General features: G+C 35.0%; 1 protein-coding gene across 3 annotated transcripts; it reads left to right on the top strand.

The window, feature by feature from the left end:
- The first annotated feature begins 58320 nt into the window (after positions 1-58320).
- Positions 58321-256184, top strand: LOC120628727 (putative polypeptide N-acetylgalactosaminyltransferase 9). Of its 3 annotated transcripts, none has more exons than XM_039897307.1 (14): positions 58321-58488; positions 112077-112136; positions 220958-220982; positions 246187-246235; positions 246829-247456; positions 248320-248364; positions 249213-249405; positions 249611-249780; positions 250003-250167; positions 250416-250879; positions 250968-251150; positions 252094-252198; positions 253138-253266; positions 254195-256184. In XM_039897307.1, the coding sequence occupies exons 5-14, from the start codon at positions 247222-247224 to the stop codon at positions 254354-254356; spliced, it is 1851 nt and encodes a 616-aa protein (XP_039753241.1). In that variant the 5' UTR covers positions 58321-58488; positions 112077-112136; positions 220958-220982; positions 246187-246235; positions 246829-247221; the 3' UTR covers positions 254357-256184. The 3 variants fall into 3 exon arrangements, with proteins under 3 accessions (XP_039753241.1, XP_039753240.1, XP_039753242.1); XM_039897306.1 differs by lacking the exon at positions 252094-252198 and adding an exon at positions 251438-251545; XM_039897308.1 differs by lacking the exons at positions 248320-248364; positions 252094-252198 and adding an exon at positions 251438-251545.
- The last annotated feature ends 32174 nt before the right edge of the window (positions 256185-288358 follow it).

Raw genomic sequence — 288358 nt, 5'->3', positions numbered from 1 at the left:
GCGTGATAGAAAAACCCAACATCTAACAATAATAATTATTACTATTATCCGACCTGTGAATCGAAACAAGATCCCTATCTATCTTGTAATGAGGCCCGCTTCAGCGGATGCACTTCGACCCTCCAGGATCTTTTGAGCTCATCCCACAAGATCCCTAGGTACGAGTATTTATTAAATAGTAATCTATAGTTGAACATGTTATTTAAAATTCTAAATCTTATATTATTTGTTTTATATTTTAGCACTAGTTATACTTGTAACAAAAATCCTACGGTAACTGTTTCTTTTCGCTGACTTTCAGATACCCTATGTAAAACTCTCGGATGCATTACATATCTCTACGTAATGCATCGTAGAGATGAGAGTTACGTATAGAGTTATTGGAGCCAAGCCGTACATAGGTAACTAAGTTTATTTTTCATCACCACCTATGAACTACTTTGGGGCTAGATGGCGATGTGTGTATTGTCGTAGTATATTTATTTATCATTTATTTAATTAAAAACTAGAAAGTAATTCGCACAAAGTCGCAAGCAATACTTAGTAGAATCATTTCAGTTTTAATTCCTACCACAGAAGTTTCATCAAGTGGAATTTACAATAGAGATGGCACGTCTATCAAGAAGTTCTCGGCATAATATCTTCTAGTTTTAGTGTATGACTTTCTTGCAAATGGGTACCTACTGCGCAAGATCTCGCCTTTTATTACTTAACCGCTTGCTAACCCAAACTTGGAGGAGAATCTTACGCAAATCTGGAATTGCAATTCGGTAGGTACGTGAATAATCTTTTGTTGTAAAAAAGTTTTAAAATATTACTATACTATAATTTTTTTTCTTATTTAATTTAACCCTTGATTGCAATCTCTCCAAGTGATGTTAAAGACTTAGGTGTAACAGGCTAACCTGCTAGGGGATATTAAAGTTATATTTTAACTCTAATCGCGTCATCTTACCGTACGTTAAATCGCTTTGTTGGGATCTAGGTGATCGGTAGGGATGTTACTAGCCACGGCTGGCTTCCCACCAGATGAGACCAAAAAAAATTATCCCCTGCCGGGAATAGAAACTCGTTCCCGTACTTAAAACGACAGCGGTACCGGCGCCTCCTCTTCCTAATAACTCACTACAACAAGAAAGAGATTTAGAGCATATACCACCATCATGTTTATTTTGGGTTTGGGGCTTTAACGATTATATTATTATCACAAGTAAATTACGGAAAGCAATGGCTAGCGTCTTTGGCTTTTTTTTTATTCATCTCCAAAATTACATATTACTATTTTAAAAAAAGGAACCCCAAAAACGGAGTATTCAATTCGAATCCCATAAAAACTGTTTTAATATCGGGAAAGGTGCGAATAATTTCGGCACTTAAATCGCGAGGATTTTAAATTTTTAATCGCTATTTCCGTGGAATTAAATTTCGATTTATATTCATACTGGGCCGAGGCAATCGGATGCACTGACACGATGGCCCTAAATATTTTATTCGGCGGATTCAATTATTGGATATTCAGTGATTACTGGCGGTTTTTTGGTTTTTGTTTGCATTGTTCACTTTAAGCGATATCATTTTGTAATGAAGCAATGCACTTTATATTCATTTTATTTTAAGCTTTTAATTTTATATCAATTTTTCAAAATAATTGCTATTAGTATATCTAAGTTTTAGTACTTCAAATAAGCATGTATGAAGTAATAAATATGTATGAAGCGTACCGGTCGACCTCCAATAAGGTGGACGAATGAATCGTGTCGCTGGAAACCACTGAAAACAGGCGAACCAAGACCGTGAACTTTGGAATTCTCTACAAGACCCATGTCCAGCAGAGGAAAGTGAAAAACAATAAGCTGATATGATGATGGATTTTAAACCAAAAATTTTCAATTTCAATTTCAATTTCTTTATTTGCAGATTGAGTTACATAGTTGGTGGGTACAATAGTACCTATGGCTATAATAGTGCTGCAATCGCCATCGAATGGCAAGCAAATTTGATTTCTTAAAAACTATGTCTATTACAATGCAAATAATAATAACAATATGTACAACAAATCTATGTCATATGATAATAACAATATGTACAACAAATCTATAAATATATGTCAAAGTTCTATAAAATGTCACATTAATATTCTTCAATAGCATAATATCGCTTTTAAGTAAGAACTCTTTAATTTAACGCTTAAATGATATAAAATTCAGGTTTCTGTCCGCCAATGACCCAAAAAATCCAAAACAAATTGTTATATTTACCACAAAAAGGCAAAGTTGTACATTTTCTTAGTATATAGAATAGATCGCATTGAGATAATAACAGCTTTTGGCTAGCTATGTACACGAACTTTGCCCGTTTGGTGGTTAAAAATCCGAAATACCTCTTCCCGAAAAAAGGCAATTCCGTTTCTGCATTAGCTTCGCAATATAAAGAAACAGGATGGAACAATGAACAGTGCTAACTACTTTTGCAACATTTTGAGCCGCAACTTGTCGGCCAGCTGTATAGCTATGCCATGATTGTATTAGCGTTCTCAGCAACTTTGCCCATTCACTTTGTTTACACTCCTACGAAGTTTTAACTGAAATTTCATTTTCCCCCGACATAATCTGATTTTACGTGAGTGTATTTTACGCTTAGTGAAACTTACGGGCAAATTAACTTTATAATTTTAAGCTTGTGACACCTCAACAACTTCATTAGGAAAAGGCTGAACTGTTATTGACACAGATTTTTTTTTATTCCACTACAACTCAGCCATGCAGTCAATGGCTCTCGACTGGTGTTGGTAAATGATAATACAGTCTATGCTAATAATTACGTTAAGCCCATATCCCTTATCGCTTCATACGAGCAATAGTCTAGAATCAGGGTGGTAACTATCCAAGGCCGAAGCCAGGCCAGACGAGACCAGAGAAAATTCTGAAATAATACATTTTCCAACTGTGACCGACTGGGGTCGAACCCGGGACCTCCCACTTATAAGACCTCGGCGCGCTACTGCGCGGAGATCATCCAAAAGTAAAAAAAGCGCGCACATCCCTCTAATGTAAGGGTTGACAGTGTCTTAATTAAAGTTTACTTGTTTAAATTTACATTAGAATCCGTCTGTCAGTTTTATAACATTTACGAAATACAATTTAAATTCCAGGAATTCTCACTTTCACATCAGTCGAACTGTTCCCTGTCTAACTGTCCCATTCTTGTTATATAAAGCTTTGAGACCTTTGGATTTCCTGAATTAAGGAACATTATTTATCTTAATTCAAAATACAATGTAAATGTACGATAAAGATATTGACTCATTATTAATTCTATTCTGTCTTCGATCTTCAAAAAAAAACTTCATAGAGTCATAATAATATCCTGAACATGAACATTTTGGTAATATTTAAAATATAGTACCTTTTTGAAGTAAATATACTTTAAATGTTTTTTACTGAGCCATATCTAAGGAGTAAGGGCAATAATACAGACGATTCGTTGTTTAGTTCTTGCTTCTCAAAAAGATAACAACGCACTCAGCATTTATAGGCTCACGCTTTTACATCACTGCAAGGAAAAGTAATCTTTATTTCTTTTATTTTTAAAGAATGAGTTCGTAAAAGCGCTCGAGTTAATTGTTATAATAGGTATATACTTAGATTATTTACCCACTTGTATACAATTAAATGCGAAAAGGGCGCCCGTTATCACAGCTTCCTTATCGCTAAGTTCATTAAAGGTAAGCATTTTACGGCCCCTTCTACAAGACCTGATTTTTAACGTTAAAGTGATAAGCAACCTATTTAGAGATTTTATTGACCCCCTGCCATCTCTTAACAAGAACTGTAATGGGGGTGAATACATAAAAAATATGTGATATCTGTGATCTACAGAGTTCTGTTGGAAGTAAAAGTGCCTATAAAATATTCATGAACAAGGAAGTAATTTTAGGGCCTTTCCACATGATGTCTTATGTAAACCCGGACGATAAAAGAGAGGTGCGTTATTAATGTTATATAAAAATTAAATATTTTATGTGAATGTAACTGCAGTGCTGACAATTAACTACTAAACGAGTGAGCAAATTTGAATTATCATTATAAGCCCTTTACTTGCCCACTTCAAGACACGGGTTTGGCTAAGTGCGGTTTGGTAGATTTCACACACTAAAAACATTGTAAAGCACTCTCAGATTTGCAGGTTGCCTCGCGATGTTTACCTGCCCCGTTAAAGCAAGTAGTTTATAAAGTTATAGGCGCGTGCCGGAAATCGAACGTATTCCCCCCTCAAGAAAGGCCGTAGTCCTAACCTCTACGCTATCACCACTTATAATTTAAATAAGTATATAAATGGTAATATTATATTACACACATGTACCTATAGCTTTCATCCGGCAGATATTTAGGGAGCCGGGGTAAAAGTCTACACATTTGGTACAATTAATCTGAGACAGCTGTCGGTTCTGGTTATTATGAATAAAATCGTAATATTCCACCAGCCCGCATTGGAGCAAGCGTGGTGGGTCTTGACTCACCACGCTTCTGGGCCCATTAGGCTTCAATAGGGGTAGAGGACGGTGTCTTGCAGTGGGATGCTAAAGACTGCTAATGATGTAAACTCCTTTCAGGGGTCAGACCCGGTACCTTTCACTTATGAGATTGCAGCGCACACCACTAGTCGACATAATATAATGAACCCAAAGCTTTATTTGCTATAATCTGCGAGTACCGGTATAATACGGTATAAATTAAACGGTATAATTAATTTACGGTGCGTATATTATTTTTACAGTGTTATTAATAACATTGATGCTAGTTTTTCAAATACATACATTATCGGTAGTTTCTAAGCTAAGACTCGCTTCATCTTCCGATAATGCTCTTCCCCTCAATTTCGCCCGTCATGGTGGCTTGAAGGACATGGTACCTGTCATGAATAAGAAGATGCCACAGATACAGTTATCTGGGGCAAGTTCTCATACATCTTGCTTTAAATAACTTCTAGTGTTTTTTGTTTATTTTTATTCCGCATCAAGTTTGCCCTAGACTGCAATCTTACCTCGTGGTAAGCGATGATAAAGTTAAACGTGGTAGCGAGTTAATGTTAGACTATGTTAAGGACTATAGGGGCTATGTTATTTGTATAGAAGTTAAATTAAATAAAACGCTAAATCACTTTACAGTACCTACTTACCTTTGTCAGTAGAGTAGTGTATTTCAAGGCCGAAGGCTCCAGACTAGACTAGAAAAAATTGGGAAATCATAATTTCCCAAATAGCCCACGCGGTGGATTGAACCCGAGATCGCCACTTATGAATTCACAGCACTAACAACGGCGCCACGCGCCAGGTAGGGCGTAAAAATGTACATGCAATTACCACGTCTGACACAAGAAGGCTAGAAGTGCCATCCATTTAGTAAGGAGGCGCGTCAAAATGAATTATCGCACTTCATTACACTAAAGTGGACTCTCATATTGGCTAAAGAGACCCTATTATGGCCGGGTAAGTATTTTTTTATTCGTTCGTTATATTCCAGGGATTATTTTCAGGGGTGCTATCTGACCAACTGTTGTACTGAGATTATCAGTTCCAGGTTTAATTTCCGTCTGTGTAAATTTCTAAAATTATATCGCCAAAGTTTTAATAAAATGCCAACTAGAGCCAAACTAGCTCCTTTAATACGATTTGAATTAATTTACACTGAAGAGCTACAAATAAAAAATATGGCCGTCACGGGATGCCCGGTTTGTGTGAAATATCTTTCTTTCGTTTGATATATATATTTATATATGGTATAAAAAATGCGTGTCACTATAAATCCAATTGTTTTATTCCTCATTTAACGTTATATTAAAAAGCAGTTTCTGTTTTGTTTTTTACTTAACTTCTCTTCAAAATAAATAAGCAATTGGTTCTAACTTAATGGTTGTAGAACCATTTACTCAAATACAGAAAAAGTTTGCTCAGTAAAGCTTTCAGTAAAACATGATTAAAAAAATAAGATAATATTGTAAGAAACTATCTACAATAAGATCTGGTGATCTTGTAAACAACGAAACTTCTTCCCACCACCTTCCCTTACTACATTACGACTAAAACATTGGAATATTGCAATGCTGCTGGACGGCATAAAAATTAAATCCTTTTTTAAAAAAACATTGGATAAAAAAATCCTTTTTTTTACCATCTTCAAAGTTGATAAAAAAAGTTGGAAAAGACATTTCTCCCAACTTTTTGAACCCATTTTACATTTGTACATGAAGTCCGTTCTGGCTTGTCGAATCCGGGTTAGGAAGATAAGAGTACTGGAATACATATCCTGACTACAAACGGTAAAAGATCCCTAATACAAAATTCAAAACAACCTCTCCGGTCTATAAAAGAGAAACACCAAATTGCTAACTAGAAAATTGGATACTCAAAACAGTGCCGCATAATAAAAGCTGTATACGGCGTGGACGTGCAAACGTATAAAGACCGAATCGTTTTTGGATTACATATAAAACGGCAAGCTTTAGTGGTGGAATATGTCAATGATATACACTATCATAATTGACTCAGCGTAGCGACTTGGAATTATGGATATTAGTGGCAATATGTTTTAGGATCTAGCATGAGTAAGTGACTGAAACTGGATGGGAAGTAAAGGTAGAAATGAATAGGAATGTATTATCAACATTTCCCTCATACTAAACCTTTTCGTTTCCTATTCTCTTACAGAGCTTAGACCTAACACGCTGCCCCAACGCACGTTGGGGTGCTTCAGTGAGTTTTATTGTATGTTAGTGTTAATCATTGTTAAAACTTCCCACAGTCCGTCACAGCTTACTTTAACCTTTTTTATAATAATAATATCAGCTATCTCAGTACCCATAACACAAGCTACGCTTACTTTGGGGCTAGATGGCGATATGTGTATTGTCTTAGTATATTTATTTATTATTAATTGACAGATTTTTATAGATTAATTGGCAGAAATAAGCATGGCGGTTAAGAAGACACAAGTATTGCTGATTGATGTCTTGTCATCTTGCAAGACAAATTGATAATGATAGGGGAGGGGAGGAAATTTATTTATATATGCAACCTTCGTGTCGATTTCTCATTTAAAAATTGGGGACTTCTGAAATTCTTAAATGGTTTAAACCCTTGTAAAGTTTAAGTTAATATTGTCCGCTAACGAAACCAGGCCTCGCCATCTCGAAGTATTGCAATTTTAATATAGAACAGTTTTCTTCAAGCACTTAAACGTTCCCTGTGTATCTTTCTTATAATACATCTACCAGGGAAGAGCGAAATTTAATGGAGAACACTAAGATTATGAGTTGAGATATTTCAGGGAATTGTTCTCATCCTGGCTGGCCGTAAAAAGTTAAATTTAACGATTACTCTAGATTTTAATGTTAAAGCATAACACAATCAGAGACTAGAATAACTTTTAGTTTAGTTTAAAAGGGCTGTTGAGTAATTCACGAGAATTACATGCATTTACATGAATGTATGTTTAAATGCCACAGACCCAGATTGGAGCAGCATGGTAGGCAAAGCTCTAATAGCTGTGCGAAAGAATGGAAAAAATTGATGACGTTAAACTAAGTTAACAGAAATAATTTAACCAGTGCATATATATGAAGTGATTACATTATTACTATTACTTATTAGTGTATACCTAATTACTAATAAAAGGCATGGATGTCCTTAACTAATTAGGCTCATTTCTAGATTCTTTCGTCAGCAACGTCTAAATTTCTTATTTGTAATACAGAGCTGTTATATTGAATAATAAACTGTTACGCTCGTAACATTTTATTTAACCATTCAGTAAATAATGAGCCAGTGCTACCAGTTCTAGATAAATCACAATACTCACTGATTTATTTATGTTCCAGAAGTAAGACTCAAATGTCAAAAAATATTTAAGAACAAAACTAATCTTTGGTACCATTCCTTTTCTTCAAAATAATTTTAAACTTATCTTTAAGAACATAAAATAATAAGTTATATTTAAATGAATTTATTGTTGTAGTAAAACGTATAATCAATACACGATCTTTGGTATTAAATTATTCAATATTAAAAGTTTTTATATCGGTTGTCTAATATTTTATGGTTTCAAAATTTTAGACCTTTTAATAAACAGTTGTTCCAGTCTTTACAAACTGTTTGTTTTTTATAACCAAACTGTAGCTTAGTACCGAGTTGACACAAATAGATTTTAGACTCGTGATCTCTAGAATTAGATCGGTTCGAAAAATAAACGCTGGGTATCGATCCTACTCGTATTTTGCGTCAACAAAATATAATTATTTAGGTTTGAAATATTGAATTACAAATATTAAAAATATATTTAAAAATAATATTAACCAATTAAATACAAATCTCATAGATAAAATTGTAAAATGATGTTGGAATAGAGCAACTGCTGAGTTTCTTGCCGGCTTCTTCTTGGTAGAATCTGCCTCTCCACTGGTAGTAGAGTCACTACAAACTGAGATACTTGCAGTATCGAAAGTGCTTATATTAAGGCCTTATTGAAATAAATGAATCTGAAATTTAACTTCAAATGAAATTTTCCATTCCGCGAAGAATTACCAAATTTTTTGGACAAAAAAAACCAAATACCTAACAATTTTTCCCTCGAGTTCATAATATTTTGCGTCAACTAATGTTGCATACAGAAGTTTTCGTTCACAGTTGCATTACCAAATTAAAGCCTTCCATATCGCATTTCATAATCCGATTTGTCCCATAATCCATCAGCATTGATTGCACTACAGTTTGCATCGATTGTGAGTTAATTTGTTTCAGCTGCCCTAACTAATTTAACGATTAGAGCACTGCCAATTTCATTAATACCGTAGCGTGATTTATCATCTAATAATTGTGTATTCGTGTATGTAATTTTAGATAGCAACAGGTTATTCTAGCTAACTTCGTAATAGTTATGGGACTAACAACGTTTCTAAACTTTTACAGATTATTCATTGTTAACGGTAATTCTATTTTATTGGATAATTCTATTCTTTAATAATATGATGGAGAAACTAAATGGACTTGTATCATTCACGTTTATCTATTTAGTGGTAAAAAAATGTTTTGATGGATGCATTTCATCGCATCCCAATTCTATGGCACTCACCTCATCCTTATTAATTATAACTTACAAGTTATAATAGTATAAAACCTTTCAAAGGACAAAACTTTAAATTGGCTTATATTGACGGGTATATGAATTACATAGTAATAAACGAATCACTCTTCCTTTTGCAGTAATTAAGGTAAAGTGTAAACTACCCCTTTAATTAAAATTGCTCTTGCGTCCTCGAGCACTGGGCCACACATACCAACGGAAGGAGAACACGCTAGTCAACTTCTCAACTTATCGTTTCATGTTTCATAAGAAGTCTCAGAGTCACTCACCTGGCAATCGAGAAAGCTATGCTTGGATTATATCTACATGATAGAATCAGAAATGAGGATATCTCTAGAAGAATCAGACTTACCGACATAGCTTAACTAATTGCGAATGAAATGGGTGGGTTACGTAGCATGGGAGATAGATGGACGTTGGGGGTCTCAATGTGCTGGAGAGGGCAACCCTGCACTGCAAAACAAAGTGTTGCTACCTTTTTGTGACAGAATTCGCCGCTCTAAGAGCGTGGTTACTAGTAAACATACAGTCACATGAGGCTGAACACCTATACCTGAGGATGATAGACACATGGTGGCATTTGTAGGACGTGTCGATTGCATGGCATTAAAGTGTTTTTCTGTTTATAAGCCATTGTTTCCCACTTACCATTATGGGCCATCTGCTTTGTCCGTCAATTATCACTTTAAAAAAAACCTTTGTCTAGCAGGTAAAGTATATTCGTTGAAATAATAGGTCGATTCTAGCCTTAGTGTTACCTAACTACAGGTACAAGCTACTTGTAAGAATATTCGTAGCGCACTAAACAGGCACGAGTAAACAATCGTTGCAATTCCCCACGTACACGCAGTACAAAAGGCACACTGTACCCGAGCGTTAGGCGAGCACTTAATTGCTTCATTACATATTCGTGGTTCCCATCCACACGTTGAAGCTACGTCAATTTATCCCCCACTAATTGCATACGATATTGACGTACGACTTAAAACTCGTGCACATTTGGGTTGAACGTTGATGTAGTGCCGTGTGGCGTTTGCAGATGAGAATACAGTTGTCACCACCTTTCCTTTTCTCGTGGTGACTAAGGAAATATAACGGAGAATGGGCAGCAGCCATGGTCTGGTGGGCGGCTTTGACCGGGGCTAGTTACCACCCTACCGACAAAGACGCTAAGCGATTTAGTGTTCTTGTGCGGTGTCGCGTAGAAAACGTAGAAAATAAAGGGTATGACTACCATACTCCCTAAGAAATAAAAAAAAAAGAAAACGAAAAGAATAATAAAAAATACTACCTGCTGCGATCACCCGTCTACCCAGCGTGGTGACTATATGCAAACCCTCACGTTGGGAGAGGCAGTCCAACCGTCGGCTTTTATAGGCTTTGAATGATGTTGATATATCTATTGCAACACAAAATGTAGATGGAGCTTTACAGATAGATATTGCCACTTCGTTGTAGATTTTTTTTCCAGCATTATGGAACCATAACTTTTGCTTCTTTGGATATGTGCCCCCACCCATCGCCATTTCAGCTTTTTTCGTTGACTTCTGAGTATTGCTCTCAAAAAACACAAAGGAGCCGCTGGGATCGGCTAAAAATAGAAGACCCAAGGCCTTGGTTTATGCAATAAGCTACACAATATCTTTTACGTTAATAGATTGATTTGATGATGATGGTGATTGCAGTTATTGATAATTACTTTGCAATCCCAAAGCCAATTGTACAGTATAAGATGCAAGGCAAAATTCAGCATGAAATATAAGCTACCTACGTGGATTTTTTTCTAGAATTAAAAACTTCTCTGACACTTTTCTTGTCTCCTACTTCATAAAGAGATAGTAATAGAAATACGTTTGTCCGTCTTTTTTATGTCCAAAAAAGAACAAAATAGAATGCCAACAAGCACACATTCGTAGTACCTAACCTGGGCACCTAGTAGTGTGGTTATAGTTATTTTTGCGGGATCTTTTGAATTAAAAGTACCTATTACTTTTGTTAACTCAGTGTATAACCTATCTTAATTCTAAACATCCGAATTTGTTATTCATTCTGGTATATTTATTATCTATTGGTCTTCCTAGGCTGAAAACTACTTATTTCAGTATTACGTATTTGATTGAACTCTGTTCTGTGGATTATGCTTAAATGAGTAACATTCAAAAAGAGTTACTTTTAAATTTATGGTATTAGTATGGCATGCCATGATGTGCGCGAGACATTACAGCGAAATATGTTTGACGACGCTTATTGGCATTTGTGGAAATTCGGCTAAGCGTGTAGATGTGGATCTAATTTGAATAATAATAGCCACATTTTAGCGGGAATCCTCCGTGAACGAACGTAAAGAAGGAACTCGAATAAAAGGGCTCATGTGTAGTCATTGGTACTATGTACAATCATCAATATTCTGAATTTGGATTGATGGGATATATATTTTTTTCGTTATAATTGTAATTTATTATTTTCTTTACTTGTATTTTCTAAGCCATGCATTGATTTCCTCGAAGGGATTGCATTAATAAGGCCACCAAATTGTATACACTGTGTTGTGTTCTTTTTATTATTTTTCTGTGGGTACTTTTGTTTTTTCTGTGGGTAACATGGTAGTTAGCGTATTTCTATTGCTAATAAACACAGAAAAATTTCGCAGTCTGCTAGGAACACATATTATAAAGTTCCGCACTGTGTCTTTCAATCTGAGGAGAAGGTGTTAAGCCTCACGTGTCTGTGACCTTGACACACTGGTAACGATGCCTGTCAGATCGAAACACAACAATGCTGATTTGTGGCAGAACTAAGAACATTCGGTAGTATTTCCCCAAGCGAAATTTGACATGAGAAGCTCTTCCTCTACTTCTACGACGATTAACCTATAAAAAATATGTACAACACGAAACTAAGTTGCCCGTATTGAAGAAAGACACGTGTTAATGCGCAGTAATCATTATCATCTTAAAAAAATCACAAACATGCATTTTATTTAAACGGTTATGAATGAATAATTTATTCGTTTTCTTCACATTACTCTAAAAAAAAAACTATGCTGCTACTGGTGTTTGCACTAGGTAAATCCTGTGTTCCAAGCCACCGGGCATTTCTCAAAGAACATTTTTACAAAAATTTATATCTTATATTTTAAGTGGAAATGTTGAAATTAAAGTAACTAAACAATAAGAAAAATCTCTTTTTCATTTTTCATTTTATTATGTTCAATTCAGCCATTAATGAGGTGATTTAATAAGGTGATTTAAAGAGAGCATGAAGTAAAACCATAGTAACCGCTATATTTAAGTTTACTGCAATTAAATCTCGATATAACGGTATCCCAGTGGTACACATCCACGCATTTATTCCGTAATTTTCAGACTTATTTGGTGTTGCGAGCACAATAAGCTAAAACTCAATTGGGTCAGACGAAACGCCAATATATCCAGCTATTTGTGGTTTCGGAATGTGCGGGCTTTTTAAACTGCTACTTTTCCATTTTCACTAAATTGGAGCGTTTCTGCAATTGCCTCTTACTTAATTTTAATTACAAATGCCTTATTGGCAATTGTGGAAATTCGGCTAAGCGCGTAGATGTGGAACTAATTTGAATAACAATAGTCCCATTTTAGCGGTAATCGTCTGTTAACCAAGGAAGTTGAATAAAAGACTCACCAGCAGTCATGGTCATTATGTATCATCATTAATACTTCAGATTGATAGGTTTTTTTTTTAACTTATTTTATTTTTAATTAATTTAAAAATGCCTCAATTTCAAAATAAACATCTTGACGAGTAACAGCCGTTCAAGTTCAAGTTTCAATTAAAAAAAAATCAAATTCAAAATTTCTACAGTGCCTGTGATAGGCCTACATGAAGTAGGCCTATCACAGGCACTTATGAGGCGTTCATACAAATATGTTTACATAATTGTAAGGGGATGGTGATAAGTTCGTTCGGCTTCTTAAACTTAAAGCTACGAGGGTTCCAAACGCGCTCTGGTCTAAGAAGAGCCCACAACAAACTTAGCCGGTTATTTTTTTTTTTGTTATCACCATCTCACAGTAAATTAATATTAATATGTGAAGTTGGAGCAATTCACACCGAAGCTTCTTTATCGTTTAAGTAATCCTTACCTTACCTTATTACAATAGGATTTTTCAGTAAGCATACGTTTTATATAAACTTTAAACCATTCATAATTGTTTTCTATTTTCAATGTCCCAATGCGTTCACAGGAAGGTATTATTATCATTATTTCGCCCGCGGCTTTGCTGGCTTGGTAATTTGAAAAACTTTGCCAGGAGGAATCGGTCTGTCATGAATACAGAACATTGCACTATTTTAGGATGTTTGTGTCTCTTTTATTCTGCGTTCTTTCAACTATTTCTTTGCCAAAATACTTGACGATGCCTGTTGGCTATAATATATTTTTAAGTTAAACTCTGCTAAGCAGTGGTTAGCTAGTGGTTATGATAGCCTCGGCTTCACTTTGGGGGGTCGGGTTTGAATCCCAGCACGCACCTTTAACTTTTTCGACTTATGTGCGTTGTAAGCAAATTCCCTTGCTTCAGCGATGAAGGATGTCATCGTGAGGAAACCTGCACGCCTGAGAGTTCTCGATATTATTCTGAAAGGCGCGTGGAGTCCACCAATCCGCACTGGACTAGCGTGGTGGGCTATGGCCTAAACCCTTCTCATTGTGGGAGGAGACCCGTGACCTGCCGGTAATGGGTTAATATGATAATGATGATGATGAAGATAAGCTATTACCTTTATTTACCTTGGTACGCTGTTTGATCACTGATGAATAAATATAAATAAATTATTGTAGTTTGGGTCGACATTAAAATAAACCTATATTAAATGGGGTCAGGTGAGACTCGAATGTTCGGTTATTTGTGGATTTAGAACGAGCGTGCCTTTAAATATCACTGCTATTGCACGCTCACAGGCTCATCCACAAATGCACCTCTATTTCAGATATGTGAATATTAATAACGGTAAGAGTGAAATTATTTTATAATTTTTGAATTTTTAAAACCTGAACTTTAAGAAAATATGAAATTTATACGGTTTAAAGATTTATAAATTTTTATTGCCTCCAAGTGTAGATAAAAACACTTTAAAAATTATAAAAAAATCAATCTTATTCAACAAAAAGTCACATTGTGCCTTTGAAAGGTAGCTAGCAACTGCAATGTTTACTATTAGATGGCGCTACAATCGCTATAAGACCGATAAAGAGGGCATTATATATTAATTTCTTATTAATGTAGCTTAGTCGTGAAACGCTCAGGCCACGATTGCCAGAGTTGCAGGTTCAAATCCTGTCCGTTCCGAAATTTTTATGTGCATAATAAACATCATAACTATACATTTCATCACTATAATGATCATTATTTACACAAATCTGCACTTGGCTACGGAGTCGACTCAGCACGCCTTTGATACTATTTTGGAGAACTTTCAGGCATTAATAATCTCACCTCACGATGTTTTTCTTCAGCTTTATAGAAAGTCATATGTAATTGCTTGAAATACACATAATTCCGGAGAGTTAGAGATGTTGTTATCTATTTAAGTATTGCAAAATATAATAGTAACAATGCTGGGAAATACCACTTATTGTATATGAGGGGGAGATGGAATGGTTTTAAAGGGAGCCGCCTCCAAAACCGTAAGAATTTTTGCTTGCCCAAAACCAGAACTAATCTTGGTCAACATAGTCCTAAGTCTCGAATGCAATTTCTTGCAAATTTCTTTCGTATCGATATCTTCAGCGATAACATACCTAGTGTTAAGCTTAAGTTAAGAAATAGTTAATTGCTTAAATATTTTTATTTCCACAATATTACACAACAAAACAAAAGTACAAAAAAATACTCGTTAATTATAATTCGAACCCATTTCATAGCAAGACTAACGAGAGCTTTTCAAATAACGTTCTATATTTTTTGTATCTTAAGCGCCCGGCATGCCCCGGCGAAGAGGGACTCTTGACATTTACGAACTCGAACATCATTAACTGGAATACTCGAATCAACAGTATGTATATTAATTATTATTGTGCAATCTTATGACCGTGTCATATAACGTGTATTTTTTAGCTTCTATTAGCGATTTAGTCTTCGTGCAATACGGTTATAATTATTTACTAGCTGACCCGTAAATCGGTTATTACCGGAAAACACAAAAAAATGACATTTTCTCAAAATGAATCCTAGCTAGATCGATATATCGCCCCCGAAACCCTCTGTGTACTAAATTTCATGAAAATCGTTGGAGCCGATTCCGAGATTCCAATTATATATATATACAAGAATTGCTCGTTTAAAGATATAAGATTTATTCAGCGGTTTAATAGTCTCAATTTTCTGTGAGCCAGTAGTTGGATCATTACCAATTCCGATATGTCTTTCTACTTTACAAGGTTTGAGGGCATATAATGTCGTATCGATATATATATTTTTATTTATTCCACTACACGTTAGCCCTTGACTGCAATCTCACCTGGTGGTAAGTGATGATGCAGTCTAAGATGGTAGCGGGCTAACCTGCTAGTGAGTATGGTAGTCATACCTCTAATCGGTTTGTTCGGGACATCGCACCGTAACACTAAATCGCTTAGCGGCACGTCTTTGTCTGTAGGGTGGAAACCTGCCACGGCCAAAGCCTCCCACCAGATCAGACCAGAGAAAATTCAGAAATAACAATTCCCCTGCCAGGATTCGAATCCGGGATCTCCTAACTAAATTCACAGCGCTAACCGTTGCGCAAGGGAGGTCCTCATATTTAATTATATGATATTTCTACGTACCTCCCTACCTCTCTTCTGTAGCTATCTTTTACGGCATTGGTTGCGTGGAAGAGACTGCGATGTAGCGATATGGAAGGTGACCTGAACTGACCTTTGACTTGGCTTTATTCTATTTTCTGTATATTTAGATAGTACATGTACAAGTGAAACATAGTAGTAGGAAGTCAGCAGGAAAACTATTGCATCTCTAGGCTCTGCGTCGCCTTCAATTTTTCCTTCCGATTCCTACCAAGATTATGTTAGCACAGACTCTCCTTCTTCCTATTCTGGATTACGCTGACGCAAGCTTTGTTAACCTAACTGACGATCAGTTAAATAAACTTGAGAGACTTCAAAACATTAGCATTCGGTTCATATTTGGGTTACGTAAATATGACCATGTATCACAATTTCGCTCTCGTCTCAAGTGGTTACCTATTCGACTTCGCCGGAATTTGCACATTCTTTCTATTCTCTACTGTGTGTTGTTTTTTCCTTCTTCTCCACCTTATTTAAAGGAAAAATTTGAATTCGTTGGTCGCCCTGGTGAAGTTCTCCGTACTGCAAGGAAATTGATCTTAAGGGTGCCTTCACATAATTCATCTTTCTTCCACCGATCTTTCACTGTTCAGGCTGTTAAGCTTTGGAATGCCTTGCCTCTTGAAATCCGAGAGGCACAGTCTATTACCATTTTTAAAAAACTTGTCAAAGATCATTTTTTGTCTGCATCTGCGGATCTTTAACTTGCCTATTCCCTTCTGTTTTATTTGTGGTTTGACAATATTGTATATATTTATTTATTATTGATATTAATTATATAGGTATATATTAATTATTATCACTATCTATATATTTTATTGTAAGTTTGTTATATGTACATATTATATTTGTATATATAGGTTTATGCATATTTATTTGCAACACAGTACAGTTAAATGCACCACCTACCTCTCTTCTTGAGCTGTTTTTAACGCCTTTGGTTGCCTGGAAGAGATCGCTATGTAGCGATAAGGCCGCCAAATTGTATACCTTTTGTTAAATTTTTACTGTTAATTTGTTATGTTTATGTGGTGTACAATAAAAGTGTATTCATTCATTCATTCATTCATTAATTCATAGTGTAGAATAAAAAAATATTTATTCATTCATCATCAATTCCCTTGAAAAGCCTCTGCTAACGTGAGGGTATGCCTATAGTTTCACGCTAGGCAGATGGAATGGACATCGCCGTAGTGGCATAGAGGATGCTGCCATCCGTTTTTCGCTTTATTCCTTTAGTCTTAGTCGCCTCATCGAACGACAGCCGCAGGAAGAAGACGGGTTACAATAATAATAATTTCATTTAGGGATCTCATATCCATACAAAACTAGTAATTTTTTCATTTGTAATTTGTAAGGGTGGTATGTTTACCTCTCCGAAAAGGAAGTAAAGGCTGAAGGCTCTTATGTAGGTGTATTTTAGAAAAAATTGTCAAACTCATCGTATCATTAGAATATGGAAATTACTATCCAATTGATGTTGTTTTATAACATGCGTTTCGAAGTCAGAGTGTCACGTGAAATTTTTGACGAAAAAAATGTAACAGACTTAAATGATAAAGTTTCTTGATGGCTTTTTTTGCGATAGAATATTTTTTTTTAGTAATAATTATTTGAAGAAGCACGTCCTGCAACGTGCCTATAATTACACCGGCAACAACGCCCTTCAGACTGAAACATAGCATTTCAACACTGCTGCTTCGCGGCAGAAATCATCATCATGGCGATAGTACTTCCCCGGACGAGCTGTGTCACAAAAAGCTCTCCTACACTAAACTGCCATCAGAACTGGAGGTAAAGCCTCACGAGCTGACACCATTATAACATATTACTAGTAACACCTTAAGGATTTGAATGATAGCATTAATTATAGTTTCATTCTTCAAGAAGAAATAACAAAAGAGAACATTTGACTAAAAGTTGCTCAGAAAAATCCGATTGGAAGCCATTTTGTCATGCTGACACAGAATTCAGAAAAAACGCTAATAGCCTTCTTTATACTCATAGTCTTTTCTCTATGAATTTCACTCTTTTTTTAAATATCTTCTGGCTCTGGGTTCTAGAAGTGTCGACAGCTTGTATACTATTAAAAAAATATATATACTTCGACAATACACACACCGCCATCTAGCCCCAAAGTAAGCGTAGCTTGTGTTTTGGTTGCTAAGATGACTGATGAATATTTTTTCAATGAATAATATACATAAATACTGATAAAATACATATAAACACCCAGACACTGAAAAACATTCCTGTTCATCACACAAACATTTTCCAGTTATGGGAATCGAACCCACGGCCTTTGACTCAGAAAGCAGGGTCGCTGCCCACTGCGCCAATCGGCCGTCAACACCACCAAAATCCACCACGATTACCTGTATCAACCTATTAGCTTTCCGCGGTAGCACAAAGGTCTCCTCTCTCATAGCAAATAGAATTTATGCGTTAACCCACCATGCCGCTACAATGCAGCTTGATGAAATTTAACTTATTACCCCATGTCATTGCTAATAACGGGAACGACGCACGAGATGGTTTAACGTTATTTCCAAGGCGCGAATTTTGTCGAATGCCGGTTGGGTTTAAAAGAAAACCCCATTACGTAACCATCCTTGAGCTGACTTGGGAAGCGAGACCCAGTACCTACAGATCCGTTGTAATAATTTATTTTGACAAGTAATTATCTTTATATCGGCAATTCCCATAGAGCCTCACGTATTTCAACAGCTGATGTAAAACATGTAATTTTGAGAGGAATCTTTTCGAAACGCACGATCCATATATACAGTTTTATATACCTACTGCGTTTAATTGTTCTCCTATTATATTTCACTGAATTGAAAATCAACTGTTGAAGTTAATGAATAAGGAGAAAAGCCATTTCCCTTGTATAATAGGGTCTTTTTAGCCATTATAAGACAGCACTTTGGCGTAATGAAGTGCCGTAATTCATTTTGACGCGCCTCCTTAACTAATGAATGGCTGCTGTAGTTTCAGCTAGCTATCTGCGAGATTTTATATTGTTAAAGCTATTTAAATAATTAAGTTTTCGTTTTATTTATATTATCCTAAGGCAACAGGAAAGGCAGTAAAAGTTTCTCGATGCAAAAATTGAAAAGCTACCTCAAAAGAAAATTTTAAGTACGTTTTTTTATTTAGTTATAAGATTTTTGCTATAAAATAAAAAAAATAATTGTTGTTAATATGTTGACATTTTTTTAATTACTTACTAACTTATACTGATTCCTCGAAGTGTTTTTGAATATTCGAATACATTATATTTGACTATTACTAAGGTAATTGAGTTCATGTAAGTAGACCTACTCCGGTATGGTTCGATTAAAACAACATGTCTGTCTATTTGTAGTACGAAGGTCTGGTGAGAGGCTTCGGCTTAAAAACACCACGGCGTGTTAGACGCCCGGGGAACCCGTTGTATACCTACCGGGGCTCCCGCGCTAGCGCGGAGGGAATAAGGACAGCTTGGACCAACTAACCGTAGAGAGGCTTGTGTAGTGACGGGTAGCTAGCCCCATAACTACTACTGCCGCGGTTTGTTACCATCCTACTACCCATACGTTATCATCCACATCCATCATCGGGATGTGGATGATAACGATTTGGGGTATGAATATAATGTAGCAGTCATCTTAGATTGCTTCATATTTAACAAACAGATGACATTGCAGTCAAGGGCAAACCAGTAGTGGAATAAAAAATAAAGTATCCTGTAATACAGGTTTTCACCCAAATCAGGGGGAGTAGATTTTAAATTGCACCATAAACACACACACATATCTGGAACCTGGTCTTACAAACATTTTGTACATTCCTATATATTTTCAATTACTAACCTCATTTATTATGTAAGCAGGTATTATTTTTGGTTTAAAGGTCGCTGGTACTTATAAAACTGTGAAATCTGATGAAGGCACCAGCAACCAAATCTTATGTTTTAAGAAGTTTCTTTATAAATCATAAACGCAATGTTTTTTTTTTATATACTTAATCTAGAACTCTGCGTACAAACTATTTTTGGCCTAAATAAAGTTTATTTTTATTATTATTATTATTATTATAGCATACATTTATTGCATACTCACCAATATAAGATCTAAAATACGCATTTGGTTTTACGAGTATAAGTATAAGAGTGTATATCAATAATATTAACTACGTATAAAAAAACATTGTTTACAACGTATAAAAAAGCATAGTTTTTCGGAAGCTTATGTGAACTTTGTGAATTATGAATAAATAAATAAATAAATAATGATAATATGATAACTTTGTACAGCTATTTCACAAAAAGCATTAAAAAATAAAGTGTCGTACAAAAGTTGTTTTATTATTATGAATACTTTAATACTCCATTTGCTTAGTTCCTTTCTACCTTTCTAACACCTATTTTTATCATAAAAGTGGATAATTAAAGTAATAAGCGTGTTCCCGCTTGCGGTTTACATAGTCCGGCCAACTTTTTAATGCGACTACATGAATTAACGCACAAACTGGCTACCACGTCATATTAATAAAGTTACTGCGCAGATAAATGTGTCGGCTGACCGCGGCTCGGACCGTGCCACGGCAGCATGGCACGCTTAAGATAATGTTTTAATGTTTTTAACCGACTAATTTATCAATTTAACTTGTATGCAGTGGCATGCACTACGTAAATAGTGATGACATTTAATAGGTGTATCTCTACGTGATCAAATCAGAAATGAGGAGACTCGTAGAAGAACTATAGTCACCGACATATCTCGGCGAGTCGCGAAACTGAAGTGGCATTCTGCGGGGCACATAGTTCGAAAAACCGATGGACGTTGGGGTGCTAAGGTGCTGGAGTGGCGATCCCGCACCGGTAAACGAAGCGTAGGTCGGCCCTTAAAGAGGTGGACTGACGACATCAAGCGAGTTGCCGCTAGAAACCAGCAGCCCGGTATCATTGATATTGAAACTACATTTAAAAGAACTATGTCTACTTTCATGGTTGTCTGGAGGAGATCGCTTAAAGCGATAAGACCGCCTTTGCGCATTTTAATTCTTCTTATATTTATGTTTTCAATTTATATTATAAATTGTGTGCAATAAAGAATTTATCTATCTTTCTATCTATCTATGTCCAGCAGTGGACGTCAAGTGGTTGATTGATGATGATATTTAATAAACCATATAAATGGCATGCTTTAGATTATGTTTTAATACTTTTTAACCAATCCACTAAAGCAGAAAGTTCGCCGTGGCCCATAAGGCGTATCTACCTACTCAAGTTGCTAGGATAGGCAGAATTTAAAATTGGAGAATTTTCTCGAATTGGTGGACTCAGATAACGTTGGATAAGAAAAAGAAGAAGAAGAAAGAAGGCGTAAATAACTTAGTTGGTGGGATGTCGAAAATTCATCTTTGGTTTCTATCAGGCACGTCTTGAGTGAAGTGCATTGTAAGCGCCTTGAATAAACAAAACATAAAGGAGCTCGCTAGGAAAAAGAAATGTAATCCATTCGGAATCATGTTTTATTGTTTTCGAAATAATATAGTATCGGGTTAAACATAAAACATGTTATTATGATTCTACAGATGAAATATGTGCCATTACTTATAGTTATTTCAGGCGTGTTACAAAATATAACAATGGTTAATATTACAGTCGGTTTTATTCCGTTTTCACATGAAATTTGTTTGAATCTTACTTAAAGAAGTGAATCCTGCGAGTGATGGTTAATGAGATGGGAAGGAAAGGTAGAAATGAATTCATAGTAATGTAGTATGATCATAGTTCTCATACTTAATCTTTCCTTCAAAATTACCACTCCATTTTTAATGCAGAAATATTTGACTTATTTAAACAAAATAAGTCAAATATTTATAAAAAAAAGCACGGGGTTGGACGTGATCTATAGTTCAAAATTCAAATTCAAAATTTCTTTATTCATGTAGGCCTATCACAGGCACTTATGAAGCGTTCATACATATTTGTTTACATAATTGTAACGGGATGGTGATAACTTCGTTCGCCAACTTAAATCTAAAGCTACGAGGGTTCCAAACGCGCCCTGGTCTAAGAAGAGCCCACAACAAACTTAGCCGGGTAAATTTATTTTTGGTCAGTGTCCACACTGCCTTAAGTGGAGTGTTAAACACGCTTAACACTCCACTTGAGGCAGTGTGGACACTGACCAAGACGGAAGCTTCCCACCAGACAGCTTGACTTTCATACTATGAATGAATGAACGAATGAAAACACTTTTATTGTACACCGCATAAAAATTACAGAATAGTTGTAAATAAACAATAAAAAAATAAATACACTTCGAAATTACACACATCGCCCCAAATATAGTACACATAAATACTTATTATATACGGATAAACACCCAGACACTGTAAAGCTTTCACATTCACTTTTCAGTTGTGGGAATCGAACCCACGGCCTTGGACTCAGAAAGCAGGGTCGCGGAACACTGCACCAACCGGCTGTCGCAGTTGACACAAAATATATAATTTGTCGGCCTTATTGCTACGTAGCGATCTCTTTATAGCGAACATAGGGGGTGCATATAAATATATATATATGTATTTTCATATTGTAGACCTATATTTATACATAAATACTATATACACCACATGATTAAGCTAAATTATGTCGAGAATGCGCTTCTTAAACGCTTAGAAAATAGTCATTAAAATGTTATCATAATACAACATTTCCATCGATTCGAATATAAACTTGAAAGGGTTGATAGTTACAAGTTGGGTTGCGCTTTCACGCAGAGTTTGTTTGATATTATGAAACATGTTTTACGAGTTTCCCGTGATTTGTGAAATTCTAAACAGGAGCCACATATATGGGGCTGACGTGTGTGTTAATTAAGGAACCAAACATGTAGTTAGGTTAACTTATGAAACTCCAATTTGTATAACAGACGGTGTAATAATTTCAGCTTAAAATGCAACGATGAAATAGTTATCTATATATATAAAAGAGAAAGTGTGTGGGTATGTTCCGTATAGGCTCCGAAACGGCTGGACCGATTTCAATGAAACTTTCAGGGAATCTCCGGATTGACCTGGCGAGTAAACCTGTAAAGTTTGGTGACGATCGGAGCACTCCTATTTTTGAACTGTCAAACTGTCAAATACAGCTTTTATTTACTATGATGATGTATTTACTATATTGTTGGGTGTAAATGGGTGTAGATAATGATCTTCACCCATCATCATCATCATCTCGAGAAGAGAATAGGAGAGAATGAATACGGAGAGAAATAAATGATTTAATATATTATGAGACTTAAATTAAAAATGTAATTATGTAAATTTATTATTTAAATACAATAAAGCAAAATCTAGCCCGGCGAAGCGGGCTGGGTACGGTAGTATTATTATAAACCTTATTGTACACTGTAGGTAACGAACAAAAATAGAGATACTACAACCATGCTAATCTCTGCCGCCAAGCAGCATTGCTGTTTTCTAGTCTGAAGGGCTTTGAATTTGAATTTGAATAGCATGAGGTTTAAACTCTACGCCTCAGGTCAATGGCCACATTCGTGCCACGGCGGGGACAGGCCTACTCCAACTCGAAAGGCTAGAGCATAGACCCACCACGCTGCTTCAATCCGTGTTGGTGGATTTACGATTATTATGACAATAACTGGGACCAACGGCTTAAGGTGCTCTTCGAAGCCCGGGAGTGGACAGAACCTTTTTTCGAACTTCGGGCTGATACTGAGAATTTTGAACATATACCTTACAATAACGTAGCGGTTATAGCCCAGTGGGTATAACTTCAACTTCACTTTCGAGGGGGTGATTTCGAATCCCAGCACGCACCTCTAATTTTTCTTACTTAGGTGCGTTTTAGCAATTAAAATATCACGTGCTTAAATGGCGAAGTGAATACATCGTGAGTAAACCTACATACCCCAGAGTTCTCCGTAATGTTCTCAGAGGTGTGTGGAGTCCACCGAACCGCACTGGGCCAGCGTGGTGGCCCAGTGCGGTTTCCCTTCCCTTCTCACTCCTCTTCTCACTGTGGTAGAAGATCCGTGCCCTGTAGTAAGCCAGTAATGGGTTTATATGATGATGAATAACAATTCTCGCCTTCAACCATGCCAAACTATACACTAAACTAGTTAGTTAAAAAATATTGCAAAAAAATTTAAAATGATATATAAATACCATCATGATGATCATCATTTTCAATCCATTTCGAACTTACTACGGGGCACGGGTCTCCTCTCAGAATGAAAAAGAATGAGTGTGGATTGATAGAGTCCACGCGCCGTCGAGAAGATTATGGCAAACTCTCAGGCATGAAGGTTTCCTCACGACATTTTCCTTTATCGTCAAATCCAAAGATATTTGACGTGCCGGGGATAGATCTCGCTCCCCCCGAAGCTCTAACCCGAAGGCTATCACCGCTTTTTTACTCCTACCGAAAAAAAAATGAGGCTTAATGTAAGAACTCACCCACATGGGTGAGTCGAGAAAAGCCGCAAAAGGGACCTTTTAGAAATCGGTTTAGAAAAATTCCAAATTCTAAATATTCGAGCAACATTTGAAATGTCGAAAGCAAGCATTTCTTGGATAGCCAAGATACTTGAAGAATTCTTTTGAGAACACTAGATATGCCAAGGCATTCTTGTTCTATAATAGCTGTGGGTAAAGACAACCAATTATACTCGTACATACCTACTGGTATTTTACCGTATCTATTATTTCTATACAAGTAAAAATATCTTCAAAACTAGCTCAATTTTTGTTTCAATAATTAGCTTTGTTATGTCATCATCATTATCATCATCCACAGCATATTAGCGTCCCACCGCTGGGCACAGACCTCACGTTTCGGCTATAACTATTATTTACAAGTTAAAAATAATAACCGGGACTGATGATGGCTTAAAGTCTTCTCCGAGGCATGGGGGTTGACAATGTCCATTTCTTAACTTCGGTTCGGTACTGAAAATTGTTTAATAGAAAAATAAGTTTTTTTTCTGTTTAAGATTAACCTGACAGTCTTTGGGTGTTTTATATGTTAACTACCTAGGTGCATCATGTGAGCCTATTACTGGCCCACTACAGGGCAAGAGTCTCCTTCCACAATGAGTAGGGTTTAAGGCCGTAGTCCACCACGCTGGCTAAGTGCGGATTGGTACGGTGGATTTAATTTACCGGTTAAAGGAAGCGGGAACGAAATGGTATAACATTCAGTTAACCTAATTACCAGTTTCCGTATTTAATCCGTTAAATATACGAAACCAAAAACCTTAATCTTGCCATAAATGATGCCATAACAGGGTTAGTGACTAAAACGGTTCAAAAAGTTTTACCGGTTTTCAAGCCCTGCCTACAATCTCAACATTACGTTTTCGCTTTTTTTAATTAATCCCGCGAGAACCATTTGTTTTCCCGGTATAAAACTAGTACTATATTCGTCTCTATCGTACAAGGTACGAGTATGTGCCATACTTCAATAAAATCGGTGCAATAGTTGCATTGGAAATACACAACAAGCAAACCAACATTTGACGGCCGACAGGCGCAGTGAGCAGCGACCCTACTTTATGAGTGACTACAATTTTTTGTGTGATGAACAATATTGTTTTTCAGTTGTTGGGTTTTTATCTCAATATTATAAATATTTATGTGTATTATATTTATAAAAATATTCAACAGCTATCTTAGTACCCATAACTCAAGCTAAGCTTACTTTAGGGCTAGATGGCAATGTGTGTATTGTTGTAGTGTATTTATTTATTTATTTTTCGTATTTAATCAATTCAAGAATAGATGAAAAATGTACTTTGTCAAACAAAAACACTTGGTTACTCCGCCGTTATCGTCTTACATAAGTGAGTACAAACTTTTAAATGGAACAAACTGGCAACAACATGATATTAATAAAGTTTAGGCTCGATGTAGGTATTAGGTACATACTAAGTCGTGTGGTTCGACCAACCGACCGCAGTCTGGTCATGGTCGAAGGCTCAGGTCGTATTCCACTTGAGATAGGATTTAAATATGACACACTTTATTAACAAACCGATTTTGTTTGCCTTCGTATTATTATCATGTTACAACGTTTTTCCATTTTGGGAAAATGTCTTATCTCGTTTTAATAATGGTTGTTAAAGTATAGGTCATAGGTATTAGATACGGAACACGAAGGTGCTGGGTTTGATTCCTGATTCCGTTTATAAAGTTGTAAGGTATTGCGTTTTTCTGTCAATGAGATTCTGACTCTGCCATCGGAGCTGCTGACCTTACAACGCAAAATTTAAATATCAGTACCAAGATATAGTAGACAAACGCATTTTGCTTATTCCACTTCTAGTCAGCCCTTGAATGCAATCTCTCAAGGGGGTAAGTGATGATGCAATCTAAGTGGGTAGAGGGCTAATCTGTTAGGCGTAGCTATGGCTAGGCTATCTATACTTCTAATAAAAACTGTGAAGGGTCAAATTCTGTGCATAGAAGATATTTTAAATAATTTTTTGGTTGACACTCTATAACCGATACTAAGCCCAAAACTATATATAAAGTTATTTTTCATTCGTCTGTCTGTCTGTATTTGGTAAACGCATCACGCTGGAACTACTGATTGAATTTAAATGAAACTTTGCACGTTTTGAGGTCATACTACGAAGTAGGGTATAGAGAACAATTTTTCATGAAATTCAGCTTAGTTCCTGTGGGAGAGAGGTTGTAGGGGTTTTTCTATTTATAAACATAACTCCGTCAAATATTAACAGATTTAAATAATTATTTTGTACTCGGTGGGTTATACGATCAGTTTAGTTTTGCTAGTAAAATTAGTATTTTTTTTCAGTTTCTGGCGTATTGGAGCAATTTAAGCTTTAATGATATCGTTGCGCAAAATTAAGCCTGTTTCCATCCAATAGCACAAATATTTGTAGTTTCATAGGTAGGCACTTGCAATAACAATGTTTGGTGCCACAGGCATTTTGTTACGTTTACTTAAGTAATGCGTTTGCACTTAAGTGGATTGTTGATGTAGGGTGAACGTGAAGTGGCAAGGGTGTTACAATGTCACCTACGTATTAGTAAATTGACGTGAATGTTTGATATACAAGGCTATAATCTGGCAGCTGAGAGCGAAATGTGTTCCTGACGTTTGTCAGTTGGTCATAATAAAATCACGTGTCACAGTATTTGTGTTTGTAACATCCCGACAGATTTTGAGAGAGTTTTTGTGTGTAGGTAGGCGCGTGTATTAAGGCTTAGCTAAAGGATAAAACTGAAAACTGAAACAAACTGTGATATTTATTACACCTAAATATAACTATAAAATATAAAACATGGCATCTTCTCCCGTAAACCAAAACAAAATTCTGTCATTAGGCCTTATTATACTATCATGGGATATTAAGGCGTATGAATATAACATACGTATATAATCAAAATAGGCTTCTAACATTTGGTTTTTTTTTTTTTCTTTTAATATACTATGACAATACATACATGTTTTAGGTACTTAGCTTACTAATGAATATTTTAATGAATAATAAACATAAATACTTATAATATACAGATAAACACCCAGACACTGAAAAACATTCATGTTCATCACACAAACATTTTCCAGTTGTGCCAAGGACTTGGACTCAGAAAGCAGGATAGCTGCCCACTGCGCCAATCGGCCGTCAATTGAGATCAATCATTAATAACTATGCCTTAGTCATGCCACAATCTTAACATTAAACAAAATAACAAAATTTTTGGTTAACAGCCATCAGGGCACTCAAAATTATCTATATCGTCCGCTGATAAGCCCACGTACTCCTCATGATAAATTTGGAACAACCTCATATCAGCCATCCTGTCTTCCTCACAACCATGACAATACAAACTTCCCTTTATTTCTTTGAAATCATCTTTACCTCTGGGAGTTGAGCTTTTTATAAATTGTTTATTTTTTTGTTTTTCTCAAAACAGTCTTTGATGTCTGGGTCCCACTGTAATTTAAGGCCTTTCTTCTAACTGTTTGTAGTTTTTCTATATTTTTAGCCGGTGTAAGCATAAGTTGTTTAAATGATTTTTTTTTTTGAGCGAGTGGTATATTATCTATATCACCATCCGAAATGGAATTACCGTTACCAGCGCGGTTAAGTTCCCAAAGGTCTGTTAGAGGTATGCTCTTTTAGCCCCTTCTTTGCCGAAACTGGTGGTGGATTTTTAGGTGACAACCATTCTCATCCATCTAATACGAGTAGATCTTTTCTGTATGATTTTTTATATCTAGACTCTCATAAACTGCACTCAGGCTTTTGATCATCGGCGATAAATTTATTGAGCTTTTGTGCCCTAGCCTAGTTCATAAATTGAACTTCCCGTCTTGTTATTTCCGAATGTATTTTCAAGAACGCCTTCAACCTCTTTACCAGATCTTTGCCAGCAACTTTTGTAAGATAATTGAGTTATGCTGAATATTATTAAGCTCCCAAAATTTATAGACCAGACTATTTCATAATATAATCTCATCATCAGCCTCCTAATCGTCATATTTTTGCTCTGCTTTATATACGAGTATATTACTGATGCTGCCGAGCTATATTAAACCAATAACCCTCATCAGTTTCCATACAAGGGAAAGAGCCTGGTACTGCACTAATAATATCACAGTGATTATCACTGCGTCAGGGAGGTCGCCATACGTTATATTATTGTGCAAGCTATTCCGTACGGTTGGGGCAGCTCAAACAAATTAACCACCCGATTGGACTCCAAATTGTATTGCAAATGGTCTCAAATGCCCATTACGTATTAGTTTGAAATGGTTTGAAGGCAAATCGAATACATGTCTATTGTTATCAGAAACTTTGTATCTAAATACCATAAAGATACACAGTTCCATATAGAAACAAAGTTTTTATATAGAGAAAGGACAAATTATCTAAATCTGATATTAATTATTTGTATGTCGACTAAAAAAGTTACCTAAGTATTAATTATGTAACTAGTACTTAATACTTAGGTAACTTTTAGGATGAAAAACCAAAGAGACCAACTTTACTGACTTGCCGACTAAACTTGTATCATTTTAGAGATTGTTTTCATTCGATTTGAGATAATTTTACACACAGTGAAAAGGCAATTGAGAAAATTCTTGGAGATATAACACTCAGAGTGGTCCAATAGAAGTGTCATCAAATTGAGTTCAGTTTTTTAGTTATTAAAGGAGAAAGCTTTAATTTACAAAAATAATTCATTACGTACAATCATCGATAGAAATTAATAGATAAGATGCTGCAAAAATATAACAATATTTCAATCCACAAAAAAATCATTTCATTTTCATCAACAAGCCATTTCTCCAAATACTTTTGAACTACTACGGACCACTGAAATGAATACGGTATAATCTTTTTTAGAACGAATACACTAAAATCACTACCGACAGATCAGGAATCGCTTGTATTAATCAGGTAAATCGCTCTGTTAACGTGACAATACAAGGTTATCTCGTGCGCCGCCTGGTGCTCTTTTAACATTTAGCACAGTAAGTCGGTGCCATTATCTTCAATGACTCAATCCATACGCAATATAATAAGTCAATCATATATAATAATTCAATTATATGCTGTAGTAGGGTGCAGGGTTCGGCCGGATTGAAAGTGGAAACTACGAACTGAAGATTTGTAATATGCCTAGAGAGAGGGAGACAGTTAGGCGATCGTGAGTGGCTGATTAGACCAGATTGAGTGTCAGCTGTGACCCAAAGCTCTTGGGAACTAATAGTACCTTTGGTTATTACAGTGCATTATAATTGATTTGTCGTTTTTGAAGACCTCCCTGGCGCAACGGTGAGCGCTGTGAATTTAAGCAGGAGGTCCAAGGTTCGATTCCCGGCAGGGGCAATTTGGGAATTTATAATTTCTGAATATTCTCTGGGCTGGTCTGGTGGGAGGCTTTGGCCGTAGCTAGTTTAAACCCTACCGACAAAGACGTGCCGGTAAGCGATTTAGTGTTCCGGTGCGATGTCACGCAGAAACCGACTAGGGGTGACTACCACACTCCCTAACAGGTTAGCCCGCTAATGAAAAAATAAATTAAAACAATATTGTAATAGGTATGTATGTACAACAGACGTGGCCAAAATAAACACACGCAACTTTTCATAATAGAGCACGTTAATCATTCAGAAGTTCTCGCAAAGCTAACAAAACCACAGTACAGCAGTTTGTATGAATCGCCGCACCAGTGGGACAGACCAACTTCGCACCGAGTTGGGATACGATCGAGTGCAGTGTGCGCAGTGAATTCTCTGATTATCTTTTGTTAGAGGACGTGTACCACAAATAACTTTGCAACTCCCCAGTTCACGCTGACCGATGCTCTAAAGTTTCTGCGAACGTAAAACATGTAAAGTGAACGAGATGCAGATTCATAAAATAATTTTACAGGTAGATATTAACTAGTTTATATTTATACAACATCATCATCGTCATCATATCAACCCATTAACGGCCAACTACAGAAGGAGATGGAGGAAAAGGGTTAAGGCCGTAATCCATCACAATGGTCCAGTGGGTATTAAATAAATAAATATACTACGGCAATACACACATCGCTATCTAGCCCCAAAGTAAGCGTACCTTGTGTTATGGGTACTTAGATGACTGATGAATATTTTTATGAATAATATACATAAACAACCGGACCCTGAAAAACATTCATGCTCATGACACAAACTTTTCCAGTAGTGGAAATCGAACCCACGGCCTTGGACTCAGAAAGCAGGGTCGCTGCAAACTGCTCCAATTGGCCTTCATAATATACTTCACACGTAGTAATAGGTATTAACTTCACACGCCTTTGCGGATGTTATGGAGAACTCACAGGTATGATCCTCGCCATGCTTTTCCCCGTAAATCAAGTGATATTGTTATATTTTAATTGCTTGAATTACAGTCGTACGGGGATCGAACTCGATCCCTCGAATGGGAGCTGAAGCTCTAACCACGAGGCTACCACAGCTGATTACGTGACTTTTAAATTTATTCCAATCGCAGAAGTTATAGCCACCTAAAAAAAAAATTAAGGACTAAAACAAAAAAAAAACATATTTTTACAGATACACTTAATTAAAAAAAGTTATTTTTAAAAACCGCAACCAATTTTTTTTTTGCAAGAATACACAACTTGAAAATATTCTTTAATAAGAAAAACAATCGCGGACGAAGTCGCGGCCAACAGCTAGTTAATTTATAAATTGGATCGTTTAGATACATATTACAGCCTTGTAAACTGCACTTTATTGCAGTGCGATCGTTCTCGTTCAGCAGTTTGATAATCGCTTACAAAGGTGATCACGGAATTTTGCTGGACACGGCATTTGGTCGGGACACAATTCGGGCAAAGTTTGGTTGCTAACTTTGAAATCGGCCAGGCAATTTCACAATCTGTGAATTTCGCTCTTTGCTGCAATTTATTTGTAGGCGTAAAGGCCACAGGAAATTAGGTTCCGGGGTAATCTACCCAAAAGAGTAGCCGTATGGTCGAACATTCCTTCCTGGAGGCTGTACCGTTAAGTTGTTCTTTTTTGAAATCGGATCCTTTTTAAATCGACTTCCAAAAAAAGGTTCTAAATTGTTTGATGTCATTTGTTTTTGTTTCTCTTAATATCTCCGCTAAATCTAAACCAATTCTGAAACTTCCTTTTTCTTAATATAAAGGTCGTACTTGGTCTTCTAGTGTAATTGCGTAAAAAAATTATGAAATGGGGAGTTAGAAAGGAAATGAAATCCTCGGACGGACGGCTGCCCCATTCTAATGTCATTTGGAATGGATCTCAACGACGGTCAATGTGCATACGTAAAACTTAGTTCAACAAATCCAAATCACCCAACGTCACCGTAAGTCGAAGACTAAAGAGGTGCCCTAATGTTCGTTATTAGGTGGGTGATAACAACTCGTTCCAAACGCAAATTTAAGCGCAAGCGGAGGAGCACCCTGCCAACAAACCATTACATTTCAGTTAAAACAGAACCGTAATTATATATGGCGGTTTTATAAATAGCGACCTAAATAAAAAAAAGAATTACAACTGAAATATTCATTTATACGTACGTAGGCTTTTACAATAATTAATACCGCCTAGATAACAATGTGTTGCATTTTTATTATGTTCTAAAAATATTGCTTTTTCTAGTAACCTATATGAACAGCAGTGTGACCTATACACTGCAGTAACCTTGACCCAGATCGCTGATTAAATTTTTAATATACTCAGTAGTTTGAAGGAATTGGTTTTTCCCGGGATAAAGATATCTTCACTAAATATATAAAAGGGGTTTGATAACAAAACATATTGAAGTCCTTTATTTCTGAAAAAACTAATATTGAAAGTGAGGGTACCTGTAAAAATGACATTTATCAGAAACCTAAAAAAAATATGAATATTAATTAAATTAAATCTTTATTAGTAAATTGACGTTTACTAGTATTGGGTATTGGTTTTCTCTCTTATAGGAGAGTGGAAATGAGAGTTAAGGTCCACTACGTCTGTCACGCCTCACGCTGACGCGCATTTGCGATTGTAATATTATATTAGTCATAATTGGACGTTGAGCCATTGGTCCTGGTTAAAGGTTGGAGAAAAGGTAAATGTCGTATTCGGACCTCCAACAGTTACTTCAATCCAGTTAGCGGTACCACTGGATTGAAGCTCACAAAGCGCATTCGAATGAATTGTGCTCTCTGCTTTAGTTTTCTGTAAAATCTGCACGTTTTTGTCAACTGTAAAAGATCTCCAACATTCATGTCCAACTACAACAACAATTTTAGTAGAAATTAAAAACAAAACTTCTGGTTTAGTCATACTAGTGTGGTCTAAGCTGGATCAATCTCCTATGAAGGATAATGCTTTTGTAAAGTAAATAGTGTGACACAAACAGGCACACATTCCACCGCAATGAGTACGAAGACAACTGAAAAGATGTGAGATTTGTAGAGATTAAGTTAGCAAACATTGTCGTGTAGTGAGCCCGTAACCCACTTCCAAATGGGATATAACGCCTTTAGTGCGACGTACATTGGCTGTTACTCTTGCTTATAAGACTGTCGGCCTAAAACAAAAACCTTGTATTCTCGCTAAATAGGCTCACATCTCCTCTTATGCAGCGGAAGCTCAACTCTAAATAACGAAGGATTGAATAAAATTCATTACTATAGTAGCTCAGAGCACAAGTTTCTTCACATCCATTCTAGTAGTAGTAGTTTTTTTTGTGATGTCCGGGAAAGTCCCAAGCCATTTTCTTTTTTGCCTCCAAGAAGCATTGCTGTGCTCCGGTCTGAAGGGTGTGGTTTCCAATGTAATTAGAAAAAAGATGGGGCTTATCACCTACGCCTCAGGTTGATGGACACATGGGGGCGCTTTTTAACACTTGTTCCTTACATGCCCTGCGAAGTGTTTCTCTGTTTACAAACCTCTGTTTGGTCAGTCGATTATTACTATTAAAAAAACCGCAACCTGAGAGTTAAGTGCAAAACAACTTCACGCTCTTCATTTCCTTACCCTGCTCTCAGAGGCACGGGGGTTGGCACGCCGCCAATTATATAACATCGGGTTGAACTGTGTAATAAAAAAAAACTGTGATAATGGTTTTGGGGCTTAACTTATCAAGCCCGAAAAAGATATAGATCCTTGGCGTGACCAGATATTTTCAATAGAATGGCGAAGAAATTAGGTACTTACTTATTTGAAAAATAACAAGAAGCCATCTTGTATACAATTTTAGTTAGTGGGTAATTTTAGGTAGTAAGGACTCGCTTTAACGATAAAGGAAATAATTGTGGAGAAACCTACATGATTTGAGAGTTGTGCATAATGTTCTCAAGGTCGTGTGAAGTCTACCATTACGCACTTGGCTAGCGTGGTTAGATCATATCTAAACCATTCTCATATTGACAAGAGAGCCATGCTCTGTATTTCTTCGCAAATAGATTCATGGTGATGATCACCGAGTGGCTATAATATCTGCTGAATTTCTGATCTGAATTTCTGAAGGGATTGTCTGAAAGGAGTGTGCTGCCTATGCCCATCATGTTTCTAGCATTTCAAATTCAAAAGTTGTGTTGTCCTTGTCGCAATATTTTACTTATAAAAAGAAAGCACTATGTATATGCATGCTGTTTAAAGATCTATGTAAGTACATTTAACAGAATTGCCGTCATTGTCCTTATGTAGCTACGATTTATATTAGCCCTCCCAATAAATGATTAAATATTGATATATCGCAAGGTAAGCTTGAGTGGTTACATTAGTGGCACGAGACTAATCAGCTTAAGATGGCCCGGCTTACCGTCCCACCGGATTCAACTTTGCCTTATCCTACACCGTGACTTTTTTTCGTCGTACAACAGTGACCCAGATAAAAATAAATAAATACAAATATAAATACACGTGAATCTTTATTAGAAAATCAATAAACAAAACAATCCACACTATTATCACTTTCACAAAAAAGAAAAATAAAACTCATTCAATGTATTCAAAAATAAATTAGTTTCTTATATATTAAGTTATACCATTAAATTTAAAGACGAATACATTGAATGAGTAGATAATAGTAAAATTAATTTTAGTTTAGTCTAATGGCGCGAAGTGTATTAATTTATTATAGAAAATTAAGTTTCCTATGTAAGTGACTTAGGTATTTTTATGGGAATAAATGTCTTTAAACCTTAATACTTATATTACGACAACGCACCCATCGCCATCTAGCCCCAAAGTAAGCGTAGCTTGTGGTATGGGTACTAAGATGAATAATATACTTAAATACTTAGAATATACACATAAACACCCAGACACTGAAAAACATTCATGCTCAACACACAAACATTTTCCAGTTGTGGGAATCGAACCCACGGCCTTGGACTCAGAAAGCAGGGTCGTCAGATAGACGGCCGATTGGCGCAGTTTGTACAAAGTCTAATTGGTAAAAAAATAAATAAAGTATTTGGATTGAATAGCTTGTCGTATAAGAAGCTTTCTCACACCTTTGAGAAATTTATAGGTAGGTCTCGGGCATGCAGGTTTCCTCCTGATGTTTTCCTTTACGTTGAAACAAGTGATAATTTAATTACTTAAACGCACATAACTTAGAAAACTTAGAGATGCGCTGAGATTCAAACTCGGCCCCTCGAAAGTTAAGGCGAAGTCCTCACCAAAGTGTTTAAATATTTATCCTCAAATAAATCTGTACCTACTTATATAAATTGGGATTTTACTTATCAGATTGGACCAATAAAGATTGACAATAAGGTTACTGAATCTATGTTATCAAATAAGTTTTTTTTTTTAATATATAGACAAGTACTTGACTGCAATCACACCTGATGGGAAGTGACGATGCAGCCTAAGATTGAGCGCGCTTGACTAGAAGATGCCTATTCACTCTTGATTTGAAAGTACCCAAATTATAGGTATCGGGGAAGACAGAAGATGGGAGGGCATTCCAGGCCTTTGCGGTGCGGATCAGAAAGGAAGAAGCAAAACGCTTCGTACGTGCTGTGGGTATTTCAAGAACGTAACGGTGCAGATTCTTTCAGTGCCTCGCAGTTCGATGGTAGAAAGACGATGGTTTAACCAAATCGAAAAGCTCCTGAGCACATTCTCCGAAATGTATCTTGTAAAAAGAAATTGACCAAATTTACGTAATACCTCATCCTATATTTTCAACAAAGCATATTTTAGTTGGACTGAAGTTTGTCTTTGCACCGTTATCCGGCGAGTCCAATGTTAGAAGACTGTCTCTATTCCACTTCGGGTTTAGTTTTGTCTACTTCAAAAGTTTGATCTAATGAAGTTGTTTAATCCGGCGTGTATTACCGGTGGTGAATTTATATCTTCCTTGCGGGAGACTGTGTAACTTGTAATGAATAGAGTACTTATAGTACAGGTGCCGGTGGTAACCTTTTTGACAACAATGTATGCGTGGTATACAATTTTATTTATTTAATAGGAAGCCAATGTTTTATAAGTACAATAATTTACAGTTAATGTAACGTAGACTTAAAACTTCTTCGCTAACATTATATATCCAGCATACAGTCTAACTCAGAAAATAATACTTTTTATAATTCAACAAAATAATAAAAGTGTAGAAGGTATGTAAGTAGGTAGTACTTTAAGAACCATTTCTTGCTCTACGCTTGCGCTGCGGCTGCGACCTGTCCTTTCTTTGTAGTATCTGAATCTATCGTATTGTAAAAACTATAAAAAACACTAAATAAAACTTAATAGTTTGTCACGGATTTATACTTAACTTAAAGTTCAGTGTAAATCATGGACTTTAGCAAATATTGCATGCTTTCGTCAAATATCGTCAATTAATAAAAATACCCAGATTAGTGCGAACCACAAAAATAGCGTCATTAAAAATAGAAGGAAATAAACATCATGTGAACTGTAAACCTATTACAGTTTATAATATACAGCTTGACAGTCAAATGGTCGGATGGGCAGATGGACAGACAGACAGACGCATAGATGGACAGCAGAGGTTAGTAATAGGCGCATTGCCACCCTTCGGGCACGGCCTCTAAACGTACCTGCTATGTACCATCTAATCTAAGTTTTGTGGAAAGATTTATAATCTAAATCGGTAAATCTTGAGGTTTTTATAACGGAAGCAGCATTTATGCAGCTAATGCCGATTAAAAATTTAACCCACTAGTTACTTCCGACCTTTATAATACCGCGAATCTAATGTAAGAACTAAATTTCCACGCCAGCCAAATTATCCATAGCGCAAAAAATCAGCCAGACAAAAAGATAAAAATTCATCCATTAATTTCCATATATTTAAAATTGACACTAACTCTTTGACTATAAGCAGGTGTTTTTCTGTTCTTACGTGCAGTATCCGTGTGAGAAGTTTGTCGTTATTGCTCTCCAAATTCGCGAAGTAACCCGCAGTATTAACTAGGATTGGAAACTTTACTGCAATACTGTAGCTTAATAGGTTCGCCGTCTTTTGTTTATCGCGATGTGTGAAAGTTTTCTTACTTTGATTTTCTAACCGACTACTTACTTCCTACTAATTATTATTTGTTGTAAAAGTAAACACATTATTATTTAGTAGGATATTAGTAGTATGCATAAGGGGCGTGGGTGGACGGTTTCTTTTTGCGTTGGCGTATCACGTTGTAGCTTTTGAGGAAAGGTCTGGAAAGCAGGCTAGAAATTCTTTGAAATTACCAAATCACTACGCTAAGCGTTTCCCTATGACGTGAAGTTCACGTGACGATATCATTCACGTAACTGTACAGGTGCCTGGCTCTACATATTTTCAGCATTTACAATTATATTTTTTAACTCATTTATATAAATTCTTTATTTGAACACCTTTTTTTTTTTTTTTTTTTAAACTACTCTGCAACCGCAGACTTAAGATCCCTTTGCGCATTCGACTCCTGCATTGTTACATCTGGCCCATACTGCTATATGGATGCGAGGCTTGGACTATTAAAGAAGACCTCAGGAAACGCATAGAAGCATTTGAGATGTGGACATTCAGACGTATGTTAGCCATTAGTTGGGACTCTCAAAGTATCCAATGAGGAAATTCTGCGACGCGTCAACCAACGGCGTGAACTTTTGCACACCATCAAGATCAGAAAAGTTGCATATCTGGGGCACGTGCTAAGGCACGAGAGATATGAGCTCCTTCAACTTATTATGATGGGAAGGGTTGCAGGAAGAAGAGGCGTTGGTCGCAGAAAAAAGTCCTGGCTTCGTAATATCAGAGAGTGAACTGGAATCGCGAGTGCAGCAGAATTATTTCGCCTCGCGAAAGATAGACAAGAATTTACGAAGCTGACTGCCAACCTTCGCTAGTCGGAGAGGCACCGCAAGAAGAAGAAGAATTTGAACACCACTAGTTACACAGTTAGGAATATAAAGGATGAATAGAGAGATACACAAAGACTGGAGTAGAATACATAAGGCGGCCTTATCGCTTAGAAGCGATCTCTGTCAGGCAACCTTAGGATTAGGAGAAAAAGAGCCAGAACAAATAGGAATTATTACTTTCCGAGCACTTACGCACAAAAAAATTATATACGTTCGTTACGATTTCATTTTGGAATAGAATCAGGGTGAACTTTATGCGTAATAAAAGCAAACCCCCTTCAACCCGCTACTCTGGCAGCACGCTTGGAAATCAATAATGAGGCTGGTGATTGGTGGGCATGCTTTAATGAACATGTTTATTACTAGGAATGTGTTGTACACACATCCTAGCAATTACTCAATAATAGCATGCTATTAGTTGTACTAGAAGTTTTTGTGACAGAACTCTTCCAGGGTGGTACGACTGCTATACTTATTTCTGGTGCTAAACAGCATAATTATGTGCCGATATGAAGGGCGTGTTTGCTGTTGAAATGATAAGACCAAACATCTTTTGACAGCCGGTTGGCGCAGTGGGCAGCGAACCTGCTTTCGGAGTCCAAGGCCGTGAGTTCGATACCCACAACCGGAAAATATTTGTGTTAACTTGTCGGGAAACCTACCTGCACGCGGCGATCGCTTTCCGTTCGTCTGCACCATTGAGTTATTAAATATAATCAAATTTATATGCATTTAAACACATTTCACTGAATAACCAATGTATAGTTGACGCGCGATTTCGCGCAACGTTCTAAACCTAGCCTTAGTCGATCCCCTATAAAACCACTATAAATTATGAGAGTGCAAGGGATAGTCTAAGTTTGAAGGTGATCTAAATTCAACTGTTTAAAATTCACCGTCAATACAGAGCCAGTGTACACGGAGAGAGGTCCGTCCGCAAACACTACGCGTGACGGCTCCCGTGCGGTGGCACTTGTCGGCAAACCAGAGCAAATGCCTTCCCGTACTAGCTCGCTTTCCGGTCGAAACAAGTCCATTGATGTGCTAGAATATTAACTGTTTTAATATGTCCGTTGGATAATACGCAGGAACTGTATGTTAAAATAAGTAAATAGATATTTTGTTAAATCTATAACCATTCGAATACAACGTATACATGGGTGAAACTTTCTAGACACATGAAGATTCTCGTGAATCTGGATCTCAAAATCTTTAATTGCTAATGATATTGCACGCCTCATAAGCGAAGCGTTGGGGTGGGTATTACTGTCAGTTTACACACACCGAGTGATTCTCCAACTTAAAATGTCACTTTTTTTATTCTTTATTGCTTTTATAAATGAATATAAATAGACAAATGTTGAGAAAAAACACTTTTTTTAACACTCTTTTAAATGTCTTTTATTATTTAAACTAAATAAAAAATTGTTTAATAAAGTTCTATCTTGGACGTCAATGTGTCTGTATGTGCGGATTCCGTATCGTGTGGTCACGAAAACGAGCGAATCACTTCACTTATCGAGCTCGATTTTTTTATTGGCTTCAGTATTTTAAGGAATAGAAGCCTATTACTTCTCACGGTATAATTACATGTATTTAAAATGCATGATGACGCCATTTTTACTTTCGGGGAATCATCACCATAAAATGGAATTTTCTTTGTAAATTTAGTGGACTGTATATTTTAGGGTTTGCTGGATTCTTTTCCCCTTTTTTAATTGTTAAACTATGGCTTTAAAGGATATAAAACAAGGGATAACTAGGGTTGGACAGAAAAGTATTTGCACGTGGACTTACAGTTCGTCGTAATGCAGTTTTCCCTTGATTTCTCGTCACTTCACAAGGTTTCACAAGTTATCACTAAAACACTAAAGCACTGATGTAGGTTTAAATACTATTAATCATCCAGTATAAAGTTCCTTAGCCGGCCGGCAATGCGGTTTTATTGAATGGATGAGCGGAAGATTGACGTGCGTTTGCCGCGGATATTTAGCGGCGTGATGCGGGCAGATAAGGAAGCGGATATATAAAAAAATGGAAGATGGAAATCCATAGTGTAGCCATTACCTATTACTTCGGCCACAGATTAATGAGAATTTATCAAACAATGCATATAAAAAATTTCGGAACCGACAGGATTTGAACCTACGACTCTCGTGCAATCGCGACCTGAGCGCTTTCACCAATTAAGCTACGGCTCTCCTACCGTCGATGCCGAAATTATTATATACCTTTTACATCAGTCTTATAGCGACTGTAGCGTCATCTAGTAGGAAACGTTGCAGTTTCGATCTACTTTTTCAAAGGTCCATATTACAATGAGACACGTTTGAAACAAGAGATGACACATTGGAATATAGTTTAGCCCTGTAACCTGTGTAACTGTGTCGGTTCCGAAATTTTTTATATGCATTTTAAATTTATAAAATTGATAATTCCTTCAAGTGTAGGTAAAAACACTAAAAAAAATTATAAAAATAATTACATGTAGTTAAATTATTATTTACAAAGAATCAAAATGGATGAGATTATGAGGCGTGCACTTTTAGATTTTCCAACTATTTATTATTTTGTGTACGAAACTATTAATCTTGCTGCAGATTTTTATGTTTGAAACTTCTAAAATGTACGTATTTATATTTCAAATAACCTGTAAGCTCAGGTATGTTATAGTGAAATCATTTGATATGAGATACCGACATTAAAATTAAAACTATATAACAAGATCATCATAGCTTGACGTAATTTCATTCTGAGAGGTGACCCGTGCTCTGTAGAGGACTGGTAATGGGTTGATGACGATCATAATCGACCCATTACAAGCCCTACTGCAGGGCACGGTCCTCTTTCAAATTAAGAAGATTTTAGACACTAGTCCACTGTGGCCAAGTACGGGTCGGTAAACTTCACAAGCCTTTTACTATATTCTGGAAATTTATTATCATTTATCATGCAGGTTCCCTCACGATGTTGTTCACCGTTAAAGCAAATAATATTCAATTTCTTAAAACGCACATAACTTTGAAAAGTTTGGGAGGTGCGTGCCGAGGATGCGTGCTCGGTCTCTGATGGTAAGATCCACCTTCTAACCATTATGCTACATACATTGCCGCTACAACATTAAAATAAAACATAAAAGCACGGGAAATACGACTTTTATATCTTTTATTTGATCCTTTTTATTAAAGATTTTCGAATTATTAGGTTTTCTACGAGTGCGTTTTACAAGTTTGTCTTACTTCTTTATAGCTGTTTGAGCTTTTTTACTCGCATTATTTCGGTATTTGTAATGAATATCCTCAATACACGCATTTTATAAAACGGGCGACATCATATTACTATAACTAAGCTTATCCCAAGGTATTAGAACATCAAAACGACTGCAATTAAATTAGAGTGCAACCGATAACGTGTATCTTGTCGTAAATCGTGTCGTGTAATCGTGCTCTAGATGGAACTGTTTAAAATTCACCGGCAGCAAGAGCAAAGTACAAACACTACGACTGACAGCTCCCAAGCGAATGCGCTTGTCGGAAAACCAGAGCGAAATGCCTTCCCGTAGACGGCGATCGCTTTCCGGTCTCGGTCAAATCAAGTCCGTGCTTATGACCGCTACTGACATACAATTGGCGTGCACTGGTGTTAAAATGTGGATAGTTTTTTATGGACAGATAGAGAAATAAATAGCTTTGCTGTAAAGTAGACCACAAACCATATTGTAGCAGTAAAATCGTTTAAGGTATGCTATTAATACAATCAAAACATTTAAAAAAAAAAAACCCGTATTGTGCGTAATTTGAGCTGTATCCTACGACTTCGCCCGCGTAAATTTTGGAACGCAGCGTACTGCTACATAGCCTACCACTACCTCAATAAAACTGAAACCATGTAGTTTTTTCAATAGTGCTGAAAGTGCTAAATATACAAACCTATGATATTAAGAACAGATCGTACCTACTTCATATTTAAGCGAACAACTGAGCTGTGGACGAATAATATATCTGTTATTGCTCCTCGAGGTTTAAGCGCCCGCTATTTGAAACCTTCAATAACGTAAACATTGCCAATCGCAAATGCCTGTCCCGAGGACCTAATCCCGTTTTACCTTATTTAAAATAAATACTTTGGATTCCCTATAACAAATTACTGCATTAATAATGTGTGGCTTACAAGCAACAGTATATTAGTCGATAGCGTTGGGTAAACAACGTTGACCCACGTCATTAAATGGGTGGGTGCCCGCTGTTGAAGTTTGAAAGATAATTTGGTATCAGTCTCAGCTCCTATCACTAACAAAGAATAGTAATCGTTGAAAAAGAAACGAAATTGCATTGTTAGTTGATCCGTATGGTAAAGGAAGCACCGAAGTCTTCATAAATGCTGCAACACTTCATGTATGAAGTATAGGTAAGCCTTAAGTGAGGGTTGTGATGCTTTGGGTTATGAGGAGATTAGTCCTCTATTTCGAATCATATGCATCAGATCTACACGAAATTTGGGCAAAACTAAACTGATAGTATAACCTATCCAGTAGAAAAATAATTATTTAAAACGGTTATTATCTGACGGAGTTATGGTGTAAAATCGTAAAACACTTTGAACCACTCACTTAAATGAACTAAGCTGAATTTCGGGATAAAAAGATTCCTATGTCTTACCTCTTAGTATGAACTCGAATCGTGCAAAATTTCATTTGAATTTATTCAGTAGTTTCAGCGTAACTCGCAGCCTAGAAACAGAGAGACTGACACGAATGAAAAAAAATTACAGTTTTGGGTTCAGTATCGGTAATAAAGTGCCCTCCAAAAAACAGTTTTTTAAATATCTTTAATGTTCAGACTTTTACCTGTTATAATAAACTATAAGTATAGAAGATAGTTAGGTGTAATGCAATCTCTTTCGTTATGCTGTTCTTGTGACATTCGAATCAAAGAAATAAAAAGCAGAAAACTGATTTTTAAATAGACATTCAAGTAAATAAAAAAAGCCTCAACTAAAGTTAACGGAATAGAATAATGTAATATAATGGACCTTACTCGATTTAATGTTCAAACAAAAAAAGGAATGGAGATAAATAATACATACTTAGATAAGATACTTACATTTAAATCGCGTTTGTCCTTCATAATAACATTATAATTTTTAAAAGATTGAAATTATTTAGTGCATAGCGATTTCAAGGAGTTAAGAACCGAAAAATTACTAAGGCAATTTTATTCCAAGCAGCTTGTCAGAAATATAAGTAAAGGAATATTTGGTCAAATTGTGTAGCTTAACGCTATTAGCATTATAATAAGCTTGCATCTAGTATCAAATTTAATCCCCATAGACGGCCCGGGGCGGAAAGTGTCCCATTTTCACTGTCCCCTATTATGATTTGTGAGTTACCCCATTTCCCTGCGTGACACGCCAGCGTTAGCTTCCCTTAATAATATGCCGGGTAAAGCGAAACTCTAATAAAATCCATCTTACATTATCTTTCAAACATGTTTGATATTTTAATTCTGATTTATTACATACATTTGAAAAGAGCGGAAGATGAGCGTTTTTGAAAGGATGCGGTGATAAAATGTCTCACCATATATCTATAGCTTAATGTTTGTTGCATATGCAATATTATGCAACGCATATGCAATATTATGCAATTAGAAATATTTCATTAGAATACTGTTCAATCTACTAGTGTAAAGGAGACAATCGTTTTTGTACTGTAATCGGAATGGGCCTATTCCGATTACAGTACAAAAACGATTACCAAAAATTAAGACGTGTAATAGCCTGTTGATTTGTTCTTTATGATTTATATATTTTTCAATACTAACGTATATAGTTCTACACATTACGATTCTAGCATGTTAATGCAGATTAATATGACATTGACCGAATCAGAATAATAAACGACGAAAAGTCAGTAAATTACTTTTTTAATAATTTCGATACTCCGGTAAACATTTTATATAATAGGTACTTACCCCATGTACTGTATAACAGTATTGTTTGCCTTTTTTTTTATATAATATGATTAATAAACGCTTCCTTTGCTAGTGGGCCCAACCAAAACTGTCTCCTTTGAATGGAAAATAAAATTTGCTAAATAAAAGTTGATTATATTGTTAGTATGAATATTGTTTATATACACGCAACTACAACAATAGAGTCCTGTAAAAGAAATGGCGGCGGTTGCTCCGCGGCGCAATGTGAGTGGAAACAGTGGGAGGACCTACAGCATTAAGAATTGAAAATGAATTTTTTTGTTCACCAATTACCAAAACAACTCTAACTCTAACTTTTCAGAAGTCTCGGTGTATCCAACAACCTGAGACGTAGGTGTTAAGTTTGCCTGTAACTACGAAGGCAACCACGCTCTGCAGACCGAACTACAGCAATGATACTTGCTGACGAAAATGAGCCTGGCGGTATTACCTTCTTCCTTACAAGCTCTGTTACAAAAATCTCGTAGAAAAAACTCTTGGGTTTTTAACAACTGCGTAATTCTTAATTTTACAATATCTACGAGGTACAAGTTATTCAAAGGTCAATTTATCTTCCTCGCACATCTTGAGTGTTTCAACCGAGCATCGGTAACAAAAATACACACTTTCGAATTTTTCATGCATTTTACCAATTCTACCTCTAGAAAGTATGCACTTCGTGTTTCAAACAATTTAATTACCCGATTCTAAATATTATATTGTGAGGGTCTCTTTTTGAAATAAAATCCTTGTCTCCGATGGGAATTCAATTTAGTCCCTTGATTCTTGGACTTTTTCCGCGATAAAAGCGATTGGATATCGACTCCCTATGATATTATTAGAATTGAAAATGTCGGCTGAGTTCGTCGAGTCGAATTCAATTTGATCTTTGCCCTTTCATTAGTGTCTCCCTAGTGTTAAAATAAAAAGGAAGGTACAAATCATAAAACTGATATTGTTTTAAAAACATATTGTCACAAACTTTATAATAAATTTTTTATGTTTATATTCTACATTTTTACTGCACGTAATACGACTGATCGTAAATAAGCGATAATGTATTTTTTTTTTACATAAAATCACCATTTGTCGTATTCAGTATGTCATGTGATTTGCCTAGCACTGAAGCACTGACAAAATCGTCGTTTGTTATTATTAAGTTTAGTTTTTAAAATCACGCGATGAGTAAGAACATCTGTTATTAAGGCCCTGTCCGCCTACTTCATATACGTAGTCTCTTTAGTCTCTCAGTCACTCCTTAGTCTGAACCCTTAATGCCTGACCACCAATCAGTCGATTATTATCACGCGTTATTCGCAGTAGTGATGCACTAGACTTGTCGTAGATAAAATAGTAACTTAATCTGTTTATAAAATTGAATATAAAAGTTGTTGTGCAGTAAAATATGTGATAGATATTAATTCAATATGGTAACACGCTTACCAGTGATATTTATATTTTTATTATGACTGCAACAATAGCTTATTTACCATATAAGATTTAACTATAATATAATTATTTATTTGCATATGTTACAAAAATAATACCTACTTCCTACTTTAAGACCTACTTATTCGAGTGGCAAAAGGAATTCAATATTCAGTTTCAATGTAGGCATATACAAGTAATATACTAAATCTCAAATGGTGTTGAACGTTAATGGTGCAGTATTTGACATTACGTCACATTGCGAAGTATTCAAAACAGAATTGAGTTATAAACTATACCGTTAGTAAATTACATCACGCCATTTCGATCAATTCTCCCAACTCACGAAAATTGCTGCTTTACAAGTGTGTTTATCTCGGGACAAATCACAGGACACATAGAATTCAAGACTTATTTAATTATTTTTATTAGGAATACTACCAGACTTACAAAATTAATGTTTTAGAGATAAAATCTTAGGTGATTTATTAGAACACATAATTCCACTTATTAAGTAAGTATTTTTCTTAACTTAATACACCTAATTAAATAAATTAAATCCGTAATAATTTTATAAGTGTGAGAGTGTCTCTGTTTTTTTTATTTATTTGCTAGTTAAGTACCGGTAAACGCATCGTTGGTCAGCCCCCGACGAGGTGGACAGATGACATCAGGCGAGTCGCTGGAGGCCCAGCGGCCCAGGACCGTGGATTTTCAGTAGAACTCCCTACAAAAAAAATGTTCTCTCGCGATTTATTAAAAACCGAAACGAATACGGACAAAGTCGCGCACAAACACTACAGGGCTCGGGTCTCCTCTCAGACTGAGAGAGACTTTAGGCCAAAGTCCACAAAGCTGTCTAAGGGTAGATCGGGGTGAAAACATAATGGAGAACTTTGAGGTATACAGGTTTGCTCCTGATATTTTTCTTCACCGATAAAGCAAGTGATATATTAGTAATTGCTCAAATATGTATGGATACAAGTTAAATTATTATAACAGCGTTGGCATTTTCCCTGACCCGTTACGACGACACGACGCCACAAACAAAATCGATTTCCTTTCAGGCTTTTGATAGGACACTTTTGCCCTAGTTGTACCCTACATTAGCCGGGCTAATTTTCCTTTGTTCAAAGGTCGGACGTAAAGATGCCGCAGAGCGAGCGGTAGGGTTATACGCTGAATGTCGGTAGGCGCCAATGGGGACAATTGCCTCTTGATTTAGAAGATCGCGATAGAAGCAACAATAAGGCCTTTATTATGAAGCCTGCCGAAATTTCTATAATATTTGCTATACCTATACTCGTAGGCAAAATTACAATTTTCGCCGACCTGATTGGATTTCGCAGTGTGGACTTATAAGTGGGAGGTAGGTACTAGGTTCAATCCCTGGCGGGGAAAATTTGGGAATTTATTATTTCTAAATATTATCTGGTCTGTAATTTGAGTGGGAAGCTTCGGCTATGGCTAGTTACCACCTTACCGACACAGACACAGATATGCCGCCAAGCGATTTAGCGTTCCGGTAAAACGCACATCAAAATAGAAACCGATTAAGGTTATTGGTTTAATATAACTGCTATACCCCTAACAGGGTGGTGGCGCGCTCTTAGAAAGGCCTTGTAGGCTGTTGATGATGATGACCCCTAACAGGTAAGCCTGCTATTAACTTTGCATCATTACGTACCAACGTACCTAGTAGAAGAAAATAAATAAATATTAGTTAAGATAGTATCCGTTTTTACACTACCGAATCGATTTTATTATATTTTAGTGTAAATTTATAGTATACACTGACGAATGTTTTTATGTTATTTCTAAGTGTTGTAGTTTTAGGGTTCCGAATAAAAATAAATAGGTACAGACCGCTAAAAGAATCGCTCCGCAGTATGTCTGTCCGCCCTTACGTCTATTTATATAAAACTCTGTCTAAAATATGTAATCTATATAGTGTTGATAGTTTCAAATATACAGGAAACTTAAAAAGCAATTGTAAATGAAGTAACATTTTCAAAGCAACAAATGATAAAATAACAATTATAAACCTAGAAGATCTGAGTCATTTGGTTTCTCCCATTCTCTGTAAATATCATAAAATAATATGAAGGTAATAAAAATTATCATTTGCTCAGTTGAAATCCTTTAATTCTTATCGAAAGAGTATGACAATAGTAACTCAATCTATCTTTACTTATAATAAAACTGTAACAAGTCGAATTCTGAAAATTGGAGATATTTTGAATGATTGTTGAAAGGCAGTGTATGTCTTTCTGCCTTTATGTATCTTGGCCGCGCATCACGCTTTAATTTCTGAATGAATTGAAATGAAACCTTAAACGAATAAAGTTCATACTACGAAGTAGGAAATCTGTTACTTTTTATCCTGGAATTCAGCACATATTCCATCGGGAGAGGGAATAAAAGTATATAAAAATTTAACATCATAATTCGGTCAAATCAAAACCTCTAAATTATTTTAGTACTAGATAGGCTGTAGTTTCAGTTTAGTTCTACCATTTCGTCTAGATCTGTTAAATAATATTGAAGGACAGAACTCCTCAATCGACGGCAGCAAACTCTTATTTAAGGCTTAACAATACTGAATATATAAAGTGTTGCCACATTTATGAAGACTTTACTGCTAAGACTGAATAAAAATGGGAATTTTCTTGGTTAACCTTCAGCATACGAACCAACTAACGAAGCAATTTCGATTATTCCTTTTACAATAAATATTTTTTGCAACTTATAGGAGCTGAGACTGATGGATAACAAATTATCTTTTAAACTTCAAAAGTCGGGCAGCCATCAGTTTACTGACTTGATCCAATAGTTTCTTACCCTATAGACTAATATGCGGTACTGCTTGTGGTGGTACTTTAAGCCACACATGATTTGCAGTCAATTGTTTTAGGGAATTGAAAGTATTTTAAGTAAGGCGCAACCGGAGTGCGTCCCCGAGAAGGTAATTCCCGATTTTCAAAATTTACGTGATTGAGAGATTAAAATAGGGGTGATTAAAGCTCTATAATCAAATAAGCTGCATCACAATCTTTTATATCTCTAGTTAGTATCAAAAATAAGTATATTTGGCAATACCAGTAGGTACGATTGAAATAAAATTAACTTTGGGTATCTGATTTGTTGAGGAAAGCCTTAGAATATGTAGCAGTACGCTGCATTGCAGTTTGTGTACAAATAAAACCAGCAAGTTCGAATCTAGTAATTTGGATCCATCTCCAGCGTGCAAACTAATTGTGTCTAAGATTGTTGTAATGGTTCAGCCAAACAAATGTAAGTAGCAAACACAAAAACAGAGACACTTTTGCATTTACAATTTCGCATTTATGCATGTAATATTAGTATGGATTTCCAGAAATTTCTAATCTCAGCAACTTGATTTTAATTAACTTTCATTCAAAACAAAATCCATAAATCGGCGAGGAGCGCAAACTTTACGGCTGCCGAGCCGCCATAAAATTTCATACTCGGCTCGAATATAATGCGATTGTGTTCTGAATAATTTATCCTATTTTATTCATTACCGACAAACCCTTCCCAATGAGCGAAGAAGTTATCTGGAAACTTTTACTGTTTACAACGTTCTATGGACTAACTTTACACAAATTGATTCCTTTAGGCCCGGAGACGGTCTTGAGATGTATTAAGAATTAAAATATTAGCTGTAAGAGAAGTATAAGCAAGAAGAAAATCCCAGTGTAAAATTGATATTTCCTCCAAGTTTAGGTAAAACACCATAATTTTTTTTTTTAAAAGCAATGTCTCCTCTCTTGTTTCGAAAAGTAGATCGAAACAACAATGTTCCCTACTAGATGGCGCTATGATCTGAAGTATGCGCCCATGCCTAAAAGAATCAACTTTGGCGGGTGGCCAATATACATTACATTACTATATCTATTCTTCTATATTTTGTTGGAAAAAGATAAATTCATTTTTTCACTTGAATTATTAGAAAGAATTTCATTGCATCAAGAAGCCTCATAGGCTATTGTTGGAGACACGTGGGGATGGGACTTGAATAATCCTCGTTGTCACTTATTACTTTTGAGCTATAATCAGGCTCAGATAACGTTTACAATGTTGACAAAAAAGCTAACCAATAATATGTTACGATATTAGTTTCCGGTAATTTATTTCACAAACTACTCGTAAATCTTTTAAGAAACGGATTATATAAGTAAATAATTACTATATTAAGGCAATTAACTGTATACTATATTTTATTTCAATAATTATAATATTTCCTGAGGCGTTTGGGCTGAAATTTTAATAATTAAGAACGTTCCCTAAAATACTCATCGAATAAATCTGTTTATCCGCACTACGATGATATAAATAGACAATGGTGCCAAATTTTGATTACACGAATCTCAAAAGAAATTTATCGTTCTTAAAGTGGTATCTTTTTCAAAGTGTTGCCGGCAGAAAAGGATAGCACTATTTTTAAGACTTGCCAATTTAATTATGTATATAAACCGCTGGTTCTATTTAAGATGAGTGAAGTATTCGATTCAAATCAATAGTTGCACCCGGCTCCTAGACTACTTTTTTCATTCCTTTGTATTGAACTTATTCCTATCTCCTTCGGCGAGTGGTTGATTGTTGAATGTTGTTTTGTTCCTATCTGGTTTATTGGATTGATTTGACTATTGTTTCTTCTACTTAACGGATTGATTGTTAGCTTTTTTTATATGTAGCTTCTGATCCCGTTATTTTGATTGCTTTCTCGTTTACTTGAAAATTTATCCGAAGTGTTAATCTTGTTTGTCTTTGTTTATTCAATCTAGATAATATAACTCAATTACAAATAATTGGCGAATGGTTTAACGTTTGATGGGAAGAGTTGATGAGTACCCACTTTTATTTTTCAGTCGAAGTTTGAAAAGTCTATCTTTTTGTTCCAATATTGGAATATAATTTCTTCTAAAGTTTTGATAATATCTGTCATAGCAGTGTGCATTGCGGCTTCATAATGCGTATCCATTACCTGGGGTTCGATTCCAGCCCAATGCCAAGTTGGAAATGTATCTATAGACACATACAAAGACTATATCAAAATAACAGCCTTTTACCATAAGCATAATTATTTTATTAACAAAACTACGGCACTTATTAAATAAAAAAATGTCCGTCTATTCTCAATGTATGCTTGTTCCAGGTAATCTCCGAAATGGCTCGCTCGATTTTGACGGGACTTTATCAGGCAAGTACAGGATTCCACAGGCTACTTTCTTACTAAAGAATCCTCAAATGTTTTTTTCCAATGGGGAGGATTAACACTCTACCGAAAAAGAAATGAAGCAAAGCGATTTAGGGTTCCGTTAAGAAGTTGTAAAAAAATCGATTAGTTGCAACTATTAGGTTAATGGCCGCTAACTATGGGCCTCATAAGAAGGCTCAGAGTCACTCAGCGGGCGATGGAGAGAGCTATGCTAGGAGTATCTCTACGTGATCAAACAGAAATGAGGAGATCCGTAGAAGAACTAGAGTTTCCGACATAGCTCAGCGAGTCGCGAAGCTGAAGTGGCAATGGGCAGGGCTCATAGCTCGGAGAACCGATGGACGTTGGGGTCTTAAGGTGCTGGAATGGCGACCCCGGTAAACGCAGCGTAGTTCGGCCTCTAACGAGGTGGACAGATGACATCAAGCGAGTCGCTGGGAGCCGCTGGAGGCAAGTGGCCCAGGACCGTGTATTGTGGAACTCCCTACAAAAGACCTATGTCCAGCAGTGGACGTCGATTTGTTGACATGATTTTGATTATGATGATGATTAGTTTTATGAATTTACGGTGATTATACCTTAATTGTCGTAAAGCCCATCAACCCACATTGGAGCAGCGCGGTGGGTCTATGCTCTAAAACCGTCTTTCCTATGAGACACGAGGCCTGTGCCCAGCAGTGGGAAGTATATAGGCTGCGGATGATGATGATGCCGAGTTTAATATGATTGTCACACTCCTAACGGGTTAGTCCGTTATCATCTAAGACTGCATCATGACGATGTGGCAGTTTTAGCTTCCGGCTCATCTTTGTCGGAATGGTGACTAGCCAGCAAAACCAGACCAGAGAATATGCAGAAATAATGCGTTCCCAAACTCAACTAGGGATCAAAGCTGGGACCTCCCACTTGGAATAACACAGCACTCACCACTGCGCCAGCGAGGTACATGGCCAGGAAACAATAACATCAGAGATAATATCGTTTTACTCCAATTGCTCGCGCAAGGTGCATTTTAATTGTTCATTTCGATGTTCATATTATTCTGATAGTTCCGTGAAACGAATACAGGTACTCAGGGAGTTTGATTCCCGGTTGGTTGAAACATACTTATTGAACTAGTGACCGCCAGACACATCTTTCTGAATTACAAATACAATTTCTGCCTTCAAACCTAACTAAGTATACAAACCAAGCAAATGGTGATAGTCTAGTGGTAAGGGGAGACCGAGTTTGATCAGACCGAGACGTCAGAATACAGGTTTCACCGCCCCTCCTCTTCCCCCGGGTGTTGTACGAGGCGACTAAGGGAATAAAATGGAGATTGGGCAGCAGCGTCCTCTGTGTTACTACTACCATCTCCTTTTATGTCGCGGGAACTTAAACTAAGTATATCCTAAATGATATATTATTTTTCGAAACATTAAATAGGTAAGTAGGTATCCATTATTTGTGTTGAATCATTGACAATTTAAATTCAATTTTTATCAATTAGGCATAGTTTATAAGCACCTCTGAGTGCCTAGTTTGAGGTATTTGTACCTACGTCTACTTGTTCGGTTAGCGTGAAAGTTAACTACGTATTGTATGGAATCCAAGAAACACCATCTAGTGAGAATACTGGGAAACAGGTAAGGTTAGGTAAGTAAAAGTTAGACCTTGACTGCAATCACACCTAAGTAAGTGATTATGTAGTCTAAGATAGTAGCAGGCTGTCCTGATAAAGGTAAAACAGTTATAAAAACTTAAGAGTAGGCAATGTACGAGTTATTAAAAGTTAACTTTTATAAATGTACTGGAAATTTTGTCCATTGTATATATCTGTCCGTTTAGTACTATCTGCAAACAGGGAGAAGTGGCGAATGATCGTGAGGCGAGTAACAACTGCCACAAACAATGTCCCACCGTGATGACCACGGCCACTCTGGCAAGAGTGTTACGACAAAGAAGTCCGTTTAGTTCGTAGCCTGTATGCACGCCAATCACTTACCATCAAAGCAAAGTGCGCCTGAACATTGTAACCCAAATTGTAAGATACATAAACACAGTTTTATAATTCAATCCACTCTGATTGCGTAACGGTATACATAACAGTTCAAATCCGGCAATTAGGTCCCATTCCCTCGATCGCAGTCTTCTCCCATTGCGGTTAATTTCGTTCAATTAGGGTGATTCGCATAACCACTCTCTAGTCGGCGGCTTGATTAAAATTAAAGCCGGGGACGCGTTTCGAATATTGGGCTCACTCGGCTAGTGTGGAGTCGAATAGTGACGAAATATTTAGGCTATAACCCTAGGGAGTTATTGTTTGCGTGAGTGAATGTGCCTGAATACCTATATTATTTGTTTAAACTGGGAAATTAAGAAAACTGACCCCGCCTCGGCTTAGTAAGTTATAACAAAAAAACATTTAGGTAACAAAATTAATCAATTAACAGTTTTCATAAAGCTTAGGTTTTGTTTTATATAAACAGGTATATTCAGGAATAGCTAGAGCAATATAGTAGCCAGTGTTAAATTATATTCAGACAAATTAAATAATATTTTTGCAATGTACCTACATCTGTAACTGACTTAGTATACGTTTGGGCTAGTAAGTATACTAAGGATATACATTAATAAATAAATAAATAAACAGGTCTTTTTTTATTTCTAGTCAAAATAGCCAAATAATCGCCGTATTATAAATAATAATATTAACATAAATATAAAATTCTGTTTGTTTAAATATTACTTATACCTATTTAGCTCCGCCATTACAACGATCTTGATGAATATTCGCACAACTTATAATATTGCTTGCATTCTACAGAATACAATTTTAACCGGTCTTAATTAACCGGTAAATTATGGTTTCAACCGGTTTAAAATATTGTTCTTTGACTAAGTAAGGCAATAAATGATTTAACGTTTTCCCTTAGAAAACGGTAACCGAAATGACACCGGTTACCTTTATAGTTATGCGAACGGTTTAGTCACTTTAAATTAACCTAAATAAAGGGAGTTTAAGCAATTATCAAAAAAAAACGTGATACGCATGCACCGTTATGTTTTAATAATAACTCGACACCATCAGAGCGTTTACACTGTTTCAATGTGTGGTTTGTTATCCGACCATAATTTTACTTTCCTTTAAAAATAGCAGTGCGCGAAAAAAATTACAAAAACCCTTAACTTTTGAGTTTGATAGACGGTTTAATATGTTTTATTAAAGCGATATCGAATTACCTAGAAACTCTTTCTCAATTTTACCGGACAAATAAACAAAATTATGTAGGTATATATTAATATCAGAGCTAATGACCGAAACCGGTTTAAATTTTTCTCTTGTTTCCCAGCCCTGACATTTATATATTGGAAATGCATCCGGGAACTGTTCTAGCGGGATTTAATAAAATCGACATTGTTTTCTTTGCACAGCTTTGCACCTAAACAAATCTTCTCAAATAGATCTCAACAAACAGACTTTGCATATAGATAGCTTGCATCCGGGAGAACGATAATTAACCTGCGGATAGGGGCTACGTAAACACTAAAAAAAGTGAAATAAGTATCAATGAATTTAGCGGCCTCAATATTCAAAAGTCAGTGGGATTTGACTAAATTACCATTCCATTACTCTTCACGGCCTAAACAAACACTTCAGAAAAAAGACCGCTAACAGCTGCGGTCGGCGACCCTATGTCAATTGACGAAGAGTAAATAATGTATGATAATGAACTCTGACTGACCTGTTGATAACTTATCTACAGTGCATGCTGCAATCGATAATTGAATTCATAATTTTATAATATTACGAGTCCATTGAGATCGGTCATACACGTATGCCTTAGCGCATTTACGCAACGCCTCCGTTAAAAAAATAAAAAAAGGAGGCATATCCTGATCATTTGCATTAATTTCCAATACTTAATTAGCGTTCCTTTACAGATTGAGACAGGTTTAAAGCTAAGACTACAATGCTCCTCATCCTATTAATGCGTTTCGAAATTCCGTTTCCTTTTTTAAAAAACTTAGTTTTTTTCTTCAACTTAAAAAGTTTCCTCGTTTAAAAAAAATGTATTAATAAGAATAACACTTGACCAAAGAGTAAGCAATTTACAATGGTCCAATCGCTCAGCGCGCAGAACCAATAAACCAAAAAGAAGAAGACTACAATGCTGTAATGCAAGCAGATGGGCTGATGAATTTTTGCACAGACTTAATAAGATGCCAAACTCACTTTTGTCAAACGTTTGTTATTAAGACACTAGATCGTTATACAGGGAAGACACTGCCTCATGTAATATAAATAAATAAATATACTACCAAAGTAAGCGTAGCTTGTGTTATGGGTACTAGGATGACTGATGAATATTTTTATAAATAATATACATATAAAAAGTTTCATGCTCATCACACAAACATTTTCCAGTCGTGGGAATCGAACCCACGGCCTTTGACTCAGAAAGCAGGGTCACTGCAAACTGCGCCAATTGGCGATCAAATAACATAAACTACCGTTGGAGAGAGAAAATTGAGGAATCATAAGAATTTACCACTGTACCAGAGAGGTCGTCAAAACGTATGAGCTGGCACGTATACCTAATAGGTACAATGTAGCGGTTTATAGCTCATTATTTTATTTAACAATATGCATTTAAATTTCAATATAAAATCAGAAAATTAAAGAAGAATAAAAAATTAACCGTGCAATTTGATTTAAATGTCAAGGATATGTAATAAAAACACAAGAAACGCATAAAACCGCAGTAACAGGTATCACCTTAACGCCTTAATTTAAATTTAACAATATTTTGAATACTAATTTCTTTTTTTATAACCTTTAGTTACCTATTCTACATAACCTGTACGGGAGCTATGGTGATACGCTCGACCGTAACAATAGGAATATCTTCCTCGGGGACCGAGGTTCGAACATTCATTTTTGGAAGTTGTACATATAGTCAATTTTTGTGAACACTTCGCTAGCGCAACGCAGGATTTTTGTAGCGCCATCTAGTTCGGTAATGTGGAGATCGCTACATAACCTAAAATCCAAATTTTGAAAAGAGTGTATATTGACAATTTTTTTACGATTTTATCGGATAATATGCAAAAATCACTACAAACTTACTTAACTTATTTTTAAACTAAAGCGGGAAAATATATATCCTTTGAGATTTTTTTTATAACCCAATTCTATTATTTCACTTCGTGTAAATAGGCTAAGTGACATTTTCATAAATTTATTTGCTAACATGTTAAGGTAACTCGAAAGTCTTGGCACATAATCAGGATAACTAGTTTTTAAAGCTAATATTTTGAATGCATGAGTTTGTTAGTTATCTGCACGTTTCTGCGTTTATAACGTTAGTATCATCATCATCATCATCATGCCACCTCATTGTCGGCCCATTACAGGGCACGGGTCTTCTCCATAATGAGAAGGGTTTAAGGCCATAGTCAACCAAGCTGTCCCAGTGCGGATTGGTGGACTTCACACTCCTTTGAGAACACTAGTTAGAACTCTCAGGTATGCAGGTTTCCTCACGATGTTTTCGTTCACAGCCGGAGCAAGTGTTATTTTAATTGCTTAAAGCGCATAAAACTTAAAAAAGTTGGAGGTGCGTGCCAGGACTCGAATTCGCACCACCGGAAGTGAAGTCGGGGTCCTTCTGACTGGGCTATCACCCCTTATCGTTAGTATGGAAGTACTATACTTTACCAGCGGACAAATCTGCATGCAGAGCACTATTTACTGTCCGTGGAAAATGTAGGAACCCTTTGTTTGTTCGTATAATAAATTGTTTGTTACGCTTTCGCGACTTAACTCTTTAACCGATCATTAAATTTTGCATACATAAGTCATCAGTTAACTGCTGAGTGTAAATTCTCATAACTAAGCGTGTGGGTATGTCGTGTATTATAATCAATAACAATGATGAGTTTAAGTCCTTTATATTGTTCTCCAGTAGAAGCATAAAAGCATTTGTTCACTAGTCGAGTAAGCTTAATATGGTTATAAGTAAAAAGGTATTTAATTGATCAAAAACCATTGTTGCACTGTAATCAATCTCTATGAATAGACTTTATGATGTGTTAAAAACATAAAGAGATAATAATAGTTGCATCCAATGTTTATCTGTGCCACTTGATATGTGCCACAATATAATTAGTCATAACTCGCAACTTTTTCAGGGTTTTTCTTCGATTTCCCACGGAAACCATTTATTTTCCTGTAATGATGAATATTATATTAAGAGAAAAAATAATAAGAAATCTCCTTTATTTTGATTCTACAAGAAAGCCCTTGACTGCAATCATACCTAACTGGTTGGGGGTACGGCAACCTTTTAGGGGGTCTGTCAGTTACATTGAACCAATACCCCTTATCGAATTCCACGCGGCATCATACCAAAAAATTAAATCGCTCGGCGGCACGTCTTTGTCGATAGAAATCACGTTCGGGACCTCCCACTTAAAACCACAACGCTCACCTTTCATTAGCACGGAAGTACTGTAGATAAGTCAACGATTAAACAAACAAACAAAAAAAGGACTCAATTTCACATTTATAGTGATAATCCAACGATTAAACAAACAAACAAAAAAAGGACTCAATTTCACATCTATGGATGATTGATAAGTCCAGACATCGGTGCTGCCAGATGTCGGTTATTGCACATGCTAATATGTAGTATATTATTGATATTATAGTGTCCCTTTCTTACACAGCTGTGGCATGTAAGTAGGAAGTCCTGGGTTTGATTCCAAGTTTTAGTCTGGGAGGCTTCAGCATGCTAAGAAAAATAGTGAAATCACGTTTTTCATTAATTGATAGGTACTGCGATGATTTCCAACTGGCTTAAAATATCATTGTTTTAAATTTCTTATGTTGGTTCAATATACTTTCTCGGCATCTAGCTACCTACCTACCTCAGACATTATGTAAGTTTAACTGTTGTATTTTTTTGCTGCACTACAAGTTAGCTTTTGACTGCAATCTGATGGTTACTGGTGACGCAGTCTGAGATGGTAGCGGGCTAGCCTGTTAAGGGTATAGGAAACCCATACTTAATCGGTTTCTACGCAGCATCGCACCGGAACGTAAAATCGCTTGGCGTCACGTCTTTGTCGGTAGGGTGGTAACTAGCCAAGGCTAAAGAGCCCAGAGCGAGTTAAGAAATTATAAATTCTCAAATTGCCTCTGCTGGGATCGAACCCAAGACCTCCTATTTATTCCAAAGCGCTCACTGCGCCAGAAAGGTTGACAAAACTACATTGTATTTTGTCATATTAATCAAGTGATACTTTAGGGACTAACACTGATACTATTGGCTGTAAACTTGACTATAGTATTAAGGTCTCGAAAATCTGTTACAATATTTTGATCTTTGATAACAAGAAAATGTAGGCAGGTGTTTACGTCTGATATCGAAAGGAATAGTTATGGCACCCAAATAAAACTATTTTATGATCAAGGCACACTCAAAAAACCAGGTCGTGAACCGGAGAATAAATAAATTCTTACAAGTTAGGTATAATTAAAGAGAAAAACACCTAACCCGTTGGAAGTAGCAAAACAGCTAGTAACGTAAGAAATGCAAAAGCAAATAAAAATAACGTATAAAATAATTCAATAAAAGTTACCTAAAGAAATTACAATGAAAGCGGCGGCAATCGCTCAAAGTTTTTCCAGTGCGAATATTATCAAACGCTTCAAACGGAAGCCGGGTGCGATGCGCACATCTCGCTGCCGCATCCCGTTTCACCATCCTTAGCCAATCGCCTGCGACCTCAGACCAAACGGACCTCTGTACCTCGGTCCTCCTCAGTTGAGTTCAGCGCGCCGTCGTGAGTAGACGCACGCTCGTTCCCCGCGAAATACGTACGCGAGCTTTCGAATTTTACCTGTGGATTTTCTGTGGCAATGTGCTCTAAATATTAAATAAACACTGTAACATCTGTGGTTATATCTGGATTGGCCTTTGCTGTAACGGAAACCCCCTCAACCATTCAAGGTTGGTACTTTGTGCGTTTATGCTTTGCGAATAGTAGGTAAGTAATGCTATTGGATGCATTTGGAATGTCACTTGTCCGGTCTTTTTAATGGACTCTTGGACTTATGAATCGATCATTTCTACCATTTCCGAATCCGTTTTTAGTTCTTGCATCTGCGGGTTCGTAGACATGCCGTGCTTGAGTAGTTTTTTAATGTTTTTTTTTTTATTGGACCAGTGTGTAAGGCGTTTGTATGTGGTAAATCTACTGAAGGTTATCGAAAGTATACATAATAATGACTCGTAAACAGAATCCTAAAATGGGGGAATAACATTCATCATAAATAAGTCACCTCGTAAGTCACAGACTGCTGCGTCAAAGAGGTAGTTACCTACCTAATTTGTAATTCAAGAAACGTTTTCTTGAGCCGGCAATCGAACTCTGTATTTAATGGTTAAAACAACAGAGTTTAATATCCCGTAAGTAATGGCCATTCATATGCGGTATCTTTGCTATAAAACATTTCATACATACATTCACCGTACGCGATATTTTAAATGAGGAAAAAGTTTGCTATTAATAGTTTTCTTATGAAATAAAATTACTCATACAATTACTATTTCCTTTCTATACAATAAACTGGAGAAAGAATTTCACTATATCAAGAATATTATGTACCTAGATAGATACAACAAAAAATAATTCAATCTTCAAAAATAAAGTTAGGGGCAGACTGAAATCGGAAAGTTTTTGGGTTCAAAACCCACTCATGACAACATGGTCGCAGGCACCAGCTGTTAGCAAGGTAGGGTTGGTTCGAGGATAAAGGGTTTCGATAGTTAGGGTTTGCTATGATTTTAACATGCGTTTTATTATGCTTTTTTATAAGGTACGTAGGTACTTAGGTATAGCAAATCTATATACCGAAATCAATATCTTAACTACTGTAACGAAGGTGCTCAAAATGTTTGCAGTGTGACTGGTGGCTGGCTGTTAGGTATAAGATAACTTCCATCCTTTCTATCTTCAGGAGGCGATGGACGGACGATCCTAAAACAAAGGTCCATTTAGAATTAGAACTAGATCGATACCTACCATTACTTTGTTTCCTAAGGAGGTATCGAATTTAACAAGACCAAAAAAGACATGTTGTTAACTTAGTTCAAAGTTCAAAACAATTTTTTAAAATGTTCCACTGATCACGAGGTATTTGTTGGTCTCCATTAAAGAGTTGCCTCCTTGAGGTACTAATTACGATAAAATCTTTGTATGATAAATATTCCTATCTTAAGTGACCATAGGACTTATGATCAATTTTAGGGATTCGGTTTATAGGTTTCATATAGGTTTCATCAAATTTCAAATTGAAGAAATATAATAGACGGTAATAAATAAATACTAATAGACGGTATCAAGAGATCGCCAGACTTGTCAAAATCCATTCAGATTTTTCGAAACAACACACAAGAATTTGGACTGATACATGTTGAATGGGAATCCTATTAGAAGTTAGTTAAAAATACCCAAGATGTTGTTTGAACAATTTATCAAATGTAAAAACACCTAATTCCTTCTATCATGATAAGAGAGTTGATAAATATCATAATGATAATGGTGTTTTATCATTAAGTAACAGATTTTTTAGGTATCTATGTTCAGTCGTTCGAAAAACGGCCACAATCGAAAAGGGTATTACTTGTAATTGATTAAAATCGATTACCCTTGGATTATACGAATTGTGCCTAATCTATTTGGTATTGTTTTTTTTAAATATAGAACGGTTTGTCATTACTAAGTTAATCATCAGAAATAATGATAATTGTCCATCATTACTTGATAAAGAGTTATTGGCATTTTTAAATAAAAATATAGTTAAGTGAGTTGTTATAGTACTTGTACGAAACTTTTATTAAAAAACTCTAAGTAGGTATAAGTTACAATTACGTACCCCCAAATTCAAAAAGGGTATTTATTTCTTATAGGCAATTGATTTAAAACGGTGGTCCTTGGATGTAACGACCTAAAATAATATTTGATATTGTTTTTTTGTTATAATTAAGATAATCATTAGAAATAATCATTATTTCAATCTTATCTAGAATTGATAAATATAAATCGGAAATTTAAATAAAGTAGGTATATATATCATCCGCACAAAATATTTTACTAATAAATATTTATTATCAGTATAGTAGCACATAAATCAGTGGGTAATAATATAAATTGTCATTAAATAACAACCAAAAGTTTTAAAACGTCGTTACTATAAAAGTAAAGAGCTTAAGTAAGTATAAAAAAGTTCGACAGTTGTGATGTCCTTCACAATTGGTTATAAAGCAATAAAGAATTTAAATAATGAAATGTCTAGATACCTTTACAAAACTTACATAAATGTTTTATGTATAGGAATATTTACATTATATAACATTCGATAATTTTAATGCACTTCATTAATTGATAATAAGGTGATGATAATTATGTCAAAAGTAATACAAAATGTTTTTTTTTGTTTTGGAAAATTAACATAAATGATTATGACAACATAATATTGAATCAAAGTCTAGGCATGCCGCTTTTACTGACTACGTATAGAGCTTATAACAATTAATATGATGTAGGTAGTGGATAATAGTAATGACAACCATTGTTTAGCTTCGAAATTATAAGGCTTAGGTAGAAGCGATGCGTCGGCGCATGATGAGGCATTACTAAGGTCGCCGACATGTCAAGGAGAACCGACAACAAACGCTATTTGAACACGATGATTGTATATTAAACAACATTTACATATGGAGATACAGCAAAATAGAAAGGCCACTGAGAATATATTGGAAAACGTCCGTGTTTACTTCGTTTAAAGTGTCCTTTTGGAACATGAGGTTTTGAAAGTAGATTAAAATTGCTATCTTTAGTCCTTTTGGAACATGAGGTTTTGAAAGTAGACTAAAATTGCTATATAGATATAGATTTTGCAAACACATTGTGCATTTGTAAATAATCTGTATTGACACATTTTGATACCTATATCCCAAAAGTACATATTATTTAGGTCCAATGAAAATACAAAAATCCGGGTCGATTGGTCAGTTTTATGAAACAAGGTGGACCTTGAATACACATTAAATTTAATTTAGAGCCATATCATTGCACTTACATAAATAAGAATTAATGAACACAACACTAAAGAGATCTTCTAAAATGTACTCTACTGCTGACTACGCACGAATCCGCTTCGACACCGGAGCATCCTCAGGAGGGAGATATCCCAAAGGGAAAAATTTTGGAAGATCAGTTCCGTGTAGATTTACCATGGTTTTCGAAGATTACATGTACAGCAAATGAAGCTTAATGTGCATTGTATATCATGGATTTATGCAAAGTAACGTTTGTTTCTTTCCGATATTTACGTAATCAAGATTAAATATGATTGAAATGACTGTAGGATAATTTTCTAAGTGTTCGAAACTTCATTGGTTGATTTAAGAGTACGGAATGACTTACAGTTTTGTGCCAATGAGTTTCTGACGGATGTTTCTAAATTTTCAACAACTTTGGAGGCCTTATTCAATGTCAGCCATTATGTTGATGGACAAGAGATAAAAGATAATTACCATTCTGCTTCTAATTCTATTTTAATGATAATACCGCTATGGTATTTTAGTTGCTACTTAAAATTGTTAATTAATCAGAGATTTTCAATCAACGCTCGTGAATGCAAAATTCAAAAAAACATTTCTGCTGCAAATATTTGAATGTGAATGATATACAGTAAATGCGGAGTACATTAATATAAAGTTATTTAATTGCGTATGCACATAATCAAAAGGATCACGCTCTTTCAATTAAAATAAATAGATTAGTTTGCTTTTTTTTTATTCGGATGAAAAACAAATGATGCTTTGGACTTAGAATCTTAAATAAACAAATAAATAATTTTAGTATAAAACGAAACTGCACTCTGTAATAAAAATTAAGTGCCATTGTAACTAACTGTTCGCAATAAAGATATTTAATTTCATATTTTCATAATCGTAAAAAAAAGATGTGGTATAAACTGATGGATGCAAAATGAGATTTTAAATACCAATAAAGTTTCATTAATAAAAATAGGTATGGCTAAAAGCGATGGCTAAAAATCTCATCATCATTCTTCTCATAAAACACCCACTTTTTCCTTTAACAATGGCAAAACTAAATTAAATACAAAACTGGCTGAATCTAAGTAGGAATTCACTATATTCTGAAAATAACGAATTTTAATTAGATGACGATGATATTTTCCTCCACCAATCCGCACTGGGCACTGGTATGATAATATATATTCATTATAATAATATATATTCATTGTAGGTATAACATGGACTTTCGCAAGTATCGCCTTCTTCTTTCCTATAGCGAGCTATGTAATTCTTGGTAGATTTTTCCCTGATTTATGATGATATTCTCCTGGGTGATCGATTGAATTGCCTATGTGTTCAATTAGTTCTCTACCTACATTTCGTATGAATTTCCAAATCTACATACGGCAAACTTAAAATAAGAAGTAACAGAATCGTCAGATTACTTTGAATATTATAGTTAAGATTGCTACATGAAGATTTGAAACAACATCTTAAAATTCCACTTAGAATAATTGGGAAGTTAACTGTGCACCCACTGGCTTCTCCCACCAGTGGGTGCAAGGGCAAATCGTATTTTTGCGCACACCCACTGCTTTAGGAAGGAATTAAAAGTTAAAATATGTCGATTCATCGCATAGGTAAATAAATAGTTACTTGCTAATCAATTTTACTGATCTATACTCGTTTTAACATAAAGTAGTGTAGTATAACGTCTGATTAAATGTACTTAAATTTTGATACAAAAAGAAATTTGATGGTTCTTAGATAATTTTTATATTAATTAGAACTATACTTAAAACAATATATTTACTTAGTACCTACCAGCATTCAAAATGAACAAGGAAAAGGTAACGAGATGCTTAAGGATAACATGTCTTGTAAAGAGATTTCTTCCAGGAGCATTCCAAAAATACATCATTAGGTTAATATGTGACTACTACGTAGAAAACTGTTACGGGATACAAATAAAACAATGAAACACCTCTGTAAGATAAAACAAAAAAAAGGAAGGTATAAATAGCTACTAAATCCCGCGGTGATACTCGACAACTTGTCACGGGGCATTAAACTTGCGCTCGTTCGTACTGCATTGCAGATTTGTGACATGTGTGCGCCAATTTTAGGACATCAATTACCCGTAAAATATAATTTTTTTACAAGGAATTATCGAATTAAAAATTCACTTTTCAAAACCGACAACGCTTTGGTCCTGTTGTTTTGATGTTTATGTGCTAGAAGCTTTATGTTTTGCACTCTAGCTATCGTAGTCATTTTCAATTATGAAACACAGTAACACCAAAGTGACTAGTAATTCACTGAGAACCTTAAAGCTAACCTTCCTTTAAACCTCTATGATCTAGTTGAGTATGGTATGGTATGTTATACTGGAGATTTTGGTATATAAAAGTTAAAATTTATATAAAACAACTGTGAGTTTGAAATGAAAATGGAATGAAAATTCATTGAATTAGGTGTTCAATGAATTTTCATTCCATTTTCATCATCAGAATGAAATTATAAACAATAACGCTAAATATAACACACAGAAACAATGGTTTGCTAATATTATGAGACTAGCTAGCTCCTGCTTACTTGTTTGCACTCTATTCGTTTATATCGTGGAGAGAAAGTCAAATTAATGTGTACTTGAAAACAATAATGCGAACTTGTAGTATTAAATTATCCGTACAATAGCTTGCCTATATCTTGAATGCGTAAGAGGATCTTCTAATACGCATCTTGTAGTATAATAGCTTCACCAGCTTTGAAGCAAATTTATGGCAATTGTATAATGGACGCATAGTCGGATATTTCCACAACTGTTCGGACTAAACCCTCCACACAATGTTACGTTGACAGTCTGGATATATAGACGACCGTACATATTATTTTAACTGGCTCTAATTCAGTCGCAAATTAGGGTACACGTCATCAAATAGTTGTTTAGGGACCAACAGTTATTTATGTAATTACGGTAAGAGCCCCGCCGCTTTATTAATGTTTATTAAAGCTTAATTATACCCTATATGTACAGTTGATTACACTTACTGAAAAATTCGTAATATTTTTACCGCATTTTATCTACAGTAGTAGATAAAATGCGAATTATGATCGCATGAAATAATTAAACAGTGTATTCGGTGAGTGTGCTCAGGAACTTCACAATCTTTTTCCTCCTTCCCCGTTTCACCACAGAACAGCGAGACACCGTGAGCGGTGGCATCCTTATGTGGTTGATATTCCATCAACACGCACGAAACGTTTTTTATCCACGTTTCTGATACGTGCCGCTAAGATGTGGAACGCCCTCCCGGCAACTGTGTTTCATGCCACGTATAATTTGAGTACCTTCAAGGCTAGAGTGAATAGGCTTTTTCTAGGCAAGCGTGCTCCAACCTAGACCTCATCATTGCTTTCTAACGGGCATGATTGTCGTCAAACGCTGGTTAATAAAAAAAAAAAAAAACTTTTTCTTGTGCCAACTTATTTTTGGACAAATCTCACTGAACTAAATTCACCAAATATAGTGGTATGTGTTATTTTTAGAAAAGGACACCACTATTTTTAAATTTGTCAATTTAGTTTCGTTCATATATGTGTGTAAAACTGTAGATGGATTGGCAACGATGTCCTTCTTACAAAGGAGAAAATAGATTTCATTCTATCATCATCATCATAGTATAAACCGTTTACCGGCCTACAACATGGCACGGGTCTCACATTGAGAAGGGGTTAAGGTTTAGTCTACCAAGCTGGCTATATGAACATTATGGAGAACTCTCAGGAATGCAGATTTCCTCACGATGTTTTCCCTCACCGTTGAAGCAAGTGAAGTCGAAATCCTACCCACTGGGCTATCACCGCTTTATTTCATTTTAAAAACAGAATTGCCAATTTCACTACGCGTTACAAAGATAGGGAAGAGATACGAAATGTCCGAACTGAACTTGATATTTTTTATTCTCATTCCATAGATCGTATACTTTTTGCATTATTTCCACACCCGCCTTCCACCCACGACTGCTGGGTCGATTACATGGAACCGCGATACAGTGTAACCGACATGTACAACTTTACAACATGCTGGTTGGACTGGATATTTTGACGGACTCACTGGCGCAATGGAGAGCACCGTGGTCTATAAGCAGGAGGATCAGGAGGCAGGATCATGAAAATTTCTGGATATATCTGGTCTGTTGTAAGCCTTCGGTTAAAACCCTACCAACATATACGTGCCGTCTAGCGATGTAGCGATGCTCGGGTTTGATGCCGCGCACAATCCGATCCAATAATTAAATACCGTTGGTCTTTAAAATCTCATTTTTATTACAATCCATCGAAAGATTGATATAAATTGTGCTATCTAAACAAAAGTCGTCGTAAATGGTGAATCTTAGTCAGAGCTTTAGATGTTACTTAATTTTTTTGATTGAATGTAGTTTGGTTGTAAACTAAATTTTTTTCCCTAATTAATATTGTAAGTTCATCATTAGTTTTTTATCATCCGATTTCTTATTTTACTATTTTAGTAAGGAACCCTACAAGCGTGCAAGGGGGCTGGTATGAGGGTGCTTTTGATCAATAAATAATGATGCTATACAATTTTTCTTTCCTTCGTTTAGCTGGCAGCTTGAAGCTTCGAATGCATTAATTTTTGATGTGTAAACCGACCGACGCATTATAAATCACTGATAAAGTTCACAATTCCGAGCTTTACCTTAACGACTGCTTATACTTTAACTCCCATAGATAGGTGCTGGATTCGCACCCATAAACTACGACAATACACACATCGCCATCTATCCCCAAAGTAACGTAGCTTTTGGTATGGGTACTAAGATAGATGATGAATATTTTATGATTATAATACACATAAATACTTATTATATACAGAAAAAACCAGACACTGAAAACCATTAATGTTCATCCCACAAACATTTTTCCAGTTGTGGTCATCGAACCCACGGCCTTGGACGCAGAAAGCAGGGTCGCTGCACACTGCGCCAACGGGCTGTCTATGCTGCAATATTTGGACTGATTTCAGTTTATTTAACTCTTTTATTATACTGCACCAGAGATAAAAATAACAGAAATTTAAATACAATAGAACCAGATAGCCTTATCGCTACATAGCGATCTCTTTTAGCTAACAGTAGGCGTAAAAGACGCGTAGATGTCCAAAATTTAAGCGCGTCTACCTGCCTTTTCCCATTAACGACTTGAGATCCTTATTTAAAAATATGGCCGCTGTCAAATAATATATTATATGAAACTGGCCAACCGGTGGTTTTCATACAATAATATTGAAAACTAGTAATATAAATAAAAATAACTTTTTCCCGGAGTAGAACTAGCTCTAATTTTGAAATATTACTTGTGTATTCCATTTAAAATAGATTGACGCTCTGAATTGGCGGGGGCGGAGTTCGAGTTCAAATACCTAAATATCTAGAATGACGCGCCCTTAATTGTTGCTGTAAAATAAACGGAACTTGCGTTATAAATCAATGTTGCAGTCACCAGCGCACGCTTTACTTTAACGCCCAGCAACATTTATTGTCAACGCGGGCATTAATTAATCTACTGTATTATTCTTACACGGCGTTGTTGGTTTGTTATTTTGTTCCCGCTATAAGTGAATCGTGGCAGACTTTAGAAACTTCCTATTCTATTTTCTGGCTTAATGAATAAAGTGTAGCTAGTTCGCTTGTCATAAAAGATAGATGCTATTAAATCCCGTAAAAAATTACTGTAAGTTATTACAGTAATTTTTTATTGTTGCATCGACTTTACATTTAACTTAAACGTGCATGATTAGTGCATTTGTAAAAATTGCTCTGTGTATGACGTAGTGTAGCGAAAGGGTAATTGGTGTTTTTCAATATCGCGTCCTATTTGCAACTAACCACAGTTTTTATAGCAAGGAATAGTTGTTTTCATACACAAGGGCATAAGGCACGGGCACGGTCGTAAATACTTTGATACTCAACTAAATACACAAGCGGCAGCAGTCATTCACGCCGCATATATCGCATGCCTCCGGCTTCACAATCCTCACAATAAGAAAAACAGTCAGTTAAATATATTAACCTTTTTTTTTGTATTTTACTCATTAGTAAGTGCCATATTTTTGGTTCATAGTTCATAATATTTATATTAGATAGGTACTACAGCTATATTTGAAGCGGTAGCTATAGTTATTTTAATGTGATATTAAAACATGAAGTTAACACATTATTAGCGGTTGACAAATGTCAGATACGTCATAAAGGATATTGTGACATCACTACATATTTAATTGTTTAATACAAATGATTAACTTTATATAATTCGTTATAATTAACTATTAAATTAATAATATTTGATACTTTTCCAGATAACAACTATTAACAACTATTTAGTTTGTGAAATAACTAACTGGAAATGTATATCTTAAATAATATTGGTCTGTTTAGTTGTCAACATTGTGAACGGTATATGACCCGTAGAAAAGTGGAAGCCATTGCATTGTCGGACATATATTTTGTAATAAATAAGTTTTGTACGTGAAACTCTGCCCGAGAGTAAAACAAATGTTTAGTGAAAATGACTCGTATTTAATTACATATCCGTATTATGCTATATAAGCAACTTAGGGTCTCTCTATGATAACTAAGTAGGTAAATACCTGTGCAGTGGGCAGCGACTCTGCTTTCTAAGTCCAAGGCCGTGGGTTCGATTCCCACAGCTGGAAAATGTTTGTGTAATGACAATGAATGTTCTTCACTGTCTGGGTGTTTATGAGTATTTTATAAGTATTTATGTATATTATTCATAAACAAATTCATCAGTCATCTTAGTACTCATAACACAATCTACGCTTACTTTGGGGCTAGATGGCGATGCGTGCATTGTCGTAGTATATTTAATTATTTACCTATTGAATCATTTTTAATTAGAGCGCATTTTATACCTAAAAATTTTGTGTACCTACACCACACACAATAAACTGTGAAATTATCGGTTTTGCGTCATAATCGCGGTAGAAGTAATCACTGTGAAATATTGATAACATTATTAATCGAATCGTAGCAGGCGTGAAATAATTATTTCCACTGATAACAAAGTTTTTCCGTGGCCAGCTCATTAAATCTGAGTGTTGAAAATATAATATCAACAATTAGTCGAATGGCGATGCTTTGTATGCCAAAACGAGGATAAAGCAACATATATTTATTTATTTTACATCTTGGTAGTACGGTATAGCAAATTACACTAGCTAGATAGAACTACACAATTTATGGATAGCTGTAAAACAAATGAATGAAAGAAGTCATTAAAACTTATAAAAGACGTTATATTAATATAGTGTAAGTATTATAGTGATACTCAGCGAATATTGGAAGTAAAGGTCATTCAATATTCTCTGAGTAACTCAACAATTCATGATTATTTATATTATAATTAAAAATCTATGAAGTTTTACACAGCGAAAAGAAGAAGTATTATTTTTAAAAATTAAAAAATATTACCAAGTTATCTCTAACAAAAGTAAAATTAAAATATAGTAATATTGTTTCTTTAAAATATATATGTAACCTAAAATAAACTATTTATTACAAAAGTTGTTTATTTATTCATTAATAATTTGGCATAAACCTGATAAAGAATATTTAAATAAAACTCTGAAGGTAGGACCTATTCAAAATACACGAACTCGAAAATTACAAGAGCTGCTTGTTTCAGTATGCAATGTAGACTGATAATACATTTATAGAATCTAAATTTTATTATGTTATCATCGATAACTTTATATGACAGCTCGTCCGGGGAAGTACTACCGCGATGTGCTTATTTCTGCCGCTAAGCTTGGTTGCCTCGTAATTACAGGCGCATGAGGCTTATAGTTTGTGCCTCAGGCTGACGGGACACAGGACTGCAGTTCATAGGATGTGTTCCTTGCATGCCCTACGAAGTGTTACTCTGTTTATAAGTAACGGTTGACGGCCGACTGGCGCAGTGGGCAGCGACCCTGCTTTCAGAGTCCAAGGCCGTGGGTTCGATTCCCACAACTGGAAAATGTTTGTGTGATGAACATAAGTGTTTATCTGTATATTATAAGTATTTATGTATATTATTCATAAAAAAATTCATCAGTCATCTTAGTACCCATAACACAAGCTACGCTTACTTTGGGGCTATATGGCGATGTGTGTATTGTCGTAGTATATTTATTTATTCAACGGTTTTCTAGTTCTAACGATTTCATGATCTTTACATACCTACTATAGAAATCCTCCCCCTGTTTGTAAGATTGAATGTTTTAAACTACGTTCAATGCAGTTTTCAGCAATAGGTAGAGTGATTAAAGAGGATAGGTCTACATGCAGTATACATACATATTATAGTAGAGAAATTTTAAGATGTGCCTATTCATAATAATAATTTAAACATTCCAAATTGCAACCGTGTGAAGCCGGGGCATGTCGCTAGTAAATGATAATTGGTGAAAAAACTGTTTTAACTCTGTGAGACACGTGGTCGGACACAACCAATTACTTAACTCTAAATTCTAAACCCAAAATAACTCTTATCTCTTCTAAAATGACGGTACTTTTAAGCTATTAAGGTTGTTAATGTTGTATATCGGTTTTAAGAAAAAACGCAGCGAAATTAAAAGAAACTAAAGAAAGCCAAAACACTTGTTACATTACTTATGCAAGATACAAGTGGTAAATTATGGTAAACGATGATTTATTATTAGCTTTCTTTTCTCATCTCGTCCGGTTGATTTTCAAGTATCATCGCTGACCGAATTCGAGATATTCGCGGATATAAGTAAAAGATCGCGCACAGTAACGCAAATCACTCGTTTTGCCACTATTCCTTTACATGCCTAGTTGGATAAGGGGTGCCAAACCGATGGGGTATTAACTGTTATAAACCTTGGGCTTGATGCCCTATCATCATCGTATCACATTAATGGAAAACTTACCTCCTGAGATCAATATTCTTAAAGGTAATGGGGTAGACACCGCTTACTTCATTGCTGTTACACAATATTGCTTTGTTTCTGTCCGAAGAAATTAAAACGCCACAAAAGGCCTTAAACCTACGCCGCCGGATGATGGACTCTGAGTGGTTCTTTGTGGGACGTGGGCCTTTCACGCACTGCAAAGTGTAGGTAGCTCTGTTAGGTGGGACATCTGATTGTAACTTCAATTGTTACGATGAAAAAAAGGATAGTTTTTGTAATGATATCTCATTGCGTTTCTTCTTTAACCAATAGAAATAGTAACAGTTTTACATAAAGCGATTCTGAGGTACCGCAATATTTCATCATAGTCTTTATAGGAAAGATTCGGGTGATTTTGAGTTTAGACGATGAGGCAGTGTGCGATAAACTTTAAAACACGCAGAATACCAATATTAAGCAGAAAACCGGTCTGGAGATAGATCAAAAATATTTAAAAGTCCAACAACCTCGAAATAGAAGTCACACTAAACAATCGTTAAATTAAATTATATTAATTTCGATTGCTATTTTATGTGTAACCTAACTGTAGCCCGCGATTTAATTTTTTATAAATACCGCAAGTTTTATTTTCCCGGGATAGTGTAATCCTATGGTCTTCAGGATGCAAGCAATTTCTAAAAGCAATTTTTAAATCTGTGTTTTAATGAAACTGCTGGTTATGCAGCAGTTTTGCTGATATAAATATTATCCCATGGGTATGGGCGTGCATGTATCAACCAAACAACAGACATTGTTCTAATATTAAGTAGGTACGGATTAGCATTTATTTTTATTAATAGAGAAAACTTTTTCTAAAACGAGTTTTCTTTTCAGTTGTAGCGCTACATCTTAGTTTTTTTAGAATTTGCTTGATGCCTTTACAAACGAAGTTAATACAATTGAATCGATCGAATTTTTTAAACCGCTGATTGAATTTACTACTGCTGTCCTTATCTACAGAGAAGAGTAGGAAAAAGATGGAACTACTAATTTAAATCTGGATTAGATTGATTATTTATTTCAGATTTTTATTATTTATGTTCGAGGATAACAACTGAGTGTGAAACAAAATAAATATGTAAAGTTAGTTAGGTACATAAGCAAGAAATGCAAATTAAAATACACAGCCCAATAATTATGAAGGTTCCACTTGGACGCGTAGTCAAACCACATAAAGAGTAAATCGGTTGGACAAATTGTATTAAACCATTCCACGCAATCGTATTATTTATAGTTGAAAATGTGGAAATAGAACCAACGCGCTCTTATGCATGCGGATTTTATTGCAGTTGAATTTGTATGAATTTATTGTTCAAAATATAGTTTCATAAATTTTCGCTAACAATATAGAGCAACAGTGAAGATACATTTTATTATTAAAGTTAAAGCTTATGCGCTCGGCTTTGTTTGCGTCCAATTCATACTGAACTGCCATCCATATGTAGGTACGTCTGGTAGATAGTTCTTAACAGATTTGCATGTACCAGTCTATAATGAGTTTGATAGCTCGATTACTATGAAAAATGGAAAAAATGTAAAAATATTTATTATCAAAAACAACATTTACAGACAGCTTAAATTTATGTTGTCACTCGAATTACAGTCGATTAAACAATTCGTACAATACACTGTAATTATTGATAAAGTTGCATTTTGTATGATATTTCTTAAAAGTTTTTCTGTTGAATCATAGATTAAGGTAGCAAGCCAGGTAACAATTTTTGCTTTTGCCTGTTTTACGGAACAATGTTTAATGTCACTATGAAAGGGATTTCCATTTTTGTAGTCGGAAATATTACTAGCACCCGCTTTAGAATGACAAATGATTCTAGCTAGGTAAGTACCTAGTTAGTGCTGTAATATTATAACTGTTACATACCTACTTCTAAACATAACAAAATAAATACTATTGTAGAGCAAATTGTCACTCGGACATAATCATGAACTGTTAGCATCTGAACTGAATTGATGTTAGGCATTTCGAAAGGGAAATTGGCCCACATTATTGTGTTACGTTCTATTAAGCCAATGTGTGTATTACAGCTACCGTGGAAGGACCACAATTGAATTTTTACACGTTATTTGTTGTGGAGTAACCTATTTTTAGATTGCATATCAAACATGCGGGCGGAAATTTTCACTTTTTGTGTAATTCCTACGAGTATATTGTTTGCGTGAAAGTGCTATTGGGTAAATAAGAGTAACATCAAATAGTAACTTTTATAGCGGTGTTAATTTTGACTCTTATTTTATTTCTAATCTTAAAAAGATGTCTGCGGTGCGCCACCCTCTTATTTTGGGAAATTAAACTGTATAATATTTTAATATAGTTAAATTAATTTTTAGATCAATATAACATCATCAAGAAATTCATCAGGTCCTCGCCAAATATGTGCTGATTACTCCATATCTTCATGTCATCACCATCACCAATGAAATATACATAATATAAGCGTCCTATTGATAGCCGGAACACACTATTTTTAGACAGTTATACTTAAGTGGTAATAAAAACAGATAAGAGGTCTACTGAATGTTCAAAAGGATATTTGAAGAGCGGTGTGCTATCCAAAAAGAGTTTCCGATATAGAAATGTTACAGGCGAAGTCAAACTTTGTGCAAAGTCACTTTTGCCCATATATTGGACTATTTCTTACGTTATAAACACTGATGCACAAACTCACGATACAATAGAGTCAAAAGTTTATCTGGCGGAAGGCTTTAGCTGGGACTAGTTACCTTCCAATCAACAAAGACTTGCTGCTAAACGATTTAGCGTTCTGATATGAGTGGTAACTGATTAGTGTAGTTCATATAATAGTATAGTTAGTACGTATAGCTAGTTAGTAGTGCAGTTGATAAACCCATACCAGTTTTATAAAGCTGCTATAACCCTAACAGGTAAGCCTGTTACCATCTTTGTCTGTGTTATCATGGTGGGAACTGATATTAGTTGTTTAATTACAGAGTAGGCATGATATAAAATTAACGTTTTAAAGGCAAACAGAACATTCAGTGATTTGATAGCCAAAAACTGTAAATATTTGAAGCGAATTTAATAAATTGTCTGATATATAATCTTTGCGACCAAACTGTTTGAAAATGTATATTCTATTTCATGTTATTTATAAATATTCAATTCGACACCATAAGAAGTTTTAAAGAATTTTAAAAAAGACATTCGACCATAAATAGCTTAAGGTTATAATATTAATTGTTGCTTTTAATGTCACTTTGTTTCATAATTTATTACAAACTGCAAATTAACGAATTGTCTACTGATTCATAGTTCTTAAGAGACAGGGTTAGTCAGGGTAATTGTATATACACTAACCGGGTATACTCGACTTTGCACACCCCGCGGACTTTGCCTGTAACACCGTCATAGAAATACCTACAAGGGGTAGCACTTAAGCACTATTATACAACTTTGATAAGAGTTTGGGTATTCCTCGGAGCTTAAATCTAAAGAGCTGTTTTGAGTAAGTTAGAACAATGGGAGGATGCCCTGTATTGTTAAAAGCCATTACAGTGAGTTTTATTTATTGTTTGTGGTGTAAAATTTGATTTACAGCCCGTCCAACCCTTACTTAGTAGTCAATAGATAGATATATAGATGTATAGATAAACTTATATTGGTATGCGAATATTGGTATAATGGATAGAGTTAGATTTCTAAACGTCTGTGTTATCTATGTATTATAAAATAAGTGTAGGTATGTTATTTCGAAATAACCGTCTATTATTAAGCATGATTATTTTACGCCTGTACATTTTTATACATGGTGATATGTTTTTGTTTTACAACAGTGACTTAGTTGGTAAAATTAATATACACGAAAAAAATATTATATGAAATGAAAAAAAAACTTCGGTGTGAATCAAAAATCTTACGAGTATACCAGGAGGGGCGGGGCATCAATTCAATCTTTTGCTGTCTTTCATGCAGCAGAAAAAAACCATTTGATTCGGTAGGTATTTAATTTCAAAAATCATTTTAGGATCATAACTGTAGTATTTAGTTCAGAACTCAATCTCTACTAATATTATAAATGTGAATGTAAGTTTGTTTGATACGCTTTCACGCAAAAACTACTGAACCGATCTTCATGAAACTTTTTATACATATTCTTGGAGGTATTAGAAATAATATAGTATACTTTTTTTTACATTGAAAAAAAATTACGTAAGATTATAAAAAATGTTTGTGAAAAAAACTAAAAATCTCATATATTACTATAGGTGTAGACTATGTAGCAGTACGCTGCCTCTTAAAATTACGCGGGCAAAGCCGCAGGGCACATCTAGTTAGTTTATAAATATGTATAATGATTGTGTAAACAGAAGTAATAATAATAAATTTTATTGTTTTTGTAAATGTGTTTCTTTGTATTTTGTTTTTGTGTGTGCAATAAAGAATTTATTATTATTATTAATATTATATTACAAAACTTTATGAGCTCTCCTGGCGCAACGATGAGTCTGTGAATTTAAGTAAAAGGTCCCGAATTCGATTCTCGGCAGGTACACTAACTAAATATAGTTTAGAACTCAATTCGTTTATTAGTATAATGACTGTGTCAAACAGACTTATTGACATCATATTACGAAACTTTATGAGCTCTCCTGGCGCAACGATGAGCGCTGTGAATTAAGATAGGAGGTCCCCGGTTCGATTCGCGGCACTTTGAAAATTTATAATTTCGCTACCATCTTAGAATGCATCATCACTGGAATGGGGTGGAATAAAAAAAAACGAGCTCTTCATGGGAATAAAAATTTTACGAAATTAATGAAGACTCTTATTATAAAATAAAATTTAATAGTAGATTAAGTTTTGCGCGGCTGTAAATTTATGATACGGTAATAAATTTCCAGCAAACCAAGTCCCAAGATAAAAACAGGGCCATAAAAATACGCATAACCTGTATGTAGGCACCTATTTGCAGTGTAAGTAAACCTTTGCAGCTGCCTTAAAAAAAAAATGTGAGACCTGGTTTTATTCCAGCCAGACTAGAATACAAAATAAACAAAAATCTATATAAATGCATTCAACAGCCGGCGCCTCTTCGAAAACCATTATTTATACTGCATTTAAGTTGCATGAGCACTTACTAGTATTAGGCCAAGTCTATACGGTCCGGTTTATCCGTTATTATAAGATGAACTAGAAACTTTTTATCCGGGTATGATGTGTAGGCATACCTTTTAACCTTGGAAAACAAAAGTATCGCGTGGTATTTTTTTATAACCTAGAGAAAGATCTGCAGGCTTATTCTGTATATCAGTGATATTAAACTAATTTGGAAACTCCTGAAAGATGCCATTAAATTATAGTTTAAACCCTTATTTTACCCTCTGTATCCTGAAATCCCAACAGGTGCAGTTCAGGGTTAAACTTCACTTCATTTGCCAACTAAGCTTATTCTTTTTATAGTTTCTAACGCCATTTTCAATACGCTGAGATACTGAAAATCGCGGCTGGTCCTTAATAAAAATAACCGAAAATAACTTTTGTCGAGGAGGTAGGTACTTTGAGTAGAGGTTTATTTCTACGCTGTAGGGTTAGATGTAGATGTTTTGATTGGTAGGTTAGGTTTTATATATAGGTATATAGGGTTATTTTTTTATTCAATTATCAAATATTTTAATTTGATATTTGATAATATTATTAGAAACGTGTTTTGTGTTTTTCTATAAATAACCGATAATATTATGTGTTTAAGAATTAAATAGGAATTATCTTGTGAATTAATGAGAAATATTATCACTAAGTGAAATTTAGACGTGTCGACCAAAATATACTAATAATATGCGGAAATTTTAGAAATCGTTGAATAATTAATTAATGCTTTCGATATCATAACACACTTCTATTTAATTTGGGGCAAAGTTGAAATAGCAAAATATATTTCGACACAAGCGATAGCGAATTAGTAAACTATTTTAATACAATATTTATCATATTATTATTAGTTTGAAGTGTGAAGTAATTTTCTAGGTAATACTTTTCATGTAACATATACCCTAGAATATTATTGTTTACGTAAAACTTAATTTGATTTTCCGATCGACAAAAAATTCAATTAAATTCTAAATACATTTAGTTTAACAAACGTCTCATTAAAAAATTTAATTTCGTTAACACGTCTGTAAAAGCGAGCGTTGTCGAAAACCTGTTTTTAAATGCACACTGTGCATAAGCGTTTATATGGAGAGCCTCGTAAGAAATGAATACTTTGCCAAGACTTGCGCTTAAAACCGGTTTCGTGTACCTTCCATGATCAACCGATCAATCAAGCTGGGACGTTTATATTAAGTGAAGATACCTCGATTTCGCCTTCGATTGCATGATTACGATTGTTGAGTGCAGGTTTACATTGCATAGTTACATAATAGGTATACCTATGTACAATTTAAAAATAAGGTAGGTCTAGTACTATTTTGAACCTATCTTATATCTTTAAACGAGCAATTCTTGTATATATTTAATGGGGTAGCTAGGATTAATTTATATTGGAATCTCGCGCAAAAACTGCAAAAAAAATCCTATTTGAGAGATTCTGATGCGTGCGATGTGTGAACGGTAAACGTTACGCCAAACGTGTAAGTATATCAGAATTGTCGGAATTGTTGTTTCTTTAAAGTTCTATAAAACAGTCCGCGACAACATACGAATATTTCTTTAAGTCGGCTCATTCGCGGACGAAGTCGCGCGGGTCCGCTAGTGTATATTTATTACATATCTTTATATAAATATTTATTGTGTGCGTGTGTATGTCTCTGAACTCCTAGACGGCTTGACAGATTTGCATAAAATTTACTATGATGATATATTTATGATGTTGCTCCTCTATTTATTGACATAGCGTCACATTACAGCTAAGGGCTGTTTACGCGCAATACTGGGCTGGCATATACTGTGTAGGCTAATGGATGGTTCGGTATGGGAAACTTATAAGAAGCTATAAGTGAACGAATTAAAAGCTAACTTGATTGTACAGTTATTTATTATTTTACTCACCTACAGATAAATAACAGCTTCCCAATTCGTATTCACCGCTAACATTCATAACACAAACTAAAAAAAAGCTTAAAATATCACACAAAAAAAATAACAATGTATATATAATATACAAAATACTTTTTGTAACATTATAGGTACTATCTATAGTTTATTATTAGCTCGTAGATGTAGTACTTATAGCTACACAATATTAAGATATAACCTGCGCGGGCTATCTCGCTTCGGGCCATACAAAATACGTAGTTCAAAGATCCAGTTTAAGATCGTGGGAGAGGTCAAAGCTCTCACTGTGTGAATATTTGTAACGTTATTTGCTCGTTTTTATTACGAAACAATTAGTTTTTGCGGGCTATAAAATTAATTGATATTTTGTCTATTTTTGTGAGATCCACATTATTATTACAGCTTTAAACATGGTATTTTGTCTTTTTCTTATTTGTACATTTAGATTTTAGAGTCCTTTTCACATCTTCTGACAAGTATTGGATAGCTTAATATAAGTTTTGTTACTTTCTTTCTTTACGGCAAGTGATAAAGACGACATAAGATCTATTTGAAACATATCAGAAAGTGGTAAAACAGGCCCTTAACAGTACAGTGTTCATCGGTCAGTATTCAAAAGTGAGCGATTACTAACGAAGGTGTAGTTTTCATGGTTAGGCCGTGAGTGCTATTGTTTTTAATGGTACCACTGGTTTTGTAGGATTTAAAATACCTATTGGTGCACCTTTAGAAGTGAATTAAATTCGTATGCCGTAACGGAAAACGGCATTACGCTCTCATAAGCCTTGATTTACTTTTTTGTTTTTAAAATTATTGTTAAGTATAATTATAAGGTGGGCCACATATTATAACCTGCTTTTACCATTCATTTAATCTATTAAGAAAAAAAAGTGAGATTGCGGTTCAGGCTTTGCATTGTATAAATAAAAAAAAAAACGTGTAGGTGGAAACGAACATATCTAAGGTAATTCATAATTATAATAGTATTGCCATTATATCCGTGTTTGTACGATATAAAAGATGGCGTCGTTATTTAATGCAATTGATCTTTTTTGCTGTGATTTACATTAAATTACACAAGTGTGGTCCATTAAAATGTATTGAATGCTTCACAAGCATAGGTACGGTACATGAACGTACATATTTATGCAATATCGTCATTTACCTAGATCTGCAAGAATAACGTTACTCAGGAATATTGTTACATAATACCTGTTAGAAAATATTATGCACATCATTCTCATTTGCATTGTATTTTGAGGCTAGTTTGAAAAGCAGTATTTTTTTTCTCTAGAAAAATGCTTTATATTACGGTATATAAGAAACTAGCTGTTGACCGCGTTTCTGTTCGCGTTTATTAGGGTTTTTTTTTTAAATCCCGTGGGATTTCCTGATAATAAAAGACCTAACCTGTGTTACTCTCCGTCCTTGCAACGATCACTATGCCAAAAGTCAAGTTTAATGGGTGCTTAGTTAGAGCGAGAAGGCAGGAGAAACATTTAAACAAACACACATTTGTATTTATAATAATAATTTAACACAGATTTATCACAGTCACGAAGTTGCTGTCAACCGATAGTTAATATTCAAAGATATCTGACATGAGAGTAGATTTTTTAAAATGAAAACATATAAGTTTCCGTCCGCCGATAAAACAGAACGCTTTCGCTTTGTATTACTCTTTTAATACAAAAATATGAAACGTGTCCCATAAATACAGGACGTATGCTTCCACCGTTATCGTCCGGCCACCGAGTATTGTATTGCGTTCTTATCAACAAACAATTTCGTTTTTAATACAGCCAGTGTGACGTACCGGTTCGTTGGTAAACGAATAAAACGACTGCCTCGTAAGTCTAGTGGTGAGCATGTTAGACTGTGGATTACGAAGTCCTGGGTATCGATATATCTATCGATATATATATCGATCCCCGGGTCGGGGAACCGAATGAACCCAGGAACCCAGAAACCTCTTTTCGGTAGTGTGGGAAGTTGGGAACTGCCGTCCCATCGGAGTTGGAAAATCTCCCTGAAGATTTAAAACGATGACCGAAATCGGTTCAAGAAACTGTTCCAAAAAAAGCTACATTTATTGAAATAAAATTGTTTCGCGATAGAGAACAGCCCTTTAAATATCCTTAACTCTATAAATCAAAAAATTTAACTTAAATATACACATTTACAGACAGAATTTGCAACATTAAAACGAGAAGGCAATTACTATAAGGTCTTCTTTGATAGTAGGTATAATGTTTTGTTTTCGATACGCAAAAAAGATTGCAAGCGAGAAAACTTACTTACCTTTCAATTATAATATATTTATATTAGGTATAGTTTTTAACCATTCTATACGTCGAATAGGTTTTTTTTTCTAAATTCAATTTGAAAGCGTTTACGTTAGTAGGTAGTTACGTTAGGTTTTTAGCTGCGTACAGAATTTAGGCTACGTAATCAAATGTATTCGAGCTTAGCTGGCAAATTTATGTGCTGCGTTTATTTTAAATCATCGACTGCTCTGTGCAGTGTTTCTGTGTTCTCGTTCCCTATGGTTAACTTTCCAAAAAGAGTTCATAAAAATGATTCTATTTATCTAACTTTAAAAAAATGTTTCGTCAAAATCTGTTTAACTGATGAAACTCCAGAATGCAGACAGATAAATATTTGCATATTTTATAAATGAATAATTAATATGCTGTGGTTTAATAATTAGGAATCCCGGCGAAGTGTAAAATAACGAATGAGATAGGTCTAATACTATGTGGATGAGTCTTGAAATAAAATCAAAGTAGGTTACACGTTATTATACACCAAATTATTACCGGCTTTCTAAAGGAAGCAGGTTTCCCCACAGAATGACAGGGTTTTGACCATACACCAACTACCACGCTGGTCAAGTGCAGATTGATTTACAGCTTACTATTAATTTACTGTCAGATGGTGATAACAAAAAAATTACCCGGCGATTATTTAATTGCTTAAAATGCATATAGTTCTTAAAAGTTAGAAGTGCATGCCGGGGAACGAACACGGTCCCCCCGAATGCGAAGCCCAAATCCTTACCACTAGGCTATTACCGTTTATTATGCTAAAATATGATTATTTCTTTTTAAACTTTGTATACATTACGCATGCCGCACCGCCTTGTTTATCTCGTAATTTCAAGGTATGTTGAGCAAAGATTAAATTGAACAAAGCTATTGATAGCCACTGCCTCGTTGGCCTAGAGGTAAGCTTGGTCTAAGAGGATAACGAAGTTCTGGTTTGAATTCCAGGGTCGGAAAAAGAGTTACGTTGTGCGAAGAATTTTATCTGTAGGTATCTACGCGGAGTAAGGAGAAGTGTTTTAGTATCAAGTAGAGCTTTTCGTCTCAGAGCTCGTCCGGGGAAGTACTTTTGCCATGCCGCTTCTGCCGCCAAGCAATATTGTTGTGTTCCGGTGTGAGCGGGTTCTCGGTGTTATTAAAGAAAGAAAGAAAACTTTATTTGGATATACACACACTAGAATTAAAATACAACTTAATAGTCTACACAACAATTATAGGAACGGTGTGATCCCAAAATGGTCTTCACTCAGCATGTTTGCAGTGCCTGTTAAGACACAGCGCTGATCTTCCGTGAAGCCAGACGTGATGTTTGGACGGTAGGCACTGTCAGAGCGACGCTTAAAAACTATGGGTAAAATAATACAATTTAAAGTATTATATAATTAAAAAATAAGAAGTGTAATAATAAATAAAAAATAATATAAAAGATTTGTATACATATATTATATTTTGTTACGATCGGCGAAAGGCGCATGGTGCAAACAACTATGCATCAGGTCGCCACTGGTGGTTTGTGGGACGTTTTCCTTGCACTTCCTGCAAAGTGTTTATATATTATTTTTATTTATTTTCTTCATTTGCACACTACAAGAGTAAAAAAAAACCACTGACAGAAGCAGTATAAAAAAGGCGGCATTATCGCTCAGTAGCGATCTCTGCCAGGCAACCTGGGAATAAGGAAAACATGGGGATTGCTTACATACTATTACTTGAACTAGATTACACGAATAAATTAATACATAATGTAGAGTGTTGCTCTGTTTATAGGCGATATTACTCCATCTGTTGGCCATGGACTTGGTCCATCAATTATATAAAAAAATTAAATTGGCATTACCTCCCCTGTGCTTTAAAGGACACAGTACATACAATTGCGGTCTTTGAATAATCTTTGAAGATAACCAACTCACAGTGAAGATGCATGAATAGTTCAAGATTAAATCTCACTCCCTTATAAGATAGAGGACTTTACTCTTCCACCTTCATATTTATGCCTATAGCCGGCAATAAGGTGATGGTTGGTGGCCAAATTTTTGTGCTCGTTTTTTAACAGCCTTCAAATAAGATAAATTCCGTACGAAAACTCGAATGGCCAGCTAGTTTTGTTTTTATTCGAGTACATGTCGGTTCGCAGGTTTTAGCTAGTAAACAATTTCGGACTGCGTAATCAAATTTGTTTAAAGCCCAGAGGGCAAATTTATGTGCAGCGTTTGTTTTAAATGCAACGCTGCTAACCATTATTGGCTGAACTGTAAATATTTTGTGTTTAATTTAAATGTAACTACTGGACCATTTTAACTCAGTGGCATGTGCTCTGAACGGCGAGGTTTTCGGTTCTATTCCCGGATGGATAACTAATAAGGCAATAAAAACAAAGTATGACATCATCCACACGTGGGTAATATCCAGGGGCAGGGGGGCGTTCGGACTAAGCCCTATTCCAAAAACGGTCGAAATGACACCCTAGGCCAAGGTCCGAGCCCTCACAAGACTTCAGTCGACGTCCCCTATGACCTGGGACTCAACTCCTGGCGAGCTTTTGTTCTCAACCTTTTTCCCCGATGACGCTGTATCAACCTTATGATAAAAAAAAACTCAGTCACTCGTTGGTTTAGTGGTTAGCATATTTGACTTCGGATTACGAGGCCGCGGCTTTGATTCCCCAGTAAGATTTTTCTGATTAGAAATTCTCCACATGCTTTCCGAGTCACGAGTGCGATCGGAGCTAATTTCCAAACTCCAGGCTGGTACTGCAAATTTCTAAATTGACAAACAATGGGGCAGTTGGACGGACAGACTAGATCAATCACGCAGTTCTGATACAGACTTTATTTTTTACTATACATATGTAATCATAATTATCATGGGCCTAAACTAGCGTTTCAATGTTCGACACATGCCTCCGTACCTGGGTACGTCCCTCTCTCATCCAGATGAGAGAGGGACGTACCCAGGTACAGGTTTTATGAGCATGGACATAAGCTATATCTACTGTTATGTAATTGATAAATTACTAATTTACTTTTTTCTGTTTTCACAGGTATATTTCCGCAAATCTCATTTAAACGGTGACGTATCGTAAGTAAAAGTTAATATCTTATCTCTTAATTTATTGTAAAGACTTTTTGAATGTATATTTTAAACTAGGTAGGTTTTGCAATTTAAAGTTAATTGTAGATAAGAAAAAACGCCCAGTTAATTGTGTATAAGAAGATTTCGTAGACAGTAGATATTCCTGAATACCTAAGGCTTAAGTTTTATACACGACAAGTGTTTTTTAAGAGATTCCTCTGTTTAATTATTTATTTAATTTTTAATTGATTCGTTCTTAAATTGAACATGTTTAGAAAATTGTCTAGATACACTATAGATAGTATAAGGGGCTGCCGATGAGACGATCAAAATTCAAAAAAATTCAAAATTCATTTATTTCAATTATACAATATAAGCACTTTTGAAACGTCAAGTCTGTCTGATCAAAGGTTTTAATACATAAAAGTAGTATCAAAGTTAATTTATGATACTGATTATTTTAATTATTAAATAACTCACGTTAAGTACCATAATATACTTAAAAGGGATAATTAATATCTTTTTACTATAAATGACTCGTAAAACGATGTTAAGTGATTTAATTTGATCATAAATAATATTTAAATGGTCATTGAAAACGAAAACCTTTGCAATGTCAACAGTCTACTTTCATTTAAAAAAATATATTTGTTTATAAACTATTCTATAAAAGTTAAGATTTTTACCAAATAAATAATAATTTATTGTTAATTTAAAAAAATTATTTAGTAATAAAATATTGTGAACAAACCTAAATTTACGTCTGTGTGTTTATTAAGGTACGAGCATTTTATTAAAAAAAAAAAATCGGGAAATATATGTATTGATTCAATGGTTTTTTTTAAATTAACTGCCTCGTTACTCTACTGGTTATCATTTTTGAATGCGGATTCGTGCAGAGCTCGATGCTGTCATTCGTCAAAATGTGTCTAAATTCAAATTCGAATTCTAACCTTTTTGCCAGTTGCCTGATAACAATTTACCGAATTTGATCTGATAATATAACATAACATGTTCCGTGCTAAAATACGCAAATTAAGTTAAATATCATCTAAAACACACAACAGATAATCATTCGAAAATATTTTCGGCAACATCGCATTGCAATAAAAAAAGTGTACCGACCCTCCTGGCGCAGAGGTGAGCGACGTTGTCTTATGCGTGGGAGCCAGGAACCGGATTCGATCCCGGGTAAGGACAATTTGGGAATTTATAATTTCTGAATTTTCTCTAGTATCTGAAGAATCACAGTTATTTCATGATTGTCTACAAACGTATCAGGCGCTTTTTCCTTGAGTAAATAGATAACTCAGAGGTTTTTTATTCCGTCTGTATCATTTATGTATATAAGATCAATCTTCTAGGCCGAAACGAACCGTCGTTGAAGTAATTTGCTATTCCTTTGTTATTTTCTTGGAAGAGTTCGAAAAGTCCGTATTGTTTATTTTTGCAGCATAGACAGATGTTATATTCTCGTGATCACTTAGTCTTGTATTGTAAATATTGTTTACGTAATTTCGACTTATGATGTTCTCGAAATTATAGCCATTGTCACTAGTAATGATATAAGGATTCCAATATTATGCCCAAATATCCAAATATTTTCATTCATTTGTAAGTTTTTTTGGAATAAAGAGACTCACAAACATACAATAATACATATATACAAACATGCGTACATAGTATACATAATATATAACTGATAACCCCTGAAAACGCATTTGATAAATAAAGCCTTTTCAACTAGACTAAATAGCAATAAATGTCCCAATTTCGGCAACGCCGAGTACTTAACGATTTAGTTAAATACTCAATCTATTATTGAGACTAGAACTGTAATGAGAATGTTATGCGATGGTCTCCGGTTCCATAGCACCATTTTCGACCGACTTACTTAAGAAACTTTGATGTTGGTACCTATATGTCATCTGGCCATTTTATCATTGCTGCCAACTCACTTATAATTTTCTGCAACAGAACTCTCATCTCTGTTAAAATATATATCTACTGTGTGTGGCGGAACCGTGGAAGTATTGTGGTTTTTACTTTTTTTCTTTCCATCTATTAAAAGTATACCTAATCTACTAAAACCATTTGCTCTTTACAAATATTCAGCCAAAAGGGGAAATGGAGAATTCCGCTATGCTCATTTTCATATTTGATCTCACAAAGTCGTATCATTACATTTTATTCGCGTAATTGCCATCTTAGATAAAGATTCGTGGAATGTAACTCAGTTGACTGAGCCTTTTGATTTCTCTATATTGAATTTGTTCTTCAACAGATAGGTATATTACTCGACCCTTTGTTACCTTTTTATTGAAGCTTTACATTATATTATAAGGGCATAATATAAAATGAGATCACTAAGTTACTTCAGATCATATAAAACAAAGCCCCTTTGCTGACTGGCCTGTGTACGTGTAGATCTAATCTCAGAAATAAATGTGGAGATTTCCATTCTATTTTCGCCAATGGTGGCTTCATTTTTCAAGGTTTAGTTCGTAAATTATATTATTCAAGCTACCTGATTTGATGCCTTCAATCGTAACAAGTTATACAATTATCAGATGATAATAATTGATAACACGCTTAACTGAGATCAGTTAAGAGTTAAGAGTGTTATCACAAAATGTATAAGTGTTGAATGTAAATTATTATATCACCAACAGAATTAAATTAGGATATGCCTTTGGGGCAAAAAAGCCCTTGTGTGCTTGTTAGTAAGGTTATTATTACGTTGTCCCTGATGAAGAAAGGTACCTTATATATCTGAAGTTATAAGACTTAGTTGCTTAATTTTCATGACTATTATTATATGTATGAAGTGCACGCCACTGCTTCCTACGTGATTTCTGCCATTCACCAATTCACATTAGATTACACACATTAGGTTGGCACTAGGGCCTATATGCTCCTTTCTGGCCTTCTTATTAACACTGGTGCCCTGTAGGAGTAGGTCATTATTATGATGATAATGATGTATGTTTATAAAAATATATTTTCTACTATAGATTGAACAGTGGCGTGCATTTCATACACGCACAAAAGCACTGCATACCCAAATTGTCTTATATAGCTCGAATTGGAGGGAAATATTTCTATTTTATTCTATATATCTGCTTTATGCATACCCTGGCTGAAGACCCTGTGCACGCCACTGAGATTGAAGATTTTTGCCTCATCATATTAATATTCAGCTCATTTCCCACATAACGATTTGCTCGTGGGGCACAAACTTACGGCTGAAGGGTGTAAGCAAACTTCGTAACTTACATTAAACCTCCTGATGTAAACGTTCTTTGGATAGGTTATGTAAATTGGGTAAATTTCCATGGATATTAGCCACGTGTGGGTAATTGCGCGTGTATCAATAGGTGAATTAAGGAAATCCTGAAGTAATTGAATGATTATGCGATCATTTCCATATAATTTGATCGCATAAAACGTCGGCGTCATTACGTCTCGTCGTCTTGATAGGTACGTTTTTTTATTTTATTTTTAATCGACTACAAGTTAGCCCTTGGCTGCAATTTCACCTGGTGGTAAGTGAAGATGCAATCTAAGATGGTAGCGGGCTAACCTGTTAAGGAGTATGGTAGCTAGCTATATACCTCTAATAGGTCTCTACGCGACATCGCACCGGAACACTGATTCGCTTAGCGGCACGGCTTTGTCGGTAGGGTGGTAACTAGCTAGGGCCAAAGCCTCCCACCAAACCAGACTAGAAAAAAATCAGAAATTATAAATTCCGAAATTGGCTCTGCCGGGAATCGAACCCGCGACCTCCTACAGCGCTCACCTAAATTCACAGCGCTCACCGTTGCGCCAGGGAGGTCGTCAAACGTAAAAATGTAAAGAGTTTAATAGGTTATACTTGTGTATAACCTATGTTTTTCTACAATTGTTATTAAGATCATCATCAACTGGTAGATTTCCATTGCTGGACAAGTTCTAAGGTTTTGTGCTGCCTGTGGTTCCCAGCGACTCGTTCGATGTCGTCTGTCCATCTTGTTGGGGTCTATCAGCGCTACGCTTACCAGTGATGGGTCGCCATTCCAGCACGTTGGGAACCCAACTTCTCCTACTTGCAGGTTACTCGGGTTCGTTTAAGGATAGCCTCATTTCTAATTTGATCACGTGGATATATTCCGAGTAGTCTATATATTTCCAACGTCCTTTGAGTGACTCTAAGCCTTTAAGATTTTTTTCCACTAACGGCTTTCCTGTTGCTAAATCCCAGACCATTTCTTCGAACAGTACGTGTTGCCAGTATTGATTTATGGCTCCGGATCAAAGCTTAGAGGCCTCATAGGAAAACTCAAAGATCCACAAGCGGGCGCTATATCTAATATCGACTTCACCTGCGCCACGGTAGGTAGGTACTGGTGAGTGAAGTGGGACGCCCTGGATTCGATCCCTGTCAGAATTAATTTGGGGATTTGAATTCATGTTATCTGATCCAGGAGTGTATTTTTCAATCCTTCAGAGGCTTAATTCTATGCAATAAGAAAAACTAGATGAAATTAGAAATGAGGAGATCCATGGGACGAAAATAGCACATTTATTAGCTCGGGAAAGAGATGCACGTTGGAGTCACAAAGTGTCGAAGTAGCTACCACCCACAGAATGGACCGTAGACATAAAACCAACCACAGTCGCTGGATACAGGCGGCACGAAACCGTAGCGTGTGAAAATACTAAAACCTACGTCAAGCTGTGGACGTCCTTCGGTTGAGATGACGATGATGATTTTTCCCCTAAATATGGTAATTGGGAAATGTTAAAGTTTTTTGGTATAAGCAGTTTTCAGTTGTACGATATTCAGCATCATCTTTATTAACCGATTACGGCCAACTAAATGGCACGGGTCTCAGAATGAGAAGGGCTTAGGCCGTAGTCCACGCTGGCCAAGTCCGGATTGGTAGACTTCACACGCCCTAGAGAATATTATGGATAAGTCGCAGGAATGCTGGCTTCCTAACGATGTTTTCCTTCGCCTTTAAAGCAATTGATATTTACTTGCTTTAATTAAAAACACACATAACTCCGAAAAGTTCGAGGTGCGTGCCGGGGATCGTACTCTGTCCGCTCGAAATGGAAGCCAAAGTCTTACCAACTAGGCTATCGCCGATTTCTCTATTGCTTCGGTGTAGAATGCACTCAATTAAATAATGATACTGATCATTCAACTGTTTAACGAACATAATGTTTTGTTTTATAATTTGTTATTACGTGAATCACAGAATTTATCTGAAAGTAAATTTACAATTATACCACATAGCTTGATAAAATACCAGTATGCCAAGGCTGCGAAGACTTAAATGTTGGAGATAGCAAATTTTATTGTAACTAGCTGACATCCGTGATTTTGTCCGTTTAAATTTTTTGTTTTTACGTAGTATAACCCAAAAAAACAGTAGGTATACGTAATGAAGATAAATTTATTTCACGAATTCCCTAGTTTTAAGGGGAAGATCCCGGCAGGCGTTGTAACCGATTATGGGTATGAGTTTGATATAACTGTCATACCCCAGCTGGTTAGCCCGTTACCATCTTAGACTGCATCACCACTTACACACATGGATTTGGATTTCCCTTTTTCCCATCAATACCAAACGTAGTCTCTTTAAATTATCGAGGAGTAATATAATATTACTAGCTATGCCCGGCGGCTTCGTCCGCCTAAATTACGGGACAGCGTACTGATACATAATAATAATAATAAAAATCCTTTATTGCCATACACTATTGTTAATACAAGATTAATAACTAAAAGAATCATCAATAAATATTAACAATATGGCAAATGGCCGCAAACTCAGCCTTATGCTGTGCATTAGCAACAATGCTCAGCGCTGATTTTCAGTCTGCACCAGTATCAGACTGAGCAAACAACCGCGACGCCCGAGTAAATAAAAAAATAAATTTAAATAATAATATAGTCTTCACCCTTCCTTAATAAATAAGATACTAATCGTAACGTTTTTTTAATCGAACTGGTAGTGCCATATAAACAAACCTATGAGATTAAGTACCTACAGATATAAAAGATAGCGATGCACCTTCTTTCAGCGTATTCAAACAAACCACAGTGTGTGTTCTTGCACATGGAGTCCTTAAGTCACGTGAACATTGTCAATCCGCAAATGAACGTCCCTAATCTACTCCGGTTTCGCCTTACTTAAAATACTTTTTATTTGCTATAACAAATGACTGCAAATAATTTGTGGCTTGAAATCAGAACCACGTATTAATCAACAGCGCAGGGTAAGCGACGTTAAACCAAGTCACTAAATGGATGGGTAAAAAAAATACAGTTTTAGGTTCAGAATGGAATACGGAGTGCTCTCCAAACACAAAATTTGATAGTATTGTCTACAATGCACATAATTCGACCCGTTACTGTTATATTATAAGTATTGAAAACAATACTTTGACTTTTACTTACGAGTAACACTGGTAAAACTACGGGTAACACCAATAATAAAACTTGGATTTTAATGGTCTTGAATAAATCAAATAAGACATCGGTCTTCGAAGTTAAATGTTTAGGGACCAATTACATACATTATGGCCCTCAAGACCCGATCAGTGAAATATTGACTCCGTAACCCCATTAGTGACCCGTTCCATCTGAAAGCTTTCGGTTCGACATAACTCTACCACTGGCAAAGATCTATCCATTAAAGGCGTTTGAGATTAAACATGGATGGTTGCAGAGAATTGTCAACCGTTTATTACTCTAATAAGCCGCCACCAATTAATCTCTTACTACTGCGTAAAGGCGTCCTTTCTCATAGGATAGAAGATTTTTAAACTAGAAAGCCTAAACGAATATAGATAACAATTAGGTTGATAATCATGTCTAAGAGCTGGGGGCTTACTACCATCGTTAAAAACATTTTTATTTGAAAACTGGCTTTTACCCTCAGCTTTGCTCGCGTGGTAATTTGAAAAAGTATGCCAGGAACAGTAAGACACCGACCATGAATACGGAACAGTGCAATATTTTAGGACGCTTCTGTAAAGAATGCTGTCACCATTTATCACTAAAACATGTAAAATTTTCACACAAACCAGCGTCCAAAGTAGGTACCTATAGCTGCCCATGTGGGGCCTGTAAACCACCCATGGGAATTCGATGTTTTTCCAGCACTAAACGTAGCCTATGTTACTGTCCTGTCCTTTTTAGTAGGTTGGTAGCTTTATAAGGGCGCTTTATAAATATAATTCGGACTTTCAGTTAGAATTTTTATTCCTTCGTTAAAAGAAATGTAAACAACTTAAATGAAATAATTGTAATCGTGTTACTTCGTTTACGGCGTGAAGAATTATGTTCCTAAGTAGAACAAAATGCCTCCTTTCTTAAACGTTCGTAGATTTTCAGATAAAAAAGGTAATGGCTATAAAATAACGAACCTAATTTAACTTTTTTCTAACTTCGTGCGGAACATTCATTTTTATGTGAAAAGTTGAAAATTATATTTAGCTCTAGGCGATTTTGTTGTGCTTTGATTTTGTATGATATTAATTATGTGGATGTACCTAATAGCGTTTTCATTTTTCGACACAATAAAAGTATTGAAAGATTTATTACACGTGAAATTTACCAAGGTAAGCATACATAAAAGCAAAAGTGTGTCGGTATGTTTGTTTGCTTGTTACCTATGTTCGACTCGTTTGAGTTGAACTGATCTCGATGAAATTTGGGACACAGGATGCCGACTGTATGTATCTCTGTCTATAATGAAGATTGGCGCAGCAGCTGAGTCGACATAGGTTGACATAGGCTACAAACAAGCAAATAAATAACCGAACAAACAGACAAAAAGTATGTCGCTTTTTATTTTTATTATGTTCATTTTATCTCATAGACTTCCGCAAAGTATAACGCCTACTTCTATCCGATATTTGAGAACGCCTACTTTAAAATTGCATTGTACTACGTAGATATGAAACATAATTGTGCATTACACAAACATAGTTTACATTTCACTCTATTGCAAAGGTAATCAAGGTATTCCCACGCTATTGCGTGACACACTCACATGCGGTTTTTGACGAATTCCTTTAAATTTTAATTCTGTAACACATTCATCAACTTACTTCTCGGCCTCCAGAACATATTTCCTCAGTTGTACTTTCTTATTTTTAATATTAGATGATATACTTGTAACACTGAAGTCTAAACTATGTACTTGAAAAAAATGTATATTTTTAAACCTGGACCTGTACCAGTATAAGAGGCTGATGATAATAATATTCGATGAAATTAACTATCACAAAAGCGATCTCCCAGGAAAACTTTGGCGAGAGAAATATCCAAATCAGTAACAGTGTTACAACAAACAGACAGCCTTGACTACTTATAAAATATAATATAATTCTGATTCAAAGCCAGCTACCGGGTCCTATTGTAAATCTAAACCATCCAGGTACCCGACCGACCATGCACAAAAAAAAAACATAAAAGTCAAAGATAAACACACGTACAAAAAATTATATTTAAATAGATTATGTTAAAGTATATTTACTTAATCCGTGCAATTCAATAACGAATTACGTTTTCTAATTTTGTGTAGATAGGAAAGAGGTTTTTTAAATGGTTAACGGTATTTTTATCCAAATGATTAGAAAGACGTCATTATGAATGCAAAAAAATAGCTAATCACAACACTCGTTTATAATAACAGTGAATATACCACTCTATTGTGTACACAACAAACTTCATCTCTGATGATCGTTACGCTGTTCATTATAAAATAGGAACATGCCAATCAGCACGTCTTGATGCAGTGAAATCGTCATAATATTCATCATCACCTTAGTAATTTCGTCTATCCGAGAATATCAAGCAATCATCGTCTATCCGAGAATATCAAGCAATCATCGTTAAACTTTCGTTACTTTCAAATCCATACTAATATTGTAAATGCGAAAGTGTGTTTGTTTATTACCTTAAAATTGCAGAGCGCCAACTTGTGTCCTTTATTCTTATGCGATTTACAAAAATATTTATTATTATAAGTTTGACGTGTGTGTCGGCGCGTGTGTGTGTGTGTGTGTGTGTGTGTGTGTCTATAGCACGAACACGTGAACCGCTTTTGATTGTGTTTTTTGTTTGAAAAGTAAATTAGTTGGGAGTGTTCTAAGCTATGTTTTATGAACATCGGCCTAAGATGGCAGGTGCCACAACACATATTTATTTTACAACTCTCTCAGTATGGGTATCAAATGGACTAGTGGAATAATATATATCAAAGGCAGGGGTTTTTATTTTATTTTTTTATTTATGTATTTTATTTTTTATATTCCAGTTTCGTATGTATAGATTCGCTTGTATCTTGAATATGGTCACAGGGTACTCTTTATCACGGGCAAAAACACGATTCGCAAGGGACTTACAAAAACATTCGTATTGTACGAGTACTTTTAACAACTATTACTACTCCTCTTGTCTAACTATTCAAAGGAAAAAAATTTAATCGGTCTAGCCATATTCTACTTTTTGCGAGATGCACGCCGCACAAAAGAATACGTTTTAAAAGGGTATATATACAAATAGTACACAAGGCATAAACGCGGGTGTATCCACGGGCACAGCTAGTGCTATAACAGATTCGTGACGCCAGACGGAAGTTCACAGTTCACATTTCGTCCGCCCTCTCGCTTCTGGACGGGACTATTATTTATTGTTGTGAGTTGCTTCAATGCACCATCACCATTGTTTTCGCTCTTGTTATCAAAGAGTGTTTGGAAATAATGAGTCACTTCTATTCATTGCGAAACTTCTCTCATTCATTGTGTGGGATCTTTATTAATATTTTTATCGTATTGAGTTACGTCACATATTAAACTGAGTAACGGGGACACTTATGGTTCTTGGTACTTAAAAATCTCAGCGGGGGTTTCAAGTATAGTTTGGTTGGGACCAATTACGACTCTAATGGAGAATCAGAATAGTTAGGCAGTGTTTTGTTACACTTCAACTATTCCGGCGTTCATCACCATCATCATATAAACCCATTACCTGGGCACGGGTCTCCTAAGGCTGTAGGCAAGCTCGCATGCCCAGTGCGGATTTGTGGACTCCACACACCTTCGAAAACATTATGGAGAACTCTCAGGCATGCAGGTTTCCTTACGATGTTTTCCTTTATATTTGAAGCAAGTGATATTTTAATTGCTTAAAAAGCACTTAACTAAGAAAGGTTAGAAGGGCGTGCTGGGATTCAAACTAGGCCCCACGATAGTGAAGTCAAAGTCCTACCCACTGGGCTAACACAACTTAATTTATTTATATTCTGGCGTTATTCCACGCCTATTTCTTAGGCCTAAAGTGTTTCGGTACTGAATTACTCTACGAGACAGACGACTCAATGTGCTCTCTGAGTTACGGGATTGAATAATGTGTCTTTGTATTGTATCAATTCTAATAAATGTTTTAAAAATTCATACACAAATTTCAGAACATCTGATTTTTTACCGACTTACAAAAAAGGACTACGTTGTTTTTTTTACGTTTGTTACCTCAGAACTGTAGTTTATGAACCGATTTGAAAATATTTATTTCATTCTTTTCAGATTGATAACAAAGTTGTTCTTTTTGGTCAATTATTTTTTAGTATAAAGTATTAAGAATAGCCTCCGAAATGTTTTATTTATTTATTTATACACTTTATTTGTACACCACAAAAAGAAAAAAAACAAAGGACACAACAAGAGGAAACTTAAAAAGTAGGATACAAAAGGCGGCCTTATCGCTTAGTAGAGATCTCTTCCAGGCCACCTTAGGATTAGGAAAACCAAGATAAACCTAAAGTTAGTAAAGTGTGTGGAACGTATAAAATTTTAAAATAGTGGCTTTTCTATTTTAACAACTTACCTGTATAACGGTGATCTTAAACTTACCGTTTTTTCCAACAACTGCAATGTACTTACTTGTACAGTACAGTACTGGTTATTGTGAGCGTCCAGTTACTACAATTGACATAATGGAGCCCGAACGCTCTCGCTTCTCATCTCCGGCGCGATTGTGCGTCGAATCCGTTCCCTTTTGTTGATATCAAGTGTTGATTCACGCTTAATGGTGTTAATAATTCTTATTTTTTTTATTTTACTTTTATTAGAGTCTATGAACTGTTTGACTATTGGAACTAAAGCGTTACTAGGTTTATTATGTTATTCGTTGTTGATATTTGCCTGTTGGTACCTACAGTTGTCTAAGTTAAACTTTCCTCATTGCGTATAAAAATAGAATATCGTTTATTCAGCCAAACTAGTAAAAATAAACAACAAATAAAATTGGCATATACCTACCTAGGTATCTCATATAAAACCTACGCAATTTTTATGAAGAAAACCAATGAAAAGAAAAATGTTGTGTTTTTCTACCATTATCAAGTTAGACTTTGACGTCAATGTCGGAATGGTTGTAAACAGTTAATGCCAAAGATCAGATAAAGATCTTAGATACCAGGCAACCATGATTCGGTGTACCCTAATTTAAATTGTTTTAAAGTCGACTGGGACGCTGGTTTAAAAATGGCCTTATTTAAAGAATTCTGGATACATCTAATCTGCTATTCGATTCAATAATTTTTTCAACAACTTACCACGAACTCGTCTTTATACAAAACACATAATTAAACACATAATATAATAGAATTAGTAAACACATCGTAAATAATATATGAAAATGCCAGATCTGGAATTGCTTACAAAAGGCTAACTAAATTAAAGGGTATACAATCTCCGAAATACATTTTAATAATGACATTACCTACCAAAGCAAACGACAGTTTTTGCATAAGCATATTTATTCACAGCTAGCAAAAAAGTAGTTTTGCTAATCACTTTTTTATTAATAAAAACGTGATTAGCAAAACATGTACCTAGTTTCAACATCGCGTTAGATTCAGTTACGCCTTTACGATTATAAAGCTCATCTGCGGTTTCCGCTGGTTTAAGGTCGTAGCACACGTAACGGGATAAAACATGTACGGGAAACTTGAAGGTCCGTGAGAATTCGTACTGTGGTCCCTCTGTCTGTCTTTCTGTTTGTCCGTTTGTCAGAACCTTCTAAGTTTAAAATAAGGAACATTATGATTTTAAGTGTAAAATTTATATGAGGAAAGAAACAATTTGACCAGATATGCATTAGTATGATCTTAGTGCTCTTTTCAGACACGGTATACTAAGTACAGAGTTGTTTAAATAAAACCGTACCGTGTTATCGTACCTAACTGCATTATTGGTCTCGCAGTTACAATGTTCTCCTACGGTCCATGAGGTCCTAGTTAAAGCAAAAGTTGTAAGGTATTGGTGTTTTTTCTGTCAAAGAGTCCTGTTAATTAAGGTTAGCATGATATGATAATAGTGTAAAAACATGAAAACAGGCATAACACGAGAGTATTGGGTAAAAGAGCGTAGGGGGCTCATCCGGTACCATCTTAGATTGCATCATCTCAACTCTGCACAAGAGCTTACTTGTAGTGAAATAAAAAAAAACCCTTTAATGTTTTCTCTTCTATAGAGAGTAAGTAGGCTTTTGCCCATCTGTGGGCATTCGCGCGTAAACAGTATAGTGATACGAATAGAAAAAGTGTAAAATATTCCCGTTACGTATGCTGTGACCTTAAGTCACATTCGAAGTAAAATGCAACCAGACGAGGCACTTTCTACTTATACGAGTTCTAACAAAAACGTGCACCGTTATGACCGCAGAATATGTGGAATCTCCGACTTTGACCGCGATCGCACCGTTAGAGTGCTTGACCATTCACACTGGATAGTGTATTGTTCTTGAAAAGCACTTAGTATGTGTACAACGTGAACGTCAATACTTCAAACAATAAAGGCAAAAATAAACTTGCATTGAATAATACTAGGGTGTTGATTGTAATAAGGTTCATTTGTGATTGCAGGTTGTGGATAGTTTAAAAGAAAATACGTGTGCACTTTGTCAAAGTTTAATTGCGACATGGAATTATTATTATTTCTCATAATTTAATTGGGATGGCTATAATTGTGTGCTCTGTGTGTGTATGCTAGGAATAGAATGTTTGTATTCGTTTTAATTGAAAGTTTGAAAGAAGAGCTGTAAGTTTTACGTTTGTATATAATGTATATCTCTTTGTCACAAATTTAGTATTTAGCCTTATTCGACTCAACTGTAGGCTACATAATATTAGTGTCTTACAAATTTGTTGGATTCGTGTGATTCAAAATCTTTATTTTCAGACGGTGCTCCGGTATCAGATGACAATGTACGAATGTATTTAAAAAGATTAATGTGTAAAAAATTTACATAATACCCCTCAGCTAGCTAGCTGGTTCGGTTAGCTAATTAAGCATATTTTTTTAATTGAATAAATTGAATACATATTTTTATATAAAAATGCGAGTGCTGGGTGATATTATTTTGTTATGTTTGACACTCTTGTTTCAAAATAATAAACTTTTTTTATCCTAAAAACAACCATTACGCTGTCATATCACAACAAGCGCAATCTTCTATAAGTATATATATAAAAGAGAAAGTGTGTGGGTATGTTCCGTATAGGCTTCGAAACGGCTGGACCGATTTCAATGAAACTTTCAGGGAATCTCCGGATTGACCTGGCGAGTAATCCTTTAAAGTTTGGTGACGATCGAAACACTCCTATTTTTGAACTGTAAAACTGTCAAATACAGCTTTTATTAAAAATTTAATGATGTAAGTTTATTGATTAAATAAAATAAAGCAAAAACTAGCCCGGCGAAGCGGGCTGGGTACGCTTAGTATACTATAAATCTTATATTAAATTATAAGCTTTAAATTGTGATAGGGAGTAAAATGTATTACAGGTTAGTTTAAACCGTAGTAGGTTTTCATCTATCAACATAAATCAACATTGATTTCGAAAGTTTGTCTGCGTGTTTGTTTAATGGAATTTTGCACAATACGGACATAGGATACTTGGTATCCCGAAAATGGGTTCAAACTCCGGATGGTTACAAAATTGTTATCATTAAACCGCTTAGCAGTAAATCCAATCTTGTGAAAATTTTATTATTATATTAAGTAAAATTATATTAGGCAATTTACGAGATCTGAGCAGTAAGACATTGTTTATAATTTACATTCACAAATTATTCAATAATTTTAAATTGATACTTAAACTGTTAAGTATTGATCTATACTTAATTATTGAATAATTTTCTATTTATCAAATTCCGTCTATGATGGATCTGAGAAAATTGATCTTTTTAGGGAAGGCACGACATCGTATTACTAGCCAAATTTGGTTTCCATTAAAAACTTTTATCTTTACATATATTATAAAGCAAAAGTTTATCTCAGAAACGGAGTCCATTTTTAAAAAGGTATTGCGTTCGAAAGCTTAAACAGTAAAATGTCAGGCAATCTGACAACTGTTTATTTATTCATGCTTAGTGAACTGTTGATAAGTTAGAAGTTGGAAAATTGTTTGCATTGCTACGGTGAAAGGTCAAAAATACACGGATCAATGGTAGATTAAGTAAAATGATTGCATAGCTACGTTAACAAAAGTGTCTTTAAATAGGCCTATTTGAATAGAGGTATGTTAAGTTTGAGATTCATTGTTACAATAGGCTCTTAACAATAAACCTTTTTTTATCTTTACAAGTAGGTATTTCTAATAATTTTGATAAGCACACACTGCCTTTATGAAGTCAAGCTATTGTTGCTTTAATAAGAAGTCCTAAAATAACAATTTATACAGAACAATGTTCTAGCTTTATTTTACGGTTTACCCCTCTCTTCGCATAATATATCGAACGTTTTGTTCCCAATCCTTTCATATGCGAATGGAGAAATTTATATGCGAGCAACTCTCTTTCCTTTTTGTTCGCATTGAATTGCAGATAGTTTTTATCTTTCGACTAAAAGTTATATACCACATCATCATCATCATCATCATCATCACATCAACCGATAGACGTCCACTGCTGGACATAGGTCTTTTGTAGGGAGTTCCAAGTTCCACGATTCTGAGCCATACCACATAGGTTATATACCACATAGGTTTACTCAATTCGTTAATCTAACAGTTGAAATAATCTATGGGAATATAGTTTCAATTGCACTTTTAGAAGAATAATAGCATGAATGCGACTCCAAATGGCTTCAGAAACAGTATCTGTTGAAAAATAGACCAGCTGTAGACTAACATTATGTAATTAAAAAGATTAATATACCAAATAATTTATATGAAATAATTTAGTAAACATTACAGCCCACCAACCAGCATAGCAGCGGCGTGGTGGTTTATGCTCTAAAACACTTTTGTATTGTGAGAGGAGACGGCCTGAGCCCAGCAGTGGGACGTTAATAAACTGAGTATGATGATGCTGAAATGATATAGTAGGTACCTAAGCAATATTAAATTATTATATGCACCAGGCCATACTTGCGTCCGTCTAAAATATATTAAGCCTTTACAAAGGTACACTACTCGAGTATAGTGTAGCTGTGTACCTACATACTGGTATTTCTTCAGAGTTTTATTCTTACGTAATAATTCCAATATCTTAATATAAATAAATCATTCATTCAAAAATCATTCATTCATTCATTCATCTAATTGGGTAAATGATTAATAAGTGAGTAGGTTATTACATACATTTTGCTTTAAACTAGGGTCAGTTGGATCTGAGGGTTCAATGTAATTTTTAAAAAAAACATCCTTAATATACTTATCATAAATTTAAAGAGAGTGAAAAAGACAGTTTTATGCAATATCTCTCTTATAGCGCAGAGCTAAACTGCATTATTTATCATAAGATTTTTTTTTAAGTCAACTGGCTTATTCTGTATTTGTATGGTTTCACACTAAGTAAAAATACATAATACTAGAAATATTTGTTCGCATTATACAATATTTGTACGAATTGACTTACCACTCCTTGTTCGTCGCAGGGCCACATACTTGAGTTCATTGCAAGAATTCGTTTCGTTTAAAGTTTTGGTAATGTTTCATTCAAAACAAGCATTTCAAACTTCATTGTTACCAATTCCTTCAAAATGTACGAAATAGATATGTTTTTTGATTCTAGGTACTATTTCAGTAAGAGGAAAAGAAACAGAGCGAATTATATGTATTTGCTCTGTTTATTTTTCTAACTAGCATAAAATTCTTTCATACTTACTTATTTCTTAATTTGCGTAAAATATTTTATAAATTGACGCATAACTCACTAAGTTGAAATATATTGTAAATACGTTTAATTAAAATTTATATTTGAAAACAGAATTGAGCTTCACTTACTTAAAATAATGTTAGCTCTAAAATAAAATTGACTGTCGAATTTATATTACATCATGGATTTATTAGCTCTAGGAATACTGCATTGGTATATCAAATGATGTAATTAAATTACCCACCCGACTGGGTGTTATAATCAATGTTACGCTTAAGGCTTCTCTACAAGGTCAGTGCCAATGACCGCGGCACTATCCAGTGCTATTGGAGTCGTAATAAATCGCATTTACAACCTTTATAGCTTCCTATTATGGCTGGTGCATGTTATGACTGATAATATTTTAAGAATAATTTTATTGAATTTAAATAATCTGTGACTTCAAGTTGTGGCCTAAGGGACTATTGATTACATTCATCATCTTCATCATCACGTCAACCGATTTACGTACACTGCCCGACGTTGGTATTTAGTAGGGAGTTGCAAAATCCACTATCTGGGCCGGTAAATACTCATAAAAAGGACTTTTATCATCCTTCTAGATTGTGTGCTGCCCCTACCCTTTTATAATCTCGAGATATTTTTTAATATTGAACTGCTAGCCTGAATTCAGAAGCCAATTAATCCCACACTGAGAAACAAAACTTTTATTTTGACAATTTTCTAAAGAGAATCTGTCAAATTGATGAACTTATTTGATTATTTCATTATATTCATTTCAAAGCTAAATTCAAAACTATGGGAAAACCAGCTCCAAAATGTGAATTAGGCCTCGCAACGGAATATCCAGTTTTGGAAGATTCTCGATTAGGGCAGACGGCATTAAACATTAAACGAGACTTTTCGATCCGCTAAACACAAGTGGCAAAATTCCGTGGAATGTCGAAATCACTATTTGAATTTTGTGTATCTACCTAGGTTAAGTAGTTGATGTTGACGCAGTAGTATTGAAGTCTTTCCTTTGGATGATTTCAAATGTGTTTTTGGAACAAGGTTTGTTATCAGACGATGCGGAGGGGTACTCTAGCCGGCAAAATACGTCCGTAACGAAAAGGCCATGGGTAAGATTGTTATGTTTAGTTGATGTGTGTTCGCTATACAGTTTATAATCTGACGATCGCTATTATTATTTAGTAGTTTGCTATTAATAACATATCGTTCGATTATTACATCGTCTGATGGTCAAAATTGGAACCATCAGTATTAGTACTAATGATATTTTTTTTTTTTATATCGACTGGAGCATGAAATGATCATTAATGTAATAAGGAACTTCGTGCCTATCTGGTGTTCCAGGACACCACACGTTTTTTTTGTTATTGTTATTGTATTAGGTATATAAAAAAAACCGGTCCAAATTAACAACCTTAAACTATATAGTTGAAGAGCTGAATCGTTACTTTTAAAACCATATTGAATTAGGGAATTCTTGTAACTTGACTACAATTTGTATAAAAAAAAGTATGCGCATAACTAATATCTCTCGTAACGCAAGATACCGGGAGAATTTTCATCCCTTTATCGTTGATACTTCATCGTCTTCTTTCAAGCTTCTTTTTAAACGACTTTCCGGGGTTTTGCGTTTCTTGACTGTGACATTTTTTATATAAAATAAACGTAAATAATTTTTCTGCACGCGCTACATAACTACTTTCCATCCATCAGGTGGATGTGTTCAAGTCGAATAATTAGCTAAAATACTAAATTTTATCATGCATGATTAGTGAATATCTTGCTTAGTTTGCCACAGTGGCAACCTATTAGAGTCATTTTAGTTTTGTCTCCAATTGATTAATGTTATTTTTTGCGTAAGAAATCGATAAGCAATCTTAAAGCCTTCTAGAGGTGAGTTGAAAGAAAATATAAACATGACATGTTTCCTTTGTTTCTAATTTCAGTTATTACGAACATTCAAATTCTTTTAGAATATTTTGTTTGTATTGATCGGAGTATGTTTGTTGTTTGTATTCAAAGTTGTTATGTGGGCGGTGCCAGAGCTGTGCCTCGGGGCACGCCACAACCTGTCATGACGGTAACTATACGAATTTTGAATTAATATTCTGAACTCGACTAGATATACCTTTTTTATTTAAATTGATTATATATTTAAATGCTTTATAAGCTGTCAAATAAGAGTTGATTATAGTGATTATTTATTTATTTTATTTAATGAAGGTTTGAAGAAGGTAGCTTCATTCTTCAACTTTGAGCAGTTGTAAATTAGAATATATATATTTTTTTCTACACGTAGATCGATGTCGATAATGTAGAGCAATGTGGGTAATAACTCTTTTCCTGATTTGAAAACGTAGACAATATGCTCTCTTCATATTATAAAATAACTTCTGGGTACAACTTATTCCTGCTTATTGCTTAATTTAACATCAGTCAATTTTGTCAGTATTTTATTTCATGCTTTTTGGCCGTATTAGGTAGATAACGAACTCTGACCTATATCTGATATTCATCGGTAAAATTAAATAATTAGTATTTTGGAAAAAGCATCCTATATCGACTACCAGCGGCGCGGTAAGGCGCCGATATAAATCATTTCATGCAGCAGAATTAAATATTCGGATGGATACTTAAATAGATCAACTGTTTCCAAATTTTTACGTGCACAAATTATTATTAATATTATTCTTTATGACTTTGGTAATAAAAGTTCAACTATTATTTTGATTACAGGCGCTTATATCTTTTTACAGATAGATTAAAAGCGCTGTCGATGTTTGACGATAAAAAAAATATGGTGCAGATTTTAATACAGCCAAATTGCCATCACTGTTTATCGAATTTAGAAAATATCTCCACTAGATTACGTAATCAGTCCTAAACGGCCACTGACACACGCCACATTGAGAACCTGTTAAATGGAACCGTTACTGGAGGTCGTTTGATAAGACACATTACTATAATCTCGCCTTTATTGGATACGGTCGTTGACTTCTATTGAACGCACTTTATTGGTGATTGGTATTTTAGCTGACTGCCAAAATAAGCAGAGGTTCTCAACTCAGTGCATTTTTTATATATACTTATCCCTACTCCGAATTCTTTCCCGTTTTGTGGCACATTTTCGAGATTCAAATTAAGTAGACTTTGGAGGAACTATCAAATAGGTTATTTTATAATTTCTATAATTTTGATTGTGTAAATTTACGCAATAAGTAACTGTATATTATTTTTAACCAATGCAATGCAATGGTATCTAATGGAGTCTTTGGAAATTGGATTGGATGAAGTTTTTAAATAATTGTTCTCGTCGTATAGACCGCGATGACTTGGCAAATTAAGCTTAATATTCAAACATCGTGCGGAAACCTGCACGCCTTAGAGTAATTCATAATGTTCTCAAAGGCTTGTCCGTACCACAATCTGCATTGGGCCATCTTGGTGTACTACGACCCGACTTTTACCTCCTATAGAACGCAATCTATTGTATGCAATTTGAAGTGACATATATTATTGGTATCTTAAACTTTTCGGCTGTTCTTTTGGGTTTTTTCAGACTCAAATTTCTTTTCAGACCACCCTCATATCAGGCCAACAAAAAATATTTCTCATGCGGTCATTTTATTTTTAAGCAGGTATATGTAAAGATAATAAAGCAATAATCAAAAAGATATCTGAAAATAAGCTGTTGTACCCCCTATGTAGACCCAATATCTTATCTGATTGTAACTTTGAACAGCAATCGCCATACAACTTAACTTCAATATATAAAACGCAGAAATCAGATAGTGGAAAAGTTTAGAATAACTAACCTATATCGTTATTTGATTTGATTTTGATGACATGACCTTGGTAACAATGTAATTCAATTACATTTTTTTCATCAGTTTTTTTTATAAATTAAATTGTTATTAATTATATTAATCTAATTGCTAAGTCTGTACTGTCAGTCTGAACTAAAATATTTTTATTTATTTTACTTAAACACGTAACTTGTTTACAATACAATTACCGTAACAGCCTCTGAAGTGTAATATCTCGGTTAAATACAAAAGATCGTTCCAAACTTTCCAAGAGCTTACCCGAGTGCTAATGAGAATTATAAAATGTATAACTTACAAAAGAGATCCTAATTTGAGTTTTACAAGTAAGCAACAAGTTTGTAAGCCATTTGTTAAAGTTCTGTATTTAAAATGAAAACGTAATATGTGTAGCCGAGAGTAAAGGCTACTTGTTTGGAAATGTTTGGCCGCTTTGCGAAGGGTTTTAATAGTGCTGGGATGATGCTTCAAAGGAATGCCTGAAAGCTATGTAACTTTCCGGCAAAAAGGTATCAAGCTTCTTACCTACGAAATCTAGCCAACTGATCACGCTTGGCTAGGTTTTGGGATCGGCTTCTCTATAATACCCGAAAGAAGCTGCATAGTAGATACTTTTAATTAGTAATGTACTATAAAGTATCTTAAAAACGTTTTTATCATTTTAATTTTCCGTATACGTTTCATCAACTTCCGTTTACGTGTCTAAGAGACACCGCTATGTTTTGAAATATTTCCAGAGATGTTAGCTTTGAGAATAATGACAGAGTGGCAAATTTTCTATATTGCTTGTTACTCAAGTGACTGGCAGTAATTTGGAAAGTTTTACTATGGGACGTGATGAGACGTGAGGTATCATAGTTGATAAAAGATTAGCATCATTCGAGATTCTGCTTTACGCGAATCCATGTGTGATTAAAAAGCTACAAATACGTCTTTATAGTTTATTCCAGTAGTAATTGTAATAATAGTTGTTGTGTGTTGTGTAATAGTAGTTAATTAAATAAATACAAAAGCTTAAACATCATAGTCATGATGTCCACCAATGAGAGAATGACTGCTGAACATAGATCTTCTGTAGGGAGTTCCAAATAATACGGTGTTGTCCTTGGGTCCAGCGGCTCCCTGCGACTCATTTGATGTGGTCGGTCTACCTAGCCGGGGTCTAGCAAGCTACGCTTACCTTAGTCAAGTTACTTACGAAAGTCCATCAACCGATGAACTCAGATTGATTTACCCGAGATATGTTAATGCCTAGTGTGAATAAAATAAGCGTTGATAAGTATTTCGTATTTATTTGGCACGCACACATTTATATCCGCAATGATCATCAATTGGATAATCAGATGGCGAACAGGCTGGATGTTCTCATTGCGGTCGAATTATGATGAATTCATTCACTGCCGCGGCGCGCACCACCTTTTGTTCGGCGAAAATTATTGTTTGGTGTTGCGTAAGGTCCATTGTTGCGTGTGCGAATGCTAATATGTTGTGTTTTCGTTCATCTGAAATGGTGCCATTTAATAACGTTTTGAGCTTGCAACTTGTTGTTACGTGCCGGAAACAATTGGTGCGGTGCAACCGGCAAAGCATCTTGTAACTAACTGGAACAAATGAATGTGAACTCCCCGATGCGATTTGTCCCGTGGTCAGCACTTTAAAGAGCGTAACACGACTGGATTCGATTTCAATATGCGACATTGCAAATCGTTTTATCCTAGTGGCTTCCACACTTTCGAAGGGACCTACTTGGGTCCCCTCTATGGTGGCACGCATCTTTTTCTTTTCGGAGCTATGTGGTGAAGGAAAACATCAGGAAGAAACCAGTATGCCTGAGAATTCTCCATAACATTCTCAAAGGGGTATGAAGAATACCAATCTTTATTTGGCCAACGAGGTGGACTATGGCCTAAACTCTTGTCACTCTAAGAGGAGAACCGTGATCTGTGCGACTTTGCAATTTGTATTTTTTTTTGTATTTTGCGATCATTTCTAGGACGCGCCGTGTTCAGCATAAAAAACATATTTTTTTATTTAAGTTACTTACACTTCACTTATATCAGTAAAAATAATTACTATTTAAAAAAAAAAAACATAGGTACTTAACCTAAATAATGATCAGGGTCCCCTTTTCTCTCTGCATTAAGCCGTTAATGGGTTGATATGATATGAACCCGAATAATCGATCTTTTTTCTCTATAGATAACATTTAGCTAAACCGTATATAGATTATAAAAAATTGAGTACTACAAATACTTTTTAGGTGGTGGAAGTGACCCAATGTGACGTCCAAATGACATAGTATACAAATTACTCTGCCAAGTCTCCTTGCTTGGTTTCTTAGGACGGGGTCGCGCGTCGCACGTCTCGGTCACGATCACAATGTGTACCTTTACACCTGTAGGTACCATCTTTCTAATGTGAAATGTGAACAAAGATTCACGCTTGAACTCAGACGGTATAAATAACACTTGTTTTCTAATCATCGTATAGTATTTACTTTTACTTTCATTTAGCAAACACATCTGGTTGCTCACATCATGGTGACGTGACTGGGACTTTTCCATTTGTCGGTTCTGCTGTACCCAATTATTGGTATGATGAAGTGTATAATTTTTATTTTTATACGTAACACTACTTACTACACATTCATATCCCCAAGAATACGTAAGTTTTGCTCCGATACAGGAGTATTCTAAGGATATGTTGTGCCTATTTACAACGCACAATCGCAAATACCGATAAGGTTTTGTTTAAAAATGAACGTTATGAATACGCAATATTGAAAATTATACCTACTAAAGGTTCTCTGTATTTGAACGACTTCCGCTTAGAAACTGACAGTTATATTGTATCCTTTATATTGTATTTTGCGTTAAGAAGAAACCAATGACTCCTCATTAATCAAAATAAACCTACGCTAAGGTGTACGGTTAGGTTACATACATTCATAGCAAGCATAGATTCCAGCTCCATAAAGCACAAGTTTGGTCTCACTTAGAGCATCTAATGCTCATACCTTATTGGGGCACGTAAATACCCAACTGCTTCCATTCGACCGGATACAGAATGGGGACTTTGACTTTCGGCTTTTAGACAAACCCTAATCATTGACTTGTATGCTAAAAACAGAGAGTGTTCTTAAGTTATTTTGATTTACACCGCTAAGGCCGTAGAATCCATTTTTGGTCCCCACCATCCAGATGCCTGGTATACGGCTACTCGCAAATTTTTAATCAGACTCCCATCTGATGTGGCTTCTCAAAACTACGATTTGAAGTTATTAGAAACAAATTCCTCAAAAGCCGGCAACTCGTGGGTGGTTCCAGTGGTGATCAAAATCGGTTTTGATTACTTTAGGTTAAAGTCTTATTATTCTGCACCCTACTACGATCCTAAATATGAGTGGTGACTCGCTTGCCAGTTTGCCCGCCATTTATATATTTTTTTTAATAAACTGTTGGATAAAGTTCTTTGCCGTAGTCTTGCAAAAAAAGGCTTAGTTAATAGATAAACTCTAGAAATATATGTAAATTTTTATAAGTATAAGGTCACATGTTTCGCATACCTCAGTCCGGCTGCTGACCTTTAGCTGGGGACACATAGGTGCGCGGAGAGCGCGAAACGAAAGCCCATCACACACTTTCACTAACGACCTTTGCCGAGTGGAACCTGTTAACAGTTAATCTAGCAGCGTGAAAAACGTTAGCTAAACGATAATTTTTTTTAACCGATTTCCAAAATAGGTTTGGACGACCTACCTGGCTTAACGGTGAGCGCTGTGAATTTAAGCCTCCGGGTTCCGGGTTCGATTCCCGGCAGTGGAAACTTGGGAATTTATAACCAGCCGCCAAAGTAGTGCCGCTAAGCGAATTAATGTTCCGGTGCGATGTCGCTTAGAAACTGATTAGGGGAATGTGCGATGTCGCTTAGAAACTGATTCCCCTAATCAGTTTCTAAGCGACATCGCACCGGATGTGACTTCCATACTCCCGAACAGGCTAGCCCGCTACCAACTTAGACTGCAACATCACTAACTACCAGATGAAATGACAAGGTCAACTTGTAGTGGAAAATAAACAATATAAAATATTTTAAAATCCTCTCACTATTTTCTTAAAGCGAGTGAAATATCTAAGGGCATCTTAACTTTTTCTAAAGTACATAGATGCCGTAATATATCGTGGTAAGCAACACCAAACTAAAAGAAACTGGTGCGTCAAACCAGCACTTAGCCGCCGTCCACTAGTTAACATATTTACGACCCCTCGCTGACCGTAACGTAATAGGCTTACAAAGCAAAACATAGGTGCTTTGGGGTCGAACCACATTTATCTACCAAAATCGCATTATCGCTGCTGTTCGTAAAGTAGTTGTGTTCTCTAATCAACGTCAAGCTTAGATATTAATATTCCACTCCTGTAGTAGGATCCTAGTAGGGTCACCTGACAAGCGATAAAATTTACACGTATATTATTTTCACCCGTCCGCCAAAGCTATCAGTTTATAAAACTGTTCTACGCCAACCAATCATTTATTGGTTGTCGTAGTAAGATCTTAGACCGGTATTAAGCGTAAAATGGCGGATGTACATACATTTTCTATGATGGTTATAAGATGATAAACCTGGCAACAGCCCAATCAATTACCTATCTTTTAGTTCTTATAATAATAAAAATTTTAATATAGTTTTTGTTTATCAATCCAAAGCATTAAATCTTAATCCGCCGAAATTTCGAGAATATTTTAATGCGAGATTTATCGTTTAAGGTCGCTTGGGAGCAAGCTGCTAAAACTTTTGAAAGTTTCAAAAACAAGTTGCATTTGCAACAATTCTCCTTAATGGCAATAAGCATAGTGGTAGTACTTCCCCGGACAAGCTCTGTCACAAAAAGCTCTACTAATACTAAAGCCTGTGACTATAGATAGCTACTTTGTTTTATTTACTGCGTAGAAATGCCGTCAAGTGAAACTGCCTTACCTGTCACTTCCCAATCATACAATCCCATCTTGCACGGACAAGTGGGAATAGACTCTTGACCGCGGGCCGTTTTTTATCGACGCTTTCCACTTGACCTACATTACCTATATGCCTACTGTGGTATCGTGACCCGAAACTGTTGGGCACTCTTCACACGACGCTGCTAATCGCTGATATGATGTTTTGCTTGCCAGGTGCCTTTATTAGTGTCAGATCATTTATAACTTTTTATTTCAAATATTTTACAAAAAAGGGGCTTAACGCCATCGTTTAAAGGAATTATTGTTGACATTCTTGGTTCAGAAATAACATCCTTAGTTTTGCGAAGACAGAGTATTTACTATTAAACTGGCACTTCCAATTTATACTATCATTGCTAAAGGCAGTTCCTATTACTTTTAAATTACAGTTTTGTACGACATACATTGACGCTCCTTAAAAAAGAATTATAATTTTAGATCTACGAGTAGAGCATCAACAATGTAAAAATAAACTTCGTGACTTTTTATTGTTTGGTATGGGGTATAATATGCCATATATGTTGCAGAAAAGAATGTAGCAGAAAATCATTATAAATTATAATTATAGTAATAAATCTCATTTTTGTTGCATTTGCCATGCCATGCCATCTATTATCTTGCCTCGGTAAATAGTTTCAAAAAATACTTCTTCTTTTAAGCATTATAACACTAGAGCTAGGAGATGATGGAAGAGGTTGAGTATAAAGTAGCTAAAGTTCCTTTACCAGTTGTCGAAGTTGGTACGTCTTGTGAGTTTTAAGAGGTAGCAGTTATTACTGTTGACGAAAATAATGTATTTAGTGCCGAGAACCATTATTATTATTGCCAATGATAATGGATAAGCCACAAAGGGGATTGTTAAAAGATGAAGACACTCTAATATTTGTTCGCATTAAGTAAGCGTATCTGACAGCGAGCGTAACATACGCACTGCGCCTACGGTAATGTAGGCAATATTTTTTCCGACTTAGCAATAAATCCCATGAGGCGTGAGATCACGTACATTCCGACGAGCTACGTACACACGTTTACATAATATGTGAGACAATATTACACTGTAACGTGTGTTTTTGTACTGGAAATGTTTGTTTTCTTTGAGTGTTTTATTGGGAGATACTTTCCTGCAACATTTAACGAAGCTTACGTTATGCTAGTTTTTTCAATTTACATGGGCGACGTAAGTGTCTTCGAAAAGAGGGATTGTCATCCATTTGGTACACACTTTTACATACTATTCCACTGTAACGTGTGTTTTGTACTGAAAATGTATGACTTTAGTGGATATAAAAACGCAACTTTTCCTATGCTAGTTTTAAAAGATTTTGAGAAAAATAACGTTATTATTTCGATGCTCATGTTTACATAATATTATCAGACAGTATTTCACTGGAACGTGTGTTTAGTGTTGGTAATTTCCAATATTGATTTATTAGGAGGTACTTTCCTGCATAATTTAACGCCGCTTGCACTATGCTACTTTAAATAAAATGGTGGAAAATTCTGTTTTCTTTAATTATTTTGATTATGTAAGAATTCCCAGAATCATTAACTCAAGCGACAGTCTCATCATTCGGAATTATTTAGCATAATATACAATTGCGCGCCTTTTGTAAGACATTTAATAGACGGCAATTTAAAAAAAATAGTGCAACTCTTTACTTCCTTAATATTTATATGAACTACATATTGTGCATCAACAAACCTCCCGCAAGGCTGAATCTACGGTTCTGTCTTGTTTATTAATTGCACACGAGATTATGATTACTTTACGAAATTAAATTAAATTTTGCATTAAAGGTGTTTATAGAAATGGCGCACACCGCTGCGGAGAGTATCATGTTAATTATAATAATATATTAATGTATTCCCATTTGGCGTGGTGAATTATGAGATGATTCGCGATACTTAATTATTAAATTCGATAAGCGATATTAATTTGTAAACTTAATTGATATAATCCACATTATTCATGACGGAGTTGAAACTTGAAATTGTATTACGCTTGATGGAGCTGGTCATTAAAGATTATACTAGTAATACTGTATTTCGTTTCGATTATACGAGTAATATTTTATTTTACCAAATGTAAAGAAAGTTAATAAAAATATAATAATGAATGGAGAATCACAAAAAATGGAAGATTACACAGTTTTTCTGGGCATGACCTTAGATTGTAAGCTTCAGTGGGGTACCCATATAGATACACTAGCAGGTAAACTAAGCTCGGCTGCCTTGCTAAGAAACAACAAGACTTGTTTACTTTGCGTACTTTCATAGTGTTATGTCTTACGGGATATTATTATGGGGCAAAGCTGGTGATATTGAAACTATATTAATATTGCAGAAAAGAGCTGTACGGTCAATATATAAACTTAAATCACTAGAATCCCTCCGTGAAAATATTTGAGTATACGCTTTTATAATATGATTCCTAAGGTAATTTTGGACCTACCAATGCATAAGTTTAAAGAATGTGTTAAAACACATTTATTACAGCGAGGTTATTATATAATTGATGAATTTCTTAATGACAAGGTTGCTTGGAAGCATCCGGCTCCGCTTTCATCTCTCACAAGATAGAAAAATGAATTTTAAAATGTAAAATGTAAATTGTTGATATTGGAAAAGAGCAATTGCTGAGTTTCTTGCCGGCTTCTTCTCGGTAGAATCTGCCTTCCGAACCGGTGGTAGAGTCACTACACACAGACAGACTTGACGTTTCAAAAGTGCTTATATTAGGCCTACTTGAAATAAATGAATTTTGAATTTTGAATTTAGAATTTATTTGATTACCTGATCCCGTCCATCGCTTTGATAGCACCACCATTTAGATTGCCATGTTGCGCCTAGGTAATGGTGTGTTTGTATCCTCCTTACCAAAATTAAGTAATAACTGAATTAATGTAGGATTTGATTTTATTTATGCAGTGATAGCCTTATAGTCAGGTCTTCAGCTTCCCTTTCGTTATGAAAGAGTTTGATTCCCCCCACGCGTTGTGGCCTTGTTGAGTAATGTGCATTTTAAGCAATTAAATATTACTAGAACGTCACTTAATGGCGACGTGATTTACGTCTGTAATCAATTTATTTGTTCAAATTATGTCGAAATAGATTAACTTAAATGTGGAAATGAAATCTACGTACGAAAGTCACCTTAATTTATTTACCTTGGCATTAAATCTATTAGTAGGAATGGTTTAGTTGATGCTTTAGACGTAAAGGGCATGTGATTTACGTGTCTATACAATTTTCTTAATCTTTAATCAAATGAACGAACTGAAATGTATCAGTTTAACTTTTCTTAACTATATTTAAGGGAATAAAATCTACGCTGAGTAAGTACCGCAATTTAGGTTTTCATTGCACTTTGTAGTTCTATGTAGCTACTTTGTTCAGTGGAATTACCGAGAGCGATTATTTTGGGGTAGAATTTCCAAATGCTCTGCGGCTTTAGGCATTCCGCAAGAGTAAATTTTGTGAAAATAGCTGCAGTTGATTTTCTAAAAGTGAAATTAGGAGTGCTATGAAAGTGGTAATAAAGTTTTTAGTCCCCGACCGAATGTTTCATTAAAAATGAGGTGAAAATATTAAAAGTTTTAGATTGTTTTCTTTGTTTTTGATAATGTTGAAGGAGTGAATTTCATTAAAGCAAACTGTTTCACTTTTAAAATTATTTGTTACGTTAGTTTTCATTTTTTAACCATTTTCAAAAGAGGACTTGTATATTTTTAAGTCAAGTGAATAGTCATTTTTACCACGTTAATCTAGTGGCAAGAATGTTCGACTACAGATTACGAGACCCTGGGTCTAATTCCTAGGACGGTCCTTTAAAAGGATTATGTATTATAATAATTATATGGGCCTTTTCATCTGTTTTTCTTTTATGGGATTTTCAGTAGATAGGAACTCGGAGTCAGGAAATGAATCACTATATTAATATATAGGAACAAGGGGTCCTCTTGGCCCTTCTTTATTTGTGTTAAAACTATACACCTTACTTCATTTCAAGCAATCTAACCGCTTTAGAAATTTTACCTAGTAATAATTGACCCTTTTCTTTTCAGGGCAAAAATTTACGGAGTATCATTCATAGCACGCAGTGATCGCATATATTCAGCAAAAAGGTAAGAAATACGCTAAGTTATGAACTAGTTAAATAAAAAAAACAAGATCATCATCGTGTACACGTTGTGAAAACTCTGAAACCAGTTTAGGATCTATTCGAACTTTGTTCCGTCCTCGCCTTTCTACCATTGAGGTTTGAGGCATCGTCAGTGTCTGCATCTTTAGTAGCAGATATCGTATAACAATCGTATAAAAGTTTTTACACGTACCTACTTTAATAGGGATACATTCCAGTCAAGTGTCCAGTAACATATTCCAAGCTAGTTTTTTTTCTTCCACTACAAGTAAGCCTTTGACCATGACTGAAATTTCACGTGGTAGTAAGTGATGATTCAGTCTAAGATGGTAGCGTTCTAACCTTTTAGTTACATGCCAGTTAAATTAAACCCTAAGCTTAGCTAAATCGCTTTGGGGCACGTTTTTGTCGTTAGGGTGGTAATAAGCCATTATCGAAGCCATCCACCAGAACAGCAAATGCAGAAATTATAAATTTCCAAATTGCCCCTGCCGGGTATCGAACCCGGGACCTTCAAATAAAACCATAGCACTAACCAGTACGCCAGGGTGGTCGTCGAAAATACATGAATGCATGCATTCAAACGATAGCCGATAAGTATACAAGAAATCTTAATTTGAAAACAAAAGTTGACGGCTGAGTTAGTATTTTCGCTTTTTGGTCTATTGTTAATAATTGGAAAAATCCAGTTTAAATTGGAAAGTAGACCAATAGTAGAATTTACTCGCGAGTGAATAACCTGTTTCTACCAAAATCAAGAGAGCGGCCTAAGAAACTTTCATACAGTGGAAAAATGGTCAGTTATTTTCTGAGAACGTATTTAAAAGCTTATCCTGTTTTTTTCCTCGTGAGTGTAATGAAAATCGTCGTATGAAACACGTATGGTACGAGTACATTACTTGTTACACTCTCGTCTCTCTTAGCGCATTCGCGTTTAGCTCATGCGCCTTATACCGCCTCGACTGTAAAATGCATTGTAAGAATACTTGATTCATAATTTACTTACGTAGTCGGCTGGCTAAAAACCAGCACTAAATATATATACTGAAAAGAGGTTTTAATCCAAAATGTTTCAAATTATAACATATTACAATATGTTATTATTTGAAATAGTAAAGATGATTTTCCTTCGTACATCTCTGAGTAGTGACGACTGCCGTCAATGTTGCAAAAAGCTCCACAAACTGATATTCGCCATCACTAATGGGTGGAAACCTACTATCATATCTGTCTTCGAAATGGTTATTATGCTATGAAGCGGTTATGAACTAGTCTATGCTGTATTCCTGGTGAAAGGTGTTGCGTAACCGTTTGTGTAACGGCGCATCTGACCGTAAGCGAAATGAAGATTCGCATGTAAGGGTGTCTCCTCACGACGCGACGCACATGTGTCACTAACCACGCTGCTTATTGTACTCAGCAGATGACACAGTTAGACGGAGTACAATATCTTATTTAACACTCGATAAAAGGCAATGTATGGGTTATTTTTCAGCATTTTATTTAATAATTGCTTCGAAAACATATTTTAAGGGTTTAAGTGTATCTACAAAAGGTTGTTATGATTAAAAATGTGTGAATGGTCAGTACGTTGCAGAATCTAGGAATTTGGTCATAGACGATTCCAAACCCTGGTAATTACCAAGTGGATTGCCGAGCCAGCAACTGGTATAGATCCATACCTTCCACTGAAATTAAAACGTATGTTATTCTAGAAGCAATACAATGCTGGATTAGAAAACAGTGGAACTCTTGTTTTAGCTTTTGGCACTCGCGTGTTTAGACTCAATTATCACGCACTGTCCGTAAGCTTCCTAAGAGTTTATGTAGGTATTTATAAAGTTATCACCTTTTATGTCACATTAGAACTCAACTCAAATAAGAAATAACTTCGAGGTGATAATATCACAAATTGCCTCGATAGTCTATTGGGCGCAGATAGCGTGGGACGGGAGCCCTGGCACTCGGTCGGTGCGGTTGGTAGATGTCCGGGAAGTAACCAAGTGGTTCCACGGGCGTCTAGTGAAGCCAACGAGAGGGACATGCAGTGGTGGTTTTAGTTTGAGTACCAGTTCGTAGTAAGATATACTAGATAGGCAGAACAATCCACGACCCCGTGCTTGGGAGAGCACCCTAAACCGTTGTCAGTCATGATCGCTGTAGTATTTATTTTACGTGGTATTCAACAATTAGCAATTCTTTTACGGTAAAGGTGGTTAATTTATGGAATGAGCTGCAGAGGGATATAAGACAGTCCAAATCATTAAATATCTTTAAATCGTGGTTAAAAGACTATTTCCTGTCTATTATGTAGCAAAATATCTATATATTTTATGTGTATGTTTAAATAGTAATATGTATTTAAGTTTATATATTCATATTTATACACATATATATGTTTTTCTATATATATGTAGTATTAGTTTGTATTGTATATGTAATGTTTAAAATTAGCACAATTTAGGTATTGCACTATCCCGTTTTCTCTAATATGTTTCTTCAACCAAAGGTTGTTCGGAGGAGATCGCTTCAAGCGATAAGGCCGCCTTTATGCGTATGTATATTATCGTTTTTTTTTTGTTAACCTGGTTTTATATTTGTATGTGCAATAAAGACTTTTTCTTCTTCTTCTTCAATTACCCAGGTCACAGCAGTCAATGCTGTGACCTGGGTAACTTAATGGTAAAAAAACTTAATGTCGAAAATCACACGGACGTGTCATAATTGTAGTAAAAAAATAAAGACCTAAGTTGCGTCTTTCCCACGAGGAGAAATGTTAAATTATTATTATGTAGAGCGGAGTGTAGTAGTGAGCGGAGTGGAGTAGAGCTTTTTGTGCTTTTTGCGGTCTGAAGGTTCTGGTTGACGGTGTAATTAAATAATAAATAAATATACAACGACAATACACACATCGCCATCTAGCCCTACAGTAAGCGTAGCTTGTGTTATGGGTACTAAGATGCCTGATGAATATTATTATGAATTATATACATAAATACTTAGAATATATACATATAAAAACCCAGACACTGAAAAGCATTCATGCTCATCACACAAACACTTTCCAGTAGTGGGAATCGAACCCACGGCATTGGGCTCAGAAAGCAGGGTCGCTGCAAACTGCGCCAATCGGCCGTCAAACTAATAATTAATTAATAATAATAGGTAATTACAGGCATTTGGGGCTTAATACCTATGCTTTAGGTTGATGGACGATGGGCGATACTTTGCAGGACATTTCTTTGCATGCCCAACGAAGTGTTGTTCCCAACGATGGTTTTTGACCTGCCAATTACCTTCGGGCCGTTTGCTTTGTCGATTATTGATATAATAAAAAGGAGGTTTGTTCCCCAGTAGTCGTACAGTAGCTAAGGTTACTTAGAATAACTAATAGTAAAGAAGACGACATTGAATAGATAAACTTGATATATTGTATCTATCTCCATACATAGTAGAGTATTGTAGTGATCCAACATTTCCTCGTGTAAACGTATCGTGACCCGGATGTTGGCGCACAAGGAGTCGGAATTTAAAGGTCGTACGATGCATCACACCGGAGGTACGTGATGTAATTCTTTTGTTAAAGGATCCTAATAAATTTTATTTGTGAAATGTTCCCTCCTCGAAATTGAATAAATTGGTCGAACCGTGTTTCTCATAAAGGTTCCGTAGCTTCTAACGTAATGTTTATAACAGTCTGTATACATGTCGCGCTTATTTCTGTTTATTGTATTTTCATTTTTATAAACATTTGCACACTGTCGGTGACAGTCGATTGTAAAGAGTCTGTTTAAAGAAATGTGTTCTTGTTATGTACCCACAATTTGGCAAATAAATAAATATTATTATTATACATATTATTATTATTATTATGGCAGACTAGTGATGGGCTGGTTGTTATAAAATGTGACTAGTTTTTGAATTCTTGTGAAAAAGGAAATCGAAGTCCTGCCCAATGGGCTATCATCGCTTCATAAAAAAAAAAAACGAAAATATGTATCTATAGAAATGAAAATAGGTGTCTTAGGCAGTGGTCTGACCGCCGATGTAATGAAATGATAATACGAGCGAGCATCGCTGAACGAGTATCCCTGAGCTAATTTATTGCTGAAAGCTCGTTGCTGAGCGACAAAACTAGTAAAGCGAGTCGTCGCCGGCAGTGTGAACAGATAGAGAGCTACTTTTAATATATGCATCTCTTTCAGGGAATACGAAATGTACAATTATTGTGCGTTTTTTGAGCGAATGGATGTCCTTGGTATTTACACATAGAGACTCAGAAGTATTAAAGATGGAGCTTTCGCAGTTTCAAGCGTGTCGACAGAATTATTAAACTATATACTACGATAATATAGTTTTTTTTTTATGGAAAGAAGATAGCAAGATTTCATTGTAGATAAAACAAGAAAACGTTAAAATTAATCTAGTATATTTACATATTAATTATATTGTAACTACAGTACCATAATTAATATGTGCAACCTTGCATTTAGTAACGGAACTCTGAAATCGTGATGTAAAACAAAAGTGAAAATATTGGAAAGTATGCTAACCGCATGCATTATGTCAAATGTGGTTTTTGCGCTTCAATAGGTTCTAATATTTTCATATTTAGATGAAGTCACGAAGTCTTCTAAAGTAACTTAAACACCTTCAAGCCTAGCATAATTTAAAGCTAGCGCACTAGCTTAACGTTGATTTTCAACTGGACAGGTTTCGTAATTGTACTTGAAAATAGATAAAATGATTGTATCTCTATAGCATAATTATCATTTATAAGTCAAAACTTATGGCAAATTGTGAAGATTTGAAATTAATTGATAATGTAAGCGCCTTGGTAGATATGACAAAAGAAAAGAATCAAAGATTCTAGCATTAAAAATATTTTTCTTTTTGTTATTTCCACGGTGTACTTAGTATACAAATATATTTATTGTACGTTCTGTTTTTATGTATTTTAAGCTTTTATAAACAAATTAAACTCTTGATGCTTCGCTTTCCAACTACATGCTTTGTACCAACAACTCAATTGTTTTTTTATGGAAGCAATAAAATTCCTATAATTAAAACTTAGTAAACTGAATATATTATGAAATAGCTACCCATGAAATAGTATTCAGTGGTGGCCTCGATGAGTAGATGCATCTTTAGTAAAACCAGTCTGATATAATTACCTCGTAGGTAAGCTTGTTAGGAAAAATATTCACATGACGAAACGTTAAATGAATTTAATAGATGCAGAACCTTTCAAATGTCAAAATTTGACCTTATTGTGTAATGTGTGGAAATGAAGATTCATTTGATGTTAATATTAGATATTAAGTTTGATACGCTACCAAAAAGAGTGTGTATAAAGTTATGTAAAAGGGACGATGACGCGAGATTTAAATAAAATCATTACGTGTCTCTCATCAAAGAAAACATACGCGACGAGAATAGGTCGTAAGTTTGGGCTAATAATTTTTATTTAGTTTTCAATATTTTCTTAATAAAAACGGCGAATCGCCCAAATACTATTATTTAATTATATGAAGAGCGATAGATAATTTTTCAATCGCGAAATGACTGACAAAGAAATGAATTTAGCGTTTTGACCGTAGATCTTTTTGTCTGGCTCACCAGATTTTATGCCGACTAAAATTAATTGCACCGTTGTCTTAAACTTTTCTCGTATTACCATTATATCCATCCTATTATTGCTGGTATTTAGGCTATTGTTAACCACACTTTCCTGATGCGGATTGAAAAATTCACCCGTCTTTGATAACAACCTCATAGACTCATACAACTCTTATTTAAATTTGTATCACCTAGTTTGATATTCTGAATAATATGTAGATCGAGGTTGCGATATTATTCACAATTTATTATACCTTACATATTAAACAGTCATATATCAGTCAATATTTGAGATCATTTTATTGACAATAATGAAATGTTTGTCACCGACGTCACCCTTTGAAATCGTATCATTAAGTTTGTATTCTGGCAACTTTTTACCCGTTATTAAACGATTTATGTTGAGCGATTGTCCTTTCTTGTTGCCCGCTAGTGTAGCGAAGGTGACTACTTCATAACACCGATACACTTGATATTTTTGTTTGTAGTGGCTTTTGAAGTTCGTTTCTGATAACATTTTTTTTCTATGAGTTTTTTTGTCTTTATTTGCCCTTTACTGCAATCTCACCTGGTTTATCTGTTAGATGCGGGCTTACCTGTTAGAGGTATGACAGTAATATTAAAAGCATACCTATAATTTATTACCAGGGATACGCAGGGATAAAACGCGGGACTTCCCACTTATAACAACACAGTGCTTACCACTGTGCTACGGAGGTAGTCAATCTGAGAACGTGTTGTCAAGTGTATATAAAACGTTGAAATTTCTGGGCATACTAAATACTTAGATTTGACTTGACGCACCACGCGTATCGTCGCGTGTGTTGGCATGCTGCACTATGGAGATGTATTGAATCAATCAGCCGTTATTCTATAAATTATAACATCAAAGTAACATAGAAGGTATTTAAATTTAACCTAACCATGGCCTTACCTACCCTTTTGACCTCGGAATAGTTCGAGTAAACCACACCACTATTAGGATATTGAAGACAAAACCACAGAATCGTACGGTACTTTGTGGCTTACACCTAAACATACCGTAAGTCTGTATTCTAAAGGGCAAGGGTTCATGTCTTTGAAATTGTTAGCAATCTTTGTTAAGTAGATAGATATTGTTAGTTTCCTACGGTGCACTCATCTTTGGTAGCTTGTACAAGTTATCTTGGATAGCCTTGCAAAGTGAACTCTCTTTAGGTTAAGGTTGTGAGTCATTTTTTATTGCATTCTCCTACAGTTAGCCCTCGACTGTAATCTCATCTGTCGTTAGGTGCTGATGTTATTTAAGATTCTAACGGGCTGACATGTTACGAGTATGGCAGCTATATTTGATCATCATTACCAAACCGTTGCTGGCCCACTACAGGGCCCGGGTTTCCTAATTAGAATGTTTAAGGCCGGTGTCCACCACGCTGGTCCAGTGCGGATTGGTAAACTTCACACGTTAAACAATCCGCACCGGGCAGCGTGGTGGACAACTGCCTAAAACCCTTCTAACTGTTGGAGGAGGGTTAATATGATAATGATGATACGCCTCTAAAAACATTTTTTTTTTTTTCAAGCTGGATTATATTTATTATTTTATACATTATTTGCGTCTTTACCTTTATTATTAGGGATTTTTTATCTTTATAATGAAATAAATTGTATAATAATATATTTTTTAAAGTTTTATAATTATGAATTTGTATTTTTATATATTTGTTTAATTTTAGCTTTTTTGGTTAAAATGCCTATATATTTTGTATTATAAAGAACTCTCAGTCGTGCAGGTTTTCTTACATGCATATATCAAAAACAGACATTACTCCAAAAAGTTCGAAGGGAAATATAATAGGGAATCGAATTCGGTCCCCCCGAAAAGGAGATCGAAGTCTAAACCCCTAAATTCCTATCAAGCACACCCTAAATCGCATTGGAGGCCGTGTTGGATTTGAAATTACATTGGAGTACCTTTAAATCAAGAGTGAATAGGCATCTTTAAGTCTTGCTCCACCTTAGGCTGCATCATCACTAATCATCAGGTGTGATCGCAATTAAGAAGTTTTATTTTATACAATTCTGTTATACACCGTGTTACAGAATTGCGAAATAATTTTGAAATATGCATAAGTATATTTCATAAGAACTGTAAAATATTAAATCTAAAGAAGCATATTTATTTTTCTATACAAACGAAATCAAAATATTATAACTGTTTACTTATTATACTCGTATGTTAAAGACCGAAACGGGCGTAGCACCTACGCTATGCGACGCGTTACAAATAATGAGACAGGAGTCACATGATTTTACTTTTGCATGTTATATTAAGACTGTTTCTGATTTCTTTCAGTAAAAACTATGGCAATGGTTTACTCAAAAACTATGATTTCGGGTTACACAGATAAGTCTCAGAGACAGTACATAATATACTCTTGAAGTCTGTGAAGTATTATTTCGGTTTTTATTTACACGTTGTATATTATATAAACATCAACGCTTAAGTAACCTGAAATAGAACTAGTGTCTCCTTATATAAAATATAATAAGATCACTATCATCTTAATTCTGTTAATCCAGCATTTGAGGTCAACCATTATTGTATGACACATTTTTTTTTTGCTTAGACCATTGTTGTTCGAATTCTCGGTAAGCCGCGAGCTCTAAATGATGAAGCTCACAGAACCGTATTATGAAGTCGGGATTTTATCAAAATGTTTCATCGAAAATGAATCACGTTTATGAATGTGACAGATACAAACTTACTTACCTAATATATTCAAGTACCGATCCACGGCCAATTGGTGCAGTGGGCAGCGAACCTGCTTTTTGAGTCCAAGGCCGTGAGTTCGATTCCCACAACTGGCAAATATTTGTGTGATGAACATGAATGTGTTTGAGTGTCTGGGTGTTTATCTCTATATAATAGGTATGTATGTATATTATTCATTAAAATATTCATCATAAATCGTAGTAGGTACCCATAACAAGCTACGCTTACTCTGGGGCTAGATAGCGAAGTGTGTGTTGTGTTGGTATATTTATTACATTTATTTAATACCCGTTTTCACTATCGCCTTAATCGGATGCCTTGTGATTTACGTGATTAGTTCACGAACTCTTATATGATGCCTAAAGACGTCTAAAGTTACGACACCTATTCGATGCATCGTAAAGTTTAGAGACTCCTAAACTGATTTTATACATTTAGAGAAATAAAATTATATATACGAGTAAATTTTTTAATTACCTTCAATTCATGCGTAAAATGAAATAGAAACACAAAAACCGCATCTTGTGGCAAGAACCATAGACTATATATAATATAACCTAACTTGCCTGTGTGGTAGTGTGTAGTGCTTATTTAAAATTGATTGGTGAAAGGTGGTTAAAAATTAAGTTTTACCTAAATTTGCAGTTAGGTTCTAGTTACTAACTAGTGCAAAAGAAAGACAGAAAAAAGCCCAGAGCGGCGACCTAACTTTCAGGTCGCGTTTTAGTTTGCAACGTTCTTAAGTCGAAGCTGGTCATGTCACGCTCATAAGGCCAATTCGTGCTGAATTGTTATTTGGCATTGTGAGAGAATGGATGAAACACTTAACGTTATAAGAAAGAGAGAGGGCGACCGACACTGTATACTCATCGAGGCTAAAGGTTACCTGACATTAGAGACCTTGCACAATGACTGAGATTTCACTATTTACTAATGGCGTATATAAAATCAATTAATGTTGCCAACCGGTCGTTATGTGTTTGGAGAAGATTATATTTTATTACGAATTATGAAAAAGCATCGATTACGATTTGTGTCAAGTAATTTTGAATTTAATCTACTTCATTTTATGCTGTTGCATAACATATTTAAAGCACTTATTTGCATTATCATATTCTGTTGATTTGGGTTAAGGACTATCAACATCGTCGGAAGTAAATAATATTACTGCTATAACCTCCTTCTTCAAGCCTATATTTCAATTTATTCGGAATCGGCACAACATGTCTCTGAGGGTTCTTTTGAAAAACATTTCTTTTGAACGCTGTGGTTATTAGTGGGAGGGATCGATTTTTAGGGAATTTAAAATTTCTAAATTTTTACTGGTTTGGTTTGGTAGGTGACTTTGGCCATGGCTTGTTACCACCCTACCGACAAAGACGTCCCTCCAAGAGATTAAACGTTCCGGTACGATGTCACATAGAAATCGATTAGGGATAATATTAAATTAATAATAATGTACCTACTACGTCACTACACAAAACCTCCACCTAGCGCCGAAGTAAGCGTAGCTTGTGCTATGGTTATGGATATATTTATGAATAATATGCATAAATACTTATAAAGTACAAATAACTGAAGACTATTTTCTATATATATGGTATATAAACACTGAAAAACATTCATGTTCATCACATAAACATTTTCCAGTTGTGGGAATCCAACCTACCCCTTCGATTCAGAAATCAGGGCTGCCCACTGCGTCTATCGGCCGTCTTATATGCTTTATATATTTGCCATATTCCATGACAGGACTAACCATCAGGTGCGATTGTAGTTAAGGGCTTACTTGTTTTTGGTTTGAAAAAAAACTTCTTCCCTTCTAGGCAATGTTTTTGTTTGGTGAAACAACTGCAATATTTCGACTCAAAGGGATAGGACTGCATTCTCCTTTTAATAGCGAATATTACAAGTGTACCCACTCGAAGTGTCCTTTGTCCAGAAATGTGACGTTAATAGGATGATGATTTTTTTTTATTATTAATAGCGGGCAAACGAGCAAGTGGGTCACCTGATGATAAGTTATCACCGCCGCCCATAAACATCTACAGCACCAGAGGAGCCACCGATGCGTTGCCGGCTTTTAAGGAATTTGTTTATCCGCCCCTTGAATAACCCTAGATTGTATTTTTGAGGAAACACAGCAGATGGGACATTGTTCCATAATTTGATGATACAAACATACAGTACATTGTTTTTGATAATCATCATCATCATCATCAAAAACAAACTTTAAGCGGCCCACGGGTCCCCTCAGAACTTGCTACTACTCGTTTACCAAACTGAGCACTGATATTAAATTCCTTAAAACGCACATAATTTCGAAACGTTAAAAGGTGCACGCCGAGGATCGTACTCTGTACCCCCGTGTAGAAAAGCAGACGTCTTACCCAACTAGGTAAGCACCACCACTTCATTTTAATAATATTTAATTATTATTATTATTAATCAACATATTCTCAACCCATTACCGTTAACGGGGCTCCCACAATGATAGGGGTAAAAAGCCGTAGTCCACCACGCTAGCCCTGTGCGGATTGGTGGAGTCCACACGCCGTACCTACTGTCAATATACAGAACTCTCAGACATGCAGAGTTCATGATGTTTTCCTTCACAGTTGAAGCAAGTGATATTTTAACTGCCGTTTAAAACTTATTGGTGCGTGCTGGGATTCGAACTCGGCGCCTGAAAGCGAAGCCAAAGTCTATCCCCGCTTCTTCATTTTATTAATAACACTATTGTAAACAGTCACAAGTGATATCTTGTGATGCGGTAGTGACAAAACAATGATACACATCTTATTATAGCAAAAGTTTATCTGTTAGTGAATGCAAGCAGCGCGACAGTCATAAATTTAAAAATTCATAAGCGGTTTATAGATGTGGAGATAACAAATTAAATACAGTGAAAGTACAAATTTACCAGAGAATACCTGCATTAATAATAGAAAACATCGGTTACGACTTTTACTGCGTATTTTGTTGGTGCTAGCAGCTCCACGTAACTTCTTCCGATCCGTGATTTTTTATTTTGGAGATGTAAAGAAACTTACAACAGTACTTCTTACCGACGATCGAGTAGCGCAGTAAGCAGCGAGCCTGCTTTCTGAATATAAGGCTGTGGGTTCGATTCCCACAACTGGAAAAAGTTTGTGTGATAAACATGTGTGTTTTTCAGTGTCTGGGTGTTTATCTGTATTCTGTATATTATAAGTATTTATGTATATTATTCATAAGAATATTCATCAGCCATCTTAGTACCCATAACACAAGCCACTCTTCTTTGGGGTTAGAGGGCGCTTGGGGCTTTATTTATTTATTATTCTTACTTACATACACCAGTTTCATCGAATCCATCCATCTTTTAGTGGTCATATGTCTTTGCCTGAGACAGTCCTTTCAAAATTTGTTCAGTGATCTACTGATCTAAGATCTACTATATCCTTTTACCAAATTATACCTCCTTCTTTGAGTTATGAAGCATCATGTCTGTCCGTTTATCTCTGCTACTTGTTACAAACAGGAATAAATATACGAAACACGTTAAAGAACTGCTCCTATTACATAATGTACGAACCTAATAAATTCAAAATTACAGACAGAAAGTATATTTTTAATTTATCTGTACAGATTGAAGTTAAAGTTGTATATATTAATAAAACGACATGAATGATTGATGTTTGCCCACGATATATTCGTCTCTTTGCTTGATTTGAATCGAAGTGAATCTATACATATATTATAAAGATAAAATATTTATTTGTTTGTTTTTACCCCATAAGCTCCGAAAGTCTTGGACTTATTATAACCATTTCTTCGCCAAGAGAAAGCTAACTAACGATCACGAAGGCTATAATTTATATACCTAAGTAAATTTTTTCCAAAAAAAATCATCCCTTGGCGTCCGCTGTTAATGATACATAAACATTATGTATTACATAAATAAAGTAATCATTATTACGCACCTACATAAAAGCCCACAAAGGAGATTATATCTAACTGTCATAGTAAAATATATTAATAAAAATAAATCTCTCTCATTCATGGGCTAGAATAGAGTTAAGTATAAGTACCTTTGTACTTATTCAAAGCTAAGATCAAATACATTATAAGAGAATATATTCTGAAGTCATTGGTTCGAATTTGAAATTATAATATAATACCTCCCGTTCTCTTTATCAAAGAACACTTTGAAAATCCAAGGAGCACATTTGGATAAGTGACTGTGGCAACGTTTTGCCATTTCATCTAAAAGCGGTGAATGGACTACGACTTTCCTTTGTAGGCAAATGCAGTTATAATTCTTTACATTTGTTTGATTACTGTAAACATAATTTTTATCACCAACTCGTTTTATCCGTTATTAATTTTAAAATGGATATAAAAATTTTCGGAACAATTTCAGGAATTGAACCTGCGATTTTCTGGCATTCTCGGCCTGAGCGCTTTAGCGCTTTGAAAACCAATTAAGATACGGCACTCCCACCGTTGATGCCGAAATTAGTATTATGCCTTTTACATCTGTTTTATAGAGACTGTATCGCCATCTAGTAAGAAACATTGCAGTTTCGATCAACTTTTTCAAAGGTCCATATTACAATGAGACACATTTAAAACAAGAGACTACACATTGCTTTTTTTTATAATTTTATAATAGCTATTATTAGTGTTTTTATCTACACTTGGATCAATTTTAATAATTTAAAATGCATATAAAAAAAATTGTGTTACTAGTTCTATGTAAATCTATACTAATATTATAAATGCAAAAGTTTGGACCGAAGTTTGTTTTTTACACAATCACGCAAAGACACAGAGTATAATATATTCAGTCAGATAGTTTGGATTAGCTACTTTTTAATCCGGGAAAATAAACGGGTCCCGTGGGATATCTTCATGATAGGAATTCGTTTTAGAAATGTTTCGTATCTCGAATGCATTGTCTGTCGTATAAAAATGTACCCATTATTAATAATTAATTGGACATGATCGTTTTTTCAGAGATATACTTAGATTTTTTAACTGCTTGTTAATTCAATTAATATACAGCCGTTGCACTGTGGCCAGTGGCGTGCACTTCATAAATGCACGAAATACTAATATTAATTCCCGTTTTCATCGAAATACGAGTTAATATAAAGTCTTAAACAGATAGATATACAACGTTGTGTAGAATACAAAGTTACTCCATCGTGCTACAAACAGTAACCAACGGGAGCCAAGTTTTTAAATAATAATATGAATAGAAATTATTTGGGTATGTTAAACGTTGTACTGCTATTGAGATGATTGGCATTTCTGCATCCTGATTCTCGATCGAAATTTATTACTTGTCCACTCTGACAGCTATATTAGGCGACCATTAGTTCAATCAGCCTTTTAACCTGATGGTAAATATTTAAATGCCATTAATATAATTAATTGATTCGACATTTAGTAAACTAGTCATGGAAATGTAGAAAACTGTTCCAAGAATTGAATGATTTGTTTAAAAACTATTTACTGAATTAACATAGATTAAAAAAATATGACAAAATAATCTAAGGTTTGCTTTTCATTCTGGGTGTTTATCTATATATAATGAGTATTTATATATATTATTCATAAAAAATATTCATCAGCTATCTTAGTACCCATAACACAAGCTAGGCTTACTTTCGGACTAGATGGCGATGTGTGTATTGTCGTAGTACGTTTGTTTATTATTTATTTAGGGGCCCGTGAGAAGCTATGCTAACCTAACCTTAAAACCTATACAAGAAACTGCTTTAAAATTAAACCTGCGTCATTAAACATCTTATTTAATTATACAATTTTTATTTAATTAAAATATTACTTGCTTTAAGGGTGAAAGAAAACATCGTGAAGAAACCTACTTGGCTGAGACTTCTCCATAATGTTCTCAGAAAGCGTGTGGAATCTAGTGCACTTTAGTGGGCCGGTAGTATAATAGAATGATGATGATGATGAAATAATTAAATAAGCTGGCCCTAGATTTTTGGGAAATTTGGAAACAGCTAGATGTAAACCCTAAAATGTAAATAAAGTAAAGTATGTAACCGTATGAAAATATAGTAGTACTAGCTGTTATCCGCGACTTCGTCTGCGTTTGATTTTGTTTTTTTTGATCTGGCATTAAATTTAGTTGTAGATGTAAAAAAAAATTAAGTATACAGTATCGCTAAGCCTTAAATGTTAAATGAGGGGTTTGCTGCTGTCCCCTGAGGAGTTCTGTCCTCTACCTCCAACCACATTCATAAGATCTACACAAAGTTTGGGCAAAATTGAACACATATTATAACCTCTAAAGTACAAAAAAAAATTATTTAAATCGGTTATAATTTGTCAGAGTTATGGTGTAAAATCGTCAAAACTTTCATCCCCTCTCCCAATAGAACCGAGCTTAATGTTGAAATAAAAAAGTATCCTATATTACTGCTAATACTTCCAAGAATATGTTTACAAATTTTCATGAGGATCGGTAGAGTAGTTTTTGCGTGAAAGCGTAACAAACAAACTAACGTTGACATTTATAATATTAGTAGGGATAGGGATTAGTACGGAAGTAGGCTTTGCCTATTCCATGCTTTGCATATAGCTGTTGAAGTGACAACGTCTTATAATTCGATGGAGCCGGCTGCACGCACGAAAAAACATGACGTCTGCGGCGTTACCTCGCTCTGAGGCGTTCCATTCAAGGCTTGTAGTGCAAGCGAGAGCTTATATAGCAACGATAATATCTATCAAACAAATAAAATTAAAATTTTCTTTTGAAAAATGCAACCATTCCATCAGTATTTTCTTACGACGTTGTCACGTTCAACTATCGTCCGTAAGCCGACTTTACAGACAACCAATTTTTTTTTGTGATAGCGTTCGTCTGGATGGCGGCAGCAATAAGCATGCTGTCTTTCTGTCTTAAGGGCGTGGTTGCTGATGTAATTACAGGCACAAGAGGTTAAACACCTCCGCCTCAGGTTGATAGACACAGGGCAGTACCCCATAGGACGTGTATCTTGATTCCCTGCAAAGTGATGCGTTTTCCACAAACCATTGGGTGGGCTTTTTGCTTGGTCCATCGATTATTGTTATAAAACTGCCTATAAGATAAAGAGATTCCTAAGTATGTAAAAAAAGATATCACGGCTGGGCGTAGCCGTGATATCTTTTTTTTTCGGTGGTTATTTAGTATGCATGCCTCTGGAATATAGCAAAAAACCTTTAGCCTATGGCGCAATAGTCTGTGATGACATCCCTACTTTTTCGGTAACGATGTTTCTATACTTGTCTGTGATCATCGTTATACAAAGCCTTGACTTTTGTACATTTACATTATACACTTTAATCATTTATTTACTGTTAATTTTGCAGTAATTATTACTATTATATAGAACTCTGTTCCCTAACAAATCAAATATATACGGTACCCGTAGGGTCGTGAGAAAAATCAATAAAAAGACAAAGAACTACAGTTGAAATGTAAGAAAAGCGCATTCCAGTTTTGCAGTAGGAACGAAAATTGCCGGGAAATTCACTAAGGGGAAATCAGTTTGATTGTCTCGCGCAATAAAAGAGAACGACAAAAGTCCTACAGTTTTAGAAGTTCCTGTAGCCACATTATGAAACTTCCTAGCGCCAGCAAGTGTTGAAATTGAATTAATAACTAGAACGAACTTTTAGCCTTCTTTTATCAAGTAGAGTGCATTCTAATCTCATAATTACCAATTAATTTAACGTAGGGTTTTTTCTGAGGTGGTAAAATAGCCTTTGTCGTTCTCTACGTAGTAGTTTTTATGCCGAATACAAATAGCCATCTTACCGATCGACTTTGATTTGATTAACTAAGGATAATCTATCCTTATTGATATAAAAAACAGCAAAGCCAGATTATTCTATTACTCCTATTTGGATAAAAGAGTCAGAGTTTTTGTCAGACGGCTTAAAACGGGAAAATATTTTTTGGTGCGCCTGCGTAAATGATTTCAGTGCAATATCGCTTGCGGCTGTGGCCTCCCAAATACCTACATCTATCCGGCTTATCAATTTGGAATCGATCGTAAAAGTCGGCAAAGGAGCGGGGCAAAGAAGATTGATATTTTGGATTTTTGTCCGTAGCAGGGCCGGCGAGGCCGCATAAGTGAGCGATGGCTACAATACGTCCCGGGCTAATGATATCGAAGGCTTATCGGCTCGGCTGAAGCGCGTCATTTTTACGGATTCGTCGGGATTTATGTAAATTTGTTTTGTCAGCGACCCGACCCGCCTTGTTACGAGGCAAATCTGCTGGCGATATTGAGAATATCGATATTGTCGGATTTTCGAGTACTTCACTTCGATGCGTTTTATACTAAGAGGGTGTGCGCAAATTTTGGGGGTGTTTGCTTGCTCCTTCATAGTCCCTAAAATACTTGTATGCCTATAAATGCGATACTAATTATCGTGGTGTAAGTGCGAGGCTAGTTCCAGTAAGCCTCCCAAAATGCCAAACTCACCTGCCCTTGGTGCATCCTGCCGTCTAACCGACGAGGCTCTCGCGAATGACAAGTGGCGGCATAACCACTTCGAATTGGTTAAGGTGAACAAATGACAAAGACCGGTGTGGGGCAACAGCGACGCCGGTGCGATCAGTCTAGCCCTGCGATGACCATCCGCCTGCCCATCGTGGTCATTATCGGGCATATCTTTAATGGCAAGGAACTCCCTACAAAATACTTATGTCCAGCAGTGGACGCCTATCGGTTGATATGATGAATATATTTCGAGGCTACTGTGTAAGTATACCTATTTCTTTAAATTTGGCACGCACGAGATTCGCGTGATCTAAGTTTATATATCGATCGCACAGCTCTTTTCTGAAGTATAAATATAGTTTCTATATCAGCAGCTGTGCCCCATAAGATCCCATACGACATTACACTATGGTAGTATGCAAAATAAGCAAGCGTAGCAGTTTCAACATCTGTTAACTGTCTATTTTTGACAGCATAAGCAGCTGAGCTGAGTTTACCCGCTAGTGTCTCGATATGGGCACCCCGCTGTAGCTTACAATACAAGGTAACTCCTAGAAAAACTGTGGAACTTCCATTTTTAATTATTCTCCATTTGTCATTACTTTTTTATCAACTTCCTTTGCATTTGATAACATAAATTACACACACTTTGTTTTCTTTGCGTTCAAAACTAATTCATAAACAGTAAACCAGTGAGATACATACGATATAGCACGACTAACATCGTCAGAATTGTCGTTTTAATCATCGTTTTAAATTTAACTGGATCTTTTTTATTTTGTTTTATTCATTTGTAAAAGTACGCAAAACATGTCATGAAACAGGTATAGTTAAATTTCGAATTCCATGTAATATCTTCTGGCACATTTCCATAAACAACTTTTAATAAGTTCCACTTGGTAGGTTTTCCAATTATTTGTATTATTATATATCATTAAATTATTTATAACATACATTTTATATAAAAAAATGTGATATTCTATTTAAATTATAACTTATACCTACTGTGGATAAGTCTGTAAAAACTTAATCAATACGTGATTTTCGCCCTGGGTTAAAAATTATCCAATATTCCCTATCATATCCTATAAGGAGTATCTCATATCCTGAAAATGGGCAGGCCATTTTTAGGATTTAATCTATCTCATTGCTAAAACATATTAAAATCAGCTCAGCGGTTTATGCATGACAATATAAGTGACTCAGAGTAACTTTAAAATTTATTATTTTAGTATGGAAGTTTAGAAAGAGGAACCTTGCTAAATTTTAGCTTTAAGCAAACACCCCTTGAAAATTTTTCACGCCCTCTCAGACTGCAATACCTAAGCGTCGGCAGGTTTTATTAAAATATTCTAGCATAGCGTAATCCGAGCTAGTGTGCTGTAACTTATCGGACGGGTTGTAAACTTTCATATCAACATATTCAAATGTTTACAAATTCACGGGCCGTTTTACGACTGTGCGGCCGGTATTGCTGGTAACGCTTATTAGTATTCATCATTGCGAAAAAAATGGACTTATAGCTGTTGTTTGGTTATTTCACAAAATGTAGAGATACAAGTAAAGGAAATGAGAATATTTCATCAGTTACGTTCAGTTACAGTTTTGTTTACTTGTTGTACTTCTCATTGAAGTATATATTAATAAAATCTTTTTATTGTGTTACACTTTACTACGTAGAGGGAAGAAAATTATCCTATAATCATCAAAATAATATATTTGTTTACATTTGAGCGTTTGAAAACTAGTGATTTTTTTATTTCCACTTGTAATGTAAATTCATGATCAGTCCAGCTTTTGAAGAAAAAAATATATAAATGACAGTCAAAAAATTTAATCCAAAAAAAAAATTGGAGCTGCGTGGTTGGTCGAAGGTCTATTTTCCTCTATGCTATGAGAGTAAGTCTCCGTTTAGTATTGGGGCCTAAATAAGCCGAGGATGGTAAGTACAATTTTAAAATGAATAATTGTAGACTCTTTATTAAATATACAGATAGTATTTATTCACACCTCAGTGGTTTTAATATTTGTATTTTATATTAACAATCACCATTTGGTTTTTTGGTATATTATTACAGAGAAGATATTTAAATCAATCATATTTAAATCTGCAACAGAGCGGTTGAAACCACACTGATAATATGAATGCGGAAATTTAAGTAGGTAGGCTCTTTGATCTATACCCAATGTTGTAAAAATTGTTAAATAAAACTTTATCAGAAGAGATTTTCTTTAGTAATTGTTTGTACGTTTTTATTATTTTTGTGTTATTTAAACATAATTTAAACTTCAGTTTGGTGTGGAGTATACGGATTGAAGTAATTATAAATTACACCATACAGATTCTGCTGCTGTTCGCGGAGTATAGCAAATTAAGCTTAATTTTCATAAATGAAATGTATTAATCGTCAAACATTAAAGTATTATGTTTGAATTTATCGAAGTTAAATCTTATTCTCGAATATAAAATTCTGACTTATAAACTTATGAGATGACGTTTTAAGCAAACATATTGTGTTTTTTTCTGTTCAAGAATTTTCAGTACCAGCCAGTAGTTAGGAGGCCCGTAATTGTCAGTTTCAACCCCCGTGCTTCGATAAGCTGTTGGTCCCGTTTATTATCACTAACACGTGACAATATTCTCTAAGCCTACTAACCTGCATTGAAGCAGCTTTCTACGTCTGCTGTAAAAAAGTTTCTTCTATGACTGAGAGGGCCTGTGCCTAGCAATGAGACATTAAAGGTCTGCGGATGATGATGACAAGGTTATATAATCATAGAATTTAGATCAGTAACGTCTTTCTCAATGAAGACTGAAGATATACATGTAGCTGTTTAACTCTACCAATTCAGGGCGAAACATATTATCTACTCTACAATGGGGCGTCTTCGCAAATTGAATGAGCGTGCACATGATTGCATTGATACGATCGAAGTAGAATGGGACAGTCTGCGCTACCGCATGAGCGCTTCGCCTTACATCACACGTTATTATATGTGTGGGAAACTAACAGACTAGTAATTGTAATCGGTTACCACCTTAAATACCTACCTAATGTAACGCATGAACGCTTCGCCTGATTTAAATACAATTACGAGGAACGTACAGAGCCCTAACTTCCGTCGCGTTGCTTAAAACATCTTAAAATTACAAATGATTCGACATACCCTGACGTCCTAATGATAAGGATCATTATTTCGAAACAAAACGTCAACAATATTATAATAATACTTTGTTTTGAGCGATAGTAGTAAGGCACCTGTACGTTCTTATGTTTAAATACAACAGTATAGGGTCCATAATATATCTATTAGGCGCTAAATATCTATTTGGCCTAAAAAATAATGGTTCTGACTTCGGTTTCATTGTATATTATTTTTATATTAATTATATTAATTTTTTGCAGCTTTAAATTACTACTGAAATGTATGGTTTTATATGTCAACGATGTGTAAATTGTTTTATACACTTAGTGAAATTAATAGATTACCTCAAAAAGTTTCATTATTTTTGAGGGTGATTAACGTAATCTATACTTATAATAAAACTGTAACTGGAAGATTTCTGTACATTTAATATATTTTGATAATTTTGGTCGGGCGATGCTTTATAATCGATACTAAGTCCAATAAGATTTGGTGCAGACAAAGTCAGCTAGTTCTAAATATGTTTATATAACTTCTCTATCTATATATTTATAAATCTTTGTACAAATATTTCAATGGACAGAGGAAAAGTTTTATTCATACTTTATTAAGTATTAATATCATTTATTTAAGAATTCGAAAATACAATGGGTATACGGGTAGTAGCTTTTGAATAATATCTTAATTCGACCCACAAAGTAAAGTGTGATAGGTACAGCATAAAGCAAACACGTTTGTTTATGATTGGCGGGCTTATTTCTAATGTAATCGAACTAATGTCCATGTAATTGAAAAAACTGTGCACTGCGATTTAAAGAGCTACATCGTAAATAAACGCTTAACTGGTTAACGAATTCAATTCAATCTGCAATCAAAACGGTTGCCATTCCGGCCGACAACAAGCTCCATTGGGCATGGACAGCAATCGGATCAGATTACCGAACCGTCTCTACCGCGGTGACAACAGTGACAACACAGCCACGTGTGTGTGAAGTATTTATCTGGATGTAGGTGTATGAATCACTAATATGGTTGCGATTTCACGTAATGCTTGGTTATAAAAATTAAGCTTATTTTTCTCCGCGAAAAATAGGATAATCAGTGTTTGGTGTAATTTAGAATTTCTTCAATCCTCTCTTAAGTAATAATAAAATTCTCGAAAATTTACAATTCGTTTATTTCTTACTTTTTTATCATCTTTCTGTTTTTACTCAATCACCAGTTCAGATAGCAGATTCTTCGGAGAAGAAGCCGGCAAGAAACTTAGCGTAGCTCTTCCAAAATCAACAATTTACATTTTAACATTTATTATTCTATCTTGGGAGAGATAAAAGTGGAGCCGGATGCTTTAAAGCATCCTTCTCTTGTTTTGATAGCGAGTTTAAAGCCATAACGCCACTTTAAAGTAGGTTGGTAGTTTGGCTTTCATTAATCGCACTTTTTGGAATGTAGTTATACTCTTTACACTACGCAAGTCGGCTGTGAGTGCTGTATGTAAGTACGAATATTATAAATGTGTCTATTTTTTGTTTGTTTGTCTATCCTGCCCTCACGCCCTAACTAAGCTACCAATAAACTTTTTTTTTTGGCGTTCAGTTAGTTGAAAGGATAGAGAGTAACACGGAACTCAAGGGATTTGTAAAAACACCGTAGTAAACGCTGTCGAAGAATTCGGGCTCAACAGCTAGTCTGTAAATATCGTAAACATATACTTATGTGTACGTCATTCGTTAACGAATTTAAATCAATCTGCAATCAAACCTCTCGCTATCCCCACCGACAACAATCTCTATGGGGCACGAACAGCAATATGCTCAGATCACCGAACCATCTCGACCGCGACAAATAAGTAACTAGCCGCGTGTAACCACGGCGAAGTTGTTATCCGGATATAGGTGTTTGTAGCACTGGTTTGTTTTTCTATTTCACGTGATAGGAAGTTAATGGTTAGACTAAATATTATCCTGTGGATGATATTTACTCTAACTCTTAGAGAGAATAAGAGAATTCATCCTTCAGAGACTTAAAAGGTACCCATGAGAACACACATGGGGTAAGATGTTTTTGCTCAGGAAAGGATCATTGTTTAAGGTGATGGTTATTTGCTAATCAAAGTTGGAACACCTAATAAGCGAACGAAATTTGAAAGTTGAATTTAATACAGAAACTGTGTTATTGATTGTAATAATTAAATGGTGTGCCAGATCTTGCCATGCGTTTAAATGCGCTTTGAGATGTCATTGTGATTTTTGATAATACGCATATCGTCGAGTATATCGCATATCGAGTAATTACCTATATGATTATTACTAAATTGGCAAACACTTTTTATTAGCTACAAGTTAGCCCTTGACTGTAATCTCACCTGTAGTAAGTGATGATGCAGTCTAAGATGGTAGCGGACCAACCTGTTTGGGGTGTTGCATCCCAATCAGTTTCTACGCGGCATTGTACCAGAACGCTCAATTGCGAAATCGCTCAATCGCTTTGCGGCACGTCTTTGTCGGTAACTAGCCACGGCCAAAGCCTAGCCGGGGCCTTGCCGACGTTGCCGATCAAGCCCGGGACCTCCATTTATAATACAACTGCGCTAACTAGAAAGGGCGACAAGACGTCCTGAACATTTAATTACAATAGTGTGGCGCAACTGTTATTAATTTCATGGAATACAACGTCCTGAACATTTAATTGCAATAGTGTGGCGCAAGTGTTATTAATTTCATGGAATACCATTTCGCACGAATACATGTATTAGCACCAACATCGATTCAGGCCAGATTAGTGTATCGCCCAGCTACCTAGTCGGGTATCACAAACAACTAAGTCCTGTGTAGCCAGTAGCTACACGTAGTAGAACACGGCTATTGTTAGGCTATCGGTTGGTTTGATTGTTACTTATATGTGTATGTATTCAATACCTTGATCAGACTATTCTCTGTCCGAGAAATTCAGTCGTCAATGAATAATGAGGTCCGAATCACAATTAATAGCATCAATTCACAATTAAACCGAATTAAAAAAAAAGATAATATAAGTTCTCAATTTGTATGTACTTTTTAATTGTTTGTTTCTCAAAACTACCAGTGAAAAATATTTCTAAACTCTCTCCCGTGCTCACTACAGAGCACGGGTCTCCCCCCACAATACGAGGGGTTAAGGCCACAGTCCACCACGCTGCCCTAGTGCAAATAGAGATTGAGAACACTATGTAGAACTTTCAGGCATGCTGGTTTCCTCACGATGTTTCCGTTCACGGTTTAAGCAAGTGATATTTTGATAACATATAACGCACATAACTAAGAAAAGTTAGAGTTGCGTGCTGGGATTCGAACTCGGCCCCCCGAAAGGGAAGTCGAGCTCCCGCCCACTATCACCGCTTCACCGCTTTCTTCACCTTACCCATATACGAAACTAAAATCTGTCCAAACTTATTGGTAGCACTTAGAATTTAAACTTTAATGAGCGTATTTGCTAATTATTAAGAAAGGGTTGCTTTATGCTGCATCACGCAAGCTTATGGCTAAGGATCGCGGTTTGAACTTTTAGGCTTAAGTGAACTACTACGTCTGGAATACTTTGACTAAGCATTTTTCTTCATAGCGCCCTGGTTGTCTGTTTGGGAAGATTCGCATCGATTCGAAGACACGCATTCATAAGGGTAATTTTGACTTCGGAAAACACTGCTCTAAACCATCATTTGGTGCTCCTCCACAAGTACCTCCTGGCTTGAATTCAATCACGATATTCTTCTGCGACCAGGCCTCCACCATTTTGTATAATAAGTTGGAGGTGTTCATACATTTTGGTATTATGTATTATTTACATATACGTATCGGTTCGTAATCGATTTACCAAAAATTTAAAATAATTTTGTACAAGCTTTCTTTGCACTTAGTTAAACGCTGTTATTTGTAAATGTATTTTATGCATTTAATGTTAAAAGTTAAGTTTGTGTTATATTTTGAGTGATTCCCCAAGGAAGTCAGATATAAAGCGAAGCATCGGGCAGGGATCATTTTGTTACCGCACCAGCGTAATGCTGTGGCAACTGTAATTTAGCCCGAGCATTATCAAAGCTAGTGGGCGTGAAGAGATAAACATATCCCGTGTACAGTTTGTTAAGCAAAACGATTTGAAGTTCCTTTTCGGACAATATTTTTACCCACGATGAGCCGAGATGATAGTTAGCTGTGGTGTAGTGAAGGTTATGAGACTTTGTGAGTTATTTTCTTACCATATTTCTCAAAATTTGATTTTCTCTCGATTTCAATGTGATTGCATTACTTATAATATTATATCCTGCCCATTGGTATTCATCTGCCAATTTTTCGTTGTTTACTAATCCCACTGCTGGGATTAGGTTTCCTCTCATGGGAGAACGGGTTTTAGGATATAGACCTACAATGCGACTTCAATGCAGATAAGTTGGCTTTTAAATATTAGTGCCTATCACATTAAAAACTGATAAATATTATCGGCTTTACGAATTCTCCAAGGCACGGAGTGAATACGTCCACGTCATAGCTCCGTGCTTGTATTGATAACATAACAGAAAAATCCAGTACTTAACAATTATTGATCTGACCTGAAATCCAACCCTCGTGATTTGAAGTGGAACTTACTAACCACTAGATCAACAAGGTAAATTACATTTTATACAAGATCTTTTAAGTCTACTTGTTCTGCTCACTTGGAAATGAATTTTTTTACATTACAAAAGGTAGAATCACCAAACAAGTTCTTGTGTGATTAGCGTTGGCCAGTAGTAAAATTATTCAATTTGTGTTTTTTAATATACCGTTTTATTTACATTGTGTGCAATGGATACATAGTACCTAAAATAGTGTTTACACTTTAAAAAAATTAAACACAGATATTTTATATCTCTGCAGTAGAAGTATTTGCGAAGTGTCTGGAACACTATCAGTTTGAATGATTCTGTTGTTGAACCTTTTATTGGCCGATCGACTGATTTTCATTTTCACTTTCGTCACGAAGCCTTTACAGTTCACACTTCGCACACAGTTGGTACATAGCCTCATAAAAACAATAGTAATTAAAGTGAATGTTTTTATTACTCCGAAACGAATTTTCGAGAACTGCGAGTTAATTGCTAACGTCTATTAGCCGTAGTTTGAGAAATAATAATCAGGAGCCGTCAGCACGTTAGCTGCTTCAGATAATAAGCTTCAAAAATCTATTGAGTATATTGCCTTCGATGTTTATTACGTCCAAGCTGGCACCCTCGAGTTCACCTGTTATCTCCGGTATTCTATGGCACTAAGATTGTGCCGTGTGGTGACGGCAGACCAATAAATAATTGTCACTGGGTTAGTGACAATTGTTATAGTCCTCTTTCTGTGGTTGTTATATGAAGTGACTAAGGGAATATAACGGAGATCGAGCAGAAGCATCTTCCGTCTTATCACTACCATCTACTGCGATCACCAATCCGTCTGCCGCAGCGTGGTGATTGTGTGTAAATTCTCCTGCTCGGAGAGGCCTTTAGTTCAGCAGTGGAGTGTTATAGGTTATTGATGAAAAATAAGATACTGTGTATATAATGTATGCCAAATAGGGTATTGATATAAGACTAAGATATTGTCACAGGCTAAAAATAAAGGCCCCTCCAGCATTTTGTACTCCCATATAAAATAGCCCTCCAATTTTAATCCTGCTAATAACCCAAAAAAAGAACTTTTTATAACTATTATTTGACATTAGGAACATGTTTCATGGCTTTAAGTGCGATATTAGCAGAAACCCCATACAAATTGGCATCCCCATGACAATAAATACCCCTTGAAATATATCCCATATTTAAGAGAAATCCCATCTTAGTTCGCATTCAGGGTATGACCTATTTAAAGGTCAGGCTTTGCGTTCTGGAATTTTTTTTTCGAGAACGGAGACTTAAATTGCCAACGTCTGAGACGTAAATGTTATAACAAAGAACTATTACGAGACGTCAAAACATCAGCTTCGCATAAACGTTTGAATAGTTGAGATCAAAGTGATTTCACACTACGCCTTCAAATAAATTAATTTCAATTTGTATTCGTTTATGGGTTTACGCGCTTACTGGGACATTCAAAGTCACTGGCTTTATAGATCAAGATTTTTTTAAAGCCAACAGAAAGTGGAAGAGATTGTTATTGATTCGTGTATTTTGAAAACTGTTGAGCATTAGAAACGAAGTACTGCTTTGATGTGTGTTTTTTTTTATTCCACTACAAATTTAGCGCTTATTATCTGTTTCTAGTTGCACGGTATTGAAACACTTAATTCTTGGTCAGTAAGGATGTAACTAGCCACGGCCGAAGCCTCACACCGGGGCAGATCAAAGACTGACAGACGGAAATTATAAATTCCCAAATCGTCCCTGCCAGGATCGAACCAGGGAACTCCTCTCATATGATCACAGCGCTCCAAATTGCGTCAAAAGAGTTTTATTCTATTCGATGACTAAAACATGCCAGTTTTTAGTATTTCTTGTAACGTTTGCCCAGTGGCTATTTTTACCTACAATTTAACAATTATTTATTTATTTTGTTACAGGTACGAATTACAAATATACGAGAAGTAGTAAAAACTTGCTCGAATTTCAAGTAGGTAAGGGATTTAAATTTAAAATGGCCGTGTAAGGCGGCAGATAACGAAATTTCTTACGTGCCGTGCCGAGTGAGTATAATAAATGGATTTATAGATTTTAGTGAGTGAAATTACGAGTGAAACTTGGACCTGTTCCAATGTCGGGAGAGGGTTTTGCGCGGAACTGGTGTGCCGAGAAATTATTTGGTACCACAGATTTCAACTACAATTCTACGTGAAATTATTATTTTTGGTGACTGGACTGTGCATATTTTACTAAAATATTAAGCACTTTACAAATGCCAGGAGGAATATGCGAAATCCACGGAGAAATAGAGAATATTACTGGACCACTGTTGTCTAAAATTTAGATAAAAAAAAGTTTTTAAATATAATAATATAGTGTACTTATAAGATTATCACTAATCATTGTGAATTTAGTTTATTTAGATATTATCGTGTTACTTTTTTTGCTTAATTCATTACCTACCTTTGTGCGGCTTTTAATGGACTACTAACCTTAAGCAGGCAGTGCCGATCTGTGTCTATCAAACTCAGGCGTAGGTGCTAATGCTCGTCATCACCATTATTATTTTATATTTTTTATTAGTGTTTTTACCTACACTTGGAGAAATTATCAATTTTATAAATTTAAAAAGCATATATAAATTTTTCGGAACATCTGGCAATCTCAGACCGCGATTCCCAGAGAGTCGCACGTAAAAATCCTGTCAGTTCGTGAAAAAATTTTATAAATAAAATTATAAAAAAGCAATGTGTCATCTCGTGTTTCAAACGTGTCTCATTGTAATATGGCCCTTTGAAAACGTAGATCGAAACTGCAGCGTTCCTACTAGATGACGCTACAGTCGCTACAAGACTGATGTAAGAAGGCATATACTTATTTCGGCATCGATGGTAGGAGCCCTAGCTTAATAGGAAAAAGCGCTCAGGCCGCGATTGCCAGAGAGTCGCAGGTTCAAATCCTGTCGGTTCCAAAAAATTTAATATGCTTTTTAAATTTATAAAATCATCATTATTATCAACTTATTACCGGCCCACTACAAAGCACGAGTCTCCTTTCGGCATGAGAAAGTTTTAGGCCGGACTCAACCACGCTGGCCATGTGCGTATTGATAGACTTCACACGATTGATTGAGTGCCGAGATTAGAACTCGGTCCCCTCGAAAGGGAGGCCAAAGTTCTCTAGCCTAGACTAACACCGCTTATTCCTAAGCGTCATATGCCTTTAATAACACCGGCAACCACGCCCTTCAGACCGGAACACAGAAATGCTCTGCGGTAGTACCTTCGTCCTTGGACGAGCTCTGTTACAAAAAGCTGGCCGACCCTGACATTGATATGTTTCACGATACCCTAGAAAGTTTTAGGAAGAAAATTGTATGTAAATTAAATATAAATAATCTTAATTATAAATTTTAATTTGAATTTAATAATCTATAGTTAAATACTTATTTAAATTTTCATTTTTTGTTTTTTTAATTGTGACCTGAGATAACAACGATAATGCTCTAGACAGAATTTGTAAAGGCACTAGACAGAATTTGAACACATAATTTTTTTTTTTATGAATTTATTTACAAATAATTGCTGGTGTGAATAAATAAATAAAGCTACTACTAAAAACTAGATATACTGTTCGTGTCTCTAGTTAAACAGTTGACAAAGAATGTAACTTTTTAATAAGAATTTATATTTTAATTATAAATAATTTATAAAACAATATGAAATTCTAATACGCACAATACAATACAAATTCCCCTCTCGGAAACTTGAGTGGAGTTAGGTTCTAATTGGAACTCTGAATACCAGCATTGTTCCCATTCCACGCCGGGCTATTTGCAGCTAATGCTATTCAATTTGGTGTGAGTATTCCTTGATTAAGATTTGCTTGGGCTTACACCTGCTTACCGTCGTGTTCACTTAAGGCCGTCGTTTTAACGGATTTCCCTATTGCAAATATTTGAAATGGTTTGATACATATCCTCAGTAAATAAATAATAAATAAATAAATATACTATACACACATCGCCATCTAGTCCCAAAGTAAGCGTAGCTTGTGTTATGGGTTCTAAGATAACTGATGAATATTTTTAATGAATAATATACATAAATACTTATATTATATAGATAAACACCCAGACACTGAAAAACATTTATGTTCATCACACAAATATTGTCCAGTTGTAGGAATCGAACCCACGGCCTTCGACTCAGAAAGCAGGGTCGCTGCCCACTACGCCAATTGGCCGTCATATCCTCAGTTTATTACTGTTGTATTATTAACAGCGGATATTAAGATAAATTCGCTAAAATCCGCGAAAACCAGGTTTTTCAGTGCAATTTATTATTCCTGCTACTCCTTCATCTTACACCACACCACACACAATTATTGTTATTCTTAGCTATTGTAAAGGCAATATCTGAAAGGGAGGATGATCTAAGGTGTCCAAGGGAAATGAGTGTAGGAAGTGCAGTTCCGCAATGTAACGCCTAATTCGTACACATAGAATTATTAATTAAGATTTTAAAATTATGACAGTGTGAATGAACTAAATAAATAACATAAATGATAATGTGATTTCGATTCTTCCTTCAACGATTACTATTCGTTGTCAGTGATACGAGCTAAGACTGATGGATACCAAATTATCACTCTTATTTCCAAAGATGACACCCATCCATTTACTGACTTGGGTTAACTTTGCTTACGCAGCGTTATTGCTATGTAGTGTTGCTGTTATGCCACAAATTGTTTGCAGTCATTTGTTATAGGGAATTAAAAGTATTTTAAATAAGGCAAAACAGGAATAGTTCTCCGGGCCGGTCATTTGCGAATGCCAATGTTTACGAGATTGAAGGTTTCAAATTGTGTGTAGTCAGTACATATTTGAAAATGTAATGTATGCCCATAAAAAGATTTGACTGTAATAATTTAAACATTAGAAGTCAGAATAAACTTACAAACAAAGTATTGCAATTGCGATTTACTAGGTTCAACTGAATTACATCAAATTCATAATTACTTAAAAGGAAATTGCATACAATTCTACAATAAACTACCCAATGACATCTTGGAGATGTCTCTTGAAAACTTCAAAGTTTGTATTAAACGAAAGCTTAAAGAAAAGTCATGTTATATTATAAAGGACTACGTTATCGATAAAAAAGCTTTGGTGTGAATTATTGTTCTAACCAGGTTGCTCTTCTAATAATTTTAAAATACAATGTCAGATGGTGATAACAAAAAAAACACCCGGCTAAGTTTGTTGTGGGCTTCTTCTTAGACCAGGACGCGTTTGAAACCCTCGTAGCTATATAGAGTTTTAAGTTTACGAATATGGGTATCGCCATCATCTATCATCTACCGTGTGATTCTCATGTAATTAATGTACGCATTAAAAGTGCCACCTATGGGCCTGCTTGAATAAATACTGAGAAAAAAAAAAAAAAGACGGGTTGCACTCCGGGAGTGCCGGCAGAAGTGAAAACTTGATTATTAATTAACGTTGAGCATGTTTGATATTTTGGAATGGTTAGGGAATAATTTTGCACAAATTAAAAATACCAATTAGTTGTTCATTAAATTAATTTTTTTTCCTCCTAAATTTTCCAATACTAACCTAGGACAATTCTCACCTATTAACCGAATGACTAATCTTTTTAACAACTTAAAAAGATTAATATTAATATATATATATTTTATAACACTTTTAAGCGCCCTGCGCTGCCTAAACGAAACAGTAGGCCCAGGCATACATTTTCGCCGCGCCGTAGAGAGGGGATAGCTGTCTACTCTCCATCCGTCTTACGCTTTTTCGATCAGGTCACGTGTCCTAACGCGAGTTTAAGATTTTATACCCATTACAGAAAAAGTGCTCAACGCCGCTAAAGAAGTTTTCACTTCAAAAAACTATTACTTATTTATGCTGTAAACTTGCATTAACATTTGTTATGAAAGTATGCAGCGTAATGCATTCATTCATTCATCATGCATTCTTTATGTTATCATTTTAATGCCAATACTTACGTAAGAAATTCAATTGTAACTATGTTGAATACGAGTTGAAGTCAACGAAATGCTGTTATCCAACAAAGGCATTTGGTTTTTTTTCTTGTAACACTTGTATTGCCAGTGTGTTACTTTATTAGAGCTAGAATTAGCCTAGTTGGCTTCGTGTTTTTATATTGCATCAATTACTTACTGACCAGAGTTCTACTGATGGTATATCTAATTCTGCTACCTTACTTCGTCGATTAGTCATTTTAAATTAAGGTGAGAATTTAGCTTAATACCGCCATTATACCTTTAGTATTTAGAATTTTATTTTTTTTAAGAAAGTATGAAGAAACTGTTAAGTATTATTGAATCAGCCGTATATGAAACCCAATTAATAAGTCTGCCAATCTAAACTTTTTAGCAATCATTTTAGTTGGGCTTCTTACGCTGTTTTGCTGCGAACATGTAATGTACGTGTCGATGGCACGCATCAACCGTGCCATCTGTTCCTACTTGAATAAAGAAATATTCAACAGTATGCCATCTCTATGTCATATTATAGTATTAAGGACTACGTAATCGATAAAAAGCTTGGGAGTGAATTATTGCTCTCATTATTACAATGTGAGATGGTGATAACAAAAAAAAAACACCCGGATAAGTTTGTTGTGGGCTTCTTCTTAGACCAGGACTCGTTTGGAACCCTCGTAGCTTTAGTTTATGGTTATATGGGTATCGCCATCATCTCACTAGCGTGTAATTCTCATGTAATGTAATTCGCATCCAAAGTGCCACCTATGGGCCTACTTGAATAAAGAAATATTCGACAATGACTTTGACTTTGACTTGCCTTTAAAATCGAGCGCTGGTCTGAGTATTAATTAATGGCGGTATTAGACCTGTTTCGTACTACTATCGTACTACAAAAATCCCGAAAGTAGTTAAAAATAAAATGAGGCGTCAGCAAACACTAATATAACACAACAGGATGATTGTGATATAATCTATTGCTCTTCTGCGACAACTATGTTTGAGAATCAACTTCTAATGTGATATAAGACTAATGAGCGCATTGTAATTCAGAATACATGTATTTAAAATATATAACAAAGAATTGCGCCGAAATGGATAATAACATCATTAAAATTTTAACATTTAAAACAACTACAAAAGCTGTTGCGAAAACTCAAGATCTCTAAACAGATATAGTTGACTGGATGATATTTAGAATGTTAATTCCAAATGTACACTTTTTGGTACTTTTAAAAGTGTACATTTGAAACTAATAATATTACTGTATATTTTATAAAATTCTTGAATTGAACAAGTAACATAAAATTTTTTTCGTGTCTGTCTGTCTGTATCTGGGCCGCGCAAAACGTTGAAAGTACTGAATGAGTTCAAATGAAACTTCATATGTTTTAAGCATACTACAAGGTAGGACCTAGGATAATTTTTATCCCGAAATCCAGTTCAGTTCCTTTGGGAGAGGGGATGAAAGTGTTTGACAATTTTACACCGTAACTCTATCAAATGTTTACCGATTTAAATAATTATTTTATTACGAGATAGGTTGTAGTATCAGTTTAGTTTTGCCCAAAGTTCGTAAAGATCTTATTAATATGATTGGAGAAAGGAGGACACAACTCTTCAGCGGACAGCAGCAAACCCCTCACTAATGGCTTAATAATACTGAATACGTAAAAAGTTTCCACATTTATGAGGACTTCAGTGCTAGGACTGAATAACAAATGTTAGATTACGATAATGTGATTTCGATTCTTCCTTCAACGATTACTATTCGTTGTCAGTGATACGAGCTAAGACTGATGGATACCAAATTATCACTCTTATTTCCAAAGATGACACCCATCCATTCACTGACTTGGGTCAACTTTGCTTACGCAGCGTTATTGCTATGTAGTGTTGCTGTTATGCCACAAATTGTTTGCAGTCATTTGTTATAGGGAATCAAAAGTATTTTAAATAAGGCAAAACAGGAATAGATCTCCGGGCCGGTCATTTGCGAATGCCAATGTTTACGAGATTGAAGGTTTCAAATTGTAGTTGATTAAAGCAAACATATATGTTATTAACCCGCCCCTTAGCCGTTTGTTTTAAAATGTTATAATACTATCTGTACTTAATATCATAGGTTTTTTTTAATGGGTTTATTATTTTTATCCCCCGACATGATCGGTCCAAGCCTGTTTTAGGTCCGTACTTACTATTTAGCTCAGTTATTGTATTTGCTCTGTTTTGTGTATTCTCATCTACATTGATGTGCAGATTAGTCATTCTGTGTACATTCTTATCTATCATGCTTATTGATACACTAATTTTACATTATACATCTAATTACCAACATATTTTTCTTACTTATTTTTATTGTACCTACTAATAATAATTAACCACTATATTTTTTTCTTCTTTTTGTTGCATAGGTTCATATATATTGTTTTTGTCATAAGTTATTATTCGATTCTCTTTTTTCCACCAATTATATCGTTCAAAGATATACTGGTTTGCGTATTTGGCATTCCCAGTGCGATTGAAAAAACATTACGTTTGGATTTATTGAGGCAGGTGTAGACTATTTAGCAGTACGGTGAGTCCCGTAATTTACGGTGGCAAAGCCGCAGGGCACATCTAGTATTTTCAATAACTGCGAAATACATGCGTATTTCTTGTTTTTAATCAAAAGCCTAAATCCCGAGTTTCAGGGATATAGCTTGAAAAATGAAAGACTTCCATGATACAAACTTGCTTTCTACGAACTTTAAAAAATCCTTTCATACTATGAAAGTATTGATTAAAGTTCTAAAGGATTCTGCACTTCTGCGGTGCTCAAAGAACATTCACTCAAAATTCCAAATTTTATGTCGTTTTTGCTAAATGTGGAATGCAACTCAGTCATGTAAGCATTTAATATTATGGGACAATATCTGACAAATATGTAAAAAAACCTTTTACGCATGTTAAATACATTTAACTAAGTTTCGATAAAGGCAATTAACATTTAAAATACACGCATCAAATCCATTAATTAAGGAATGTCCACTTAAGCTGATAAGAAACACATAATTCGTAATCTTGAACTTTTAATGTCAAAGAAATACACAAACCCAATTAATGTCCTACTGGTCAAATACAGGATAAGTCAGGACGTTTTATAGAAGAGACGATGCAGAGCTCAAACCCACCATGCTGCTCCGTGCGGGAGATTATTATCATGACCAAGGTCCTTTATTGACAGATTTATATAACGTTATGAATAAATCTTCGGAACTTATTTTAAATGACTGAATCTAATATTTAAGTAGTTCGGAAAAGAAAGAAAGAATTCAGATTCTACAACCATATGAGGATTTGTTAACAAATTGATAATAACGACTTTTACGTCATTAATACTTAATGATTTTGATAGATACAAGTTCATCTGATGAATACTATAGTAGAACATATCAGTTAAACTAAAGGTAGTATCTTCTTACCGCTGAACTAAAGATGATGATGATGGTGAAACAATCTTGCATTATTTGAATAATCCAAAAAACCTAATAGTTACAATATGAAAAAAAAATATATATATATTACGTACACGACTGCCAAATCCTACGGATTTTGGATTTGAATATGATGTAAGGATTCCGATATATCATACATCTAAATAAGTTCGGGCCTAAAAACATTACACACAATTTTTATGCAGTCGTGTAAAAAAAATTAAAAAGTGATAGTATAGTTTTGGAAACCTTAGATAATATGAATTAAATAAATCGAACCAATGGACACCCTATAGATGGGTCGGCTTAATCATTTCAAATGAACGTAGATGCGTTAACGATTGATGATTCGTATCAGATTAATAACCACATGTTATGTTAAAAGGTTGCCTTTTAACATTGACTTACTAAGTATTTCCGTTGAAGGTTGATATCGATTTATTGATTATCCATTTACTGCTTATATAGTAATAAAGATGAGATGAAAGGTTTTCAGGACGATGGACTAACGACTTATGCAGATGGGTGGTAAAAGGTTGGGTGAGCAAGATAAAGGACCGCGTGTCCTGTTCAAATTACATATAATCTAAAATTCTAAGTAAAAAATTTACAGATTTGCAATCGAACTTATTTTTGAGTATCGAACAATGTGATTAATGTAACATTAAGATGTACCTAATGTTATCTACGTCAACAAGTTTTGAGATGCTCGAAGTTTAAAAATGGAACGCATCTCTGTCATGTTGAATACTTTTTCTCTATCTCTAAATGTATTGAGTGACCTACGTATCCCGTTATCCATAAATGTTTGATTGTTAGTGTACCTATTGTTTGCAGTGGTTGAACTGAACGTTGGTAACATTCAGTGTAACCGCTGGACCGCTCTTGATGGAATTTGGCACATAATATATAGCTTGCGTCCTGGAAATTGTTACAGTATACGTTTTATCCCGTAAAAAAACCTGGATACGTTCTCCCAGGATTAAAAAAAATGGAGTAGGTTATCTATGCACGGATTTACTATACCAATCATGGTATAGTAAACCCGGGCATAGATGGATGGATTTTTGTATACTCGTACATGTATCTTAAATCTTGGAGACAGACAAAAACACTTTTGGGGAAGATGGAGTTTTAATTCATTTAGGTACCTTCAGGAAAATGATTTAAAATAATGATTTTATGGACAATATTTAAACCACAGCAAAGCATCACATTTGTATAAAAATTTAAAGGAAAATTAACGAATGTTAGGGAAGATGTTTGTATGTTCGCTAAGTCAGCAGAATTGAAATATATTACTAATGTAGGCCAATAATCTGGGATTAGAATATTTTTCCGGAGAGAACGGTATGACAGTGAAAACTCCTTGCGGTTTAAGTTTCACTAATTATTCGGAAATTTAAATATGCAAATTATAAGACATGAAATTATGTTATAAAAACACGATTATCCTATTTTGAGCCCATTTTGGAAAGAATACGTTAACCCTTACGAAACCTTTGCCTTGGAATTACGTATTAAATTATTCAGGGGCCACATATTTGGCACAAAATACACTGTGGTGTGTCGTAGTTCGAAGTAACATTACACTGGCGAAAAGTTTTTATAGTTATTCTTGTTTTATTTTGTATGCAAAAACATAAATTTGGGTATCTCTTAAGTAATCCCATTTATTATGTTTTTGTTTTATTTCGCTCAAGATTTTAATTGCTGATTAAACTTACCTCGGTATTTATAAGCATTTAATTGATAACCGTTAATATAATAATGAATATGAAGAAATTTCGTAGTGACTTAAAAGTAATCTTTGTAATTATTGGCTTTTTTTTTTTTGCTTTAGAATATAGAACGTATTTGTACGAGATTTTTATTCAAATAATATTGTACGCCTCAAATTAGACGATGCTTATCCGTTTTCGAGTTTGTATGTGTGCGATAACCTTAAGAGGCCAGAATATAAGTCAATAGTGTAAACTTAAGCTTTACAGCAATATAGCAGCCGTGACTACGTGATATAATAGCCACTGATACACTGCGGTGTGTAGAACACGGTCAAGTTGGTTAGCTACCGACGATATTGTTACGATGCGGACGTGAGAATTTCTACGTTTAACTGCAGTTTCTCGCTCTAGATATACAGCTTCACTTTCAACGCTTACACAGCGCTGAAGCACGACAAAAGGTGGCAGGTGACTTCGATCGTGGCTAGTAGCCACCCTACGGACAAAATACTTTAAGCGAGGATTAACAGTTTAAACTTACATTGCTGCTTTAATTAGGATTGAAGGGTTTCAAAGAAATATCATGTGCTAGAGGCTCTGGTGACAAGGACAAAGGTAAATTTCCCTAATCTGGCATTGCTCCAGATGCACCAAGAAAGGATTTTTAAATATTACTCTTAATAGAGGATGCTATTTTCAGAAATTTTTTCTATTCCAAATTTTTTCTGTTACTTTCATTGACGAGAAGAACTATCTATACTGTGCTCGGCCGGATTTTTTTTTTAAATCTCTGGATTTTACTAAAGTTGCTGACATCCACTAGTACCTCTATAATCTGACCCTAGATATTGGAATCCGCAATTGAACACCCTAATCACTAAACCAACACTTGGTATAAGTCATTAGGTTATATCTACATAACCGTGTTAAATTCTCACTCCCGTTTGCCCGTTTTATCGAATTCCATCTAATTTTCTATTCTCTACCCATTCCAACCCCATTTGAATTCCCCATTTGTGTCACCGCTGGTAGTTAGGTTCGATTATCTGTAACCGCTGTCACTATATGTACGCTGCAAATTGCGAGTCTATAAATTTCACACGTTCTGCGAACAGAGAGCTCCTGCCACAATCCCCAGGCGTTTGGCGTCCGACCAATAACATCAATGCGGACCGCATGTGGCATAATAATGGCATTCGGTAAGGAGCGCGTCGTTTCATGGAACTTTGAGCATGTCATACATTATACCGGGACCCTGGGGCGGTATTGTATGTGACATGTTAACTATTTGAAAATTCACACTTTCGGTCTGCTTTCGTACTGGATTATGTTTATTTTATTTATTTATTTAAACTCTTTATTTGTAAACCACTACACAGTTAGGAAAATAAAGGACGAATAGAGAGAAACACAAAAAAGTAGAGAGTAGAATACAAAAGGCGTATGTATTTAGGTATTTAGTTATACGATCTTAAATTTTCTAATTTAACCTTATTCAATACTAGCTTGTTCAATATCTCTTTTTTGCCATTTTATAATTTGACTGGTGGCGAAGAGAAAACAGCTGCCACGATCCCCAGACCTATGTGTAGGTGAAGTTAGCAGAGCATTTGCCAGCAGATCAAAAATAAAACGGAGTTCTCTTCGCATGCAGCTGAGTTCTAGAGTTCCTGATGATTTTTACGAATAGTTCTGGCGTTTTTACCCCCAAAAAAAGGGTGTCAAAAAATGATCTGCTAACTTCCGATAGCAGATCATTTTCGAGCAAATCAAAATTTGATGCTTGTTCTGGACGCATGCAGCTCAGATCTATAGTTCCTGATACTTTTTAATAATAGTTCTGTCGTAAATACTGAAAAAAAAATACTTAAAGAAAATAACCCTAAACATCCTATCGTACACAAAGACCTTTGAATAAAACATTTTTTAGACCCGTACTCTCTCAAAACTCTTTTCTTTCTCACACATCAGTATATAAACTATAATAAAAAAATATTAAAATTCTTATAAATCAAGTTTCAGAGTCACCACAACAAACATGAAAATTTATTTTCTTAAATAATTACATAAAATAATACAAAACATTTGTTTTTGAAAACCCTACCTATTAAAGGGGTAAGAACTCTTTTGTTTCTGTTGAAGCATCATAACGCCTGAAACATAACATAAAACCAAGCCTCAAACACTGTTATTCGAGACTGCATATCAGACGTCAATATTTTCAATCCAAAAGAATTATATGAGGAATTATTTTTTTGAAAACCCATTAAACCTCACAGCTAAGAACTCTTAAATTTCTGATAGAACGCTACTTACACTATAACACGATAAAAATTCAAGCCTAGAACACACGTACTTTAGACTGCATATCACACTTCAATATTTTAATGTCTAAAAAATTAAATAACAGAAAGTATAATTTTTTTTGGCAACCCTATAGACCCGACAGCCTAGAACTCTTAAAATTCCGATAGATCACTACTAACACTAAAACATAATTGAAATTGAAACCTAGAACACTCGTACTTTAGACTGCATATCACACGTCAATATTTTAATATCGAATAAATTACATAACAGAAAGTTTAATTATTTTTGGCAACCCTATATTTCACACAGCCTAGAACTCTTTAATTTTTGATAAAGCACTACTAACACTAAAACATAATTAAAATTGAAGCCTAGAACACTCGTACTTTAGACTGCATATCACACGTCAATATTTTAATATCGAAAAAATTACATAACAGAAAGTTTAATTATTTTTGGCAACCATATATTCCACACAGCCTAGAACTCTTCTGTTTCCGATAGAACACTACTAACACTATAACATAATTAAAATTCAAGCCTAGAACACTCGTACTTTGGACTGCATATCACACGTCAATATTTTAATGTCTAAAAAATTTAATAAAAGAAAGTATAATTTTTTTTGGCAACCCTATATTCCACACAGCCTAGAACTCTTCTGTTTCCGATAGAACACTACTAACACTATAACATAATTAAAATTCAAGCCTAGAACACTCGTACTTTAGACTGCATATCACACGTCAATATTTTAATATCGAAAAATTAGATTACTTGATTTGTATTATTTTTAAGAAACCCATCCTACAGCCTAGAACTCTTTAAATTCCAATAGATCACTACTAACACTAAAACATAATTAAAATTGAAGCCTAGAACACTCGTACTTTAGACTGCATATCACACGTCAATATTTTAATGTCTAAAAAATTAAATAACAGAAAGTATAATTTTTTTTGGCAACCCTATAGACCACACAGCCTAGAACTCTTTAATTACTGATAGAACACTTCTTACACTATAACACAATTAAAATTGAAGCCTAGAACACACATACTTTAGACTGCATATCACACGTCAATATTTTAATATCGAAAAAATTACATAACGGAAAGTTTAATTATTTTTGGCAACCCGATATTCCACACAGCCTAGAACTCTTCAGTTTCCGATAGAACACTACTAACACTATAACATAATTAAAATTCAAGCCTAGAACACTCGTACTTTAGACTGCATATCACACGTCAATATTTTAATATCGAAAAATTAGATTACGAAGAAAAGTACGAGTGTTCTAGGCTTGAATTTTAATTATGTTATAGTGTTAGTAGTGTTCTATCGGAAACTGAAGAGTTCTAGGCTGTGTGGAATATCGGGTTGCCAAAAATAATTAAACTTTCCGTTATGTAATTTTTTCGATATTAAAATATTGACGTGTGATATGCAGTCTAAAGTATGTGTGTTCTAGGCTTCAATTTTAATTGTGTTATAGTGTAAGAAGTGTTCTATCAGTAATTAAAGAGTTCTAGGCTGTGTGGTCTATAGGGTTGCCAAAAAAAATTATACTTTCTGTTATTTAATTTTTTAGACATTAAAATATTGACGTGTGATATGCAGTCTAAAGTACGAGTGTTCTAGGCTTCAATTTTAATTATGTTTTAGTGTTAGTAGTGATCTATTGGAATTTAAAGAGTTCTAGGCTGTAGGATGGGTTTCTTAAAAATAATACAAATCAAGTAATCTAATTTTTCGATATTAAAATATTGACGTGTGATATGCAGTCTAAAGTACGAGTGTTCTAGGCTTGAATTTTAATTATGTTATAGTGTTAGTAGTGTTCTATCGGAAACAGAAGAGTTCTAGGCTGTGTGGAATATAGGGTTGCCAAAAAAAATTATACTTTCTTTTATTAAATTTTTTAGACATTAAAATATTGACGTGTGATATGCAGTCTAAAGTACGAGTGTTCTAGGCTTGAATTTTAATTATGTTATAGTGTTAGTAGTGTTCTATCGGAAACAGAAGAGTTCTAGGCTGTGTGGAATATAGGGTTGCCAAAAATAATTAAACTTTCTGTTATGTAATTTTTTCGATATTAAAATATTGACGTGTGATATGCAGTCTAAAGTACGAGTGTTCTAGGCTTCAATTTTAATTATGTTTTAGTGTTAGTAGTGCTTTATCAAAAATTAAAGAGTTCTAGGCTGTGTGAAATATAGGGTTGCCAAAAATAATTAAACTTTCTGTTATGTAATTTATTCGATATTAAAATATTGACGTGTGATATGCAGTCTAAAGTACGAGTGTTCTAGGTTTCAATTTCAATTATGTTTTAGTGTTAGTAGTGATCTATCGGAATTTTAAGAGTTCTAGGCTGTCGGGTCTATAGGGTTGCCAAAAAAAATTATACTTTCTGTTATTTAATTTTTTAGACATTAAAATATTGAAGTGTGATATGCAGTCTAAAGTACGTGTGTTCTAGGCTTGAATTTTTATCGTGTTATAGTGTAAGTAGCGTTCTATCAGAAATTTAAGAGTTCTTAGCTGTGAGGTTTAATGGGTTTTCAAAAAAATAATTCCTCATATAATTCTTTTGGATTGAAAATATTGACGTCTGATATGCAGTCTCGAATAACAGTGTTTGAGGCTTGGTTTTATGTTATGTTTCAGGCGTTATGATGCTTCAACAGAAACAAAAGAGTTCTTACCCCTTTAATAGGTAGGGTTTTCAAAAACAAATGTTTTGTATTATTTTATGTAATTATTTAAGAAAATAAATTTTCATGTTTGTTGTGGTGACTCTGAAACTTGATTTATAAGAATTTTAATATTTTTTTATTATAGTTTATATACTGATGTGTGAGAAAGAAAAGAGTTTTGAGAGAGTACGGGTCTAAAAAATGTTTTATTCAAAGGTCTTTGTGTACGATAGGATGTTTAGGGTTATTTTCTTTAAGTATTTTTTTTTCAGTATTTACGACAGAACTATTATTAAAAAGTATCAGGAACTATAGATCTGAGCTGCATGCGTCCAGAACAAGCATCAAATTTTGATTTGCTCGAAAATGATCTGCTATCGGAAGTTAGCAGATCATTTTTTGACACCCTTTTTTTGGGGGTAAAAACGCCAGAACTATTCGTAAAAATCATCAGGAACTCTAGAACTCAGCTGCATGCGAAGAGAACTCCGTTTTATTTTTGATCTGCTGGCAAATGCTCTGCTAACTTCACCTACACCAGACCTATGGCGTTTGACCGATAACATCAATGCGGACTACTGTCCGCATTGATGTTTGATTGATTGACGGCATAATAATGGTTGATTGACGGCATAATAATGGCGAACGGTAAGGAGTACAGTCGTTTTATGAAACTTTGAGCTTTTCATGTTACATAGACCCCATAGACGTATTGCATGTTATATTCATTATTCGATTTTCGCTTCTCAACTTTGCACAATGCGGTGTTCATTGTAAAAATTTAAGTTTTTTTTAAGAAATATCCATCAATTCTAGCTCTTCTTCTAGAGCCAATGTTTTGCATTGCCATAAATTCCAGACGTTCTGCGAATAGAGAACCCCTGCCACAATTCCCAGGCGTTTGGCGTCCGAATATTAACATCAATGCGGACCGCATATGGCATAATAATGCCGTACGGTACGGTAAGGAGCGCGTCGTTTCGGTATTATCAATATGGCCTCGGATGAGAGTAATCGGTTTCGCCGATCGCTTCCAATAATTGCGCACTTGGAGCGCTTGTGCACAACTTCAGATCCGATTCCGGGAAAATCATGTCAGAAATAGCCGTTGTATAACTTTGTTTTGTGTGGTTGGTTGCGCAGTAGATCTGAATTTAATTTAGCGATGATTATTTTTCTACTGCAAGTTGGCCCTAGACTGTAAGCTCACCTGGTGGTAATTGTTGATGCAGACTAAGATGTTAAGGGGCGTTAAGTTAGGGAGTATAGCACTTACGAGTATATTAAACCTTATCCCTTATCCGTTTCTATAGACCGCTAAACAGCCATTGACATGTCATGTGATTTTTTCTTAAGATGGCAGCACTGAAGCTCTTCCCAAAAAGGCGAATTGTCATGTTAGTGACATTGCAGTCTTTAATTCAAGTTGGTAGCGTAGTTTTGGAAATATGTTTTGTTACGTAGGTGATTGTCGGGAATTGAAGATAAACCACAATTTGAGATACTTTGTATATCTTTATTAATATCTTTGTTGTATATATCTTTGGAATCTACATGTGTTTAGAAAGTTAGACATACTTTTTTATACAACCTAATATTTTTGAAAGTTCTTTATGATTTTTTTTTACAAAGAAGGAACGACTTTGTAATGCAGCTTCACTTTGTAAATCGCAAGAAAAAATATTTTCTACAACGTTTTTACCACACTATACATTTACACTACATAACATTTTTAGCCGACATTTTAATTCAAATTAATAGCAAGAAATAAATACTTCCTTCAACATTTTTAAGTCGGTGCCAAGTAAAATGTAGAAAATTACTAGATACTTCAAAGCTACCTACTCTATAAAATTGAACCGTATACAAAGTATATCTATACGAAGTAATTTTTACTTGGCTTGACTTACAAATGTTGGAGAAAGTATTTTTTCCTTTCTATTAAGTTGAATTAAAATTTCGGCTATATGAAAAAAAAAATCACGCTTCTTAGTTGGTAGGTTTGCATAAATATCTAATTTATAATAGCCAATTTCAACTGTTCATAGTCGTTCCCAATCCTATCCGCTCAAGTAATTTCGATTAGAATTCAATGAGTTTGCGCAATCCATAACATATTCTTGGATTTGTCTCGGATACAGTGCACAGGTGCACATACGTTGAACGGTAACTTCATACGGGTTGTTGTTATGTTGTAAACGGTCAGCCGCATTTGAATGCAATCGATGGTCGATTATTTGTGTAAACGCTTTATGTTTATACAGTGGTGGTTTTTTTATAGTAACCATTGACGGACCAAGCAAATGGCCCACCTCATGGTAAGTGGAAACCCATCGCCTATAAACAGAGCAGCATTTCGCAGGGCATGAAAGGAGCAAAGGTTACAACATGCCGTCAAATCAATCCAATAACGACCCAGAACAGGACACGATTATCCTTCCACAATGAGAAGGGGTTAAGGCCGTAGTTCACCACGCTGGCCCAGTACGGATTTGTAACATGCCACCCAGTGTCATGTTAGAAGTAGATGCTAAGCTTCACGTGCCTATAATGTTAATTTAGTTTCGGATATATTATAACTTTTGTTTATTCCTTTATTCCATCCATTCCAATTTCGAAAAATGCGTCTTTATTCCTTGTCTTAATATTGTGATTATAAGTGAGGCTTGATCGTCGGCGTTCATCTCATTTACACACCATTCCAGATTCAGCATTGCAAGAATCCACACGAGTTTCCAAACAAAAGCCTATCTATACCTTGTATTTGGGTGGGTACCTAGTGTTTGTTATAATAATTCTATTTATGTATTCAAACATACGAACTTACAGGTTTAACTTCGAAAGTTTAAGGTTGTTTTGCTAGTTTTTGCAGAACAGATTAGCCAATGACTGCAATCTCACCTGGTGCTAATTGATGATGCTGCCTGGGGTGGTAAATATGTAAATGCATACCCCTAATTGGTTTCTAATTGGCATCGTACCGGAACGTTAAATCATTCGGCTGTCACCGTTTCTGTCCGAAAGGCTGTAACTTTCCAACAAACCAGACCAGAGAAAATAGAGGAATCATTACAAATATAATACATACTATAAATAAATACATTTTCTGATTGCGGCAACAGAACTTACCTCTGTACCAGGGAGCTAGAAACAACATACAGATTTATGTTTCCTTTATATTTTCTGCCAGTTTTTTTTTCGTTTTTCCGATAATCACTTATTTCCTAACATAAAAATGTTTAAGAAAAATTCGAAAGTAATTACGGCATGACAAACGAGCGCTCTCAACAAACACAATTAGCGATGATTCAAGACAACGCTCCCACGAGTCGATATTGTAATGGCCGTTAGGTAATCCCACCTGTTCACTTCACTTGCTCATTATTGCTCTAAGCTTTGTGTTGGATCACTCTTTTTTAGAGTTCCGTAGTCGAACAAGTATCCGTGCTGATCCTGAAGGCGATGAATATCTAGACTTGTCTCTGTACTCATCATCAACACCATCGTCAGCCTATTGATGTCCTCTGTTAGGCAGGAGGGGCTTAGAGCAGTGACCCAATACGCTGCTCGATTATGTTTGCATATAAGTTATAATCACCGGGACTCGAAAGCATAAGAGTCGACAACGCAAACTTCGCGACTCTGAGCTAATACTGCAATTCTTTTAACAGTTCTCGCGACTATATGAAATCGAAAGCTACGCTCTCTTTTTGTTTATATGACTAAACATAATAGCTACTGTTAATTTTTCTTGCTGTGATGAATGCTAATAAAATTTATTCTAAGAATAAGATCAACAAAGTCAAAAAGTAGCTTTAACGCCGTCAACTTGTTAAACTCTATCGATGGAGAGAACCGAGTAGCAAAAACAAACTTATTCCATATAATAATCGATATTTTTACAAGGTATTAGGTCCTTAATCGTCCTATGTATCTACGGAACTATACCATGCAAGTCTTGAGTCTACATGGCCAGTTTTTAAGTTCTAAAGTGCTTGCGCAATTCCTATATCTATCTGAATCATCATCACTTCGGTGCAAATAAACTGCTTCTGAAATACCTTTTACTTTACTATTATTCAACTCATTATAAGTTTGTTTTTATGAATAACGGTTTAGTCTAATTTATATTCTTTACTTTTTATTGGAACTTGATTGTTGTAAAGATTTTGACGACTCGCCAGGGAGTGGCGCAAGTGGTGAGTGCTGTAGTCTCAGAAGTGGGATACCCAAAATTTAAACCCCAGCAAGGGTTATTCGGGCATTTATATTTTCTGTATCCTATCTGGTTTGTTAGGAAGCTTTGGCTTTGGTTACCACCCTACCAGCTAAGTCGTGCAGCCCAGTGATTTAGCGATCCAGTACGAAACAGTCAAGTTCGCGATTTATATAACTGCCATAACCCCAATAGGTTAGTCCTCTACCATCATAATAGCATCATTACCAGGTTTGAGTCATGGGCGAGCCTATTTTTAGTGAAATAAAAAAAGTATCAAACATTAGATATACATAAAATCACCTAGATAAATACAAGTACGTATATTATCTATTTTATTTATTGGATGGTTATTAATAAAGTGAAGCGTGCTTCATAAGGCAAAGCTGTTCAAATATCAAATTGTATGAACTTATTCATATTTGGGAACTTATAATATTTGGGAATTCTATTTGCTCAGCTGTATAGGCAAATAACCTAACATTTGTTACAATGTATATTGTATGTAAACAAACTAAATGAATTCTTCTTGATTCTTCAAATTGCTTTTAACGGTAACACCTGCGACAAAAATAAAACACCTGAAAAACGGTTTTATCAGTTTTCATCCAAATATTTTTCTGCGGAAAAATCTAAAGCCCTACTTTAATATTTTAATAACCACCTTTGAAACGACAAGTTTGTCTCTTTGGAGTGACTTCACCAACGGTTAGCAAGGCAGGTTATACCAAGAAGAAGCAGAGGGGAAAATAAGCAGTTTCTCTTTTACAACATCAATATATATTAGGGAGAGTGTGCTCGGGACCTACATGATCTAATTCTCTTTTTCTTTTCTCCTTTTTACCAAATGATTGCGAGGCATCGTATGGATCCGCAGGCCCTTTTGTAGTTCAGATAACCCTAGAGTAGGTCAGACAGGTAACTATGCATAACATCCATGGAGTCAGACTTAACACCGATACACGTAATGCTTCAATGCCATGGAGTGGTAGATCAACGTGTAGCACACCTTGGCTCCTCAGCAATAAATACTTCATGAAGCACTCGGTAACGGACGGTTCAGGCCAACTAAGTACGGAGACAGACCCGGGAATAGAAGAAAAATAAGAAGAACCCCATGGTCAAGTACTCGAGCTTAATCTTGCAATCACTGCTGTCAAACGTCACTTTTCCATACAATAAATAAACAAAAGTGACGTTTGACAGCAATGATTGCAAGATTTACGCCTGTCGCATTGCTGTCGCGAGATACGTAATCACCCTGCCGGTCCCAGTAACCGATATAATTTTGTTTCCTTAGAAAAGGATAAAATAATTAAGCGGTTAGCCAAAGAGCAATATTTTTTACCGGTATTTAACGTTGATTTTGTGAGTTTAAATAAGAAACGTGCAGTGTTTCTAACAAAAACTCGATTAACGATACGGTGGTCGAGTTTTTAATTTTTATTAAATAACAACGTTCTTATTTCGTTAAATTTACATGTCAGTAATGTAGAATTTGTTGGATCTTTATAACGAAAAACGTAAGCATATTCGAAAAAAAATATAACGAATTGGCATTAATTGACTTGCGCATAACTTACGTACTGCACGATACGTTTCAACTACTAACTTATTTGTTACCCAATACTGTCCTACTGTGGTGATTGTCATACATCATTGAGCATTCTAAACAAAACCGTAAGTTATCATTTATGTTTTCATCAGAATTCACCTACATTTCTGTACTAGACTCTGGCACCCAAGCCCGTGCTCATGTGTGTTGAATATCGCGAAGTAAATGGAGTGTGACGTCATTAGTGTAACACGTAATGCGGACTCGCAATCGCATTATCACACGTCGCTATGCTTCTTCCAAGAGATAATATGAAAAGGGAAGCTAGGTAATTACTTAGTGTGGATTTTCTTTGATGTCTTCTAAGTTTTTAGTTTTTCGTTACGTAGGTTATCATCTAGGTATATCATTCTAATTCTGTTTGCAACCTACTGTTTGCAAACGTAGGCGATTGAATGAGACCTAGAGAGATGATTGATGTACATTGATGTCCTATGCAACTGCAATGTGGGATTTATCAAAAAAAATTATACAGAAAAGAGAAGTCCATACTTCCTACTTATATCATAATTGTAAAAGTTTTGTCCTTACCTTACGCCCTAACTAAGCAATCAATCGACTTAATTATTCTCATAGAGTTAGTTGGTAGGACGGAGAGTACTAATTTTTTATCCCAGGAATACAAAGGATTCCGACGGAATTTTAACAAATCGGAGTAAACGCGGCAAAGAACGCTGGCAACCTTTTATGAAAAAAAAACAACCAACCTCTTAGCCCAAACATAAAAGTGACGATTTTATATTGATGTTGCTTAAATTTTTAGACAGGCGTGATCGATTGGCACTATGAGACTAGTAGGAAACTTGTTCACACAACGTGTTCGGACACTGGTTTGACCTTACCGATACCAATCTATATGATTTTCGATTACATATTGGAATGTTTGTCTAAACAGTATAATGGACTGAGCATCTTATCTAGTAGGTCAAGGTATTCGAGCGGTGATGTTGCAGACCATTCATAGGTAAGTTAACGCGCAATCATATCTGAAGGTACGTTCAAATTAGCCGAAACAAAACGCGCGACAGCAGCGCGCCTAGTAATTGTTGTTATTTTGATAAATGATATCTTGTTGTAGTAGAGGTTTTTAAGACAGAACTTTTCCAGGGAAGTTTTACCGCCATGCTAATTTGAGCCGCAGAAGGAGCATTTCCGGAGTGTTCCGGTCTGAAAGGCGTGGTTGCTAGTGAAATTAAAGGCACCATGGCGCGTAGCACCTAAACCTCGGGTTGATGGACACATGGCGGCACTTTCTAGGACATATTCTGGCATGCCCTGTAACTATTCCTCGATACACGATGATTTTTCACTTGCCATTAAGTGGGGCCATCTGCTTGGTCCGTTATAAATATTATAAATGTTAAAGTATGTTTGTTTGTCTTTCCTTCAAGCCGTAACTTAGCAAATGATAAATAAGATTTTTAGCGTAGAGTTTTGTTAACTTTTTTTCACAGGAAAACAAATGGTTATTCTGGGATATGTAAATAACCACAATACACGCGGGCATCTGGTAGTTATTTCTATAAAATAAGATTTGTTATCTTTAAAATATTTAATATTTTTCTAGCCCGCGAGATATTTTTTGGAGCAGAATTACTTGTTAACGTATAGAAATAAGAGGCAGATCAGAATAGATAATAAGATCGACACAGTTTTTTTTACTTTTTGCAAAGAATACTGCGGAGTGAACAAAGCCTACTGTCAACTGCCACTTGTCAAAGGCACCTGATGAACATTAAATTAACAATTCATCATTAAGGATGATAAAACATAATTTTAAATTGCTTAACCAATAAACAACTAGTGGTTCTCATAATCAAAACAATAAATAATAGTGATATTATCAATTTCGACCGCATAAAGCTAATTAAGGATTTAAAATAATTACTGCATAGCTACAATTCAACAGTGCCGCACTGCTGTTGCGCGGTTGAAGGACGTTAATTTGAAAGTACCTCAATATAATGGTGCGTAAAATTATATGACATCCGTACAACATGTTATTGTCATACTTATTGTCGTCTTAAAGCTTTCGTCAAAAAGTAACATTTGCTATATTTAAGTAATAATAGCTGATTCGCCACGGCTGGGCACGGCTTGAAAAAGGAACCTCTTTTGTCTTTAATATACAAGTAAGTTTGTATGTTTCTACTGTAGTGTCACTTTTGATATTTTTATACATAGCTAGCTAGTTAAATAGCCTATAATCTTCTTTAAAGAGTAGGCTTTAAAATGCAGTATAGATTCGTATGTATACAGCATTTTAAATTTGGGAATTTTTAATATCTGAATTTTCTTTGGTCTGGTCTGGTCTGGTCAGGTGACGAAGACCAAGACAAAGCACGTGTGCCCATTTTCACTTAGTCCGAACAAGGCAATGTCTAAATAAGCAACGCGAAATCTAAGAAGATTCCTAGGCATACATTAACCGTTCACCAATTGTTATAAACTAAGAGTTATGAAACGTTTTCTTTGTATAGATTTACTGAAAACGAGCATTAGCGTTCTAGTGCGATGCCGTGTAGATTCGATTTTGAGATGGGATGGGTTTAATAAAAGCTTGTTTAGACGGCAACATTGCTTACCACGAGAGATCCAAGTGTGAACGTTTCTAACTATTTAGTCGCGTTCCAGTTAATTACGATTTAAAATATGTATTAGGACATTTCCGAGAAAAATTATTGACACGAGATGGCGCTATTTCGATTCCATACAAATCGTGGTTAATTCTAAAACAATCAAACCGGTTTCAAACTAGGCTCTCGGGTGATATTGCAATGTTAATTTATACATAATCATAAGAGATTAGCACGCTCAAACAAACAAAAATACAAACTTTACAGCTCCATTACTAGCATACCTTTAAAGTTTTAAGATAAACATGATGGTGCGGCATGCGTAGCTCACACAAAACTAGTTCGTAAACATATTAACACCGTTAAGCCGAGCGGCGTTGATGTAACAGCTACCTCAAATATCAAACTTGCTAGTTTAGAACTCGAAGTGTCAAGAAGATGTTGCGGCTTACCTTGACGACCTTATAATATGTGCTAGCACCTATCTTATATATGCATCTCCATACCGTAGGCGGTTATTAAATTTACTCAAGTTCTAGCCACCTAAGAGCTGGAGGATGATTTGCAGAAAGTGTTTAAACAGGGGCCAAAATCTCCTATTACATTGCCTCGGTCATCATTCTTACGTACAACGACAAAACATACAAATTAAATTAAAAAACACTATAGAACATTTAATATTAATAAATTAGGTATTGTGTGCAAGAAATAGTCGAAGTTTGTTTGCAGTAGGTATGCTTTCGATCAGCTGTGCCAGCTTTTTACTCGTAGTCATTAATTCATTCTGCTAAAATTAAATGTTACGGAGTCAAAAGTAAACACAACTTGAATTGAGTGGGTGCCCACGATTGATTGGCTAACCTAGTGGGTATGAAGGCAAATTATATTAAGGGTCTGTTTCACCACCTTCTGATAAATGTCGGATTGTTTTATTTATAAATTCTGTCATACAATTAAATAGCAGACTTGAGGCCCGCCGATCGTGGTTTTCTCGCTTTTTTAGTTGGTTTTGTATCAAAGTGTTTTGGCAAGGAAATGGGCGTTAAACTTTATAAACTCGGACGACTATCGCTGGCAAACCGTAAATCACCCATAGCCGAGATGTAGGTAGATCACCCTTTCTTCTATCCGCCAACCAGAGCACGTTCAATTATGCTGCAGGCAGGGAAAATTGGAGGCTCTAAATACTCCGCTGGCTTAATTAGGCACATAAAGAGTGTGGTTTCTAATGCATGTAACTATAGAGGGAGGCCTTAACTGTATCAATTCAGTCCAAAAATGAATCGTCAGCATAAAATATAGCATTAAATTCGTTTCTTACCAACTTTTATTTCTTATTAATAACATATTATTCAATCGATTACGACGAAAGGTCATCGTTCGGTCACGAAATTAGTTGATTCTCGGAGTTCTACATAAGTGTGGTTTTTTGAAAGTTTTTCAATTTACCTAGCTGTTGCTTTCCGTGAAATCAATGAAAAATGTTTCTAAGAACTAATAATCAGTTAAGCAAAGTCTATATAGCTTAGTCTATAAAGCTTTTGTTTAATATTTTCTGATTTATTTCAAACTAGCTCACCCCCGCAACTTCGTCTGCACCAAATCTTCTACAAGGTTTTTATATCTTTAAAAAACTTACAAATGATTTGCAGCGTCACCAAACAGGTCAAGCTTTATTTCCAAACTATACGGACTATATAAAGACCCACTCATTTGGGACTTTGACTATGAAGTATCTACTTACTTAAAAAATTCTGTGCTCCCGTCGTGACCACGATCCATGCAACTGGGTCGAAATATCGACAAATTCAAAATATTATCGTGGTATGTACCCGTTGAACTATACTTAAGAAATTCTGTGCTCCGTACGAATTTAAGAATATTCTTTACAGGGCTCTGATGAATGCCTCAACAGTGTAATTTAAACTGAGTCTAATAATCTCTACGTTTTATCTCTTTACGCGAGTTGTGCACCTCTTGGACTACAAAGATAGCTCCGGGGTTAACGAAGTGATACAAATAATTTCGGACGGGGATTATATTATGAAGTTGTGTTTGCAGGTGTAGTGAGAAAATGAAGTCCGCACGGGCAACATGACAGTCATAACACCGTACCTTTAGTTTTGACGTCAGGTGTAGGTGCTTGCTTATTTTATCTTGTAAACTTGGCCAGGAAAGTGTCTTACCTTACGCTTAGTGCGTGGCTTCCTTTATGAATTACTAAATGTTGCCTGCGAATTCATCCGCGTTTACTATGGATTTTTAGATATCCCGCAGCTTGGACACAGAAAGTAGGGCCACTGCGCCCATTGGCCTTCCAAAGATGCAAGCTATATTTCATTCAACTAGCCTAATAGGTATATAACGTGTAACCGAATTACGAAATATTGTTGAAGGGTGCATAAGTATATTTCACAAGGAATCACCCTGAAAAAATATTAAATCAAAAGAAGCATTTTTCCAAACAAACGAATTCAAAACTTTCTAAGTGTTTACCTATGACAAGCCTATGGAAGATAAAAGACCAACACGCGCATAGTACCTAAACTACGCGTCACGTACCTATTGAAGGGACAGTATTCACTTGATTTTAATTTTGCATGTGATATAAATGCTGTGGCTGATTTCTTTCAGTTAAAACTATGGCCGTGGTTTACTCAAAAACTATTAGCGTTTCTGTTTCACATATAAGTCTCAGAGGCAGTACATAATGCACCTCTAAAGCCTGTGAAACATTATTTCGGTTTTCATTTACACGTTGAATATGATCCTTGGACTGAGTAGCTTTCATTAATGACGTAGCAACAGAAACACTAACAGCCCCATTTTAAATTTAGATCGCGTGCAGCGCCAGCCATATGACGGTAATGCCCATTAAAATTCTAAGCCGTGGCGTTAGATACGAGTTAATCCACACTCGGATATATCCGTGGAATGGCAAAAACCCTCGTCGATCGGGGTTGACGTGCAGGAAATGCAATGAGAAGTGGCGCGTGACTGGGGCGTCTTGGGTTCCTTCGACCGTGGTCATGATGTGTGACATGTTCATTATTTGCATATTCTTTATACTGAAGGTCGTTTCTCGGCAACTGCTTTTGTAAATTTATTTTTATCGTATCCCTGTTTACGAATACGTGACTAGTCTACATCTTGAAGTGGATGCCGTTAAAGGCAATTGAGGGGTCGAATTTGCAAGGTGAATAACATTGAACAAGTGAAATACTGAGAGCCATTTTTCCGATTAAAACGTTATTCCCCCAATGAAATATTTAGAGTCAAGTATATAAAGAGACATGTGGGATAGACTTTTGTCAATCTTTGTTAAAATAATAAGTATTTTAACAAAGTTATTGACTGTTTCATATTGGAAGCCAACTTATGATCCAATGCCAAATTATGTTTCTTATGATCTTATGTTATTGTGATGCTATGTTATTGATTCAAACAATAATATTTTTTAAGGATTACTAATTTCATAAGAATTCTTTAGGAGCTTCTTGCCACATATTAGATCTGAGTTTTCTACATGCAAAATATCTTCAACTTTGTAATGTTCTTGATACAAACAAAAGATATAAACTTTCCTGGCAGCACTTAATCTGCTTGAAGACTAAACAACTTTAAAGCACTAAGTTTGGGTTGCAAATTTGCTGCTCAAACCAAACTGCCAACTATTTTAAGGGAATTAAATAGGTACACCCAGTTTGTATCTCCTTGTTTATATTGCTACGTTTTAATTATGAGGAATATCAACATCAATAGCTTAAAATAGTCCACTGCTGAACTAAAGGCTTCTCGAGACGCGATGGTTTCTAATAACTTACGTGCTGGCCAGACGGGTTGGTGATCACTGTAGATGGTAGTATAAGCACAGAGGCCCGTTCTCCGTTATTTACCATTTAGTCGCCTCGTACGAGTCCCACGGGAAAAAGAGGAGCTGTCACAACTGTATTTTTCCGCCACCATTTGGCGCCCAGGACACGGAAAAATCTATTAGCGGATGCCCGCAATTGCTGATATTCCGTGAGAGTAAGAAATGTTCCTGCGGTACCTATGCTTGCCTCGTGAAACCAAACTATGCGACCCTAAAAGTAATTGTTATTATTATTGTAGTTTTAGTAAAATTCAATTTTTACTAAAAGCATCTTTTTTTTAAAAGTATCTTGGATAAAAACTTTTATACCCTATAATAACTTATACTTATATATAACACCCCATTACAGTAACATATTCTAAGACTATGTAACATACGTTTCTTATTTATAAATGCATATTTTTTGAAAATTTACGGGTTTTCATGCAACCGTTTTTTCACTGTCTAAAACCGTAACAGTTTGTGTTAAAAAATCTTTTCTAAGTATCCTCCGGGATCCTTTAAGAATTTTCTATGTGTAGCCGTCTGGGCTTTAGATTGTCTGTCAGTCAGTGAGAACAAATACTTTTATAGTTTTAAATTATTTACTTAAAATTTTGCTCTTTATAGTTTTAAATTATTATATACTTTTATAGTTTTAAATTATTTACTAAAATTTTTTTGTTCTTAGAACTTGACGGACGGATTTCATGGTCACCGCACTTTGCGAGTGGAGCAAACCCCTCGTCAATCGGGGTTGACGTGTAGGAAATGCAATTTCAAATCGTGTGTAACGGGCGTAGGTGGTTTTCTTCAACCGTGATCATGATGTGTCACTTGTCCGTTATTTGCATACGCTTGAAAATGGATTTTTTTTATTCCGTTACAAGTTAGCCCTTGGCAGCAATCTCACCTGGTGGTAAGTGCTAATGCAGTCTAAGATGGTAGCTAACCTTATTACTTCCTATCGGGAGTATTTATATCAAACTCATACCTCTATTCGGCACTCTTCGCTTAGCGGCACGGCTTTATCATTAGGGTGGTAACTAATTACGGCCGAAGCATCCTACCAGACGAGACCATAGAAAATTCAGGATTTATAAATTTCCAAATTTCCCCTGCTGGGAACCGAACCGGCTTAAACACTTATGAGCACTCCGTTCACCGCTGCGCAATGCCGGTTGCCTTTAAACGGCCACGGTTTATTTTAAAGTAGGTATGTCACATGCTTTTTGAATTATTTTAATTTATAAGGATTCAAAAGAAAAATAATTAATATCTTTGTTTATAATTAATATCTTGGTTTCACCAATGTGCGAGATTATGCAAATATTGTAACTTTATACTGGCACATAATAGCTGTTTCGTTGATATAACATTTTACAGAGCTGTCGAGTAGTTTTCTTCATTATTCAAGCTAATGCTATTTAGAGTAGTAAAGTTTCTGCTTGATATTATATTTTTATTGTTAGTTGGATAGTTCTGAACTCTCGTATTTTCTTGCATTGTGTCTTAGATTAGACAATGAAATTTTAAAGGTGGCTTGAATTAGTAAGATCTAAAATTTAGGCTAACCAATGGAATGAGAAAATATCTCATAAATTTTAATGAGATTTGCTGTCTAATCTTCAATGCTAGTTTTTTTACTAAATTAATTTTAGTTTTTTATTTCTCACTTGTGTGCTGTATAAAATTATTAGGTAGGTATGTATTGAATGGGTTTCAGGACTTAAACTTAACTTTTGGAGGGCTGAGTTCGAATTCCTTAACTTTTCTGAGCTATGTGCGTTTTAAGCAATTAATATCACTTGATTTAACGGTGGAGGAAAACACCGTGAGGAAACCTGCGTGCCTGAGATTTCTCCATAACGTTGTCAAAGGTGCAGTCTACCAATCCTCACTGGGCCAGCGTGGTGGACTACGGCCTTATCCTCTTCTCATTAAGATTGAAGACCAGTGTCCATAATGGTGATATATTTACGGTCAACCAGTTGCGGATCGTTCATACCAAACCTAATTTGCTTAGCTGAACACTAAACAAGCTAAACGCAATTAAGTTTGAGTTGCTAATTTACTGCGCAAACCAAGCTGCCGACTGTTTAAAGGGAATTAGATACAACGATAGCTAGATAGACATCAGTTTCCAGTTAATATTAAGAACTCAATATCTTATCTTATATAATTGGAATCTCGGAATCGGCTCCAACGATTTTCATGAAATTTAGTATACTCGGTTTAGTATACTGAGGTTTCGGGGGCGATAAATCGATCTAGCTAGGATTCATTTATATTGGAATCTCGGGAAAAAACGGCAAAAATATCCTTTTTGAGACATTCTGATTCGTGCGATGCGTGAACGGTAAACGTTACGCCAAACGACGGAAGTATGTAGTAAGTATATCGGAATTGTCGAAATTTTTGTTTCTTTAAAATTCTATAAAACAGTCCGCGACAACATACGAATGTTTTTTTAAGTCGGCTTATTCGCGGACGTAGTCGCGCGGGTCCGCTAGTACAATAATAACATAACAGTTATAACAAAGTGAAAAGCACTAGTGCAAAAAATTTAACTTTACTTAACGATAGACAGCTACAAAAAGTATCAATTCTTGAGCCAATGTTGTGACCTTGCAACAAACTGCACCCGCTACTAATGTATCCTTGGTTTGCATGCTTACAGGCAGATTATACAGGAGCCATAATTAGGGCGCGTTTCATTTTATGTGGCGCTAAGATTTGCGTGTACTAATGTCCGATGTGCGGCCTGATTTACTAAAATCATTTTTGTTGTTCTCAAATAGATTGTAGTCTTAACAGGTATTTAATAAAATAATCTAATTTTGAACCACTCTCTTGTAAAGTTTGTAGTTATTTCTTATTTGGTAACAGCCAATGCCAGCCAATAGCCAAATGTGAAAAAATCGACTACTGACCTTACTTTACTTTAATGATACGTAGGATTTTGTTGCATCCAAAATGTGTTTAGATACTGTTTCCTAGATATGGAACTAAATATGGAAGGTGTATTAAAAAGCATGAAATATCGAATATCTACGAATTGCAGCAGAACGTATATGCGAGTAAAATTGAGTTAGCAAAAATAGGATTAGCGTAGCGTACATACCCGTAGTTCGTGGTCACGGTAATATCTGCTGGACGGGAGCATGTAACTCAATTGTGGAATTGGATCGATTTGGAATTCCATGTTGGAATTTTAGAAGCGTTATCTTGTTTTATGTCGGTATATTACGTTGCTATTCCACGTTTATTTGGATAGTTTTGATTATTGGACACAATGAGATTAATAAAGGTACCATGGACAAGTGAAATACATTTTGAATTTGATGAGATGATTTTTGGGATTACATTTAATGACGCAGCTCGGTAGGTTAGTTTCGAATTTGAAGTTAGTAGTGATCGAGTATGCTGACCGATTCAAAAATTGTTCAAACTGTCACTATAAAATTATGAATTTTGTATGAAGACGACAGGTTTAAAAAAAAATGTTAATTGCTGCGATTAGGAGTCCATACACAGGGCGATCAGTCACTTGCATTTATTTTCAATCATAGAGTAAATTATGTAAAGAAGAGTACCTACTCCTTAGCGGATCAGAAACAACCTGTGTAATGTTGTGATGATTTATTAAATGGTTTTTGCGTCGTATGTTTTAATTTGGCTTTATTTTGGCTAAAATAATTCTTATACCCAACCAGTTACCCTACCCACAACATTGTCGACAGCGTGGAGGGTGGGTATCCGGTAAAACTAACATGAGTTTATTTTTTACATTTTTTATTTTTTTTAATGAAATTTAATAAAAAAATAAACACCGCGAGAATGTATAATGAATGTAATGTTTAGTTTCGTAAAATTACTTTCATAAAAGCGAATGTTAGAATAAACTATAAAAATCTGTCATATGGTGAAATGTGTTGAACCGAACTGTAAAAACGTTTGGTTGAGGCAAAATAAATAATAATAATACATTTATCAATTTTAATAGAATATCTGCTTAAGAATAGCATAATGGCCGATAAGCCCACCATATTACCTAACAATAACTTATAATAATCATACTATTGACCGTTACAGGAGCGCTGTAGAATTATGAATGAACTAAAGTTTTACCGCAAAGAGAATAAGGCACACTGTACTCTGACGTTTCATTGCTTCTATACTGCAATAGCATTACGATACCGAGCGTAAATGTCTCATACTAAAGTCACAGATGTGTTGAGTGTGATACAAGATAATATAACATCAAAATGTCCGGCAACCAACCAACAGGCTGTCCGCAATAAAGCAATATCCACGCTACAGCGCTGCTGCCTGCGGGGAATCTAGTTGGATTGCGGGCGTGAGATCGTAAACCCGGGTGTCATCTCATCTCGAATCGACATCGACTTTACACCGCACTAAAGTTAACCCGCCGCTTTGTCCGCGTAGTATATTCGTTGTAGATTTTTATGGAACTCTATATAAAGGTTTTAATTCATCATTTCGTCCATTTCATCGGTTCAGCGGTTCGACTGGAACTTTCGCATTTATAATATTAGTATGGGTTTGAGAGTTAATTTCAGACTGCATTTCATTCGTTCTTACCACTTAAATCATTTTCTAAGCAAGTGTTAGCTACTCGTTAGTAATTTTCTAATTAAGTGTTGTGGAGTTTAAGTTGGTTGTAGGGAATGTGAACTTGATTGGTTGGTCAAGTACCTTTTAAAACACAGCGTTAAAAATTATATATCCCGAAATCGACTTATAATATTAAATGCCGCGTTTTTGTACATATCCCCAAAACGGTTCCGCTTGTTTACCTGTGATAAAATTAAAAAAATAGTTTTTTCGTTCTTTCTACTATCTTTCCATGCCAATAATCAAGATGATGGTTTAGGGCGTAAAGGAAGTACAGACAAACAAATACACTTTTGCATTTATTATTTGCATAGAGTGTGTATCTCATGCAAAAATAATAAGGAAGCTGCAATCGCACTATATACTACTAGGTAAATGAAATCTGAAATCTAAATCTTAAATGAAAATATCTTCGGTTGTCGGGAGGAAAGGAAAGCTTTTAATATAAACAAATTAATGTTACCAAAACGACCAGACCCAATACCGATATCGCACCGTTATCTGTTTAGCATAATAGTGTTGGCGGTGATGTTTAGGACGGTTCGATTTGGTGAATGGCCTCGTTTTTTTAAGATGTACCATCGCATTGACTCTCGACTCGACGCCCGACGGCCTATTTGAGAAACGAGCATTTCGATGCAAATTTATTGATATTAGAATATTGGAGGCGTTTGCCGCGAATACCATGATTGATTCTATTTTAGGGTTGCCATGCTTATATTGAAAAACTGAGCCCTTCATTTGGATGGAACTTTATCAAACAGGTTGGCGACGTAAATAGGGGTAACATATTATGCAATATTATATTAGAAATCTACCCCTTAGGTGATAAATGGGGTATCGGATTATTTATACTGTTATATTTATATATTTACTCAGTCTCAATGGAGGAACCCTATATAAGGATATACCATGTTTTATTGTATAAAAAATTACTATAATACAAAACGTACCTAATCAATGATCATATAAATCAAGTAAAAGTCAGTTTACATTACAAAATTTTATATATATACACAATAAAAGCGTGAGCTGAACCCACATTAATATTTCGTATCATTTACGATCGATAAACAAATGTCAACATTTAATTTTATGATCGGATACCGTTGACGTCAACAGCGCGCTTCAAGCCCCGTGCAGTTTTCTGTGGTATGTATCCAAACACACGCGCGGCACCGGTGCACCTGGATGCGGTACGACATGCACCGGTGCGTTTGGATCGATACAAACGCTATGCTAACGCGCGTGTGTATCGATCCAAATGCGCGTCACTCGCGACCAACCATCGCCATCTGGCTACAACCATCGCCATCTGGCTACTGTTGACGAGGTTCTGCTTAAGAACGTTTTATGCAAGAGCGTTTATATCGATACTTACGCGCGTATGCATCGCGTTTGTATCGCAACACAAGCTCGTCTGTATTGATTCAAACGCGTGTTTAAATTTATACAGATGTGCAAAGGTTGCGTCTGACTCGGTGCGTAACGCGATTGTATCGCTACAAACTGGCGACGATGGCGCGCTTAAGAAACGTGGTGTGCATAGGCCCTTTAAGTTGTGTAATAGTTCAAACTTAATTTCCTTGTTTCGGAAATAAATTTTATTTTGAAAACAAAGTTGTCTAGCGTTAGAGACGTTAGAGTATCGATCTTCGAAACACGGTAATGTCGAAAGTTTTGCTGACTTCAATTCATCCAATTCGATTCCAACTTTACCTTCGCGTTGTAAATAGGGTTGCCACCTCGTACTTTATTTTTTATAGTATTGTAGTGTTTTAATTACATTTCAACTAGCACGAAGAGTTAGAAATAAAAGTTAAAATGCTATTATAGTTTTAAAATGAATATTAACTTTAGTTATATAGCTTCCAAAGTGCGTTAATTAATGGCTAACCTGTTCTTATAGGGCACGGATGTCCTTTCAGAACTAAAAGGCTTTAGGCTGTATCCGCACTAAGCCCGAATTTGTAGACTACCTTTGAGAAAGGTATGGAGAACTCTCACGCATACAGGTTTCTTCACGATGTTTTCTTTCAGCATTTAACTTTTATTTAAATTGCTTAAATTAAAAGCGCTCATAATTCTCAAACGTTAGAAGTGCGTGCCGTGCTTGTCTCTGAATACCAAATACTTTGCGTTACTTTGCGGAGATCCATGATATATTATAAACATTAAGCTTAATTTGCCATACTCCGCGAAACGCGGGAGAATCTGTATGGTGTAATGAATAATTGTTAAGTGATAATTGATGAATCATTGTAAAGTTTACATCTCTTGAGGATGCTTTTTTTTTTGATTCTCCTGTTTTTCGCGGAGTTTAGCAAATTAAGCTTAATTTTCCTAATATCTCAGAATACCCTTTTTGCATATCACATCGTCACATTAGAAAATAATAAGCAATCAACATCTATAGGCTAACAGCTGACGATTTTCGCAGTTCACTTGCATCTATCAGTTATCGTGCGCTGATTGTAAGTGCTGTTACTTTTGGTTCTATTATTATTGTATAGTTATAATTGTCGGACCAATCAGATTGCTCACCTGATAGTAAATTAAAAAACCCATCCAACATCACTTCAAGTGTATGCATTCTGCAAAGTGCCGCCCTGTGTGCATCGACCTGAGGCGTAAGTAATTATACCACGCCCTTCAGACTGGACACAGCAGCAACGCTGCTTGGCATTAGCAATCCTGCTTTGCGGCAGTATAAGCATGGCGGTAGTACTCCTCCGGACGAGCTCTGTTACGAAAAGTAGTACAGCTACAACTAAAACTACTGGGTTCTACTTCCGTACCTAAAAAGGACAATCTACTAGGTTCCTAAGTGGGTCGCAACCCTAGTTGCAAGTTAGAACGCGGCAACTTCGTTCTTTCTCTTTTAGTTCGTTCTCGTCGAAAGATAAGGTGGATACAGGATGACTTTTGGATCATCTGCCATGTATATAACCGATTTTAATGCCCATTTCCATGCGTACCGTTCAAGTTGCGGCGTTCCATAAATATTTATGTGGAAATAAGACGGGTGAATATGTATCCACCTTAACGTCTTAAAAAGTTATACGCGTATTATATTACTTTCTTATGTGAGTGTAGAGTTATATTTCCAAGTTTCGGATAAAAATATTATAGGTAGATAGGTGAAGTGTGATGATCATACACTTTCATTTTATTTATCTACTAAAGTTAGGTTTGCGTTAGCTTATATCAATATTGTTACCTTATTTCATTAATCATTTAGCCCGTTTAAGCTGATTATTTTATTGACGTTAGATTGAGTTACTGATTTTAGGCTCTAGCCTAAAATTCGGTACCAGGACGTAATAACTGAAAGAAATAATTTATGTTACTGAGAACCCTTATTACCCTTAACTAGTGGTACCTATGTGTCAGCGATTACCTGTTTATTAATCGAACCTTATAATATTTAGGAAAACGGATGGCAGAATCATTAACGGCGCAATTTTCTAGAGTTTGTGCTATCTAGTACTAAGAAGTGTTTCTAGTTAGATCTGTAAAAAACAAAAATATCAAAAGTGAATTTTAAAGTAATTTGCTCGTAATTTGTCATTTTGGAATGCACCCACCACACAATATTATTGCTGTTTTTAAAATGATAAATTTTTTGACAATTCTCTCTCCGAAGTATTTAAGCTTACAGTAATGCGGCAGGCTCTTGCATTCAAACAAAAACAAAGTGTTTTGATTTGGTTACAGGTAACAAAATGGATGACGTTGATAATAATCTTATGTGACAAATTCAAAATATAAAAAAAAAAACATTTTATATTAAAATTATAACATGAAACGCGTAATCACTTATTTCCATAATTCCCAAAGTCACTCTAAAGGTAAAATAGGATTTCGCTAAGTCTGAAATTAGGTTAAACAAATATTAGGTTTGTCTTTGGGGAAGTAAACAATCATATTTGGTAAACTCTTAATTGGTTCAACTCTCGTCTTTGATCACGGAACTTTCAAAGACAAACGAATAATATTATAGTAATAATTAGGTATCGATATAATATAATAGTAATATTATCAATTTTGTTATTCAGCCGTATATCTTCTTTAACTATATGCTAAGTTTAAATTAATATATTAGTATAATGTTCTGAGGACCTTTCCGTGCGCAGCAGTGAATCGAACCCTTAAAACCACAGCGCTGGTTTGAAGGGTTCTATTCCTGGCAGGGAAAATTAGGGAATTTATAATTTCTCAATTTTCCTTCGTATGGTCTGGTTGGAGGCCTCGGCCATTACAAGTCACCACCCTACCGACAAAGACGTGCCGCTAAGCAATTAAGCGTTACGGTACGATGTCGCATAGAAACTGTTTATAGTAGTTATTCCTCTGGGAATGTTTATTTTTTTGCATTGTGACGGTAAGAGTGAGGATCCAAACAATCAAAATTTCACATTACTGTTAAGTAAGATACTATTTAAGTAACATAGCACTGAGATCATTTTGAAACTGATGATACGAAAATGTGATATACGTCCGAGTTTTCTCGTATGCTGGAAAGTTTACCGCCGCTATTAAATAGAGACTGTTTGCCACGGTTTTAGTTACAAAGTCCATTATCCGATTAACCGTTCCGTAAATACCTGTGTCGAAATTCAGAACTGCACTGCTGTTAGAATTTAACGGATGCAGATTATCAACATTAACTAGAATCACTACCCATCCAGTTTTAAGCTATGACTTTTTTATTCTTCATTTCACGATGGATACTGTGTCCCCAAAATGTTGGAATAGTGACCTAGTAGCGGTAAATGTAGCGTTGGTAGTTCCCCGACTAAGTGGACAAGCGACACAGGAGCTGGGACTCCTCACGTCCAGCAGTGGACGCATTATCATATCAAATATAATGATAACTCGCATACACCTCGCTAGTCTAGCTGTATGCAGGTGTTACTTTGGATTATGAGGTCATTGATTCGATTCCTGGATCTGACTAAGTAATTTTTGGGACATTTCACGTTTTAAAGTCAAATATGCTTAAATATTTTATTGACGCGCACAATGACTATGAATGTTTTTACTCATACATCAATATTATAAAATATATAAAATATTTATCGAGAGAGTCACAATATCAGTGAAGAAAATATAACCTTCATATTATAAACGACAATTTTAGTGCAATCAATAAAATATCTTTAGGTAATTTGTAGAGGACCTTTAGTAGATTCTTCTCTATAAATTTTATTATTAGACGTACTAAGTATTAGCTGAAGCCCTAGAATAGATAAGCGGATTTTGATGTGGCTGTTATAACGACGCCTTCGAAGGTAGGTATAGAAGTCATTATTTAACTTACTATCATGTAAGTTTCTTGCTCGTAAGCCTTTTAATTAGGCTACTCCTCAGATATTCATCTAAGGGCCTTAAAGTAAAATTCTTAGAAACCGCTCTAATTAGAGAAAAAAAACTGGTTAAGTAGGTACGCATTTTAAGTTCTTTAAAGAAGCAAGTAGTGAAGTTTTGTGTTCATGACAGTAAGGATTTTTTTTACAGTTAACCAAACCACTCAAACTAGAATGCACCAAAAATGAAATGGTTAAGTCCGCATTTGAATTTGTCTGAACTGGAAAATAGAAGAGTTTTGTGCTCATGCCAATAAAGAAATCTATTAACAGTAAACCAAAGCCAGAAACCGAGCGGGTTGTCATCCCTACGTCGTCAATATCCAATGGTCCATCAACTCGCACCATTCGCTTCGCGCCTTCTTTTTTATTGACCTAGTATTCCTGTAGCCTTGTGTTTGAACCTGGGTTTCGGCACCTTTTAGATAAGCACGTCCTATCTTACGTCTCATTTACCCTTTCTATCAGATATTACCATTTTTAGGCAAGCATTTACCAAATCATAAATGTTAACTTAAAAAAGTTCTTATTATATTGGTCTTTGCACTAGACACCTTTATTTCTTTGCTTTTTGTGATCTTTGGTAGAGAGCTTTACTGAGCTGGACGCTGTTAATGTTGAAATTCGGATATGCTGTGTTAACAGTCTTAGCAATTGTTAACGCAACGTCTAAATAAGGAACGCTGCAGTGTTTAGATCTAGTTTTAAAGTCCTATTGTTCTGTGAGACACTATTAACGAGATGTGATGTATTGTTTATTGCTCAATATATACCTATTTAATATTAAATAATAATTTTGATATTTCTTCTAAGTGGAGTTTGAAAATACTTTCATCATCATGTCAACCCATTATCGGCCCACTGCAGGGTACGGGTCTCCTCTTACAATGAGAAGGGATTAAGGCCGTTGCCCACCACGCTGGCCCAGTGCGGATTGGTGGACTGTACACACCTTTTGAGAACATTATGGAGAACTCTCAGCCTTAACCACTTGTAGTGTGTCGGTGGTAGATTTATATCGTATGATGATGATAATCAGGCTAACTATAAAGTAATAGGCACTTTTGAAACGTAACATAAAAGTGTCTCTGCCACCGGTTCTAAAGACTCTACCGAGAAGAAACCGGCAAGAACACTTAACTCCGTATACAGTTAAAAAACAGCGGGAATACGGTTCATTGTGTCATATTTATACGAAACCTGTATCATAAGTCGCTGATTTTCATCTGTCTTCATAGATGAGAGCATAGATAATAATTACGTTCATTTTACCGAGAACAAGTACATATACTTACTCAGTTTGGAACAAGTTCTCGAGTTTGGCAGCGTAAATACGATGCTTTAATACCCAAGTTTCTAAGTACATAATTTGTTCTTAAGCCTGTACAACTAGTTTCGGTAAGATATAAAACTTTACCAATTTATCTTATTACACCTGCGTTGTTTAATTTGTTTAAACTTGTCAAAACTTGTCTGACGTTTTGGATATGTTAGAAATGTATAATACATACAAAATTTGTTGTATTATTAAAGAGTAATCCGTTTTCTTCTTCAACCTTCTTTTAATTTTCAATAGACATATTTTAAAAGAGGTTATCATTTCATCAGTACCAAAAGAGCAGCATCTTTCTCTGACAATATGTTTTACATTCGAAGGGATGATATTGATGAGACGGTAAATCTATAAACATTTTATAAGTTACTTAAAAACAGTAAACAAAATGCACTGGCCTACCCTTTTTTTACACCAATACAAGTCAGCCCTTGAATCTCACCTGATAGTAAGTGATGACTTTACGTTTCAAAAGTACTAACGATAGATTAGGGCTACATGTAATAAATTAATTTTGAATTTGAATTTGATGAAACACTTCAATAACAAGGGGCTTCCGTAACTACGTAACGTACGAGTAAGTAAAACGTACACGAGTTTTCGGCGCCTAAGAAAAAGTTATGAAACAATTACAATACAAGTTAGCCCTTGACTGCAATCTCACCTGGTGGTAACTGATGATGCAGTCTAAGATGGTAGTGGGTTAACCAGTTCGGAAGTATGGTAGTCATACCCCTAATAGGTTTCTACGCGACATCGCACCGGAACAGTAAATCGCTTAGCGTCACGTCTAAAACCAGCCACGGCCAAACTCCCCCAAGCCAGACAGAGAGAAAATTAAAAAATGTTAAAATACCAAATTTCCTTGCCTGGAATCGAACCCGTGACCTCCTACTTAAATTCACAGCGCGCCAGAGAGGTAGTCAGAAAAAACAACAAATAAATGAACACGCTCTGCCTGCAATAAGTTTCTTCGACTCAAAATTTGTAGAAAAGCTAAATACTTTGACCTGATGTTCGGAAAAGGGCTGGCAACAATTCAAACTTTTTCGTCTAATAAAATGGGTAACTAAAAATGGTTTTTCAACTAAAGACGAGACTTGACTTCAAAAGCGGAAAGCTTATGAGACGAGAACTGCAGTTACTTACTTATTGAGCTAGACTACTTTCATTCCCCTTTTATCAAGATGACATTCTTGAGGATATTCTCTGAAAAAGTAACTAGATTTTTATAAAAATCATGTTATGTTTATTGTATTTTATGATCTTACGATCTAAGTTTCCTTAACTTATAATATATTTGAATACCATTCATAGAATAGATTGATGAATTGTATTTTATTAAAAGTTTAACAGACAAAAAAATAAAGCTATAAATTTTGACTGTTTGCTTTATGATGATGATGATGAGTAGAATATATAAATAGCAAATATATATTTAAGCACTAGAATTCATAAAATATTCAGATAGGAGTTTCCAATGATTCATAGTAAATGTAATGGGGAAAATGAAGTCATAAAATAAATTGTAAAGCAAAATACAGCTTACAAGTTAAAAAAAAACATTTACGTTTGAATATTTATTTATTATAAATATACCACGACAATGCCCACAACGCCATCTAGCCCCAAAGTAAGCGTAGCTTGTGTTATGGTTACTAATAGACTGTTAAATATTTTTTTATGAATAATATACATATATACTTTATACAGAGTTTAAATTCTAAGTTGAAATATTTTACTGCTTTTGTTTTACCCTTTAATTTCATTTCAATTAGTCTGTAAAAAAAAATTACTGCCTCGTTAGATTAATGGTTGGTATGATCGGCTACGAATCACGAGGTTCTGTGTTTCCTAACTCAGTGAATTCAGTGTTGTTCCTAACTTAATAATAAAAATGGTTATAACATTCTTCAGTAAAACCCAGGAATTAGCACAGCAGCGTTTTACAACCCCGTGCGTTTTAGAGCAAGTTAAGCAGTCGCACATCGTCCCGAAATTTTTGTCATAATGTGAGAAAAACGGTAAAAGCCCGCCAGCGCATTGTCATGACCCTTACAAGGCAAGGGTAGGAGACCCGTGACTCGGAACGAGACTCAGAATCTCACATTGGAGAAGCATAGAGGTAATGCGTCTATATAAACCCTTCTCTGTTTACATAGGCACATTATCTATTACTACACCTCTCCAATATAGGATGGCTAGTCTAGGCTGAGACTGGAGGCCTGAGCTTATAAGCTAATGTGCGAAATAAAATAGATTCAAGATAAACATATAGAGAGTTCTGTGCAGATTCTAGTGTTGTTATATTTTATTTAATTTTATAGGTACAACTTAAAAATAACATAGCACTATTATATTATATACTTATAGCTAGCATCAGAAAACCACCCAGGTTTGTAATATATGCTAACAAAGAATTAAGCCTAGGTACGTTAACTACAGAAAATTATTGCCAGTTTACCATGTTGTGTTTAAAAATGGTCATAAGTGACTTAAAAGAAGGTCTTAACTCTTAAGTTTCTTCTTAATATTACGAGTATTAATATTGTCTCGTGCATCAGTGGGTAATTCATTAATAAGGCGAGGAACTAGGTAAACGTTCGTGCGCTCGCCATACCTATTGAACGCGCCCGAAGTGCATAACCGGCCTCGACTGACGGCCCGCGTGCATACAGGATGAACATAAAATACTCTTTATCCTACTACTACTACTACTAACAGAAATGAGCATATAATTAACTAGAAGTATAATATGAAATAAATAGTGCTACAGAAAATTAGAATAGTAAAGTTACGTAGTATAAATATAAATAAATAATTAATTCAGCAATTGCGAGATATTTAATAATACGATTTAAAATTTCAGATTGCTAATGATCAACTGTTTGAATTTACTTACATTGTCTATACAGTAATAATTACAGTGATATTGTGGCATTGGAGATATCCCGTAGATGACCAACTCATTTGTAGTCTACAAGGTTATATGGTTACAAACGTTTACGTAAAGAAACCATAACTTTTTACAAAAGAAAGTACGCCACCAAGTTCTCGAAGGACATTTTACGCTCACTCGAGGAAAATGAAGTTGCGAAGATAATACCGAGCGGGCTCAGTAATTTTGATGAAATGAGGCAAATTATAACATTGCTTCCAGCACTCGCCCTTTGCCGCCGTCTCCGGGCACTACGGTACGCTCGATTTGATTTTACTGCCGCTGCATAGGAACACTGGCGAAATTTTCTTGGTTATTATATAAATTTGGTTTTGATATGTAGATAATTACTTAAGCTTTATTTTTTCCTTCTTTGTCTTTTTAACCGTTATGGCAGTATTTTTAAGTCTTAGTAAAAATATTCGGTGTAGCTGATGAAAGCCTATTTTATAATAGTTCAGCCTCAATATTATGATCTTATGTATAAAATAATAATGATTATGTTTAAGACCGTCAGTACGTCCAGTAATTACTATACTCCAGTCCTGGGACTACGTTCCATAATATCGAGCCCATAGAAATCTTAATCACGAGTGAAATTAAGGTTTATATGATCGAGCCATTACCGCCAACTTAGTGTAATCGACCAACAACAATTTTCAGTTTTTTTTTAATATAAGATAAATGTGCAGTTAAGTATAAATCTTACACGTTATATTAAATTTAATACTACATTTATTTGTGCAAATATTTAAAAATACACCTCTGTAATCATTTATTTTTGTCTACGCGGTAATGGCTTTATGATAATATGTACGGAACATAAATAAAATAAATAATTACCAGAAACGGACATAAATAAGTGACATCTGCATATCGTCTGCGAAAGGTGCAGAACTCATTTGTGGGGTTGAGTATACGCTTTTACAACATGATTTGTAAGGTAATTCTGTAACTATCAATGCATATTAAAGATATTAACACATCTAATACAGCAAGGTTAAGGTATATTTGATGAATTTCTTAATGACAAGTTAGTTAGATTGGAAGCAGCCAGCTTCGCTCTCATCTCGCGCAAGATAGAGCAATGATTGTAAATTTTGATGTTGGAAAAGAGCAACTACTGAGTTTCTTGCCGGTTTTTCTTGGCAGAATCTGGTAGGGCTCTTTTGAAACCTAAAGTATGTATCTTCGTAGTGAACATACATACTTGAGGTTTCAAAGAAGCTTATAAAGTAGGCCTACTAGAAATAAATGAATTTTAAACGAATGTATTAATTTATAAAAAAAACGAATAAATTTAGTCAATATTATTAAGGAACAGATATTCATAGACAAACAATTCACAGCCATATATATATGCCTTGTTGCTACGTTTTCGGTAAGCCATTTATTACAGAACACAAGCGGAGGACCGTCGCTGCGTTTTATAGCCCAGTCATGTATCAAAGTTTCTCGTGTGTACCGAATATTTGCAAGAATATGAGACCCCTAACAACGGTGGCCCTACTTTGTGGTGGGAATTCCTAAAGCTCACTATAAATTAGTTAGAAATTTCTTCCTTAAAGCAACATTAATCTTTGCTACCAATCTATTGCTTAGAGACGGATATATTTATATAAGTGTTTTCTATACATTACACAATGTACGAATATTGTACAGTAGGTAATGTTGTTTTTAGCCTTTTTATATACCTATGAAATATGGAAAAAATTTCGTATCTAATACATTTTTTACTTATAATTTAACAGATGATTTTTAGGTTTGTCGTGAAATGTATCTTTATTAAAGTATTGTATACATGAATAATGTGTTATCCTTAAAAGGTGAAAGATTGTCTTACAGCACGCGGTCTTTAGTTCGTGGCGAAGCACTAGCTACCAAATTATGTACTGTAGGAGCGTACTTTAATTGACTATTATTTCTTGTTCCAGGTATGTACTTTTTATGAAAGCGCTGAAGTGTCTACGAAGGTAAGTAAACCTTGAATAAACTATGGTCAGATTACGTCTTGTTCTTTAGTCGTATGAACCAAGTTACAATAACTTTGATGGTATAACTATATTTAATCAATTTATTATCTTATCTAAGCGGTGATAGCGCATTGGAGCTCGACCTCACTTTCGGGGAGGCCGGGTTCGAATCCCAGCACGCACCTTTTTCTAAGTTATGTGCATTTTACGTAATTAAAATATCACTTGCTTCAACGGTGAAGGAAAACATCGTATGAAAATCTGTATGCCTGAGAGTTCTCCACAATGTTCTCAAAGGCGTTCTCAATCCGCACTTGGCCCAGCGTGGTGGACTACGGCCTTAACCCCTTCTCATTGTGAGAGGAGACACTTGCTCTGTAGTGGGATGGGGCTCTGCCTGGAACCCTAGGGCTCGAGTAAGCGAAGGGATCGTCGGCCTGAGGGCCGGCCGAAGCTCGGCTAGGCGACAATTGGAGTGAAAGGGTTACGGACGGTGATTAGTCCGCACGCTTCCAAGAACGTGGTGTGAGCACACGTCCGGATGACGTCAGAAATCGGATGTGATGATGAAAACTGTTAAATTTAAGATAAAGTGAATAGAAAATGTTTGGGTATTTACTGTTCACCTTTAGTAAGTAAAAAAATAGCATTCAATATCGGGCTTCGATGTCAGTTGGTGCCCGATTTTATTTACGCAAACCGAACGGCGCGTTCTTTATCCGTTCTTTACCGTGCGTTGTGTAAACTGATATATTTTCCTTTCACTTATGAGATGCTTGCTGATGTTGATGATTTTGCGATGAATTATTGCACTATGAATATACTTAATAAGTTTGGGTAGGTAAATTGTTCATTGTCCGCGTTTTCCACTTAACGGCACTGTTGATAAAATAACCCTAAAAAAGTTTATTTTCAGTACCTCCTTGGCGCAGCGATGATTGCTGTGGTTTTAAGTGTAATTTTTGTAATCTTTGGTACGTTCCTGGCAGGACCAATATGGGAATTTACAAGCTCTGAGTTTCTCTGGTCGAGAAGGGAGGCTGGTTAACAACCTACCGACAAGCGATTTAGCGTTCCGGTACGATGTCGCGTAGAAACCGTTAGAGGTATGGGTTTTATGTTGCTGCCATACCCGTCACTATTAAAGACTTAAATATCACTTACACCTGGCAAGATTGCACTCAAGGGTATTTTAAATGTTCTTTTAAGTTGCTTTCTTCTTTTATAATATAACTAGGGTTATTCATCAATTCTGGGATTTGGCATCATTCGATTACTTATTTTATCTTTGACATCTTGTTTTAATACTTATTTACTGTATCGAAAGTAACCTCTTATATACAAAACGTTTATAAATAAAACGCTAAATGTGCCATGCAATATTTTGAGGCAAAAATTTCACACTGAAATAATATATTTTCCAAAGGATGTGCTCGCTTTTTCCGTTCGTGTGCGCAGTATGTTTTAATTGTATTCCTTTTTCTCCTTTATTACTCTTTTTCACGTGTATCGGACAACTCTGTGACTCGGCTTTCGCATAGTTTTTCTATAAAGTTTGAATCGTGTGTTGCATTTTTTAAAGCCACGATAATAGATATGGCGTTGTTTTGAAGTTGAGCGCTTCCATGAACGTTTCAAAGCTTTCTGTACAGTACAATCATTATTGTGATAGCTTTTTTCTGTAATAGTTTTACATTTAATTTAGGCGCAAACGCCTTTTATATGATAGTTTTATAATTAAAAACTCCGTAAACTACGAGTACGTACCTCATGTAATCTTTTGGTCGCTTGTGGTCGGTCGTTGTTTGTTTACTGTTTGCTATGTTTGTAAGCTGTTATATTATAACTAGCTTTTGCCTGCGACTTCGCTCACGTTAAGTTCAATTTTTTATTCGGTAAATTTAACTAAAAAGGTTTAAAAAAATATCTTGCTGCTAAATGAACCACATATAAATTTACATCTCCTAAGGCATCAAGCCTTTGTAGTTGGAATTTTTAAAATTTGTGAAACACGTATTTCTTTATTTGTAATGGAAAACCCAAAATAAAAGTTTCATGGATTCAAACTTGAAACATAAATTGATAAATGAAGGATTTCAGACAAAATTTCATCCCCCATTTAATCCTCTTACGGTTGGAATTTTTAAAAATCGTTTCTTAGCGGACACACAGATAGCTATTACTCGTACAACGTAGGCACGATTTAATAACTATGCAAAACTGTGCAAAAAAGTGGTTAGAGCTAATTGTTGATAGATCAGCCAGTCAGTCAGTCACCTTTGAAAGTTATTAGATAGCACTTAATGCATGCACGAATAATTAAATAGTTCAAACAAACTAAAAAAACACGCTTGGTATAAAAAACTAAACTAATTTCTTTCTTTTAGTTTATTCATAATAGCGATTTTTTTAGTTTTTCTTGATCTTATTATTTTTATTAGAGCAAAATTATTGGTAACCCATCCACCATTAAAGTGTGCCCGTCTCTCGAAATGCAAGTTCTAATTATTATTTAAAACAGGCCATTAAAAAGTAATAGCTAACGCCCTCTACCATCTAGTAGCTGTTTTCTGTGCAATTTGTTAGGTACGCGAACGCCATAGGTTTTTTACATTTGATTCGATTCGTTTTTTACAGATGGCGCTGTAATAATTAGTAAAAAATCTTATTTTTTATAGTGAAAATTGGAATAATCTTTTCAGATTAGTATATTGTCATCGGTCCTCGATATGTCTACAAAGTTTGAAAGAAATCTGACCGTTTAAAGTGGGTCAAAATCGCGCCCAATGAAGTCGGTTACAAACAAACATACAAGTGAAGCTAATATAAAGCGTGTAATAAATAAAATATACTTAAATATGTTAAATTTCCGTGTGATGACGGCAGATAAGAAGACAGATTTCACCACCCCTTGTCTTCACCCTGATGTTTGATTTGGCGACTAAGGGAATATTACAGAAAGCTAGCAGCAGCGTCCTCTGTGCTTCTACTACTATCTACTGCGATCATGAACCCCAGCTTGGTGATTATTGATTAAACCCTCCCGTTGGGAGAGGCCTTTAGTCCACCAGTGGAGTTTTATAGGCTATTGATGAATGTAAATTGAACGACAGTTATTTTTTTCATGTCCTACTAATGATCAACGGTCTCCTTGAATATTACGGATAAAGAATAAGATGATTATCAAAACATAGGTTTTTGCATGACTAGAAACAAAATCACTGTAATCACTAATTTCAGTTCAAATTTTCCAACTTAATTTTTCATTTTCACATGAGTATCATATTGCCTTCCTAAAAAGGTTCCTACTTTTTACTACAAATCATTTTTATTCTTTGTACATTCGGGAAAGCGATTTGGACATCATGCGACGTTTTTGTAGGCCTGATAAAACCTCCCCTCGGTTAATCTTTATTACATTAAATTTTGCTAGAAATATTTTTCCCAAACGCACTTAATATCTTTGCACAGTTATATTACGTACGCGAGTGGTAAAAATAGAACAGCCAATATCGCGCGTCGATGTCGCTCGGTGGCACCGAATTTCATTTTCTACCTTCGGAAGAGCGCATTTTTTTACTCGTGCCCGTTTTAATTTTATTATTCCCTTTTTGACGTATCGGTGACTCTCGACTCTCGGATAGTTTGCTGATGAAGTTTGCATGCTGTAATACAGTATTGATGCCGCGTTGAATGTTGAAACTCCATTTCGTAATTTAATTTTTATAGCGATGGCTTCCTAACGTTTGTCCGTTGCTATTCATGATTCTGAATGTATGTAATTCAATTATCTATATTAAAATAGTGATTCCCTGATTTAATCATTATATTGATATCTAACTTTTTAGAGTAGAGTTCTTTTTTAGTGGGTAAGAGAGCTTTTGTGACAGAGTTAGTCCGGAGAAATAGTACTGTCATGCTTATTTCTGCCCCAAATCAGCATTACCGTATACCAGTCTGAAAGCCAGGGGTTGCCAGTGTGATGCTCAGATTAATGGAGATTGAGCGGTGAATTGTACTTTTCGAAAGAAAATGCTCAAGTTACATTAAAAAAACACTCAAGTCACTACAGGTGTTCCTATAACATTTGAAGAGTTCCCTCAATTTTTCCAGGATCCGTCCAATAGATCCTCACCAAATTATAATAGAACCACCTCTGAAGTTTTACATACAAAACAAAAAAATAATCATCTAAATTGGTGTATAATTGGCAGAGTAATTGAGTAACAAAGATACAAATAAACACAGTAGAATGGCGCACCTCCTTCTTTTTTTTAAAATCAGTCGCATTTGCAAGGTTTTAGACTTGGTTTTTTAAATAAAAAAAAACCTGATAACGTTTGTTTTAAAGTTCACTGTATGATCGACTATGTATATTAATCGGGTAAATAACTTTCGTAAATAGTAATAACTATTTATATATTACGTTATATATTATGTAGTTCACTAATCCGCACTGGGACAGACTTAAAACCTTATTTTTGTAGGAGGAGACGCGTGCCCTGTGGTGGGCCGGTAATGGTTTAATATGATAGTGATGATGTATATACTCGTAGCTATATTATGTCGACGTGATTTCTGTAAAAAAATACCTGACTGGGTGTTCATATCTAGGTGAATAGTTGGACTAAAATATAACTTAATACTCTTGACTAAACCTGGCATAAACTTTAGGCAGTCTTAATCCTTGCAGATTTATAGTATCACATTAGGGCGGTATCACGCGCGACGATTTGCGAGCGTGATTTTAGCGAGAATATTATACGATCATGCTTGCAGCGGATAAGTTTCCAGTGAGTTCATCGTGATGCGACTGTGAAACCAAAGCGTTGCGGCACGTGGTAACGAGCTGATCAGATGCTTATTCTCAAATCCTCTGGCTGTGGACACTCTTGCAAACCAAAATAGACATTTTCTTAACTAGCTGAGTGATAATGCGTCAGTAAGTTCGGGAAAGTAACTGGTACAAACGGCCGTTGCTTTGTTTCTGAATAAATAACAAACTTACTAATACTTATTACCATTCATCAATGGCCTATAACAGTCCACTGCCGGGCTAAAGACCCAATGGGAGGGCTTGAACTACACTGGAGCGCGGCGGCGCTCGGTTCAAAGGTTGTCAATGAGCACGACAGTCGATTCAAGAACACCAAAACTACATTTCTAGCACCAATTTCTAGAACATCAAACTTGACTACAAAAGTTATTATCGATATTTACATACAAGTTTTTATATCGTAGGGGGATCATTGATTCTTACATCTTATGAAGTTATGACCAGACATTGAAAGTCGCTAGTGTGTTAAAGCCCTTATTTACATGATCCTTGTTAGTGTGGCATCAATCACTGCGGGCTTCATCTGTTTAATAACCAAGACCCCTAAATGTCTACCTACATCAAAACCGACCGGGGTCGACTTAGTAGTAAGACGGTCTTACGAATTATAAATTGGTAAATGAAAGGTATAATTAAAGTTTATACACTTATTTTGCACTTTTCATAATCATTGTCAATATAATACAAACAAACAAATGGATGTCTGTTTCAGCGTCTTATGTCCACCTGTCTCTTTGTATCTATATAGAACCATGGAAATAATTATCAATGAACTCAGAATAACTTGTACATAGTCGTCACTTAATATTATAAAAGCGAAAGTGTGTTTGTTTGTTGGTTTTTTTTTTCACGCCCTAAGGCACAAATCTAATGGATTATTGGCATAGAGTTAGTTGAAAAGACGGTGAGTAACATAAGTTTCTTTTTATATCAGAAAATAAAACGCGGCCGAAAAACGACGGCCACAGCTAAGTTAATAAACCAAAATACCTTAGAATGTTGTTTTTTTTAAAACGATTATTGCTACTAGAACGGAGCGTATATTTATTTCTTAAGAAGACACCAGACCACAGCCTACCGCAGGTTTAAGCCGCAGGGCTTGGCCACCCGCCTCAGCCGTTACATCGCTTAGAGCTTGTTAGTTAAGTGCTATTGCACCAATGTAAAGAAGTATAGAAAAAAGACAGAACAATTGGTATTAACTATAATGGTGCGTAAAGCTGCGCTGTTCAAGCTTGCGGTCTTTATTGGGTAGTCTGCTTTAAACAGCATTATATTAAAATTATTTACCCCAGGCACGGTTTAAGGAAAGATACATTTCGAAAAGTTCTAGTCTTATATATTTAAAGGAAGTATGAAATAATAATTTTACAAATCCCACGCTGAAGGAAGCTATAAAAGAGCCGTTTGAGAAAATTTTCCGTTAAGTTTGCCAAAGTCTGTAAAGCGATGAATCTTTGAGAGTTGTTCTGGGTACTTCATGTTTCATATTATCCTTTCATGGGCATTGATTGCGCTCTTCTACTTCGAGTTCTACATTATACATTATGATATAAGTACCAGCTTTGTAATTAATTCGACTCTTCTGGTTATATAATAACAGTCTTTTTTTCTTTACGTGACTATACCAAGTAAGTCTATAGCTCCTCATGTTTTCTTTCTACGGCGCTTATTCAAACTTGTGTCTTTATCACTGGTACTGCAACACACGAAGCAACGTATTTATGGTGTATTATTTAAAAGGGATTTGTTCTTCTTTTATAAATTTTTCGGTGCGTATTATTATAATTATTTTGAATTTTATATCTGTGTTCTAATTGTTAAAATTATTTTGGTCACTGAACTGTATAATTATTATTATTATATATTAGTTCTAAGTTTTATTATTTACCTATTCTACACACCTATACAGCACACATTCATCTCAACATTCGCAACTAAGCCGCATGTTCTCTTCTTTTATCTTTTCTTTTTACTGCCCAACATTCCGATCTAGGCAGCATTAAATCAAATCAAAATACACTTTATTGAACACCAAATACAAAGAATTACAACAAAAAAAATACAAAATAAAAAAAGAAAAGGTAGAATAGGCGGTCTTATCACTTAAAAACGATATTTACAGCATGACAGGTGTTACGACCGTTCTAAGTGTAAGAGTCATTCTTTGGTCGCTATATAAGTACTCCCGCTCTAAGTATTTTACCGTTATGTTTGTTTTCTAAAAAAATGATTCGAAAACATGTAAATATATTTCACCATTTGCCACTCTGACTTCGGTGTTCTATCTCATCCTCTGGCAATAATTACGAAAAAGTACTATTATAACACTTATTTAATGTTGAAATAATGTTCCTTTATTATAACACAGTTGCGGGCGGTAAATGTATTTAATTTGTCGCTCGGCGAGAGTGCGGTCACTGCGGTCTGACCTGGCTTCTTGTTGCAAGAAATAAATAAGCCCCCATCTGCCCCCTTTACAGTCCAACCTCCTGTTAACTAAATTAAATTCATATTGAATTCCTTGTTTTCTCAACAACGTTTTCCCAATACTGTGCATGAGGGATGGAATTGGCGATTGTACCTCTCTCTTAAAATTATACTCAGGCTATTAATGGTGTACTTAGTGGTGATCATAACGTTTTTGGACTTCTGCCCTATAGGAGAGTTAAGACGCATAATGCTGCTGCATTAGCGATTATTATAATGTATTTTGAGATGATAAACATAATCAATATGCAAAAGCCAAATTCAAACTCCGGGCTGGTAAATGTCGAGAAAAAACTCAATGCCCAACAATTTTTGGCCTGGGAATTTAAACCAGGAAGTCCTGGTCCATTCTCAGTCAATCATTTTAATTACTAGACCCCGTTGCAGTTAAATTGACCTTCCAAAAATTGGACATCCACAGACCTTCCAAATAATTTCACGGTATCCAGAACTAGGCCTGATTCGCATTTTTATAATTGACAGATCAAGCAAATGACCGACCTGATGGTGGAAACCAATCGTCTATAAACAGAGGAACGCTTTGCCGGGTATGCGATGGACCTGCTAAGAGCTAATTGTGTCCAGCAATCTGAGGCGTATATTTTAAGCCTCAGATCAGTGTCTTGAGTAGATGCGCTACTGACGAAAGCGCTGCGTTGTACTATTACGCCTTTTTCTGAAACAGCAACCCTGGGGCAGACTGCAATAATTTTAAAACGTAAAAGATATTTTGCGGCTTAGGTGCAGGATAGTAAGCTTACTGATTGCCTACTGTATATTCAAGTAAGAACATTTCATCGTTAATCCAACTTCAGAACGTCGTTATTTTAAAGGGCCTCCTCAATTTGTTGTAAACTATGAGCCCGCTGTATTGTGGATGCTCGTAAATTCCGCTTTTAAACGTTATTAAATTTTGTAGGAGTCAAGTTTTACAAGCAACTTGAATATCGGAGAGAGCTCGAGTGATCTTATCTCAGATTTAATTACATTTCGTTACCGATATTATTTCCAGTACTTACTGTTGTTATGCTTTTAAAAGTCTATCCAGACGTATCAGTGACGTGCTACGAATACGAAGGACATTTTGTAGATGTCTCAAATTAATTTTAAAATGTTTATAAAATTCCACGAGAGCGTAAAGGTTTTCAAAGCCAAAGAATCCCTTGGCTATGAATTTCTTGATGAATAATTATCAATTAGTTTTTGGTTACGGTATCGTATAGTAATAACAAAAAGACTACCTGCCTAAATTTGTTAGAGGCATTTGCTGACGATGCTAGAGTAGGTACCTATTCCAAAATGAGATTGAAGCAACATATACCTACTATTATTAAATCTATGAAGTTCTTCACAGCGAAACAAAGATATGTTATTCTTGATCATATTTCTGCTTAATGGATGTCAGCTATTTTAAATTCTGGCCGGCAGCATGGTAAACTATGACCTAAATTGTTCTCATTATGAGGGCAGTCCCGTATTGGGCCGGTAATGGGTAATGGGTTGATCTTTTAGAAAAAAGGTATTCGCACGAAGCGATGATGCTAGTGCAAGTTTTGCAGTTTTTATTATTATTGCAACAAACGTTCGTGTAATTACAAGCGGTTCCTGCGCCTTATTTCACTAGCTTCTTCTTACTCGTTACATATATAGGTACTAATAAAAACTGGAAAAAGAAAATGCGGACAAGAGAAGTTTCCTTAATAACAGTAACGTTATGATTTCAAAGAGATTCTTGATCAAACGAAGGCTCGGAGTAAAGACGTAGTTTCCGCAGGACAGTGTCTGTACGTGAGTCGGTTCCTCAATATCGGTTCACACTCGGAACATCCGCGCCATTACCCGTGGAAAGAGCGATCGGGCAGAAAAGATTCAAGGGAACATTACAAATTATTGAAGCTCGGGGAAACTGAAGCGACTGGTTGGGAATTTTGAATCTAGCAACGCGGAGCGACACTTTCTTTTTTGAAACTTTTTTCAATCAATGTTCTATTTAAGTGTGACGTTATTGCATTCGATTTCAGAACGTTGCAAATAAAAACGCGACCTTACACTTTTTTTTATTTGTACATCATCATGAACAACTTGTGTGTCAACTGTTCTTCTAAAAGGCACGGGTTTCTTCTTAAAATGAGCAGAATTAAGGCCATTATAATCCACCTATACGCTATAGGTGGATTATAACCTAAAACTTCTTGGGAGAGGAGAGGAGACGCTGGCCAAGTGCGGATTAGAAGACTTCAAACACCTTCGTAAACATTTAGTTGACAAGTTAACCATTATAGGAATCTCTTAAATTATAAACCCACTTTAATAAATAACTAAGGAATCCTTCCTGCTAATTAGCATTAGAGGTACCTTTGTAATTTTTTTCGTGTATAGCGGAAAAGCTATATACCTAATGAGAAATATAACTAAGAGTTTATTATCGTTTGATCTCTATGGAGAACTTATAGATTTAGTAATAGTTGGAATAGCCTGAACGGTCGAACTCTCTTTCCTCCGTGCTATGAGCGAGAAAACTTGCACACCTCGCGTGCATACAGGGTATGAACTATGTATAAGGGATGCACTTAGGTGACAGATAATACAAAATGGAAAAAATCTCCAGTACGAGCTCTACAAAACTTAGGGTAGTACTATGCATACAATTCCTGCCCTTACGTAGGTAGGCATTGTACGAGTCATAAAAATCCTACCGTTACGTTTTTTTTAACTCGTACTGGAGATTTTTTAATTTCATATCATCCGCCCGCTTAGTGTATATCCAGCATGCGGCCCACTGTCTCTACATCGCTGAGGGCTATAAGGTTAAACGTTTATGTGAATAACTAACAAGAAAGGCTATTGTTTTTTTACTGGTTTACTAAAATTTGAATTTCAATTTTAATAAGAAAGTAGGGTAAAAATAACGAATGCCATATATACACGCGTGTTCTCTTAATAAAAACACGGGTGTCGCGCCACGCCATGTGGGGACGATATCGCCGGGTAACACTAAATTGGGTGTTTTTTCCACAAAGAATACAGATAGAAGCGGGACAAACACTGTAGTACCATAGTTTAGCAACAATACAGTTAGTCAGGACTTTTTTTTTTCAAATCAATTTGATGTTTTTTTTGCGTACATACCAATGTTTACATATTAGTGCAGTGATTGTAATAAGCGTTGTGGACTGACTTAACCCCTTTTCATTCTGGGAGGAGACCCGTGCTCTGTAGAGGGTTGATGTGATGATAAACGTTAAGCTGTGGGCCATCCGATAATTAAGTCTCGCCCACTTATCTCATCTTTTCTCATAGAAATAGGAAAAGAAAAATATATTAGAATTATCTCGTAGTACGTATGCTAGCCCTAATAGGCTAAAAAGACGTCGCAAAACAACATAAATGGACGTTATTTTGTCTACACTCATCTCCCGTTATCAATTAAAATTAAGTCTATCACTAAACTTGAAAACTTAATTGTCATCAATACGTTTTAGATTAAAGAGAGTCAAAGTCAAAGTCATCTTGATTCAAGTAGATCACACTTACGATGCGTTACTTCTCATTAGGTATATGAGAAATATGAACACGGTAATGAGATGATGGTGATAACTATATTCTTTAGAGAAATTTTGCCAAACCTTTTTTTTCATTTACGTCATTCTCTCAAAAGAAGCATTGCAAGTTGTATCTTATTAACTTGAGTAGTAAAGTTTAGTAAATGCTTGCAAGCAACGGCCCACTGTATGGTTGCCAAACTCTTGTATCGCTTTAATATGCAAGGTCAATATATTTGAAGTGCACTCTTGTCAACACAGCATCTAAGAGCTTACGAGCAAGTAGGTGTACAAGAAACATTTGTTCAACATTGCATGTCTTCCACAAGCTTGGAAATTGCTTAGTTAAAAAAAAATTACGTAGGTGTGCAAAGTAATTTATTTTTATGATATTTATCAGTAGGTAAATGTAAAATAGATGGTACCTTTACCCGTTATGTATTATTGTTGTTACTAAATGTATTCGCAGTATTAGTATTTACAGAAGAGGGAAGAATAATGTTATCACTTGCAGTCAATATTTCAAAGTTTATTCGTACGATAATAATTTTGTCGCTCAGTTCAATTGATTTGTAACCGCAACCGCAAACGTGTCATTAGTTTAACCACGATGTATGTGTGTCTAAGCCATCATAGCGTCCAAATGGACAGACTGCAATTTGAGGCATTATTTCACGGAGTGTTTAATCACGAAAGTTCTTGGCTATGTTTGCCGTTGATGTCATTATCAGCTAGTGCCGATATGACGATTCAAACAGTACAACTGAAATTTAAATTTCTTTCATTTTTTTGTGCATGAATCATTTTCTATATATATCTCTCTGTCATTCATCATGAGTTTCTCATAGAGTTTGTAGATAAGACGTATTTTCTGCAGTTCCCCCAGATTTCATTCAGAACAATAGTTCTGGAACAATATTCAGTTCTGTATATTATAAGTATTTATGTGTATTATATTCATAAAAAAAATATTCATCAGCTATCTCAGTACTCATAACACAAGCTACGCTTACTTTGGGGCTAGATGGCTATGTGTGTATTGTCGTAGTATATTTATTTATTTAAAAAAAAAAAAAAAATAGTTTCGATACCCTATCTACACTTAATGTAGCCAATCTAGTCGAGGGACATTATATATGAACAAGCGTCACAGAGCCCAAGATGTTTTCAACAACCTTAGCCCATTAAAATCAAACTGATTGGAACAAGACTCCTCATAGCAGAGAGGGATTTAGAGCATTTACCCAACACGCTGAGACAATGTAGGTTGGTGTGCTTTTAGCTATTATCACAAGTTAGTTGACCGAGACCGGTAGTTGACACCACTTATTTCCTAACTCCGGGATGGTACTGAGGATTCCGAAGCCTGAAATCGTACAGAGGACCTCGTGACCCGTAGCTAAGAAATAAAAAGGTCTTCCTGCTGCAAGCAATGTCTTAGAAGTAACTTTTGCATTATTTATTTTGACAAGAATACCATAAGTACATAAATATATTACGAGTACGCTTAAGTTATGGGAAAGAACGCTTTTCATAAACGTATAATATTTTAAAAACAATATTAAATTCAATAAAATTATATCGGAGCTCTAGCAAAAATATATATTGCCAATAAAACAGAAAATTGAAACGATAAAACCTACTGATTTCTTGCAGGCATTTTCAATTTTATTGCGAAACCACGCGTCATAAATACGCTATCGGCACGCCTGAAAAATTTCTCTGTAACAATTGTTTTGGTTAAAATTTATGGTGGTTAAGCATAAAGGTAAGATCGCATGGGCGAAGTTTCGCTCGACTAGAAGTAGCTCTATTTTATATTGTACTTGAAACATCAAGGTGTACCTACTAATTGAATTCATGTCGTCACGACTAGGACATTGGTTCTTTATAACATTGCGAGAAATGTATTTTGTGAAATTAATCAGAATTATATACGACGTTTTCAAAGGCGTAATTATTTGCATTGCTGGCCACGTGTTTTGTAACCACTGTATTGTTTATGAAATGATTAAGTAGGTATATGAAAAAATATTGACTTTTAAATGTCTCTGTCGTTTTAGTGTGGTAAAAGCGACAAGACAAAATGTTTAGAAACAAAAAGCCTCTACGGACTTCAACCCGATGTGATAATATGCTAACTTGAATTTTGGCAGGGAAAATATTGTAGGTATTGTTCGGAGCTCTAGCGTTTTCTCACAATAAATACAATTGTACTGTCACGACAATTTGCTCTGGCACTGACATTGTTCAAAGTGCAAAACAGTAGATAATAATATTTCGCTTGCTCAGTTTCGTAAACGGAAAACTGTAAAATAGCTTTAACTAAATATTTAATTGTTTTTGGAGTTCCTCTGCCAACTGGCTCGTGTTAGCTATGCTGGCCATTCCAGAGGGATTATTTACTTGTTAACAATAAAGCAGGAGGTTGCTTTTCGTTGAAATAAAACCTATTTTTGAATACGTTCTGGTAAGTGCAGGTGAGAAAGAAAGTGAAACAAAAGGAGGTTTCACTTTCTTCTAATTTAATTTCAAACATCTTCATAGGATATATGTATATATATATATGTATGATATATGTATGTATGTATTATTAAGGAAAATTATAATAACAAAATTCTATGCAAACGGATGACTTTATCAAAAACTGTGAACTTTTCTGGGATACCTATGCAGTTGGAGTCAATGAAAGCAATAATTACATAGCGTTGTAATTTCAGGCACATGAGCCTTAACACCTACGCCTTAGGTTGATGGAAAAGGCGGCACTTTGTAGGACGTTTTCCTTCCATGTCCCACAAGTGGTGCTCTGTTCTATTATTTTTCCAAATACCATTAGGTAAACCATCTGCTTCGCCCATCACTTGTGCTGCAGTGTAAGCATATATTTTTGCAAAGATACTTTCCTAAATGGAAAAAAATATTGTATTTTATCTGATACAGGTTTCCACGGACTGATTCAAATTTTGAAATATTTTGTTTACTCGTTTTAGTGGACTCCTCCTTATCGGACCTTTGTCATGGATTGTTTCACTCGAGTGATCTCATCTTCACCCTTTCCATTTTATTCCTTTTCTTTGAAATTGCTCAGTGTTGAATTGTTTGTGTTCATTTGTTAAATTAAAAATGGCATTGTCAAGTTATTTTATTTATAATTTTATAATTTTTATTATTCTTTTTATTTACACTTAGAGGAATTTAAATGCATATAAAATATCATATATATTTTAAATTTATAAAATGATTTGGTTTAGTTATATCTTCTAGGCATGAAAGCCAAAAAATAGTTTTCCGTCTTAAGTAATTGTGCTGTAGTATTGCTGAAAGTACTGGTGATCACCGACAAAAATAGTTTTTTAATAATATTCTTTGTTAGCTAATACCTAGATCCTTCCTTTGCAAAAGAAGGTACTCATCAACGTACTGAGAATAGTATTCTAAAAGGAAAGAAAGTACGTGCTCTTTTCAATATTTCGAAGAAGACGTCATCAAACTCGTCCAGGCGTTTTGTTTTATCGCACTCTAAAAATAAAATAGGTTTTCACTTTGGTAATAATGTAAATGGAATATAAAATTTTCTTTCAAATGGAACTTTATTTTTGTATCATTTACATATTTTATTACGTGTTAATACAAAAGCAAATTATTCTTTGATTTTTGTTATATTCTTATGATTTCTGAGTTGTGGAGTTGACTTTATTTACTTAGGTGTATAAGGTCATGTGGAAAGGAGGTAGGTGCAAAGTCTATCTGTAACGAAAACATCACAAACGTACGTTTAGTGAAATGATTATTGTTTCAAATAACATAATATTAAAGTTTCCATATAAAAGAATACTAAAAAAAATTTACATCCCTTACAAATTGTGTTGACTTAAAATCACATTCATGAGTGTATTTTGCTAGGATAAAAAGTAGCATATGTTACTCTTCGTCCTTTTATCTAACTCTATGCGAAAACTTACTTAGGGCGTGAAGGAAGGACCAACAAACAAGCAAACACACTTTCTCATTTAAAATATAAGTAAGAATTACATTACACGAAATGATCCCGTCGTTATAGTATTCATTACATTCTAAATTATTTCCTCTATTTCGTCCTTCGCCACAACATAATATAGTTCGAGAATAAAACGTCCCTCTTGAGATATCCGTTACGATGTTTCCGCAAGTTTAGCCGTTTCCCCTTTATTTATGAGCCCTTCAAGACTCAGGTGCGTCTCAGCTAAAAACAAACTTCTCACTCGTAATAAAACTGACTGTATTTTCTCGTTTGGATTCTTGCTACAATTTGACTTTATCATTTTCCTTTTCTCGTTCCTGCCTTTGTCATTATAAAACTATTATGCAAAGCTGTTTGTTCTTTGAAGTTGTATACTATATCTCTAATGCATCATTCTACTAAACAATAACGATTGTAAGGGATAAAAAAAAAAATAATGCCCGATTTTATTTTAACTGTTTCGTGGTCTGGTTTGGTCCTGCGTTTAATTTCTTGCTTAGGCCTAAAAAACTTTAGATTTGGAGTTTCTTCTCAAGAAATTCTCGATACCAGATAGTTAAGCCATCGGTCCTGGTTATTGTTTCGATGCGATAATGATCGTAAAAGCTCGTTGAGTGTGTGTTAGCTCTAAATCTCTCTCTTCTTTTACCAATTGCGCCAACCAATTTGGCACGCTGAGTAGATTCACTTTAATATCTCCAAATATCTTCCTTAATAAATTGAAACGTGGTCCCTCTGAACAAAGTCTCACTACCAAATGTCTCATTTATGTAAGTTTACTTTGATTAGTTGGTTTGCTTGAAATTAAATGTGTACATCGCCAGAACCTATGACCTCACGTCCACTTTAAAATAGTATATTAATGCATTTTACATTTATACCGATAGTGTACATTAAGGCGATTGAAATAAATCATTTTTAGAATCTAAAACAAGATTGAATATCAAAATAGATTTTTTTCTTCGGAAACACGGTAGCGTGTGTATTTATAGCAAAATATTATGGTTCCGTTAAAAAGACTCATGACAAGGCGAAAATGCAAAGAGGTTTTGCTAGTTTTTTCTTTAAAAGTGCAATACAATATCCGCCGTATGTTCACTAGATTTAAGTTTCAAATTGGGTTATGACAAAATTTTTTGCTGTAAGAGGAGGATCTGCGTCTAATGCAATCGTGATATGACGTTCTAGCGGGCTCACTAACATCAATACGATCCTTTGACGAATCTATCTTTGAATGCTGAAAACGACGTAGGTTTTGAAGTGAGACGTGATGTCAAAGACTGCTCAGTCATTACGGAAAAGGGATTTTATCAGGGTTTCACAGTGGGAGAAAGAATCCTTATAGTTTCTTTTTTACTTCACATTTGTATTATTTATTTCATTTTTATTATAATGCTTTGACTTGACTACAATCATGCCTCTTGAAAGGGATGTAGGTCTAGGTTAGTAAAAGTCTAATCACTCATGCCTTGACGGTACTTCTGCGTCTCTTTTCACATCTAGTGTTTTCTATGCTCAGATATGATCAAAAACTGTTAAAATTGTTAGTCAAGTTCATCAATATTTAATCTATATTTTCAGAAAATTTAATTTTGTGTGTTGCTGCATAAAGGATTCGCATTTAAAATATTAGTAGGTATCTACGGAGATTTATATAGCGTTCGCCTGAGATTGTTTATTCACATGCACATTGTTTTGTTAGCTTAAGCTTGAGATCTCTATTGTTTTCACACCAGAAATACGCTTAACTTTGCTGTATTAAAATTAAGCTTAATTTGCTAAAAGCAGGAGAATCTAAGGTGTAATTTATAATTTCTTCTTTAAGTCAGATTCTTAAAACTTATTCATTGTTAAGTCAAGATCTCCTAATATAAGGATCCGGTTTCGGAGCTAAACGTGCGTAGAGGTAATATTGCCGAAGATCTGTTTGGTGTGGAGTATAAGGATTAAAGAAATTATTCATTCACATTTTCCTGCTTTTCGCTGAGTATAGCAAATTAAGCTTTATTTTCATTATATATCATGGATTTGCGCAAAGTATTCGTAACTACGCCTGCTTCTATCCAATACTTAACTTTTATGTTTATCAATTTTATAAATTTTAAAATGCATATCTTATCCGATAGGAATTGAACCTGTGACTCTGGTAATCGCGGCCTCTCTCTCGCTCTCTCTTTTCGGCTCTCTCTTTTTATGGCTCTGCTTTTTTATATGCATTTTAAAATTTCTTATAAAAATATTATTGATTAACAATAAAAAAATCGCTTGCTAGTTTACATTCGACGCTAAACGCTATCCATGAGATAGTATGTCTATATCAGGTTCTTGCTAGTTTCGCAATCGGTAAGCCAACAATGAAATATTTCCGAAACTGTGTATGTCGTCGAGTGGGACATGTTCATGGGTGATTTATGATCCCTTGTGATATTTATTTCTTTATTTTTATTTCGTTGCTTCTCAAAGGAACGCTACCTAAAAAGATTTTTCTTCGCAATCTTTGTTATGCGAGGCATACGAAGTTAATGTGGTTTGCATGATGTATGCCATTCTTTTCTCCTCTTTGAAGAAACGCCTCAGCGGCTTAAGATGTTTGTAGTTAGGATATAAGCTTTTGATGAATTTCAATCTGTTTAGGCTGGACATACAGTGTTTTTATCCGCTTTTCAGCAGCTTAGTGAGATTTTTATGAAGTAAGCCCGTTGAATAATTATCTGCATGAAACATGCTTGCAGGAAAAAGTACATTAAAATAATGAATCGAATTCAAGATATCACGCGTTTGTAAAATTCAGGCAATACTGCATCTTGAATAGTAATAGAGCGTCAGTGACCGCCCAAGCAACGCAACGTCGCCTTTTACTGCGCCATATTTGAAACAGAGCTGTCAACTTGAGAACAATGAACTGCAGCGGTGGTAAACTTTTACGTAAACGTCAATAACCGCGATGACCTTTATGGTGTAGTGGTTGTTTTGTGGTTTTATAAAGAGAAGGTTCTTTGTTCAATTACCTCAAAAAGCTGGAGGGAGCAGGGTTTGTTTAGACTCCGAGCAAACATCCTGACAAGCGGATGTTAAAACAAAGAGTCAGCTAAAGTTTAACCTGACTAGTATCAGAGTTACATAATGTTGATACTCAGCACACACTTGTAAATAATACCTCTAGATGACTAATAATAATTTGAGTTATTTGGCTCAAGTTATCAAAAAATTGTTCTGCGATATTTAATTTAGTATACAAAGCCAAGCCGTGTATAGCTTTGACTACTTAGCTAGGAAGTGAAAAGTTCTTGTGATATTATCAACTTTAATAAGCACAAAAAGCACTTAGACGATCGCGATTTGCTTAATAATATAGAATTTTGCGAGCCGCCTCGCTTTATGGTTGCAAAACGAGGTGGAAAAAGTCTGGCTTGTGAACTATTCAGGGCTTTGGGTCTCACGATCGATAAGAGTCTTGGAGTCTTTGTTTTATTATTTAATATGCAAGTGCAAGAGAATTCACTCAGTATTGATATTGCGAACATTTTTAATCTGGTTTTAGAAGAATTTAAAAATAGCTGACTCGGTAAATGTTGCTCGGTAAAACCTCTACAAAAAGAGGTAATCTTTAACGCGTTGTAGATTTAATGATGCTGAATCGGTTGCATACAAATCTTTGAAATATATTTAAAAAGCTACGGATAAATTTGTGGTTATTCTTTTCACGATATACTTTAAGTCTTAAAGTTTAGCTCAATAGCTCAATCAATTTTGTACACAGTGTTCACTAAGGTTCTATAATTTTGAAAATTCATATCGGTAGCACAAAATATATGATTTTATTTGATATCCCTAGTATAAAGATTGAAGACCTTACCCATCATCTAACTTTTAATGAAATTGGTAAAAACAAATTTAAAAAACTAATTTCTCTTTCAAATAATGTTTTTCAAATGTTTTCACTAAACTTCATATGGACCAGTAAACGAGGGTACCGAATGAGTTTCTCAAAGTACCCTTCTACGTTTTATATGTCAGTTGAAGTTTAAGAGAAGCTTTATTATGTAGGCTCTTGGGGTCGCAGTTTTGTTGGAAGCCAATTTAGCTAACGACTTTGGCAAATACTTGATTTCGCATTGTTATCAACTTTTTATTTTTTTATTCAGGAAAAATTATCTCTTTTGGGTAATAATGCAGTAAGTACGAGGAATTTGAGTGAGTTTGGGTTTCTGTTTTAATTTACATAGATGGATGTATATATAAAACCATGTTGAGGCAGTGATAGAGGGTAGGATATCACATTCGGGGGGCAGAGTTCGAATCCTAGCACGCACCTATGTTTTTTTTAAGTTATGTGCGAGCAATTTAAATATGACTTGCTTAAACTGTGAAAGAAATTATCGTGTGGAAACCTGCATGCCTAAAAGTTCTCCATAATGTTCTCAAAGGATAGAGGCCTTAACCCCTTCCCATTGTGGGAGGAGACCCGTAGGTATCCAGTAGTGGGCCGGTGAATGATTGATATAATGATCTTTGTAATTTTCAAGATACGTATTGCTTTTCTTTTAGTAGATTCACAAAATTGATGCTACCGAATTATCGTTTGACAGATCAAATCTTTGACTCTCAATTTCCACCCTTAAATGATAGCGGGATAAATTCCCATTTGGCTATTAGACACATTGCTTTTATAATATGAGCTCAATAGTAAATACGGTATAGGTCATAATTTATGGCAAAGTTATAGCCCGCGATTCCGGCGCGCGTTACACATTTGCAAGACAAATGTGTGTCAAGCGCCGTCTAGATTACGTCATTTATTACGGCGACATTTCTGATATCAGATAGGATTGAGCACGTGCTATTGGAAATGGAAAAGGCTTTTTTGGAAATATAAATATGCATGAAAGAATAAAAGGATTCACTTCACACACATACTTCAGTACAGCCTTAGTAAACTTAATAAAGAGAGTATATAGATACACACTGATATATCTCTTTTGTTTCACATAATTATAATTTATAAGTTTGTAACCAATTCTACGTGACGGGGCAAAAGGGGCGGGGCGACGGAATTATAAGACACGTTTGAAGAATAAAGTTGTATTTAGAATTCACTTAGAATTACTTGACAGTCGAGAACAGTGTCCCTGGCTAAAGTCCCACGCAGTGGAAGCAATAGCTGGAAGCTCGTCTTGTAAGCTCCACTAGCAAGGTTCCTAACTACAGCGTCCGGCAAGTGTCTCCGAGAGGAAAGCGTTTGCTGAAGCACCGCAGGCAGGTACCGCTAGTGATTGACAATGGTTGGCCGCGGCACCGTCTTGTACTAGTGGGAAAAATCTCTTTTGCGCGATTTACATTTCACGCAACTACAACTAACGCCATCTAGTGTTAGCGGGTCAATATTGCGTTTTATTGTAATGTTACAAGTTTTCATTAATCCACGTTTTAATTTTTTTAACAATATTGTTTAATTTAAATAATATTCTTGGTAACTGCATATTATGTTTGTATAACAACAAAGGCCTCTTCCTACATTTGTCCATTCATTTCTATATCTAGCTTTCGTTGGTCATATAAATGCTTTCTTTATAATATTGGAAAAAAAAATCAAAGCTTTTTTAGCTATTATTATTGTAATCAGCAATTATCCCACAATCGGTAGTAAAAAATAAAATAAAATACTGATACTCCATTTAAACCGTATAGGGCTTCATCGTTGCAGCAATCAAACTTAACAGTCTAATCAATAAGTCACGATATCAACCTTTGGTTGTATCGCCTTCTGCATTTCCGTAAATACACGCCACAATAACAGTATGAACAAATAATTTTTATATGAAAATACAAAAGATATTAAGTCCATCAAGATAAAATCGGTATAAAGATTTCAATTATAACAGACTTAAAAAGCGCAAAGTTGCAAGAGAAAGTTGGAAAGTTCAAATTATATTAAGGGGTTAAAAGCTTACATTAAAACCAACTCTGGGAACTATTTGTCATTCCGGTGGAAAAGGGGATTTAAATAGAAGTGGAAAACGGAATTTCTATTGCGAATGCAATTCTCTAAAATGTCACACGTGTTAGAAAAATGTCCGGCGCGGATTCAATACATTGCAGTTTTCAATACGAAATCAGGTAGTGTTCGGCTGGGGTATACGTAAATCGTCGATCCGAAACGGAATCGAATTTTTAATAGAACACTATCGTTTCGCCCAATAAATCTCGCGCCAGATCCACGCGAACCCATATCGGGTGTTTCCGGCGAAGCGACATCTGGCGTTGACTGGAAATGGTCCAAGAGCAAGCTATCTGCACATACGATAAATCGAATAAAATATGTTGAATCCTGCAACCAGTGGTATTACCTGGTTTTACTAGAGCACTTCTGTCTCTTAACTCTCCTTTTAACGTCATAAATTTATCCTTTAAACTAAGCTTAGTTTAAACCCATTCCACTAGTGATAAGCCGTGTTATAATATTATATATTCTTATTATTCTAAGCCGTGCAAATAAAGCGATCCCGTTTTTTAATTTCAAACCCCTTCAGAACAACGCATCCTTGAACAATTCTGAAGAAAAGCCGTATCAAGACGTTGATAACAGTTTCGGGGTTTGCCTTTCAATATTTCGTCTTGTCAAGATTTGTCTTTGTCCAAGACTAGTTTTATCTTGACTCCTCTGTCACCAGTCAATATTATAATGTAAACTGTACTTATAGAATCCACATCCACATGTACAAAGATTTTGAAAACTGCACACTTTGATATCGTAACTAGAATCAGGAGCATTATTGGTCGTGGAGGTTTAAGTCGTCGGGAGCGCTCAAAAGATGAAGGTGCTTACTCGGCATCGGCGTCGGCATCGCGGCCTGATTTATTGGCCCTCCGTAGCACGCCTGTGAAATATACGATTGCTTGCTGTGAACATTGAAAGTAGATTACCTATTATATTATATTTTTAATATTCCTCTTCTGGTTTGTTTCATCGTATTCTTGTCAGTCATTCAGTCTAATTATTATTTTAAAGTGATTGAAGGCAGGCTAAAATTTTTAAGCATAGCTATTTGATTATTTCCTCGTTAAATGTGTCTGGATTCCCTAACGTACTTGCAGAAAATATCAGCCACCTGGGTAGCCTATTTCATTCACCTTTTTTACTTATATATATCTCGGGTAATTATCTCTTCTCCCTTTGAATTCTATCCTGTTTGATTAAACTTATCTAGACAAGCCGGAATCTCATTTGTAAAAATATTCTGCATGTACCAAAAGCTCGATCAATTTATACCGCGTAAACGAGCGACGTGCAGTGTAACCTGTTTTATTTCTGTTAGTGTGATATTACAGCGTTATGTAGAATCAATGACGTTTTCATTGACGATTCGTGACTTTAAACACCAGTAAAAGACGATTATTCTTATTGTTAACTGACTTCCTCAAAAGTTTCAATACTTACTTAAATGAGATTTTTATACAACTCGGAAAAAGTATATTTTGTGATGTGCTGTTTTGGACCAGTATTTGGTGGATTCGGACTAAACAGCTTTTTAATTTCTTGGGATTTACTGTTTAATTATAATCTGTGTCTCGTGTTTAATAAAGGAAATAACACTCACCGCGGTTTTCTGTTTGCGCATGTGTCCAAGCTTTAGACTGTGTTTTCTTTGACTTGACTTTGTCAAGTCGAAAAGTAAAACTGTCGATCGAGGGGTTGCTCGTAAGAGGTTTAAATCGTCGGTAGCGCTCAAAAGATGAAAGAGCTTACCCGGCGTCAGCGTCGCGTCTTGATTTATTGGCCCTCAGAGCGCTGCCGATGCTTGCTGTGAACATCGGAAATCGATTATGGGGTAATTTTGTTTAATAAAGCGAATCTTGCTTACTGTATTCGAATAAATGGTAAACTTGGCCACGGAAGACTCAAAAATGGTGTCATTGCCATGGGGGCTCCTCGACTGCCTGAGAAACCCTGAGTTATAACATAAGCCTGTATTATGGAGTTTTTTTTTTTCAAGTTATCTCTAGGTGGTAGTAATGATGCAATCGAAGACGATAGCAGGATAAAGTGTTAGAGAAAGGCAGTTATAGAAAACCCATACTCCTAATAGGTATCTACAATAAATCTTACCGGAACGCTTAGAAACGCTAGAGCAAATTCAAAGAATATAAATTCCCAAAATCCTTGCTGGGAATTGAATCTGAGACCACCAACTATAACACAGCACGACTATAGCACCCACCACTGTACTAGTATAATATTTTGCTTGTTTCATGCAGCAAATTCACATTCAATTCACGCGGGCGAAGCCGTAGGCAGAGGTTAATAAATAATAAAGAGACACAAACATGTAGTGTATATGTTATGTGAAAGTTATATGTCTGTTGAAAGTTTGATATGAGCGATTCTCGGAGTATCTTTGTGAAAATAAAGACAACCAAATTTTTTTGTTGACCAAAAATGTAATCAAGGGATGAGTAAGTTTACTCTAACACAAGATGTATATATTATATATAGTATTTCATTACTTAGAGGTAATTAATATGTATGTATTTCCTATTTAAATAAAGTTTATAAATGTTTATTAATGTATGTTTATTTTATTTACTTCGTGTACCATCCTCTGTTCTTTTCAATGACAGCTTATAATTCTTAGTTTGCGTTTAAAAGATCACTGTAAGTGATAAGACCAGGCCGCCTTTGCACCCTTACTCTTATGCCTTTTTGTATTGCTTCTTTGTGTTTTGTTACAATAAAGTTATTCTATCTATCCGTTGAAGAACCAGAGTTACCAACGTAATTCAACGAGTCGCGAAGATAAAGTGGCTATAATGTGGCAATGAGCGGGCATTTTTTGGAGAACCAATTGACGTTGGGGTCCTTACGTGCTGGAATAGCAGTAAACGCAGCGTTGCTCGACCCCCAGTCTAAAAAGTATTATTTATCATTGAGGAGATATGTGCCTGAAAGAGCAACGAAAAAAAAAGTTTTGAGATGAGATTACTAAATAAAATACCTAATTTTAATGCAAAAAGTTTATAGCTAACTTTATTATGTTCAGGATTAACACCTTGATGGAGTCTATTCACTCGTAATAACCGATTTAGCAGTTAAACTGTCTGAGCGGAAACTGGGCTAAAGTAGGCAATTAAGGCTTTGCGAGCAAACTACCTAGATTTTCGAGTGCCTGTCTGTGCCGTTAATTCACAGTTTTGTGATGAAAATGTAGAGGCAATAATTAAATGTGTCTTTTTATACATTTTCTGACACTAAATTCTTGTTCATTTGCCAGGCGAATGCCACGAGCGGCAACATCAGCGCTGATATCATTGTGACAACGGTATTCAGTAGGTATACGTAAACATCGACAAAACAATCATAAAAAACGGGTTACCATTTCAAATCTCCTTATTATTAACGATATATAAAAGTTCTTAGGGTATGGGAAAGTCTCTAACGCCAATTTTGAATCATTAATGTAATTTAGTTATGTTAGGTAATTTTTCAATGAAATTTGCGTATAACTATTATTTAAAATTAAAAAATTGTTAAGGCACCAATACAGTAAATACCAATATACATTTGCCCCTAGTGACGTCATTCTATTAAAAAATATTACAATCTACTGATGAATGATTAAAGTTCGAAGTGCTTTCCTTTTACTGCTCTTCTCTTTTGCTATAGATAGGTAACGTTATTCATATAATAAATATGAATATTATGGATTGGAACGCAACATCTGTACTACATCTGTTTTTATTCCATAAGCCTTCCAGAAACTGGTCTGGGTAAAACCGTTGACCTATAGACTAAAACAGTTTCGTTCACCAGCCTTAGTAGCCAGTTGTCAATCGATAACACCTAATCAAGTGTTAATCGAAGCCGAACAATGGCGGACTAGTTGCTCCTTTGAACGCTCCACGCTCACGTTTGATCGTGTTACTGCAAACTACATTATGTATCTACAGTGTACATAGATTCTAGCGCTTATATAAAAGCCTTCACAAAAATATTCACTTTGTTAGACATTTTAACGGCCCTACTTAAAAAAGCTAGAATTAAATACTGAATTCTCCTTTTGTTTGTTTTACTGACCAGTGACAAAGATATCGTAATCTTTGTCACTGGTCATGGTTTATACGAAGCTAGTGGACTCGCAGTCGACTTTAAAAGCATACCACTGCTGGTCAGTGAAAAATAGGCTTGAAAAAATGTTTATTCGTGTTCAATACCAAACTAGCATTGGCTACCAGAGACTAGCAACGAATACTCGTTAATCGTATAAACTATTTTTCGGAATTCCTGAAAAATAATTCTACACGTCGTAAAATAGAAATTTGACGTGGACAGAGGCACGAAAAGCAGTTAACGTAGGCAGTAATAAATAACTGCTTTAATTTTTTTCTTTAAATCTTAACACATCATTTGTAATATAGCTAGATAAAAAAAGTTGCAATCAGATGAATCTATTCACTTTCAGTATCTAATCTTGAAGAAAGTTATTTTAAATACGTATAGTTGCTACACGTTCCATTCAACGCCTTCATTTCCTTATGGATGGTATTATGCAAACAGGAACAATGACGAAGTAATCTATCAAAATGCTTTGAAGCGAACGTCGCATACTTGGTACTAACGTTACTGTCTCATCTCACTAAATCCGATGATCCATTGAGCTGTATTATGATCAAATGGAAGAATTTTTTACACTACAAAAACAGACATAAAGTCTAAAAAAGCATATGCTCATGTACGCATATTGTGTACATGTGTACATAAACAATTTGCACAGTAGTACAATTTGACTTATTATACTTTTCTTTCCATGTTTCTGGTACGTAACCTTTCGGCACCTGGGCAGGAGCCACGTTTAACTTGACCTTCAGAACAAGTGTGTATATTTCTAAGCAAGCGCGCTCTCACCTAGTTCTCATGATTGGTTTCCATAATGCGTTATTATTATAATGAGTTCATAAAGCTCTGAGATTAGGTTATATGTCCAAAGATCTAGTCATCGAGAGTTCTTCAAAATCCTACGCAACAGAAAAGAGAAGCATGTTTACTGCTTATACTCGACAAATATTATACTAATCTCCATTTCCATAAGCCTAGCCTGAATCGTCCTGTTAATGAGTAATAGCCTTCCTCCAACCTCTATACAACTCACTGTTCTGTGCCCATCGAGCCAGTCTCATAATAATCGTGTCACACTACCATAGTTTGAAATCTGACTGTTCTAACTACTCACTCCACTTACGTTACTTGATGTATTACAAAACATACGAATGCCCATCCAATTTTAGATTAACAGACTTCGATATTCCTACACAGACAGACTTGGAAAATAAATAAAGCAGAACATTCCGAAAAGGCATACACATGCTGACATTCCATATTTGCTTACGAATCTTCAAGTTTCTTTATTTATATTGAAGAAATTTTTTTTTACCGCCAAAAATAAATATTCAAAACTTCCATGTGTCCTTACACGCCTTTAACTTCCTTTATGAAAGTATATATTTCAGTTGGAAAAACAAATGAAGCAAACATATAAAATTAAGACATATATTCATATTCAAGGTTTCCGTTCACGCTTACTTTAAGTACTAGTAGTTTTACTACTTTATTTTGCCACTTACTTTAAGTCCATGGTTTCTTCAACCCATTCTAGGTTTGATTCAATTTCCTATAAATCAGTATATTGTTCCAGGTAGTCCAAAAATAAATATTGTGCTCACACTATGTTTCCTTCAATGCCTTCTTTCATCTTACTTATGGATGGCAGTATGCAAACATGAACAATGATGAAGTAATCTATCAAAATGTTCGAAACGACGCCGTCGCATACTCGGCAGCCTCATTAACTTTACAGGTCACGGAATGATCCCCCGAGATGTGCAATATTGGAGGCTGGAGCTTACGAGAAAAATCAATATTATAAGTATTTCAGAGAAATCGTTTGAAGGGCTTATAACAGGTTCCCACAGCCTTTGATGGTTATATGAGTTGTTAAGGTAACTTTTTTAAAAGGGAATCTTCGAACAAAAGGTTGACTTAATGAAAGCTTAATGAAAAAAGGTTTTTCAATTATACGATAATATGAAAAATTTGAACTCAAGTATTCATAATAAAAATCGCTAGATGCCACGTTATGTCATAGATACATGCAGATATGCTTGATACATAGTAGCATTATAAAATAAATACTGATAATGAATTAGAACTGTTTGAAAGAAGACAAAAAGTAATTCTGAAGACATAATGTTCCCTGCAATAAGTTATGTTTATTGCATTATTTTAAGTAAAAAGCCTAGAATGATCTACATCACCACTTTTTTTTTTATATTATTGTCTACTACTATTTTAGTTATATTTAAAGGGTATGCTAATTACACTGTTCGCCCATTATTACACAACTGAAAATCTAAGAAACGAAATGAGATAGAAATGGGTGTTTGTAAGTAAGAAATTGAAACTCTTAGTTAAGCTGTATGATTAAGTAAGTAGTATTGGTTCACTCTTGATGTTTAACTTTATTAGACTGACATTAAGAATGACAAAGAAAAACGTCTGTCGTATAGACTTTTAAAAAACCTTGTTAAAGTCTTAACTATAGATCGACATTAGAGTCATGCTAGTTTTAAAAGCATGTTAAGGTCGAGTCATGATCACTGATCAGGTATTGTAGGTGTCCTAACAGTATCTGCACGATTTTCATAAAGGAGCTTACTCACTACTCATGGTTTTTTTTTCTAGCACGCGAACAATATTACTTCGTTCAATTACTAGTCATACTACGAATGTCTAATCGAATGACAATATACACATCGCATTCTAACCCGTAAGCGTAGCTTGTGTTATGGGTTAGGATAACTGATGAATAATATACGTAAATACACATAATATACAGATAAACACCCAGACACTGAAAATCATTGATTATTCATCACACAAACATTTTTCCAGTAGTGGGAATCGAACTTGCACAAAGCAAGCAGGGTCACTGCCTATAACCAGTGAACTTGCCAGTGTTTGCGTTCTTTTGAACTAAAAGGGGTGAATATTTTAGACAATGCGCCGTTATATTTATAATATACAGTGCAATCGAATAACGTGATGCAAATAAAAAAACAAAGTTACTTATAAAGTGAAGGGATAAATTCGTATCTTTAAAGGTTTTAATTAGCAAAAAACCTGTCAATTTTTAAATTTTTCATTCAAAACTCGTGTCGACACACAGTTGTTGTCTACTACCGATGTTTATTGTTTTTTTTTTCAGCGATTAAACGAGTGAAATGTTTTAACTCGTTGTGTAATACGTTCATAAAAGAACTCGCTGCTTTTAAGGGAAATTTATCACAAGCTAATTTTTTTTTTAATATTCCACTACAATTTAGCCATCTGCTGGATGCAGTCTAAGATCGTAACGGGCTTTCTTGTTAGGGGTATGGCAGTAATATATTAAAACCATCGGTACCCCTAATCGGCTTCTACGCGACATCGTACCAGAATGCTACAACACTTAGCGGCACGTTTTTGTCGTAGAGCTAAAGCCGAAGTCGAACTAGGCAAAAGGTTTAAGTAGGTAAAAAAAATTCTATCTCTTAAACGTTTTTGTTTTTATAAGTTTGATAAGCAGCATATCGAATCAGCTGAGAATAAATATGGATTGTGATATTACGCATGTGCTAAAAAAATATAGAGAATGGAAGGGCCAAGGTGTTCAGATATTCACTTCAATACCCACAATGTTCAGGATGGCACTTAGATCTTTCATTATTTAACAGTATTATTGAAGCTAAATACCTAGTTTCTTAGCAGTACTTATTTATTCTCATGACTATTATTCTTCCTTCCTATTAAAGTATTAAATTTATAAAAGACATCATTAAATCCCACCAACCTGCTTTAGAGCAGTGTTGTGGGTCTGTACTCTATAAACCTGACTTCCCAAGGAGTGAAATAAAACAACTGGACTGACTCTAATACTGTATAATAGGCTTCTCTATAATTCATATTACTTGTTACCTTCAAATGACTCTACTACCAGTTCGGAATGCTGTCTTCGGCAGAGAAGACCACTGGCAAGAAACTCTACCGTTGCTCTTTTATTCAATCAATTAAAAAGACTTATAAACACAATTACAACATTGTCATATGTAATAACGCTAGGCCCTTTGATACAAGACATATTTTAAGACAGTTAAAACATAACTACTATGATCACTTATAACATCAGGACTTTTGGAACAAGTTGTTTGTATAGAGCAACCTCTGCTACATAAACTGTGTGTGTAAAATAATGCTAGGGCTCCATATATGATACCAATAAATAACCCAAAGGATGAGATATACTTATCTGATGCAACATCAGGTACAACCATAGTACCAACAACTTTTAACAACTTATCTCAACTCCATCACCAATACATACGACTCTTGTTTCGTCACAACAATATTTCCTTAAGTATATCGTTTCCATTATAAATCATCTATTCCAAATTTATAACGTTCTATCCACAATACTTTACTTAATCTCCTTTTCTCAATTAATTAATTAAAATCCGTCCTAACTTTTCTTTCCCGCCAATCGATCTTGTCAAACCCGCGTCTCCCGCCATAGATCCTATACTTTTATTTGACAGTCTACTAAAGTTCATTATTCTATTTTCAATACATTATCAATGAGTATACAAACTATGATTTGTTGATATATTTAATATAATCATCGGGTTTATCATAGATAAAGTGCTGTAATTCCCTATTTCCTAACACATGCATGCTTTTCTACTACCGCAATATTTATTCGGTTGGCGACTCGCCTCGTCCTGTGCAATTAGCTTTAAAGTAGTTTTTAGCTTTTTCGAATTTCATAGTTAAAGGAACATGCAAATTGTCCCTTTAATCGGCTTGTACACAAAACCATTACTTAACTTGTTACACTTAAAGTAGTACCATACTTTTTGAAATGAAACACTTGTTTTAGCCCAGTAATTTTTTACTTGGTTTGGTTTGGTTTTTTAAAGAATTCAATATCATTTTACCAAGCTGTAGTCATTTTAGCTGTTGGTCAGTTGTATTTGTTACGCAATTATATTTCGCGGTTAATTATTAGTTTTTTTTTCATTATTCTCAGTGAAAACGTTCTTTTACCACATAGAATTTCCGGTGCTCTAATTCATTGTTCAATTCTCATTAGAATAAATAGTGTTCACGCTACAACCTTATTTAAAACAGGATATAATTAAACAAACATGCACATATCTCAATCGATTTAAAGTGTCATACATTATTCCAATAGTTGGTAGATAGGAACGAAGATATTATAGTATTTAAAAATGTATGGCTAAGACAGAGAATATGAAATGTATAACATGAACATACGAATAGCATTATGCTATTCATCTTTATATATATATTTCTTGTCTGCGTGTGTATGTCACTGAATTCCTCCTAGATGGCTGGACCGATTGCAATGAATTTTTTGGTATACGTACGTTTGGGTGGCAACCTGGATAGTTTAGATTCACAAATTAGCCCGACAGATGGCGCTGGGGTCCGCTAGTATGATATATAAATTATCATTCTTTATTTAAAAATTGTAGGTCGCATATATGCTTGAAACAAATTTGAAAGATTGTCATGATACTTGTCGTACCAGCTATTTGGAAAGTATCGTAAGTTTTATAGTTGGTAACTTTAACACAAAAATAAGATTCTGTAAATTCTCAATAAAATATAGATTCTTGCCAATTAGAATTTTAATGACCGCCGAAATAAAAGTCTTTCTAAATTAACTTTTTCAGAGAAAGCGAAAAGTTTTAATTGATCAAATCAGTAAATTACGAAAAGTAAAAAAGGGGCAGTTCAGTTACAAACAAAATGGTTTACACCAAGGTATAATAAACTGGAGTTTGAAGCCCATTTTGTCCCATTACGTTGCATAGGTAGAGTTCTGAGCTTTCGTACAATTTATGTTCTTCAGGTATTATCTCATATTTTTCTTATTAACAATGACGGCACATATTCGTTGGTTTATAGAAATTTCCTATAAATATTTTCTCAGAGAATTGTTCTTAAATAGTTATTTTCTAAGCTTGATTTTTTGTATGCTGTAAGAACGCCTGGTGAGACTGACGAGCGCTACACAAAGTAGGTACGCTTGCATTGCATAGGGCAATAGGGTGAAAAAACCTGCTACACTCCAAACTTTAAGGGATTTCCCTTAAAGTTTGCAGTGTAGTTTCAGTAGTAGTTTCCTCATATCGACCATTACCGGTCCACTACAGGGCACGGATCTCCCACAATGAGAAAGGTTTAGTCCGCACTCCACCACGCTGGCCCAGTGTGGATTGGAGGACTAAGGAAAATCGACTGGACTTAAAGGAATTAAATTAATTCTGCTTTGGTAGGTCAAGTCAATTTAGTTTATTCATCAGAATTTGCATTTGATGAAAATTGATGATCTAAAAAGTGAAAACAAAAGAAAACCTAATAACGAAGTAAATTCTCGGTTGCCCAGTTTGTATACTATTAGGCTTCGGCTGTGTAGACTCCAATTTTTTTAACTGACCGTCAAGCTGCACAGGTTTCGAAATTTGGAATTAGTAGCCGTGGCTTCCCAAAATGAATTTATTATAACGAATTGGAATATTAATATTTGCGGGATCTATCTAATTCTTCTAAATTAAAAATAATTTAAATGAAAAAGTTTCCGATTGATGATTATATAGAAAGTAAAAAGGTTACCTACTCAAAGACAATGTGTGTAATAATAAACTACCAAGGGACCCGTTTCCCCTTAAATATGCTTCGGGTGTGTAACCCAAATTTTTAGAGAGACCATTACGTTGCATAGTAGAATAGGCGCTGAATGTGAACATGTACTTTAATTAGGTTATACGGCCTTCCGTAATGCTACAATGGACTGGCCTCAGACAATTGTGCCTTTGAAATTCGTGTGTGGATGTTGGTAATTTAATGTACATTGCGGTGAAGCTCGTTAATTGATGTTACTTTTGCTAAATGTAAAACTAAAACTCTAGTGTGCATAGGAGGTATCCGATGGGAGGCTCTTAGGCCGTGGATACCCCCGCCATACCCCCTATTAAGGGGGGGGGTATAGTGCTACCCTTATTATAGAATTATACCCTACCCTTGGGGGGGTGGAAATTATACAAACGGTGTAACGCAAACTTTTTTATTTATAACTTAATGCAAAAATACAAATTTTCCCACAATCAATCTTTATTTGTTTAATCCGTTTACGGTAGGAATATAAAAAAAGGAATACTAGAGTGCTCAATGAATATTCTTTCAAAATTTCAACATTCAGCCGTTTAGGCTGTAGGTTGTCTGTCTGTCAGTCAGGACAAAGCCTTTCAGTGTATAAAAGGCAATATTAAATATTTCAAAAGTAGTTTGAGAACGTATGAAAACTCTTTTATGTTTTGCGTCTTGAATGAGAATCAAAGTAAAATTAATTATATGGAAATATCAAATAACATCTGATTTTGGGAGATTTCTTGGATAAGTAAATACCAATACTGCTATTACATTTTGCCTGTGGACATAACATAACTGACATAGTATTTTTTTTTTTGATAATAACATTGAAATATTTTCGTCACCTCCACTGATAGGTTGTTAGAAAATAAGCATCTTTGAAATTCGTCCGCGCAGTACATACGAAGTTAAGACCATTTTGAATCCATGAACATGATTTTATGTTCCCTAAATTATTTTTGTGGTACCCAAATAATTCTTTGGCTTTCATCTTTGTGATTTTAAGCAAGAGGTCTCGGGTTCGAATCCCAGCAGGGGCAATTTGGTAATTTATAATTTCTGAATTTTCTCTGGTCTGGTCTGGTGGAAGGCTTTGGCTGTGGCTAGTTACAACCTCACCGACAAAGACGTGCCGCTACGCGATTTAATGTGCCGGTGCGATGTCGCGTGGAAACTTATTAGGGGTATGACTACCATACTCCCTAACAGATTAGCCCGCTACCATCTTAGACTGCATCATTACTCCAACACGTGAGATTGCAGTCAAGGGCTAACTTAAGATATTGAAGCTATGCTTTCTTTTTACGGGGATCTAAGCTAAGCGAGGTCTTAAGTCCAGCAGAGCACTGTTATAGACGATTATAATGGTCACATAAACACCACGAAAAAGAAAAGTTTGAGTACTAACGTGATGTACGTGTGCCCATAGAGTACCAGTTGCCTACGACTACGTCAACATATAAAACTGAATATAAAAAAGTCATGATTCGTTTACTGAATGACTTACCAAACCCTTATCAATGAAAATTTCAATTCCTTTTCCTCGGAAATTCCTACGGGATATCTTTTGTTTTGCAATTGACTTATCGCTATCACTATAAGACACTTGTAATTTATCATATTAGTGGGTAATCAGGCATTATCTCCAATTTGTTAGATCACATTATTGTTTAAATAACCCGGTTAAACGAAAAGCGATGCTTTAAGTTGCATTCTTGAGACGTATATGATCCCACCGGTAAATTTAATCTCACAGGTAATAAGAAATTTTAAGCGGCCGACGGCGAGGGTTCTTCTTGATCCTGAGAGGTAAAATTTTACCATGTAAACTTTAATTCCATTTTCTCTAATCTGTAGTTCAGAGCGCAATTTCGAATATAAAGCTACCTTTTAGCTTTGCTTTTTGGCAAAAGGCACCATTAGGTACCTTTTGCAACGACGCATTTGTTTTGGTAATAATCGATAGCATCTCTACAATTGCTAGCGTTTAGATGATAAACCAAGGTACGTATCAACGCCAAATTAACCGGTGGATGTTTGGCTAAAATTTTCTCGTTATCTTTTAATCTTGTCAAGTAGTAGTAGAGCTTTTTGTCAAAGAGCTCGTCCTGGTTAGTGTTACTGCTATCCTTATTTCTGCCACCGTGTCGCATTGCTATGTTTCGGTTAGCCGTGGTTGCTAGTGTAAATAAAGGCACATGTGGTATAACACCTACGCCTCTGGTTGATGGGTGATGATTTTCCACTTTTCCTCAGGTGGGTCCATACCTCTGCTTAGTCCTTCAATTATTACTATAAATAAAAAACCAGGGCCTCCGTCAACGCAAGATAACTATTGGATATATTATGAAAATGGTTGTCTGGAAGAGATCGCTTTAGTGATAAGACCGCCTTTGCACGCTCTATTTTATTTTCATTATTTTAAGTTTCTTCTGTATTTGTATAGAAGAGACAGACAGACACAATTTTCTGTTCGCGGACTATAGCAAATGAAGCTCAATTCTCATAGCGAAAGAACTATGTATCTTTTAAATAAATAATTAAAATTAATTTATAATTTCGCCATTATTTATTTCCCATTTCTCAGACCAACTTCGCCAACCGAGTTTCCAAGTCGACGCGCCTCGGGGCACTTATAACCCGCGCTGTATCCTCTATATCCGCTCTTAATAAGGGCCTCGACGCCTAATTGACTTAACATAGGATTAATAACGGCTAAACGTTGAATTATGTTTAGCAGCAGCTTCTTATAACGTTTTACCCCTTATTATTAGGTTTCATAGTATCACTTATAATTTTAAAAATAATGGATATTCTTAGCAATATTCATGGTTTTTTTACCTGAGTTTCTCTACACGTCATTTGAAATTATAATAATTCCTCCTAACAGAGTATAACCTTTGCTAATGGCCTTTATAAGCATTGCTAATGGCCTTGTTTACGGTACAAACTTTTTAAAATAGTTATCTAAGAAGTAGAATGCCTTCAAAACCAGGTTGATGTTACTTTATCAACAATAACGAAAACCATCAAAGTTCCTATCATCCTATACCCGTTTTTAATTTAATTGTATAATGTAATGATATGCAATTGAAATACATAAAAATAAGTGCAAAGTTAGTTTGACACACCTTTATGAAAATAAAAATATCATAACGACATGACTTGATAACTGAATACATAAAGAATTGATAACATCGACCGATTAAGCTATCAAATAATAATAAAATAAAAATAAAATTCTTATTGTTATTTTGTTGCAATATAAAAAATAAATATGTTTCGGTATACCAAAAGGCTATTTAAACGGTTCAAAGATTATGCACTTTAATTATATATTAATCTGTACGAGTCGAACGTTAACAAACCGTAACTAAATAACCCAATGAGACATTTTGATCATATATCTATCTATATATATAAAAGAGAAAGTGTGTGGGTATGTTCCGTAAAGGCTCCGAAACGGCTGCACTGATTTCAATGAAACTTTGAGGTAATTTTCGGATTGACCTGGCGAGTAATTCTGTAAAGTTTGGTGACGATCGGAGCACTCCTATTTTTGAACTGTCAAATACAGCTTTTATTTACTATGATGATATTCTATTGTTGGGTGTACATGGGTGTAGATAATGATCTTCACCCGCTCGAGAAGAGAATAGAAGAGAATGAATACGGAGAGAAATAAATGATTTTATATATTACTTAAATTAAAAATGTAATGATGTAAGTTTATTGTTTAAATAAAATAAAGCAAAATCTAGCCCGGCGAAGCGGGCTGGGATACGCTAGTATGTAATAATATTTCATTTTATTCATCGAGTAGGTACGCTGTTATAAAAAAAGAGTTCATTCAGATTTTTAGACACGTCGAGCTAGAAATTGAATGACCACGGACCCTGTGCCTCTGTAACGAGCTCTGCCAAGCACCCTCGAGAACACGGGCAGGGCTGCCAAAATCTCCACATTAATTAAGAGAATCTCGAAAGTTGGTACTTAACGATTAATTGATTCGTTAAGTTTCGATGAGTCTGACTGTCTTCCAAGCATTGCTTTAAAAAGCAAATACAATGTGAAATAATTCTTTCTTTATTCTCTTTCTACATACTTGTAATAGATGATCCTTTTGTTGCGTTCATACAAATCTTTACATGGTAGTGAGATGATGGTAAAAATAACTACAAGCTAAAGCTACAAGATTCCAAACGAGTCCAGTAGGGCTAATAAGCGCGAAACGAAAATTCGTGGTCTACCACTTCCTCTAGTCCATTTTGAGATAAGATGAGAAAATTACGAGTCATAACTAAACTGATAATCATCTTTTCAGCCCGCTGAAATACATTCCTTTTTTAAAGAGCGGCACCAGGCCTTGTCTTCATCCATTCGGTACCCATGATGCTCTCTTTATGTCTTCAGTAATTGTAACAACATTTTTTTCAAAGAGAACTTTTGTTTTTTGAAAGACTTTTTAATTATATTTAGTTGCAATTATTACACTGGTTGCGTTTTACTTTGTCATTAGTAGAGTACATATTTCATGAAGATACGATTTTTCTATTTTTCTCTAAAAATGGTAAGATAGAAGTTGGATGACTGCTGATTCGGTGCCTTAATAACGAGCACGGAAAAGCATCCTCAAGCTTGTCGATAGGGCTACCAAGCTGTTTCGTTCCTTTTATGAGAATACGTCTGAATTGTAAGCACCTGAAAGAATAATTGTTCGTATGTTTTATTCTTCACATTTTTATTACAATCTGAGGATTACGGCTTAAAATTTAATACGGTATGTTCATCAAAATAATAAGTAACTAATTTCTATACAAAAGATGTAATTACCGAAGTTTGATCATCGTAATAAAACAAAAACAAGTCGCGCGGTATCTAGCTGATTTCGTTCCTATTATGAGAATTTATCTGAATTGTATTGGCAACGGCCAAGAGTTCAAACAACTTTCTTATTATTCATTAACTTTTATTTTCCTTATTTGTTTTTACACTTCTATTTTCATTTATTACTCGACACTATTTAACACAAGTTGCCACTTCGTTGAACGTTCGCGTTCGAATGCCTGAATTTTCGTAGAATGGCCCCCGAGGCGCCATCTTTGTCCCCTCCTAAATTGTTGTTGATCACGTGATATTTAGCAAAAATGCGCGAACCGGAAACGAACTCGCAATCCATGTTAAATCTTATACAATTTACTTAATATTAATATAATTATTCATTTAGTCTATTTTAAATAATTGTTGAATAAACAAATATTACAAATCTACGCTAAACAGTATTTATAATAATTACATTCATAATTAACATCCGGAAATAACAATTCTCTAGTCATACTAGGATCTTGATTATGTTATTTTATACATTTAAACATTTACAGTAAAAGTTTGACAGTAAATAATCTTTAATTAATAAATAACCCTAACAATTGTTAGCACCCGAAAGAATAATTGTTCGTATGTTGTTATTCTTCACATCTTATTTACAATCTAAGGTCATCTACAAAAGATGTTATTACTGAAGTTTAATAATCGTAATAAAACAAAAACTAATAATTAAAACTTCTAATAATTTTCAGGTTTTGTAAAGTGAAAAGGTAATAATAAAATACTAAAAACAAAATTATGTTGAATACTTTTTTCGTGTTGAAATAAAATCATAGTTCCAAATAATTTCCCGCAGGTAAATTTTGGTGTTAAAATAAATGTAAGATAAATTTCAGTCGAAGTACAACCCTATCCTGCGTCCGTACTCTAACGGCTAGGTTATAAACGAGTTCAGTTTTCACTCAAGGGTCTTTTGTGAGATCCTTTGAGTGCTCCATGATTTTCGGTCACCTGACTTCATAGCGATTGGGTTAAGCCGGACTTGGGGTTCTAAAGGTTGAGTTCGGGCGGTTATATTTTTCCGCATACGAGATTTTATCGAGTAGAGGATATTGAATTCTATTCTCACTGAACCTTGGAATCAGCTTAATCGGATGCCTAAAGAGTGATTTAGGAGATTCCTAGAGAACAAACTCACGAACTCATCAAGTAATGTATAATGACGTTAGGCGCCGTCTCAAATTAAGAAACCGATTCGGCGGATCGTAAAGCTTTTTTGGATATCAGAGCACCTGCATGTGTCTGGACGAAGCAGAGTAAAGTATAATCGTGGCTCTATTGATACAACTCTTATTTTTTTAAATTAAATGTGTCCAATGTATTTTTTCACTAACCCCGTCCAAAGTTTTGCGCTACGCCGCTTACACGTCTTTTGTAAAATATAAAAAAACCCCATATTCATATCTAAGTTCAAAACTTGGAGCGTTTAATTATTTTAATATCTCTAATTACAGCTTAACTCATTTAAACTCCAACATAAAACAATTTTGAACGTTTAACTTTCTTTCAGTTTGTTCGGTTTTTCCGTGTCTGTATATATTGTGCATACCTATAAAGTATTTATTGTGCATACATTAAAAATATACATGTTTGTATAAGACTACGATCACTTTTTTCGTTTAAATTACTTTAAAGTAATAAATGTAGTTTTGAATCGTCAGTACATACGTACCTAATTGACATTAAAATAAGTAGGTACCTTTTTTCTCAAAACAAATTTGCAATCAGAAGGTTAAATTAAAAGTGTATCCGCTTATATTTCAAGGTCTAATCAACCAAAAATTACGTAGGTTTAAGTATTAAGAAGGTAAATTTATTACTAGGTCTAGAGAATTGATAATGATATACGATTCAAAATAACTTAATTTCGATTTTCTCAGCATATTCTACCAACCTTCCGAACTTGTTTTACTTAAGAATTAGGAATCAGTCTATTTCACAAAAACAACATTAATTCTGAGTTCCTAGTAAGGTACACCTGAACATTTTATATATTTAAATTATACATTAAATTTATACAGGAAATTATAATAATAGTTGAGGTAGAGTTTTTTGTGACTCGAGCTAGTAAGCAAAGTACTTCCCCGACTTCACAAGCGTGGCAGTGGTACTACTGCCATGCTTATTTCTGCCGCCCCGCAGTATTGCTGTGTTCCGGTCCAAAGGCCGTGGTTCCTGGTATAAATGGAAGCCTCATCTTAACTCCTACGCCTCAGATTGACGATCCAGGGCGGCACTTGGTAGAACGTGTTTCTAGCATGCATTGCAAAGTGTTGCTTTGCTTATAGTGGATAGATTCCCACTTATGGACAAGTGGGACATCTGTTGCTCATTTCTTTTTCTTCTTTCCCCTGGGCTTGTCTCCGTACTAGGTCGGCCGGAACCTTACGTTGTGCGTAGTGTCACTGGTACCGCTCCCCGCTGGGTAACTCCAGCCAGCCGAGCTCACTCCAGAAGCTTAGCAGGCCGCCCAGGTCGTCAAGTGCTTCAGGGAATGATGCTGGGGAGCGAAGGTATGCTGCGCGTTGTTCTGCTACTCCTCTACATCGGAGCATTACGTGTGTCGGTGTTTGTCTATTGCTCATTTATTACAGGGTATAAAAAAGTCGGTTAAAATGCTCCGTTGGTCTAATGATTGGCATGTTGAACTACGGAGTACGATGTGTTCTTTATTCCCAGGTCGGCCAAAAAAAAACAATTCTTAAATCAAGGCTGGTACTGGAAATTCCTTGATAGAAAAACCAAAGCCAACCGCTGTACCAACCAGACAGTTGTATCTAGGGCGTCTATTTATGGTTTCACTCTTCATAATAGTAATTGTGTGTATGTAAAGAAAAATCTTTTTATTCTTTTATTAATAAAATATGTTCTCCTTTGTTCACAGGTTCTGTGGCAGAATAAACGAAAAGGTGAGCTTGTGGTATTTTTTATTACAAAATAAATAGGAATCGAAAGAAAACACATTACTGGGTCTAATGGAACTGGAATGGAAAAAATACGGGAAACGTTAGAGAATACCATTAAACATTTTCAATAAAGGCCGATTGATGTCATTTTCTTTCAGCCATTAATTCACCTATTGTGAGTGACGTTGGGCTATCGGGGCACGGATTCAATCAATTGACCCAACAGTCACGGATAGGGCGAAGGTTCCTGCTTGGGGAAACTTGAATGACCGTCGATTAATGGAGGCGATTTGGTTTCGATATCCGTTGAGATAATTCTAATAAAGGAAAGTAAACAAATTTATATATTTTATATTACTTTTACCGAGTATCTTATTCATCTATTGTTAGTAACATTGGGTTATTGGAAATCCAATCAATTGACCCCAACGGTTACGGTCCGGGTGAGAAAGGAACGTAGAATAGAATAGAATAGAATAGAAAAACTTTATTGTAACACAACACAATTAAAAGTACTTAGTACTAGGGTCAAAAGGCGACCTTATCACTAAAAGCGATCTTTTAAAGGCAACCTGAGCGTGCGAAGCCGATAAAAAAGTTGAAAGTGGATGGTGCATAAAGCATGTTACAAAAAATAAAATAACCTTACTTATACTACATTTACATAATAACTACGAAAATAACAATATAAATTTATATGTACTATAATAGATGTTTATGATATATATTTATTATAAGCTTACACAATACTCAATTACATATATAAGTAATTAATAAGTAATAAGTAATAAACGTACCTACTTGGGGTTCAATGATTTTTTTGGCTTCGATTAAAAGAGAGGATTTGGTTTGGATATCCGATGAGACCATTCTTATTAAGAATTGTTTGTGTGACTCGTTCGGTCCAAGCAGTGGAATTTAAAATTCTCTTTAAAATAACTATACGCAGTAATGGTAGTCCATTGGTTGATATGATGATTAAAGAGGAGACGCAGAATACCCGTGCTCCGTCTCTTTCACTGTCCATTTTTATAAACTAACCGTGTCTAATTTCCGAACGGCATGGAGTTGGGCTATTGGGGCACGGATTCAATCAATTGACCCAAACAGGCGCGGGTCGGGTGAGCGAGGGCTCGGACACTGGGTGTCTCGAATCATTACTTTGACCGTTATTAACGATAGTGTAGCGCCTAATGGGGACGATTTGGTTTCGAGATAAATTTAATGGTGCGCTCGCGATAAATCCTGGCCGCTCTCAATTGCTATCTATTAAATGCCTGACGCGAACACTTCTGTTAATCTGGTAATTTTAAATGGAAAACGCCATGGTTTATTTCATCATCATTTTACGCCTTTTTAGCTAGGAACATTAAACTCGTTCATAGGATTCTTTGCTCTTATTGCACATTCAAATTACGGCTAACTGGCATAATACTGTTACACCTAGTTTTTATTTTTATGAAAATTTTGAACATAAATATAAATTATTGTTTGCGATTACATCGTCCTCACTTGTATACTTTCTAGCCAAATTCTGTTTTTCGTTAAACTGAATCTCGTGACTCATTTTCTATTAACGAATAAAGTTAAGACATTCATGCACTAACTGGTAGAATATACTTGTTTTTTTATTTGTTACTAAATCTGTTTATATCTACGTTCTTTTGAATAATTTTTATTTATTACTTATTATTGATAAAGGGACCTGCGGGACTACAAAAACCCAAAATAAAGCAACGAAGTCGCGGGCAAGAGCTATTATGAATTTATTATTGGAACCGTGCAAGGTTGTCGGCCTTTACACAGGATGATGAAGTTTACACGATCATTTATAGGGACATATTGGAATATAATTTTATGACTTTTCAATTTCGTTTGATGCGTTGTGACGGAGGATTGGGTCTCTTATTATTTATTGTATTGCTTTCATGTGCATTATTGTATTGCTTATTCAAACTTAACACTAGTCTATAATTTTACACAGGCAGGAGAACTTATCAAAATATTGCATTCATTTGGCTATTTATAGCAGCATAAAGAAAAATCATAATTGCTTAATTCAAAATTCAAATTAAATAATAGGCACTTAATATGAAGCTTTCATACATTTAACATGTTACACTAATGTTAATGATGGTGATAACTGCATTCGTTAACTTAAAACTAAAGCTAGGAGGGTACCAAACTCGCTCTGGTCTAAGAAGACCCACAATAAACTTAGCCAGGTTTTTTTTATTGTTATCACCATCTCACAGTCTAGTTAATGTTTACCTATGAAGTTAGAGCAATTCATACCTAAGCTTTTTATCAAACATGTAATCCTTCCTATTATAATAGGATTTTTTTATACCTAAGCTTATATTTTATATAAACTTAGACCTTATTGAGACACATCTCATCCCTTTCATCTGGTAATTTGTTATAAAATGATGTACCCAATTACCCTTAAATTACCCTTAAATGAATTACTAATTTTATGCAGCCTAGTAAATTGCGCTACAAGTTTATTTTTACTTCTAATTAATATTGATGTTTTTTTCGACGGCCGATTGGCGCAGTGGGCAGCGACCCTGCTTTCTGAGTCCAAGGCCGTGGGTTCGATTCCCACAACAGGAAAATGTTTATGTGAAAAACATGAATGTTGTCCAGTGTCTGGGTTTTTATATGTATATTATAAGTATTTATGTATATTATTCATAAAAATTTTCATCAGTCATCTTAGTACCCATAACACAAGCTACGCTTCCTTTGGGACTAGATGGCGGTGTGTGTATTGTCGTAGTATATTTATTTATTTAATTATTTAATGTTATAGTCAACTTTGTCAATAGGTATTACAATAAGACGCTGTAAATGCTTTGCATTAGGGTAAATAATTGTATGTTAAAAGTTTAACGATAAATAAATATAAAGTCAAGATATCTGCTTTCTGTATTTTGGACAAAGAGGTATCAAGGTTGACGTCACAAAATAAAATATTCGTCGTTTGTTGGGATTTCAACGCCAAATATAAACGTTAAGAGGGATAAAGTTAACAAAACGAAATCAAAAAGTTCAATCGTCCAAATATTATTACTAATATGTTTTTGGTATCGGTATGTTCGGCGATTCACCAATTACGAAAATGCTGAGATAATATCATGCTGTCGATCTTGCACTTACTGTTGCGAGTACGTAATGGAACGCATTTTTACATCGCTAGATTAAGATTAAATCTGTTATGTGATTAAATGTTGAAATGCATTTGTTTAGAAAGATAGATTTTATTTTACCTTGTTTTCGAATATCGTAACTGTTTAGTTGGTGATGAAAAATGCTAAATCTTAATATTGTTCCGAAATGTACTCGGTAGGAGTCACGGTTAAACAAGGTATTTACGAAGATATTAGAATATCTTCGTAAATACTTAGAATACTTCGTAACTCAACGGATTGCAGTAATACTCGCAGAACAAACACACATTTTCTACTGAATACATAGCTACTCTTATCTTGATGTTACTACCTCGCAATAAACAAAAAACTCTGGACACCTGTATTAACTCGTATGTGTAAGAGTAATTTTGTACTAGATACATGTCGCTCGACAAAAAGTTGCGTTATGCCTCGCTGGAGACAACTCACAGGAATTGACTATTATTGAGTGCTACTAAAACTATTCAACACGTGACGTGCATCCTTCAGGTTTTAATATTGAGTGCGAGCGCTTACTGGGCACTATGGGCTTCAAACTGCAAGAAGGCTGCGGAGACGCCGCTGCATTTAATCTGTTCCTGCCTTGCGTTGATGCATAAACGCAGCAAGCAAACGCGTTTTGGAAAATATATTATATAACCAGAAATAAACTGCTGCTTTTTCTGGCGGTAACCAATACTTGCTGGGAGATTTAGACAGCGGCGTCACAATAGATCGTAACCGGTCCAATCGACACCAGAGTTCAGGCGAACCTGAACCGCAGGCAGAGGAAGAAGAAGATGTATCACTTTGTACCGTTCAACTGTTCAGCTGCTTATGCTGATTTGTGTAATAAATGAAGGTACCCGTCATGACATGACTTACCCAACCCGCTCCTATAGGAACCAGCAGGTTGCTTGCTGCAAATGATAATAAGTGAGACCTTAATTCGGTTAATATGCTAATTAATTTTGTTTAGTTATTAGTTAGTTATGTCAATTCGAATAAAAACATTTTTATATTAACATCAGAACATCTTTGCAAACATTAAATTATTGACGGCTGATTGGTGCATATTAGTATTCAGTAAAAATCGCAATCGGCATAGGAAGCAACTACCGAAGACAAAACAAGATAGAACATAATGAGTTGGTATGATTGATAAAAAAGTGTGTTTACAAAAACTCTGGATAACTATTGTGACGATATACCACGCTAATTTGTAAGTCCTTAAGAAGATAGCTTTGTTATGAAAGAGTTCGTAATAAAAAAATACTATAGTTCCATCCGTCTCGTTCAATGTCTAGGTCAAGTTTTTCGGCTAGTTTTTACAATAAGTCAACGTGCAAAAATATTTGAAACAAAAAGTCGCTACTGTGACCTTACCTTTCATGTCTTTTGCAACGGTCCGCACCGAACCGTTGTGGTCAGCTAGTGTTGCTGCTTGTTTTTACAGTGTTTGTATTCGCATTAACTGGATTGTAAAGGCGTTCCGTTTAAACGTTAAACGGTTTATTTCGTAAGTGACTCTGTTGAGAGGGAATTAAATTTACCGTAAAATTTATTGTAGGCCTTTTTTCGTAAAGTGGAAATCGATACCAAAAGTTATTCTCTTGTGTGTGATATTGCTCGCTAAATGTCCGAGTGATTTATATTTTCTGAATAATAGAGTTACTTATCCAAACATTTGTATTGAAATGTAAGTTAATGAAAATGGTAAAGTTACATTCTGGTTAACTAGGTTTTTGTTATTTTCGTATGACAAGCGACGTAGTTATTGTAGCAGTAGTTATATATATCTTTTAATATCTCTTGTTCAATAATATTACAGTTGCATGTGTAATCATAATAATAGTGCAGAAGACACTAAAACCAAAAGAATTTTTTTTTCCAAAAAAGGAGGGGTTCATTTAAAAAAAATTATCGTCCTAGAATAGTGGCATGCATTTTATAAAAACACTGCCTACCCTATTTGTAAACAAACTTGGAATTGAAAATTTTAAAAAATCTGTAGTCACTATCGGTCTGTGCATGCCACTAACTTCGTATTAAACACCTAACATCTAAACCATCGCAGATACTTCTAATTTGCAAATGGATAATGAAATATATTCGTTTATTACAAACGGTGTTTATATTAAACAAGCACGGATGCAGCTGTCAGGAAAAGCGCTATCAATTCAACGTTTTAGTAGTTAATAAAAAACATCCGTCACGCTGGGAATGACCTCGGGAATTGCACCAAACACATTGCCCCGTATACGAGTTTACCCCTGTTTTCGCCTAGAAATAATATCTGCCTATATTTATTTGAATGTCATCTTCAATAGCCTATTAACAGTGGACTGCTGGACTAATGTCCTTTCCAGGGTTTCTCCATAATCACCACGCTACGTAGACGGATTGGTGAATGCAGTGGTAGTAGAAGTACCATAGAGGATTGGTATGGGAACTATTGCCATAGTAACTATTACTGAGGGAATATAGTAATATTGCCTTATAAGTCACCCGCTGGAAGAGGAGGTGGAGTGATTTCGCATCGTAAGGTAAATGTATTGGTCAATTTTGTGTAAACGCGATGACAGTAATGTTAACATTACTGATAAGTGTTAGGACCTGTATAGTTATTTTTTTGTCCATTTTATCGTTTATAAATCAACTACAAAAACGAATTTCACAGTCGAATATGTTTTAAAATTTATAAGGTATCATGTAAGGCAAAGAATCTTTACATTTGTTTTTTATCAAAAATATGTATTATAATATTATTATTGAAAGAAAAAAATTCGAGGTTTGGTTGGTTTAATATGACACTGCGTTACGTCCCATAGTTAACACGAGTAAAACTGCGGAGAAAAGTTAGCACTGAATAAAGAAAGGCTTGAACTACACAAGTTGAAACAATCCTTATATTGTAAGTCAATGCAAACTCGTGACTCAATGTATGAAGATGTAACCTTCAGCACTAAAAGGTTTGCACCCGGGTTTCACGATTATTAGTCGTGTACTTCCATCATTGCACGTATAGATCGACCACTTTATCCGCTGATCGAATGAAAACAAACAAATGGCAAGACGATCGCCTAATGCACGGTTAAACAACATTGAGACTTCTCTCTCTCTCGTCGCTTCACCTATACGTATTCTAAAATAAGTTAAATATAAAAAGAAAACAAATATTTTTTTTACCAAGAAGACAATCTTATTAAGTTCAGCCTTGCCCTGTACAGAATGTTATATGGATGCATAATTAAGGAGATAATGTAATATTTACATAAGTTTGTATTCAATCTATGACGATTGAACAATTTATAACGGAATGCACATATAGAGAATCTATTGTGATTATGAAACTATTCAGTTGGTGTTGTATTGCATCAATAATATCCTCGTACAGTTTTTCCTTCTCTTAGCCCATCCCGGAAAGTTCAACCGCCATGTTTATTTCTGCCGCATTGCTGTGTTGCGGTCTGAAGAGTGCGGTTGCCAGTGAAATTTCAGACACTTGAGGCTTAGCACCTACGGCTCAGACTGATCAGCATAGTGTGGCACTATATATCTTGCATGCCCTGCGAGAAACCGCTTAAACCATCTCCAATAAACACGCTCGGTTTGTAGGCGATGTACTACTTGCGAGTACTATCATATATCATAAGTAAGCAGCTGAGAGTAACTTAATTCTACTTTTATCAAAATAAAGCTTAATTTGCTAACTCCAATGTAAAGTCAACATCTCCCGAGGATGCTCCGGTTTCGGAGCGAAACGTGCGTAGAGGGTATATTGCCGAAGATCTGTTTGGTGTGGAGTATAAGGATTGAAGAAATTATAAATTACACCACACAGATTCTCCTGCTTTTCGCGGAGTATAGCAAATTAAGCTTAATTTTGATAATAAATCATGGATTTCCGCAAAGTAACGCCTGCTTCTATACAGTATTTAATTCTACTATAAATACTATCAAAACAATGAAATCAAAGCATTGTTTTATATTTTTACAATACGAATTTCCGTTTAGTTTTTTACGTATTTCTAAAACAATGACGTCAAATAGGAAGTTGTTTTGCTACCCAAGGACTTCACAGTCCATTCTCCGTTGAAGATGATCTCATATAAGGTCTATTCGTGCCAATAACGCAGTTACTTTATACTTAATGGAAATTTTTGAGCTAATTGCATACATTGCTGGCAGTTACGAACACATTCTGTAAACGTCTTAAAACCAAAACGGGTGTTACGAGCGTAAACAAGTTTTATCTAAGGAATAAATAGGTGGGTTATTTTTTTGTACTTGTAGCATTATTTGTTTTTATTTTTACAGACGTTTGCTTTCAAGTAAAAAAACCTTTTTCGACCTCTTTATTTATAATTAAAACCGTCACTAGTTTACAATACATTATCTACGGCAAGGAAAGGATAGTCAACATTATTTAACTATCCTACTCTTGCGGTTTCATTGCTGATTTTTCGTACGATTTGCCTTCTACGAGAGAGGAGACCTTTGCCTAACTGTGAAACGTTAATAGGATGATGGTGATGCGTATTTTTATATACACAAATATATAGGCATCGAATTAAGAATCTACGTTACAAAGACATCGTTATTGTGCAAAAAGTTCAATCCAGATGTTTTAATTTTTAAATATATTACAAAAGTAATAATTCACATAACATATTTTAAATTAAAAACAACTCAACTGAAGACTACAGCCAAACCGCGGGGCGTATAAATTGTGACAGTGTATTTTCATAAAAACCACGGAACCGTGTTACACACACATTTTGTAGCAACATAAACTTTATGAACCAAGAAATAAGGACTACAACCACTTATTCAAGCTAGCAGTGTACAGCAAGCTCTTATTCATAGTACGGTCACATATTTTCAAATAAAATATGAAGATGGCTTTTGCTATGTGAATAGAATGTACGATGGAGTGTCAGGGCCAGTGCAATTTGAGGCACGGCGTAAAAAAATTTTTTCAATGTATATAATTTTTCTTTACGCGTACGATTTGTTAATTATTTAAAATTAATATCTAGTCTTAAGGCTAATTAGTACTTTTTTTTAACTGAAACTTATACAGCAATTTATTATCTAAGAATTAGGTCCAATGATTTATCTTAGATGTTCATAATATGGAAGACACTTAGTTCTTGACTAGACGATACGATTCAACATACCTATTTCAGATTTATTATATTATACCGGAGATTCCAGAAGTCGACATTTTGGAAAAAAGTGAGCTGCCGTTATTTAATACTTGTTTTCTTGTGAAACCAAGCTCTCAAAAACTGTACGCATGGTGTAGAGTTTATCTTAGTGAATTTTTCTATCAAAAATATTATTATTACTATTTTTTAATTATTACTAAAAATATTTATTATTTTAAGTAATAATAAAAAAATAGTATATTTTGGTATCCTTCGGAAACTGTGCCACGAAGATCCATTTACGTCGCCGCAAATGGAAGTGGATTTGTCACACCCTGCGGAGGAACCAGGGGAACAGAGAATCCAATGCAGGGAATCCAACGGGGAAGCGTGAAAGGGGAAGACCAAAACAAATCTGGCGGCGAACTACCATAGCGGAGGTGCAGAAGATTGGCCTTACCTGGAGTGATTAACCGCACGTGGCCACAGATAGGTCGCAATTGAGAAGTGTCGTGTCTGCCCTTTGCCCCTAAAGGGTCCCCCAGATCCAAGGGTAGGACGCAAAAAAGATTCGTCGGAAAGACGTTAAGTAGACTGTTTACCCGTTATTATCATTACAGTCTGGCCAATGACATAATTGCATTCCTGACGTTTGTCTGTTGGTCATGTGAAACAATAATACACAATTGACATATATACCTATACCTACTCGCAACACAAGAGTAGGTATGCATTAAAAACATGCACATACTTATTTGTGATTATTTTTTGTGCAAAGCTGTAAACTTCTTTTTTATTTGATTATTAATATTATGATCATTCTTTGGTGATGGTAAAACAAATGGCAGAAATTTTTAATATTATCAATACAATACTACCTCCAAGTTATTCGATTACAATCTGTCAGGAACGCATTCTTCCCACGTTCGGACTTTAACATGTAGTGATAGTCGTTAAAGTATCCCAAACAGTGTTTGAATAGTGCGCCTATAGCTTTATATGCATGATCTCACAAAGCGCTGATGCTATGACATCATATTGACACGATTCAAAGTATTTTTAATATCAAAAACAGTTCCACTCAGCAGCTGGATCAATTACTGTTGGACCAATTAGCACTGCAGGCTATTAAGGCATGTTATTTTAGTTATTTATTCTCTCTTTATTTGCACGTGTTATTTTTGAAATAATAGGAATACTTACAGTAGCTTCACAATTTATTGATTATTTATTGATATACTTAGTGTTTCTCAGAAAAACCATTAGTCTATGAACCATAAATAAACAATCGACTTACAATCTAATAGTCAAAAACTAGTAGCAACTGCTGTGAACAAAGCAAACGCATATAAGTAGATCACAAAAGGCGGCCTTATCGCTAAGTCGCTAAGCAATACACAGTTAAATAAATAACTCTATTCCGCCAAGCTTGAAGGAGACGCTATGCATCGCAAAACTCTGATATCATTGCTAACCTCCTTTCCTAGATGTAATCAACCTCCAGTCTCAATCTGAACTCTCAGCGTATTAACGTCCCACTAGGCAAAGGCCTACATTTTCTAGCCTATGAGATACAGTGAGAAAATCCTAGTAATAATTTGTTGTTACACAGTGTAAGGGGTTTTATTTTTACATGTCTTTCATACGAATTAGTTTTTTCAAATTGCTAGGTACTATTCTACTCCTAACTTCAAAACATAGGACTTTTATACCACACCTGGTGGGGTATGAAAGTCCCATGTTTTGAAGTCCTATACCTATACCCCACCGAGTTTATAGACTCAATATTTTAGGAGATTTCATGATTATTCAGCCAGACACGAGTTACACTACATATTTTTCATAACTCCCTCAATATGAATATCAAATGAAAAGGCTTTTGACGAGAAAAAGCATTTAATATATTTTAATTACTTAAAACGCACATAACTTAGAAACAACTCGGCCCCCCGAAACTGAAGTCGAACTCCTACCCACTGGGCGCTACAATTAATAGGCTTGACACAAGTTGGGGTTTTTTTTTATTTTTTTTTTATATATATTTTAAATGTTTGAAATTTTTTATATACAGATTGTTTTTTTTTTATTAGATGAGATTCGTAACAGTGGCACATTGTTATAACAGGTAGGCATATACCTATGGAAACGAATTTATTGTTTTTATTTTCAATTTTGTTGTGCAAACAAGACTTATGTTTGTCAGCAAGCCGCGTCCTTGGATGTTCCTGTTTCCAATTTTCTTGTCGTCCAATTACATTGTGCGTACAGAAATTGGCTCGACAAATACGGAAAATATCTTGAGTATTTTTTACCGGTTCCTAACTAACAAGATGAAATGAATACCTGGCAGTGCACATGCTCCTCTTTTTTATGAGCTGAGTATTCTGAACTGAATTTTATTAAAACAGGAGGTTTCTTAGTTAAATATGTAAAGCATATAAATGTGTCGATGTTTACATTAACCTTTTTAGTGGTTGAACGGATTCTCATACTTATTTATTTATTTAGTACCAAGTATTCATAAACAATATTTATTTATTTATTAAAGAACACAAACAAGGAAAATTACAAATAAATATTTTGTTTCTAATCAGTGTGACTGGCCACTTAAAGGTGTGCACAGTATTTACTACAAAATTACCGATATTAACACTTAATATTAACACACTAGATATTAACACAAACTATAATCAAAATACAAAAAGTTAAACAAAAATAACATTACAATAAGAAAAATCAAAAAAAGAACAAAAGAAAACTAAAAATTATAATCCAAAAGTGGAGTTCGGATTGCTTGACAAAGCCTAGCACGTTACACACATACATTAATATTTTTCATTGCTAGCACCGATTCTAATCACATGTATTTATTCATTCAGACGGCCGATTGGCGCAGTTTGCAGCGACCCTGCTTTCTGAGCCCAAGGCTGTGGGTTCGATTCCCACTACTGGAAAATGTTTGTGTGATGAGTATGAATGTTTTTCAGTGTCTGGGTGTTTATATGTATTTTCTTAGTATTTATGTATATAATTCATAAAAATATTCATCAGGCGTCTTAGTACCCATAACACAAGCTACGCTTACTTTGGGGTTAGATGCCGATGTGTGTATTGTCGTACTATATTTATTTATTTAATTATTTAATTAGTACCGCGTTGTCACAAACAAGAAAATATGTGGACATGGTAAAACATCTCTATTAGGGAGAGAACCAATTAGAGAGTTTGGGAGAGAAAGAGATAGGTACAACAATAGTCAAAAGTAGTACTTACGCAAACGCTAGACGTTTTTTAAATAGATACATGACTAACTAGATACAGTATACACAATACAATTAAACAAATACGGTATGACGTACGATCGATAGTTTATGGGCCGGACAGTGACAGAAGCTACTTTTTATCCTGCGAAAATGCCATAGGTCTATTGCTAAATATGTTATTTTTTTACTAAATAGCTGACAAAATGTGTTTTATTGGGATTTTTCCTTCTTTCGCGCAGCAACACTCACATTTATAATGTTTCAGGGACAGCTGGTAGATATACGGTACAAGCGGGCGAAGCCGCGATCAGAGCTTTACAGTAATAGATTGAGCAAAATCATTTCCAATCAAACATGCGAACAAAGACTATCGAATGCCATTTAGAAACCAATTAGCTAACCACATAGCCCGCTACCATCTTGGACTGCATTATCACTTAATACAAGGTGAAATTAAATAAACAAAATAAATATACTACGACAATACACACATCGCCACCTAGCCCCAAAGTAAGCGTAGCTTGTGTTATGGGTACTAAGATGACTGATGAATATTTTTATGAATTATATAAATAAATACTTAGAAAATACATATAAACACCCAGACACTGAAAAACACTTATGCTCATCACACAAACATTTTCCAGTTGTGGGAATCGAACCCACGGCCTTGGACTCAGAATGCAGGGTCGCTGCCCACTGCTCCAGTCGGCCGTCAAAAAAAAAATTACAATTTAGTAGACTAAAAAAATGTTTTATCACATAATATTATGTGCAATTTTGACATTTATGGATCAACACATGAGATCGCCATCATTTCACTACCGTATAATTCTCATGTAATGTAACGTACGTACGTATCAAAAGTGTCAACTATAGGCCTATTTGAATAAAGTTTTTTTTTGACTTTGACTTTACCTTATTAGTAAAATGAAACCTCAAGTCTGTTGTAATCTGAGAAATCATCAATTATACAGTAACCTCGATGCAATAAAAATATACGAGTATATATTATATGATATGATATTGTTCAAACTAATACCTCCATTGTTTGGTCCATGATTCTATTTTACCTACTCTTAATTCAGCCGCGATAATACCGGAACTCATGAAATTTTTAGTTTTCGTGATGCAAATTAGTAAAAGGGTTCGCTCGTGAAATTATGTCACGACATGACAAAAAATGTCGAAACATTTTTATTATTCGTAGAAGTTGCACAAATGGAAGTGCAAGATAGAAAGCAATTGAAGTAATGTCATCTCAGCCCTCAACGGGAAGTTTTATTAAGGCCGTAATACTTTCAGTTTACGTACCCGTTTATTGTCTTTTGAAAAATGTCAACACAATTCCAACCTTAGCCCCTTAGCTCTTTAAGAGACCGCACACATGAAGAATTTCGAAAAATGCGGACGTCTGAAATGCTATGTCCACTTATATGCATAGTGATAGCAGTGGCGTGCATAAAGGGTATGCAGATGATATAAAATGAAAAAAAAAATCCAGTACAAGTTATAAAAAAACTTAAGCATAAGCATTGTAAGAGTTATAAAAAGCCTACCCTTAAGTATTTATAATATCATTTATAATCTCGTACTTGAGATTTTCTTCTTTTTATATCATCTGCATACCCTGTGCATACCCTTTATGCACGCCACTGAGTGATAGTGATGCCGACTTAGTAATAACGATAAGAGACGCTAAATTAGGCTTTAACACTCAATAGTTATCCATTTTTAAAATAAATTCTGATAAATATATTTGTATTGTTATTTATCCAAAATCAAAAGGCGCTATCTAGCATCCATATGCGAAGATAAAGCCCCTGATGGAAAATGTGTTTATTGTGAATAAATAAAGTAATACAATGTCAGCTAAAACAGCTTTGTCAAAGGTGTTCCAGTATTAAATAAAAGCTTTTGATAAATGGGACCACATAAAAATATGTGTTGTAGTAGCGATATGTGTTGTTGTAATAAAAAGTGAATTAAGGAAAATTTAGTCGAAGCATTACTTTAAAAACATAAAATCAAAATTGAAATCTAGCTGATGAATCTAACAAAATGATAAGAGTTCGAGTAAAATAAAAATAAATGTAAGCGTATTTAGATCTTTACAATGAGAGGCGTTTTAAAACGTGGTTTATATAAAAGTATTGTTTATGAGGAGGACATTTTGTAAAGTGGAAAGTGTTTACTTGACAGCGCTATCTGCTTTTAAAATAAAATCTTTTGTCTGGATATGACACTTAATTTCTTGGGAAATAACGAGGCGGCAAATACTAGATTTAGAAAACAATAATAGTACAGCCAAGCTAAAAGCGTTTCTATTGAAGGAGGCACAAGCGTAACAGGACAACCGTAGAGGAATATACCAATCAGATTAGTGGGAGATAACGTGATCGATAAATTATCACGTCATCTGTCAGTCGTCTGATTGGATTATAACTATTTGTCTACGTTCCGATTCGCTTAGTTTCCACTAAGATTACAACAATGAAATAAATGTATTTAAAAATTAAGAAGAACAAGTAAAAATATTTTCAGTTTTAAAAAAGAACAGGGAAAATTTTAAGCTTACAATATGTTACTGGCTGTTGACTTCGTCCGCGTTGGTTTTTGTTTTTAAAGCATCCCGTAGGAACAGTTTATTTGAGCGATGTGTGGCATACAATTAAGTTGTAGTTCTATATTGACCTCCGTGGCGAAGCGGTGAGCGCTGTGGATTTAAGTAGGAGTTCCGAGTTATATCCCTGGCACGATCTGGTGAGAGGCTCCGGCCGTGGCTAGGTAGGCAAAAGTATATGGCATTATTATATATTAATAAATTTTGTAGGCAAAATTTTGTTACTTTGGGTTAAATTATTTCAATTTTCTTAGGGATCTCTGATTTTTGTTCAAATAAATTAAAGCCTATGTTACTTCGTAATAGTTTCATCTTTCCTCTTTATCTATATATATATAATGAAAATGGTCTTCGTTTGAGGCTCAATCACGCCTAAACCACTGATCGTATCGACATGAAACTACCACCATTCGATGCGAAATTTTTCCTAGATGGTTTATGGCTATCTATTTTTTGAATTCCAACATTCCTTCATTTTTTTATTGCTGTTTTACTTTTATGAACATTTATCCCGCTAATAAAAACAAAAGATAAGCATTTTCTCTTGATTCTTTTGTTTTCATGGATTTCAACAGAGTGTATTAAACGGATTATGGTTTTTTACATTCAGCTAAGAATCTACTCACGGTAGTGGAGAACGGCTGGACCAATTGGGCTTTTTTTATCTTCAGAATTGTCAGGAGAAAGTTTTGTATGTAAGAAAATTTTAAAAAAGCCCGATAAAAAGTTAAAAATTTCGATGATAATCGAAGAATTCCCATCTATATAGTCACTCACCACGAAATCTCGGGAACCATAAGACTTAGAAACGTGAAACTTGGTAGGAATATTACTTTTGCTATGTAGAGGTCAGCTATGAATATATTTTAAGAAATTCATTCCCCAAAGGGGATTACGGGGGCGTTAACAATGAACAATTCCCGTTTTTAAACTATAGCTCCTATAGACTTCAAATTCAAATTTGGTAGGAATCTTCTGTAAAAGGTGTAGAAATAGGCTATGAACGAATTTTACGATAGCTCACCCCACAGGGGGTTGCGGGGGTGGGTATTAACAATTAATATTTTTAATTTTCCAGCTAAAGCTCCTACAAGCTCCAAATTTTGTAGGAATTTTCTATAAGTGATGTAAAAATGATTTATGAACAAATTTTACGATAACCCACCCCAAAGAAGATTGCGGGGGCGTTAACAATAAAAATTTTCAATTTCCAAGCGATAGCTCCTATAGACTCCAAATTTAGTGAGAGTATTCTATATGTAATATAAAAATGATCTTCGAGCGGATTTTACAATGAATCACCTCCAATAAGGTTCGCGGGGGTGGGTGTTAACAATAAAAAATTTCAATTTCGAAATATAGCTTCTAAAAATTCTAAATATCTTCTTCTTTCTAAATCTTTTATTATTCACATAAAGAACATCTCAAAATGGATTTCAATAAAGTCTACTTCCGACAGGAATTGCGGGGGTGGGTGTTAAAATCTAAAATTTTTATTTCTAACCTGTAACTTCTACAGACTCCAAATTTGGTGGGGATCTTCGTGTATGTAGGGATATTCGTGTATTTCCTTACAACAATCGTCTTTTTGGCAGCGGAGAAAAAGTCATTGAGAGGTTTCAAAAACTTAACTTTACATGTAGCTATCCAATCAACGGACTAAGAATTTTACATTCATTTTACTTTTGCAGACTACTTAACCGACGAATTCTTTTATTGCGGGATCGCGGAAATGTAACAGATTAAAATGAATGCATTTTCCAAGCACATGAGATGTGGAAAAGAAATTTAGTTACTTATTCCAATAGAATTCATAAAAAACATGCACAATTAATTTTCTATAAAAAATTGATGTCACGGAGAAAATTTTAGTTAACAGAAAATTCGTCGCACTTGAACCTAGACAGATTTCAACTTCACATATGAGACTTGCAATGACTTTAACTTAAACTTTCAATGCTCATTTCAAATTTTTTTCTTCATGTCAATTATTATTAATTTTTGGAAGAAAGGCACGGAAATGTTATAATGATTGCACATTGAAAGTTACAATGAATATTAGTGAGAAAAATCACCTGGATGAAAGATACAGGCTAAATCGATGGAATTTGGAATTTGAGTAAGTCTAAACAATATCGATGCTTACAGTTCTATCCGCGGGGCCTATTTATGTTCATACAAAAATAAAAAAAAAGGAGAATAATAAAAATATGAAAAAAATAAATAAAAATGAAACTTTATGTAATTTATTTCCTTTTTCAATTCGCCCAGCGAAGCGGGCTGGAAACGGCTAGTAATTTTATAAAACGTAGATAAACAAATTAATGTCATTTCTGTTATTGCTCTATAGTCGGTATTTTATTGGAACCTGAAGCAAATCAAAAACAAATTGAAACGTTATTACATTCAGGGTACATGCAAAAACTACAAGGCGGGTGTTCATCCAGACCATTTCTACAAATTCTATTGATTAACATTATAGAAATATTTCTTTTGTTTTTTTTTTCCTTACATTAAACATTAATTAATATATATTTGTGCAACGCAAAAATCTTCTATAATGAAGATTAGCGTAATGTAATTGAGATTTAAACAAAAATGTATTTTTTATTTATAATAAACAGATTTAAATTTAAATTTTTTTTTTTTAGATAAATTTCTTTTGAAAGTTATTAGTTGAGAAATCTCAGCTATAGTAATTAATGTAGGTTTCTACTTCCAAAATCCGACTGTCACATATATCTATAATATTGAAACTAATATTGAAATTCAATTTAATGCCCAAATATATTTTTTTTAAAAGTAGTCTGTTTGTCGACTGAATTTATTTTAAAGGACTACCTAACTGAAAATACTTAATTAAATTTGTCTCGTTGTTTAGTACCGTTCACTTCACACGTTCTACCGTCGGTCCTGTGTTTGATATTCAGGTGGATCAGAAATTGTTTTGTACTCGGTTTCCTCATTTCTCAAACAATCAATTCTCAGTCTTGATTTAGGAAATTGGCGTTTTCCACCTACGTGTTTCAGAGATCATGTTAAGCCGTCCCGGGTATCATCACTAAATTATTTTGAGAATAATTGTTAAAGCTCGCTTAAACAATCTAAAAACCCTTTGTAAGAAGATATATTTGCTTATTAAAAGTAACACCGGCAGAATATAAAAAAAAACCAAAATATTAATAATAATAAATGATGAACATATTCGAATGATATTTGAAAAAGCTTATATTTGGTTTTTAAATGTCATAATAGTGAGTATTGCTTGCATATCAGATGGTACTAAGCTTAATAAGGCGATATTTTTGGCCAATTTTAATTTATAGTTTATAAGATAATTGTTACAAGCTATGGAATTTTATCCGATATAAATTATGTTATTTTTATTATTATATCTTCACAATTTTGAACTGGTTAGCTACCTCACAAACCCACATGGTATAAATGAGAGTGGATATTTCGATTGCAAATTAATCGGTTGATAATTTGTCATTGCATGCATTCGTGCTATTCAATTCGCGAGTGAGATAACCCGATCGAATTGATTGATACACAATGTTATTATGGGCAATTTAAATGGACCGGAAGCCAATAATGCTATTAAATTAATTAATCCGACCTTTTGTGAATTAGGAACATGATCCATCATTAGCGTTGTGAGCTTTCTCAGTTAAGGTTAGCCTATCCTATCCTATCCTAGCTTTAGTTTTGAGTTAACGAATGCAGTTATCACCATCACTAACATTAGTGTAACATGTTAATTGTATGAACGCTTTATAAGTGCCTGTTATAAGGTCTACATGAATAAAATATTTTTGAAAATTTGTTCTTGTTCTTCTTCTTTCTATCGGGATTTACTATTTTAATTTTAGAAATCATCATAATTTTTATTTTTAAATCATTACCTTTCGCCTACAGGGCACTACTCTCAAAATGAGAAAGGTTTAAGTCGGTCGTCTACCACGCTGGCCAAGTACAGTTTGGTAGACTTTACATATCTTTGATAACATTGTGTGAAACTTTCAGGCGTGCAGGTGTCCTAAGGATGTTTTTCCTTCGGTGTTAAAGCAAGAGATTTAATTGTTTCAAATGCACATAACTCCGAAAGGGTGGAGTTGCGTGCGGGGATTGCATCGTACTCCTGAGTACGATGCTGAAGTCTTACCCGCTGGGCTATCACGGCTTAAAGTTCTATATACGCTTCTTCTTAGACAAACTAATTTAAACATCTTCATGAGATTGAAGAACTATATATAAATGTATCGTCTCACGATTACTGCGTTGTATTATTTTATTTAAAATTTTCTATTATTTATAGATAACAGCTGACTGTTTTTTTCTCATTTTGCTTTTCTTTTAGCCTCCTACATGTAAATTTTGTGATTTATGTTTGTAATTCTAATTGCTATGGTTTCACTGAAAACTTTTAGTGATTTGGTGACATGTTAACTTAACAACAGATTCATTACTTAAAAAATAAGGTATATCGCTACACTTGATTTGACACCCTGAACTTTGACCCGTGCTTCAAAAAGTAGAAAGAGTAGAAGCTGTTTTTCTTCGTTACTCTTTGCTTGAACTGTTCTCCATATATAACTTAGTTATATATAAGGAATAGTATGGAGCTCCATATGTAACTTATAAAGTTAGACGGCTAACTTACATTAGTTATCCGTGTTATGTCGTGAGCAATCAGAAGGCTGACCGAAGCCAAACATCATAATTATAAGAAGGCGTGCACGCACGTCATCATTTTATCACGAAAGACTCGCGCACATCTTCATATAAAGCGTATCACCGGGCTCTCTACATAGATCCAGCTCAAGGCAGCCTTTTATCATTTGAAAGCGATACAAATCTGTTACCCCAGACGTAAAAATGAACCACTGACTACTCCTCATTCAAAGATATCATAGCTGAGGTTATGGAAATCTGATAATAACGTTACTTGTTTCAATGAGCGATTAAGCACTTGTTAATTGTTATAAGTGGCGTGCGTTCGTACTATTCAATCCGATAGTTCAATACACAGATGAGATAACTCTTAAGCTTATTGAGGTATTGTGCTCAATTAATGATCGTATAATGGTCTTATAACATGCAATTAGCACTAATATAATGGATGAAAACAGTTTCATAGGATTTGCAAAAAATAAACGTCACAGGTAAAGAAATCTTTATGGATTTCATTCCAGCGAATTTATTAAGTAAAAAGTTTATCAGAATGTAAGTACCTACTCTTCTGGATTTTAATCTGAGAAAATTTTGTTATCACGATAAAAGTCCTCTCTTTTATAGAAATCGCCTAACCACTACATATCATTACATCGCATGCGCAATATTCTGATAATATTAAACGACCCATCCCAAAAAAACCAATTAGATTTTTGGCTAAAGTAGAATATTTTTAAAAGAATAACTGATCTAAGTATTTCCAATGGAGTCGTTCCTAGTATGTTGTGCTATAAAAGTGATAGAAAAATGAAATAACGTGTTTCTCATATTCAATTTAACTTAAAAAGAAGAAAGGAACATCGGAGTAAAAATGACTGGAGGAAAAAGGGCATTGCATTTGCTCGATGCAGCGACGGGTTTAATACCTCACAAATGTCATTAGCAGAATTCTCGGGGGAGAGGAGGCGGGCAGGAGGGCGGTCAGTGCCCTTTTGTGTTGCCTTGCAGTTCGCATTCTAGGTTGCATGTGCGATATATTATCTATCAGCTAAGGTTACGTACACTATGTCTTGCAATCTCTTACGCCTCGATGAGCGGAATTTTGAAAATTATCGATGCTGGATACTAGAACGATGGTAAATTTTTATATAATGTATAACCTATATTGTAGATGACAAAGAAACTTACTGGGCAGATGGGTTGGTGATTGTAGTAGTAGCACAAAGGATGCTGATGCCCATTATTATATTATACTAGCAGTTGCCCGCGACTTCGTCTGCGTTTGATTTTGTTCTTTGATGTGGCATTAAATTTAGTTGTAGATCTAAAAAAAATTAAAGTATTCAGTATCGCTAAGTCTTAAATGAAGGGTTTGCTGCTGTCCGCTGAGGAGTTCTGTCCTTTATCTCCAACAATAGTTTGGGCAAAATTAAACACATATTATAAACTCTATAGTACAAAAATAATTATTTAAATCGGTTATAATTTGTCGGAGTTATGGTGTAAAATCGTCAAACACTTTCATCCCCTTTCCCAAAGGAACCGAGCTTAATGTCGGGATAAAAAGTATTCTATATTACTTCTAACACTTCCAAGAATATGTGTACAAAGTTTCAGGAGGATCGGTTAAGTAGTTTTTGCGTGAAAGCGTAACAGACAAACTTACATTGACATTTATAATATTAGTTTAGATTCGCTTAGTCGCCTCGTACGACACCAACCGGAGGAAAAGGGGTGGTGACAACTATATCCTTATCTGCCTTTACCACAAGGAGCTTAAGAATACGATTACTAAAGAACTTAAGATTGAATATAAAGTTGAGTTTGATTTAGAAAACATAAATAACAATTAAGGTAAAAAAAATTATATCATTTATGGAAACGTTAATCGAAAAAAATCGTCTTCAATATGAATCATTTAAAAGGTAAGCATTAAACAAATGGAAAGCCACTAATGTAGGAACTAAATACAGTTGACAATTAGATAAATTAATCGGCTTACCAGTCAGAAAATCGATAGCTCTTAGGTAGTGAACTAATGGAATTACACGATTCCGACCCGCACGGCCAATTACCGGGGATTCTACGGGTGCGCTGATATATGACCATCATTAGCCAGGCCAGGTAGGTATGGGTGACCTATGAGATAATTTGTGCACTGTTGTACATAATAAAAAAGAGAATTATTGAAAACAATTGGTTTTTTTATGTAAAAATTCAAATATTATGAATGAAAATTCGGTTGAACTTGCCAGAATTCGGAGCTTTCGCTTTGCTAAATATGTAAGAAAAAGCAATTCAATATAAATGATTACAACCTTTTTTGTGACTATTCACAAACACATAAACAAACTATTATTTTCTCTGGAGCTCCTATATTTGGTTCTGGCATTATTATACTAAGTGCATGCTAAGTTATTTACATCTCAATGTACTACATACTGTAAGTAACAAATTTTGTGATACATTTTACAAAATTAAGGAAGCGGTTTACATGCCATCGTCATGGTGACGATTGACGAACCAATTAGCAGTCAACTACAGGGCACGGGTCTCCTATCAGAATGAGATAAGCTTAGGTTGCAGTCCACGATGCTGGCCAAGTGCGTATTGGTAGACTTCACACGCCTTTGAGAACTATGTGGAAAACTCTTAGGCATGTAGGTTTCCTCACGCTGTTTTCTTACCGTTAAAGCATGTGCTGTTAAAAACGCACATAACTCCGATAAGTTACAGGTGCGTACCGGGGATCGAACTCGATCCCACCCAAAGAGAGGCCGAAGCCCTAACCAAGTAGGCCCATAGCATGGCACTTACGGTGCGTAGGTACCATGAGAAATGTGTACATGGTAGTGAGATGATAGCGATAACCATATTCTTAAACTTTAAACTATGAGGTTTCCAAACGCGTCCTATCTAAGAAGCCCACAACAAACTTAGCCGGGTGTTCTTTTTTGGTATCACCATCTCACACACATTATCCATTAAAATTATTAGAATAACAACCTGATTAAAGCAATACCATAGCGTATAGTCTTTTATCCTTTACATTATAATAGGACTTTTCTTTAAACTTACGTTTTATGCAAACTTTGAACTTTATTGTACCTAAAATTATATGAAATTTCCTTTAAACGAATCATGATTTGTTATGTTACCAAGTATATTGCACTGCAAGTTTATTCGTACTTCTAATGTTCAAATCAATGCAGTCCCATTCTTTCTTAAATTTAGAATTTTTTTTGAACATAGGTACATTGAGTTTTCAAATATTTATTGACGATACATTTCATTATTTTTTTACAACTGCGCTATCTCCGTTTCTAGTTTCCTATTGGATAATGAAAACAAATTACGCTCTTATAAGTTATTCCATCCATTGTCTATTAAAATGAGAAGTACGAGAACGAATGAGAATTCTGCAGTGTTTTGCCAATATTTTTTATTATTATGTTGATAAGAAGACGGAAATCACTGTCAATATTTTCCTAAGCTTCATTGTCGCTCTAAAATTATTAGGGGTGGTTTAACTGGTTTACCTAACGTATTATCGTAATATAATTTTACCATTGAAACACCCGCGAGACATGCTTGCGGCAAAAACTTCGCTTTTATAACTTTATTCCTACTCGATATATTCACAAAGTTGCTGAATACTTTATTGCTTTCGTATTAATTACATGAGTTACACGTCTACATCGTGTTCAGATATTATGTATAATGAAATATTACGTAATTTAATACACTATTGAAGTGCTGAAACTCATATTAAACGTTCACATTATAACATCATGTCATAAATTTTCTGCGGTAATAAGTTTCCTTTTATTATTTAGCCTTTAAGCTTTTATTACGGCACGTGAAATTGTATTCTTATGAACTTTGAATTTTAATACCTTTATAGGCTTAAGTGAGATTTACCAAATGAGTAACCACTACGTTGTTTGATTACATTATATACGGTACAGGTAAATGCTTTATCATGAACCTATCGAAAAAATTTAATTTTGTTTTATGAAACCACGGTAAAAGTAAAACTTTTTTTTCTAATTATAGACATGGTGGACATTTAACTAAAAAAATTCGGAATAATATTCCATTAAGTCTATAAAAATCGCTTCATCAATCTTAAAATTAAGATGGATGAAGCTACGCTACTTGGAAAATGGGAATGATAATGGGAAATGATAAAAGTAGATTAGGTCTCCAACTAATATTTTATTGAACTCTGTGTCTTAGAGTACGACAAACATAATACTTAGCAATTATTTAGAGGACATACACAAATAAAAAAAAAACAATGTTTTATAATCGATAATTTTGATCCGTTTTTCAATTATTTTCAATCATTTCATTATCAATTCCATCTTCATCACATTTTATAAATGTAACCAATATTTCATGAAGCACTAACACAAATGAGTGATAGTCTATACACTACACGGTCAGCTTATGCGAGGCGCCGCCTTATTGTCCTCGACTGCTCTTACGAGCGCTTGTCACTTTATCCCTACTTCGCAGGTGACCGTCACGCGACATGCAACACACAGTCGAAAAAGTCAAACCAAGAACTTTTATTCTCGATGATTCCGGTTATAGTAAATAAAACGTGTGATGGGAATAAATTACAAGGCATAATCCAGGCTGCTTCTGAGATTATTTCTCAGAAGCAGCCTATGTGACGTAAATTATAGGCTACGCAATGGAGTGACCCTTTCAGTAACTAATAGAAATTGGATCGGAGCGTGGCAGGAAGAAGATTAGAAATGTGAATGTATTGAAAAACTAGGTGTTAAGAGCCTTGATGCAATTGCAAGATTGAAAGGATTCGTCATTATCAACCCAATAATGGCCCAGTACAGGGCACGAGTTTAGGGTCTTCTCTGTGAGAAGAACTTAAGCCGTAGACCACCACGCTGGCCAAGTGCGGATTGGTGAACTTCTGACGCCTTTGGGAACATTCTGGATAACTCTCAGGCATTCAGGTTTCCTCACCCAGATCTAATTGTTCGCACTTAATCAACAAGAATAGATTAAGTACGATAAATTAGAACCACGGAAACTGATACAAAATAAAAGGGATAAAATAATATCAAAAAATCATAGAAAAATATTAATAATATGCAGAAGCTGAGTCTATTACGTTGTTCTGAACTCAATGCATTTTGAATTGTAAATATAGCTCTCTCTCGAAACTTTCGGTTGTTATTTTAATGAGATAGTTAGTCTCAGGGTAATGCAGATAGATACGCGGGTGGTTTCTTTACTCCTTCATTAATAATAATATACTGCTACGGCACAGAAGTGGTAACTGTACTTTACAACAATAATATCATCAAGAGAGCGAAGTTCACCAACTTCATTGCGCATTAACTTCTGTAGCGGATGAATTTTAAACTAAGTCCCAGGCCCCCTAAAGGACAATTTCACGTTCACTTAGTGAGTGTAAAAACTTAAATTCTCAGTTGTTTTGTTTTCTTTTTATTTATATTTGAAATAGTTTGATAACAGCTTGAATGAATTCAACAACTGCAAAGAAAATAGCTATTCTAGAAAAACAAAATTCAAAAAAGATGCTTGAAATATGGACGCAATTTCATACGTTATTATTTATTTAAATGGCAAAGAAAATTTAGTAATTAGTCCAGGGAATTAATAAATTTTATCCACGTTTCAAATATTTATCGTACTGCGAATAGAATAAGCAAATGTTTCTCGAAACGTACCTAAATAGTTTTAATCGTATATATTTGCGGTGTTGTGTCTCTTGTATATATCTTCCTGGACGTCGCGTCGTATGGAATTCTAATGGGGTCGTTAAGTGCTGTAGCGTTTACACCTTTGCGGGTACGGAATTGTACAATTATATATACAACCCTATACCATAAACCTTAATGGATATAAATGGGAGTCTGTTCTCATTTTACTTATTATTTGTCTTTATCTACTAGTAATTAAATTTATTACAAACAAGATTTATGCATTTTATTAGCTATAATTAAATATTTAAGAAATAATTTAATTACTGAAATTCTATCGAAGTTAAATTTGCCTAAGGCATGAAATGTGTTCCCCGTTTTCTTCCGAATTTCGGAAACATTTTCATGAAGCAAACTGCCTGATTTTTAGATAGACGCTACTTCGATTCAGTGTTATTTATGTTTCATTCGAAACAGTAAAGATTTAAATCAAATTTATTATCACTCTCTTGGTTTTGAACACTATTGATTCGGAAACTTTTCATTACTTATAAAACTACTTATTAATATACATTCATGTATATATTGTATCAGATATTAACGTCATCTTTCTTTGTTACAGAATTCTACGACAACGAGCGACACTTGTTACGTCAGAAACGTATTTAACAGTGAGTATAAAACTTGTTATAAATAAAGTTGCCATATAAAGCAGAAAGAAATTTACATTTGTAAATTATTGATTGTTCATTAGAGCTTCTTGATTATGGAACCAGTTAAATAAAAAGTCATGGGTAGTATGTTCTTTGCTAACTTTTCTTTAGCTTACGGATTCTGATGAGCATATGATGAGTTGGTTCCCCTGAAAGATCGGGGTAGGGGATTTTGATGGATCACAAATGTATTAAGGTTTTCAGATGGAAACAAGGTCTAATCAAAATCAACGTTTTTCTCGTTAGATTGTTTAGGATATTTATATGATTTTTGCTACTCGTTAGACTAGGTATAGAGTTCCATGGGGATTGAAGTAAAGTTAAAATGAATTTAAGCTTCAACTTAGAGTCACTCAGCGGGCGATGGCTCTCCATCGCCCGCTGAGTGACTCTAGCTCTCTAGCTATGCTAGAAGCCGCTGGACCGGCCCTACAAAAGGCTTATGTCTAGCAGTGGACCTCAATTGGTTGAATTGATGATAATGATGATAATAATTAATTATTTAACATCTCTTTTTCGAGAATTTAATAAACATTTCATTTTATTTACAGGTTTTATGCTATGGAAGAAGATTCCGTGATAAAGGGTTTTAGAAATGAATCAAAAAACTAGAAAGAAAGTCATAAATCAAGGCCACGAGAAGTCTAAATTATAGCCCAGAATCTTAGATCGCCAAAGCATGTGAACAGGAATAAAACATTTATCTAGAAACATATCCTAACAAATATCAGTCTTAAAGAACCTTGGACATATCTAAGTATTTAATTCTAGTCGCCTTGTGATTATAGGTAGTTTAAACATTTTTGCTCAAAAGTTATGTAAAATATTTCTGATTTTATATTATTAGGTCAAAGGTAGTAGGTTACAAATGTCATTGTTTAATTGAGGCGAATAGATGAAAACATACTGAACATATAAATTTTAGAGAATTATTAGAATATAAAATGAAATACTACAGCATGTTCTTTTTACGAAGAAGGACGCTTATATTGAAAGCTGTGCTGATTCTGACAGCCTTGTGGTTTATGGTAGCATTGCTTACGACTAATGGTGGAGCAAGAAATGCCATTGGCGCACCGCCTATCGAATATGAAGATCCAGAAGCGAAGCCACTAAAAATGGCTAAGCCCTCATCAACCAAAAAGAAAAGCGAATCCTATGGCAATAATTTATCCGATGGTGAGCATAATTTTCTTAATTTGGAAATTGCACGAGGTTTCGGTGTATTCGTAAGATGCTGATAAAATTTAATGTATTATGACTATGCATGAATATATTTATCGCTAACAATTACAAGTTTTGCTACTCTTCAAATTGCCTTTGCTTATATATCTTTTCTATATTTTATGTTTAATTGTTACTAAACATTGTTCTTTTATGTCAATAATTTTGATGATTTTTATATTTTGATGGACGCATAATTTTTATGTTAATATCGTTTATGTCATTTAATCACTGCAAATTTCACCTTTTCCGCTATCTCCGTAAGCTATATCGCCTGTCACTATTTTATGACCGTTGTAAATCACGGAGCCATTAGAGTTCCCCCTCTCGTATTGTCCCTAGTTCCTTAGAAACTCTGCGATTGTCTCTCCGCTTGCCCCCGCAATAGAAATGGTAATGAGGAGAGACGTTACAGATTCCAATGAATGTAAAATGAAACTATCCCAGGATACACGTTTTACATTAAAAAATATATTTTTTCGTTTTCTAATTCAAATAATATAAATAATCATCCCCGTAAGGTCTTGTGTTTTGGGTTTCCATGTTATCTTTGTGATTTAGCCAATTCTGTATATGTTTACAGAACAAATTTACAATTTTACGTTACAAATTTTAAGAATGTTAAATTAAAATGTCAATGCATGATTGTAGACCCAAAATTGTATTTGACCATGCACATCCTCGTATACTAGAAACGTATCAATGAGCTACTTCAGCACAATCTTCTGCGATGATGTACATAATTTGCTGTCGGATACTATATGTATTTATAGACAATGTAGATATAATGCATGTTAATATTCCTTTATCCACCACAGCACCAACGCGAGTCGATTGGATGGGTCGAATCTTGGGGAGAGAAGGTAATAATACTAATTGCTTTTTTCCAACAATTTGTAAACCTGGTTTTACATTTTATTATAATTTCTCATTATTTATTTTAACATAATGTTAATATATCACTTCATTTAAGTAATCATTTTTAACTTAGTCTTAATATTCTATTGAGTAAAAGTAAGCGATTAAAATATAACAAAACGAAGATTGTACCTAATAAACATATTAAACAATCATCTACGAAGATAAGGCCGAAGCGAATTCAATTAACCCATCGTTACTTTAGCGATTAATGTCTTTCAGGGTAGCATCAATGTAAGTGCTATTCGTAAATTAGAGTGAAACTTCAATTAATATTGCGGTATTCTGACGAGGCGGAGGGATATTATTAATCGCTAGTTTTAGACCTATTTCACACGTATCGGACGTGACATGTTGACGGATTTCCGATTTAGATATGGACCAGTGCTTAGATTTCACCGAGCCTGGTGATAAGTCCTTACGTATATCGAATAGACCTACTTAGTTGCAACGTTTTATATATATTTACTTTTTATTTAATAAAAAGTAAATATATAAACGCTTTGTCATTATAATTATATGTTAGATAGTAAAAAATAATAAATAGACCAATAAATTATTATTTCTTTAAACCACATTGAATGAGTACGTGATGTTAGCAATACATTGATAGATTTAATTACTTAGTTTGTAAATAATATACGATTACTAATATACTATTCTAAAATTAATAATTGTTGAGGTTAAAACTTTACGCAAAGGCATTGTCGAATTTGACTTTGATTTGTAAACCTTCAAATGATTTGAAATCAATTTAAAAATATCAAAACGTTTCATTATTTTTGCTCCAAAGGCCTTGGAGTAATTGCTGCTCCTGGTTCGGACAACGCACCGGGTGAACTCGGTAAACCGGTCGTTTTACCAGCGAACATGAGTGAGGATGCAAAACTTGCGGTATCAGAGGGATGGAAGAAGAATGCCTTTAATCAATATGCGAGCGACCTGATATCCATTAAAAGGAAGTTACCTGACCCGCGAGACGAATGGTAAGAGAATTAATTAAATAAAAAAAAAAAACAATAAAAGAGAATTTAGGATATTTCTAAAACCATCCATATATCTACCCGATAAAATGTTCTAGGATTTCAACTAATTTCCAATCAAATTTATAAAAAGTAAAAGAAACTGCCACGTTAAAGATAATTATATGGATAAACAAATAGACACTGATTTGATTTAATATTTTATCAGGTGTAAACAACCAGGACGCTATTTAGAAGATCTACCTCAGACTTCTGTTGTGATCTGTTTCCACAATGAAGCATGGTCAGTGCTTCTCAGAACAGTTCACTCAGTTATTGACAGATCACCTCCACACTTGATAAAGGAAATTATTCTTGTTGACGACTTTTCGGATATGCGTAAGTGTATATTGTTTCTTTAAAGAAACAGAGATACCATAGTGGTTAAAGCTTTGGCTCCCTTTCGGGGGATCATTTGGTTTTTTTAATTTGACCATTTCAAATATATCTTGCTTTTACCGTTACGAAAACATCGTTAGGAAACCTGCATGCCAGTTTCAAATAGGTTTCTTTATATATACTCGTAAGTCATGTCTTAAATACGATAAATCTTGATTCCAGCGCACCTGATGCAACAGTTAGACGACTACATGTCGTCTCTACCTAAAGTCAGGATAGTCCGTGCCACTCGTAGAGAGGGTCTCATTAGAGCAAGGCTGCTCGGGGCCCGATACGTCACCGCTCCTGTGCTCACGTACCTTGACAGCCATTGCGAATGCACAGAAGGTGAGTTTGATTAACTGATATTAAAAAAAATTACTAACAATCATTTATTCAACTAAATTATTTTTATCGATATTCATATTATGGTACCCCTTAAAATATTAGTCAGTAATTATTTTCGTTAGTATTCAATTTTCAAACTACATGCGTAGTATTAACAAAATTGTCGATAGCTTTTCTATAATTGCTGAATGTCCATATAAAAACAAATTATACCTTCACGAACGAATTTTATCTGAAATTATTTGCAGGTTGGTTGGAGCCCTTGTTAGATAGAATTGCTCGAAACAAAACTACAGTGGTGTGTCCAGTAATTGACGTTATCGATGATAATACCCTCGAGTACCACTACAGGGACTCCTCGTCAGTCAACGTCGGCGGTTTCGATTGGAATCTACAGTTCAATTGGCATCCCGTACCAGCTAACGAAAGAGCTCGACACAAACATACAGCGGAACCAGTTTGGTCTCCAACTATGGCTGGTGGACTCTTTGCAATTGACAAGGAATTTTTCGAAAGACTGGGAACTTACGATAGCGGTTTTGATATTTGGGGTGGAGAAAACCTAGAACTGTCATTCAAAAGTTGGATGTGTGGAGGAACTTTGGAAATCGTCCCATGCTCACATGTTGGTCACATATTTAGAAAGAGGTCTCCTTATAAATGGCGAACTGGTGTGAATGTCCTTAAGAAGAATTCAGTTAGATTAGCTGAGGTATGGTTTGAATAATATATTATGTTAATGACATACCGAAGTTTTGAAACCTCGTTACTTTGGTAATATACATTTTTCTACATTTTAGGTTTGGCTAGATGACTACGCCAAATATTATTATCAACGAGTCGGTAACGATAAAGGTGATTATGGTGACATAAGTAGCCGGAAAGCGTTAAGGGAAAAACTAGGCTGCAAATCATTTGAGTGGTACTTGAAAAACATTTATCCAGAACTATTTATTCCAGGAGAATCCGTTGCTCATGGCGAGGTTTGTATTAACTCTTTTAATAACTCATTCGTTGAATTCATGCTTCATCATTTATAATTTTTAGAAGCATCCAAAAAAATAAAACATTGTTCCTATTATAAATAATATAATATTTTGTAAATTTGTTTTAAAATTTTTAACGTTTGCAACATTTGCAAAAGGTTATTTTCGCCAAAGATGTGAACTATATCCGTGCTAAAATTTCTATTGATGTCTATGAAAACCCTGAGTGCAAATTTTTAACTGTGCTGTGTGTAACGTGTCCTTCAAAATTATTACTTGTGCAGATTCGAAATGTCGGCTTCGATAAGACATGCCTGGATTCGCCAGGCCACAAGTCCAACCATCATAAGCCCGTCGGACTTTACCCGTGTCACCGGCAGGGAGGAAATCAGGTCTTCTGTCGTTTAAAATTTCACCCGATGCGGCAGTACCACAGTGAAAAATCATTTCGACCATTTTATTATGTTAATGTTTATCTGCACCTTAATTTCCCAGCATGTTTAAAATCGCACGGTTTTTTTTTCTATAGCACAGTATGCACGAAATTGTCGATTTTAGTATTTTTATATAAACCGTTAGATTCGAACTGAAGCAAACGGTCACCGTAACTGCCTCGATGGTGTATCTATAGAGGAAACTCAAGAAGAAACAGAGCCCATAATGTTGCACTCGTGCCATGGCGCTGGTGGCAATCAGGTATTGACAGTTTGGAAATCCGAGTGGCGTGTTCAATAGAAATGGGCTATCTAAACGCACCACCGAACTTATTCTTGTATGAGGAATAAGTGGCACACTTTTGTTTTGTTCATCAGTCATTTCATTTTCATCACGACATTATTACTTGTAGAGTAGTAAGCTAAATTTATACAAAATGCTTCAAGTAATAGTGTCACCAGCACGCTTGCTTTGGCACGCCTTTTTAAATTATGGATGACATTAGATCGCGAATCCCTCGACGGATATGTGCGTCGACTCGGCAGCAGGTCCGGAAGATATGAAGAAGCCAGTTAATGTATGGCCATGCCATGGAGAATACGGCAACCAGGTTTGTCTACAAACTCCAAGAATGAATTAATCTATGCTTTTGCTTTGTCTTGTATACTATAGGTTTTGGTGCACGCCGTGAATGTTTTATAACCACATATTGGAATAAAATAACCCCCCTTATGTTTTGTATCACACTACTTTGGCATTACTAATCAACGAAGCTGTTGCGTGCTGGTAAATTTGTTGCTTATTTCGCACGCATACGTTTTGAACCGTATTTTCCATTTATATACTAATGCGACGTTACGATAACATTTAACGAAATAGTTTTTGTCATTCATGCAGGTCTAAATTTAACATTTAGATTTTTTATCTTCACATCGTGGTTGGTCACGCACGTTACTTTTATTACAGGGAAATCAAATTGGTACTTCTTCTTATTAACTGATATTATTTTTAATTCGATCTTAAACTATTGGTACTGCCGCTAGGTATATTTTATTAGTTTGTAAGCTTATTTAACAAGTTAGATTATTTAAATCTTTATTATCTTAATTTACACATAAATATTTCATTATTACTCAAATTGTAAATTCTCCATCTATTTAATAAAATGTATTACAACGTCATGTATAAATAATTACGTGAATATCCCAATTTAACATTGAATTTAAACTAAAGCAGTATTCGTAAAATATTATGGCTATTTCACGAAATAAAAACATAGAAGCGCTCTTAATATGTTATTGGATTCTCACTTATGTTGGTGGATGGATGATTTATTAACAGAGTTTTTCTGTTTCTGAGTTCAAACCAAATTACATGTTTTCATGAATATTTATTTTAATAATTCCTAGCATTCCTTTTTATGTATGGGTTGGTTTGGGTAGTCAAATATACATTGTAGGGATTTTTGTTTTATAAAATTGTATAAGAATATTTAATATTTCTTTATTTAAAATTAATGTTACTAAAACATTTATTAAACTTTTTTCAGTACTGGATGTACTCGAAGAATGGTGAAATCCGTCGTGATGAGACCTGCCTCGATTATTCGGGCCACGACGTCGTGCTTTACCCTTGTCACGGTGCTAAGGGTAATCAGCTATGGCTTTATGACCACAATGTAAGTTTGACATAATACGTCAGATTTGTAAAACTTTTGTATTGATTCGATTTTTTCATAAATTCTATCTCAGATCTGAGTTCAGCTCAAAGTTCTTCTATGTCTCTTCTTCTTCTTATTAACTGATACACACATACATTTTTGTAACATTATTATTTTGATAACATTTTTCCACACCATCCCAGCCTCAACCATGTCAGCCCTTCACTGGCACCGTCGTCATATTATGACTTTGATGAATTTATTACTTTGTTTTGTTTAAGATGTAAAATAACTGCTAATGCTTATCGACGTCCGAGTGGCGCAGTGGGCAGCGACCCTGCTTTCTGAGTCCAAGGCCGTGGGTTCGATTCCCACAACTGGAGAATGTTTGTGTGATGAACAAGAATGTTTTTCAGTGTCTGGGTGTTTATCTATATATTATAAGTATTTATGTGTATTATATTCATAAAAAAATATTCATCAGCTATCTCAGTACCCATAACACAAGCTACGCTTACTTTGATGGCGATGTGTGTATTGTCGTAGTATATTTATTTATTTATTATTTAATGTTGGTTTTTCGTTTATTTCATTAAAGTCTTTCCCAATATAAAGTTGCTAACTGATTTTCTATAACAACCCCCATAAGTTTAGATCAACCCCCATTATATAGTAATATTGAAGTATTGATATACTACCCACAGTTATTCTTGTCAACACAAGAATAACTCTAGGTGGTATAAATTGTATAGTCTATCTTTCATAATAAGTAAGTAAATAATAAATTGTTTAAATATAAGGTTAGATATTTGGTGTATATTTTTACTTGATGAAGCGTTTTTAAATTCCCTACGATTTCTAAACTGGATGCATAAAGCTTTTAGTAAAGACCCAAACCCAATAACTGATTGGCAGGTCGTAAACCATAAAATGTATGTTGTTACAGACGAAGTTAATAAAACATGGATCCAGTGAGAAATGCATGGCGATATCAAGGAACAAGGACAAGATCGTCATGGAAACTTGCAACGAATCTGAGAACAGACAAATGTGGAGCATGGAGAACTTCAACGCTGACAGACTCAGCCCAGAACTCATGACCGAGTAGCGGGAGGCCTATGACGAAATACTGTTTATATAAATAAATACTAAAACTTACGGAACTCAGTGAACTTTATTCAGATTAAACTATAGTGAGTGTTACTCCTAGTTATGAATAAATAACGGCTTGAACTCAGAGGAATTTAAGTCTGTGTTACCTGACTAATTTAGGACCCGTACGGAATCTACAGTTGAAGCGAGCTTCTGATTATGGACCCTGGCGGGGTCTGAAACTGGTCTAGCATACGTTGACCATATTTTTCTGAGTTTAAATCGTCATATGTTAATAATTATAGTGAACTTTTTTATAAATAATAACACGGACAAGTTACTAATGTGAGTGCACCGAATCACTTGTTGTTGAACGCATTTTGTGTGTAGTCCTTAAAATTTGTGGACAATTTATCTGTTTGTGACTTTTTCAAGATGTGTGTAATAATGGAGTGTTTTGATTTTTTTCAATTAAGTTTGGATTGAAATGAAATTGTAACCACTAGATTGTTGACCCTATACAACTAGGCCTAATTTTGATTTTCAATTTCGGATCTCAGCCACTGTCATTAGCTTTTTCATACTTATTTGTATGTACTGTTTGATTTATTTGTTTATCTAAATAATATCACAGTGTTACTGTGGGCTTGATTCGAATTGTCTAAATAGGTATTAATTAAAAAATTGTAGTATTCTTATTAAAATATTATTATATATATTTTCCACAAATTCATTTCTAATCCATATCCTTGTCGTTCTGGAAAATATCAATAATAATTGGTATTTGAAGTTCATATTAATAATTGTAACGAATTTGTATTACTAGTTTCAATTGTATAAAAATATCATTATAATGGTATTCTATGTCAAGTATTGATTATGATAAATTGGAATTAATCCAGAACCTGTACATATCTTGCTACATATTGATATGGAATATTTGATTTAATTTAATTTAATTTAAATTTCGGAAATGCCTAGATTTGTTTATGTTGTTTCCTATCTCGTTTTTATGGGCGTTTTCTGTTAATTCCGGTTAATATTTTGACTGCGCGCTTAATATTAACCGCCGAAATAGTTAAGTATTTCAGCGAGCGACTGTTTTGCTGCGAAAATACGTCTGCAATCAGTCGCAAACTAAACGCCCTGCTAGATCACGCTCTAAGGCCATTAGCACACTTCCGCTGAGAAATAAATATAGCGAAAACGCTGTAATTCCACCGTAATCCGTAGCCTTAGTACAAAATTTCTTCGCTTACAATCGAGGAGTCGTTAACATGAAAATACTGTGCTGTGTTGGAGTAAAATAGATCTTGTTTTGATTTTGTTAAAGCTCGAATTTGGCTAAATTTTTTAGCTCTGACTTCTGACAAAGTTTAAAAAAAGCAGAAGTACAGGATTTGCGATTCTAACACGTATAACATTAGGTCTATTTTACTTTAACTATTCATAGTTTTATACTTGTAAAAGACTCATCGATTGTGAGCGAGCAAATCATGCACTACGGCTAGTGAATCAAATGTAAGATAGAAGCGAAATGCATTTTCCAATGCATAGATTCCACTATGTGTGTGTGACTTGATTATCTTATCTTTGTGGATTGCAGCGACTGAAAGCCTAATAACCAAATTTATGCATACAATCCAGTTTTGTTTCGTTTGTTATGTAACTACAGCAGTTTCGGACTATCTCGCGGCTAAGGTATAATGGTTCAAGTGATCATCTTACGTCGCAAAATGTTCATGTGATTTGATTTATTGATACTGTATTATATATAACTTTGTCCTAGAAGATGGATCTAGTGAAAAAATATTTATAAAATACACTAGGTAGGTATTAAAATAATGAAATGTCTAATATTTTAGTTACTATTTATGATAAGTAAATATTTTTGTATAATTCGAGAATTCATGTGAATTTAAATGAATTTATTTTTGTCTCGATCTATTTAGTACTGTACGATATTATGACAAGGTTTGACTAAAATAATGACTGATTTTGTTTATTTTTTAATTTTTAGCATTTTCGTTTTTTTTCTAATCAAAAACGAATGTCGTTTCGGTTTTGTTGACTTTGATGTCATGAATCACATATCTAATGTTAAAAAAATTGTTTAAAAGTCAATTATTATGAAGTGTTATTCTCAAATTTTAATTAAATTAACTAAAGATATATATATATATATATTGTTTAAATCCTCTTGATAAATTTAATGATTACATTCCAATTTGTGATTTTTTGTATGAGAAGTAAGTATGTATTTTTAAATGCGTAGACAAAAACTGCCAGTTATGTGTAAAAATAGAATAAAAATGCCGTTGTAAGTAAAATAAAAGTGTAAATTTTAGGATAATTAAATTTCTGTCATTGCTCAGGAATCATATCACAATGTAAAAATATTAAATAATTTAATTAGAAATGAAAGTGCCAGTATTTTTGTTTAAGATTTTCGTGTTATTTCTTTACATTAAATACTACCATTATTTCCTTATCTTTCTGTAGTCATAACTAGTATTTTCTTTTATATTAATATTATTAAATAATTTTCTTTGATTATATCACGAATATGATATATTACGATAACACATTGGATACCATAAAACTCTATTGTACTGTTTCTTTTATCTTTTTTTATTCAATCTTTCCTAAAATGCTCTTATAACGAAAATCTAATTTAGTAAAACAGCAATTCATAAGAATGTAAAATTAAAATATCCATTCCACTTTTGGAAATTTACTAACATTTATAATATATTATTATAGTCCGAGAGACGGAGTACATAATAATGTTCTGAGACAGAATAAGATTTTAGTGTCAGTAAACAATGTAGCTTTATTTTTTAATAATTAAATTTTTCTGTTTGGTCCCTGATCTGCTTAATCATAAACAAAAGTTACAATCACTCTTTTTTTACTATCAAATATGAAATAATATTTTAGCTTCCACTGACTATAATAACGAGAACCAGTTATTCTTATGTTCTGACAAAAGGAGAATCAGGATACTCACGGGATTCTTAACTATCATTTAAAGTACTTAAATTAAGCTAGGTTGACGTATTCTCGCAACACATTTTGTGCACCTTTTCTGTACTAATGACATATAACAATTATTAGTTTAACCTTTTAAGAGCATGTTACTTTCGTCTCTTCGACTATAAAAAAATATCATATTGAATGAAACATTTAATCCAATGAAAAAGACACATAGATGATAATTCTTGTTGGGTTAAGATGTTATAAATGTGCCTTATATCTTTACGTAATATTGTATTTGAATGTTGAAATTTCTGTAAATATAAAGCGATGTCTCCTGTACTATAAATACGATGGCGTAATGTTAGTTAGTACAGTAGTGTTTGTAAAATAAAGCATTATGTTGGATTTGTATCTTGTTGTTTAATTTAATTATCAGTTGTGGCTATATTAAGGGAAAGTAAGTATGTTCTGATATAACTTAGTCACTTTATATCAGAACTGTAGAAGAACCAAAGTCCTGTACTTTACTCGTTGCGAAGTTAAATAGCCAATGAACGTAGCACGGTGCACGGATAGGTGGTAGGATTTCCACTACAAGTTGGCCCTTGACTGCAATCACACCTGGTGGTAAGTGATTATGTCTTCTTAGATGGTTAGGGGTATTGGCAATCAAATTAAACCCATATCCCTAGCATATAGAGTGGTAACCAAACACGGCCGAAGCCACTCGCCGGAACTGACCAGAGAAAGTTCAGGAATTACAAATTCCTAAATTGCCCATTGGGGTTCCAACCCGGGAACTCCAGTCGTAAGACCACAGCGCTTTCCACTATGCCATTTAGGTCTAAAAAGATCTTAATATCCACTTCGGAACCAGAACTTTGAAAATAATATTATATCTCTTTAGAAATATGAAACTTAGCTCTACTCCACCACTTGCTTTTCTCACAGTTGGTTACTCGATTTGTTACGACTAGAGTCAATAAAAATGAACTACACTGTCTGCTATAAACCTATCTATTACCAATTGGCTCACTAGTCGGTCGTATAATCGATAGTTTTAATAAGAGAAATTGGTATCAGTTTGCGTTTTGCAGTCTTCGAACAACTCTGAATTGAATGAATTGGGAACGGATCTTGTGAGAATTGACAAACTATTAAGTTCAATAAATCTGAACTATTCGCCACGGTACTAGAAAACGAAAAACTTTAAACGTATCTTCTTACGGCTTCTAAAGCTCCTGGAGCAGTAGGTAGTAATTAACTTTAATATTTTTTCCATCATGGCTCACTCAAAGCGAGATCCGTAGGTACATCTGAATTGTTTGGCTCACAGAATGATTATTCATAAGCTTTAAAAACAAACCAGTCTTTGTCTCCAGTCAAATGAAAACCGCAAGAACAAAAGAGTGAACTTGTGTAACTCACGGTCCATTACCCACTCTTGACTTTGTGACAACTTTACTCTTTGTGTTTCAACCCGGTCACAACTTAACTATTGAAATGTAATAACTCGTAAAAACAAACAGCGAGCGATATTGACTTGCAGGAAGTTACATGTTTCAGTTAAATTTATTGCTATGCAGAACTAAAAGAATAAATTAGTGTTTACTTGATGGCATTTTTAGTAGGTTGGTAGGCCGACACTATCCGTTGTAATGCTCTATGGAACTTCATAGATATGTTTGTGAATTGTGCGGTCGTTACAACTATAAAGAGTCATGAACACATAGAAGTAAAAATTAGGAGCATGTTCATAATATTATAAGGGGTTTAAGGACCTTGCAAGTCGTGCTTAACCTAATTAGATAAATACAAAATTACGTTTACAAAATTAAAGTCTTCCGGCTATATGTATTGTATCTGTAGTGTATAACTAACCTTGCAGAGCTCGAAGTCAAAGTCAAATATTTCTTGCAAATAGGCCTAGTCCTACAGATCATATTTTTGATACGTATATAACATACAAAAATGTATACATAGTATGATGGTGGCGAATACATCTTTTGTAAACCTAAAACTAAAGCTACCAAACAAGTGAACGCACCCTGAACTAAAAGAAGCCTAGAATCAAATAAGCCGTGTGTTCTTTTTTAATCACCTATATATGATCGTCATTTAAAATGATTTATTAAGCATTCCAACTGGAGCATGTTTCACATCCAAGGAATTTTATCGTTTACGTAATCTTTTGTACCATAATAGGAGGTCAGAAGATTGTCGACTGTCAAATTCAAATTCAAATTCAAATTCATTTATTTCAAGTAGGCCTACTTTATAAGCACTTTTGAAACGTCAAGTATGCATGTTTGTGTGACTCTACCACCGGTTCGGAAAGCAGATTCTACCGAGAAGAGCCGGTAAGAAACTCAGTAGTTGCTCTTTTCCAACATCAACATTTACAATCATTTTGCTATCTTGCGGGAGATGAGAGCGAGGCTGGCTGCTTCCATTCTACCTTGTCATTGAGGAATTCATCAAATGTATAGTAACCTCGCTGTACTAGATGCGTTTTTACACATTTTTTAAATGTATGCATTGGTAGGTCAAGAATTTCCTTAGGAATCATGTTGTAAAAGCGTATACTCAACCCCACAAAGGAGTTCTGCACCTTTCGCAGACGATATGCAGATATCACCAATCTATGACCGTTTCTGGTAAGTCGATTGTTAATTTCAGCTTTTGATTTATAAAGAGTAATATTTTGCCTCACAAAGACTATATTACTATAAATGTATTGCGAAGCTACTGTAAGAATACCTATTTGTTTAAATTTTTCACGAAGCGATTCGCGTGATCCAAGTTTATATATTGATCGTACGGCTCTTTTCTGTAGTATAAATATACTTTCAATATCTGCAGCTTTTCCCCACAGCAAGATCCCATAGGACATAATACTGTGAAAGTATGCGAAATAAACAAGCCTAGCTGTTTCAACATCGGTAAGCTGTCTAATTTTCCTGATTGCATATGCAGCTGAGCTGAGTTTACTCGCTAGGCTTTCTATATGGGTACCCCACTGTAGCTTACAATCTAAGGTCACTCCTAGAAAAACAGTGGAGTTTTCTATTTTAAGTGTTTCTCCATTTATTATGATGTTTTTATCAATTTTTTTTACGTTAGGCAAAACAAATTCCAAACACTTAGTTTTTTTTGCATTTAAAAGTAAGTTATTAACAGTAAACCAGTCTGACACATGTGACAAAGCACGGTTTACGTCGTCAAAATTATCTTTGTTTCTATCAGTCTTAAAAATGAGAGATGTATCATCTGCGAACAGTACAATCTCACAAGTGCCCCTGACATGGTGTGGCAGATCATTTATATACACCAGAAACAATAAGGGACCCAAAATTGAGCCTTGTGGGACACCCATTAAGGCAGAAGATCCCTTAGACTTTATGTCTTTTACGCATACCCTTTGAACTCTATCACTTAGATAAGAGGCAATTAAATTGAGTGCAACGTTTTTGATGCCATAGTGGCTTAGTTTTAATAACAACGTTTTGTGTTCAACGCAATCGAATGCTTTGGACAGATCACAGAAAACACCAATGGCATTCTGCGAACGTTCCCAGGCATCGTAAATATGCTTTATGAGTCTTGCGCCTGCATCCGTTGTACTACGACCTTTAGTGAAGCCGTACTGCTCCGGATGAAGTAAGTTATTTACATTAAAATGATTTAAAAGTTGATAAAGTATAATTTTTTCAAAGACCTTACTAAGAGTTGGCAAGATTGAAATAGGCCTGTAATTGTTAAGGTCATTTTTATGACCGGATTTAAAAAGGGGTATTAATTTACTACATTTCATTAGGTTCGGAAAAATACCCATATCAACACATTCATTAAAAATTACAGCTAGATAAGGGGCAATAACGTCAATAATGTTAGAAATGACCATCACCGACATACCCCACAGATCACCGGTTTTTTTCAACTTTAATAACCTGAAATTCTTTACAATATCTATTGCAGATATATGTTTAAAATTAAATAAAACATTGCACTCTTTAACATTATCTCTCAATATACGCTGAGCTGCTATTGGTGAAGAGCTTAGAGAATCTGTTAACAAAATGGGAACATTCTGAAAGAAGTTTTCGAAAGTATTAGCAACCTCCCTGTCAGACGTCACTTTATTGTTATCAACAATAAGTTCAAAATCCACATCACGAGATTTAGTTTTTCCTGACTCGTAATTAACTATTTTCCAGGTTGTTTGTATTTTGTTATCAGATTTCATTATACTATATTTAATGTGTAGCGATTTCGCATTAGTGCAAACATTCTTAAATATTTTAGAGTATTTTTTTACGTGTTCTACGAAAGTTGGAGTATGATTAAATTGTTTTTCATCATACAGCTCATACAACTTCTCCCTACTTTTATATATACCTACAGTAGCCCAGTCACTAAATTTTAATTTATTACTGACATTGATGTGCTTAAAGTTGAATACTCTATTAAATTCGTTGTTTATAGTATTAAATAGTGCACTATAAAGACTGTCCGGATGAAAATGTTCGTACGCAATACCAGGGATTTTCGCAGTAATTTCACGTTTGAATCGCATTAATTTAGTCTTAGTTATTGGCCTACACTTTATAATTTGTCTGCTTTTATTGATAGTATTTAAAACAGTAATAAGTTGACCACAATGATCTGACCTTAAATTATTAATTATTCTTTTATCTAAAATGTCACAATTGAAAAAAATATTATCTAAGCAGGATGCTGAAGTTGCAGTTACTCTAGTAGGTTCACTAAAAGTGTGACACAAATTAAAACATTTAAATAAGTAAAGCAATCTAGCAGTTGTTGCATTTTCTAGTAAAATGTCGACATTGAAATCGCCACATACAATTACTTTTTTAGTAGAAAGACACAAACGCTTTAGTACATCCTCCATGACATTCTCGAAATCGCTAAAATCACCTGAAGGGGGTCGGTATACACTCACTATTATAAATCGCTCCAGCTCCACACAAGACAGTTCTGCAATGCGTTCAACAGAAAGACCAACTATGTCTTTTCGTTCTTTACAAATTATATTATTACGTACAAAAATTAAAGATCCACCGTGAATTGCAGTCCTTCTGAAGAACGCACTTGACAATATAAAGTTATCGATGTTTACTGCTACTTGTGTACCAGTGAGCCAGTGCTCAGTTATACACAAAATATGTACATTGAGTTTCTCCACAAACAGCTCTATTTCTAATTCTTTGCCGGTGAAGCTCTGTATATTTTGGTGTACAATGTTCATATGGCAGAGCTCCTCCGTTGTCTTATTAACTAGTTTAAATCATTATTAAATTTCTTAATAGTACTAGCGCAAGTACTAGGGTCAGTAATAGAAATAGAAGTACTTGAAGTACAATTTGTAAAAGTGTCAATAGACTTTGTTACAACAGTTGTAACAGTATCATTTAAATTATAAGCTAGTAAAAACGCTATCTGCTGCTTACACTTTTTAGGCAGATACAATTTATCTCTTGTCATTACAAATGATGACGTGAATTTATTAATGTCAAAATAAAAAATTGCGTCGCTATGACGGTATGTCAAATTATAGATTAATAAGTTTAATTTATAAATATGTTCATTTTGTTTTGAGTTTAGAGTGCCACAATAAGGAAAGGCACACATTACAAACTTACATTTAGTTTTGTTATTTAAAAGCAGTAATTTTTCAATGCATCTTATAATCTGATGCTTTTTGACATTTAAACTGTCCCCTAACAATAAGACAACATTTGTATACCTATCTAGATTTTTTTCATTTAGGCTATTAATGACACAATCAAAACTAGCCCCCGGTGAACATATATTTGTCACTGAGTGGTTTAGGTAACAATTCATAATAGGACCTAAACCTCTACCTATTTTGTCAGATATTACTATACTTTGTTTTTTAGGTTTAGCAGATAAAGTAGAATTTAAGGATACAGGAACATGTGTTGCATTTCCAGACCTCTCTGGGCAAATATCCAAATTGTCAGTGAATATATTACTACAGTCTTGACTAGGTATAGGTATGTCATGAGTACATTGACCTTTATTTGTTAAAGACTCAAAACGAGCCATATTATACGTTCCTAGGGCTAACAACTCATCAGCTGCCTGGAACGTACACGCGCGAAACGCGCTGGAACTATATCATTTATATTTTTGCTCATACGTCGATGTGTTGTGTGTGATATATTTATTTGCAAAGTTGCACGTAAGAGAAATAGTCAACAAATTCTGTTCAAAGTAAGTGAAATAAAAAATTGCCAGCGATGTCTTATGGCCAATCCCAGTCACAATGGATATTTTTGTAACTGAGCACATATCTGAAAAAATTCATAAAATAATCGACAGTTAAAGAATACACCAATGAAGCTCAACTCATAGGATCGTTGAAAATCGGGACATTAATTATCTAGTCTAGCAAATTTGAAATGGTTATTCCGTTATTTATCGGTCACCAGAGCCTAATAAATAGCAGGGAGTATCAGAAGTAGGTGAGTTTAACAATAGAAGCCAACAGAAGCCATAATTCCCTTACCTCCACGAGTACGTGGAATTTGGAAATTATACAAAACACCTCTTGTTTAAGCATATGTGGATTTAATGATGTAATGACAGTAAATGTCGTAAAAGTATAAGTAGTCTTTTTTTCTAAACGAAGACACCGAAAAATATTTAAATGACTTTAATATTTTAACAATAAAAATCTTAGTCTGCAATGAAATGAAAAACCAAGAACAATAGAATTAACGAATGCAACGGTGGTTTAAAATCATTGTTATATTTGCATCTTGACGAGTTTTTATTTTTTCCTTACATTTAAAAAACCTCTAGCAGAATAATAAACTATAAAGAGTCGGTCATCATTTTAACACTCCGTTAAAGTAAGACATTGCAAAAGTCTAAATAATACGGTGGCGGTGGTGTTTTCGTTGCAATTACTGAAGCACCTACAACAAAAGTGTCTTTTTGTCCAGTGAAATGAAAAACAGCAAGAACAATAGATTGAACTCGAGTTATGGTCGGTTACACTCTTTGTATTACTCACTCTTTGTGTATTTTCGAGTATTGTTTATTATATGTATAGATGTAACAAAAAATCGTAAATTTTTTATGTCTTTAGAGTTAATCTTATTATTTTCATCTTAATTGTACACTCCTGTATGAGAAGAGATATGGACCCAGGGGTATAGTTAGTCATCAGTTTTACTTCCAATTAACTCACTTTAATTCACTACCGGTTACACTATTTGTATTACAGCTTCACTCTTTGTGACTCAGCGAGTGTCTGCGTTGCACTTACTGCTTTTCGCTGTCAGAAGGCTATAGGCTATAGGCTGGAAAACATTAATGTAGTCATAAGTTTTAAACTTTATTAAAGTCATCCTATAATAAAAAATAAAATAGGTTTAGTATTATTTGTGTGTTTGGTACTTCTTAATGCCATAGCTAGAAAACGAATTAGAGTAAAATTTTACAAAGATAGCTCTTTATTAGGCTTATTCTGATTCGAAAGAATTAAATGGTTTCTATAAGAATAACTATAAGTGAATGCCACGCAGATGAAGTGGCACGATAGCAAAATAAATGACTCGGTGTCGTTGGTGTTTTCGTTGCAATTAACGAAGACTACACAAAAGTGTCTTTGTGTCCAGTGAAATAAAAAACCGCTAGAACAATAGATTGAACTCGAGTCACGGTCGGTTACACTCTTCGTATTACAGCTACACTCTTTGTGACTTGGCGAGTGTTTGTGTTGCAATTACCGCTTTTCGCTGTCAGCGGGAATTAGCAACGTCGCCCCTTTTGATACATTATTCCTGTATTAACACTGTGTTTTGTCTCCTTATGGCGAACTGTTGCTTTATTTATTGGAAAATCCTTTTGGATCTTGCTTATTTTTTCGCTATAAATTAAACCTTATTTGCAATCTCACAAGGTAAGTGATGATGCAGTATAAGAAAGTATTGGTATAACCTGTTAAGGTTACGGTATGTTCAACCCATAGCCCTTATCGGTTTACCTTCTAAGTTAGGGGTGGTAATTAGCCACAGCCGAAGTGTCCCATCAGACACTTCTCTTATTTTAGAAGTCGTTATTCTTAGACTGTATTATCCCTCACCATTAGGATTGAAGTCAACGAAGTGGGTACTGTTAAGGTTAGCTAAACTACCACTTTTCTGGCGCAACAGTGAGCGCTTTGAATTTAAGAAGGACCCGGGATCGATGCCCGGCAGGGAGATCTCGGGAATTTATTATTTCTGAATTTTCTCTTGTCTGGTCTGGTGGGAGGCTTTGGCCGAGGCTAGTTACCACACTACAAAAACGAGCCGCTAAGCGATTTAGTGTGCCAGTGCGATGTCATGTAGAAACCGATTATGGGGTATGACTACCATAGGTACTCCCTAATTAGCTAGCCCGCTACCATCTAGACTAGCCCGTAGTGTAATAAAAAAAAACTTCTTCCTCCTGTATCCTCTTGTAACCTATTCTGCTTACGTCTTGGTTATTAAGTCAAGGTATTTGCAACATATGCTTAAATCCCTGCGGGACCGGAAATCAATATCACACTGAATCATAGTTAAACGTGGCCGGATACTGACAATAAATTATTTAAAATAAACTAATTACTACTAAGAGCACGCGGAAGATCACCGATGAGATGGACGGACCAAGTGAAGGCTACAATCGAGGCTCCTCTACATGAATGCGCAAGAAAGGCAACCGTTAGAGAAGAGTGGCGAAGTATTGTCAAGCGAGCCACAACACCGAGATGTCGACCACGACCAGTCTGTCAAGACTGAAACGACTAAGAAGAAGAAGAATAACACTAATTGTACGATCACCTACCCGATGGGTTGATACATTAAAAAGGTTGACATCGACAATTTTGGTGAATTTTTCGATCTGTGATCAGATCAGAAATGTACGAACAGTGACCAGTGTAACCAAACACCATGTATTACATATCGGCAGCTACGATCACTCTTTCTACTAGAAAAAAGAAGAGTAAGAATAGTTTTACAAAATAATATATACATTTGAAATAGTTACCCATCAGAAAAGTTCCTAAGATGCTGATGCTTTTGCCTCTTTGCTAGCAGCTATTACAAGGCTTATATTTTGGGCTTCTCGAAAAGCCAAGTCTTCAGTTTTTCCCTAAATAAATTATCATTTGGTGTATCTCTTATACTACCTGGTATCCTACTAAAAACTCTGGGCCTAAGGTACAATAAATAAAATTTGTGTGCCTGTCTGTGTTTTCGAAATATCTGCCTCTAACTAAGCTCAGCTTGAACGATAACATAACCCAAACAAAGTTTTATTAAATTATATCTCGTCATACCTAAAAAAATTATATCTATCTTTACTTTCGAAGCGGAAATATAATTTAAAATTTCTTAAATAAAAATCAATTCCAATATGGAGCTCAGAAAACAATCCACACGTGCTTTCAGACTAATGAAAACAATTCTCTACGGTCCGTTCATTTCATTATCGAAGTTCTGTTTAACCGTGTGCGAACTAATGTATCGCCTAGCTTGCAGATATAGAGAAATTGAATTGGATACAAAGATAGAACAATTCCGGGATAAATAAAATTAAATAACATTATACGATTATAATTATTAGGTATACGATATAATTGACAGCCGGTAGGCGCAGTGGGCAGCGACCCTGCTTTTTAAGTCCGAGGCCGTGGGTTCGATTCTCACAACTGGAAAATGTTTGTGTGATAAACATGGATGTTTTTCAGTGTCAGGGTGTCTATCTATATATTATATGTATTTATGAGTATAGTATTATATTATTATATTTAGATTAATTTAACAAATATATATAAAATAATTAATAAACTAAACTATTTAAAACTAAATAAAATCTAAAACGTCCTCGTAACCACCGCAGCGAGGCACAGTTCCTAAGATGCTGGCAGCATTGCCCCTTTGGATGGCCAAACTAATTCGTTGGCCAATTTTATTAGTATTATATTTATAAAAATATCCATCAGCTAACTTAGTACCCATAACACAAGCTTCGCTTACTTTGGGGCTAGATGGCTATGTGTGCATTGTCGTAGATTATTTATTTTATTTATAACACTAACTAAATTGATTCACTAGGCAACAAAAAATACTCCAAGATGAAAATATTTTTTTCAGGCCTTTTTAAGGCCTTTTTAAGGCCGCCTTTGCACACAACTGAATTGAACTTTTTTTACCATTATTTTTTTTAAATTGTTTTTAATTTTACATATTTTTTTGTTTTCTTGTGTTGTTTCTAAGTTTGTGCAATAAAGTGTTCTAAATAAATAAATACGTTCTTCAGATCAGAACACAGCATTGCACTGCTTGGCGGCAGAAATACACATGGTTGAGTGATATTAAATAGCTAAAATTAAAAACCCACATATCTCGGGAAAGTTTGAGGTTGAAATTGTACGCGGGAGCGTAAAGGAAAGCGAAACCTAATACCACTATATATGTAATAAGGCACATAATTAAGAATAAACAGAACCGAAAACGACTAATATTGAAGCATCAAGTAGCACTCCACTTTAGTAGTGTTTCTCGAACAGGTCACTTCATACAATTTAACAATTGACCGAAATTATTTTATCTCTAATGCTCTAAACGTTTACCATAAAATGAGAAAATGGGAAAAAGTTTGTGAGCTAGCAACATTCCGCGGGTGTGCAGTGAGACGTGCACGGGTCGTCTTCAATGTTTGTGGACTGCAAGCAATAATGGTTGAATAAGGGTTCTGTTTTTTTTTTTAAATTCTATGTATTATGGCTTTCTTAAGTCAAATAACCGCAAGATTTAATCTCTCCCAACCGTCCAATCTGAGATCATTTCTTATCCATGGAGTTATATCATTTATATACCCGTCAGCGTACGCACGCTCACCGAATACAAAGTTCGTGTAAATTGTGAACCTCTTGATTTTTGGATTGATTGAAACTTTTGGGCGGTTTACGAGTATTTTGGCGGTGTTCCAATAGTCACTGAACATTGGAACTTTTTCATTTACGCCCGCGGACGGCGTCTGAATAATATATGAGGTGCTTTGGAGCTGGGAATCTTTTGGCTTTGGCTTTGGAGGGTTTTAAGCCAGTCGTACTTGTGTGAATTAATGATGTTTCGCTTTAAGATTGTTTCATTAAACTCTTGTGTAAAAGTTCAAGAAGCATATTAAGATAGTATACGGAGTTAATAGTGGCGCTTATTTTTATACAATTCATTTACATTATGCTCTATAAATATCATTTTTGATAGCTTATATAATATGATCCTCCTATCCGCACTGGGCCCGCGTGGTGGAATACGACCTAAACCCTTCTCATTGTAGGAGGAAACCCGTGCCCGTTAATGGGTTTATATGACTATATGTTAAAATATAATATTTCTTAAATATCTTTTCTAATATCTAAATACGATATGTATGTACTTCTTATTTATTCTTTATTCTATTTTTAATTTGTGCACTATCCACTTTCCACGTTCGTACCGCCTTCGTATGCTTAGGTTACCATTAAAAAGGTTTTTAGTGATAAGGCTGTCTTTGCACCTTTTGCATTTATTTTTATTCTATTATATTATATATTTCTATGCCGCTACGCTAATTTTGTTTATAAAGATTTTCGCTGGTGTTCAAAAACTGGGGTAGTTAGAAACATGGTTGAATTTTCATGCATTGTTTACCGGCTTCTTTTGATCTCTATTAATTACTAGACATTTTATAGTTTTCAGTAACAAAAGTTTGGGGATAAAAAGGGAAATATTTTGGATGTTTTGCATCATTAGTTCAAAAGTATTCCGAATGAAAGAAAATTAAAAGTTTTTCAGATTCGCAAATGAGGACTGAAGCATGTTTTTTCACATCAAATAAGGCCACCACTACTACGACTTCCGTCCCTGAGTACCATATTATATGATTTTTAGTTCGCTCGCAATCGAGTCGTTTTCGAGTTTAATTAAACTCTGTATCATCAAAGTAAAATTGACCTAATGTCTCTCGTTTTAGAGTCGCTTTTGAAATTCTGATTTTGGTTTTACAAACGTTTTGTCAGCCCGAGCTATGTATGTGTATGAGGCAAACTTGAGCTTTAACGCAATAAAAATAAGATCAATTTTACTCCGATATACAATTATTTGCATAACGAAAACGACTACTCGTTGGCCAGCGATGAAATCACTAGGCCTGATTTGAAAATAATGCAAACATAAAATAATCTATTGATATTGCAACAAAAAAAAACCGACAGCACAGTCAAGGACATAAAACACCTTTTTATCCTCGCCTTCGGCTCGGTGATAACCGTCTCGGATAAAGTGTCGATTCCTGGGTCCGATCAAAAGTTAGTTTTTAAATGAACCATAACATAAATAGGTTGTATGACCGAATTTAGAACTGTTTTTATTTTGATTGCGAAGAAATAAAATATGGTAAATAAAATAAATTATTGCTAAAGATGACAAAATTGTCCATATTTTCTTGAGCATAAATAGACTATGCTTCAAGTGACGATTATCGGACTATACGTACGTTAATATTTTTATATCGTTAATTTTAACAAGAAAAGGACGAAAACATATTAATAAACTAGCAAAAAAGATAATTAAAAAATGTAACAAACAACTTTGTGTTTATATACTCTTTGCAACAAAAATAAATTATCCTCACCGTCATCATCCGTTAGGTATACGATCTAGTATTTTTGAACCCAGAAGAACCCATCATCAATATCATTTATAAATATACACTTTTATGGATAAGTGCATGAATTTGAGTTTTAGTCGCCGACACATACCCCAATCTATGTTAAGTATGACTTTAAGAGCATGAGAAGTGAAAAAAGCATTTTTGTCACCATTTTGCTACGGAACATTGAAATCTAGAAACATAGTAGCATCGACCACAATGTTTTCCAGTGGCTTAATAAACAAAAAAGCTAAAACAACAGGTCGTGTCACTCCAGTTGTAGTCAACTGAGGTACTTCCACCAGAGGGAGCCCATTCAGTTTGAAAAACGAATGTGCAGTGAGGCGGGACGTGATACGTGCGAATGGATGTCGTATCTTCCCACTTTTTCATATGGATACAGTTTTTATGATCTCTATGAACCAGTCTACGTTTGTATACAAGGGGCTTACTGTCATCCCTAAAATCTGTTTTATTTTCATATAGCTGTTTCCTTTTATTTAGGAACTATGACGAAAACGCAGCTGTATCATTGAAGAGATATTTTAAATAAAACCCAAATAAATATTACATAGTTGAATAATAATATTTCAATCGGTGTTGAAAAGATTTTTCTTTCAGCTTTTCCCAGGTAGGATGTACCAGTTAGATGACAGATGAACGCCAAAAAAGTTGTGTGCATCAATCAATCAATATATCAGTCAACAGTCAGCCTGATCCAGACACGAGTTTGTTTTAATTTTTTATTCCACAATTTAGCCCTTGACTGCAATATCACCTGGTGGTAAGTGATAACACAGTCTCAAGTGTTTGGGGAGTTTTCGTTTCCACGCGACATCACACATGAACGCTGAATCACGTATCGTCACGTCTTTGTCGGTAGGGTTTTAACTGGCCACGGCCAGACCAGAGAATATTCAGAAATTATAGGTTACCACCTTTTTATCGGCTTCAGGTTGCATTTAAATGATCACTTTTAGTGATAAGGCTGCCTTTGCACCCTAGCACTAAGTACTATTACTGTTTTCCTTGTGTTTTCCTATTGTGTCGTGTTGCAATAAAGTTTTTCTATTCTATTGTTTTCCCAATTTTTTTTTTTTATTAACGATAGGCCAGCGTTTGACGACAATCATGCCCGTTAGAAAGCAATGATGAGGTCTAGGTTGGAGCACGCTTGCCTAGAAAAAGCCTATTCACTCTAGCCTTGAAGGTACTTAAATTATACGTGGCAGGAAACACAGTTACCGGGAGGGCGTTCCACATCTTAGCGGCACGTATCAGAAACGTGGATAAAAAACGTCGTCTCAACCTGCCCATGCCGGTACGGGGTTTCCACACCAGAACATATCTTCGCCAGCGGCTATCAGCGGCTATCGGACATGTTCTGCTACAGCCATGGACAAGTCATGGCTGTAGCAGAACATGTCCAATGTCAATTTAACATGCTAATCCTATGACTTGGATATGTATGTGATTTTGGATACCTTACGGATTTCCTAGTTGTAGATCCTTCCTAAGGTAGACACCCTACTTAACGGGCTTCTTTAGGTTCTTGAATGAGTCGACGTGTCCATTCTATACGTTATTACAGGTTTATCACATAATCAAACTAATATTATGAATTGTTTTGTTGATTCATCTCTTATCCCTCTTGCAAAGAGTTCTTAAATAATTTGTAACTAGGTAGTCAAACACTCAGAAATTGACATATCGCTAGAAGTGGCGTTCCCAGATGCGACAGTTTTTGTATCACAAATTAATCCGGATACATAGAAGGCGGATTTTAATGAAGAATTGGAGTCAGGAGTCGTATTAGGCCTACTTGAAATAAATGAATTTTGACTTTTGAATTTAGAATTTTTAAAGAAAAACGTACTTTAGTTACTAATAATTTCAGCCCAGTACAAGCACGAGGGTGTTCGAATCGGATAAATTCCGAACTGAGGGTCATCCTTATCATAATGGATAGACCGTTGACCGTCGCCATGGGAAAGCAAGAACAAAAATTCATTTTTAGAAACACTTAGAAAGAAAAAAAAAAAATATTTATATAGTAGGTATTTTCAAACTGTTATTATGTTCTTAATTGTGACTGTCGAAGAATAAATGAATAAATTAGTTTTTATGCTCGGAAAACAAATCCGCGTGGACAGAGTCGCGGACGAAAGCCAGTAATTCATAACTAAAACAGCACCGAATTTAGTATGTGGCGCTGTATACCACATTTCCGAATCAAACACAATACAAATTCGTTCTGAAAGCAAGCAGTTTTCAAACAAACTCGAAAGTTGGCCGAAGTTCGCAGTCAGTCGCAGATTGTTCCTTCGCAAACTCTATCGGCGGGCTTAATTCGAAATTCGAAAAAGTTTTTCCTAAATTTTTAACTCATTCGTTCGTTTTCTTTAGGTTCCACACTCAACGAGGAACCAATAGTTCATAGTTTCGTCAACACTGTAGGTGAGTAGACAGTAGACAAATATACCTACCCCTGAGTACGTACATGCCATGAAATAATCAATATGATTAGTTTAAAATCTGAAGTTTATACTATAATAGATTATTCTTGCAATGAAGACCCATAACGTAAGGAAAAAGCGTTACGTTACAGCATTATACCTTTTCTTCCATGGGCACAGACCTTAGAGCGTTCGCCTGACTCGCAATTTAATAGTAGTAGAATCGAAAAAAAAAATTGGGTGATTTTCCGTGTTTTGTGTACACAAGTATAATAAAATGATTTTTTTATTTGTTTTTACGGTGACTCAGTTGAATCCAATACCGAACTATTAAGTAGTATTGGATAGAAGCAGGCGTTACTTTGCGGAAATCCATAACTTGACTTTACAATGAATATTTGTTAACTTAACAATTATTCATTATAAAGTCAACATCTCCTGAGGATGCTCCGGTTTCGGAGCGAAACGTCGAGGGTACATGGCCGAGGATCTGTTTTGTGTGGAGTACGGATTGAAGAAATTATAAATGACACCATACAGATTCTCCTGCTGTTCGCGAAGTATAACAAATTAAGCTTAATTTTCATAATATATTAATTAGTAATAAAAACATTAAATTATGTCAAGAGTATAAATAAATAAATAAATATACTACGACAATACACACATCGCCATTTAGCCCCAAAGTAAGCGTAGCTTGTGTTATGGGTACTAAGATGACTGATGAATAATTATATGAATAATATACGTAAATACTTATAATATATAGATAAACACCCAGACACTGAAAAACATTCATGTTCATCACACAAACATTGTCCAGTTGTGGGAATCGATCCACGGCCTTGGCTCAGAAAGCAGGGTCGCTGCCCACGGCGCCAATCGGCCGTCAAAAGTATATTCTGTCTCTAAAATAAAACCCTATAGAAAATATAAATGACGCGAAGCGGCGACGGTATCAATAGTTTCAGTCATTAACACAAAAAAAAATTGAATAGGCAAAGCATTCGATGCGCTATTTCAAAGCTGCATGAATAAATATTGCTTCACCGTACTTCATACCTATCAGATAATTCACAAAGGCTGCCGAAGTAAGGCGATTAAAGTTGATAACATATTGTATTGACTGAAAATAAAACACTGTTACTATTACAAGGCATCTGCTTCATATATTTCAGTTTATTTTAAAAATTACCTACTTAGTTCAGGTACTCTAAACACTCTGTGTCGCTTAAGGTTCAAAAGGCTTTTAGTGTTCGATAGAGTAGCTGAACTACTCTCGAAGCCACTGTGGTGCCGTAAACAGCAACATAAGGGTATACCCACACATAAACATTACATCGAATAGCTATATAAGAGTACATTGTAGAGCTGTTAGAGAGGCATTAACCGAGAACCACTTTAATAGGATACTCCAAACTTTAGAATTTCAAATGTGCATTCAGTTGAAGAGTGACAAAACACTGTATAACTATTTCAACGTTTTATGAGATCCAATTGTAAGAAAAGTTTTGTTTGATGTCGATAAAAATTGGGTCAGTAGTGAAATTGTTAATCTAATTGTTGACTAATTTTGTATTCCAGAAATTGCCAAGGTAATTTTGGACCTGCCAATGCATAAGATAAAACAATGTGTTAAAACACATTTAATAAATCGTGGTACTTACGATTAGTGAATTTCTTAACGACAAGGCTTCTTGGAAGCAGGCTCCGCTCTCATCTCCCACAAGATAACTTGTGAATTTAAAAGATTGTAAAGGGTGAATTTAAAAGATTGTAAAATGATGTTGAATAAGAGCAATCTGCTGAGTTTCTTGTCGGCTCCTCTCGGTCTCTTCTCGCTGACTTGACGTTTCAAAAGTGCTTATAAACTAGGCCTACTTGAATGAAATTTTTCAATGTTGAAAAGAGAAACGTAAAGAGGACGGTGCTGACAGTCGTTAACTATAAAGTTTAGTTTTACAACATTTGATATGTATAATACGAATTACGAGTCAAATAGGTATATTCCGAATCGACAAATTCAGATCTGCAATCAGAAATCAGATTAAAATGTATAAATAAACTTTTTCTCTCTTTAGATTAGATCTAAAGAAAGAAAACGTTTATTTATACATTTTATACACTGCACTTAACGAATTATTTATTAAATTATAGATTAGAAAAAAAAGCATGGATATAACTGCCAAATATGTTATACATGACTTTCTAAACAATAAACAATTGGAAGTGCTGCCCTGATCACCATGTTTGAGAGAAAAGCATAACAATATTTTTATAGCTGTCAATAAGGTTTATTTTGGAGGTATCTGTACAAAAGAACTGACACCATGAACGTATGGAATCATATGAATGTTACAAATAATAATTTCGATGACGTTGGCATGATTATAAATCACTAAATAAATATTAATGCGTTCGTAATATCGTCACCATCATGTCAACCAAAGGAGGTCCACTGCTGGACAAAGGTCTTGTGTAAAGAGTTCAAAATACCACGGTCTTGTGCCAGTTTGGTCGGCTCCCTGCTTAATATCGTAAGTCACGGTTATTTGCTAGTTATCATAACCATCAACTCATTGTCTGCCCAATACAGGACATGAGTCGCCTCTCAGAAAGAGAAGTGTTTAGGCCGTAATCCACCAAGCTGGCCCAGTGCTGATTGGTAGACTTCACAGCCGTTGAGAACATTATGGAGACCTGTCATGCATGCAGGTTTCCTCGCCATTATAGCATGTATATTTAGGTAATTGCTTAAGCTAAAAATGCACATAACTCCTCAAAAGTTAGAGGCAGGAGCTCTGCCCCCCTGAAAGGAAGCTGAAACCTTACCCGCTATGCTATCACCGCTTTATAAAATTATAAATTTACCAGCGCAGGTTCAGGTTAACCTCCTACTATCTTAGACAGCATCATCACTAACCAGCTGGTGAGATTGCAGTCAATGGCTAACTTGAATAAGAAAAAAAATGGCGATCGATGACAATTGGAACATCTATATTTGAGTTCGTATTATTTGCTAGCAGTAAGTGAAAAACCAGATGCCCACTGATAAAATAACGTCATGTCTATTTTAAAAGTATCCTTACTCTGTATATACAATACACAACATGACATATCCTTAAGCCACTGTTTACGACGCCGCAGTGCCTCCGAGAGCTGTTTAGCCACGGTATCGAACACTAAAAGCCTGTTGAACTTTGCACGATAAGGGTCGTTTTAGCGATGTACTAAGCTTCTACTTGCGAGCATTATTGATTTGCTTTAAACACTGTAATAAGTAACTCAATCATCAATAGACTGTAATAGCCCACTAATCGATTTAAGGCCTCTCTCAGCCAGACGTTTCTAATAATCACCACTCTTGGCACACGGGTTGGTGGTCACAGTAGATCGTTGTAGGGCAGGTGATTCCCATCATCAATATTAAACCATTACCAGCAAACTACGGGTTAACCTTTCAAAGAGAAAACATTTTAGGCATCCACTGAGTCGGCTTAGTGAGGTTTGGTAGACTTTGCACGCTTTTACGGGATCATTCCGCAGAACTCTAAGGCCTGCAGGTTTCCTCGCGAGGTTTTCCTTCGCTTTTATAGCACGATATTATACAAAGTTGCATAAATAAAAATTACTTAGCAAAGTTTAAGGTCACCGGGGGTAGAACTCGTTCCTAAATAAAAATTTCTTGAAAAAATAACTCAATCATCATCATCATCACATCAACCCAGTATCGGCCCACTACAGAGCACGGGTCTCCTTCCACGATAAGTAGGGGTTAAGGCCCTAGTCCACCACGCTATTGGATCACGCAATCCGCACCCAGTGTGGATTGATGGACTCCACACACCTTTGTGTACATTATGTAGGACTCTAAGGCATGCAGTGATATTTAGCAAGTGATATTTTAATTACTAAAACGCACATAACTTTGAAAAGTTAGAGGTGCGTGCTGGGATTCAAACTCGGCCCCGCGAAAGTGAAGTCGAGCTCCTACCCACTGGGCTATCACCGCGTCAACTACTAATACTAATAACTCATAATTAATAATAATACAAATACCTATAGTTTATTAATTAGTAGCCAGGGACTTGGTTAGTTGGAAAAAGGAGAAACCCCTTTCAGCGGTGGCCGATGGGTTATTACATTATTTTTTAATATTAAGTTTAATAATTATCTGGCTCCAAATAAATATTGCTGTGATCACAAGCTATGGAGTTTTATCCGAAATAAACGTTATTATTATTATTTAAGTGTTTGGTTTAAATGCCACTGGTTTTCTCACGCTCCGGAATTCGAAAGCGGCTGTCAGTTGAAGTGTGTAATCCAACGTATGCCATTTTTGTTAATAAAGCCTTCTATTTTAAGAGCTTTTTTCACCACCTTCTGATATCTTAAGACGGATAGCTTAAGACGGCCGACTGGCGCTGTGGGCAGCGACCATGCTTTCTGATTTCAAGGGCGTGGGTCCGATTCCCACGACTGGAAAATGTTTGTGTGATGAACATGAATGTTTTTCAATATGGTGTTTATCAGTATATTATAAGTATTTACGTGTATTATATTCATAAAGATATCCATCAGCTATCTTAGTACCCATAACACAAGCTATGCTTACTTTGGGGCTTGATGGCAATGTGTATAATGTCGTAGTACCTATATTTATTTATTTATTTATTTATTATTTTTTTCTTTAAAAAAAAATCGAAGAAAGGTAAAAGAAAGTAACGTTTACATTGTCCGGTAATAGTAAGAAAGTGGTGATTCTGACCCTTAAAGATAATGCCCCTTAAAATATTCATAAACATTTGTCCAGTAAACGTCTTTATTAAGTAATTAAAAACTTCTGAACTTTCTACAACTAGCTAGAAAATTTATGGCCAACTTGTCTAGCCACTTTAGATTTACTGAATTTTCTATTCAAACACTAGAGTCTATACAGTTCTCAAACGAGCTCTCAATAAATCTACCGTATTTTTCTTTCGGAATACTTTATTTCGTCCAATTTACGTGACACGAGCTGTTTGAGCGAGGGCAACGTGCAGTGGTTACTGCGGGTTTGGACAGTCGACTGATTTGCATGTGAAAGAGAGCCTAAAAGAATCTGCTTTTAACGGATCTGTGAAGAACACTAAATAGTTTGTATTTGAAGGGATTTGAGAGTTCAAATTCATTGTTTACGATGCTGGAATTTGTGGGGCTTTTTAAACCGGCTTGTCATCAAATTATGAAATGCACACTAATATTCATACTTATTTTATAACTGTGAAAGTGTGTTTGTTTGTTTGTTTGTCCTTCTTTTTACAGCCTAAATAAGCAACCAATCAAATAGATTTGGCAACGAGTTAGTTGAAAGGACGGAGCGTAACATAGGCTACTTTTTATCTTAGGAAAACAAACGTTTCACGAGATTTGTAAAAAACCGTGATTAAGGTGGGCGAAGAACCCGTGCAACAGCTAGTTAACGTAAAAGTGTTTCTTTTTGTTTGTTAGTTACTTTTAATAAATCATTCACTTAGCTCTTCTTATACTTTTACGACCCACTACAAGGGATAGCAAGGCTAGATCTCTTTTCAGAATAAGCAGGTGGTAGGCCATGGACTGGCCATGCTGGCCAAGTGCAGATTGATAGACTTTGCATGATAACAGAAAACTTCTCAGCCATGAATCTTTCCTCACGATGTTTTCCTTTAACAGGGATATTATTTTATTTAACTCTTTATTGCATACCAAAACATATGTATATGTTAATATACAAAAATATAATAAAAACAGAAACATAAATAAAGAAGTAAAATACAAGAGGCGGCGCTTAATAGCGAACTTTGCCAGGCAACGTTTGATTTAAAAAAGGTGAATATAATGCTGGTGTTACATTTTTAAAATAAATACATACGAACAACAAATTACTAATACATAAACGAGTGTACACAAATAGATCAAAAGAAAATGATATAGTTAATGAATATAAAAATATACTAATATATAATAACAACACTTACAAAATACATACAACAAATATGTAAGTAGATACATGCTATTAGTAGTCTTCGACAGTATAATGGGCCTTAGCTGCTTTTTAAATATCGCCATATTATTCAATTGTTTAAAACGCAAATAACTCCTAAATGTGACAGGTGCTTTTTGGTCGAATTTTGTAGCCCCAAAAGGAATTTAAGACGCACTAGGCCCTAGGCACAATAAAATGACGTCGCGGAAAATATGCTATTTTTCATATTGCTTGAATTTGCAAAGATTCATTCGTCAGTATAGAAGTATGAGAATAACTATATCGTTGGAATAGTTATTTAAGCGGATCAATGGCTTACCATGTTTTCCGGAGCACGGTGGTGAAGAACATCAATTTAATTACCTAGGGTTTGTATTTAGATTTTTTTAACAAACTACTCTTCATGTAAGGGCCGGAGTTAAGCATGCTTAGGTACTATTAAATCAAAAGACAAACAGTTATGGAATAGGTAAAGGTTTAACGAAAAAAATTAAATTTATTTTCCGTCTTACTTTTTTATGCTTGTCACTGGCACAAGCTTCTTTGTGATAGACATTTGACAAAAGGCTGACTAGCTACTCTCCCTCACAATTATCCCAGCAGTGGGAGATTGGCCATTAAATGAGCATAGGTATAGGCCTCTGGGTATAGGCTAGACCCTATAGCGGATATAGCGATAGCTTTTTTAAGTTATGTGCGTTTTAAGTAATTTAAATTTTACTTGATTCAATTGTGAAGGAAGACATCGTGAGGAAACCTGCTGCATGATAGTTCTACATAATGCACATATGTCTTTTAGAAACAAACATAAACGAATTACCATCCTTTGCGTCGTAAGTGTGGTAAGAAGAACCTATATAAACACTAGCCTAAACAGTGGAACACGCTAAGTGAAGAAAAATATACGGAAAAAGATAATGCAGTAGTAAAAATTCTTGAATTGTTCCCGCGTTTCAACTCCGCAATTGCAAGGCAATTTGCAACTAAGTTTACACAACCCCCAAACAAAAGTAGTTCCTCTCGAGCTTTGTTCAGTATAAAACAGGAGCTTATTTGCTCTACAACTGAATATCTGTCTCAGAATAATGGTCGCGTCACACGGCGCGTTATTGCACGAGGCGTGAACGCGCGGCTAACTTTGACGTTACTCCAAGTTATCTCCTTTAACTAACTTTGGTAACTTAATCTCCTTGATCTAACTGATCTAAGTTGGTAACTTCATAAGTGTAATTTATCAAATTAACGAACGAGAAAACGGCGTTACTCTAACTTACTCAATTGGTATAGACATATCAAAATATGCTGATTGGCCGTCTACGTAAAATTACAGGTTTATGCTTACGCTTCTGTCAACTGTCACTGAATGACTGGTGTTAAGATCATCTGTTATACCAGCAATCTTAATTTTGCATAGTTTATGTCGTACTTGTCCTTACGACATACTTAAACGCATGGTAGTCGTAGGTCCTGTATGGCTTCTTTAATGGAGGTGAATCGACTATAAATTACTAAAGCCTACATCATGAATTTAAACACAAAGGATGACATTGCAGGAAGCGTGACTCCGCATTATTAGCATTTCTCACATTCAAGAAAAAAAGCCTGGATAGTCATCACAATGGGCGAAAGCATGTCTTAAAGCAAGCAAGAAGAAGTAGCTATAGATGAAAAACTTGTGTAGAGGGAAAGCTTACACGCGACGTTTTTAGACACCCTTACTTATGCCCGTGACGTTATTCTTCAAGACATTTTGCATTCCTCAGCCATGCTGGTGTGATTTATTTCAAAGAGAAAAAAAATTTAAGTAAAAGAAGTGGACAGCAAGTTTGTCAACTTATAAAAGAACCCCGTTTTTGTGTCGTGACACTCTTTGTACATTCATTCGAGCGACAAGCGGCGCCGGTGTCCTACGAATAAAGCTGATAGGGAAGAGCGGGAAATAGCTCATTTAAAATACAGCACACCATTTGTAAGCACGGAAGCGTGGTGTAAGGAGCTCCTTTCATACTTTCTTTTTTAAAGTCCGCTCTGGTGTAACAGTCTTGGTAGTTTAGAAATATAAAATATTATGAAGTTTTACTATCAAATTTTGCACGATGGAGATAGGAAAATGGCTTCTACTACTGGTTATTACTGAACATTTGTGCCATACTAGAAATGACCACGGCTTTGCGCGCGTGTATTACATCTTTATTTCCTTAGAAATGTCCTATTACCTATTTGTTGCTGCATGCAATTACAGTAAGCTAACAAACTTTATAATTTTAAGAATCTAATAGGAATTGCCAAAATAATTATTGTCAGATATTGTCGACCAATTGTAAAACTTACGAAAGGTGGTTATAAATAAAAGGACGGGTTGAACAAAAAAGGAAAGATTATTTGTATATAATGCTGTATATATTATATTCAAATTATCTTTGGGTAGATACAATGATTAGTCTGAGATTAAGTTCCGCTAATGCTAACTATTTCAGATGATATTCTGGGATAAGATGTACCCTTTGAACCTTTAAAAATTCAAGCTATCCCTCTGATAAAGGCGAACAAATAGACTAAAAAATAAACATACCGACAGACTAACAAATTTAAAATATGGATAGGGATTCGCGGCACACACCGCTTTAAAATATTTTTTATAATACTTAAATAAGTGGTAGTAAATAATGCTATGTTTATTGTTTAATGTAAGTTATAATTTTGCGATTGGACACATTTAAATGAAGAGCTACAAACCCCAGTACACCGCAAAACAACTGATAATGAACAGTCAGCGTGTGACAGCACAATTTGTCATCCGAGTTTCTGACAACTGTGGCCATTCGTTAAGCGACCGTCCCTCTAAGTTACTGAAAAGCTGATCAAATTAGTGAATTGACCTATTAACCGTAATATGACGTTGCCAACCTAGTGATTTATTTACAGCATATTTATTTTGTACAGGTTCTAAGTTTTTGATTTTTAATTCAGATGTTTGCTCAGTTACCTAATCAATACACTAATTCAAATTCATTAATTTCAAGTTTGCCTACTTTAGGAGCACTTTTGAAACGTCAAGTATGTATGTTTTTAGTGATTGTACCGTTCGTACCACCGGTTCGGAAAGCAGATTCTACCGAGAAGAGCCGGCAAGAAACTCAGTAGTTGCTCTTTTCCAACATCAACATTTACAATATTTTTTCTATCTTGCGGGAGATGAGAGCGAGGCTGGCTGCTTCCAATCTTGTCATTAAGGAATTCATCAAATGTATAGTAACCTCTCTGTATTAGATGTGTTTTTACACATTTTTTAAATGAATGTATTGGTAGGTCATGAATTACCTTAGGAATCATGTTGTAAAAGCGTATACTCTAATAAAAGAAACCTATTAAAACAATATATGTAAATAGTAATTATAAAGTATTGGCTCGCTTTAGGGTCCGAGTAGCCGGTGCTTAGCCGGCTTCACAGGGCTAAGATCTTCTTCCTAAGTATGCAGTATTGGTAAATACTGCCTTCTGTAACAGACCTTTAATCCAACATTATGAATGTTTCATAAGAAAAGTTTTAGAGGATAGACCCACCGGTCTGCTCCAATATGGCATTGAGGATTATTATCTCATTTTGGTTATTTTTTAACAGACCGATGGTTTAACGTTATTTATTGAACACAAAGATTGGCATCGCCAATTACATAAATTTGATGCTGAGAATGCTTTACAAAAATATGCACCTTTCTATTCTTAGTATTATTGATCCGATACGACAGTCGCACTTAGTTCAACTTGCTAAGCACATAGTGACAGAATGTCTCATTTTAAGTATTCCTTACTTAACTCATATAGGTAGTTACCGATTATTATAAATTACTTTCAATATAAATAAAACGTAACCCTATTCAGCTTTTCTAAGGGTTTGCATAGCTATGAAGTGCAGTGTTAATCTAAACATTGAATTGAGAAATATCGAATTGAAAGAAAACTTTTGAGTAACTCAGAAGGTGAAGCTTAGTCAAGAAATTAAATAATTAAAAAGAGTGCATGCTCCGGTATTTATTCTATATGCAACTTCGCTTCGCAGCAATATCATTTTACATAACGATTATATTCTCAGCAAATTCCATTGCAGCGCACGTATCGAGAGACATTAGACTGCAAAATTGCACGATCATAGTAGATACCTACTTTATTTAATCCGATTACTACAGTAGGTACTTGCTCGAAGTTGCCGTGCCGTTTAGCATCAATTTCTAGACTATATTATGTAGACAGTAAGAAGAGAAAATATCTTCAATTATTAAAAATTTAGTTACATATAAATGAGACAGATTGATAGAATGAGTTTATTACAAATAAAATAGCAAATGATGTTGGGTGCAACAGAAGTTATGTCACTTAATTAAAATTTATAGTGGAACTTGTGGTTTTTATAACATTTTGTGTAATTGCAATCTTTTATGTTCGTGTTATTTTTTTTTTTTTTTTTATTTTGTTTTATCCTACTACTATTATAAATGTGAAAGTGTGGATGTTTGTTACTCAATCACGCAAAAACGGCTGACCGGATTTTGATGGAGCCTTTGACATGGAAAAGAACATAGGCTACCTTTTATCCCGATTACTTAAGCAGTTCCCGTGGGAAAATTGTTTACGAGCTTAGCCGCGGGCAGACAGCTTTGAAATTTTGTATGCATGTCACGTATGCTTTGGAAAATGATATGAACTTTCTATACCGAGCTCTCAAATAGTTCCCGTGGTAAGATTAAAAATTGTTAACCCATCCCATCATATTATGCCCATCAGTGGGGCGTTAAAGGTTCAGATGATGAGAATTTCAAGCTAATATTTTTTTTGTAATCACCTATATGATGGTAAGAGGAAAACCATCGCCGATGCAAAGAAATACTTCGCAGGGCATGCATTGATATGCACAAAAGCCTAGTGGCCGAATGGACAACTCGCGTGTTGCGATTCAATGCCGTGTACGAGCTGTGCGCTACAGGATATTTGCGACGTAAGTATACAACAATATTATTAAAGAAAAGCGTAGCCTTGTGTACATAGGGCTAAGGCCCTATGTACACAAGGCTACGCTAGTAGGATGCCTAGTAGGTGTGTAGGCCGCATAACATGACGGAACACATGCTGCAGAAATATGCATAGCGGCAGTACTTCATATGAGGTTAGTTACAAAAAGTTGTCCTACTACCACTTAATTGAAGACAAATGATAAACGACTACGTATCTGTAAATCGTTCGAGTCCATGAGGGACTGCGGTGCATCGATAATGCAGTCGTATTTATATCAAAATACCCACCAACTCAATGTCATGAACATAAATATCTGGCAAATATGAAATTATATTTATCAAAAGTTTGATTAATTTACCCACTGTATAAGTTTAATGTAACACAAAGCTAGTTTATTTTATGTATAAGCTCATAATAACTAAGATAACGTATATAGTCACTCAAAATTCCGGGCTGCTCTCCCATTATCCTATAACCCACGTGACAGACAGAGATAACGAAGACGTGACAAATGTGCTTTATGTAGTGACGCCATATGACGCCTTTATATGAGACTCAATCGATATCTTTGTCTTAAGTCAGTGACTTTAAGCTGAAGATATCTTAAAGGACGTACTGTGCGAATATAGTAGGTAACTAACTATTGATTGCTAAACATTTCCATGCTTACGGTTTAGTATATCAATACTTTATTATTTTATTTAGTATTCTATATTTAGTAGCTATATCGTAACTTTTACTAGAAGAACTTTTACAAGTGACGAAATAATTTTTATTATGCATATCCACAAAGACACTCCTCACACACACAAAGGCAGACATATACCCACACACATACACTCAATTTACACGCAAAAGTGTAATCACGGTTTATTTTTATATACTGTTATTAAAATAAATAAATAATTTAATATACATTTAGTACTCAGGGATAAATTTATTCTATCTTCTTAAAACCAAAAGAATCAATTCCAGGAATGTTACATTCCAAAATAACCTAGCAAGGAACCGTTACTATAAGCTTAGATTAGGTATAGAGTCTTAGTTTTGTTACGAGTATATCATCACTCATCATAAATTTAAAGTCCAAAAAAGTATTTTACAGAAATAGAACAGAAAAAGAAAACATTAAGCTTGTATACTTATTGTAAATTGTATTAACTAAGTCTGATCATCATCATTAATCATCAATAGCTTATAACAATGCATTAATGGTCTAAAGTCCTCTTTCAAAGGGGGTTAGCCCAAAATGCACACGCTGGGTTGCTACTGCTACCCTTTCTGCGTTATACTCCCTAAGTAGCCTCGTATCACTCACGGGAAGAGAAATTGTGGGGACAATGATGATCTGATCTTTTTTTTATATACATATAAAAAAATAATAGCGGGCAAACGAGCAAGTGAGTCGCCGGATGCTAAGTAATCATGAACATCTGCAGCACATTTTAGGGAATTTGCGAGATGGTGATAAAAAAAATAACCGGCTAAGTTTGCTTTGGGCTCATCTTAGGGCGCGTTTAGAACCCTCGAAGCTTTAGGTTTAAGTTGACGAACGTGGTTTTCACCATCACCTTTTTTAATTTAAACAATTATTTTAACATATATGTCTGAGCGCTTTATATGCGAATGAAAGGTCTATACGACAAAAATGAATGAAATGATCCGGTATTGCGAATAGTAGAGGAGTACCAGTTATCCAAATAGTGATCTGCGGTCATCACATCACTATTTTATTTATTTTATTTTTATTTTTTACTACGACAATACACACATCGCCATCTAGCCCCAAAGTAAGCGTAGCTTGTGTTATGGGTACTAAGGTGACTGATGAATATTTTTATGAATATTATACATAAATACTTATAATATACATATAAACACCCAGACACTGAAAAACATTCATGTTCATCACACAAACATTTTCCAGTTGTGGGAATCAAACCCACGGCCTTGGACTCAGAAAGCAGGGTCGCTGCCCACTGCGCCAATCGGCCGTAAAACTAAAATCAATAACTCTAATAGTTAAAGATAACAAAGAGGACCTTCTTTTTATGACGTCCCAGTCTTTTATAATTTAGATAGTAATCGTATCAAAGTGACATTAAAAATTTCTATATGCGTAGTTGCAACAAATAGGCCATACACAATCCAGGTACCTTGGTTTCTTTTGAGTTATGAAACCCGATTGCCTATGCAAAACATATTCCGTAAACGTTTTGTCTAACGAATATAAGCTGGTCAAATAAGATTTTTACGGCATCTCGAAAATATAAAAATATATTATGTAGCGGATCATCGTAAAAGTTTATTGCGAGACTAAAACACGGTTTATGTTTGTATTTATGCTCATATCAGTAATTCGTCTCTTTGAACCACTCACGTCCCTTTGGTATCTTAAATATATAACCAGTATCCTTGAAAAGAGTAAAAGTAAAAGTATCAACCGTGTTTCTCACTGGAGACGCAATAAACAAATTTTCATGTACAATATTAAGACTTGAATAATTAATTACATTTACAATAATAAAATTAGAATATATTGATATTGCCTTTAATAATCATTTGAATATATAAATTACGCAATTAGTTTTATGAGATAAATAAATATTAGGACAATTAATCTAAAATACCACTTTGAGTTCGCTGTGTTACACTGTCACCAAAACTTTATTTAAACAAATCAATGTTATTTATTAAATAGGGATCAAACGGTTTGAAAATTTACTAATTATTAATATTATCATGGAATAAAAAGTAATCTGATCCTAAAGCAATATTTTAGTGGGATCACAGAGGTTTAAAGATCTCCTTATCTCCTTATAAATCGCATGCAATTGAAAAAATTCATACTACGGATGGAGTGTACATTCTTGGATTTCGTGTAATAAAATTGTTTGATATAATACAATTTCGCACTGCAACGCAGCTTCGTGATGGAAAAGCCGGCGTCAAAGTATTTTATGATTACTTTATTTACCTGTTTTTACAGTTTTCGTTACCGCAGAAAATTCACTTCAATAAAAGTGGCAGGAAACTGGTGCAGTTTATTTATATGAAAATATTGATAGCGTGGATGTTTTTACTTCTAAATAACACAAAAAAAAAAACAGAAAAGCGGTGATTAACTATTGATTACTGCATATCATTTTCGAAAGGTAGAGACGTAATTTATTGTGTTGGGTATATATAAAAAATATCATGTTGAAAAAGAGCAACTGCATAGTTTCTTGCTGGTTTCTTATCGGTAGAATCGGCTTTTACCAGTTAACCAGTGGCAGTAAGACTTGGCTTTTCAAAAGTGCCTAAATTTATGCCTAATTGAAATGAATGCAAGTAAATAAATGAATACAAATCAAAAAAATCAAATCAAAATACACATTATTGTACACCAAATACAAAGAATTAGAACAAAACAAAACACAAAATAAAAAAGATAAGATACAATAGTCGGCCATATCGCTTAAAAGCGAGCTCTACCAGGCAACCTACCAAAGTACATGAAGTTAAGAAGAAGGGTTAGGGTGTACACAAAATAAGAATAAATTGTTATAAATAAAATAAAATATACTTACTGTATAAACGTACATATAATTTAAATATATATGAATATATATATATATATATATATATATATATATATATATATATATTTAAATGATATGTACGTATATATACATATATATGTATATAAAAATAATAATAGAATAAATATAAGATAATATATACCTATATGTCATAAAGAAGAAGAACAAAAAAAAAGAGACTTTAATAACAAGCTGAAAAAGGGGGAAAAAAGTTGAGTAAAATAAAAAGGGAATGACAAATAAATACATATACTACTAAGGCGGTAATAACTTTATTATATACGTTTGTTTTTTTAATCAGTTTCATACTCAGTTATTTCAGTTACGCTTAGTTCCTCATCATCACATCAACCCATTACCGGCCCAATACAGAGCACGAGGATTTCTCCCACAATGAGGAGGGGTTAAAGCCGTAGTCCACCACGCTGGCCATGTGCGAATTGGTGGACTACACACACCTTTGAGAACATTATGTAGAAGTATCAGGCATGCAGATTTCCTCACGATGTTTTCCTTCACCGTTGAAGCAAGTGATAATTACTGGAAACGCACATAACTCAGAAAAGTTAGAGGTGCGTGCTGGTATTCTAACTCGGCCCTAAACTGAAGTTGAGCTCTCACCTTCTCTTACCTTTAGTTACATTCCTATAAATTTTCCACACAAAGAGGAAACTTTTAATACGTAGACCTTAGGACACGCAAATTGGCCTACAAAAACTTTTCTATTTAACTTGTCCATTAGCATTGTCATGCTACACATCCCTACGCGGCATCAAAATTCCAAGAAGGATTGCCATTAGCAAACTTTTGGTTATATCTGCTTAATGAAAGGTATATTAGGAAGTTTTAAATTTTTTAGGGACATACTGAGGTACCCACCCTGGTTTGGGGAGCTACAAATTCTTGAGAGCTAAGATTATAAGTATCCCTTAGTATATCTAAGCCAAAACGACGTGTAATCTTGGTGATCTTCTTTCAGACACATATTGTTTTAATTTTCATTTCAGGTCAAGCTAGCCTAGAGATTTTGGTCTAGGACACGTACGTCTTCATTTACAAGGGGACGAGGTATTTAAATTTCGTTCCGTTTCGTCGAAAGACACATATTTTTTGAACCGAGGCTTCATAGCCCTACTAAACTGCCATAGATCGAGTGTTAGAATATTCTACATTTTGCTTTCTAAACATACTCACCGACCTAGTCGAGATTTTTTAAGAGTCCGCAATCGGGGTGTGCTTCTTGGCCTGCTTTCGTTTTCGGC

Source organism: Pararge aegeria, chromosome 13 (assembly GCF_905163445.1).
Source record: "Pararge aegeria chromosome 13, ilParAegt1.1, whole genome shotgun sequence".
In the NCBI taxonomy this organism is placed as follows: Eukaryota; Metazoa; Arthropoda; class Insecta; order Lepidoptera; family Nymphalidae; genus Pararge; species Pararge aegeria.
Note: the sequence above shows the minus strand (reverse complement) of the source record. Positions and strands in the feature narration are given on the sequence as shown.

Excerpts from the sequence above, each read along its gene's own strand:
- LOC120628727 (XM_039897306.1), top strand. The coding sequence starts at position 247,222 with ATGAAATACTACAGCATGTTCTTTTTACGAAGAAGGACGCTTATATTG. Across the intron at positions 249,781-250,002 it reads TGACGACTTTTCGGATATGC|CGCACCTGATGCAACAGTTA; the intron begins GTAAGTGTATAT and ends TCTTGATTCCAG. Across the intron at positions 251,546-253,137 it reads ACCGGCAGGGAGGAAATCAG|TACTGGATGTACTCGAAGAA; the intron begins GTCTTCTGTCGT and ends AACTTTTTTCAG.